At 40.5% G+C, this 248,760-nt stretch overlaps 8 protein-coding genes and 1 non-coding gene across 14 annotated transcripts; 5 read left to right on the top strand and 4 right to left on the bottom strand.

Moving 5' to 3' along the window:
- The first annotated feature begins 13,595 nt into the window (after positions 1–13,595).
- LOC126379089 (brain-specific homeobox protein homolog) lies at positions 13,596–26,035 on the top strand. The gene is made up of 5 exons (XM_050027652.1): positions 13,596–13,911; positions 15,193–15,300; positions 17,011–17,169; positions 25,303–25,364; positions 25,713–26,035. Exons 1-5 carry the CDS (start codon positions 13,596–13,598, stop codon positions 25,851–25,853), a joined length of 786 nt encoding a protein of 261 aa, XP_049883609.1. The 3' UTR covers positions 25,854–26,035.
- A 32,145-nt stretch (positions 26,036–58,180) lies between these two features.
- LOC126379186 (fatty acyl-CoA reductase wat-like) lies at positions 58,181–73,154 on the top strand. The gene is made up of 12 exons (XM_050027863.1): positions 58,181–58,270; positions 58,717–58,888; positions 61,045–61,135; positions 62,067–62,189; positions 63,763–63,887; positions 66,006–66,164; positions 66,865–66,974; positions 68,373–68,440; positions 69,014–69,200; positions 70,321–70,504; positions 72,285–72,475; positions 72,950–73,154. Exons 2-12 carry the CDS (start codon positions 58,719–58,721, stop codon positions 73,123–73,125), a joined length of 1,584 nt encoding a protein of 527 aa, XP_049883820.1. The 5' UTR covers positions 58,181–58,270; positions 58,717–58,718; the 3' UTR covers positions 73,126–73,154.
- Positions 73,155–74,109: 955 nt separating this feature from the next.
- On the bottom strand, positions 74,110–160,325 carry LOC126379099 (ankyrin repeat domain-containing protein 50). Of its 3 annotated transcripts, none has more exons than XM_050027679.1 (44): positions 159,779–160,325; positions 143,154–143,696; positions 142,370–142,506; positions 141,121–141,218; positions 140,466–140,663; positions 139,622–139,740; positions 136,917–137,047; positions 136,095–136,192; positions 134,980–135,101; positions 132,626–133,195; positions 131,505–131,648; positions 129,657–129,795; positions 129,033–129,167; positions 120,321–120,420; positions 119,697–119,796; positions 118,797–118,919; positions 117,740–117,873; positions 116,323–116,415; positions 115,097–115,162; positions 114,367–114,450; positions 113,633–113,759; positions 112,721–112,787; positions 107,436–107,560; positions 106,213–106,356; positions 105,280–105,459; positions 103,128–103,198; positions 101,742–101,923; positions 100,409–100,550; positions 98,827–99,017; positions 97,183–97,281; positions 96,090–96,273; positions 95,505–95,688; positions 94,877–94,946; positions 94,173–94,319; positions 93,216–93,299; positions 92,388–92,549; positions 91,837–91,952; positions 90,709–90,836; positions 90,060–90,214; positions 89,101–89,230; positions 87,420–87,503; positions 83,255–83,325; positions 81,852–81,977; positions 74,110–81,309 (listed from the first exon to the last, which is right to left on the bottom strand). In XM_050027679.1, exons 2-43 carry the CDS (start codon positions 143,373–143,375, stop codon positions 81,862–81,864), a joined length of 5,772 nt encoding a protein of 1,923 aa, XP_049883636.1. In that variant the 5' UTR covers positions 143,376–143,696; positions 159,779–160,325; the 3' UTR covers positions 74,110–81,309; positions 81,852–81,861. The 3 variants fall into 3 exon arrangements, with proteins under 3 accessions (XP_049883636.1, XP_049883637.1, XP_049883638.1); XM_050027680.1 differs by having other exon boundaries at positions 113,633–113,756; XM_050027681.1 differs by lacking the exons at positions 142,370–142,506; positions 143,154–143,696; positions 159,779–160,325 and adding an exon at positions 142,112–142,125.
- Trnal-uag (transfer RNA leucine (anticodon UAG)) lies at positions 146,963–147,042 on the bottom strand. The gene has a single exon. It is a non-coding gene; the product is annotated as a tRNA-Leu (tRNA).
- A 507-nt stretch (positions 160,326–160,832) lies between the features above and the next one.
- Positions 160,833–175,275, top strand: LOC126379214 (DNA-binding protein Ets97D). The gene is made up of 11 exons (XM_050027903.1): positions 160,833–161,169; positions 162,530–162,625; positions 163,079–163,200; positions 163,727–163,877; positions 164,662–164,815; positions 165,614–165,739; positions 166,993–167,066; positions 168,091–168,176; positions 170,184–170,316; positions 171,276–171,429; positions 172,166–175,275. Exons 1-11 carry the CDS (start codon positions 161,019–161,021, stop codon positions 172,290–172,292), a joined length of 1,374 nt encoding a protein of 457 aa, XP_049883860.1. The 5' UTR covers positions 160,833–161,018; the 3' UTR covers positions 172,293–175,275.
- A 1,171-nt stretch (positions 175,276–176,446) lies between these two features.
- Positions 176,447–193,770, bottom strand: LOC126379190 (fatty acyl-CoA reductase wat-like). Of its 3 annotated transcripts, XR_007568277.1 has the most exons (13): positions 193,686–193,770; positions 192,236–192,407; positions 189,609–189,699; positions 188,146–188,265; positions 186,012–186,136; positions 184,679–184,828; positions 184,475–184,584; positions 183,167–183,234; positions 181,203–181,395; positions 180,003–180,183; positions 178,895–179,121; positions 177,435–178,253; positions 176,447–176,768 (listed from the first exon to the last, which is right to left on the bottom strand). XR_007568277.1 is itself a non-coding variant. In XM_050027867.1 (12 exons), exons 2-12 carry the CDS (start codon positions 192,403–192,405, stop codon positions 178,117–178,119), a joined length of 1,572 nt encoding a protein of 523 aa, XP_049883824.1. In that variant the 5' UTR covers positions 192,406–192,407; positions 193,686–193,770; the 3' UTR covers positions 176,447–178,116. The 3 variants fall into 3 exon arrangements, 2 of the variants coding, with proteins under 2 accessions (XP_049883824.1, XP_049883825.1); XM_050027867.1 differs by having other exon boundaries at positions 176,447–178,253; XM_050027868.1 differs by lacking the exons at positions 192,236–192,407; positions 193,686–193,770 and adding an exon at positions 189,897–189,913 and having other exon boundaries at positions 176,447–178,253.
- Positions 193,771–202,870: 9,100 nt separating this feature from the next.
- On the top strand, positions 202,871–203,315 carry LOC126379289 (U6 snRNA-associated Sm-like protein LSm2). The gene has a single exon (XM_050027997.1). The coding sequence runs from the start codon at positions 202,918–202,920 to the stop codon at positions 203,203–203,205; it is 288 nt and encodes a 95-aa protein (XP_049883954.1). The 5' UTR covers positions 202,871–202,917; the 3' UTR covers positions 203,206–203,315.
- A 2,946-nt stretch (positions 203,316–206,261) lies between these two features.
- Positions 206,262–218,259, bottom strand: LOC126379247 (peroxisomal biogenesis factor 19). Of its 2 annotated transcripts, none has more exons than XM_050027941.1 (8): positions 218,124–218,259; positions 217,534–217,689; positions 216,640–216,690; positions 215,971–216,065; positions 215,271–215,396; positions 211,409–211,563; positions 210,860–210,980; positions 206,262–209,952 (listed from the first exon to the last, which is right to left on the bottom strand). In XM_050027941.1, the coding sequence occupies exons 1-8, from the start codon at positions 218,185–218,187 to the stop codon at positions 209,842–209,844; spliced, it is 879 nt and encodes a 292-aa protein (XP_049883898.1). In that variant the 5' UTR covers positions 218,188–218,259; the 3' UTR covers positions 206,262–209,841. The 2 variants fall into 2 exon arrangements, with proteins under 2 accessions (XP_049883898.1, XP_049883899.1); XM_050027942.1 differs by having other exon boundaries at positions 211,409–211,560.
- An 809-nt stretch (positions 218,260–219,068) lies between these two features.
- On the top strand, positions 219,069–246,278 carry LOC126379150 (protein suppressor of forked). The gene is made up of 18 exons (XM_050027795.1): positions 219,069–219,274; positions 219,785–219,976; positions 220,479–220,511; positions 224,384–224,481; positions 227,584–227,737; positions 230,076–230,169; positions 230,879–231,018; positions 231,709–231,900; positions 233,072–233,209; positions 234,458–234,600; positions 235,507–235,664; positions 239,218–239,384; positions 240,627–240,734; positions 241,631–241,719; positions 242,637–242,737; positions 243,654–243,788; positions 244,640–244,746; positions 245,918–246,278. The coding sequence occupies exons 1-18, from the start codon at positions 219,239–219,241 to the stop codon at positions 246,020–246,022; spliced, it is 2,190 nt and encodes a 729-aa protein (XP_049883752.1). The 5' UTR covers positions 219,069–219,238; the 3' UTR covers positions 246,023–246,278.
- Positions 246,279–248,760: the final 2,482 nt, after the last annotated feature.

Genomic DNA, 248,760 nt, shown 5'->3' with positions numbered 1-248,760 from the left:
GTAATTATGACAATGGCGATTTATCTCTACATTACATAAACTCAAAGGGACATCCACCCTCGATTTGAAATTCAAAGATGGATATATATATAATATATTATTATGTATAAATATGCTTATAGTGAAAACCACAACATAAGCGCCATATTTAATTCGGATGGGATTCGCAATTCGCATTAGACCAGCTATTTTCATTCGAGGTAAAAATAAGATATAATTAAAAGTATTAACTCATCATCATCAATTTAAGAGCCACGCTCTAATCTTGTCGGTGTAGCATTTTCCATTCGAGTCTATCAAAGGCCAATTCCTTGACTTCCCTATAAGACACGACGTTAACCTTTTCTTTAATCTGTTCCATGTAAGCTCTTCTTAGTCTTCCCCTTCCTCTCTTTCCTTCTAGCATTCCTTCTATGATGTTTTTAATAAATTCGTCGTGTCTTATTAGGTGTCCAATCACCTTGCCTCTTCTGTCCTCAATAATTCTCAGTATTTGTCTCTTTTCCCTTACTCTTACTAGCACTAACAGAAATAACTAACAGGAATTATTTAGAAAGTAAGAATAAGTAACTGGGCACGTTCACGGCTGATGTCTTAAACGTTGTACCGGGTGAGAGCTCTCAGCGCTCCCCATTTGTCCGGTCAAGTAGTTAATGCCATTTGCGGCAAATCTACAATATAGTCACGTCAAAAAAGAAGGTACCGGGTTACTAGTCCATACACTTCCACCAACCCGCAGTGGAGCAGCGTGGTGGAGTATGCTCCATACCCCCTCCGGTTGATTGAGGGGAGGCCTGTGCCCAGCAGTGGGATGTGTCACTACCGTACCGAATACTGAGGGGAATGATTCAGACCATGATTCTGAGTTGAAATCAAGTGGATTTTTCCGTCGCAAAAGAAGAATTGAAAATAATTCAAAACACAAGAAACGTGAATTTTGAATGCGTAGGCATAGTGTGTTCCGTGTAGTGGACATTTTTGAGACAATTTTGTGACGCCGCTTCTAGATTTTTTGTGTTAAGTCACATTGAAAAAAAAGCTTAAATCTATAATTTTCGTCAAAGATTCACATTTTTCATTTTGTGAAGTGGCCAGAAATTCACATTCATTCGGTTTACGTTGTTATAAGTTACCAAAAAACACTGTTACAAAAAAAAAAACAAAAGTTCACACCTTTTATTTTTAAACTCAACATAACCGACATTTAGGAGACCCTCTACAATGTCAACTAGAGGTCCTTAGGGGTCCTTAGTCCGGATGTGAAATCTCCGAGCTAACAGAGGGCCCTCGACACCTGACACCGGCGCGTGGCGGCACAAAGCCTGTCTTCTTTTAAGCCAAGATTTTAAGAAAAGAAGGAAATGTTTTTTTTAATTGCCGGCGGAATAGGCTGAGTGAGTTCTCGCCTTTGTCTGTCGAGATAAAAGAGTGTTGCCAACTATCTTCGGAGCAGGTTTTTTTATGAAAATGGAATTATTATTTAATCAATCAATAATAGTGTATTTGACTGGGTCAAAGATAAATTAAAATGGTCCGTGGTCCAGTGGTTGAGCGTTGTGCTCACGATCCGGAGGTGCCGGGTTCGAATCCTGAATCCCGGTGGGGACAATTAAAAAAAGCACTTTGTGATCCCTACTTTGGTTAGGACATTACAGGTTGATCACCTGATTGTCCAAAAGTAAGATGATCCGTGCTTCGGAAGGCAAGTAATAGGAACTGTCATTACATGAGCCATGTCAGGTCAGGAGCCTTTGGCGGCTCAATAGTAACCCTTACGCCAGGGTTGATGAGGTTGGTAATCCACCTCACAACCCACACGATAGAAGAGGGCAAGTGGGGAACAAATCGTGTCGACATCTTCTAATTGGCCGTACAGTCATGAGCAATATTATGTACCCACTTTAGGACTCTGTCGCACTAACATATTTTACATTTAATGAGACTTACAGTTCAATTTGTCAAAAAAGTTAATGTGACATGGTACCAAAGTGTATACATATTAATGCTCGTGACCGTACAGACGCGCGGCGGTCATATTACGAGTATTAACGTCAAGAGCGCGTGCAGACAATGATGATCTGTGATTAGGGATAATCAACGAAGTCTGTTTTGAAACTTTATACTTACCATTGATTTGCCACTATCGTAGATACAGCGCTTGATACAAAAATGCGGCGAAAACTTAGCGCTTCTTTAGAAATAACTTGGCGCTTCTTTAGCTATACATTCGTATACAGCGGTATAATACATTCAATAAAATCGTGTCAAATTAGGAAAGTAAGCATCAACTTAGCGCGTGGTGCTTCGTAACGCGGTCGGGTTATACTGCGACTCGGATTGACCGAGAGTACTTGTTTTAGTGTATTTTAAACCCTAACCTGAAGATGTGATAGGTCCGGTTTTTTACAGAAGCGACTCCCTGTCTGACCTTCCAACTCGCGAATGGAAACCAGCCCAATACGGGTTCCTCACGATATTTTCCTTCACCGCTGAGCATGTGAAGATAGGACTCATCATCAATGATAAAAAAAATGAATGTGTTTCCTTTTGGTGGTTGCCTGGAAGAAATTGCTCTAGAGCAATAAGGCCGCCCAAATTGTACTGTATTCATGTGTTATGTCTGATTGTTGAAATTTAGTTCTGTGCAATAAAGTATAGGTATTTGACTTGAATGTTTTATGATCTAAATGTGAATTCGAAAACAATTTCGATTGGTTAAGACATGTGCTGGGTTTCGAACCTGCGACCCGAAAAGTGAGAGGCAAGCGTTCTACCAACTGGGCTACCACGGATCCGTCGGCTTATGTTGTAATGCCTACACTAATTGCCCGCCTATCATGTTTCATGCTAAAAAGCGGATCTTTTTTTTGTCTATGGTATTTAACGTCTACAGCACGTGCCTCCAATCAGGAGGGATAATAACGACCTGTCCTCCTTTTACCCTACATCTCCCTAAGGAATGTAGTGTGAAGATAGGGGTTGTTTGGGGGTAGTTACTTGTGAAATTTCGGCTATTTGCCTCTAACTTTGTTTCCACCAACACAGAAGTTTCCAACTAGTCAACAGTTACTTTTTATTAACACGTTCACGTATGAACCACATGTGGGGCACTAAATTTGAAACTCATAAGTACATGTCCCATATGTGGGGCACATTTTTTATTGCCATAATAGTGCTAATTCCTGTAATTACAATCTAATTTTATTTTAAGTTATATCTGTCATTTTCTTATCCGCCGAAAAGGAAAGGGACGGGTAATCGACAGGCATAAAATTAACACACGCACAGGCATAACACACGTCAATTTTAAGCACAAATCTAAACCAACCGTCTAAAAATTTTACATCCGTCAATAACCCGACACAGTTAAGTAGACAGCACGTCAAACGGATTGCATACCAGGGACGTACCTTTTGATTCGCCCGGGTTATTCATTCATTTACTCATTCTTCCTAAAATTAAGAGCTGTGAATCATCCGTCCCTTTCCTTTTCGACGGATATGAAAATGACGGATATAACTTAAAATAAAATTAGGCGGTGTCTGCAGGAATCGGGGCCATTGTCTCTATCGTACCTTATTCAGAAAATTATTATCTCTCCAATCATTAAGTGTCGTATACCCCACAACATAGCTCGAGTGTTGAGCCGTGGTGGCTCATAATTAGCAGGCAAGTGGCGAGTTGATTGTTGGTCGTGCTTTATCAGAGAAATGTGGTGCTTACAATCTGCAGACACGACCACCTCAAGAGTTTGAAGTGTTGTCACAACAGTCTCAACTGCGTGACTCATTCAATGTGACAGTTCTCATATAAAACAGGGACTTGAGCATGATTTTAAGGGCAGTCTCAGCTGAGATTAGTTTATAAATACCACCCATAATGAACTAAGTGCTGCTTTTTTTTTGTGACGTGACTTATTGTAGATATGGATCATAAAAAAAATAAGTTAGGATGGCTGAAAACGATGAAAACTGCTCGATTGTGATAGCTTTTTTCTCTCTCTCTCTATTTAAGAGCTGCGCTCTTGTCGGTGGAGTAACCGCCATTCCTCTCTTCTTCCCGCCAAAACCTTCACCTCCCGATACGACACGACCTGCACCTTCTCTTTTATTTGTTTCATAAATGTTATCCTAGGTCTACCCCTTCCTCTCTTCCCTTCAATTTTTCCTTCTATAATGTTTGTTATAAATGAATCGTGTCGTATCAGGTGGCCAATCATATTTCCTCTCCGGTTCTCTATAGTCTTCAATATGGTTCTCTTTTCTTCAACTCTTTCCAGCACTTTTTCATTTGACACCATTTCAGTCCAGCTTATACCCTCCATCCTTCGCCAACACCACATCTCAAACGCTTCCAATCTCTCTCTGTCTCTCTGTGTCATAGTCCACGTTTCACGAGCTTTTTTAAAGGAAACAAAAACTTTAATTCTTCAATATTACTAAATATATATTCTTTTAATCAACTTAAATCGTTTTCAAGTTTCAGAAGTTTGGGGAATTAGCCGGTAGGTCCTGGTCCTGGGTTCAATTCCCGGTGGGAACATATCACAAAAATTAGGTACTTTGTGGTCCCTAGTTTGGTTAGGATATTACAGGTTGTGAAGCTGCAATAGTTTTAGGCGGATGACACGTTCGTTATGTAAAAAATGACGATCGAAAGTGTATTTTTTTTTGACGTGACTTATTGTAGATATGCCGCAGAGCATTAACCACTTGGCCGGACAAATGGTGAGCGCAGCTCTCACCCGGTACAACGTTTAAGACAACAGGCCTGAGGGTGCCCAGTTGGGCGCGAACCTCGGCTCAGGGCGTCGTCTGAGAGGAAAAATATTTGAAAGAATTAATCGACCCTAGAGGGTCGATAGCGATAAGCGCTGGTTGAGGGAAATCGTCGACCACGCCGGCGGGATCGTTTTTAGTATTCGTTACGATGTCACTAACACCCTTATAGGTAGTACAGTCATGAGCAATATAATGTACCCACTTTAGGACTCTGTCGCACTAACATATTTGACATTTAGTGAGACTTACGGTTCAATTTGTCAAAAAGGTTAATGTGACATGGTACCAAAGTGCATACATATAATGCTCGTGACCGTACCTATTCTTTATTCCATGGTACCTACTCACTTTAACATAGTAATGAAACCCACCCACTAAAACCCGCCCTTTTAATTTCGAAAATTAAATAAACCATCCCCATCTTTCGTGCAACTTTGATTGTACTATTGAGCATCCACAATCCACATGCCACAGATATACAGGCTGGCCCAAAAGTTCACGTTCAAAATCTTCTATCGTATTGGTTGTGAGGTGAATTAACCAACCCCATCAACCTTGGTGTCAGGGTTATTATTGAGCCGTCAAAGGCCCCTGATTACTCACATCAGTAAGTGGTAACTGTAATATCTGGCGGGAACGGTAAATAAGACCACGTCTTGACAGTTGAAGCGTATATTAGCGACTGAGCACGTTTAACAAATACCGTCAATATCTTATAAATAAAAGACTTATATCTACCTACACCACAGTAACCGGGACCAACAGCTTAACGTGCCTTCTGTTGCAAGGATCATCTTACTTTTGGACAATCGTGATCGATCAGCCTTGTCCTTACCAAACTAGAGATCACAAAGTGATTTTTGTGTTTTGTCCCTACTGGGATTCGAACTCGGGACATCCGGATCGTGAGTCCAACGCTCAACCACTGGACCACCGAGGCCGTTTTACATCGGACCTTGTGATAAACGGTATAACGCTAGGGACCTTTCTAGGAAACTTTCAATAGCGGTTCTCATCATCATTACCTGATGATGATGAGAACCGCTATTGAAAGTTTTTGAGTAAACCTGAGGAGTGGAGAGAGTAATTCTGAGGAGCTCGGTGGCGCAGCGGTAAACGCGCTCGGTCTACTATTGTTAAAGTTAAGCAACTTTCGCAAAGGCCCGGCCATAGGATGGGTGACCACAAAAAAAATATGTTTTTATCTCGAGCTCCTCCGTGCTTCGGAAGGCACGTTAAGCCGTTGGTCCCGGCTGCATTAGCACTCGTTAATAACCATCAATCCGCACTGGGCCCGCGTGGTGGTTTAAGGCCCGATCTCCCTATCCATCCATAGGGAAGGCCCGTGCCCCAGCAGTGGGGACGTTAATGGGCTGATGATGATGAGTAAACCCTTGGATGATACGTGGTTTCTGGTATTGAAGTCCTAATGAGGGACCTTCCAGCTTCCACGTTCCTCAAAAACAATATAGATGGCGCTGTAAAGAATTTCCTTCGTTTTAACCTTATAATTTCATGGATAACATAAATGCATAATTTATCTTTGTTTTTGGGTACAAATGATGACCCTTTCTTGACCCTTTTTTAACATCCTCCGTGGTCTAGTGGTTAGAGCGTTGGGCTCACGATCTGGAGGTCCGGGTTCGATTCCCGATGGGGACATTGTCGAAATCACTTTGTGAGACTGTCCTTTGTTTGGTAAGGACTTTTCAGGCTTGAATTACCTGATTGTCCGAAAAAGTAAGATGATTCCGTGCTTCGGAGGGCACGTTAAGCCGTTGGTCCCGGCTATTAGCCGTAAAAACACCTGCACCAACCCGCAGTGGAGCAGCGTGGTGGAGTATGCTCCATACCCCCTCCGGTTGATTGAGGGGAGGCCTGTGCCCAGCAGTGGGACGTATATAGGCTGTTTATGTCATATGGACCCTTTCTATTACACCCAGGCACTAACACATCTTCTCCACCCATTAATATTCTGATCAAAATAAAGAGAAGCCACAGAGGCTGTTCCTGCTTGGCCTATCCACCGCTTTGTATCTTCGATCACCCCTTGACAAAGCAAATTATAGTAAATTGATCTAAAATGCTTGTAATTGTTGCAAATTATAGTGAGAAACTCAATTGGATCTGTCAAAACATATTAAGTTAGTGTCGAGATGATTTCTATTGCAAATCTAATTGATTTATAGGTAGTGCTATGGTTGCCCTGTGATTATGGAATGCAAACCCGACTCCAGATCGCAAATTCGCGATCCCGCGGGATTGGAAATATCAATCCCGCGAATCGCGAAATTTTCGGGATTATAAAAAAATAATTAAAGTTAGGATGGCTGAAAACGATGAAAACTGCTTGATTGTGATAGTTTTTTTGAAAGAAAACAAAAACTTCCATTCTTCAATATTACTAAATATATATATATATATATTTTTTAATCAACTTGCATCGTTTTCAAGTTGCAGAAGTTCGGCGAATTAGCCGGTAGGTCCTGGTCCTGGGTTCGATTCCCGGTGGGGACATGTCACCATTTTTTTTTGTGGTCCCTAGTTTCGTTAGGATATTACAGGTTGTGAGAAGCTGCAATAGTTTTAGGCGGATGAGACGTTCGTTAAAGTGTATTTTTTTTGACGTGACTTATTGTAGATTTGCCGCAGATGGCATTAACTACTTGGCCGGACAAATGGGGAGCGCTGAAGGCTCTCACCCGGTACAACGTTTAAGAAAACAGGCCTGAGGGTGCCCAGTTGGGCGCGAACCTCGGCTCAGGGCGTCGTCCGAGAGGAAAAATATTTGAAAGAATTAATCGACCCTAGTGGATCGATAGCGATACGCGCTGATTGAGGGATATCGAAAGTGTACTTAACTATGTTTTTCCTACTTAATAAAGATACTTATTTTTGAATTTGACTTTGTAGTTTGTAAATGTGGCGTCCAATATGGAAATAAATATTTTCTTTCTTTCTTTCTTTTCTTTAAAAAAAAGTAATGAACTAAGTACCCACACCTCACTGAGCTTCCTGAAGAGGTAGGTTAGATGTATGGTCACGAGCATTAATATGTAGATATACATTTTGGTACCATGTCACATTAACTTTTTGGACAAATTGAACTGTAAGTCTCACTAAATGTGAAATATGTTAGTGCGACAGAGTCCTAAAGTGTGTACCTAGGTACATTATATTGCTCATGACTGTATTTAAGTAGTCTTCTTTCATCGTGTGGGTTGTGAATATAATGTACACACTTTAGGACTCTGTCGAACTAACATATTTCACATTTAGTGAGACTTACAGTTCAATTTGTCAAAAAAGTTAATGTGACATGGTACCTACCAAAATGTATATCTACATATTAATGCTCGTGACCATACATCTAACCTACCTCTTCAGGAAGCTACTTCTTCAGGAAGCTACCTCTTCAGGAAGCCAATAAACAAAAATAAAAAAACAAAAAAGAAAAAAAAAAGAAAAAAAAGAGAGAAAAAGATTGGATTGTAAGTAGTATGTACAGTATTGTACAGTCATGAGCAATATAATGTACCCACTTTAAAACCCTGTCGTATTATCATATTTGACATTTAATGAGACTTACGGTTTAAATTGTCAAAAAAGTTAATGTTACATGGTTTCAAAGTGTAGGTATACTTATTAGCACTCGTGACCATACACCCACTCCTTGCCAGCTATGTTTAAGTCCCATGTAACAGGGGGCGAGCCTAGCCATTAACCTGACACAAAAAAACCACGTGATATCAATTATCTACGATCTAACCATGAATTCGAGGAGCTCGGTGGCGCAGCGGTAAACGCGCTCGGTCTGCGATTGTTGAAGTAAAGCAACTTTCGCAGAGGCCGGTCATAGGATGGGTGACCACAAAAAAAAAGTTTTCATCTCGAGCTCCTCCGTGCTTCGGAAGGCACGTTAAGCCGTTGGTCCCGGCTGCATTAGCAGTCGTTAATAACCACCAATCCGCACTGGGCCCGCGTGGTGGTTTAAGGCCCGATCTCCCTATCCTTTCATAGGGAAGGCCCGGGCCCCAGCAGTGGGGACGTTAATGGGCTGATGATGATGATGATGAACCATGAATTCAAACTCATAAACTCGACTTCAGTGGTTTAGAGCCCTCCGGGATTCGAACCCATAACACTACGATGGAAGTCACGCATTCTTCGAACTGAGCAATCAAGGATTACGCCCAAAATCAGCGAGAAATATAATGCCAAATAACTAGCCGTCTAAACGCTTTAAAAACGTAAATTAATTATAAGTATAATAAAAAATAAAAAAAAACGCGCAAAGCGATACAAAACCGACCCGTAACGCGGTGCTTTTGATATCTAATTGGCGCGCTCTGATTGGTCGAAAGATGAAAGGGGCGCGGGCTGGCGTCCCTGATTGGTCGGTTGGGTAAACCACGCCCTTTCATGAGGGATTAGGGCAGAGCCGAGGGGTGAGATTCGGATAAACTGAAAGTTGGACGGATTAGTCTTGATACTTGGCGCGCGGGTTTAAAACAAGCGAGAAAAGTGTCAGGATCGAAGCAAATGGAATCCCATAGGCTCTGCTTACCCCTGTGGGAAATAGGCTTGCGGTCTTAACCTTCTGAATACGACTACAACGGTGGTTTGAGCGTTCGGCTCACGATCCGGAGGTCCCGGGTTCAAATCCCGATGGAGACATATCACGAAAATCACTTTGTGATCCCTAGTTTGGTTAGGACATTATAGGCTGATCACCTGATTGTCCGAAAGTAAGTTCCGTGCTTCGAAAGGCACGTTAAGTCGTTGGTCCCGATCGCTACTTACTGATGTACCTACCTAAGTGTGTAGTTGTTATATGAGCCATGTCAGGGGGTAATAACCCTGACACCAGGGTTGATGTGAAGAGGAGGATCGGTTTAAGTCTTCTATCCTGTGGGTTGTAAGGTGGATTACCAACCTCAGCAACCCTGGCGTCAGGGTTATTATTGGACCGCGAAATACGCCTTACATGGCTCATGTAACAATTAACGATTAGTAGTACCTAAGCTTACTGATGTAAGTGAGTAATAAACCAATAAAAGTACTTTAATAAAAAGGTAAAGGTTGCCTGGAAGAGGTTGCTACTTAGCAATCAGGCCGCCTATTGTACTCATTCTATTTCTCTTTTGTTTTGTATTTTGTTTTTTCCTGTTTGTGCAATAAAGTATTTGTTATGTTTAATCCAAGTATCAAGACGGGTACCTCCTCTCTGCATCACATCGGGGGATCATCTGGCTGGTTACAACATCTTACCCGCCGATGTACGGGGTATGATTCTACTGCTAAGTTAGGAATCATATACAATGGTACTGAAATCAGAAATAAGAATATCAAGTGCAATTTTCCGACGCAAAAGAATGAAACCCATCATCCGAGGAGCCCGATACCGACCCCGCCGGCGTAGTCGACGATTTCCCTCAATCAGCGCTTATCGCTATCGACCCACTAGGGTCGATTAATTCTTTCAAATATTCTTCCTCGCAGACGACGCCCTGAGCCGAGGCTCGCGCCCAACTGGGCACCCTCAGGCCTGTTGTCTTAAACGTTGTACCGGGTGAGAGCCTTCAGCGCTCCCCATTTGTCCGGCCAAGTAGTTAATGCCATCTGCGGCAAATCTACAATAAGTTACGTCAAAAAAAAAGTCACAAGGTCCGCTAACCTAACCTGATGATATGACACGGTTTTTTACAGAAGCGACTGGCTCTCTGCCCTTCCAATCCGCGAAAGGAAAACCAGCCCAATACAGGTTAGATCACAAACCTCCGAAAAATGCATCGCAAAAGTATGAATCTGAAAATTGCATTAATTTTCCGACAGGAAATTCCACATGGTCTGAATCATCCCCCTCAGTATTCGTTACGGTGTCACTAACACCCATACTTACTCATATGTACCTGTACGTACTTCTACGGGGTGTAGGTAAATGACATCATAATGAATACTGAGGAGGATGATTCAGCTCATTATTCTGAGTTATTAAGTTACCTAACCCACACCCCGGACACTTCATACAAACCTTGTTTTACACAGACACTACACATTGACATTATCGTACACGCGCATCTGTGTGTGTGACGTCTGACGCCATACGATTCAAGTCTAAACTATGTTCGAAGGGGTGAGGGAAACTTAGATCCGACGCTGGTGGGGAGCGGAGAGTTGCCGTTCCATACGTTTTTTTTTTCTTATGCCCCTGCTGCACAAGATAGGCAGGGTCCTCATCAATGCTATACGTACATATCTTATCCTTCTATGGACTTATTTCTATTCTGCCCGCGATACGTTATTCCATACGTTATTTCTTACTCTATGCCTAACCTGAAGATTTGACATGTCCGATTTTACAGAAGCGACCTGTCTAACCTTTCAAGCTGCGAAGGGAAAACCAAATACAGGTTAGGTAACATACCTCCGAAAAAGCATTTCTCAGGAATGTGGGTTCGTGTCGGGTTCAAATAAATCTATTTAAAAAAAATCAAGCTCTGGTATGGCCTACGCCTTACCCCGGGCATTCTCCCGTGTATTTAGCGAGATAGGACCCGATTTCATTTGACATTCCTGTCTATTAAAGATCTGATCAGTGCTAATATACATCTCTGGAGGGTGATATTCATGTAACGTACGATAAGGTGCAAAAGTCCAATCAGTTTCTTGCAACTTCTTCTTCTATCGTGTGGGTTGTGAGGTGGAATACCAGCCTCATCAACCCTGGTGTCAGGGTTACTATTGAGCCGCCAAAGGCCCCTGACATGGTTCATGTACCGACGACTCACTTACATCAGTAAGTAGTAACCGGGGCCAACGGCTTAACGTGCCTTCCGAAGCACGGATCATCTTACTTTCGGACAATCGGGTGATCAGCCTGTAATGTTCTTACCAAACTAGGGATCACAAAGTGATTTTTGTTGATATGTCCCCACCGGGATTCGAACCCGGGGCCTCCGGATCGTGAGTCCAACGCTCAATCACTGGACCACAAAGGCCGTCTTGCAAATGGTTGCACTTAAGACCTCCTGGTTGCATGTCGTTTCTGTAATAGACCAAAAAACACCTACAAAAACATAAATTTTATAATTATGACAACTAATGGTTTATAATTTCACCACTGTTCACAAATCATTCGCTGGGGTCAGTGACTGCAATTTTGCTCTTTGATTGTACATAATACTTACGTAAGACCACGCCTATTTCCCTATTTGTCCGGCCAAGTGGTTAATGCCATTTGTGGCAAATCTACGTTAAGAAAAAAAGGCCTATTTCCATAGGGGTAGGTAGAGACCTGGGAATTCCACTTAATTCAACTTCGTCAGGGTTACCATTGAGCCACCAAAGCCCTCTGACACGACTCATGTAACAACTATGTTCTTAAGTAAATAGTAGCCGGGATCGACTGCTTAACGTGCCTTCCGAAGCGCGGATCATCTTACTTTCGGACAATCGGGTGATCAGCCTGTAATGTTCTAATCAAACTAGGGATCACAAAGTGATTTTTGTTGATATGTCCCCACCGGGATTTGAACCCGGGACTTTCGGAACGTAGGTCCATTGCTCAACCACTGGACTACGACGGCCGTCCACTAACTACGATTTTAACACACTACTTTCGGTTTTTCATTTTCATTTTGAATTGGCAGAAAATAAATGTACCTACTTAACTACTTAATGCTCAGTCATGTCAAGCATTTATGACAAAAAGCTTAAAATAATAATGATAAAAATGTCTGGTATTAAATGTGTTCCTCTATTTATTAAATATACGTACATTGATTTAAAAGATGTGTTGCTGTTGCAGTTTCTTGTCATTTCGCCTCCTTAGCCATAACACTTTGCGAAATGACGTAGATTCAAAAATGTTAACTTCAACAAAATCCATGATAATTACGTTGAATAAATGATTCTGATTCTGAAAACTAGAGATATGTAATAATGCTAAATGACAATAGGCTACTTTCCAACTAGAGAAATAGGTTACTTTTTACTAAACGTCAAAACACGAAATTACTATGGAATTTGTATGAAAAAGCACACTGTGACATCATAGAAAAACGCGACAAAATGTCGGACTTATTATTACTCGTTTATTGTATAAATTTAAAAATGAGTTAATTAGAAAAAAGAAAATGTTTTTCGTTAGTTTCAGATCTGTCTTAATTTACTTGTCAGAATTTCATAATTTATCTTTGACTCTATTATTCAAATCAACAATTACTTGACAAAGAAGTTGGTACTTATAAAAAACATCCACTTTACCTAACATTTTCGAGAGGTCTCCAACAAAAAAGGTACTTACATAAGCACCCTTTTATACCAATACAGTCTCGAAAGCTCTGCACAACGATCTGCAAAGACACGTTTAAAAAAAACCGTAAACGTCCCCCTAGGGGTGGGTTTGGGTGGTAAGGGGTGGGGCGTACCCACCCTCATCCCCTAGCTCAGTTTAACCCGAATCGCGGAGTCAATCGGGCTCGTTTGAGCGCAAACAACCGCCAAACCGGCGATTATGCCCATAATTATCGACAAATGACTCCATAGCCTGAATGAAAGCGGTGCGGGTGCCTAAAAAGTAAACAAAAAAAAGATTAAATAGGAAAAAGAAATAAAAAGTAAAAACAGGCTTTTGTTTTTGAACGCGAGTGATATGTGAAGTGCGACTCAATTTTTGAAATTCGAAGTTTGGTTTTAAATGTTTTTTTAACAAATTTTTGACCTGAATTCTAAGTTTAGAATCCACAATCAAAAATAAAAATAAACTATGGACCTTTAAATTGAAAAGATTATTTTTTAATTAAAAATAAAATGGAACGAGAAACGCGTAGCGAGACGCCAACGGACAGTAACAAGCAAGAACCAAATTCAAAAACTTCTTTTTTAATAGAAGACATTTTATACAGAGGGCAACAAAATAGGAATTTTAAGGCCCCAATTTCTGTGGAACCTAGGAGGTCCTATGAGTATGAGAGGGACCCGAAACCGTACTTTCCGATGCCGGAGGTAAAACCTCCTGTAGTGCCGCGAGAGGGGTCGTACCTTCAGGTCGCTATGGGAGCCCTAGGGGCTTACTTACACACACCTAACTATAAAAGCGTGGAGACACCTTATTTTTTATCTCAAGGTAAGCGATACTCTCATTCTCATCAGGCAGCTAAATTACTCAATTGTATACCAATATTTTATGTTTATTTATTTTTTTAAAGAACGTCTAGGGCCCTGTGCCGAGGTTTTTCTTGCAGCTTCTTTTCCCCGGCTATAAAGGTTGTGAGAAGCTGCAGTAGTTTTAGGCGGATGAGACGTTCGTTACGTAAAAATTGACGATTCAAAGTGTAACTATGTTACCTACTGAATAAAGATATTTTTGAATTTGAATTCTACTATTTTAGGGAAAAATAGTGCATTATAGTTTCCCTCTTGCCTTCCGCCCCGCATTACTCTGTCTGACGCGAGTGGGATGGCGCCCAGAGTAGTCTATTTAAAAGCCGTGCTAGGACTCCTGTTCTCCGCCTCTAAATAGTACTGACAATTACTCTCTGTCAGGTTCCAGGTTACAGTCCCTATGACTTGTCCCTTCCGTCGGCTCAGAGGATTAGCAGAACGTAGTGGGACGGGCTAACATGCTACTTAGGTTCTATGACGATCTTGTGACGTAGCGAGTAGGCGCCGCTACTTCAAAAGCGCACCCCTGATGCCGGGCAGCAGCGGTATCAGTACTGGTTGGAGGCCGAGAAAATGGATTCTGGTAGGGCTCTAGCTAGAAAATCACCGATTGAGAAATTGGTCGGTGTACTGCGGAACGGAAGGCGATTGGGGCAACCGTTCTACACGCCCTATCTATGGAGTAATGGCGATTACTCCACCGACAAGAGCGCAGCTCTTAAATAAAGAGAGCGCATGTAGGCCTGGTACTGGAATACTTACGTATTTTGCCAAAGATTCATTTCTAAATAGGTTAAGTTATAAATCCTTTAGAGCCCCCGCAAAGCACAGACTTTCTATCTGCCGATAGTTTGGTCGGGTTGGGCTGTTAGCGCGCACACTACGCCAACTAAACAGTTGGGTTGGTGGTGAGTGCGCAAACTAGGCAAGAGTCGGCCGACGATATTCAGGTTTTGAGCTACCGTTGAAGAGAGCTGTCGGCCGACTAAACAATCGGTCGGTGTGCGCGCTTGCAAGAAGCTCCATACTGATATAGCAGTCGGCCGACAGTTTGCTGATAGTTCAGTTTGAATGCAGTTGAGTGGCCCATCAAACTTATTTATCGGCCGATACCAAATCGTTGTAGTATGCGGACTTGACATCTTCATACTGATTATAAGCCCGACCAAACTATCGGCCGATAGAAATTCTGTGGTTTGCAGGGACTCTTACACTTCATGTGCTCATTACATCTTCTTTGCAGGAGTGCCCTACCACGCACTGTTCACTCCATCAGAATTGTCCCTGTCTGCGTTGAAGCACTGTCGGCGACGGAAAGCCAGGACCGTGTTCTCAGATCCACAACTCACTGGTAAGCACTATAGATAGAAAAGAATCAATCGACTTACTGTCGACTGATACATCACTCATCAATGTCCCCACTGCTGGGGCACGGGCCTTCCCTATGGATGGATAGGGAGATCGGGCCTTAAACCATCACGCGGGCCCAGTGCGGATTGATGGTTATTAACGACTGCTAATGCAGCCGGGACCAACGGCTTAACGTGACTTCCAAAGCACGGAGGAGTTCGAGATGAAAACTTTTTTTTTTGTGGTCACCCATCCTATGACCGGCCTTTGCGAAAGTTGCTTAACTTCAACAATCGCATACCGAGCGCGTTTACCGCTGATCACCGAGCTCCTCCCATATCGTATCAAAGTATATTGCATAGTAATAACATGTGCTTGGGTCTTGGGATCTTGAAATCTGGAGCAAAGTTTTTCCTACGAAACAATAGTAATTATACAGGGTGTTAGTGACGTCGTAACGAAAACTTTGAGGGATGATTGAGACCATGATTCTGAGATGATATGTAGTAGAATTTTCCGTCGCAAAAGTATGGAACAGAAAATAATAAAAAGAAAAACAAAAATTTTCATGAATTTTCCGACGGGAAATTCCACTTGATATCAACTCAGAATCGTGGTCTGAATCATCCCCCTCAGTATTCGTTACGGTGTCACTAACACCCATACCTACTTGTATGGGTACAGTATGTACTTGTGCGGGGTGTAAGTGACATCGTAACGAATACTGAGGGGGATGATTCAGCTGATTATTCTGAGTTAATATCAAGTGGAATTTTTCATCGCAAAAGTATAGAATTGAAAATAATTTAAAAAAACTAAAAAAAATCATAAATTTTGCGACGGAAAATTCCACTTGATATCAACTCAGAATCATGGTCTGAATCATCCCCCTCAGTATTCGTTACGATGTCACTTGCACCCCGTATAACTACGCGACGCTGGGAAAAAGTCAATTTTCTAGATATTAATCTGGGCTAAGTCATTAACTGTAGCCTACATACAGACAGATATAACTCACGGCATTAATTATACTAAGTACACTTTTTTTTATAAAGTTAGTTATTATAAAGTTAGTGATTATTTAGAAGATATTCGAATGCACTGTCTGAGAACTGATATTAGGCAGCTAAATGATTGTCCAAAAAGTTAGATGATCCGTGCTTCGGAAGGCACGTTAAGCCGTTGGTCCCGGTTACTACTTGCTGATGTAAGTACGTAGTCGTTAGATGAGTCATGTTAGCCTATGGCGGCTCAATAATAACCCTGACATCAGGGTTGATGGGGTTGGTAATTCACCTCACAACCCACACACCAGTAGATTTTACTTTACTAGCACATACTTGCCGTGGTAGTTCAGTTAGTAGAACGCTTGCCTCTCACTTTGAGGTCGCAGGTTCGAATCCAGCACAGGCCTAAACCAATTATTGTCGAATTTGTTTTCGAATTCATGTTTGCATCATAAATGATTACCTATCACGCGCTCAGGGGTGAAGGAAAACATCGTGAGGAAACCCAAATTCCCGAGAAATGCATTTTCGGAGGTAGGTATGTGACCTAACCTGTATTGGGCTGGTTTTCCCTTCGCGGGTTGGAAGGTCAGACAGGCAGTCGCTTTTGTAAAGAACCGGACCTGTCAAATCTTCAGCTTATGTTGACTGAGGAGATGATGACTTTCTAGCAAATACTTAAAATGGCATTAATTTTCTAACAGGTTTAGAGAAACGCTTCGAGTCACAACGGTACCTGTCTACCCCAGAGCGGGTGGAGCTCGCTGGCGCTCTCAACCTCTCCGAGACCCAGGTTAAAACCTGGTTCCAGAACCGACGGATGAAGCACAAGAAGCAGCTGAGGAAACAGCAGCAACAACGAGGTCAGTTCACCAACTTTTTTAAGAATAGATGATCATGTGATCCAGCCGATGTCGGCTACGGCGACTGCTTCAACTCACGATGAGGGCTCACGATCCGGAGGTCCCAAGTTCCAATCCCGGTGGGCACATATCACAAAAATCACTTTGTGATCCCTAGTTTGTTTAGTTTACAGGACTGATTTGTCCAAAAGTAAGATGAGCCGTGCTTCCGAAGGCAGGTTAAGCCGTTGGTCCCGATTACTACCTACTTACGTCGTTACATGAGTCATGTCAGGGACCTTTAGCGGCTCAATAATAACCCTGACACCAGGGTTGATGAGGTTGGTAATTCACCACACAACCTGTGAAGTAGTAGAAGTAGAAGAAGAAGAGACTTTTAACTCAGAATAATAAGATGAATCATCCCCCTCAGTATTAGTTACGATGTCACACCGCGTATGCTGTGACATCGTAACTAATACTGAGGGGGATGATCGATGATGTGGCCTTTTTAACCGCCTGTATGTACTTATACAGGGGGTTAAAAAGGCCACAGCGAAGCAATTCATCTAAAAACGTAATATTGCTATTTGCATTGCGCAAATGTCAAATAGCAATATTGCTTTTTAGGTGAATTACTTTGATGTGGACTATTTAACCGTACAGGCAGCCATACAAGTACGTATGGGTGTTAGTGACACCGTAACGAATACTGAGGGGAATGATTCAGACCACGATTCTGAGTCGATAGCAAGTGGAATTTCCTGTCGGAAAATTCATGAATAGTGTTTTTTTTTTTTTCAATCATTTTCAGATTCATACTTTTGCGACGGAAAATTCCACTTGATATCAACTCAGGATCATGGTATGCATCATCCCTCAAAGTTTCAAATACCTAACTCTGGTAGTGATGTCTACTCCTGCTTCTAAATAGTTCGACAAATACCGTCGAATAGTTTCAGAACTCCAAAACTTGCAGAAGATGCTGTCTACCTATTACGAAACTAAATTGTCTAAGATTCTAAGTTAGATGCTGCTTTTGATATGCCGTTTCTCGGATTATTCCCGGAGTCTGAATGTTCCCATTGTAAAAATGTAATAAAATGTAAAAAAAAACTTTAAAAATATAGGTATTCAATAGCCATGATTCCTGCAGACACCTCCTAATTTTATTTTAAGTTATACCCGTCATCGAGACAATTGTGAAAAAAATACTGTTTATTTATATAATGTACGCAGACACGTACGGTCACGAGCATTAATATGTATACACTTTGGTACCATGTCACATTAACTTTTTTGACAAATTGAACTATAAGTCTCACTAAATGTCAAATATGTTAGTGCGACAGAGTCCTGAAGTGGGTACATTATATTGCTCATGACTGTACGTAGACACGTACATAACATAAACAGTTTTTTTTAGCGATAAAGTAATGAGTAGTCTTTCGAAAACCAGAAGTCCGCATCATTAATACCCTAATGTAATTTAATCGTTTGTTTTTTTACCCGACCTCCGCGAAGCAAAAAGAGGGTTACGTGTTTGACCGCTATGTATGTGTGTATGTACAGTCATGAGCAATATAATGTACCCACTTTAGGACTCTGTCGCACTAACATATTTGACATTTAGTGAGTCAGAGGAGCTCGGTGGCGCAGCGGTTAACGCGCTCGGTCTGCGATTGTTGAAGTTAAGCAACTTTCGCAAAAAAAGAAAGTTTTCATCTCGAGCTCCTCCGTGCTTCAGAAGGCACGTTAAGCCGTTGGTCCCGGCTGCATTAGCAGTCGTTAATAACCATCAATCCGCACTGGGCCCGCGTGGTGGTTTAAGGCCCGATCTCCCTATCCATCCATAGGGAAGGCCCGTGCCCCAGCAGTGGGGACGTTAATGGGCTGATGATGATGCTCGTGACCGTACGTCTGTTCCTAACCTAACCTAACTTCTAAACACATTTCTTCACCTCAGCCATAACACCTTGCGAAATGACGTAAATTCAAAAATGTTACATTGATCTTCAACCGTGATATTTACGTTGCTATCCATGATAATACATACATACATACATAAACTCACGCCTATTTCCCACCGGGGTAAGCAGAGACTATAGAATTCCATTTGCTTCGATCCTGACACACTTCTCTTGCTTCCTCCACATTCATCAATCGCTTCATACACGCACGCCGGTTCAGAGTAGATCGTATTGAACCTTTTCTAAGGACATCTCCAATTTGGTCATCCATGATAATTACGTTGAATAAATGATTCTGATTCTGATTTCTGACGAAAACATTTTTTTTTCGGGTCATAGTGTGTTGGTTACCAAATACGAGCAAAAGAGCTTCATTTGCTTATTTCAATTATGTAAATATTACTATCTTTTGTTTGCGAGTTTCCTTGTATTTACTCGATAATGACGTTGAATTGATAACATGACTGCTCAGACATGTTCCGGATAGGTTTTATCTGCAAATCTTGCATAAAACACGTAGGTAACGGAAGGCCCCAATTCGGGTGAGAGCCTTCAGCGCTCCCCATTTGTCCGGCCAAGTAGTTAATGCTATCTGCGGCGAATCTACAATAAGTGACATCAAAAAAAGCGCAATAATAAAAAGGGTCACCATTTATACCCAAAAACAAAGATAAAAGATGCATATTACGTCTGTTATCCGTGAAATTAGAAAGTTCAACGTAGGCAAATCTGTACAGCGCCATCTGTACTTTTAAGGACGCGGTTTAGAAAGTCCCTCATTGTAAAAAAAAAAAACAATAAATCTAGATTATAACTAGTGCAATAATATTTTTAAGAAATTTGTTGTTACTGTACCGGGTGAAACAGACTGCAAGGCTTTAGTCAGTGGTTAGAACGCTGAGCTCTCGATCCGGGTCCGATTCCCGTTGGGGACATGTCAAACAAAAAGTATCATGTCAGTCTGTCTCTAAAGTAGCCACACGCTACATGATGGCCGTTTTGACAAGTCCCCTTTTTTTGACAAGTCACGTCAATAAAAAAATAAATAAAAAAAAATAAAATAAAATACATTTATTTCAAGCAACACAAGGCTCATATACAATACTTTTGACACAATACAGTAAAAATAAAAATAAAAGAAAAACACAATGAAATGACAATTAAATGATATAATATACAATGAAAATAAACTAAAATGAATATAATATATAATAGTATTTTATGCAACAGTTGTATAAGAAGGGTCAAAAAATGCGAGTGGCGTGAGTTGCGATGTGAGCCTTGGCGAACATCGCAATAAGAGACGCCACGAGCATTTTTTGACCTAGTTATACAACGTTGCATACAATACTTTTTCTACGACGACGTAATTTTAAATGAAACAAAAATTTTCCAATTTATTTTCCAACGCGCGGGAAAATGGCGGCAAATGTATACTTTTTTTTTATAGTATATCTATGGCACCAAACAAAGTAAAGGTGCCAGTTTCCAGGTCAAAAAAAAAAAAAAAACAACAACAATGCTTTTTTGGCGACATTATAGTACAGTTACACTTTGTAAACAATGCTTTTATAGGCCATAGAGCATACACTTTTTCAAAGAGTTTAATTATGTATGTACTTATATTAGACTTTTTGGTTATTTAAATGCCAGATTAAAGTAGAGGAGTAGAAAAATATAATTATATGAATATAATTATAATAAACAAAATAATATAATAATATATGAATATAATTATAATAAACAAAAATGTATTACATTGAGCATGGCGCTCGCTCATAAGCTCGGAGTGCACGAGCGGTTCTCGGAAACGGCACAGCACTAGTCGGAACCGTCGGAGGGCGTGTCCGACTCACACTTGACCGCTTTTTACGCGTGATCTTGACCGCTGCAACACCTCGGCCTACTGAATAATCATGACGGTTTTAAATTAGTACTTATAATGACAAATAACTCTACTGGTAAGAAATATTTATTTACTTAGCTTTTTGGTCTCTATGCTGTGCTGTTCGCCGGCTTGCTTCTCAATCGGGGAGCGCGGGTTCGAACCCTGGCACCGGACTTATTTATTTATTTATAAAAAAGGTACACCAACAGCTTATATAATAAAACTAATCTAATCTAGCCTACAAGATCCCACTGCTGGGCAAAGGCCTCCCCTTCCTCTTTCCATTTTTTGCATATTCCGGCCAGTCCCTCCGGCAAGCGTCCAAGTCGTCACGCCATCTCTTTCGAGGTCTACCACGACGCCTGTACCCGTCATGAGGCACCCAATGCAACCCTGGTAGGTTGGTGAGGTTGGTAATCCACCTCACACCACACGATAGAAGAAGTTTAAGGCAGTTAGCTCGACAATACTACCCGAGTTTATTTTGGTTTCATTGAATATAGGCAGAACGGCTCCCGCCGGCCGACGGACTTTGTGATATTAGATTTGACATTTATACAGGGTGTTAGTGACATCGTAACGAATACTAAGGGGGATGATTCAAACCATGATTCTGAGTTAATATCAAGTGGACTTTTCCGTCGCTAAATTAGTGACTTTTACGATGGAAAATTCTACTTGATATTAACTCAGAATAATGAGCTGAATCATGCCCCTCAGTATTTGTTACGATGTCACTTACACCCCGTACAAGTACATACAGGTAGCCATACAAGTATGTATACCTACTTAGGTGTTTGTAACATCGTAACGAAAACTTTGAGGGATGATTCAGAACGTGATTCTGAGTTGATATTAAGTGGAATTTCCTGTCGGAAAATGACAATGGGCACATTTGTATGAAACTTGGTCCAAGAACCTCCACTGATGAGACTTATATGTAATGAAAGCTTATACTTTCCCTATGATTCTGGCAAAGTTCTATCAGATTCTGTCCCGGGGTTCTATTTTTACGACCATGTTTGTCCTGGCTAAAAATGTGATAAAATACAGTGGGGGACTAAAATCGACTCAAGATTTGTTGCTCAGTAACTAAATCTACATAGCCAGGACAAACACGGCCGTAGAAAAAGAATCCCGGGACAGAATCTGATAGAACTTTGCCAGAATCATAGGGAAAGTATAAACTTTCATTACATATAAGTCTCATCAGTGGAGGTTCTTGGACCAGTTTCGCCCATTCTCCTTCATGGAAGTTTTAGTGGTTTTTTAATAATTTTCAGTTCCATGCTTTTGCGACGGAAAATTCCACTTGATATCAAATCAGAATCATAGTCTGAATCAAGCTTCAAAGTTTTCGTTACGATGTCACTAACACCCTATATGTATAATGTACTAGCCACCCGCCCCGGCTTTGCACGTGTAGTGTATTATGTACCTACTTTAAAACCAACATGCATAAACTCACGCCATAATCCCTAATGGGATGGGCAGAGCCACAAGTAATCAAAGACAACTTGCAGCCACTGTTGATACGATGTCCTAAGATGGATGTAATGAACCTTAATTATGATGACAGACATATGCATCTTTTATCTTTGTTTTTGGGTATAAATGATGATCCAAGCAAAATTACATCTTCCACCCATTATTATTCTGGTCAAAATAAAGAGAAGCAATATAGGTAGCAACACAATTCTGTAGGTACATAATGTGGTCTAAATATCAAGCATTTTTATGTACGCTTTTCCCATTATATTGTATTTTGGAATAATTATGTAGGTACCCGAGTAATGAGAAAATAGGTAATTATTACGTTAAAAGCTGTACAATGCCTTAATCAGAAATCAGAATCATTTATTCAACGTAATTATCATGGATAAACTTGTTGAAGGTCAATGTAACATTTTTGAATTTACGTCATTTCGCAAGGTGTTATGGCTGAGGAGAAGAAATGACAAGAAACTGCAACAGCAACACATCTTTTAAAAACCAATGAGGATATACATTACAAGTTATTTAATAACTAGAGGAACACATTCAATACCAGACATTTTTATCATTTAGGTAGTCATTAATCTTATAATAAGCTTTTTTACATAAAGTAAGCTTCACGTGAGCTTTAAATTTATTTTCTGACAAATTTAAAATATTATCTGGTATTTTATTGTAAAAACGTATACATAACCCCAAAAAAGATGAATTTAATTTACTTAATCTAGAATTTTGAATAGCAATTTTATGTTTATTTCTTGTATTGTAAGTATGCCTTTCACAGTTTCTCGGAAGGAGAGATAAGTTTTTACGTACATACATAATGTTTTCATATATGTTTCGTATATGTTTTTATATATATTGACTTGCGACCGTCAGTATATTTATTTCTTTAAACAGCTCCCTCAAAGAGTCCCGACAACGCAGCTTATAAATAGCGCGAACTGCTCTTTTTTGAATGATGAAAATAGTTTCTACATCAGCGGCTCGACCCCACAGCAAAATACCGTAAGACATTATGCTGTGGAAGTAGCTGAAGTAGACAAGTCTAGCAGTGGGTACATCTGTGAGTTGTCGGATCCTTCTGACGGCATATGCTGCTGAACTTAGCTTGCCCGCTAGTGATACAATATGTGGGCCCCATTGAAGTCTTATATATTGGTTTTGGTGAACATAGCCTGGAAAGTCCATTCTCGGGCCAGCAAAACATTAACTAACACACTCACTTATACTTATTTATTTTAATAGCTTTATTAATAATGATTGTGAGTAGGTACTTATAGTACATTTTGTTTAAATGACTTCAAAGTGACTTGTAATCGACTTTCGCTCCCGTGGTAGCGTCCAAGACGTCCGTAACCATAGCAACCAAGGCGGCCATCTTGTCTTCCAAACTAAATTAGCGAACGTCTTGAGTTGTGGCGCCAAAGCGGCGATTCCAAATTCGATTTGCCCGCCTTTGAGGTCGGCTTCTACCTATTACGGCTCGCTTAGGGTTGCTATTTGAGCAAAAAGGCAGAATATTTTGCTGGAAGATTTTAGACGAATTTTCCTTGGAATTTTAGAAATTGTTCTAATACGCTTTTGATATCATTTAATGGGGTTTTATTGCTTGAACATATTTTGGATGCTTTTGTTTAAATATAGAACGCGTTCAAATGCTACTAATCATCATCATCACTAATTAAAGAACCACGCTCTTGTCGGTGTAGCATTCTCCTAACTCTCCATGCTACTTTTTTTAGGGAAAAATAGGGCAGTGGTTTCCCTCTTGCCTTCCGCCCCGCAGTACTCTGTCTGACGCGAGTGTGATGGCGCCCAGAGTAGTCTATTTCAAAGCCGTACTAGGACTCCTGTCCTCCGCCTCTGAATAGTACTGACAGTTACTGCTGCCCTCTGTCAGGTTCCAGGGTACAGTCCTTGTGACTCCCCTCTTCCTTCATGCACTGCCGTACCGATGGCTCCCATCTCCGCCTCTGCAGCCGTTGAGGTCTTCACCCTTATAGGGCAAGGGTTCTACGTTATACCCCGTAGGTCTGGGTCCCTATCCGAACTCAGCCACCATCTCAGTCCAGCCTACTGAAGTAAGAAGCCCCCACCCCCGCGGCAAGGACGCGCCGAACAGGAATTGCCCCAGTGGGGAGCAGAGAAGATGACTCTGTCCCCCCAGGGCCGGGTTAATGGTCTTGTATGACAGTAGATCTTTATTTAAACATCTTACACAAAAGATCTCTTAGCTATAAGTTAAGTGTATTTTTTTTAAAACATAATAACTTTAAGCAAAGTCCACTCCCACAGACAAACCGAGGGGGAATTTTTATTGTACCAATATTATCTGTATTATCTGTATTTTTATGAAAAATAAACATTTTACTTACTTACTCTATACCTTTCTTGCACTTATTGTAAGTGCAGGACGACACTTATTTAAGAGCTGTCGAACTAACATTGGGTTGAGTTTGTGTGCACCCGAATGGGTACCAATGTATTTTATTTCATTTTTATTAGTAATATTAATTTTATTTAATTTATTAGGACATTGATAATTTTAATTTTATTAGATTTTATATACTTAATTTAATTTATTTAATCTAATGTACTTATAATTATGGATATTAATCTGAAATAAATAATTTGAATTTGAATTACTTACTTACCAAAACCAACAAAGGCAAAAGGCGAGACAGATTATTTCGATTTTTAATTTTTCTTTGTGAGAGGATAGTTGCCGTTCTATACGAAGAATTTTTCCTTATTTTTATGACATAGTCGTGAGGGATAATTTTATTATGCTTGTTTCAGGTACAGCTTCGGTCGATTTCGCGTCCAAACACACATCACCAGATTGTAGGAAGGTAAGCTCGGTGGCGCAGCGGTAAACGCGCTCGGTCTGCAATTGTTGAAGTTAAGCAACTTTCGTAAAGGTCGGTCATAGAATGGGTGACCACAAAACAAAAAAAAGTTTTCATCTCAAGCTCCTCCGTGCTTCGGAAGGCACGTTAAGCCGTTGGTCCCGGCTGCATTAGCAGTCGTTAATAACCATCAATCCGCACTGGGCCCGCGTGATGGTTTAAGGCCCGATCTCCCTATCTATCCATAGGGAAGGCCCGTGCACCAGCAGTGGGGACGTTAATGGGCTGATGATGATGATGTCTGTAACCTGTTACGTGCGTTTATTAAATAAATAAATAAATAATTTGCTTTGTCCACAGCCAGAAGACAATAGACTGTCGACAACGCACACGTCGGATTCGGACACCGAACACAGCGACAGCGATATTGACATCGTAGGGGAGACCAATTATCCCCACCATTACACGGGGAGCACGTCCAGTAGATTTGCTGGCGAATAAAGGGGGGTTTCGTAGTGTATACTTAGTCTGTAATGAGGTCCAGTGGAAGTCTCTGGTCGATGGTTACAGGGCACATGACGAGGCCTGGTTCCGGATTTTAAACGAAATTCAAATTCAAAAATATCTTTATTCAGTAGTTAACATAGTTACACTTTGAATCGTCAATTTTTACATAACGAACATCTCTCCACCTAAAACTACTGCAGCTTCTCACAACCTGTATAGCCGGGGAAAAGAAGCTGCAAGAAAAACCTCGGCACAGGGCCCTAGACGTTCTTTAAAAAAATAAAAATAAACATGTCGTAGCAGTGTGGTGTCGTCGGTCGTAACATCATCATCAGAATGGAGGGTGGGCGTTAGAAGACAATAATGGCCGTCATCAGTATCACAATCATTTTATTTACTTCCACATAGTTTTTGTATCACGATTAAATAAAGTCACAGCATAAGGTACACACTCACGGCAACGTCACGGTATTCGTAACGGTTACACAGTCTCTCGTTATCTAGCGCGCATAAGGACGTTAGCGCGAAGGGGCCCTCCACCACCCATGGTTCCAACATTCGGACCGAATCATCGGGACATGTGAACGTACTTGCTAGGTGCTCTTTTCTGATCACACTTTCTTGACGTCCCTACAAGTTATAGGTGAGCGACTATAGCACTTCACGTTCCGATCGTAATTATTCGACACGTCCGCTCAAGACGATGGTTCGCGGTAGACTGCCCGACTAGAACGGCAGTACACGTCCGCTCGACACGACGACTCTGTAGTGACTCTCCCGACTTCACCCCGCTCTGCTCGTACGCCACCTGACGTCGGAGCGTTGCAACTTCATGATGGAAGTGTTGCAACTTCATTGTATTTTCCGATTTGATCAATTTCTCTTCTTAATTCATAACTAACTCCGACACGGCCATCCTGCGTGACACACGTCCTCGTGTGTTAATCTGAAACAATATACCACAGCACAGTATCCAAGTTCGCTCGGTCATTCCTGACCTAACATGAGACTCTATAAAGGACTCTGCCCGAGCTCTACTTGTGACTACACGAGCTCTACTTGTGACTCTACTTGTGACTCTACACGAGCTCTACTTGTGACTCTACACGAGCTCTACTTGTGACTCTACACGAGCTCTACTTGTGACTCTACACGAGCTCTACTTGTGACTCTACACGAGCTCTACTTGTGACTCTACACGAGCTCTACTTGTGACTCTACACGAGCTCTACTTGTGACTCTACACGAGCTCTACTTGTGACTCTACACGAGCTCTACTTGTGACTCTACACGAGCTCTACTTGTGACTCTACACGAGCTCTACTTGTGACTCTACATGAGCTCTACTCGTGACTCTACATGAGCTCACATTACATCATGATAAATCATCAACTTACAATACACAGACCATTGACCAGTATTCACACACTATAAACAACCAAACTTGAAAATCCAATTACTCTTTACACGTCTGTCGTTACTATCACCTAAACGAGCGATAGTAACTCATGCCACTCTACTGAGCGACGATATCTCAAAACCAGGCGTCACTACCACCTAAATCGAGCGGTAGCAACTCATGCCACTCTACTGAGTGACGATATCTCACAACCAGGCGTCACTACCACCTAAATCGAGCGGTAGCAACTCATGCCACTTACACTAAGTGACGATATCTCAACACAGTCGTTGCTGCCACCTAAATCGAGCGACAGCAACTCATGCCACTTACACCAAGTGACGATATCTCAACACAGTCGTCACTGCCACCTAAATCGAGCGACAGCAACTCATGCCACTTACACCAAGTGACGATATCTCAACACAGCTAGCACACAAACTTTACATTTTAGTTGGTAGAATAGTGGTCAATGCGTTACACAATTTCTTTTATATCACTAATTTCTAATTTGTGCAGTTCGACTAATTCTACCGGAGGTCAACTTGACTTAGATTCAGGTACACTGTCATGACCAAATACAAAGTCAACATGACATCCAGGCCTCGACCGCATACCTGTAGTTTCTAAGACGAGCAGCACAAAAGTGGCTGCAGCCCCGAATACTACAAGTGCACAGCTTCCTATCAGAGTTGCTCAGAAACAAGTCAATGGGTTACACAATTTCTTCTACATCACTAATTTCTAATTCGTTTGACTAATTCTACCGAAGTTCAACATGACTTAGATTCAGGTACAATGTCATGACCAAATACAAAGTCAACATGAAATCCGGGCTTCGACCGCATACCTGTAGTTTCTAAGACGAGCAGCACAAAAGTGGCTGCAGCCCCGAACGCTACAAGTGCGCAGCTTCCTATCAAGAGTTGCTCCGAAACAGGTCAATCATAGCTTTCATCACTCAATTAAATCAACCAACATTACACATCTACTGCAAAGCACAACAGACTGTAATATTCCTCCCCAAACTGCGGTTACGCTACAAAACAGTCATAAGTCACAACATCCCCTCCCGGGATGGCCACCTTGGTCCACGACCACAAAACGACAGAGCACCCTGCTCTCACACACACAAGTCATAAAGTCACAGTGTAGCGACCAACACCTCGAGGAAACATTACCGCATTTAAACAATTACCAATTCGGTATTATCATTATTTAGAATGTTTTGCTCCAATTTTCTCACTAATGATTTACTGTTTCGGGCATTTTTTAAGCCTATTTCATTTAATCATAATCCAAATCATTTTACTTCGCAATGTTTACTTCACTTCATTACGATTCCCAATTTAACTAAAGTGAACAAAAGAGAACTTTCTGCACTATATTCGTTTGTATCCTATAAAAACTTCCCACCTTTCAAATCAGGTAAAACAGATACGACTCACCAGGACTTATAAGAATTTCCAATAAAAGATCAACCACTGGTCTTGTGACATGGTTTAGGTCTTCAACAGCATCAAAGCAGCAAGTCCGGCTGGTATACAACGCGCTGCCATGATGTCGTCACTATACACGACTACACCTCAGCCCGCGCCACTTGCATAGCCGCTTGCAATACACCAGTTGCCGAACCACGTTTCAAGTTATGACATGAAACAAAAGGATTCACTGTGTTATTGTATTCACATGACTTTCTTTCAATCGGTTTAAAAAGATTCGATGAACGACGGTAGATTACAAAACACGTTACTAACTAACCTCCACCCGCTTGGAGTGAGAAAATACAACTTTAACCACGCAGGTTAAGCGTGTCTAAACTGATTCGAAATATTTTTAGACCAAAATACAAAGATTTGACGATGATGAAAACAGATTGGAAAACGCGGTATGATTGACACGGATTGACACAATATATCTCGCCAATTTGGTTTTTAAAAAAAAGCAATTTTCCTCATTACTAGAAACGAAAATTCACCCAGCAATGAAGTCAATAACAATAAGGTTCCAGTATGAAAACGACTCACCGTAATAACAGTTTCCAAGTTGAGGTACCATAATTTCCAAACACGACTGCATACATTACGGAAATATTGTGATGTTCACGCCATCATATCTTACGGCATGTAGTGATGTCGATCATTAACAAAGTCCAGGTCACTTCAAATTCAGATCCATCTCCAAATTCAGGCATGGCATTTTCATCACGTGGTCACACGAATGTGATAATCATCATAATCTTCTTCTGATTGTGATAATCGAAACTTGCATTGTCTTGTTGTGAACGTCGCATCACGTTGTCTTCATCCAAGTCCACTAATCCCACTTCTGATGTCGTAGCAGTGTGGTGTCGTCGGTCGTAACATCATCATCAGAATGGAGGGTGGGCGTTAGAAGACAATAATGGCCGTCATCAGTATCACAATCATTTTATTTACTTCCACATAGTTTTTGTATCACGATTAAATAAAGTCACAGCATAAGGTACACACTCACGGCAACGTCACGGTATTCGTAACGGTTACACAGTCTCTCGTTATCTAGCGCGCATAAGGACGTTAGCGCGAAGGGGCCCTCCACCACCCATGGTTCCAACATTCGGACCGAATCATCGGGACATGTGAACGTACTTGCTAGGTGCTCTTTTCTGATCACACTTTCTTGACGTCCCTACAAGTTATAGGTGAGCGACTATAGCACTTCACGTTCCGATCGTAATTATTCGACACGTCCGCTCAAGACGATGGTTCGCGGTAGACTGCCCGACTAGAACGGCAGTACACGTCCGCTCGACACGACGACTCTGTAGTGACTCTCCCGACTTCACCCCGCTCTGCTCGTACGCCACCTGACGTCGGAGCGTTGCAACTTCATGATGGAAGTGTTGCAACTTCATTGTATTTTCCGATTTGATCAATTTCTCTTCTTAATTCATAACTAACTCCGACAAACATAAAATATTGGTATACAATTGAGTAATTTAGCTGCGTAATATTAGTTCTCAGACAGTAAAAAGAAAGACGGGAAAAAATCATAGAAATGAGAGGGTCGCTTCACTATCCACACCATCTGACGACCCGCAGTTGAAATGCAAGTCGTGCAGACGCCATTGGACTTTTCAGCCATACAAGACGTTGCCCCAGACACGCTGTATAGATCTGATCAAGATGTAAAGGCCTAGGATGATGATGATGACGACCTGTGGGCAAAAATCACCAGAGAATGGTATCCGAATAGAGACGCAGGCGTAGACCAAGGTGGAGATGGCGCGACGACTTGGATACTTTCCTGGAAGACTGGCCGGAGGAGGCACTGGAGAAAGAGAGGGAGGAAATGGAGGGAGGCCTTTGCCCAGCAGTGGGACACTTTAGGCTAGATAAGATAAGGAGAAATTAAGGACTTTCCAGGCTACGACCCCAAACAAAATATAGGTGGCGCTGTAAAACCTTAACATGATAATTGCCTATTTTCTCATTGCTTGAAGTACATAATTAAAACACACAATAGCAGGTTCTTACCGCGTTTAAAGTAGGGATAAAATCGGGAGTCTCAAAGAACCCGTTATTATGTGTTTTAATTATGATAATGGCCCCGATTCCTGCAGACACCGCCTAATTTTATTTTAAGTTATATCCGTCATTTTCATATCCGTCGAAAAGGAAAGGGACGGATGATTCACAGCTCTTAATCAGAATCAGAATCATTTAACAGTCTACTTAACTGTGTCGGGTTATTGACTGATGTAAAATTTTTAGACGATTGGTTTAGATTTGTGCTTAAAATTGACGTGTGTTCCATAAATTTTATGCTTGTCGATTACCCGTCCCTTTCCTTTTCGGCGGATAAGAAAATGACAGATATAACTTAAAATAAAATTAGATGGTATTTACAGGAATTAGCACCAATAACCGCGTAAACTAAGAACATAATTATTCAGAAAGATAATGACAGAGGCATGTATAAGTACTTAATTAAAATAAATATTATTGCTTGATGTTTGAATATTTGTATAGAATTATATTGCTACTTATATTGCTTCTCTTATTTTGTTCAGAATAATAATGGGTGGAAGATGTGTTGTGCCTGTGTGTAATAACAAGGGTCATCATTTATATCCAAAAACAAAGATAAAAGATGCATAATATATGTCTGTTATCCGTGAAATTAGAAGGTTCAACGTAGGCAAATCTGTACAGCGCCATCTACATTTTTACGGACGCGGTTTGGAAAGTCCCTCAATGTAAAAAAAATCAATAAATCTAGACTATAACTAGTGCAATAATATTTTTAAGAAATTTGTTGTTATTGTACCGCGTGAAACAGACTTCAAGGCTTTAGTTCAGTGGTTAGAACGCTGAGCTCTCGATCCGGGTTCGATTCCCGGTGGGGACATGTCAAAAAAAAGTATCACTTTGTTAGTCTGTCCCTGAAGTAGCCACACGCTATGATAGCCGCTTTGACGTCTTCTTCTTCTATCGTGTGGGTTGTGAGGTGGAGTACCAACCTCATCAACCCTGGTGTCAGGGTTACTATTGAGCCGACAAAGGCCCTTGACATGACTCATGTACCGACTACTTACCTACATCAGTAAGTAGTAATCGGGACCAACGGCTTAACGTGCCTTCCGAAGCACGGATCATCTTATTTTTTGGACAACCAGGTGATCAGCCTGTAATGTCCTAACCAAACTAGGGATCACAAAGTGATTTTTATGATATGTCCCCACCGGGATTCGAACCCGGGACCTCCGGATCGTGAGCCCAACGCTCAACCACTAACCACGGAGGCCGGTCAGTTCATTTCAAAATTTTGACGTAACAATGTAGTTAGCGACTAGCGTCAGAACCCCTGAACCAAGTGCAATATTTTATGCTTGGAGTCATCAAAGGTTACCTTTTTGATACTATTTGGTAATTACCTACATTACATTATCTAGTACCTCAACAAACAGTGAAAAAATATGCGGGACTGGACAGATTCTGGATTTGGCATATTCTGAATTCGACAGATTAGTGGATTGGGCAGATTCTTGGATTCGACGGATTAGCCATACGGCAGAAAAAAAAAACAAATCTGTCCAATCCCGAATCTGTCCACAGTTCTTATGTGGGACTGGACAGATTCTGGATTTGGCATATTCTGAATTCGACAGATTAGTGGATTGGGCAGATTCTTGGATTCGACGGATTAGCCATACGGCAGAAGTACAGTTGTTAAAAAAAACCTGATCACCTGATTGTCCCAAAGTAAGATAATCCGTGCTTCGGAAGGCACGTTAAGCTGTTGGTCCCGGTTACTACTTACTGATGTGAGGACGTGGTCGTTACATGAGCCATGTCAGGGGCCTTTGGCGGTTCAATAGTAACCCTGACACCAGGGTTGATGGGGTTGGTAATCCACCTCACAACCCACACGATAGAAGAAGAAAAAAAAAACAAATCTATCCAATCCCGAATCTGTCCACTCGCGCACAAAGGATCGCCTGCTATTTTTATGCTTTATTTTACGAGTCTGTTTCCCCACGTACTAAACGTATTGCGACATCTGAGTGTCTAGTCAGAATGATAATAATCTAGTCAAAATAAAATCTAGTATTATCTAGTATTTAGTATTATTTGTAAATAGTGGTATAGATTATTTTATAGTGTAGTGGGCTCAGTACGATCTACTCTGAACCGGCGTGCGTGTATGAAACGATTGACGAATGTGGAGGAAGCAAGAAAAGTGTGTCAGGATCGAAGCAAATGATATTTCATAGTCTCTGCTTACCCCGGTGGGAGATGCGTGAGTTTATGTATGTGTCAGTAGAAAGTTTGTTAATGTAAAATATGGAATTAAATAAAAAGCAAAATCATGATTTTTGGCGCCCGAATACACGATCCTGACGACCCGATTACTCTAGCCTAGCCTTTAGGCGGCCAATCAGCTCGCGACAACAAACACTCCAGAACCCCGATACTGACCCCACCGGCGCGGTGGACGATTTCCCTTATTCAGCGCTTGTCGCTATCTGCCCGTGTCGATTAATTCTTTCAAATATTTTCTTCTCAGACGACGCCCTGAGCGGAGGTACGCGCCCAACTAGGCACCCTCAGGCCTGCTGTCTTTTTGCACTGGGTGATAGCCTTGCACTAGCCTTCAACGTTACCCATTAGTCCGACCAAGTAGTTACTGCCATATGTGGCAAATCTACGACACAAAAGTCATAAGCCGGTCTCTAAAAAGTTCGCTCCAAGTTCGTTCCTTTTCAGCACCAAGTAATGCAATTTTTTGTAATGACCGGTTCATAATTTTTACTAACTTTTTAGGTAATTACTCTAATTAATTTAATTTACCGTTAGCCGTGGTAACCCAGTTGGCAGAACGCTTGCCTCTCACTTTAAGGTCGCAGGTTCGAATCCAGCACAATGATTGTTGAATTTGTTTTCGAATTCATGTTTGAACATAAATGCTCAGCGCTGAAGAAAAACGTCGTGAGGAAACTCACATACCCGAGAAATGCATTTTCGGAGGTATGTGGCCTAACTTGTATTGGGCTGGTTTTTCCTTCGCAGGTTGGAAGGTCAGACAGGCAGTCTCTTCTGTAAAAAACGGACCTGTCAAATCTTCAGATTAGGTAAACGCACCCTGTGAGAAACGGGATATTGCTATAGAGATGATGACTTACTTAAGTTAATTTATCCAATTGTAAATTACTTATCTAACTAAGTATAAATAAATTAAGAATATTTGTAGTATGTTGTGATTTAAAATAAGATGTTATTATCTAAGTAAAATGAATTAATAAAAAGCATTGGTTTTTATTAGTCACACATTGCAGCTACTTCTGAGTCCCTATTAATTAATTTATTTATTTAATTATATATTTATTAATAATATATTATATTATAATAATTTATTTATTTATGTCGAAGAGCTCGGTGGCGCAGCGGTAAACGCGCACGGTCTGCGATTGGTGAAGTTAAGCAACTTTCGCAAAGGCCGGTCATAGGATGGGTGACCACAATAAAAAAAGTTTTTATCTCGAGCTCTTCCGTGCTTCGGAAGGCACGTTAAGCCGTTGGTCCCGGCTGCATTAGCAGTCGTTAATAACCACCAATCCGCACTGGGCCCGCGTGGTGGTTTAAGGCCCGTTCTCCCTATCCATCCATAGGGAAGGCCCGTGCCCCAGATGTGGGGACGTTAATGGGCTGATGATGATGATGATTTATTTATGTACTTACATACAACATTACAGTGTGACCTAATACGCAGTATGACGAGAAAACAATATAAAAACGAATACAGGGTGTTAGTGACATCGTAACGAATACTCAGGGAGATGATTCAGACCATGATTCTGAGTTATTATCAAGTGGAATTTCCTGTCGGAAAATTCATGAACATTTTAGTGTTTTTTTTTTTAATTATTTTCCGTTCCATACTTTTGCGACGAAAAATATCACTTGATATCAACTCAGAATCATGGTCTGATTCATCCCTCAAAGTTTTCGTTACGATGCATGTCACTAACACCCTGTATACAATATAAACTATATATTAACAAAGAAACAAAAAGACAAAATAAGACTATAACTAATGAAAAAGCACACTGTGACAACTGGCCACCCTCAGGCCTGTTGTCTTAAACGTTGTATCGGGTGAGAGCCTTCAGCGCTCCCCATTTGTCCGGCCAAGTAGTTAATGCCATCTGCGGCAAATCTACAATAAGTCACGTCAAAAAAAAACACACTATGACGTCATAGAAAAACGTGACAAAATGTCGGACTTATTCGGTTTTTCTGGATTAAAATTCATAAATAAGTTAAATAGAAAAAAGAAAATGATTTTCGTTAGTTTTAGATCTGTCTTTATTTATTAAACAGAATTTCATAATTTATTTTAAACCTATTACACGACCCAATAGCAAATATAACTTACTTAAACGCACGTCGCTCAAGTTCGGACAATAACTGCAAAGTATTACGCATAATTAAATATAATCACAGAATGAAAGGGTCGGAACAATATATGAAATTACTTACCAAATTGAGCGTGTGACCGCCTTAACAACCTTACTGTGGACGGCGCGATAACTTTGTTACATCGGGCTTCTGTGAGAAAATAACCAAAATAATGGCACCGATTCCTGCAGACACCTCCTAATTTTATTTTAAGTTATACACTTCATTTTCTTATCCGCCGAAAGGGAAAGGGACGGATTGACAATCGATAATTTTAAAAAGAATGAATAACCCGGGCGAATAAAATAGGCATCTCGCTTGTATGCAACCCGTTTGACGTGTGCTGTCAACTTAATGCAGTCGGGTTATTGGCCAACATAACATTAAAAAAATGACAGGTATAACTTAAAATAAACTTAGATGGTGTGGTGTGGTTATACTGGAGTCAACACCAATGATAAATATTTTCAATTACTTATAAAATATTTTAGTTTAAGTTATAGCTGACTTTTTTTATCCGCCTAAAAGGAAAGGGACGAATAATTGGTATGCAACCCGTCTGATGTGTGTCGTCAACTGAATTTTGTCGGGTTTCTGATTAAAATTGACTTGTGTTCCATTTATACCTGTCGATTACCCGTCCCTTTCCTTTTATCGGATTTCTCAGGATTGTGCGTTTTTTCCGGATTATGAGCCCAAGGGTCAACCGGTGAACCATGGAGGCTGTTGCAGGCTGGAGATGTTGACATTGTTCTTCTTCTATCGTGTGGGTTGTGAGGTGGATGACCAACCCCATCAAACCTGGTGTCAGGGTTACTATTGAGCCGCCAATAGCCCTCGACATGGCTCATATAACAACTACATACATAAGTAGTGTATCAGAGTACAAACTCTCCACATACTGGCCTTTCGTTCTGACCGTCATCATTTTAAATTACGAAATTCTCATTCCATTCCGCATTTCTTTTCACTTCAGACTGACCCATTGCATCCCCGACCTTCATAAAAACAATACAAGTATATTATACTGTTTAGATCTCTAAACAGATTATCAAGAATTAATTCTTGATCCTTTTGTGAAGTGTGTATATTGTTAACTATGTATATTATTATTCCTATACTGTTTGTGAAGTGTTTTTAATAAACTGTCTATATTCCTGCTTGCTTCTAATTTATCATCGTTATCACCAATCATTCCCCTACTCTTGTGACGGAACCAACCCCAATAACCAACATAATATTCGGAGTATGAATCGGAGAAGCTAAGGGTGGCTGGTACGATGTGTGAAGGTAGTGCTTCTGGTTACCCTGATAGGGAAAGAGGGTGTGAACATATTATGTTTGTTCTATTAAGTGTGTTACTTTTTTATACGCATTCCGAAGAACTTTACACCATGGGAATCCCATACTGTAGGGTAGGTACTTGAAAAGGTTTTTATAAACATTTCATAAGAAATCCTAAGCCAAAAACAAAACGTCCAATAAATTTAAATATTAGACGATAACATATACAAATGTTTGCCATAAAGTTTGTGATATATGATATGAGAACAGAGAAGTAACTTTTGTCTAAGTGGCTAGCACAATGGGCATTCCAACCAAATACAAAGGACTCGATTGTTGGCAATAAAGGATAGGAATGATTGCACTTAACATATGCAATGCAGATGTAGAAAGGTTAATGGTTTTTGGGAAAAAACAACTTGAGAACGTGTGGAAAGAATGTTAGAGAGAACACAAGGATCGAGGAGTTGCCCATCGGCCGTCGCGGGAGCAGGTCGTAGTCGTTGTGAGGGTTGAGAGGACTTGCCCATCGTACGTCGCGGGAGCGGGTCGTGACCGTTGTGAGGATTGAGAGAGAGCTTGCCCATCGTACGTCGCGGGAGCAGGTCGTGGTCGTTGTGAGGGTTGTGGAGGACTTGCGATTCGGACGTCGCGGGAGCAGGTCGTGGTCGTTGTGAGGGTTGACGAGGACTTGCCCATCGTACGTCGCGGGAGCGGGTCGTGACCGTTGTGAGGATTGAGAGAGAGCTTGCCCATCGGACGTCGCGGGAGCAGGTCGTGACCGTCGGGAGTGTTGTGAGTGTAGTGAGTGGAAAGACTGTAGGGGTTGAAAAGACTGTAGGGGTGGAAATACTGTAGGGGTTGAAAAGACTGTAGGGGTTGACGCTGGAGTTGAGAAAGACGAGCCGGGTAGCTAGAGGGTGGAGTCGTACGGTGTTGCTGAGAGGAACAAAGCGATCTGAAACATCGGTTTCAGGTCTCAAGTAAGATTAGGTGTAAGATTAGGATTGGTTAGGATCATTAAGAATGTGACAAGTATAGATTGGATAAGTCAGTAGATCAACTCTAAAAATTATATTGCTTCTTTTGTGATTGAGGTATAATTTTGATATCACTGCAAGGTTAAACGTCTAAGTACTTAATTAATATCTACTTATATTATTTACCCACTAAAATTTCTCTTCAACAATCGTTCCAAATTGACATATAGGTACAAATGAATCTGGATATTACTAGATGAATATTATAATATTTATGATTATTATTTTATTAAGTATATCAATTACGTTTATATTATGACTATGTTGAAGATAACAATTTATATGATTTCCTTCACAACCTTCTATTGAAAGTTCCTTAACTTGACAAACCTATCTTGTTGAAATATCCTGAACGGGAGCACTCTGCATAATGATAAGTGAATATTTTTGTGTACATTATTAATAGAATATGTTATTCTATATACATTTAATCATTTGAATATTCTACTGTTACTCTGTCATACGGTCATACCTGCGTTATTTATTAATATTCTCGTCATTATCCAGGCCGTTGTCCTAGCACTCGATCGTACTTCATCGTACTATTACTACTTATATAAATAAATTATCGACGAGTTGCAGTCCTTTGTGACGGACTAACGAAAGCCTGTCTATGTTACTATCATCGAATATTATCTGTTATATTACTTGTTTTAATGCTCTTACTCATTTATAATAATATCAATACTGGACGTAGTCACGACATTATCGCACCACAAGTTAACTTGTCCTTGGGTGTAGATCGACATTTGATGAAATACTGATATTGTTTACCAAATCTAAGAATATTATATTGCATGTTTTGCATATGAGATTGACCATTCATCAAATTTGATGATACTAATTGAATAAAGTAAGCTATGAAGCTGATTGGTGCTGAGTGCTGCTCATCCCAAATCCTTACACTTTATTTTATACTTCAGAGATATTTCATCTCTACAACAAGGCCGAATGGCTCACCATTACAAAATATATCCTTTTCGGAGAGGGGCCTAAATCAGGGTAGGGCCTCATTCGCCGAAGAGCGTGGTCGGGGCTCGAAAAGGCACCCTATACCATTACATTGTTGGTATGGGATTCTAATCCTTTTCCGGTGTTCCTAGATCTTTCACAATAATAAAACCAAATTCCTAACAAATAAATCCTTATTTAACTTAACCTACCTATATTTAATTATTTATTTTTATATTAGATACTATTATAGCACTCTCAATTTAATCTCAATTGACAAAACTTCAATATTTCAATCTATATCGTATTCAAGTTTATTACTTATGTCTCTCATTGTACCAAATACAAATACCATTCTAGTACTCCTCTAAATTCTCATATTAATCTAATATAATTTAGTCTCTTTATCGACTTGCAACAAAACTATAATATTTAAAATTACTTTATATATATTAATAATTATTTAAGTATTTATTCAACTTTATTTATTTTACTGTATATTGTTTTATATTTATTTATGACATGTATAATATGTATGGCATTCTTAACGTCTCCTTTCGTACGTTCATCCTGATCTCAACATACCTTCATTCAAAGAATTTGAGTTATTACAAAAACACAACGAAGAGTCCTAACCATAATATACTAGACGATCACATTATTATTAATTGGCCAATTAAAATCTACTTTGATTATTTTACGAATTCGTTTTACAGCTGCATGTTATATTTTAAGGATTTCTTGATTTGATATATATTTTTATCTGTTCGTGTCTGTGTACCTTTATTTCAGGTGGATTATACTATGCTTTATCATAGTCGTTTGAATATGTCTGTTTATATGATTTCTGTGCTGTGTGAATTTTCCTTACAGGTATATTTATACGTACTTATCGGTCAAAGTAGATGATTGTAGGGATATATAGATTTAGGCAGTTGTTTAAACGAGTTGCGAAGGGGGGGCGTTACATTTTGGTGCCGTGACCAGGATAGTTGTAAGGAGGGGGGGAGTGTTACAATTTGGTGCCGTGACCAGGATATGAGGTCTCAAATGTTGAGTGATAGTTGAATGTCTTGGGGGCGTGGAGTTTTAGTATTATCAATTTTATTATAAATGTTATTATGTATGTATGTTTTCTTTATAGATTTATATATTCTTTATTTTTATATTTTATTTAGGTCTATAAAAAAAACAAAATATCAAAATATTAAAAAAAAAAATCCAATAAAATTAATTAATTAATAATTCTATTAATATATCACTCTACGTATTATTATTACTCTATTATTCTATTTTTATTTTATTATTAGTTCTTTATCAACATATTTACTAAAATAATTTGAACGTCATAAAAAAACACAACATTGAATTCTTAACTATTATTATTTTATTACTTTATGAAAAAGATTAAAGGTGTGGTTAGATTCTATTTTAGTATTATAGTATGGGTATTTTGAATATATTGCAAATAATTAGTAGCCTCCAACGCTTTTGGGGTAATTTCTTATCTTAGATATTGGATAGTTATGAACTCGGTAGAATATTGTAAATTTTATTTTAGGAATATTTACATTGAAATAATTAATATAGCAGTAGTTAACACAGATATGTGCATACAATTGATATTCATTTGACATTAAAAATTACTTTTGTTCCAAAAGGGGTGGTTACATGTGTGAATTCCCCTTTCGTACGCTTTTTCTAGTTAAATATTAGGTACATGGTAGTATTGATTTTTATTGCTAACACCTAGCAAAGTAAGAAATACTCTTTGGTAGCAATACGGATAGGTAACTGACTACATTGTCAGAGGTAGAGGTAATAATTCAGAATTATTTAGTTATATATTAAATTTTGTTTTAATTGAGAATTTAACAAGCATTTAGAATATAAGGATTAATTTTAACAGTTATATAGAATTATAATAATAGTATGTAGCCTAGCAGTGGACAGACGTAATATAATACTCATTAGTTATTTTATTGTCATAAACATTAAAATATAAACCCAGCAGTGAGACATTATACTAGTTGATTAAGTATGGTTGTATGCTATGTGGACCTTAGTATAAATCATGAAATGGTTCATCACCAGGAGTTTATCCTTTACCCACACTAATGTTAGAGTATGATGAAATGTGTACAGATTATGTGATGCAGTAGTTATTAATGAAACTGTTGTGTATATTTTTTTTGTTGAGTTATGTATATATGTATATGAGTTGAGCAGTGGAACATATATTTATATTCGATTGGTTGTGTGTGAGTCCAACAACCCTACGGGGAATAAAAACAGTAGAAGAAGAAGAGGATTGTCTGTTTGTATGTTATGTTGAAAATAATTCTAACTACGACACAGTTCATGTTTGAGTAAATGATGTGTATGATGGGTATTTTAATTAACTTCTTGAGAACGAAATTTCTAAACGCAATGGTTAGACAATAGGGTTTGGAGTTTAAAAGGACATTCAGTCTTATGACTGTAAAATATATATTCTACGGTGATTTGAATATTTTCTGGTAGAGATTGTACTTCTGGTTAGGCCAGTTGGGAACATAGGTGTGAGTTATGTGTGTATGACTCTCGTGTGTGTATGTTACCCAACGATGAAGCGTGATGCCCAGAAGTCAAACAAATTGGTTTATTCAATGGAGAGTAGTGATCTTGTATGATTATTACACTTGTAGTTATTAATAATTTTGTTATATGCCCAGCAATGAACACATTGATTATTTAGTTAATTGGAATAGGATAAGGATAGCAACGAAAGTGCAAAGTTGTCTGGTAAGGTAACTCTGGTCATTTTAGTGGATTGCAAACCAGATATGTATGTATGTTATGAAGTTAGGTTTAGAAGAACAGAAATTCGGTTTATTACTTTAGGGGTTGCAATATTAAAGGTGAGAACTCGCAGCTAGAAGTAGTCCCAGTAGTATCAGGTTTAATTGATTTCTTTCAGATCGTTATTACGTAGTGTTAGGGCAATCAATGTAGTAGTAGACATGGTGGCTGAACATCGCATGGAGGATTATTATTATTATTATTATTTATATAATGGTTACATATCCTGGAGCTATGAAGTCTTGAGCTTTTAGAAAGCATGTATTAATGTTATTCTAAATCTGTGTTTTCTATTTATTTGTTATATTTATTTGAACTACATTAATTTCGAGAAGTGTTAAAATAAGATATTTGTTGCATTCTTGATATTTGTCTTATAAGTATCAAATAACTAGTCTAAACGAGTTTTTCACTAAACGAATTTAATTTATAGAGATGACCGTACAATGTTAAAATTATGTTTTGCGGTGACAGTTGGATATTATCAGAATGTGTAAATAAATTGTTAGTTTTGAGAACGTAACTTGTGTATAAGTGTTTATGACATGCCAACAGTAGGATTTTGGAATTTGCTTTCAGTTGTTGCATACCATGAACAGGACATGAAAAGGAAAACGAGGACGATTCACTGCACTTTTAGGACATAATACTTATTGGAAGTGCTTGAAGTTTAAACCGTCTTGTTAGAACTTGGGGGCGTGTATGTGTGTGTATATGTTGCTGTGGAATGATAGTGATGTATCAAATGAGATGGGCGAACATTTGTCTTCTATCTAACATTAGGTACAATGAAACAGAAATGGCAATATGTTTATATTTGGACATGTTCTTACTAGGGCATAATTTTGATAGGGTTTTATGATAGTGGAAATACTTGAAGTTATTGAAAGGAATGATGAATTGTGAATCTATTTAATCATGTTCTCTTTAAAATATAATTGAGTCGAATGTTAGTGAGAAGTTCAACGCAAAGGAAACGGAGAGTGTTGATCACGGTCTTATTGGGACACATTCTTATTAGGCATAGATGCTAATAGCGGGAATAGTAGGATTTGAAAAAAAAAACCAGGGAAACATGTAGATTTTGTTTCACCTTAGGTTTCATAAATCAGAAATCACAAATCATAATTTCATAGACCTACAAACCTATATGGAGGTGATGATGATTTTCTAGTGTTTATATCATTGTGAAGCTGCTTATTTCTTGATTTGAATCTAGTGTTTTCCTATTTAGGAATTTCAAGTCAGAAGAGAGATTCTGTAAGTTGGTAGGGCCCGATAGGAGTGCCAAAAGTGCATAGGAAAACTTGCGAACGTAAGGACCATGTGCAGCTTGTGATTGTTTACCTTTGTTTGTGTTTTGTTACTATTTATGTTATTATATTATGTAGTTTATGTATGTTTATCTATTAACTTTGACTGACACTTTACTGACGCGTAGAGAATGACTGCTTGCGATATATTCTGACTGGACTTTATTATCTAATTTGTTGTATGTTTGGGCTGTGTGTCAATGATTACAATGAAAATTGTACATATTGCCGCATAGACTAAAAAAAATGTTCTTCGTGTAGTTCTGTGTGTTGAGACCTACATTTCGAGGTAATATAATTATTGCCTGGAGATGGGAGATCAATAAGCAGAATGAGGTATCCTGGTTTTAGAGGTAACCTCATGGATTTAGATTTTTACTTTATATTTTTGTCAACCTAGACTGATGGTCCAGGTTGGATTGTAATCTTGCTGTGTTTTATTGTAGTTAGAATTCCCCGAGGATTCTATTCGAAAACCAATCTGACGTTACACAGGGTGAATCTTTATGGTTTACGGCCTGCTACCTCACTGTGTCAATGTAGAATAATTGTTGGAACAGTTGTTGTTACCACTGTAACATGGTTCTGAATTGTTCTATAGTGGTGCTTTGGGAGATACAGCTATCTACAGGAGTGGTGCGGTGAGATATTATTATCCATGACCTTCTTTCTGATATTGGGACAGGAGGACCATCCGCCAATATGAGATGAAGCTAGATAATCAGTATCGAGCCAGCGTTGCGACTTGGATAGTCAGGTTGGATTGCCTCCTCCTGATGAGCGGTTGTGCGTGGCGATGCTTTCGAGTATGAAGACTCTAGCCGATGCCTTATAATCAGTATTATATGGTATGGGTCAACTTTGTCCTCTTGTGTCATGATGTAATTTTATTATGACCCTCTCTGGACCTATCAGCTTATTGTGGTTTATTAAGCCATGTAAATAATACACTAAATTACTAATTTGAATTGAATTATAAAAGTCTGGATACCATGAGATGAAGGTAATGGTATTATTGGTAATGGCTTTTGAATAAACTTATATACTTTGAATCTGTGTTGTTATTTCACCTATGTGACTTAACATGACTTCTACATACTTATTTGTATTGTCCGGGCCTGCCTGGCTTGATTACACTGATATACATAAACCAATTCAACACAATTTATTTGTGTTATTTTACTATTCATCTACCTGATTATACTTTGATGTCACTGCTGCCAGATAGTGACATACCTAACTTATAAACTATACCTTGTCCGGGGGTTTACCTGGCCTGATTTCACTATGCAACTTGTGTGCTTACTGGCATACAATATTATTGCTACTTATAATGCATTTATGCATAACAATTACATCCAGTTTGACCGCATATATTCTTGTGATTCATGGTTGGTATCATATTCATGACCATCCATCTCACACTCACACTCATACTTATTCTTATGGCTGGTGTTATTGCAATGCCGCTGAAGCCATAGTAGGGACGTTAGGGACATTTTTGCTTAGTGTACTCGGGGTCAGTCCAGTTCGGTAGTCTCTGCTTCTGTTGATCCTCTTGCACTGTGGTGTATTGGGGGGAGGACAGTGATGAGTAGCTGCGTATTGGCTTCCGGTTGCTAAGTCGCTCACTTACTTATCTTCTTACCTTTTAGCGCCATGGCTATGGTGTCAGCTATGCATCGCAATGAGTTGTGTTGTTAGATTGGATGTAAATCTGTTTAACTTAAATAATTTTGTTACATATGTGAAATTGGTGTTGGGAAGCTCTTACCTTACCTACCAATTTATTTTACTTAACACTTCTGATATGCCACATTTATGTGCTTATCATTTTATATACCCATTTGTTGTTGATGAGGGGAGTCGAATGAGAGATGGGACCTCATTGGTTTTGGGCAATAGACGGGATTCATTATCACCTTTAAATTTTTAATTACAATTACCTATGTTATTCTTAAGCTTTAAGTTGCTGTTTCAATTAATTTAAGAGACTAAATCATCATAATTCAGTTAATTATATCATATATTAAGGTTCTAACTTATTTTTTACTTTCTTATAAGTCCTTACTTGTTTAATTATAAGCTGTAATCAGTGTCATTAAGTTTGGGTTTGCTTGGCGTTGACTTGACTACTTTTAAACTATATAAATATTTATAACCTAACTTACATTCCATTGCTTAGGTACCTACTTGTCTTTTTCATTACTATAGTGACATAATTATAAGCTATTTGTATTGTTATTAAGTATATATGTAGTATATTATTCTTTATTTACATGCCCTTAATAACATGCATTAGTTGCATTTGTTCTTATTAGGACATGCTGTATCCTTAGAACATTGAGAGTTTTTGGAGTTTCACTCAGTTTGATAGAACTTGGGGGCGTAATACAATACATGTAGATAATGTATGTGTGGATGTACATGAAGGATAGTTATAGTTGACTTAGCTAGAATGCGTCATGATATTAAGGATTTGTGGGAAGGTTATTGTGGTGTTCCTTTAATTCTTATAAATTATCACTCTGGTAAACTTCGTAATAATTTAGGGGGCGATTGTGACGGAACCAACCCCAATAACCAACATAATATTCGGAGTATGAATCGGAGAAGCTAAGGGTGGCTGGTACGATGTGTGAAGGTAGTGCTTCTGGTTACCCTGATAGGGAAAGAGGGTGTGAACATATTATGTTTGTTCTATTAAGTGTGTTACTTTTTTATACGCATTCCGAAGAACTTTACACCATGGGAATCCCATACTGTAGGGTAGGTACTTGAAAAGGTTTTTATAAACATTTCATAAGAAATCCTAAGCCAAAAACAAAACGTCCAATAAATTTAAATATTAGACGATAACATATACAAATGTTTGCCATAAAGTTTGTGATATATGATATGAGAACAGAGAAGTAACTTTTGTCTAAGTGGCTAGCACAATGGGCATTCCAACCAAATACAAAGGACTCGATTGTTGGCAATAAAGGATAGGAATGATTGCACTTAACATATGCAATGCAGATGTAGAAAGGTTAATGGTTTTTGGGAAAAAACAACTTGAGAACGTGTGGAAAGAATGTTAGAGAGAACACAAGGATCGAGGAGTTGCCCATCGGCCGTCGCGGGAGCAGGTCGTAGTCGTTGTGAGGGTTGAGAGGACTTGCCCATCGTACGTCGCGGGAGCGGGTCGTGACCGTTGTGAGGATTGAGAGAGAGCTTGCCCATCGTACGTCGCGGGAGCAGGTCGTGGTCGTTGTGAGGGTTGTGGAGGACTTGCGATTCGGACGTCGCGGGAGCAGGTCGTGGTCGTTGTGAGGGTTGACGAGGACTTGCCCATCGTACGTCGCGGGAGCGGGTCGTGACCGTTGTGAGGATTGAGAGAGAGCTTGCCCATCGGACGTCGCGGGAGCAGGTCGTGACCGTCGGGAGTGTTGTGAGTGTAGTGAGTGGAAAGACTGTAGGGGTTGAGAAGACTGTAGGGGTGGAAAGACTGTAGGGGTTGAAAAGACTGTAGGGGTTGACGCTGGAGTTGAGAAAGACGAGCCGGGTAGATAGAGGGTGGAGTCGTACGGTGTTGCTGAGAGGAACAAAGCGATCTGAAACATCGGTTTCAGGTCTCAAGTAAGATTAGGTGTAAGATTAGGATTGGTTAGGATCATTAAGAATGTGACAAGTATAGATTGGATAAGTCAGTAGATCAACTCTAAAAATTATATTGCTTCTTTTGTGATTGAGGTATAATTTTGATATCACTGCAAGGTTAAACGTCTAAGTACTTAATTAATATCTACTTATATTATTTACCCACTAAAATTTCTCTTCAACAATCGTTCCAAATTGACATATAGGTACAAATGAATCTGGATATTACTAGATGAATATTATAATATTTATGATTATTATTTTATTAAGTATATCAATTACGTTTATATTATGACTATGTTGAAGATAACAATTTATATGATTTCCTTCACAACCTTCTATTGAAAGTTCCTTAACTTGACAAACCTATCTTGTTGAAATATCCTGAACGGGAGCACTCTGCATAATGATAAGTGAATATTTTTGTGTACATTATTAATAGAATATGTTATTCTATATACATTTAATCATTTGAATATTCTACTGTTACTCTGTCATACGGTCATACCTGCGTTATTTATTAATATTCTCGTCATTATCCAGGCCGTTGTCCTAGCACTCGATCGTACTTCATCGTACTATTACTACTTATATAAATAAATTATCGACGAGTTGCAGTCCTTTGTGACGGACTAACGAAAGCCTGTCTATGTTACTATCATCGAATATTATCTGTTATATTACTTGTTTTAATGCTCTTACTCATTTATAATAATATCAATACTGGACGTAGTCACGACATTATCGCACCACAAGTTAACTTGTCCTTGGGTGTAGATCGACATTTGATGAAATACTGATATTGTTTACCAAATCTAAGAATATTATATTGCATGTTTTGCATATGAGATTGACCATTCATCAAATTTGATGATACTAATTGAATAAAGTAAGCTATGAAGCTGATTGGTGCTGAGTGCTGCTCATCCCAAATTCTTTACAAAAAAAAAAAAAATAAATAAATAAATGTTTCTTGTTTCTTGTTTCTTGTTACACTTTATTTTATACTTCAGAGATATTTCATCTCTACAACAAGGCCGAATGGCTCACCATTACAAAATATATCCTTTTCGGAGAGGGGCCTAAATCAGGGTAGGGCCTCATTCGCCGAAGAGCGTGGTCGGGGCTCGAAAAGGCACCCTATACCATTACATTGTTGGTATGGGATTCTAATCCTTTTCCGGTGTTCCTAGATCTTTCACAATAATAAAACCAAATTCCTAACAAATAAATCCTTATTTAACTTAACCTACCTATATTTAATTATTTATTTTTATATTAGATACTATTATAGCACTCTCAATTTAATCTCAATTGACAAAACTTCAATATTTCAATCTATATCGTATTCAAGTTTATTACTTATGTCTCTCATTGTACCAAATACAAATACCATTCTAGTACTCCTCTAAATTCTCATATTAATCTAATTTAATTTAGTCTCTTTATCGACTTGCAACAAAACTATAATATTTAAAATTACTTTATATATATTAATAATTATTTAAGTATTTATTCAACTTTATTTATTTTACTGTATATTGTTTTATATTTATTTATGACATGTATAATATGTATGGCATTCTTAACGTCTCCTTTCGTACGTTCATCCTGATCTCAACATACCTTCATTCAAAGAATTTGAGTTATTACAAAAACACAACGAAGAGTCCTAACCATAATATACTAGACGATCACATTATTATTAATTGGCCAATTAAAATCTACTTTGATTATTTTACGAATTCGTTTTACAGCTGCATGTTATATTTTAAGGATTTCTTGATTTGATATATATTTTTATCTGTTCGTGTCTGTGTACCTTTATTTCAGGTGGATTATACTATGCTTTATCATAGTCGTTTGAATATGTCTGTTTATATGATTTCTGTGCTGTGTGAATTTTCCTTACAGGTATATTTATACGTACTTATCGGTCAAAGTAGATGATTGTAGGGATATATAGATTTAGGCAGTTGTTTAAACGAGTTGCGAAGGGGGGGCGTTACATTTTGGTGCCGTGACCAGGATAGTTGTAAGGAGGGGGGGAGTGTTACACTCTGCCGGCACGTGGGGATACCATCCTCATCACCCAGCGTGCCGCAGCAGTAACCGGGTCCTATGGTTTTCACAAACCGGTCTTTCACCATTTTGTACGTACATTAGGTACGAAAAATATCTGCAGAATGTTTAATGGGGTAACTCTGCTTACCCCAAAATGCAAGGACGTGTATCTATTCATAGAATCGAACCTGCGATACTCTGATTCACTGCCTAACCACTGCCCCACAGGAGTCTTCAAAATAAGGGGTGAAGCCACAGAGAATGGAATCACTTAAAGCACGCCCGCTACTAGAAGCGCCAAGCATCTACCAAATTGCAAACTTTTCTATCGGCCTTGCTACAAAACAAACACTAATTAAAGACAATTGCCCCAATTTCTGCAGACACTTCCTAATTTTATTTTAAGTTATACCTGTCATTTTCTCATCCGCCAAAAAGGAACGGGACGGATGACAGATAACTGAAGTCACGTGGTTTCCGGGATTTGTGCCGAGTTATTGGCAATAGGCTCGCCTCTATTACATGGTACTTAAACATAGCTGGCGAGGAGTGTGTATGTTCACACTTTTGCCTATCCCGAAGGGGTAAAAAAACTCATAAGGTAAAAAATATGACGTCGCCTCTTGTAGCGACCGGGCGTAATAAAGTTCCGTGCTCTATGGTATATCTAATAACAGCAGTAGGGAAGTGTTTACAAAAGGTACCTTCAATATTGAAGGGGTCGCGTCGTGTGAGACCAATTACATGCAATCTACTTGTTTGAAGTCCAATTTATTGTTTAATGCAATAATATTGTGCTTTATTGTTATTGGATTTATTGAATCCCATGTAATAATGTGCACTTTGTTATTTGTTATTAAAAGTATGAGGGGTAGTATTATTGTTCGATTTTATCCTCACGCTCTGTCGCTTGTGGGGTAGGTAGAGAGTAAACTTTATCACGGCAATTATATTACAAATTATTGGTGCTAATTCCTGTAAACACCATCTAATTTTATTTTAAGTTATATCTGTCATTTTCTTATCCGCCGAAAAGGTAAGTGACGGGTAATCGACAAGCATAAAATTTATGGAACACACGTCAATTTAAGCACAAATCTAAAACAACCGTCTAAAAATTTTACATTGGCCAATAACCCGACAGAATTAAGTTGACAGCACACGCCAAACGGTTTGCATACCAGCGAGATACCTTTTTGATTCGGCCGGGATTTTCATTCATTTACTCATTCTTCCTAAAATTAAGAGCTGTCAATCATCTGTCCCTTTCCTTTTCGGCGGATAAGAAAATTACAGGTATAACTTAAAGTAAAATTAGGAGGTGTCTGCAGGAATCGGGGCCATTGTCTAATTATTTTATTGTTTATATTGAAAGTTTCACGGCGCTTTGGCGCTTCTGCACTGCAAAGTCGTGAAATGTAAATACTTAAATAAATAAATATTAATAGATAGATAAAATAATAATTCATAATTATTTATTTGTGAAACATGTGTAACATAACAATGATCTTACAATTTATAAAAAAAAATATGAAAAAAATTAATAAAAATAATAAAAAAATATATATTAATAAAAATATAATAGATTAATAAATATTAAATGTGGGAAATAGGCGTGAGTTTATGTATGTACGTAAAATAAGTCACGTCAAAAAAAATCTAAGCGCCGTATTAAGCTAGCAATTATCCCTTTATGTTGCCAATAGGGCATAATTTCAGGGTGTTAGCAAATGTCAACTGTCGCCAAGGGATGTCATGACATTTGGCCTAAATACTGAGCGGAGTGTATATTTGGACAAGCGGTTATGCAGGTAACCGTTTGGGAAGGCCAGCTATTTGATTAAATAATATAGTTATACAATAAATGCATTTGATTTGATTTTTGATTTAGAATTGATATTGGCCCCGATTCCTGCAGACACTTTCTAATTGTATTTTAAGTTATACCTGAAAAATAAAATGAAATAAAATTTGACAACTGTAAATTTTAAAATGAATGAATAACCCAGGCTAATAAAATCATATCGCTCATATGCAACCTGTTTGAATGCTGTCAACTTAATGCTGTCGAGTTATTGGCCAATATAACATTCTTCTTCTCCTTCTTAGCGTGTGGATTGTGAGGTAGAATCCCAACCTCATCAACCCTGGTGTCAACCCCGGTGGTAACATTTTGGAATGGCTTTTTACTGCTTAAAATTTACGTGTGTCCCATTTATGTCTATCAATTACCTGTCCCTTTCTTTTTCAGTTGATAAGAAAATGACAGGTATAACTTAAAATAAAATAGTCTAATAGACCAAAAACTTATAAAAACATAAATTTTATAATTATGACAACTAGTGGTTCATAATATCACCATTGTTGACAAATAATACGCTGGGGTCAGTGACTGCGCTTTTGCTCTTTGATAGAACAATGAACCTACATTACTGTTTGCCTGTCGATACTATGGCCGCGATACTTATCTACATCGTCTAAAAAGGCAAAGACCTTAATACCTTATTGACCCTTTGTTATAAAGCTTATGACAAAGGCATTTTATTGGATTTGTTAACAGGGGTTATTACGAATTACTTGTTCAGTAGCGAGATATTCCGTTTTACCTAAACGTGTCCTGTAGTGACATAACTTAGTTGTACTTTAGAGTATGATACCGATTCAATATTATGTACTTGGTTTCTAGTCATAGATGTTGAATGGTAGGGCTGAATGAAACGTAACGCAAAGGTGTGTGTAGCGCGCTCTTAAACTAGGCTGGGGCCCTCGGGCACACAAGAATTTGGGGCCCTTTTTGAAAGTAAACAAAGCGAATTGGAAAGTAAAAAACGAAAAACACTTACATTTTTTACTAAGTACCTATGAACCCATTTATAGGTAATCAAATACAGCATAGGATTTTTGTTTTTTTGGAAAAGTCGCAGTCATCGATAATATGTATAATGGCGTATATGATATGCCTTGTAAATCTAACTGTAGGGGCCAGTGCCTCTACACGATGTATAGTGGTTAAGTCAAAGTTCAAGTTGAGTATAGTAGTTAAATGTTGAGTTTTCACGACTAAGGAAAGTTGGAGTAAAAGTGTCCGTTCCCGTGAAAGGTGTTTATTGCACTAAGTCATATTTATAGAAGTACATGTCTACGTCACGAGCCGCGCGTAAAACGCAAGGTAAGGAAAATACAAAACACGTACAAATGCATATAAGTGGTAGCTTATACACTAACCTTCTGGTAAGATTCCTGATTTGTGAAAAAAGTGTAATGTGCCCGACAAAAATGTTTTGAGAATAAATAATGTGTGAGAGAAATTGTGGATCCTTCGGGGCCTCCCGAGAATGGGGGCCCTGGGCACGGGCCCCGTGTGCCCTTATGTTGAAGACGGTATTGGGTGTGTGAAAGAGAGAGCGACGAATGAGCGAGAGAGAGTAGAGAATTGCGGAATGACAGTTAAATGGCGGACGGTTGTTTTTAAAGAAGAAAACGTAAAAAAATATAAAACGTTTAAAATAAACAAAGGTAAGGAAATAATAATCGTTTCCTTCATTCCCTATCCCACATAGATTTACTACTACCATTGAACATCAACGCTCAAAAAGTGGGACGCAAAGTTACTGTTAATATAGCAACGTTGACAGTACTTAACCTCAGTGCGCGATTAGTCGCCGAACTGGCAACACGGGGAAGTGCGTGGTAAAAACTTGCAAAAATACAAGCTCAAAGGGAAAAAAGAAGGATGGAACATCTTATTTCTAATAAGTAATGACATTGTGCATGTTATCACATTACAAAACATTTTAATTTTCGCAGTAAAACCCACCAACATTATTATTTTAGTTTAAAATACACTAAAACAAGTACTCCCGGTCAATCCGAGTCGCAGTATAATCCGACCGCGTTAAAAAGCTGTACTGAATGTAATGTAAGTGACATCGTAACAAATACGGAGGGGGGTTCAGCTCATTATTCTGAGTTAATATCAAGTGGGATTTTCTATCGCAAAAAATAACAGGATTGAATTTTCCGACTCAATTCCACTTGATATTAATTCAGAATAATGAGCTGAATTTCCAACCCCATCAACCCTGGTGTCAGAGTTATTATTGAGCCGCCATAGGCCCCTGATATGACTCACATAACGACTACGTACGTACCTATTTACATCAGTAAGTAAGTAGTAACCGGGACCAACGGCTTAACGTGCCTTCCGAAGCACGGATCATCTTACTTTCGGACAATCAGGTGATCAGCCTGTAATGTAAGTAGTCGTTACATGAGCCATGTCACGGGCCTTTGGCGGCTCAATAATAACCCTGACACCAGGGTTGATGGGGTTGGTATTCCACCTCACAACCCACACGACACAAGAAGAAAAATGTAATGACTCATGAGAATGAGTGCGACATTTTGTCACGTTTTTCTATGACGTCACAGTGTGCGTTTTCATACAAATTCCATTGTAATTTCGTGTTTTGACGTTTAGTAAAAAGTAACTGATTTGACTACTGGAAACTAGCGTACTGAGCATGCGTTATCTACTTTTGATTCTAATGACGTCACAACACTAGTACATTCTTAATTGGAGTCCCATAAGTCAAATGCAAAAACGGAACCCAGTGTGTATTGATTTCCGTGTGGTTTCTGTCCAGTGTTGAATGTAATGTACCTGTCTGTCTGTGTCTGTGGTGTCCGGAAGTAATAAATGTTTCTTTCTTTCTTTCTTTGGAATGGTTGAAATTAATCTCTTTTTTACGTGACTTATTGCAGATTTGCCGCAGATGTCATCTTCTATCGTGTGGGTTGTGAGGTGGATTACCTACCCCATCAACCCTGGTGTCAGGGTTACTATTAAGCCGCCATAGGCCTCTTACATGGTTCATGACAGATGTCATTATCTCAATGGGTTTACAACTTAGCCATTTCTTGAGGCGGGCAGTAATTAATAATTGTATGCCGGGTGCCTCCTATTTAGACATTTTAAAAAGAATAATTTCTTATAAATTCTCGAAAAATAGTACAATCATAATCTTGGCCGGTAGGAGAGGTAACGCGAACAAAGAACTACTTTCCCATTATATTTCCTTACTTAACAGCCTACCGAATGTAGAACAAGTGATTTTGTTTGCATTGCCTTTCAGCCAAAGTCAGCTTAATTCCGAAAATAAGTTTAGGCATGATCTAAACCTGACATTGCATACTTTAGTATGCGATTATTAGAATAAATTTCAGTTCATTGATACGAATTCCTATGTTAGGAATTTTTATTTGACCAAAGGTAGATATTACTCTATCTAACTTTTACAAAAGACAAATAGCGAAGTCGCTATCCTTTTTTTTTACATTAGAATCAGCCAATTCGTTGGCTTTTAACGCGTCTGCTCCTATTGAGCAGCCTATTTTTATTTCTGACATTTGTAATTTAAATTAAATTTAATGACAACAGAGAAAAACTTTGGCTGTAGTAAGTTAAATGAGGACATATTAAATATAAAATGCAATAAGAAAAATACAAATGTAATCAACCTGGTACACCAAAACATACAAGGAATATTGGGCAAGGAACTTGAAATTGAACTTTTTTTAAACAGTAATTGTGTTGATATTATGTGCGTAACTGAACATTGGCTAAAAAAACATGAGTTCGTTTGCTTCAATAATCACCAGGTTGCCAGCTCGTACAGCAGGGAGACGGCTATCCGTGGCGGTTCATTAATATTAGTACGTAATTGTTTAAAATATAAGGAACGAACGGATATTGTAAGTCTCTCAGTTGAGCGAACTGTTGAGCTAGCCTGTATTGAACTCAGCCGGCTTATTGTATTGAGCGTATACAGACCCCCCGCTTCATCTTATGATCTATTTGAGAAAGTTATTGATGAAGCTTTATGCAAATTATGTAATAAAAGCAAACATGTTATCGTCTGCGGTGATTTTAATATTGATATTCTGGAAAATTGCTCATTAAGTACTACATTCAAATCTTTATTTCTGTGTTATAATCTTGTAAATCTTTTTTCAGAACCAACCCGAATCACGTCACAGTCCGCGAAATGTATCGATAATATTTTTAGTAACTTAGAACCTTGTGATAAATTAATAATTAATAAATTAAAGTCAGATCACTGTGGTCAACAAATATCTTTCAACTTATTTGTTGACCGCTCACTGAAAAAGGATGTTACATGCAATCCCATATCAAGTAGTCGTTTAGAACAATTCAAAGATAATATGTCAAACAAATTACCAGAACTTCCTTACTGTGATGACCCAAATTTGTTATATAACTCCCTATTTAATCTAACAAAATCGGAATTTAATAAAGTATTTAAGGCAAAAACAATTAAGAAAGCAGACACACCAATTTTTAGTGACTGGGCGACGGTAGGAATTTATAAGAGTAGAAACAGGTTGTATGAACTTTACGAAGAAAGAACATACAATCATAGCGTAGCTTTTCACGACTATGTAAAACAGTATTCAAAAGTTTTCAAACGTGTTTGCGTTACCGCGAAGGCAATGTTTGTTAGCAGTAAAATTAAAGGTAGCTCAGATATTATTAAAATGACTTGGAAAGTTATTAATAGCGAAACTGGGAAAGTCAAAGCACGCGATCTCGAGTATCAATTACAAATTGACGGTAAACTACTCACAAATGATAAGCAAGTTGCTGAAGCTTTTGAAAAATTCTTTACTGACATTCCATTTTCGACTACCAAGGACTTGAAGTCATCTCCTGCACTCGCTCAATCACTTGTAAGGGAGCACATAGATACGTCCAAAGTAGATAAACTAACATTTACACACGTGAGTCCTAGGGACGTCTTAAGAGCTTTTAAATCTTTAGAAATCAAAAAGACTGCAGATCTTCATGGTCTCTCTGTTAAAGTCATTAACTCCGTGATTGATTGCATAGCTCCCTATCTATCATGTATATTTAATAAATGTGTAGACAATGGTGTGTTTCCAGATTTAATGAAGCACAGTAAAGTCATTCCATTGTTTAAAGCTGGTAGTACTTCTGACCCTACTAATTTTAGACCAATATCTATACTACCCACGCTTAGTAAAATATTTGAAAAAATTTTATTACTGCAATTACTTCAACATTTCAATTTAAACAATTTAATGTCTAATAAACAATTTGGTTTCACAAAGGGTCGCTCAACAACCGATGCTGGTGTTGAGTTAATAAATCATGTTTTTCAGGCTTGGGAGGAGTCCAAAGATGCTATTGGTGTCTTTTGCGACCTTTCCAAAGCCTTCGATTGCGTTTGTCATGATATCTTGATCGCGAAACTTCGTCACTATGGAATAACTGATAATGCCATCGCTCTTTTGGAGTCATACCTTAGTGGCCGCGTTCAGAGGGTTGATGTGCATGGCTCCAGATCGTGTGGATCTAACGTCACTATAGGCGTCCCGCAGGGCTCAATTCTAGGTCCATTTCTATTCCTAGTTTACATAAACGACCTACCTAGTCTTGTAAAACATGAGGTGGTGCTGTTTGCAGATGATACCTCCTTACTTTTTAAAGTAAAGAGACGACAAGATTCCTTTGACGATGTAAACAACGCCATTTCAGAGGTAGTGGATTGGTTTACTGTAAACAACCTGCTACTTAATGAAAATAAAACAAAATATGTTTATTTTACGTTATCGAATGTTAGTAGGCCCCTCGATTCTATTATTGTAAAAAATAAGGAATTGGACCTCACGGATACTGCTGTATTTTTGGGAATTACTTTGGACGCTAAGTTGCAATGGAGTCCTCATATTGATAAGTTGTCCAAAAGGCTCAGCTCAGCAGCATTCGCGGTCAAAAAAATTCGTTTAATAACCGATGTAGAAACCGCGCGATTAGTTTATTTTGCCTACTTCCACAGTCTAATGTCGTACGGCATCTTGCTGTGGGGTCATGCTGCAGATATGAACAGCATTTTTGTTCTGCAAAAGCGAGCCATTCGGGCGATTTACAAATTGGGACCCAAGATGTCACTTAGAAATAAATTTAAAGAAATTAATATTTTAACTTTGGCATCACAATATATCTTTGAAAACTTAATATATGTAAAAAAACATATAGGATTATTTGCAAAAAATAGCGATCGGCACATTGTTAATACCAGGAACAAAAATAAACTTGCTTTACAAGTCAGTCGATTACATAAGATTACTAAATCTTTTAAGGGGCAATGTATACGTTTTTACAATAAGATTCCCATTGACATTCAGAATTTGCCTTTCAACTGTTTTAAGACAGTAGTTAAACAAAAACTTTACAAAAAAGGTTATTATAAAGTTAGTGATTATTTAGAAGATATGAATGCATGGGATTAACTGTCTGAGAATTGATATTAGGCAGCTAAATTACTCAATTGTATACCAATATTTTATGTTTTATGTTTATTTTTTTAAAGAACGTCTAGGGCCCTGTGCCGAGGTTTTTCTTGCAGCTTCTTTTCCCCGGCTATACAGGTTGTGAGAAGCTGCAGTAGTTTTAGGCGGATGAGACGTTCGTTATGTAAAATTGACGATTCAAAGTGTAACTATGTTACCTACTGAATAAAGATATTTTTGAATTTTTTTGAATTTGAATTTTGAATTTTTATGTCGATGTATGAAGACATTGGTGCTAATTCCTGTAAACACCATCTAATTTTATTTTAAGTTATATCTGTCATTTTCTTATCCACCGAAAAGGAAGGGGACGGGTACCTTATCGACGAGCATAAAATTGATGGAACACAACCGTTTAAAAATTTTACACTGGCCAATAACCCGACAGGATTATGTTGACAGCACACGTCAAACGGTTTGCATACCAGCGAGATACCTTTTTGATTCGCCCGGGCTATCCATTCATTTACTCATTCTTTCTAAAATTAAGAGCTGTCAATCATCCGTCCCTTTCCTTTTCAGCAGATAAGAAAATGACAGGTATAACTTAAAATTAGCACCATTAGGTTTCCAACGGCTAAGTTAAGGCAGTAACGGCAATTTGTACGGAACAATCAGTCCGCTAGCCGGAGTCGCTCTTGACCTTTTTTTTTATACAATCGTGACAATCCATACCATAAATAACTAATAATATTGTTAATGTAAAAGTGCCACTGTCTGTCTGTTTTTACTGTTGTTTTGTTTGTCTGTCTGTCTGTCTGTCTGTCTGTCTGTCTGTTTGCCTGTGTCTGTGTTTTGTTGTCTGTTTTACGTTTTGTTGTTGTAATTATGAATGCTGTGTGTACCTGTAATCCGGGCACATACACAAAAACTAATTTAAGACTTGCATTCTATAACTTTGCAATATGTGTGCTGTTGGTTATACCTATCTAAATAAATAAATAAATGGCTGAAAACGATGAAAACTCCTCGATTGTGATAGTTTTTTGAAAGAAAACAAAAACTTTCATTCTTCAATATTACTAAATATATATTCTTTTAATCAACTTGAATCGTTTTCAAGTTGCAGAAGTTCGGCGAATTAGCCGATAGGTCCTGGTCCTGGGTTCAATTCCCGGTGGGAACATATCGCAAAAATGACTTTGTGGTCCCTAGTTTGGTTAGGATATTACAGGTTGTGATAAGCTGCAGTAGTTTTAGGCGGATGATGAAATATACCAAATGTTTTTATGCCCAAACCGCTGAACTGATTTGGTTGAAAATTCAACCACTTGTTTTTTGACGTGATTGTAGGTTTGCGGTAAATGACATTAACTACTTGGCCGGACAAATGGGGAGCGCTGACGTCTCTCGCCGGGTTGCAAGTAAAGCAGTGAGCTATAACTAGTATGGGACACATCATACACGCACAATTAAGCATTTTATTTTAGAATATAAAGTGGTGTTTAACATTTATACTGTCATTCACTGGTTTATTTCGATAGTTGCTGTATTCGATCTAGTTAATTCCTTATCACGAATAACAGTGCACGATAGATAGGTAAGTTCCAGAACAAGTGCCTAGTGATGTGTGTTTTTTTTTTGTTGTGACTTATTGTAGATTTGCCGCAGATGGCATTAACTACTTGGCCGGACGAATGAAGAGCGCTGAAGGCTCTCACCCGGTACAACGTTAAAGACAACAGGCCCGAGGGTGCCCATTTGGGCGCGAACCTCGGCTCAGGGCGTCGTCTGAGAGGAAAAATATTTGAAAGAATTAATCGACTCCAGCGGGTCGATAGCGATAAGCGATGATTGAGGGAAATCGTCGACCACGCCGGCGGGGTCGGTATCGGGGTCCTGAAGTGTTTGGTGTCGCGAGCTGATTGGCTGCCTATGGCTAGAGTAATCGGGTTGTCGGGATCGTATATTACGTCCTTCTGAAAAATGGTGAGCGCTGCATTAGGCGTATGTAATATAATTTGTTTCTTTCATGTTCATCATCAGCCATGGATCCTGCTCTAGCAAAGGAGGTGGCGACGCTTGCGCAGCACCGCGTCATAAACGAGACCATAGCGCGAGGGGACTCCGAGATACAGCAGTTCTACTCTGGCGCCACACTCTTCATCACAGGAGGATCAGGGTTCCTCGGGAAACACCTGATCGAGAAGCTGTTCAGGTAATAAATAAATGTATTCGGACGTCGAAGTGCTAGTGCCACCATATACCAAATACTGAGAGAGAGAGAGAGAGAGAGAGAGAGAGAGAGAGAGAAGAGAGAGAGAGAGATAGAGAGGAGAGAGAAAGAGAAGAGAGAGAGAGAGGAGAGAGAGAGAGAGAGAAAAAAAACATTTATTCAAACAAACAGCACACAAAACGAAAACAAAACATTGAAATAACACTTATAGGTAGGCTATAGACATTTACACAGAAGAAAATAAGTAAAATTAATGACAAAACTGTTGTGTGAGATAGTGTGCTTTAATTTGTACATACATAACATAAACAGCCTATATACGTCCCACTGCTGGGCACAGGCCTCCCCTCAATCAACCGGAGGGGGTATGGAGCATACTCCACCACGCTGCTCCAATGCGGGTTGGTGGAAGTGTTTTTACGGCTAATAGCCGGTACCAACGGCTTAACGTGCCCTCCGAAGCTATTTCATCTTACTTTTTCGGACAACCAGGTGATTCAAGCCTGAAAAGTCCTTACCAAACAAAGGACAGTCTCACAAAGTGATTTCGACAATGTCCCCATCGGGAATCAAACCCGGACCCGGATTTATTTGTAAAGATGAGACGTTAGTGATGTAAAAAAAGACGATTCAAAGCGCAACTGAGTATATTACCTCATCATCATCAATTTAAGAGCCACGCTCTTGTCGGTGCAGCATTTTCCATGCTACTTTTTTAGGGAAAAATAGAGCAGTGGTTTCCTTCTTGCCTTCACGCAGTACTCTGTCTGACGCGAGTGGGATGGCGCCCAGAGTAGTCTTTTACAAAGCCATACCAGGACTCCTGTCCTCCGCCTCTGAATAGTACTGACAGTTACTGCTGCCCTCTGTCAGGTATATTACCTACTAAATAAAATATCTTTGACGTCACACACAGATGCGCGTGTATGATAATGTCATGTCGTCCAAACTCAAACCGTATCCGGCGACGGCGATTCCTAAATATCTATCCCGGGTCGTTGTTGTGGTGGGCTCTGATGTGGCTGGCGAAACCGAACTTCGACTTGAAGGTCATTCCGGTCTAAGACACGATCCTCCCAACTAACAGTTGGTATCTCATATGCCACGAGATTGCGTTTAAGCACGTCTTTGTAGATATTGCCTACCATGTTTTCGCTTTCGCGTTTGTGTAAAACCTGTTTTGTATGAAGGGGTGTCATTGTGGTCAAACGTAGGAACTTCGTGAACCTATTTTTTTGAACAAACAAATTTGCGGACACATTTGGCCTTGTCTTTATGTATGTATACATAAATGGTTGATTACACTTAGTGTATTTATGGCCTAAATATGTTATTTTTTAATTTCCTTGTTTATCTATACTTAAATATATTTTCCACACCAATTCGTATTAAATATGAATGAATTATTTATTATTATAAAATGTTATATAATACTACGTATAGAACGGCAACTCTCCGCTCCCCACCAGCGGCTGAGCTGGATTTACCTCACCCCCTCGGTCTTACTTCAGTCTTCATACGGGCGTCAGACGTCACACACACAGATGCGCGTGTACGATAACGTCAATGTGTAGTGTCTGTGTAAAACGAGGTGTTTTGTATGAAGTGTCCGGGGTGTGATGGGACTTAAATATAGCTGGCGAGGAATATAATTATTATACCTCTGATGGATGGATTTATGGTTTTCACTAACACAGTTGGCTCGACCATTTTAGACGGCGATACGATTCACCTCTCACGATGGTCTAACAGAAAGCTCTACCACACCCGGACACTTCATACAAACAACCTCGTTTTACACAGACACCACACATTGACTTTATCGTACACACGCATCGGTGTGTGTGACGTCTGAAACCATACGATTCAAGTCTAAACTGTGTTTGGGGGGTGAGGTAAACCTAGCTCAGACGCTGGTGGGGAGCGGAGATTTTCCGTTCTATACGTAGTATTATTCATTATTCAATGACATGAGTATGGATAGACCAAAGCGCTTGGTGCGAATTGGGCCATGTACCTACTAGGTTCAAGATACGTTATGAAATTCTGATTACTAAATAAAGACAGACCTAAATCTAACGGAAAACATTTTCTTTTTTCTTTTTAACTTATTTGTGAATTTGAATATTCTTTTCCAGGTCATGCGACATCAAAAAAGTATACCTATTATTGAGGCCAAAGAGGAAGTGGACATTCCCCGAGAGATTAACATTTATATTGAAGGATCCAGTGAGTAACCATATCACACAAACATATAACACAGGATGTTAGTGACATGGTAAAGAATACTGAGGGGGATGATTCCGACCATGATTCTGAGTTAAAATCAAGTGGAATTTTCCGTCGCAAAATTCATGATTTTTTTTAGTATTTTTTTAAATTATTTTCAATTCTATACTTTTGCGATCGAAAATTCCACTTGATATTAACTCAGAATAATGAGCTAAATCAGCCCCCTCAGTATTCGTTACGATGTCACTTACACCCCGTACCAGTACGTAGGTACTTTTGTATGGCTACCTACGGTTAAAAAAAGCCACATCGAAGCAATTCATAAAAAAAAACACTAAAATTTTCATAAATTTTCCGACAGGATATTTCACTTGATATCAAATCATCCCCCTCAGTATTCGTTACGGTGTCACTAACACCCATACGTACAGTCATCAGCAATATCATGTACCCACTTTAGAACCCTGTCGCACTATCATATTTGACATTTAATGAGGCTTACGGTTTAAATTGTCAAAAAAGTTAATGTGACACGGTTGCAAAGTGTATACATATTAGTACTCGTGACCGTACTTGTACGGGGTGTAAGTGACATCGTTCATCATCATCACCAGCCCATCATCGTCCCCACTGCTGGGGCACGGGCCTTCCCTATGGATGGACAGGGAGATCGGGCCTTAAACCCCCACGCGGGCCCAGTGCGGATTGATGGTTATTAACGACTGCTAATGCAGCCGGGACCAACGGCTTAACGTGCCTTCCGAAGCACGGAGGAGCTCGAGATGAAAACTTTTTTTTGTGGTCACCCATCCTATGACCGGCCTTTGCGAAAGTTGCTTTACTTCAACAATCGCAGACTAATCGCGTAAACCGCTGCGCCACCGAGCTCCTTAGTGACATTGTTAATGTTAACAATATCTTGTTTCAGGTATTCGACCTGATAAAGAAAACCAAGCCAGATTTCGCCAACAGAATATATCCAGTGGAAGGGGATGTTGCGGAACCCAAACTTGGACTAAGTGATGAGGAGTACAAATTGATTATTGAAGACGTAAGTAGGTACTCTGTGCGCCGCTTCTTCAAAAGCGCACCCCTGATGCCGGGCAGCAGCCGAGGAAATGGATTCTGGTAGGGCTCTAGCTAGAACATCACCGATTGAGAAATTGGTCGGTGTACTATACTATTTAATATTTATTTATTATTTATTTATTTATTTATTACATATTCACACACATTATCATAACAGGCCAGGCCCAATTCGATAATGCTTAATACAATCCAATTACAACTAAACATAAATCAATAGATAACAAAAATAATAATCAAATACATCATTAATAATTCCCATAAATAAAAACAAAAAATTAGAACATTATTAAATTATTATTTCAAAAATTAACAATTAGTCAAATTTACAATCAATAAAATTGATATTTTAAATTAGTCAATGTTATATGTTCCTCTAGGTGTATAACTAGAGGAACATATTAAATACCAAACATTTTTATCATTTAGGTGATCATTAATCTTATTAATAAGCTTTTTTACATAAAGTAAGCTCCCCGCGAGCATTAAATTTCAAATTTAAATTTGTGACAAATTCAAAACATTATCTGTTATTTTATTGTAAAAACGTATACATAACCGCAAAAAAGATTTGTACTTAATCTAGAATTAATCTAGAATTAAATTCCCTGATGCCGGACAGCAGCGGTATCAGTACTGGTTGGAGGCCGAGGAAATGGATTCAGGTAGGGCTCTAGCTAGAACATCACCGATTGAGAAATTGGTCGGTGTACTGCGGAACGGAAGGCGATTCGGGCAACCACCGTTCTACACGCCCTATCTATGGAGTAATGGCGATTACTCCACCGACAAGAGCGCAGCTCTTAAATAAAGAGAGAGAAGTACTCTGTAAAAGGATGTTTTTTATGTGTGTGTGTGTGTGTGTAGGTTTTTTATGGGTTTTTTAACACACACACACACATAAAAAACATCCTTTTACAGAGTACTTCTCTCTATTTATTTAAGAGCTGCGCTCTTGTCGGTGGAGTAATCGCCATTACTCCATAGAAAAACTGTGTTAAAAAACCCATAAAAAACCTACACACACACACACACACACACCGGCACATCCAAAAAATTCAAAATTCAAAAATATGTATTTTTCAAAATTGGCTTACAAAGTTAGCGCTTTTTGAACGTCAAAAAATTAAATTACATATTATGTAACTAGCTGTAAAACTACTACCACATCGGAAGCTGTATCGCTGAGGGAAAGACGTGGCCAGAAAACCTCCCAGCACAGGGCCCTAGTCCTATTGTTTCATGTTTTCCTTTCTTTTTTTAAATCCAGTTTGTATACATAATTTATAGACTTAAATACAATGGTATTCCAATTACAGTCGGTGGAAGAAAAGTTATTACATGCGCATGTGTGACGTCTGATGTCTGACTAGGTTTTACACACAACCCATCCACACATTCTTGGGTCGTCCCCTACTCCTACATCCATAGATAGATAGATAAAATACTTTATTGAGCACAATGGACACAAAATACCAATTTTGAAAAAAAAATATTTTTGATTTTTTTTTAAATTTTTTTTTTGGTCATCGTTTCAGACTGACGTCATCATCCACGTAGCCGCTACAGTTAGCTTCGACGAGCCATTAAAAGTGGCTGCATTGACTAATGTTAGGGGTACTATGGAGATGTTGCGCCTTGCCAAAAAGTGCAATAATCTTAAGTAAGTAAAAATCAAATTCAAAAACAAATCTCTGTTCAGTAGGTAACTTAGTTACACTTTGAATGGTAATTTTTTAAATAACGAACGTCTCATCCGCCTAAAACTACTGCAGGTTCTCACAAACCCTAACGAACCCTAGACGTTCTTAAATTTTATTTTATTTTTTATTTTATTTCATTGGGGACAAAAATAAGTCTGACTGTTATCAGGGGCCTGTTTCATAAAACTTACAATTGTAAATTACACGACAATTTGGTGTACATTACGTAGTTTATATGAAACTGCAAAATAATCGTGATTACACACTCCGCAATGTACATCAAATCGTCATTGTAATTTACAATTGTAAGTTTTATGATATAGGCCCCAGATATTATACAGGGTGTTAGTGACATCATAACGAAAACTTTGATGGGTGATTCAAACCATGATTCTGAGTTGATAACAAGCGGAATTTTCCGTCACAAAAGTCGTTTATAACAACACAAACACTGTCATAAATTTTCCGATAGGAAATTCCACTTGATATCAACTCAGAATGATGGTCTGAATCATTCCCCTCAGTATTCGTTACGGTGTCACTAACACGTCACCTGCTACTGAGGGGGATGATTCAGCTCATAATTCTGAGTTGATATCAAGTGGTACACATACATACATACATAAACTCACGCCCGTAATCCCAAATGGGGTGGGCAGAGCCACAAGTAATCAAAGACAACTTGCAGCCACTGTTGATACGAAGTCCTAAGATGGATATGATGAACCTTATGGTGATATCAAGTGGTGTCCGTCAATTAATTCATGTATTTTTTGTTGTATTTTTTACTCCGAGATGAGAATCGAAGCAGTGACACTAGGTCGTAATTTCTCTTCTCTTCTTCTATCGTGTGGGTTGTGAGGTGAATTACCAACCTCATCAACCCTGGTGTCAGGGTTACTATTGAGCCGCCAAAGGCCCCTGACATGGCTCACGTTACGCTTACTCACTTACATCAGTAAGTAGTAATCGGGACCAACGGCTTAACGTGCCTCCCGAAGCACGGATCATCTTACTTTCAGACACTCAGGTGGTCAGCCTGTAATGTCCTCACCAAACTGGGGATCACAAAGATGGTTTTTGTGATATGTCCCCACCGGGATTCGAACAGCGCTCAACCACTGGACCATAAAGGCCGGTAGTAAATAAAGATAATTAAATCAATGACCATACGGTACAGTCATGAGCAATATAATGTACCCACTTTAGGACTCTGTCGCACTAACATATTTGACATTTAGTGAGACTGACAGTTCAATTTGACAAAAAAGTTAATGTGACATGGTACCAAAGTGTATACATATTAATGCTCGTGACCGTACCTACGTATAACATAACAGATACTCACACAAGTTTCACGTCACTATTTTTAATTATAAGTATTCAAATTAAGGTTAACTAGCTTTGTATGGATAAAGTCAAATTAACTGTTAATTTAATATGTACATATTAAGTATTATACGAACGTAAGTTATATGATAATATGTACATCAAGGATGATAGAGCATTTATGTTGTCGAACGTTTTTGACGATAACATAACAACGCGCCCGCAATACCTAACCAGGTTGGCAGAGCTACGAGTTAGCACGATCTTAACTATAGTGTGGGTTGTGAGGTGAAATACCAACCCCATCAACCCACCAGGGTTATTATAGAGCCACCAAAGACCCCTGACATGGCTCATGTAACGACTACTTACTAACATCAGTGTGTGACGTCTGACGCCATACGAAGACTAAAGTAAGACCGAGGGTATCCTTTTATCGTGTGGGTTGTGAGGTGGAATACCAGTCTCATTAACCCTGGTGTCAGGGTTATTATAGAGCCACCAAAGACCTCTGACATGGCTCATGTAACGACTACTTACTTACATCAGTAAATAGTAACCTTGTTGGGACCAACTGCTGAACGTACCTTCCGAAGCCCGGAATCATCTTACTTTTTCGGACAATCAGGTGATTCAAGCCTGAAAAGTCCTTACCAAACAAAGTACAGTCTCGCAAAGTGATTTCGACAATGTCCCCCCTAGACCACGGATACTATATTACCTACTTATGTTTTTGTCTTCATCCCCAGATCAATGGTGCATGTGTCTACAGCCTACTCCAACTGCACGGTAGACAGGATAAATAAGGAAGTTGAAGAACAGTTCTACGCGCCGCCTCTATCGCCAAAGATCATGGTAGAAATGGCGGAGACCATGTCTGAACAAAGACTGAATGAGATCACGCCACAGTGAGTAGACGATGCTAATTCCAGCACACACCATCTTTTATTTTTATTTTTTTTTATTTATTTATCATAGATACAATTTAATGCTACATTTTAAATCTAATTTTATATTAAGTTATACATACTTATATGCCTTCTGAATCACGGATCATCTTTCTTTCGGACAATCAGGTGATCAGCTTGTAATGTCCTAACAAAACTAGGGATCACACAGTAATTTTTGTGATAAGTACCTTTTTCCTCATCGAGTTGAATGCAGTTACACATGAGATTCAGGGCCCTAGAGGTTTTTTAACGTCGGGGTGTCAAAAGTTTGACGTGTCTATGTGTGTGTGTAAATGTGTATGTGTTTGTCTGTGGCATCGTAGCTCCCAAACGGATGATCCGATTTTAATGCGCTTTTTTTGGTTTGAAAGGTATATCAGTCGAGAGTGTTCTTAGCTATGTTTGGTGGAAATCGGTTCAGGTCTTCAAGGTCATCAGGTGGTTTGTTAGGTGTGATAGGAATGTTACACGCTCAGTTTGCTTGCATATGTGGGATCTGACATTTGAAACACTAATGTCTTCTGGAACCACTGAGCTGGCCTGCTGTTAGCGTACTTTATCTAGTCGGTTTTTTTTTAATAATTATATGTGGGGGAGGCCTTTGCTCAGCAGTGGGATCATATAGGCTAATAATAATAATAATATGTTCATCTTTCAGATTGATAAAGAATTGGCCCAATACGTATACATTCACGAAGGCAATAGCGGAGGATGCGGTGCGACAGATGCAGGCGGAGATACCGATATGTATCGTGAGACCTGCGATAGGTGAGATTATACTCAGGGGGATGATCCAGCTCATGACCCTGAGTTAATATCAAGTAGAATTATCCGTTTATTTTCAGCCATAGAGGCAGCCAATCAGCTCGCGATACCAAAAATTTCAGGACCCCGATACCGACCCCGCCGGCGTGGTCGACGACTTCTCTCAATCAGCGCTTATCGCTATCGATCCACTAGGGTCGATTATTTTTTTCAAATATTTTTCCTCACAGACGACGCCCTGAGTCGAGGTTCGCGCCCAACTGGGCACCCTCAGGCCTGTTGTCTTAAACGTTGTACCGGGTGAGAGCCTTCAGCGCTCCCCATTTGTCCGGCCAAGTAGTTAATGCCATCTGCGGCAAATCTACAATAAGTCACGTCAGAAAAAAACGTTTATTTTCAATTCTATGCCTTTGCTATACTAAATTCCACGTGATATTAACTCAGAATAATGATCAAGATTATTCCTCTCATTATTTGTTACGATGTCACTTACACCCCGTACGAGTACGTACACATAGTCATACTAGTACATATGGATGTTAGTGACACTGTAACGAATACTGAGGGGGATGATTCAGACTATGGTATAAGAAGACAGGTATGCTCAATACTATGACAAGCCGCCATTGCTAGCCCTTTGATGACGTAAGTGTTACCATTAAATTGGTAACTCCCAAAATTCCAAGGACGTTAATTTTATTATTGAAAATTATGTGAATTACTGACTAATGTATTAAATTGCTGTTACCTTGTAACATAAGTATATAAAAATCATTAAAACTGTAAGTAGGTATTAAATATTTTATTAAAAATTCAAAATTTACACTCTTTCACAGTAATTTAAAAAAGTTCCTTGTAGGCAAATGTCATTATAGCATTCAAGATTTTTTTGCAGATAAACTAAATACTTAAATGCTTCGATGTCTCTTTTTTCTTAAGTTGTTTTATTTTTTTCTTTTTGTAATCTTGTTATTAAGTTTTACACGTGTGGTGCGGTACACACACTAAACAACTGTATGATATAATTTTGTACCTACCTAATTACTTAATAATAATATTTAGTTAGATGTTATAATATTATTATAATAAGGCACCTAATGTCGCCTCTTTTAAATTGCCATGCCCTTGTAGGGCGTCACATGTACCTTTTTACTATGTTCCACCTTAATTTATGTTTGTGACATGCAATAAATGAATATGAATATGAATATTTTCTAATTTTCAAAGTAAATATGAAAATATTGGTCGAGGGTAATTTATGTTTTACAAAATGGCAACCCAGGGTGGGATGACGTCACTGGGCTAACCTTGAAATGTTAGCTGTCACTTTTGAGCATACCTGGTTTTCTTATGCCATGATTCTGAGTGGAATTTACAACATATATTTTTGTCAATTTTCAGTGATCTGTTCATACCGAGAACCTTCCCCCGGGTGGTTAGACATCAGTTGCGCACAAGGGCCAAGTGGGGTGAGCAGCTGAACATATTTTACTTTATTTTTGACTGGCATAAGCGAGCCAGTCGGGGTGTTAGTGACATCGTAACAAAAACTTTGAGGGTTGATTCAGACCTTTATTATGAGTAGTTATCAAGAGGAATTTTCCGTCGCAAAAGTATGGAACGGAAAATAGTTTTAAAATACGTTAAAATCATGAATTTTCCGACTTCCTCCTCATTCCTCGTGATATCAACTCAGAATCATGGTCTGAATCATCCCCCTCAGTATTTATTACGGTGTTACTAACACCCGTACGTATGTACTCGTATGGCGGCCTGTACGTACTTGTACGGGGTGTATGTAAGTGACGTCGTAAGAAATAGCGAAGAGGATGATTCAGCTCATTATTCTGAATAAATATCAAGTGGAATTTTCCATCGAAAAATAATTTTAAAAAAATCAATAAAATACATGAATTTTACAACAGAAAATTCAACTTGATATCAACTCAGAATGATGGTCTAAATCATCCCCCTCGGTATTCGTTACGGTTACGGTATCAGCCTGTATTTTTATCTTTTTTTCTAATGCAGTACATTTCCAGCTTGTAATTGGCTGCGGTCTGGGTGTCCTCCACGCGATCATGGTTCAACCGGAGATCAAAACAGACCTGGTGCCTGTTGATCTGGTCAACAACACGGTCATCGCGGCAGGCTGGAAGACCGCCAAACAGACAGACAGACAAGCTAACATATACACTGTCAGCAGCTTCAGGAACCATATTTATATGAGTAAGTAGATATAACATAATAATAAGGAATACCATGTGTAGAACGGCAACTCTCCGCTCCCCGCCAGCGGCTGAGCTAGGTTTACCTCACCCCCGCTGGAACATAGTTTAGTCTTGAATCGTGAAGGCAGCGCGGAGCAAAAAATGTAATATAATGTAATATAATAACGTAACGAATGAATATCCCGGGCGAATCAAAAAGGTATCTCGCTGGTATGCAAACCGTTTGACGTGTTCTGTCAACATAATTCTGTCGAGTTATTGGCCAATGCAAAATTTTTAGATGGTTGTTTTAGATTTGTGCTTAAAATTGACGTGTGTTCCATAAATTTTATGCTTGTCGATTACCCGTCCCTTTCCTTTTCGGCGGATAAGAAAATGACAGATATAACTTAAAATAAAAATAGATGGTGTTTACAGGAATTAGCACCAACGTTTCATGTTTGTGTATGTGTGAGTTGTTTTTTCAGAGTTGCTAGATATAATAAAATATGTCATTTAGAAATAAATTTAAAGAAATTAGTATTTTAACTTTGGCATCACAATATATCTTTGAAAACTTAATAGATGTAAAAGAAATATAGGATTATTTGCGAAAAATAGCGATCGGCACATTGTTAATACCCGGAATAAAAATAAACTTGCTTTACAAGTCAGTCGATTACATAAGATTACTTAATTTTTTAAGGGGCAATGTATACGTTTTTACAATAAGATTCCCATTGACATTGAGAATTTGCCTTTCAACTGTTTTAAGACAGTAGTTAAACAGAAACTTTACAAAAAAGGTTATTTAGTTAGTGATTATTTAGAAGATATGAATGCATGGGATTAACTGTCTGAGAACTGATATTAGGCAGCTAAATTACTCAATTGTATACCAATATTTTATGTTTATTTTTATTTTTTTTAAAGAACGTCTAGGGCCCTGTGCCGAGGTTTTTCTTGCAGCTTCTTTTCCCCGGCTATACAGGTTGTGAGCTGCAGTAGTTTTAGGTGGACGAGACGTTCGTTATGTAAAAATTGACGATTCAAAGTGTAACTATGTTACCTACTGAATAAAGATATTTTTGAATTTGAATTTGAATATGACCCACGCATGTTATTTATTGTTTTTTCAGAGTCAATAGTGAATACAATGATCAACGAGGTGTTGCCCAAATATGCTTCGCCTAAGGCGGTGTGGTATTCCTTTACAAATCAAACTACGTGTAGATATTACTATTTGATGTTGATGTGGCTTTGGCATTATATACCAGCGTATTTCATTGATCTGGGCTTGAGCATCGTTGGGAAAAGACCTTCGTAAGTACTCGTCCTAGCACCGGTTCGAATAACGACCTCCGTGGTCCAGTTCGGAGGTCCCGGGTTCGATTCCGGTGGGGACATATCACTAAAATTACTTTGTGGTCCCTAGTTTGGTTAGGACATTACTGGCTTATCACCTGATTGTCCAATAAGTAAGATGATCCGTGCTTCGGAGGGCACGTTAAGCTGTTGGTCCCGGCTATTAGCCGTAAAAACACCTAAACCAACCCGCATTGGAGCAGCGCGGTGGATTATGCTCCATACCCCCTCCGGTTGATTGAGGGGAGGTCTGTGGCCAGCAGTGGGACGTATATAGGCTGTTTATGTATGTTTATGTACAATGTAATGGCAGAAACATTATAATTGGTTCACTTTATGTATAAAATTATGTTACCTATATTGTTTCTCTTTATTTTGCTCACAATAATAATGGGTGGAATTTGTAATTGTGCCTGGGTGTAATAACAAGGGTCATCATTTATACCCAAAAACAAAGATAAAAGATGTATGTTATCCATGAAATTGGAAGGTTAACGAAGGAAAATCTTTACAAAGCCATCTTTATTGTTTTCAAAATCAAAAGTATTTATTGCCATATTTATTTATTTATTTAAAAAAGTACAACCACATCACACATATTGACCTTATTCCATAACTTAACTAGGTATTCTGACTGATATGTGTAACAATAACGGTGTACATAGCACTCACAATCAATAAACTAATCTACAAATTTAACAGTAGCAGAAAGGTAATTAAACTTAATTAAACTAAACTAAATCAAAATATACAAATAAACTTAGGTGGTAGACTTAAAATATTAACTCAACAAGTGTCGAATAATTTTAGACCTGAAGCTGTGTAGCTTGTCATGAAATATGTCCACATCAATTCCATCCTCACAGTTGGTGACTGTTGGCCCAAATTTGTTCTACAAAAGGGCGTGTAAAATAACCTACTAATTTTATTCCGGGGATATCTTGAGGGAACAGAGAGGGAGGAACATTCCGGAAGACCACCGCACTGTATATGACCATTAAGAATTTTATGCAAGAAACATAGATCAAGTAGACGTCTACTGTAACTGGCCATATACGAGTAGTAAGACGCTCGAAGCGTCTTTTTTATTTACTTTACATACACATACATAAACTCACGCCTATTTCCCACCGGGGTAAGCAGAGACTATAGAATTCCATTTGCTTCGATCCTGACACACTTCTCTTGCTTCCTCCACATTCATCAATCATTTTATTTACTTTAAAAGTAGATTTTTACAATACAAGGGCTCGGGGTCTCCTTTTAAGCAAGAAGTTGCTTGTAGTAGGAGGCTCCGCTCTTCCATAACTATTCATGGATGTTATGGGTGAATATCAAAATGTGTCAAGTTTGGTGGCGACTGTCATATACCTCGAGGCAAAGTCCCCAGAATACTGGCCACGTTGCCTCTCTGCACCGCCAAACTGACCCTTTGGGCAAAATAACAACCAGCTCTAGGGTCGGAAGTTACCTCAATGAACGCGTTCATAAGTTATTTATTAGAATAGAATAGAAATCATTTATGGATGGAAAAAAATATATATATATACGGTCGAATTGAGAACCACCTCCTTTTTTGAAGTCGGTAAAAAAAAATACCGAAATAAAAGTTTTGATTGTTTTTTGACGTGACTTATTGTAGATTTGGCGCAGATGGCATTAACTACTTAGCCGAACAAATGGGGAGCGCTGAAGGCTCTCACCCGGTAAAAGTTTTGAATTTGAATTATTCTTCCAGAGCCGTTAAACTGTACACCAAAGCGGCGAAACTGATGGACGTACTGTTCTATTTTACGACGAATGAGTGGAAACAATGTGATAGGAATCTCCAAGCTCTCGCAGCCGGCATGTCCCCTGTCGACCGCACCATTTACGACCTTGAAATCAGCAAGATTGACTGGGTGGAAATGATGACTATTTGGGCTATAGGTAAGTCCATAGAACACCAGGGGCCTGTTTCATAAAACTTACAATTGTAAATTACAACGACAATTTGGTGTTCATTACGTAGCTAATATGAAACTGCGAAATATTCGTGATTACACACTCCGCAATGTACATCAAATTGTCATTGTAATTTACAATTGTAAGTTCTATAAAACAGGCCTCAGGTATGCTCAAAACTGACAGCTAGCATTTTCAAGGTTAGCCCAGCTGACGTCATCCAACCCTAAGTTGCTATTTCGTAAAAAATAAATTACCCACGTTCAATGTTTTTAATTTACTTTGCAAGGAAATTTTGTAGATACTTTTAGTAAAAGATTCACGTACAGTTTTAATGATTTTTATATTTGTGACAAATAATAGTAATGAAATGCGTACATTAGTCAGTAATTCATTTAATTTAATAATCAAATTTAAATTGTTTGTGAGAAAATACCTAATATAGTTTGTTTTTTTCAGGTATTAGGAAATACATTGTAAAGGACGGTCTGCAAGGCACACAAGAAGGAATCGACAAGCAGAAACGCTACAGAATTATTCACTATCTGTTTTCTATAGTCTATTTCTTCATTCTATGGAAGATTCTCAGTTGGAGCTTCTCATTAAGTTCTACAGCGCTTAGTTATGTTTTCTAATTTCTCTTTAATAAATTAATTCTCATCAATATTTAGTTTCATTTACTTCAAATTAAAACGCTACGGTTCTTTAATATTGCAGGTGTTTGATACTTTTAGCGACATCTATCGTTGAGTAGACAAAACTAAATGAAGTTTCTTAGTTCCGCTATTACCCGCTAGATGGCGATAAATAATATACGTGTGTTAGGCTGATCCCTTGTTACCATAAGGATCATGACATCCATCTAAGGACTTTGTATCAACAGTGGCTACAAAGAACTCCATAGATTCTAGAGAAATGCAAGGATGTGAGTTATCAGCAAACAATGGTGCTAAATCTTGTAGACACCATCTAATTCCTGTCTTTTTCTTATCCGTCAAAAATGAAAGGGACGGATGATTGTCGGCTGTTAGTTAAAATCAGTGAATAACCCAGATGAATCAAATAGGTATCTCGTTTGTATGCAACCCGTTTGACGTGTACTGTCAACTTGATTCTGTCGGGTCGACAGCCGATTTAAAATTTTTGAGAGGGCTGTTTTAGATTTCTGGCTCAAATTGACGTGTGTTCCATAAATTTTATGCCTGTCGATTATCCGTCCCTTTCCTTTTCGGCGGATAAGACAATGACAGATATACCTTAAAATCAAATTAAATGGTGTATACTAGAACCAGCACAAATGTCACAAGACAGCATAATAACAGACTTATAGTTACTGTTATTTAATTTCTACATTTTTCCACTGCTGACATGTGACGCCACCTAGCCACGAGTAGGGGAATTACAAGCAGCGCTATCTGTTATTGAATGAAGGGAACCTTCGTAATGGTAACCTGCTACTCAATGATAGATGGCGCTACCTACTCTGCTAGCTTAAATTCAGAAGGCACCCAAGCGCCGTCTGCTGTATCTATATGACGATATATATTTTGCTGACAACATCGTTTTCTTGTCTCTCCCAGGGATTCCTGTGATCAACCAATAATAAATAAAACAACAAATTAAGAGAAATTATATATATTTCGTTATGCTTCACAACATGTTACGCGCGGCTACGTTCGCTAGTACAAATCAATCGTACACAATAATAACTCCTAATACATTACCGACTAATATCACCAAACACACACAAAATACAAAAATTGCTATAAATAAATAAATATTGCCATTTCTTTACAAAATAAGCGTCCAAATTATAACTAAAGGCGATTTTTTTCTAAAGATTTTTTTGTAGACAAGTGTGTCAGGATCGACGCAAATGGAATTCTATAGTCTGCTTACCCCGTCGGGAAATAGGCGTGAGTTTATGTATGTATTTTGTAGTGCGTGGAACTCCGTGGTCTCTGCCTACCCCACGGAGAAATAGGCATGATGGCGTGAGGCGTGTATGTGTGTAATTTTTAACGACGTCATTCTTTTTTGACTGAATAACTGATTAGGCAGAGAAGTGTGTCATAAACTTCATAAACTGTAACCATCCCGAATTTATCTCGGCTCTACTCTTTCACCAGTTACGTCTAAACGAGATTGCTAAATGGCAATAAACCCGCAAATTAAATTATTAATAATAATAATTATTAAATCCTCTACAAACCCGCATTGGAGCAGCGTGGTGGAGTATGCTCCATACCCCCTCCGGTTGATTGAGGAAAGGCCTGTGCCCAGCAGTGAGACGTATATAGGCTGTTTATGTTGTATTATTAAGTTTTAATAAAAATAAAAATCTATATTTTCACCCGACTACGCGTCTACATTATCGACCTTATTTTTTTCAATAAAGTATTAGAGCGAGGCTTTATCGTATTTTTCTTATAAAGTTTATTTTTTTAGGGATTCGTAACCAACAAAGGGTAAAAACGGTTACTCAGGGTGATATTAATAAACTAATCACAGCTTCGAGGCTGCCCTCAAGATCTTGTCAATGTGACAGTTCTTATATAAAACCAGGGACTTGACCATGGTCTTGAGGGCAGTCTCAGGGGCCGAGGGCGGGTTTAGAAGGCCTCTAATAATTTCAAGGGGATTCTGCCATTCTGCGCAAGACTGACCAAGAAAGAATAAAATCTTGTATTATTATTATAAAAAAAATCTTTAGAAAAAAACCGCTAAAAAATTAATCTACTGACTCGAAATAGCAAGAATTGATTCGTGATTAGAATAGTAATAAGGTTTACAGTAAATAAACTATATAATGGACCCGATCCCAGCGGACACCACCTAATTTTATTTCAAGTTATTACCTGTCATTTTCTCACCCGCCGCAATGGAAAGCTGAAGTAAAATTTTGAGATTGTTAAATTTTCTTACTAAAATTGACGTGTGTGTAAATTTTATGCCTGTCGATTACCGGTCCCTTTCCTTTTCGGCGGATACGAAAATGACAGGTATAACTTAAAATAAATTAAGGTGTATTTATTCTGCCATCGGCACCATTATTCACATAATATGATAATAATTATAATTGATTATACACAGCTATTACAGTTATATTACAATATACAAAACATTAATTATTGCCAAAAAATAACAATTTTAAACCCAAATGACATAGCCTCGAAAATATGACACATTTGCATAAAAAAAGGATAGTAAAAAAAATATTCTCCTTCACCTTTACTGGTCAATCATTCGATTTCATTCCACTAAATGCAAAGCTCCCAAAAGTACTCAGAATAGACTAGGCTTAAAATGGCCACATCGAAGCAATTCATCTAAGAAAGCGGCCTCTGTGGTGCAGTGGTTGAGCGTTGGACTCACGATCCGGAGGCCCCGGGTTCGAATCCCGGTGGGGACATATCACAAAAATCACTTTGTGATCCCTAGTTTGGTTACGACATTACAGGTTGATCACCTGATTGTCCGAAAGTAAGTGATTCGTGCTTCGGAAGACACGTTAAGCCGTTGATTCCGGTTACTATTTAATGATGTAAGTGAGTAAACGTTACATGAGCCATGTCAGGGGCCTTTGGCGTCTCAATAACCCTGACACCAGGGTTGATGAGGTTGGTATTCCACCTCACAACCCACACGATAAGAAGATCTAAAAAACAATATTGCAATTTGCATTGTGCGCCTACCTTTAAATGCGCAAATATCAAATTGCAATATTGCTTATTTAAATAAATTGTTTCAATGTGGCCTTTTAAAACCCTCTGTATATATCTTCAGACTTAGTGACATAATAATGGAGTATGAATTCCGTACAGTTATGAGCAATATCATGTACCCACTCTAGAACCCTGTCGCACTATCATATTTGATATTTAATGAGACTTACGGTTTAATTTGTCAAAAATGTTAATGCGACATGGTTTCAAAGTGTATACATATTAGTACTCGTGACCGTACCCCTAAACGGATACATAATTTTACAATTATTCATTCCGAAAATCCACTACGACTAACCATTGAGAATTTTTCAAATTCTAATTTTTCTTTTTTTAATATTTTTTACTTCTTAAATTTTTAATTCGTTAAAATGTCAATCTTACCTCCATTTTATATTCGTTCAACACATTGGTGTTGCCATAATTATTTTTAAAATCCTACTAAATTTAACATTTATGTAACCTATTTTTTTTATATTACAAACTTTTTTAGTAGTGTTAAATCTGCAATATTTTTGTTTGAAAAATACAACGGAAAGCTTAGTGAGGTGTGGGTACTTAGTTCATCTTGCGATAGACGTACCTCTGACCACCCCAATTGGGATATAGACGTGATGTTATGTATGTTTTGAAAAATGTAAGCTTCTGTACGTTGTACTTGTTATTCTTTCATCACGCTCACATGAACATAGGTCACAGTTCACAGTTTTAAGACTACTAAAATATTTAGTACATAATAATATTGAGTATGCATTTATATAGAAAAATATTACGAGTATAATTACATGATATTTGTGTATTTTTTTTTACATTTATATCAGTTTTTTTATTTATCTGAGATCGCTATGACTTTACAATAATTATGAGGATAAAAACTGCCCATTTCTCCCGTCAGGTGTCGCTACTGTTGAGTGTTCTTAAATTTTGACAGTTCCCCATACTATTTGAGTAAACAAACATATTGTATTGGTTATACTTTTCCACTATAACCCTTTGCGCAGTGTTTAACTGCAAGATTATAGTGTTATATTTATTCCATAAAGATCGGAAAGAAGAAAACTTAATTTCAATCAAAACTGCCTTTACTTCCAACTGATGGCTGTTTTTCTTTGTAGTAACTCATCCTTCAGACGGGATACACTCCACGTTGATCACGAATTTCAGCTGGACAGTATGGAGAACTGTCAAAATTTAGCAACACTCAACAGTGCTGCCACCTACATTTGAGCTTCTAGTTTTTATCCTCATTTATATAGGTATATATATATAATTATAAACAAAAATGTTAAGCATAAAATGGTAACATTGGTTTTATGATTCTTATTGTATGAATGGGCATAGTTTTTTCACATCAATTGTATGTATGGTCAGAAAAAAACAGATTCTCTCTTCTCCCTAGCATTATACGTTAATCTGAAGATTTGACAGGTCCGGTGTTTTACAGAAGCGACTGCCTGTTTGAACTTCCAACCCGCGAAGGGAAAACCAGCCCAATACAGATTAGGTCACATACCTCCGAAAATGCGTTTCTCGGCAATGTGGGTTTCCTCACGATGTTTTCCTTCACCACTGAGCACACGATTTTCATTTATGATCCAAACATGAATTCGAAAACAAATTCGACAATCATTGGTTTAGGCCTGTGCTGGATTTGAACCTGCGACTTCAAAGTGAGAGGCATGCGTTTTACCAACTAGGCTACCACGGCTCAGAAAAGAACAGATTATTAAGTGTAAAGTTTATGTTTATATTTGTCTGGTTGTGTTGAGTAGGATTGAAATGAATGAAGCAACAAATTTCCACCTGTCGTAGGCTTCACCTATTCAGTGTGCGGTAAACTTTACCGCTCCAGGGGGGTTAAAATGGCCACATCGAATCAATTCATCTAAGAAAGCAATATTGCAATTTGACATTTCCGCATATATAAAAGTAAGTGCGCAATGCGAACAAATGTCAAATAGCAATATTGCTTTCTTAGTTGAATTGCTTCGACGTGGCCATTGTAACCTCCCAGAACTGGCTTGCCCACCTATGGGAAAAAGGTGCCTCGCGACAGACAACGAACAATCCCCCAGACAATGATAGTTATGAACACTTTTTTGAAAGTATTGGTTATCTATCTGTTATACAAAGTCTATATATAAAGCCTGTCAATGTTCGTATGTTTCGTAGATTTACAAACATTCAGTTTTTGCCCGGACAATAAAGTAATCGACAAATTAAGCGAGGACCAGTCATTGGAAGGATATATCAATGTTGCCAGTTTAAACTTAACAATAACTGTCATTTCTAGCTTTAAAAAGTTTCAGTTGTAAAAAAAAATAGGACCAGTTAAGCAGTATACAGGTTGTGAGAAGCTGCAGTAGTTTTAGGCGGAGTTCGTTATGTAAAAATTGACGATTCAAAGTGTAACTATGTTACCTACTGAATGAAGATATTTTTGAATTTGAATTTGCGTAATGGAATATGATTTATTATGGCTCGAAACGACGCAACAAAAATCAAAGTAGTCCGAAATTTTATCACGTTTCTCTATGACGTCACAAGTTTTTTTTTTCATACATCAGCATCACCAGCCCATTAACGTCCCCACTGCTGGGGCACGGGCCTTCCCTATGGATGGATAGGGAGATCGGGCCTTAAACCACCACGCGGGCCCAGGATTGATGGTTATTAACGACTGCTAATGCAGCCGGGACCAACGGCTTAACGTGCCTTCCGAAGCACGGAGGAGCTCGAGATGAAAACTTTTTTTTGCGGTCACCCATCCTATGACCGGCCTTTGCGAAAGTTGCTTAACTTCAACAATCGCAGACCGAGCGCGTTTACCGCTGCGCCACCGAGCTCCTCATACAAAGTTATTTCGTGTTTTGACATTTAGTAAAAACCAACTGATTCGACTAGTTGGAAACTAGCCTATTAGTGACATAATCTCCCGTCTCTTTCATACTAAGCTGCATACCGTTAGTGCGAAAGAGATGTGGCCAACTAGTTGACCAGCTAGTTCCGCACATGTCCAACAGATGGCGCGCAATGCAGTCCTAGAACGCGCTATCGAAGTTTGCACAGCGCGACGCATATATCCAACTTCCAACATAACCTTTCGATCGAATACCACGCTCGTCCCCCGGACTGGAAGCCTAGCGTATCCTCGCGAGCTGGCTGATGTGGAGGAGAGCTCGACGACCCACCCAGCAACGGACTCGACCCAGGCCGCCGCCATTGTTGACGGTTTCGACTAGTGTTGCCGAAAAATCGATAGTTTTACTATCGATAGTAAACAGCCAAAATCATCTACCCAACCGATAGGCCTATCGATAGTATCGATAGCTTGCGCAATATCGAAGAGCGATACTATCGATTAATTATCGATACTATCGTTTTTTGGTAAACTATCGATAGTTCGATCGAAAACTATCGATAGGGCACTATCGAGCGGCAACACTAGTTTCGACCTTGCCGGCGGACTCACCGGACTGAATTCACCGTACTGACCCCGCCGGCTCGAGCTGACCGGTTAAGCTCGCCAGCCACCTACTCTGACCAGACATGTACCGCCTGGCTGGAGTCGCTCACTGGGCCTCCCCCAACAGGGTCTCACCCGGTGGGCTGACTCGGCGGCGGTACCACCCCGGACAAGAAATTGGGCCTTCGGAGGGGCGAATCTCGCCCGCCGTGGCCCACCCCCGTGCCCCGCCCGTTTTAGCGGCGAGAGACCAGTGTCTCTCGTGGTAGTGTGACTTGGTTTTGGCCTCTTTGGTGCAGTCACCAAAGAGGCCAAAACCAAGTCACACTACCAACTTGTGGCTAGCAGGGTACTATGCTCTGTTCCATATATCTCTCGTCCCTTTCGCTCTAGGCAATGTACTATATCTCTGTCCTGCTTTCATTCTAATTATGCTACGTTTTAAGGTTTTAAAAGAGTATACAACTAGAACGTATATACACGCGACCGGATGAGAGCCTTCAGCGCTCCCCATTTGTCCGGCCAAGTAGTTAATGCCATCTGCGGCAAATCTACAATAAGTCACGTCAAAAAAAATATATATATACACGCGATAAACGTTGCGGTGGCATGAATCAATCGGTTCTTATACCGCGTCGTAAGCGATATAAGTTCCGTGCTACTGGTCATATTTTTCCTTACAATATAAAGGTTTACAAAAGGACATACATACTTACTTGTAGGTAATCTATACATATATTTGGCCGGTGAACTACTTAGTACCATGGATTGCTTTAAAAATAATCATAAATGCATTTTTTTTTATTGTAAAAAGGTACCCTTAGACGATCAATTTTGTTTGACAAGCATAAGTTTACCAAACCGCAGTGGAGCAGCGTGGTGGAGTATGCTCCATACCCCCTCCAGTTGATTGAGGGGAGGTGTTATGTATAAGTTCACGCTTATTTCCCGTAGGGATAGGCAGAGACTAAACGTGTTTGTTTGTATAAAATTTATGTAATTTTGGACTTAACTAACAAAAAGCTCGGTGAGGTGTGGGTACTTAGTTCATCTTGCGATGGATGTACCTCTGACTACCCCAATTGGGATAATGTCGTGAGCTTATGTTATGTTGTTAGACTTTTTGTTAACACAGTAAGTCATCATCATCAATTTAAGAGCCACGCTCTTGTCGGTGCAGCATTTTCCATTCCAGTCTATCAAAGGCCAATTCCTTGACTTCCCCACAAGAAACTACGTTAACCTTGTCTTTAATCTGTTCCATGTAAGCTCTTCTTGGTCTTCCCCTTCCTCTCTTTCCTTCTAGCTTTCCGTCTATAATGTTTTTAACACGGTAAGTAGCAATATAAAAACTTTTGTCAATCGCAATTGATCGTCTAAATACGACCTTGGTTACCTGAATAAGACTTTACAAAACATAAAACACTTAACTGTCAATTAACATTTTGAGATCACACCTAAAAAAATGTACTATTTTTTTTCTAATCAGTTTCGTTTTCTTAAAGTTTTATTTAATACTGTTTTCGCTGAATAAAGGAATCTTGACTTTAAGATTACAACTACATAGATCAATTTGCTTTTTTTTTATCAATCATTAGGCGAGATGATGTTATGAAGATCGTGTGAACCTGAAAATAAAAGTTATTTTTTAAAATATAATAATTTATAGAGATGATAACTAATTGATAGTCTATCCAAATCTTATCCAGCATTTAACCGGCAGATACTGTCAGATACTTATTAGGCAGACACTATAACACACTTATTTGGCAGATTCTATCAGACACTTATCAGGCATATTCTATCAGACACTTATTAGGCAGACACTATAGGACATTTATCAGGCAGATTCTATCAGACACTTATCAGGCAGATTCTATCAGACACTTATCAGGCAGATTCTATCGGACACTTATCAGGCAGATTCTATCAGACACTTATCAGGCAGATCCTGTCGGACAGGTATCTAGCCAATACTATCACACTTATCCGACAGATTGTGTCAGATATTTATCAGACAGATACCATCAGACACTTATCAGGCAGATACTATCAACCGGTATATATATATACGTTATATATATATATATATATATATATACCGTTACCCTCTCCGGTATATATAGTAGTAGTAGTATATATATAGACAAATGATACATCACTATCTCACCTCCTGTTCATTATAGCGGCGTCTCCTTCCGCCATTGGAAGGCGTTGGTCTTCACAACAGGGTTGGCAGAGCTCGCGCTGGCCGCTAGCGCCACGCCCGTGCGACGAATATTCGCTGCCGCGTTATCTGTTCAAATAGGTATAACATGATATATAGTTTATGAACCCTCCTTACAAGGTTAAGTCCCAAAACACACTTATATAAACAGCTTATACAGGGTGTTAGTGACAAATACAAAAATACAAATACAAATTGATTTATTTGTGAAACACAGGTTAGAGCGCTGTGATCTGCCAGTCGGCGTACAAATATAAATTAATTAAACATTGGCCCCGATTCCTGCAAACACCGCCTAATTTTATTTTAAGTTATATCCGTCATTTTCATATCCGTCGAAAAGGAAAGGGACGGATGATTCACAGCTCTTAATTTTAGGAAGAATGAGTAAATGAATGTGTCGGGTTATTGACTGATGTAAAATTTTTAGACGGTTGGTTTAGATTTGTGCTTAAAATTGACGTGTGTTCCATAAATTTTATGCTTGTCAATTACCCGTCCCTTTCCTTTTCGGCGGATAAGAAAATGACAGATATAACTTAAAATAAAATTAGATGGTATTTACAGGAATTAGCACCATTAATATTATAAACGAATTAAACATTAGAATTCTCTACTGATTATGCATAAAATTTTTTGCCCTATTATATTTTTTACATCGTACTGAATACTGAGGGACGTGATTCAGTTCATGATTCTGAGTTAATATCAAGTGGCATTTACCGTCGTAAATGGAACTGATAATAATTAAAAAAAAGCAAAAATTTTCATGAATTTTCCGACAGGAATTCCACTTGATTTCTATTCAGAATCATGATCCGAATCATTCCCCTTAGTATTCGTTACGGTGTCACTAACACCTTTACCTACTTGTATGGCTACCTGTGCGTACTTGTATGGGGTGTAAGTGACATCGTAACGAATAATGAGGGGAATGATTCAGCTAATTCTAAGTTAATATCAAGTGGAATTTTTCATTGCAAACGTATAGGATTGGAAACAATCATTAATTTTTCCGACGGAAAATTCCACCTGGGGGCTGTTTAATAAAACTTACAATTGTAAATTACAATGACAATTTGATGTACATTGCAGAGTGTGTGATCACAAATATTTTGCCGTTTCATATTAGCTACGTAATGAACACCAAATTGTCGTTGTAATTTACAATTGTAAGTTTTATTAAACAGGCCCCTGATATCAACTCAGAATGCTCAGTATTCTGAGGGGGATGATTCAGACCATCAGACGTAACGAATACGTTACGATGTCACTAAGACCCTGAACAAGATGTTGGTGGACCTTTTCTAAATAAATAAATTGATTAAATGAATAATTATCCTTACCTAATCCGTTTCGAACGTTGGCAACCAACCTCATGGCGGGGTTGGTCACTATACCATTGCGTTTGTTCTTACTGAAAAGAAAAATATATTCAGTACTCGTGACAGGGTATCTAATTTGTATTTATCGGTAAGTTGTACTTATAGTTTGTACCCGCAATCTTTCAATTTACATTTTTACATTTTTCCTCACCTTACGGTTGTCTGAAAGAAATCCCTTTAAGCGATAAGGCCGCCATTTGCCGTGTACCTAGTTAAGAGTCTTTGGTAATTATTATTTTTTTATTTTGGTGCAATAAAGTATATTTGTGTTGTATTGTACTGGGGTCAAAGATAAATTCATCATCATCAGCCCATTAACGTCCCCACTGCTGGGGCACGGGCCAACCTTATGGATGGATAGGGAGATCGGGCCTTAAACCACCACGCGGGCCCAGTGCGGGTTGGTGGTTATTAACGACTGCTAATGCAGCCGGGACCAACGGCTTAACGTGCCTTCCGAAGCACGGAGGAGCTCGAGATGAAAACTTTTTTTTGTGATCACCCATCCTATGACCGGCCTTTGCGTAAGTTGCTTAACTTCAACAATCGCAGACCGAGCGCGTTTACCGCTGCGCCACCGAGCTCCTCGATGAAATTCATTCAATCAATTTCATTTCAATCAAAAAATTCATACCATAAACAACCAATCTTGCGTTCCGTTTTACTCACTTTCCTACAGTAATATTAGTACTCTATTTTCTAGATAGATAGCGCCGGCGTCGACTAATGATGATACACAGATCGAAAGAATTTCCCATGGACTATGGTATAAGTAGACCAGGTATGCTCAAAAGTGACAGCTAACATTTCAAGGTTAGCCCAGCTGACGTCATCCCATCCTGAGTTTCCATTTTGTAAAAAATAAACTACCCACGACCAATGATTTTATATTTACTTTGCAAGGAAATTTTGAACTTTTAGTAAAAGATTTTCTTACAGTTTTAATGACTTTTATATGTGTGACAAGTTATAGTAATTAAATACATTGGTCAGTAGTTCACTTCATCATCATCAGCACATTAACGTCCCCACTGCAGGGGCACGGGCCTTCCCTATGGATGGGTAGGGAGATCGGCCTTAAACCATCACTCGGGCCCAGTGCGGATTGATGGTAGTTCACTTAATTTTCAATAAAAAATTGACGTCCTTGGAATGTTAGAGGTACCAATTTAATGGTAACACGTCATCAAAGGGCTAGCAATGGCGGCTTGTCATTGGATTGAACATACCTGGTCTTCTTATACCACGACATGGACATAATTTAAACTCTAGTCAGTTTCATACAACTTACTTATATCAATACTTACCATTAATTTAGTTAGACACAAAGCATTGCACATAAGCGGACAGTTGTGAGTTAATAATTATTACATTATTAATTTAATTATGGATATGAATTTGTTAAAAGTGTTATATGACATTTTTTTACCTTTGATGGGTTTGCTCTTGGCCCCAGACTTGCCTAAGGCATTGATGAGGCCTAAGGAGCTCACCCAGAAGGTGCCTGTTCACTCTGGCCTTAAAAGCACCCGGGTTATATGCATTCGGAAATACAGAAGACGGCAGAGAATTCCTCTCTCTAGCAGTGCGCTTAATATTGCCTTACCAATAAAAAAAAAAACACGCGCTGAATGTATAAAAGGTTAAAAGTTGCCTGGAAGAGATTGCTACTTAGCAATAAGGCCGCCTATTGTACTCATTCTATTTCTCTTTTGTTTTGTATTATGTTACTCATTAGTGCAAGTCCGGTACCGGAGTTCGAACTGACTTATGACAAATATTTGAACACGTTTATTTGTTGTTGGTAAGGCTGCAGGCGAGGAGAAAAACGAAATACATTATATGTTAATATCACGTGGTTTCCAGGATTTGTGCCCGGTTAATGACAATAAGCTCGCCCCCTATCACATGGGACTTAAACATAGCTGGCTAGGGGTGGTATTAATAAACTAATATCAGCTGAGACTGCCCTCAAGATGGGTCTGTAACTTCAGTTCGAATGTCAGTAGTTCGATGAATGCTTATTCGACTGAAATATTTTTCGAAACCCTTTTTAACGAATGATCATTCTTCCGAGTCAACTTTGTATCGAACCCCTCTTTTACCGACGAACGGTTGACCGAAGCATTCATCAAACAACTCACATTTCGAATTTCCAGTTGTTCGATGAATGCTTCGGTCAACCGTTCGTCGGTAAAGGATAGGTTCGATACAAAGTTGACTCGGAAAAATGATCTTTCGTTAAAAACATAACTCGAAAAATATTTCAGTCGAATAAGCATTCATCGAACTACTGACATTCGAACTAAAGTTACAGACCCCCGATCATGCTCAAGTCCCTGTATTTTATATAAGAACTGTAACATTGACATGATCTTGGGGGCAGTCTCGAAGCTGAGATTAGTTTATTAATACCACCCTAGGAGTGAGCGCCTGCCAACACCTTCGGGGATGTTATATTCTTGTTACGACATTTAATAGCACGAGTACAAATTGTCAGTTTATTATTTCTTGTGACTAAATACACATTTAATTTAAAAAAAAAAACATATATAAACATATTTTTATTGTAAGTCTCAATAACAAGATACAGGGTGTTAGTGACACCGCACATATTTAGGGAAATGATTCACCTCACGAATCTGAGTTAATATCAAGTGGTATTTTCCGTCGCATTAGTATGGAACTGAAAATAATGAAAAAGCACATCGAAGCAATTCATCTAAGAAAGCTATATTGCAATTTGACATTTGCTCATATAAAAGTAATTGCGCAATGCAAACAACTGTCAAATAGCAATATCTAAGAAAACACTTAGATGAATTGCTTCGATGTGACCATTTTAACCCCCCTGAACACTAACATTTTCACGAGTTTCCCGACGGAAAATTCCACCTGATATTACTCGTAAATCAGAATCATGGTCTGAATCATCCCCCTCAGTATTCGGTACGGTGTCTCTAACACCCTGTATAGGTGTTTGATTCCACCTAAAAAACGACAACGTATTCGTTTTTGACTACTTAGGAAACAATGTTATGATAAAAAAGGTAAATTTTACTTTGACAGCGCTGTAAATAAAGCCGTCCTTTTCTTTCACTTACTGCTAGAAAGAGACAGAGATGTTTAGAAACAATTTGATTACTTCCAAAATGAATTTAACCCGATTCCTCGTCATTTCCAAAAAGAAAACCTTACACTGCACAGAACATGATGTATTTTTTTTCCGAAAAACATACTAGACCGAAATTGATGGAGATGATGTAAGCCTAGCTACAGCCAATCACCAGCCTGTCAACCCTGCATAACCGTGTAGGCGTGACTAGGGGAAGTATAGATAAAAATACTTATATTTTTTACAAAATATCTATTGGAGTTTGCCAATGTAGCTACATTTTTCTGTATGTTTTGTGTCGTTATTTATGTTAGATTTTCCGCAAACTACATTAACTACTTGGCCGAACAAATGGGGAGCGCTGAGGGCTCTCATCAACACTAAATTAAGAGCCACCTTCGTATCGGTGTAGCATTCTCCATGCGACATTTTAGGGAACAAAATAGGGCAGTGGTTTCCCTCTTGCCTTCCACCCCGCAGTACTCTGTCCGACGCGAGTGGGATGGCGCCCAGAGTAGTCTATTTCAAAGCCGTACTAGGACTCCTGTCCTCTACGTCGAATAGTACTGACAGTTGCTGCTGCCCTCTGTCAGGTTCCAGGCTACCCTGTGACTCGCCTCTTCCGTCCTGCATTGCAGTGAGGACTGTCACCCGGGACAAAATTTAAGACAACAGGCCTGAGGGTGCCCAGTTGGGCGCGAACCTCGGCTCAGGGCGTCGTCTGCGAGAAAGAATATTTGAAAGAATTAATAGACTCTAGTGGGTCGATAGCGATAAGCGCTGAATGAGGGAAATCGTCGACCACGCCGGCGGGGTCGGTATCAGGGTCCTGAAGTGTTTTTTATCGCCAGCTGACTGGTTCACACGTAACTCTGTTTTCCCTTCAAAATCTTTACGAAACAGAAACATTGACGACTCAATTTGCGAACTGGCAAACCCTAATAGATATTTTCTTTTTGAATTTTTTTTTTTTATTTCTCCCTCACTTCACCCTAGCCAGTGTTGACTCACGTTTTCTTAAATATTCTTCCGCTAGCGCGACCAATCCCGCCCACTAGTCGAGAGTACGCGGCGCGCGGGGCTCGCCAGCTCACGCTATACCATACAATAAAAAATACTACGTATAGAACGGCTCTTCGCCCCGCACCAATTCGTAATGGACACCACCCTCACCCCCTCCCGGTCTTCATCATCAGCCCATTAACGTCCCCACTGCTGGGGCACGGGCCTTCCCTATGGATGGATAGGGAGATCGGGCCTTATACCATCACGCGGGCCCAGTGCGGATTGATGGTTATTAACGACTGCTAATGCAGCCGGGACCAACGGCTTAACGTGCCTTCCGAAGCACGGAGGAGCTCGAGATGAAAACTTTTTTTTTTGTGGTCACCCATCCTATGACCGGCCTTTGCGAAAGTTCCTTAACTTCAACAATCGCAGACCGAGCGCGTTTACCGCTGCGCCACCGAGCTCCTCATGGAGGCTCCTTCCGGTCTTACTACAGTCTTAAATGCCGTAAGGAGTGAGGGAGCACGTGGACTGTCTCGCTCGCATTCACGCGTTAGACGGTACAGTCATGAGCAATATAATGTACCCACTTTAGGACTCTGTCACACTAACATATTTGACATTTAGTGAGACTTACAGCGCGCAATTTGTCAAAAAATTCATGTGAACAGACAGACAAAATTCTTGTAACAGTGTCGAAATATCGGGAGTCTCATATCCCTGACTTAAACGCGGTAATAACCCGTTAATGGTGCTAATACCTGTAAACACCATCTAATTTTATTTCAAGTTATATCTGTTATTTTCTTATCCGCCGAAAAGGAAAGGGACGGGTAGTCGACAAGCATAAAATTTATGGAACACACGTCAATTTTGAGCACAAATCTAAAACCGTCTAAAATTTTTACACTGGCCCATAACCCGACAGTATTATGTTGACAGCACACGTCAAACGGTTTGCATACCAGCGAGATAACTTTTTGATTCGCCCGGGTAATCCATTCATTTACTCATTCTTTCTAAAATTAAGAGCTGTCAATCATCCGTCCCTTTCCTTTTCGGTGGATAAGAAAAGGACAGGTATAACTTAAAATAAAATCAGATGGTGTCTGCAGGAATTAGCACCATTGTCTACTTAAAGGTGTTCAAATTTAAAAAGCCCTTTCAAAATTGTATACTGGCCAATAACCCGACAGAATTAAGTTGACAGCACACGTCAAATAGGTTGCGTATGAGCGAGATACCTATTTTATTCGCCCGGGTTATTCAGCCGTCCCTTTCCTTTTCGGCGCATAAGAAAATGACAGGTATAATTTAAAATAAAATTAGGATGTGTCTGCAGGAATCAGCACCATTGTGTGTTTTAATTATACTTGTTGCTGTTAATATGTCCCCACGGGGAATCGCTATGGCAGCGATATGTGTGTCAAAGTTTCCGAAGTAGATTATTATTATTGCGTATGGCAGACAAAAATAAAATATCCTGCGTGGATCATATATCCAGCTTCAGCTCCCCTAACCAAGTCTTTGCCGCATCCGTCACACAATGCAGCTCGGCTATACCACCTGGGAACCGGTGCAGAGGGCACTCGTTCACTATGAGAGATATGATTTGATCCGAGTGACCACATTCACAGTATGGCGACTTCCGAAGTAGATAAGATAATTTTATAAGTATTCTCACCTGTCGCTTCGTTCTTGTGGCGGTTTGCTGTCGCGTCCAAGGATGATTCGCATGTGCGTGTCCCTGTTGAAGTGTGTGTCGGTTTCCGTCAGGAGTGGTTGCACGCTGGAGAGGCTTGGAGGTTGAGAGCCTGTGGGGGAGTTACAGTAAGAATAATACAGGATGGCAAGTGACATCGTAACGAAAACTTTAAAGGAAGACTCAGCTCATGATACTGAGTTGATATCAAGTGGAATTTGCCGTCGTAAAACTCATGTTTTTTTTTTAGTATTTTCAATAAAAAATGGTACCTGTGCTTCTCCGATAATGGGTGAGGGTTGAAAATCAATATTGTCCAGGGAAAATAATCGCTGCATGAGCCCTGGCCTTATTTCGGTGGACTACGCCCATATACATTTATTATTTATTAATATCCCTCAATGTCCCACTGCAGGGCAAAGGCCTCTCTTCCCTTCTTCCACTCCTCCCTGTCCCCAGCTTGCTCGCGCCACCGTTTCGAGAAGCGGTCTAACTCGTCGCGCCATCTTTTCCGTGGCCTTCCCCGACGTCTGACAGCATTTGCAGGAACCCACTCTGTAGCTTTTTTGGTCCAGAGGTCATCGGGCATTCGGGCAACATGTCCAGCCCAGTCCCATTTCAAGAAGGCAGCCTTTCTCGCAACGTCTGCTATTTTAGTTTTGGAACGCAGCGTGGTGTTTCGGATCCGATCGATCAATTTAACACCAAGGATGCTGCGTTCCATACTTCTCTGGCAAACCTTGAGTTTGGACTTTTGGATGTCAGTCAAAGACCAAGTCTGAGCGCCATAGGTGAGAATAGGAAGAATGCACATGTACATTTATATTTTGTTTTTTTATTTTATTCTTAGGTTAAGTAATTAATGTTGTTGAACTGTGTGCGTGAGTTTATGTATGTATTTATAATTGCCATATGCGGCAAATAAATGAAATACTACCGACCCGTGGGGCTGCAGATGTCGCTGACGGGGCTGCGCGGCGGCGAGGCGTAGAGCGGGCTGGCGTTGCCATGGTAACCGTGCCGCTCGTCGCGCGCGCGCTCGCGGGCCTGCGCGTACGCACGCAGCTCGCTGTCGCGCTCGTTGGCCAGGTAGCTCCTGGGGCGGGTTATTACACGTGGAATTCACGATTTAAAACTACATAAATACTGAAAAAGCGCTAAGAATACTAAACGTTAAATCATCCCCCTAGCATTATCTCGTTTTTCACAGGGTCCGCTTACCTAACCTGAAGATTTGATAGGTCCGGCTTTTTACAGAAGCGACTGCCTGTCTGACCTTCCCGTAAAGGGAAAACCAGCCCAACATAGGTTAGGTCACATACCTCCGAAAATGCATTACTCGGGAATGTGAATGTGGGTTTCCTCACGATGTTTTCCTTCACCGCTGAGCACGTGATAATCGTTTATGATCCAAACATGAATTCAAAAACAAATTCGACATCATTGGTTTAGGCCTGTGCTGGATTCGAAGCTGCGACCTCAAAGTGAGAGGCAAGCGTTCTATCAACTGAGCTACCACGCCTCTTCACGATTTAAAACTGCATAAATACTGAAAAAAATTGTAAACAAACATATTTTTGTAAGTATTACCTGAGTTTTGTTTCCTTTTCTAACACGTGGTGTTCTAGTATGACGCTCTCACGTTCCTTTTCGCGTCTCCCTCGCCCCACTCTCGCCACTTGTTGTGCGAAAGAGAGGGATAGATTCGCTCGGTTTGGCTGTAAATAACAATAATGCAGTTTCCAACCAGTCAAATCAGTTACTTTTTACTAGAGATGGGCCGAGTACTCGTTTGATACTCGGTACTCTGCGTACTCGGTGGGTTTTTTGATACTCGTACTCGGCCGAATAACTCGGTTATTTGATAACGAGTATACAGCCATTAACAGCCTTAAGATCTGGAGGTCCGGGTTCGATTCCCGATGGGGACATTGTCGAAATCACTTTGTGAGACTGTCGTTTGTTTGGTAAGGACTTTTCAGGCTTGAATCACCTGATTGTCCGAAAAAGTAAGATGATTCCGTGCTTCGAAGGGCACGTTAAGCCGTTGGTCCCGGCTATTAGCCGTAAAAACACCTCCACCAACGCGCAGTGGAGCAGCGTGGTGGAGTATGCTCCATACCCCCTCCGGTTGATTGAGGGGAGGCCTGTGCCCAGCAGTGGGACGTATATAGGCAGTTTATGTTATGTATACAGCCATTGGTAAATTACAAACTTTTTCAATTATTTATCTACTATAACGCGCAACGTGATATGTTTGTTTGCAAACAATCAAGTGACTAGTAGTTGGAAGGCGTGGGCGGGGTGAGGGGTGTTGGACGTCTTGACCGGCGCAAACCTGTTTGTACTTGTTTACGCGCGCGAAATGCGAATTTGATTGAACCGAGTTACTCGGCCGAGTACTCGGTTGGAAAAAAATTGAGCCGAGTAAAACTCGGTACTCATTCTCGGCAAAAGTGTTACTCGGCGCATCTCTACTTTTTACTAAACGTGGAGTGAGGATAACTGGGCACCCTCAGGCCTGTTGTCTTAAACGTTGTACCGGGTGAGAGCCTTCAGCGCTCCCCATTTGTCCGGCCAAGTAGTTAATGCCATCTGCGGCAAATCTACAATAAGTCATGTCAAAAAAAAGAATGGGGAACTGTCAAAATTTAGGAACACTCAACAGTGCTGCCACCTACATTTGAGTTTCTAGTTTTTATTCTCATTGAGCCTTACCCTGTCGTGGTCGTGTGTGAGGTCGGGCGGCTGGTCGGGCGCGTCGTGCGACATGTTGGACGACGATTTCGTCGAGTTGGAGCTGTGTACGCTGCGTCGCTTGTGCTCGGGGGAACCTGCGATTTGAAACTTTATTGTAATATGGAACAGATCGTTTTTTAATATTCGACTTGTGTTCAACATGCGGTTGCGCCGACCATAGACTGATATAAAGGAAAAAAATTGATAAAGGGTAATGAACACTGTATATTGTTATAAAAAGTATTTGCAATATGGTTTGGTTGTACATATCAAAAAACCTCGTTTCACACAGACACTACACATTGACGTTATCGTACACGCGTCTAAGTAGTTAAAGACGAGTGCGCGGAAGTTAACTTTAAAGGAAACACATACGTATTGTCACTTTAGAGGTTTACATTATGAACCGCATGGAGCGGTCGAAAGTAGGTTGCTGCGTCCGCATAAATTATGTTGGGTAGACCGTACAAGGTAAACGGACCTTGTGAACGCGGGATAACGCTAGGGAGGATGATGATCAGGTAACGTACCGGCGGCGTGTCCGCGGAGCGCGAGGTCGGCGGGCGCGGGCGGGGCGGAGGCCTGCGGGCCGGGCGGCGCGGGCCCGGCCCCGCCGGGCGGCACGCAGCGCTCCAGCAGGCGGCAGATGTTGCCGTGGCCCGCGCGCCACGCCACCTTGGCGGGGGTGCGGCCTGGGGGGGGGGGTTATATCTTCAATAAAATGCCGGCATTAATCAATATGTGACACCCTGTATGTGACACCATGTATGTGACACCCTGTATGTGACCCCTGTATGTGACCCCTGTAAATGACACCCTGTATGTGACACCCTGTATGTGACACCCTGTATGTGACGCCCTGTATGTGACACCCTGTATGTGACACCCTGTATGTGACATCCTGTATGTGACACCATGTATGTGACAACCTGTATGTGACCCCTGTAAATGACACCCTGTATGTGACACCCTGTATGTGACATCCTGTATGTGACGCCCTGTATGTGACGCCCTGTATGTGACACCATGCATGTGACACCCTGTATGTGACCCCTGTATGTGACACCCTGTATGTGACACCCTGTATGTGACGCCCTGTATGTGACACCCTGTATGTGACACCCTGTATGTGACATCCTGTATGTGACACCATGTATGTGACAACCTGTATGTGACCCCTGTAAATGACACCCTGTATGTGACACCCTGTCTGTGACACCCTGTATGTGACATCCTGTATGTGACGCCCTGTATGTGACACCATGCATGTGACACCCTGTATGTGACGCCCTGTATGTGTCACCCTCTATGTGACGCCCTGTATGTGACGCCCTGTATGTGACACCCTGTATACTCACCACAGTGGTCAGCCTGCAACGGATCAGCGCCGTGTTGCAGCAACCACAGCACGCATTCTTCATGGCCCTCCTGCGCAGCTATGCCTGCAAAACAAATTCATCATCATCTCTAGCTGATGATGTAGGTCTAAGACATTGATTTACCACTACCGTAGATACAGCGCTTGATACCAAAGTGCAGCGAAAACTTGGCGCTTGTTTAGCTATACATATACATTCAATAACATCGTATTATTTCCATGTCAGGAAATTGCTTCGATGTAACGTGCGCGTGGAAAACACAAAAGGAAGCGGTCCAAAGAGACCTGGCGACGCTTCATTGACCGGGAATTTTCAGCATGTCGTGTCTTTATTTAGTAATCAGAATGTCATAATTTATTTTTGACCTATGACCTAGGATACTAATCAATGGACTTTAGCCAGTCTATGGCTTTAGCCAGTCAGGTCCGATCCCTTGAGAAAACCCCACTTTGACAGGTTATCTTTACTTCGGCCAACCTGTGTTCGGAGTCTATTTGAAGATTTCCAGGTCGGCCTTGTCAGCTCATGACCCGGTGGATGTTTCTCCGAGATTGGCCTTGCATAGACAAGAATAGAGATTGTCACGCTGTCTTCAGAAGAGGAGCTCGGTGGCGCAGCCGTAAACGCGCTCGGTCTGCGATTGTTGAATTTAAGCAACTTTCGCAAAGGCCGATCATAGGATGAGTGACCACAAAAAAAAAAGTTTTCATCTCGAGCTCCTCCGTGCTTCGGAAGGCACGTTAAGCCGTTGGTCCCGGCTGCATTAGCAGTCGTTAATAACCATCAATCCGCACTGGGCCCGCGTGATGGTTTAAGGCCCGATCTCCCTATCCATCCATAGGGAAGGCTCGTGCCCCAGCTGTGGGGACGTTATGGGCTGATGATGGTGAGACCGGGATAGAGATTGGTGAAGTTGAGCGAGTGCAGCGGCGTTACCGAGCGGCGTGGCCCCCTGCGTGCAGACGGCGGCGGGGTCGGCGCCGGCCTGCAGCAGCGCCCGCAGCGCCGCGCCGCGCCCGCGCCACGCCGCCGCGTGCAGCGCCGTGCGCCGGCAGCGGTCGCGCCCGTCCACCTGCGCGCCGCCTGGGGGCAATGCCGATACATAATTAAGACACGATTTCGTTCGTTCGTTTTTTTCGTTGGTTCCTTTGATTGGGCTGGAGACAGAGAGAGGTTGGAAGCGTTTGAGATGTGGTGTTGGCGAAGGATGGAGGGTATAAGCTGGACTGAAATGGTGTCAAATGAAAAAGTACTGGAAAGAGTTGAAGAAAAGAGAAACATATTGAAGACTATAGAGAACCGGAGAGGAAATATGATTAGCCACCTGATACGACACGATTCATTTATAACAAACATTATAGAAGGAAAAATTGAAGGGAAGAGAGGAAAGGGTAGACCTAGGATAACATTTATGAAACAAATAAAAGAGAAGGTGCAGGTCGTGTCGTATCGGGAGGTGAAGGTTTTGGCGGGAAGAAGAGTTGGTCCCGGTTACTATTTACCGATGTAAGTAAGTAGTCGTTACATTAGCCATGTCAGGGGCCTTTGGCAGCTCAATAATAACCCAGATACCAGGGTTGATGAGGTTGGTACTCCACCTAACAACCCACAGAAGAAAGTATAATTGTGTAAATACTAACCGACTTTGATGAGTAGGTTCACCATGTCAGTGTGACCTTGCCACGCCGACACGTGCAGCGGGGTGCGACCCTGAAAGAAAACATACAATATTATTATAATACAATACAAATACACTTTATTGAGGAGCTCGGTGGCGCGATTGGTTCCATAGTTGGTCCAGAACAAACAATCCGTCACTTAACCCGTAGTCGGTCATTGGTCCCACAGTCGGTCATTGGTCCCACAGTCGGTCATTGGTCCCACGGTCGGCCATTGGTCCCATAGTCGGTCATTGGTCCCACGGTCGGCCATTGATCCCATAGTCGGTCATTGGTCCCACAGTCGGCCATTGGTCCCATAGTCGGTCATTGGTCCCACAGTCGGTCATTGGTCCCACAGTCGGTCATTGGTCCCACAGTCGGTCATTGGTCCCACGGGCGGCCATTGGTCCCATAGTCGGTCATTGGTCCCACAGTCGGTCATTGGTCCCACGGTCGGCCATTGATCCCATAGTCGGTCATTGGTCCCACAGTCGGCCATTGGTCCCATAGTCGGTCATTGGTCCCACAGTCGGTCATTGGTCCCATAATCGGTCACTTAGCCCATAGTTCACTGACTCATAGTTGTTGGTCGATCCAGCTATATTACCTCGGCGTCGGTGGCGGCGACATTGGCCCGGCACTGCACGATGAGATGGCGCGCCATGGCCAGCCGGTTGTCCAGCGCGAGCACGTACAGCGTGCTGCGCCGGTCTGCGTCCACGCAGTCCACGTCCGCGCCGCGGTGGTACAGCGCTTGGACCGTGTCGAAGTGGCCTTCTAGGGCTGCCAGTCTGCGGGTGAAGATGGGTTTGGTAAGTTAACCAGCAGCGTAATAAGGAATAATACTACGTATGTTGAAACGTACGTATGTATGGTAGTGGTTGAGCGTTGGATTCGCGATCCGGAGGCCCCGGGTTCGAATCCCAGTGGGGACGAATCACAAAAATCACTTTGTAATTCCTAGTTTGGTTAGTACATTACAGGCTAATCACCTGATTGTCCGAAAGTAAAATGATCCGTGCTCCGGAAGGCACCTTAAGCCGTTGGTCCCGGTTATTACTTACTGATGTAAGTATGTAGTCGTTACATGAGTCATGTCAGGGGCCTATGGCGGCTCAGTAATAACGCTGACACCAGGGTTGATGGGGTTGGTAATCCACCTCATCAACCCACACGATAGAAGCTCAAGTACCTGAGTGCAGTTTTCCCATCATGAGCTCGCTGGTCCACCGGCGCTCCCCACTCGTCTATCAATATCTCCGCCAACCTGGCGTGCCCCTCTTGTGCACACAGCATTAAGGCCCCCTTTCCGTCGTTATCTGCTTCGTCGACCTTCGCGCCCGCTTCGAGAAGCGCTTCGCAGACTTCTATGTGGCCTGTGGGGGGAGGAAACATAATAATATTACTGATACATGTGTTAAGTACCTTCCTACTTGCTGGGTTGTTTGCTTGGTGAAATTAATAATAACTCCAAAATAAGTCTTCAACACGATTATAATCAATTCTTCGTAATACAAAATTTGGTTTCACTTGTTTTCAACGGACACTGGATGGCAACTGGCCATGTAGGGAACTAGCGGGGAGAGGCGCGCGGGCGCGGGTTGCAGTGCGCAGGCGCGGTACGGCGGCGGGGGGGCGGTGCGACGGCGGCGTGTGCGACGACGGTAAGTATATACTTTATAACTTTAGCTATGTATATTTTTGTTCTTCACTAATTTTTAATCTTTTTCTTTTCAGGTTTTCTTTCTTACAGGTATTTTCTTCTCTTGTGTTAACAACATGTTTGCACTGACTTTTTCTATAAAAGTGTCCGAACCGTGTTATAAATTCGTATAAATTAAGTTTTGTAGATAGTAAGTTGGTCAAGTCAAATTAAGATGTTATTGTTGTTTTGATAAAGTCGACGATTTCCCTCATTCAGCGCTTACCGCTATCGACCCTATATAGTCGATTCATTCTTTCAAATATCCTCTCAGATGACGCCCTGAGTCGAGGTTCGCGCCCAACTGTGCACCCTCAGGCCTGTTGTCTTAAATTTTGTACCTGGTGAGAGCCCTCAGTCTCTAGTTTGGTTAGGACATTACAGGCTGATCACCTGATTGTCCGAAAGTAAGATAATCCGTTCTTCGTAAGCCGTTGGTCCCGGTTACTACTTACTGATGTAAGTATGTAGTCGTTGCATGAGCCATGTCAGGGGCCTTTGGCGGCTCAGTAATAACCCTGACGCCAGGGTTGATGAGGTTGGTATTCCACCTCACAACCCACACGATAAGAAGAAGACTTACCTTCAAAAGCAGCGTAGTGCAGAGGCGTCCAACCAGAATTGTCCCTGTGATGTTCGTCCAAACCTCGATCGAGCAGCTGTCGAACGACCTCGACGTTTCCTGCACCACAAATACAAATTCAGAAATATCTTTATTCAGTTGGTAACATTAGTTACACTTTGAATCGTCAATTTTACATAACGAACGTCTCATCCGCCTAAAACTACTGCAGCTTCTCACAACCTGTATAACCGGGGAAAAGAAGCTGCAAGAAAAACCTCGGCACAGGGCTCTAGACGTTCTTTAAAAAAAAAATTAAAAAAATACAACAAAACATAATTATAATTTAAATATTCGTTAGCTGGTAATGTTAGACAGAAAATCGATCGACCTAATATCGACTGATACATCACTATGCTAGTGAACGTCACAACACCAGCTGACGTACGCTTTTCGGCGGGAAACGGGAACGGGACAGTTGCTTTCGTCATTGAGTAATCTAAATAATTAATACGAAGTGGTGTTTTGTGGTTAATGATCGCATTAAGTTAGTCGGAAGACATTCGCGAGTGTTATTATATTGGAGTATTCAATAAACAAAGTGTATCTGCCTATTTTCGCTTCGTGCCGGGAAGCCGCTTCATAACTCAAAAGTTTATGCGGACTTTTGAGTTAATTCGTTTGGGGTTCGGAGTAGGAGTCTATTCCGAGGGTGGGCTTAGGTTTCATCATCATCACCTTTCATCATTTCATTAATCATCAAGAAAAAAAATACGTCAGACATGGCTGTATGGGCATAGTTCCCTTTGCCTTACCCTTCGGGGAAAACCAAAACAAAAAAAAAACCAGCTGACGTACTTTGACAGATCCCATTCTGTGTGAAGTGCGACATTTTGTCACGTTTTCCTATGACGATGTGCTTTTTCATACAAATTACATAGTGATTTCGTGTTTTGGCGTTCAGTAAAAAGTATCTGATTTGACTAGTTCGAAACTACCCCATTGTATTGAATTTCGTTATGTTAGTGTGATCTGTGATCACAAAGTGATTTTTGAGATATGACCCCACCAGAAATCACAATCATTTATTCAACTTGTTGAAAGTCAATTTAACATTTTTGAGTCTACGTCATTTTTCGGCTGAGAAGCAATGACAAGAAACTGCAACAGCAACACATCATTTAAAACAATGTGAGTATATATTCATCATCATCAGCTCATTAACGTCCCCACTGTTGGGGCACGAGCCTTCTCTATGGATGGATAGGGAGATCGGGCCTTAAACCACCATTGGTGGTTATTAACGACTGCTAATGCAGCCGGGATCAACGGCTTAACGTGCCTTCCGAAGCACGGAGGAGCTAGAGATGAAAACCTCTTTTTTTTTGTGGTCACCCATCCTATGACCGGCCTTTGCGAAAGTTGCTTTACTTCAACAATCGCAGACCGAGCGCGTTTGCCGCTGCGCCAACGAGGTCCTCATATAGGGTATATATTATATAGGGTATATATTACATAGGGTATATATTACATAGGGTATATATTACAAATTATTTAACAACTACGGGAACACAATACCCCCAGGATTCAAACCCGGGTCCTCAGGATTGTAAGCCCATCAGGGACAACAACATTGGTTGAGCCATGAGTATGCAAGGAACCCACCCTGCGCGGCGGCTGCGCTGAGCACGGTGCGGCCCTCGGCGTCCATGTTGTCGACGCAGGCGCCCCAGAACAGCAGCAGCCGCACGCTGCGCGCGTGCCCCGCCGACGCGGCCGCCCACAGCGCCGTGCGCCCGCCCGCGTCCGTCGCCTCGATGTCCGCCTCGTGCTCCAGCAGCAGCTCGCAGATCTCGCTGGGGAATACGACAACTTCATTGTAGATGGAGAAACGGTATCATCATCATTAAGAGCCACGCTCTTGTCGGTGCAGCATTCTCCATGCTACTTTTTTAAAGGAAAAATTGATCAGTGGTTTCCCTCTTGCCTTCCGCCCCGCAGTGCTCTGAATGACGCGAGTGAGATGGCGCCCCGAGTAGTCTATTTCAATGCGGCATTAGGACTCCTGTCCTCCGCCTCTGAATAGTACTGACAGTTACTGCTGCCCTCTGTCAGGTTCCAGTCCCTGTGATTTGCCCCTTCAGTACTGCGTTGCCTCTGCAACCGTTGAAGTCTTCACCCGTACCCTGGGCAAGGGTTCTACGTTATACCCCATAGGTCTGTGTCCCTATCCGAACTCAGCCACCATCTCACTCCGGTCTCAAGGCCGCACCGAACAGGAATTGCTCCAGTGGGAGGCAGAGATGATGACTCTGTCCTGTGACGAAAGACCATACCGCACCAATGCGTTTTTGATTTATCTTAGGTGCAGTTTTCACTAACACAGTTGGCTCGACCATTATAGACGGCGATACGGCTCACCTATCACGTTGGTCTAACAGAAAGCTCGGTGAGGTGTGGGTACTTAGTTCATCTTGCGATGGATGTACCTCTGACTACCCCAATTGGGGTAGAGTCGTGAGCATATGTTATGGATTCAGTTTTTCTTGGCTGTTAAATACATTATTTTTTATTGGTAAGGCAATATTAAGCGCACTGCTAGGGAGTGGAATTCTCTGCTGTTCCACCCGGGTGCTTTCAAGGCCAGAGTGAACAGGCACCTTCTGGGCGAGCTCGGCGAGGTGTGGGTACTAAGTTCATCTTGCGATGGATGTACTGTTGACGACAGGTCGCCATGGCAATCGGGGCATGAGGTGAGCCGCGGAGGCGGGGTCGCCCCGCACACCCGCACAGTCCCCGCGGCGTCTTAGTCTTAGTGTCGCACGAGTCCGTATCGACCGCGTTTATCGATTATAATCTCGCTCACATAATTTATTGAATTAGAAATTAACATTAACACAAAAGAAAAACAATAGATTTAAAAGAAATCTAATCTAAATATTTATGGTCAATCAAAATTATAAATATAGCAAGTATATTTTACATATACTTGCTAAGAAATTATTGAAAACTAAGAATAATATTTTAGAAATAAAATTAACGTTAGATGATTCAGATGAATAAATATTAACTTAAATGAAAACGTGGTATTATTTTATTCACATTTTGTTACATACATAATAAAAATATATCGATATTGAAAACGTCACGTCACTAGAGAATTGCCATGTCGACCTGTCGTCTACTATACCTCTGACTACCCTAGTTAGGAATATAGACGTGAGCTCATATAAAGGTGTATACTCACGTGTGCCCCTCAAAAGCGGCCACAAGCAGCGGCGTGGCGCCGTCCTTATCAGCCTTAGCGACGTTAGCCCCCCGCTCTAATAATAACTGCGCACACGCAGCTCCCGATGCGCATAGCGATGCTACTGAGAGGGCTGTGCGGCCTGGAACGAAGAGGGCGTCATGTTTTATTAATAAAAAAAAATACAAGCTAAGTCGGAGGCCTTCAGGTTGGCTTGCAATAGGAAGCGGGTTGACACTGCGCAGTTGAGCAGGGTGGTGGAGTGTACGGTCGCGGCTACTAATATGTACACACTTTAAACATACATACATACATAAACTCACGCCCGTTATCCCTAATGGGGTGGGCAGAGCCACAAGTAATCAAAGACAACTTGCAGCCACTGTTGATACGATGTCTTATGCTGGATATGATGAACCTTATGGTGATAAGGGATCAGCCTATCGCCCATAACATTAGTCCATCATGTTAGAGGACACAATCCCTCTGACCACACACACTTCAAAACACTTTAAAACCATGTCAAATTAACTTTTTTGACAAATTAAACCGTAAGTCTCATTAAATGTCAAATATGATAGTGCGACAGGGTTCTAAAGTGGGTACATGATATTGCTCATGACTGTACTCCATTTCATTCCCCCACCGGTCGATTGAGAGGAGGCCTGTGCCCAGCAGTGGGACGTATGTGCGCCATTCGAATCATGATCTCCGTGGTCCAGTGGTTAAGCGTTGGGGTCCCGATCCGGAGATCCCGTATTCGAATCCCGGTGGGGACATATCACAAAAATCACATTGTGATCCCTAGTCTGGTTAGGACATTACAGGCTGATCACCTGATTGACCGAAAGTAATATGATCCGTGCTTCACAAAGGCACGTTAAGCCGTTGGTCCCGGTTACTACTAACTGGTGTAAGTTAGTAGTCGTTACATGAGCCATTTCAGGGGCCTTTGGCGGCTCAGTAATAACCATGACACCAGAGTTGATGGGGTTGGTAATCCACCTCACAATCCGCACGACAGAAAATTTCAAATAGGATCACTGACCTTCATCACTGAGCATTATAAGGTCAATGACATTTGACCCCTAAACATAGAATAAGGAATATTAACCACATCCCCAAGTCAGAGCCCCGGATAAGGGGTCGATTTTTGGTTAGAACCTATCCATAAAAACGACTTATGTTCAGTGTAACACGATGATCAAGATTACACCTTATTATTACACGTCAGGGGCCTTTGGCGGCTCAGTAATAACCCTGACACCAGGGTGGATGAGGTTGGTAATTCACCTAACAACCGACACGATAGAAGAGTTTCCGCGGCACTCACCATCATCGTCGGCGTGGTCGGGCTGCGCCCCGGCCTGCAGCAGCGCCCGCACGATGTCCGCGTGGCCCATGTACGCGGCCGCCATCAGCGCCGTGCGGCCCTCGGCGTCCGCGACGTCCGTGCTGGCGCCCGCGTGGAGCAAACGGGAGACCACCGCCTCGTGGCCTGACCACGCCGCGGCCCTGGACACATTTAAAAAAAAAATTCATTTATTCAATTCTCAAGTACTGAAGACTAGGCAGCATGGTCTTGTGATCTTAGCCTGACCCACAAATGGGCAAAAGAAAAAAAAAATCAAACGGGACAGTAGCTTTCTTCATTGAATAATGTAAATAATTAATACGAAGTGGTGTTTTGTGGTTAATTATCGCATTAAGTTAGTCGGAAGACATTCGCGACAGTGTTATTATATCGGAATATTCAATAAACAAAGTGTATCTACCTATTTACGCTTCGTGCCAACAAGTCGCTTCATAACTCGAAAGTTTATGCGGACTTTTGAGTTAATTCGTTTGGGGTTCGGAGTAGGAGTCACTCCGAGGGTGAGGGCTTAGGTTTCATCATCATCACCTTTCATCATTTCATTAATCATCAAGAAAAAAATACGTCAGACATGGCTGTATGGGCATAGTTCCCTTTGCCTTACCCTTCGGGTAAAAAAAAACAATTCTCAATTATTTATTGCATTCCATGTAGTACAATGGGGTGTTACATAAGCATAGGAACTACGTATAACATGGATCGTGTATGGCACAGCAACGTTGAAGGGAAGAGAGGAAGTGTGTATTAAAATTAAAACTTATCATTTAAAAATTCGTCAACAGCATAATAGCTCTTTATAATTAGCATTGTTTGTAGATTTTTTCATAAATAAATTAGTTTTACTTTCATCTCTTAAGTACTTTGGGAACTTATTATATATTTTAATGGACATTGCTAATGGGCTCGTAGCGTGTAATTTAGCGTAGAATTTAGCAACATTAATTCGGGTAGGTACCCGAATTGTAAGATTCAAATATGTCAATTTAAAATTAAAAGTAATTACAATCAAAAATTTTAAAATAAGAATGAAATAATGTTCAAAATTATTCACACACACACACACACACACACACACACACACACACACCCTGGGTTGATGACGTTGGTAATCCACCTTACAAACCACATGATAGAAGAAAGATACCTCCGAAAATGCATTTCTCGGGAATGTGGGTTTCCCCACGATGTTTTCCTTCACCGCTGAGCACGTGATAATTATTTACGATCGAAACAATTTTAAAATAATAAAAGTAAAAAAAAAACTAACGCACATGTTGTAAACATTTTTTTTTATAATTATATTTGTCGTGCGACAAATAAAAGAATAAGAAATATACAACTCACCGAAGCGCCGTCCTGTTGTCTGCGTCGACACAGTCCACGTCACAGCCATACTCCAATAACACATCTACCACCTGGAATACAAAAGTTTACAATCAATAACGGCCTCTGTGGTCCAGTGGTTGAGCGTTGAGCCAACAATCCGGAAGCCCCAGGTTCGATTCCCAGTGAGGATTCACAAAAATCACTTTGAGATCCCTAGTTTCGTTAGGACATTACAGGCTGATCACCCGATTGTCCGAAAGTAAGATGATCCGTGCTTCGGAAGGCACGTTAAGCCGCTGTTACCAGTTACTACTTACTGATGTAAGTACGTAGTCGTTACATGAGCCATGTCAGTGGCCTTTGGCGGCTCAATAATAACTCTGACACCAGGGTTGATGAACTTGGTAATCCACCTCAGAAGAATTCAACTAAATCAACTTTTTAAGATTAGTAAAGCTTTCTAAATGATAGAGTAAGTCTAGTTGCGTCTATTGTTACATGTATTACCCTAATATAGGGGCAGAATTGCAATAGCCAAACAAGCATTTAACAGGAAAAAATACATTTTGAAAACCAAAAACATATCATTAAAAATAAGGAAACGGTTTATTAAATCATATATTTGGAGCATTGCACTCTATGGAAGTGAAACGTGGACTATGACACAGAGAGACAGAGAGAGATTGGAAGCGTTTGAGATGTGGTGTTGGCGAAGGATTATTTATTTATTTATTTATTTATTATACCTTTTTTTCACGACATTACAGTGCCGAAGCGCTAATGCGCCGTGAAAGTTAAATAGAGGCACACGCAGGTGCCATTAATAGGGCATTACAAAACAGAAATCACAAAAATCACAATACTTAAACTAAAATTAAATCACCTTTCACTCATCATTCATAGCCTCGCAGAACCTCAGACACTCACGACACACACTCGTCCATTCATTCATAAACAGATCACACTCTGGTGCTGAGTCCAAGAGTGCATTGAGCATGTGCTGTGCGCGGAGGAGCGGCGAGTGTCTGCGAGAGACAGTGCGCGCCGGCGGCACGGCCAGCAGCGGGCGGCTGCGTGGCCGGAGGTTGCGTGTGGGCACATCGGGGACGTACAGTCGCACCAGCTGCATCACCAGCTCGGGGCAGTCTGAGCCACCACGCAACGTGCGGCAGGCACTGGTTAGCAGAGTGTAATTACGCCTCACCTCCAGAGAATTAAACCCTAGAGTTCCCAACAAGAATTTCGTTGGATAAAGGAATGGATAGTATCCGTATATTTTCTTGTATAGAAATCTCAGGAAGGCTTTTTGTACCTTCTCTAGAAGTAAGGCGTAAGTACACTCATATGGGTTCCACACTATTGAAGAAGATTCTATCTTGCTTCGAACCAGTGCCGTGTAGATCAGCTTCAAAATCTCAAGGATGGAGGGTATAAGCTGGACTGAAATGGTGTCAAATGAAAAAGTGCTGGAAAGAGTTGAAGAAAAGAGAACCATATTGAAGACTATAGAGAACCGGAGAGGAAATATGATTGGCCACCTGATACGACACGATTCATTTATAACAAACATTATAGAAGGAAAAATTGAAGGGAAGAGAGGAAGGGGTAGACCTAGGATAACATTTATGAAACAAATAAAAGAGAAGGTGCAGGTCGTGTCGTATCGGGAGGTGAAGGTTTTGGCGGGAAGAAGAGAGGAATGGCGGTTACTCCACCGACAAGAGCGCAGCTCTTAAATAGAGAGAGAGCGAGAGGGGCATGTATTACAGCATTGTTATCTCAGCATGCCCCTATATTACCTCAGCATGCCCCTATATTCTCAATTCAATTCTCAATTATTTATTGCATTCCATGTAGTACAATGGGGTGTTACATAGGCATAGGAACTATAACATGGACCCTGTAGGGCACAGCAACGTTGAAGGGAAGAGAGGAAGTGTGTATTAAAATTAAAACTGATCATTTAAAAATTCGTCTACAGTATAATAGCTCTATTTAATTAGCATTGTTTTTAGATTGTTTATAAATAAATTAGTTTTAGTTTCATCTCTTAAGTACTTAGGGAGCTATATTACCTCAACATGCCCCTATGCAATATGCTGAGGTAATCAGCATGCCCCTATATTATCTCAGCATGCCCCTATTTTGCCTCAGCATGCCCCTATATTACCTCAGGGTGCCCCGCCCATGCAGCAGCTCGTAAAGGGCTCCAGCCGTCATTATCAGCGGCGTCGGGCCGCGCCCCCGCCCGCAGCAGCGCCGCGCAGCACCCCGCCCGGCCTCCGCGCGCCGCCGCGCCCAGCGCCGTGCCGCCAGTAGCATCCGTTGCTTCCGAGAGGTGTGGGTAGCGCTGTAAGAAAAATAAGAATAAGAATAAAATAAAAAATAATGCTCAAAAATATAAGGTTTATTTTAGTTGGTCGGCAACTGCAAACTGTACCATTTTTATTGCAAGTAAATTAAAACACATAACCCTCCTTTTTGCTTCGTCGCAGTCGGGTACAAATTTATAGACAACAAACCGAAAATCGAAAATTTAAAGTAATCCATGAGAATCCATTTGGTTTAAAAGTTATGTAACAAAATGTCATGTGTATGTTATGTACGGTCACGAGCATTAATATGTATACACTTTGGTACCATGACACATTAACTCTTTTGACAAATTTAACTGTAAGTCTCACTAAATGTCAAATATGTTAGTGCGACAGAGTCCTAAAGTGGGCACATTGTATTGCTCATGACTGTATCTCCTATATTCAAAGGTTGCCTGGAAGAGATTGCTACTTAGCAATAAGGCCGCCTATTGCCTCTTTTGTTTTTATATTTGTACTTCCCGTGTGTTCAATAAAGTATTTATGTTACGTTATGTAATCAAAGGCGGAGCAAACTGGTCCATTTCCTATAAAACACCTCGTTTTGCAAAGACACTACACCTTGACGTTAACGTACACGCGCATCTGTGTGTGACGTCTGACGCCATACGATTGAAGACTAAAGTAAGACCGAGGGGGTGAGGTAAACCCAGCTCAGCCGCTGGTGGGGAGCGGGGAGTTGCCGTTCTATACGTAGTATTATTCTACGTTTAGATTTAGAAGCTTACTTTTAACAATGCAGTAAGGGTCTCGTCATCCCCCCTGGAGACAAGCTCGAACACCAAGTTGGGGTCCATAACCACTGGTTCTTCCTGCTCGTCCGCGCTCGCTTCCGTCGCTTCCTCCGCTTCTATTGGCTGTTCTATGACTTTCTGCAAAATAAAGCAATTGACTTGAAGCTGCGTTAGGAGATTAATAAATATGAGGACATTAATAAATAAATAAATTTATTTAAAATTGACGATTCAAACTGTAACTATGTTACCTACTGAATAAAGACATTTTTGAGTTTGAATAATCTTCTTCTATCGTGTGGGTTGTGAGGTGGAATACCAATCCCATCAACCCTGGTGTCAGGGTTACTATTGAGCCGCCAAAAGCCCCTGATATGGTCGGAAGGCCCAAAGTCCTTTTAAAATCCAAATCCCATTGTTTAACTATTGTGTCTGGAAATCCGGGCCTTACGAGGATATGACACATGAACGGCTACACACTTACATCAGTAAGTAGTAACCGGGGCCAACGGCTTAACGTGCCTTCCGAAGCACAGATCATCTTACTTTCAGACAATCAGGTGATCAGCCTGTAATGTCCTAACCAAACTAGAGACCACAATGTCATTTTTGAGATATTTCCCCACTGGGAATCGAACCCCGGACCTCCGGATCGTGAGCCCAATGCTCAACCGCTGGACCACGGAGGTCGTTAGTTTGGATAATAATTTGTAAAATTTTACAATTCTACTGTTGAAATATCCCATCATTTAGTATGGAGTCTCCTCATATATTTCACTTGTGTGCCTGTCTGAACATCAGACAGCCAGCATCAATGCTTTCAAAGCGAGGGCTACTCTAGCATCACGCGTGGCAGCCAGCGTTTACATTCAGCCCATAACCCATAACAGTCTCCTTAGAGGCCATCCATTAATCATGCGAGGCTCGAGAGGGAGGGGAGGGGTCCATGAAAAAATCACGAAATATCATAAGGGGGGGGGGGGGGTGTAGTAATATATCACGAGTATTTATTTTTTCGGCAAACGCGCGATACTGGACCAAAAAGCGGCGTTTCGTGCAATTATTATGGTAGGTACTAAAAACTACACGTGATATAGGATGGGGGGGGGGGGGTAGTCTTGAACCTCACCATGTATCACCAAAGGGGGGTTAAAAATGACAAAAAAAAAATCACATGATTAATGGACGGCCCCATATGGAGTCTTCATGAACCGTACCTGTGTGTCTTCCTCATCATTGCGGAGCAACAGCAGCGCCTTCAAAGCGAGAGCATCCCCCGTCCAGCGAGGACAACCGGCTCCCACCAGCTCCGGCATCAGACGCTCGATTGGCAGACAGTCTTCTGTTGACAATTACAAGTAGACGTTAGACAGACCTTTTTTTTTGACCTGACATATTGTAGATTTGCCGCAGATGGCATTAACTAACTACTTGGCCGGACAAATGGGGAGCGCTGAAGGCTCTCACCCGGTACAACGTTTAAGACAACAGGCCTGAGGGTGCCCAGTTGGGCGCGAACCTCGTCATAGGGCGTCGTCTGAGAGGAAAAATATTTGAAAGAATTAATCAACCCTAGTGGGTCGATAGCGATAAGCGCTGAATGAGGGAAATCGTCGACCACGCCGGCGGGGTCGGTATCGGGGCCCTGAAGTGTTTGGTGTCGCGAGCTGATTGGCTGCCTCTATGGCTAGAGTAATCGGGTCGTCGGGATCGTATATTACGTCCTTCGGACGCCGATACTTTTCAGTGCCGTCTCTAAGTTAGACAGAACCACTCTCATTACCACTCTCTACGTGTTGAGGCTCCATGGGGATACCGAACCCGAAAACATCATCCGACACATCAGGAAGACGCGCCGAGGACGCCCAGCGGCCGCTCACCAGCTATGTTTAATAGGGGGCGAGCCTATTTCCACTAATATGTGTATAGTTATATATCAAATATGTGTATAGTTATATATATAATAAACTTCCCACCGTATTTTAAAACATGACCAAAGCTGCTTTTAAAGGTAATTTGACAAAATGGTTGCTATAACATTGCTTTTATAGTATTAAGGAATTTCTAGATTATAAAAACTAAATTTTGACATTGTTAATTAGAGTTTTATTATTATTTTATTTTATGATTGATTTGTATTATATAATTATTATTTAATTGTAGATGCATGTGTAGCAACAATATAAATTTACATGCTTACTTGTAAGCTCAAAACACGGACTACTGTATACAATTACATCTGTAAATACTGTTTTCTGGCAAATAAATTATTCTTATTCTTTCTAACCGGGTACAAATTCAAATTCAAAAATATCTTTATTCAGTAGGTAACATAGTTACACTTTGAATCATCAATTTTTACATAACGAACGTCTCATCCGTCTAAAACCACTGCAGCTTCTCACAACCTGTATAGCCTGGGAAAAGAAGCTGCAAGAAAAACCTCGGCACAGGGCCCTAGACGTTCTTTAAAAAAAAATAAAAATAAACATAAAATACTGGTATACAATTGAGTAATTTAGCTGCCTAATATCAGTTCTCAGAAAGTTAATCACATGCATTCATATCTTCTAAATAATCACTAACTTTATAATAACCTTTTTTGTAAAGTATTTGTTTAACTACTGTCTTAAAACAGTTGAAAGGCAAATTCTGAATGTCAATGGGAATCTTATTGTAAAAACGTATACATTGCCCCTTATAAGATTTAGTAACCTTGTGTAACCTGGTGGACTTGTAAAGCAAGTTTATTTTTATTCCGGGTATTAACAATGTGCCGATCGCTATTTTTTTCAAATAATCCTATATGAAAACCACGTGAAAACCACAAATTCTGGAAACCACGTGATATCCATTATCTATCAAAACACTCACTTAAAGAACACCCACGCACACTTATCTATTCAGTCTTACTTTGCAAAGCCATACAATCATATGACATTTACAAGATTTTTTTAAATACGTTCATAAAAAATCAATTAACACAACACACGACCTACTTCAACTGAAACTCCATTTAACTAAACATATTTAAATACATAATTATTTTCCTTTCAAACAAAGCAATTAGTAAAATACCTTATTACTAAACAAATAATGTCCCTAATCGCGTTTCTAGTAACACAGGATGCGATAACGAAATAATATGTAACTGTGACAGTTTTAAGTAGAAATGGATCTTGGGCTCACGATCTGGAAGTCCAGGTTCGATTCCCGATGGGGACATTGTCGAAATCACTTTGTGAGACTGTCCTTTGTTTGGTAAGAACATTGCAGCAATGCTTGAAGGCATATTAAGCCGTTAGTCCCGGCTATTAGCCGTAAAAAACACCTGCTAACCCACAGTGGAGCAGCGTGGTGGAGTATGCTCTACATAAGGGGAGGCCTGTACCTAGCAGTGGGACGTATATAGGATGTTTATGTTATTTTTTTTAGATTAACGTCTTCTTCTATCGTGTGGGTTGTGAGGTGGATTACCAACCCCATCAACCCTGGTGTCAGGGTTATTATTCACGTCATGGAACATCGTTTCTGTGTAAAAGGTGTCAGTAACACGTCCATATATCTTTTATCTTTCGTTTTAATGATTCATTACGCCTTCTGTGAAAGTATTAGGTCAGTTATTTTTTTCGAGGATAAAACCGGTTAAGGGTGAATTGGATACGCATTTTGGGGATCTGTATATTTGTAGTCTGATTATATTATTATGAAAGTTTCACATATAAATAATATTTTTATATAATATTATAATACTTTGGCGGCTGCACACCCTCGCCGCCAAAGTAACCCCCCTCAGTGGTTGAGCGTTGGTCTCACGATCCGGAGGCCCCGGGTTCCAATCCCGGTGGGGACATATCACAAAAATAACTTTGTGATCCCTAGTTCGGTTAGGACATTACAGGCTGATCACCTGATTGTCCGAAAGTAAGACGATCTGTGCTTCGGAAGGCACGTTCAGCCGTTGGTCCCAGTCACTACTTACTGATGTAAGTATGCAGTCGTTACATGAGCCATGTCAGGGGCCTTTGGCGGCTCAATAATAACGCTAACACCAGGGTTGATGAGGTTGGTAATCCACCTCATAACCCACACGATAAGTTTTAGAAATGGTGCATAACGAATTCATGAACCATTTTGAGGACGGTACCCTAAAATGCGCTCAAATTGTGTATTGAGTAATTGTTTTATCTGTTTGTATGATAACGGTAGTCGTCAGTTATCTAATATACTGATGGGTTGACATTGGCCTCCGGTTTATTGCTTTGGGTTACAGACAGACGCGACTCCCGACTATGATCCTTACGGGGGTGGGTAGAGCATGTTGCCAGGTAACAACCCCATTAACGACCTCCGTGGTCCAGTGGTTCAGCGTTGTGCTCACGGTCCGGTGTTCCTGGGTTCGATTTCCTCTTCCTGAGATACAATTTTCAAAGTTCTGTCAAAGTACGTCAGCTAGTGTTGTGACGTTTACGAGCATAGTGATGTATAAGTCGATATTAGGTCGATCGATTCTTTTCTATCTAACAGTATGTATTTACTACTACTAATACCTTATACCACTGCCCTATTTTTCCCTAAAAAAGTAGCATGGAAAATGCTGCACCGACAAGAGCGTGGCTCTTAAATTGATGATGATGAATACCTTATTATTATTTTTTTATGATTTTGGATTGTTTTTCTTCTTATTATTATTTAAAAAAAATACCCACTGACACACAAATTATAATATATATATATATATGTGTGTGTGTGTCAGTTTCTGTTTTATCTGCTTATTCATAAATAAGCATGTCAAATCCCTTACTTTAGCTGTACACCACCATTATATTCAATAGTGTATCATTTACTAATCTGTGGTTAACGATGCTGGTAACACAATTATTATCTCCTGTTAATCAATTCTATTATTTAAGTTTTTATTGTTAACACTGTTTGTTGACCCTAATAAAAATAAATTAAAACAATTACATTTCGAGGAAATATCACAGGAATGAGGAAACTATAAATTATTTATTTATTAATAAACGTAATATACCGACTGAACGTATGCTGACTAAACTCGTAAATATGTCACAGGGATAATTGGGTATTTGACGTAGTCAAAGATAAATTATAAAATGCCAATCTACAAATAGAAGCCAGACATTAACGTTCAAAAATCAATCTAATTTAAATTTTTAACTTATTTTCGAATTTTAATTATGAATTGAAAAACAATGAGTACAACGTTTGACCGCTTCTATTGATGACGTCACAGGATGGTATTTCCATACAAACTCCAAAGAGAACTTCCGTTTTGACGTTTCGTAAAAAGAATCACATTTGACTAGGTTGTCAAGTAGCCTATATTGACAAGAATAAAACAACATACTGTTGACGACAGGTCGACATGGCAATCGGGGCATGAGGTGAGCCGCGGAGGCGGGGTCGCCCCGCACACCCGCACAGTCCCCGCGGCGTCTTAGTCTTAGTGTCGCACGAGTCCGTATCGACCTCGTTTATCGATTATAATCTCGCTCACATAATTTATTACTATTGTGTTTTAAAAATGGCTACGGTTGCATCTTCGTCGCGTGTTCAAGCAAAAAAAAACAATAATTCACTGAATGAATATTGGGAAAAAGACATGGAAATGGAAAATGAAATGGAAGATTTTATTATAAAAGTCGGAGATACCAGTGACGAAGATTCTTTAAGTTTTTGTAGCGATACGTTAGATGATTCAGATGAATAAATATTAACTTAAATGTAAACGTGGTATTATTTTATTCACATTTTGTTACATACATAATAAAAATATATCGATATTGAAAACGTCACGTCACTAGAGAATTGCCATGTCGACCTGTCGTCTCGTCACTAGAGAACTGCCGTGTCGACCTGTCGTCTCGTCACTAGAGAATTGCCGTGTCGACCTGTCGTCTCGTCACTAGAGAATGGCCGTGTCGACCTGTCGTCTCGTCACTAGAGAATTGCCGTGTCGACCTGTCGTCTCGTCACTAGAGAATTGCCGTGTCGACCTGTCGTCTCGTCACTAGAGAATTGCCATGTCGACCTGTCGTCTCGTCACTAGAGAATTGCCATGTCGACCTGTCGTCTCGTCACTAGAGAATTGCCATGTCGACCTGTCGTCTCGTCACTAGAGAATTGCCGTGTCGACCTGTCGTCTCGTCACTAGAGAATTGCCATGTCGACCTGTCGTCTCGTCACTAGAGAATTGCCATGTCGACCTGTCGTCTACAGTACATGGGTTGTGGCGTTCTAGTTTTAATTGTTGAGTTGTATGCTGGTAATTAAACCACCACATAAAGTAATATTTTAATGGTTTTATTTCTCACATATTTACACATTTTACACTTTAATTATTATTATTGATATGGTTAATTGGCTTATGTAACAGTCTAATTCCTGGTGTAACTTTTATTTTATTTAATGTTTTATTATATAAGCTGTTGGTGTACCTGTTTTTATAAATAAATACATTTAAAATATCAAAACTTACCAAAATTTTGTTCTTTTCCTTCCGACACGAGATCGCCTTCTTTCTCCTCGGTTTTCACAACGATTTGCTGTGAAACAAAAAACCGTACCGTATTAATTCTAAGAACAAAAAGAAGAACAGAAGAGGCAAGATGATTGGACACTTGAGACACGACGAATTTATTAAAAACATCATAGAAGGGAAGCTAATACGACATCGTATCAACACTTAAGACACGACGAATTTTTTAAAAAACATCATAGAAGGGAAGCTAATACGACATCGTATCAACAGAGGCTGCAAGATGTCTTTGATTACTCGTGGCTCTGCCCACCCCATTAGGGATTACGGGCGTGAGTTTATGTATGTATATATGTAAGGGAAGCTACAAGGAAAAGGAGGAAGGGGAAGACCAATAAGAGCTTACATGGAACAGATTAAAGAGAAGGCGAACGTCGTGTCTTATAAGGAAGTGAAAGAATTGGCTTCAGATAGACAAGAATGGAGAATGCTACACCGACAAGAGCGGGTGGTGTCAGGGTTACTACTGAGCCGCCAAGGGCCCCTGACATGGCTCATGTAACTACTAACTTACATCAGTCAGTAGTAACCGGGACCAACGGCTTAACGTCCCTTCCGAAGCACGAATCATCTTACTTTCGGACAATCAGGTAATCTTCTCTAGTGTGGGTTGTGAGGTGAAATACCAACCTCATCAACCCTGGTGTCAGGGTTACTATTGAGCCGCCAAAGGCCCCTGGGATGACTCATGTAACGACTACAGGATCAGAAGGGGATCACGTTATGTCCCAAACACACAAAGTGATTATCAAGATATGTCATCACCGGGATTTGAACCCGGGACCTCAGGATCGTGAGCCTAGAGTTCAAACCCCAGGACCACGGAGGTCGTTAGTGATATAACTTAATTACCTGGTTGTCCAACATCTCCACGCGGAGCGCGTCACTCTCCTTCTTCAGCGCTGACTCCAGGTCACAGCCGGAGTCGAGAACCCACAACAGGATAATCGTGTGCAGGTCCAGAGTGTCGTCTTCGCTACTGAACACACAATAGATTAGACTTTTTTGACGTGACTTATTGTAGATTTGCCGCAGATGGCATTAACTACTTGGCCGGACAAATGGGGAGCGCTGAAAGCTCTCTCCCGGTACCACGTTTAAGACAACAGGCCTGAGGGTGTCCAGTTGGGCGCGAACCTCGGCTCAGGGCGTCGTCTGAGAGGAAGAATATTTAAAAGGATTAATCGACCCTAGTGGGTCGATAGCGATAAGCGCTGATTGAGGGAAATCGTCGACCGGCGCGGTCGGTATCGGGGTCCTGAAGTGTTTGGTGTCGCGAGCTGATTGGCTGCCTCTATGGCTAGAGTGATCGGGTCGTCGGAATCGTATATTACGTCCTTCGGACGCCGATACTTTTCAGTACCGTCCCTAAGCGGTATGTATTCGGAATAAAGGACCTCACTCAGCACAAGTCGCGGCGTGAACCACGACGCTGGTGTTATGTGGACCCTGTTGGGTGACGCACGAACATCGTGTTCCATAAACGATTCGAGGCGAGCCTTTATTCAAATTCAAATTATTTAATTCGGACTGTATCCATATATGTTAGTAACAAACTACTACAACTACTACTACTTTATACTTACTCGGGTTTCTTCTTCTGCGCGGCAAGATGTTGTTCCAGCTGTGTCATGTGGAAGACATAGTTATGGATCTCCATCGCGCTGAGCCTGCAGACAAACACATTACTAAATTAAATTGTACTGTATTCAAGTAGAATCATCATCAGCCCATTAACGTCCCCACTGCTGGGGCACGGGCCTTCCCTACGGATGGATAGGGAGATCGGGCCTTAAACCATCAAGCGGGCCCAGTGAGGACTGATGGTTATTAACGACTGCTAACCCAGCCGGGACCAACGGCTTAACGTGCCTTCCGAAGCACGGTGGAGCTCGAGACGAAAACTTTTTTTTTCAGTATATTATTTTAGATATAAGTAGGTATTGGTACACAGTAGGAGTGAACATAGTAATTAAACCTTATTTCTAAAAAGGAACGTCAGCTCAGCAATATGTTGTGATACTCCGACATTGAGGGAGTGCCACCCTGACATGCTTAGATCAGTAAGTAGTAACCGGGACCAACGGCTTAACCTGCCTTCCGAAGCAAGGACCATCTTACTTTTGGACAATCTGGTGATCAGCCTGTAACGTTCCAAACAAACTAGGGATCACAAAGTGATTTTTGTTGATATGTCCCTATCAGGATTGGATCCCAGGACCTACGGATCGTGAGCCCAACGCTCAACCACTAGACCACGGAGACCGTTAAACAAACTTAATGAAATAATTCAAATAATAGCGACCCTGCCCTCACCTCTTGGCCAGCAGCGTGTAGTACATGGCCAACGCGGCGTGACCCTCGGGGAGTGAACAGAGATACCTAGAATAGAGGGAAACAGAGAATATTAAAACGTAAAAATGTATCTCTCCTTCCGAGAAACTGAAAAGCATACTTACAATACAAGGAATAAAAATAAAATTGCTATTAAAAATTCTAGATTAAGTAAATTAAATTCATCTTTTTTGGGGTTATGTATACGTTTTTACAATAAAATACCAGATAATATTTTAAATGCGTCAGAAAATAAATTTAAAACTCATGTGAAGCTTCATCATAAACTGCCTATATACGTCCCAATGCTGGGCACAGGCCTCCCCTTAATCAACCGGAGGGGGTATGAAGCATAATCCACCACGCTGCTCCACTGCGGGTTGGTGGAGGTGTTTTTACGGCTAATATCCGGGACCAACGGCTTAACGTGCCCTCCGAAGCACGGAATCATCTTACTTTTTCGGACAATCAGGTGATTCAAGCCTGAAAAGTACTTACCAAACAAAGGACAGTCTCACAAAGTGATTTCGATAATGTCCCCATCGGGAATGGAACCCGGACCTCCAGATCGTGAGCCTAACGCTCTAACCACTGGACTTTATGTAAAAAAGCCTATTATAAGATTAATGACTACCTAAATGATAAAAATGTCTGGTATTGAATGTGTTCCTCTAGTTATTGCATTATATTACATGCAGGCGCTTTTGTAAAAAACCGGACCTGTCAAATATTCAGATCAGGGTCGCGAACCCTATGAACAACGGGATAATGCTAGGGAGATGATGATCCGCCCTGTAGTTCCGGGCGCAAGAATAGGGCTACGGTACCCCCTGCCTGTCGTAAGAGGCGACTGAAAGGGGACACTGGGGATCGTGAGTGATAAGGGCGGGGGCCCGAACCACTCAACCCACGATCTCCGGGATGGACGGCAATGCGATGTGGCCTCGCATCGCCGTAAAACTGGGATGGCGTAGGGGTGGGGATCTACCCCGGGACGCGCTTTAGTGAAAGCAAGTGCGAGGGGAGCACCGGTGCGTTCGACAGAGATCCCGGAGCTCCCCGACATGCACCGCAGAGGGGTTTTAGTCGGTAGAAGTCCGACATAACCTCGTCGCTCCCCCGGGTGGCGAGGTATCCATGAGGATTTCCCCTTCGGTACCAAAAAAAAAAGGGAGATGATGATGATGATGATGATGATGAACAGATACCTGCGCGTGCAATGCTTCACGTCGAGCAGCCACTTGGCGAATGAGTGATGAAACATGGACAGGTAGCCCGTCGACCGCTCCATCACCAGGATCCTGGTGAAGAAACAAAATCGCATTAACATAAACCAGAAATCAGAACCCTTCGAGATGTTAAATTGGATTGTATGAGTATGATGCTTCACAGTCGATTTCGACTACAGCGACAGCAGCTGGTGGATTCATTGACGGTTATCATTCAAGAGCTTGGAAAGTCTGCTCTCTGGTGGGCTCCGTGATGGCTCGTATAGCTAATTTTATGTGAAAACGTGCGCCCACATTTTGGACACGTCAGCACACCCCCTACGTAATTATAGGTGATTGCCGCAGGTGGTCGGGCTTTCAGATCATCACGTTTTCTGTCCAGATCTGACCTTCGTTCTTTTTCGAAGTCAGACACCTTTTGTTGAACAAGGCGTCTCCACTCCGGGCGCTGGCTTGCTTGCGCCTCCCAGCATGAGGGTTCGATGTGGCACCGTTTCATGTGCTAAATGTGCAAAAACTAGGAAATATTTACATAAGTAGCGAGATATAAGAAAACGTGGCTCGTCGGCAAAGTCCATGGCGTAAAGTCCTGTAATATTGCCATAGGAAAATACATAAACATAAACTGCCTATATACGTCCCACTGCTGGGCACAGGCCTCCCCTCAATCAACCGGAGAGGGTATGGAGCATACTCCACCACGCTGCTCCACTGCGGGTTGGTGGAGGTGTTTTTACGGCTAATAGCCGGGATCAATGGCTTAACGTGCCCTCCGAAGCACGGAATCAATTTCCTTAGGAAAATAATAATTTTGTTTAGGAAAATATATTACAGTAAAATTTAAATTAAGACTTTGATGTTGCCAACAGTAGGTCGTAATAAGTTTGGTGACTAATTTAGCTTTAAGTAACTTTTTGTATAATATCGAATTTAAATAAATAATAATAATAATTACGCCTGTATACCCGAAGGGGTAGGCAGGTGTATAGTATGCAGGGTGTTAGTGATGAGGGCGATGATTCAGACCGTGATTCTGAGTTGATATCAAGTGGAATTTTCCGTCGCAAAATTCATGATTTTTTTGTTTTTTTTTAATTAATTTCAATTCTATACTTTTACGATGGAAAATTCCACTTGATATCAACTCTGAATAATGAGCTGAATCATCCCCCTCAGTATTCGGTACGATGTCACTTACACCCCGTACAAGTACGTGCAGGTAGCCATACAAGTTGATATGGGTGTTAGTGACACCGTAACGAATTAATAGTGATTCTAAGTTGATATCAAGTGGATTCTCGTGTCGGAAAATTCCCCTTGATATCAACCCAGAATCACGGCCTGAGCCTTCCCTCAAAGTTTTCGTTACGATGCCACTATAACCTGGTGTGTGTACCTCCTCAACAAATGCAGGCGCCTGTTGAAGTCCTCCCTGGTGACGCTGTACTCCTTGGTCAGCAGGCATTTGTACAGCATCTCCTCGGTGACGCCGCAGCGCGCCGCCAGCAGCACGTCCAGCAGGAGGCGAACCTGGATATTGACATACTGGATTACAGCAACACAGTAATATTACTTACTAGGGGAATGGGCCGGGTAGAAGAGGGGTGAGGGGAGGTGAGTGAGGGGAGGGGTACGTCCAACAGGAGGCGAACCTGTATATTTGTGACTAGTGATGTGCCGGATCGTTAAAAATGTATCCGCGGATACGGATCTGAATACGGATATTTAGTGTAAAGATCCGCGGATACGGATACGGATCTTTATATTCTTAAACAAAAAGATTCAATTTTTAGTTATTTCATTGTTATAAAAGTGATATTTTATCTTGCTTTCATAATAAAGATCTATCTATCTAAATGTTTGCAATATAAAGGTGCCAAATATTTGATTTTAAGAAATAAAAACAATCTGAATGGAATTTTATAGCCTTTTTATTTAATAATTCTACTTAATCACCTGAAAAAGATCCGTAAAAGATCCGCGTGAAAAGTAACGGACACGGATACGGATACGGATTTTTATTTTATCACGGATATCCGCGGATACGGATACGGATATTCGGAACATCACTAATATTGACATACTAACTTACAGCAACACAGTAATATTACTTACTAGGGGAATGGGCCGGGTACAAGAGGGGGGAGGGAGGGGGTGAGAGAGGAGTGAAACGGAGCGAGGGAGGGGGACAGGCGGGGGACAGAGAAATATTACAATAAGGTAATTGACTGGAAATGATAATAAAATAATACTGCAAATAAGGAATAACGGAAACTCTCCGTCCCGCGCCAATTCGTATCGGACGCCGGACACCCCCTCTGGGTCTTACTTTAGTGTTAAGTGGCCGTAAGCCGGTAAGGAGTAAGAGAGCGCGAGTATTCTCCGTCTCGCTTGCACTCACGTTAGGTTATATTGAGGTTTTTGTATGGAGTGCCCGGGGTGTGTTTTATTACCTTAGTAAACCGCCTTCCGTGGAACAACCTCTGTGCCAGCCAGAGGTACAGACCGTTGAGGGTACCAGGGATCTCACGGATCTCGCGGAGAGCTATGAACCCGTCTGCTACGCCGTCCAGGACCTGGAGAAGAAATTGATGAGGGGTTGTTTATTGTATTCACCCCCCCCCCCCCCAACACACACACACTCACCCACCAACACACATTCACCCACCCACACATGCACAGAGACACACACCCACAACACTCACCCACCCACACATACACAGAGACACACACCCACAACACTCACCCACCAACACACATTCACCGACCCACACATGCACAGAGACACACACCCACAACACTCACCCACCCACACATACACAGAGATACACCCACAACACTCACCCACCCACACACACACACTCACCCACCCACACATACACAGAGACACACACCCACACACACACTCACCCACCCACACATACACAGAGACACACACCCACAACACTCACCCACCAACACACATTCACCGACCCACACATGCACAGAGACACACACCCACAACACTCACCCACCCACACATACACAGAGACACACCCACAACACTCACCCACCCACACACACACACTCACCCACCCACACATACACAGAGACACACACCCACAACACTCACCCACCCACACACACACTCACCCACCCACACATACACAGAGACACACACCCACAACACTCACCCACCCACACACACACACACTCACCCACCCACACATACACAGAGACACACACCCACAACACTCACCCACCCACACATACACAGAGACACACACCCACAACACTCCCCCACCCACACACACACACAATCACCCACCACACTCACACACACAATCACCCACTTCAGCATTTAGTAAAGTTACCTTTTCCAAGTACAGTAGACATCCATCACTCTTTATTCGGAGATGGTCCAACGCGGCCGCCGCCGCCGCCGCGGCCGTCGAGTCGCTCGACACACGAGCCCTGCAAGACATCATAATCATCATTGGACGTTGCTCATCATTAAAATCATCAATCAACCATACAATAATTTTTCATTGCACAAAAACATAAACTCAGAACATGTACAGACGAATACAATAAGCACAATATGCGGCCTTATTGCTAAACAGCACCTTTGGGCGAAAGAAGTTTAAATGTATTGGAGCGCGGGATGGTGCAATACAAAAAAATAAGGAATAGGTAAAATAAACATAATCCTGCCAACATAACTAATATAAACTATTATACATTACATGCGCACAAATTACAGGGTGTTAGTGACATCGTAACGAAAACTTTGAGGGATGATTCAGGCCATGATTCTGAGTTGATATCAAGTGGAATTTTCCGTCGCAAAAGTATGCGACGGACTCGCGTCAGAGTACTGCGGGGCGGAAGGCAAGAGGGAAACCACTGCCTTATTTTCCCCAACAAGTAGCATGGAAAATGCTGCACCGACAAGAGCGTGGCTCTTAAATTGATGATGATGTTATGTTGTAAAGTACCTGAGTCTGGGTTCAGTGTCGAGGCGGGCGAGCACATATCTCTGCACGTCGGCGGACACGTGCGCTCGCTGTAATTCATCCAGGACTATCTTCCTGAACCCTGCAATACAAATGAACACTTCGTTTAATACATTGTTTTAGGTTTAAGCGGTTATTATCATTCCCCCTCCCCCCACCCCCGAACACAAACGCGGATTAAACTAACAGTTATGATCGCCCGAATAATGTTCTACTAACACTAGTGTTCGGTTAGCTCAGTAGTGAGGATTGTCAGTGAGTGTTGATTATTAAAAGACAGTTCTGGAGATAATTAATGTTTACTAAAGTAGAATAAATGTTGAATGTTAATATGTTTCGAATGCACCCGGTCGCGCCGATACCGAAAAATGCACTAATTATAAAATATAAATTACCGCGATGCGTCGGCAATGTGCTGACGACGCATAACGTGTTTGCGTTAGACGCGTGTTTGGTGTATTACACCGAACATATTGCCGGGGGCAAACGATAACTTGAACTACAAGTTAAAGTTAACAGTTAAGTTTGACAAAATATACAAAAAACAATAAAATATGAGACATTATTTAAAAGACAATTTTTTAAAAATTGGAGAGTTCCCCTTATCAGATACACTACACTCGACACTTTCTTCTTGTTTTTGTTTACACTCGCGCACTTCTACTACTTCATTCACTACACGCACGGCGGGTTGCGGCGGCGGCGCCGCGGCGCGTGCGCTGCGCCTGCCGCCCGCGGCTGCGTCGTCGGCACCTCTCTCAACCTCCCTCAACGAAGATGAATTTCTTGATATTCTCCTCACGTTGTAGTAACATTTCGCTCTTCGATATGCTAATATTATTACTCCAAGTATTCCAAATCCCCACAGAGAGTATATGGAAGCATATTGATGAACGTCGTGCACAGAAACTTCTTCAGATATAGGCTGACTTTCTTTCATCATCTTTACTCTCTCGCCAATGTTCTTCAACTCGTCTTCATTGTATAATGTAAAGTTTTCTTCTTGAATTCTGAATGATATGTTCATCACGTGGTTTATGGGGTCAATTTTTGGAACTTGTATATCGAATGTTACATCCGTTTTACTCTCCATGACTTGATGAGAATGTACCGTAAAGTTATCTGATTTTAGTATACAGTTTTCTTCCGCACTAATTATGTTAGATTCATTCAAAGTATGTGCTGTAATCTGATCCTTGCACATAGTACGTAACTGACACCGATTACAACAGAAATAAAAATATTGATTTGTTTTTGATAAACTTATCCATTTGCTCTGACAAGTCTCTATGTTTGTTTTGCATTGATTTATCTCATCTTTGATACACAAATCGTTATCGGTTGTCATTTTAAATATAGGTACCTTTAGGTAACACATGTAGGTAGTTACGTCACGCGAAATGCATTGTTGTAAGTCTTTCTCTGGTATTGGTATAAACGCATCTTTTTGTAAGTTGATAGCTAAGTGGTTTTCTATCGGCTTTATAGATATCATATTTTCACCTGCGCGGCGCGGTACAGGTATGATGTTGAATATGTCATAATTATCTCTTGTTATAAGTGGGATCCGAATCTCGAATATCATGTAGTCGTCAGTTATTCGTGCCTTAATTTTCAGTAGGTGGTATATACTTTCTAATCCTCTCTGAATGTTTTCTATTGGGAGTGTCAGGTCTCCTACTAGCTGTCTGGATATAGTGTTCAGTTCTAGTTGCAGTTGTTGGGGATCGATAATGTGGATGTTCATTTTGCCGTCATAAACGTTGGTGATAGTATCTAGTAAGGCTTCTTGAATGTTTCTCAAATGTGTTAATAGATTATTAGCTGCCATGGCGACCACCGTGAATTGGGACATGCTCTCAGCAGTTGATATTACTTTTGCCATAGTGTTTGTAGTTTTTTCTAGGGATATTAATTGTTGATTAATAAGTTTATGCTGTTTTGTTTAATGAAATCACGTCAATGCAGTTTCCAGTAGCCACAATCATCATCAAAAACAATAAAGTCATCCAGAATGTTGTTAGGTAACTTCCTCCTTTTGTTCCAGCTTTCTTACTTTCCTTATCATCACTGTTATCTTCCTCACATGTCGTTTCTTTTCCTTGTTTAGATTTTTCTAATGGTAATACAGCCAGTTTCACTACTGGCCTCTTCATCACTCCGTTTTTTGTTTTTAATGTCACCACTCTAGTGTATCCGTCGCACCCCGGATGAGTTTCCACAACTCTGCCCAACGCCCATTTCCCTGGTGGTAAGTTTTCTTCATGAATCACGACTACATCTCCGATTGTAATGTTATGTTGTGGCGTTTGCCATTTTCGCCTTGCTGTTAACTGGCTCAAGTATTCTATTTTCCATTTCTTCCAGGTATCGCTGAATATTTTCTGAGTTAGGGCCCACCGCGATCTTCCGTCTTCTTCTGTTTCAATGACGGTGACACCTGACCTTCCTGTCAGAAAACTAGCTGGTGTGAGGAACTCTATGTCGTCTATATTCTCGGTTAGCGAACACAATGGTCGTGAGTTGAGACAAGCTTCGAGCTGGCATAACATGGTGGCGTACTCCTCGAATGTAAGCTTCTGTTCTCCTATAACTCTCTTCAAGTGGTGTTTCAGGCTCCGTACGGCACGCTCCCACAGACCTCCAGCACTAGGCCAGGATGGGGCGTTAAAATGCCACTCTATTTGCATCTGTGTTACTTCGTTAAGAAAACTGTCTTTGAAGATGTTACGAAGTTGCTGCCACTCTTCTTGCAGTATCCTGTTAGCGCCAACGAAGTTTGTTCCGTTGTCACTGTATAAGTGACGCGGGGCTCCTCTTCTTGCAGACATACGTCGTAGCGCAGCAAGAAACGCTGAACTTGTAAGCTCCGTCACTAATTCCAAATGCACGGCTTTGGTCACCATACATATGAAAATAGCAATGTAGCCCTTTAGTGTTTTCATTCCGCGTCCCTTGTTGGCCTTGATGTCAACAAACCCGGTATAGTCCACTCCAGTGTGGTAGAATGGCGTCGCTTCGTTGACTCTAGCTGCAGGCAAATCTCCCATCAGTTGTTGCTGCCTCTTTCCTTCATTTCTACGGCACGTCACACACTGCCTCAATTGTTTCTTCACCACGTTGTTCCCTCCTGGAATCCAATACTCTTGCCTCAGCTTGGCCATCGTCACCGTAGCTCCTCCATGAAAAGTATCTTTATGTGCCCAGTCAATTAGTAGTGTGGTCAAACGAGACTCCTTCGGTATGATTTTTGGGTGCCTCATTTCCGCCGAAATGTTTGCTTCTCTCAAGCGACCTCCAACTCGCAAGATGTCTTCTCCGTCAATAAATGGATTTAAATGTAAAAGACTACTCTTCGATTCAACCTTTTCATGTTTACGTAAGTAGTTTATTTCCTTTCTAAATTCATTCAACTGCACATGTTTTATAATCACTGACTTAGCTTTCTGCAATTCTTGTAATGTAATATATGTCGTAGGTAATTTGTTTTGTTTACGGGTCAGTGCACGCAAAATCCAGCAAATGATACGTTGCACTTTCCTGAACGTGTTATGTTTTTCTAGTAAACGGTCGATTATGTTATCATCTGCTTTTTCTTGAACTGCATTTATCGAGTATGACTTTTTCTCCTCTTCTGTAGTGTTAAATGTTTGATTTTCATTTTCAGGTGTAAATGTGGGCAACCACTCCGGACCTTGCCACCATAGTGAATGTTCGACTAATTGAGATGCTGTCAGACCTCGGCTTGCAGCATCCGCCGGATTCTCTGATGATTTTACATACCTCCACTCGTTCTCAGGCATCACTTCTTGTATTTGTTTTACTCGGTTGGCAACGAAAGGCTTCCAGCGATTAGGTTCACCTTGCAACCAACCGAGAACGATCTTAGAATCCGTCCATCCAAATGTTTCGATTAAATGTTTGTTTAGTGATTGTTTTACTTTATTCATGAGCTTCGATAATAAATAAGCACCGCTCAGCTCCAATCTCGGTAATGTTAGTGTTTTCTTGTGTGGTACAAGTTTTGATTTTCCGGCGATCAATATTACGTTGTTAGTGTTTTTCACTCTCGCGTATACCACACAAGCATATGCCTCGATAGAAGCGTCACAGAACCCATGTAGTTCGATGACGTCATTCTCATTCGATGATATCCATCTAGGCACTTTGCAGTCGTTTATTCTGTCAATGTCTGCTTGTACTTTAGACCACGCGTCATAGATGTCATCTGACACCCGCTCGTCCCAATGAGTGTTTTCTTTCCAGACTTTCTGGAATATAATTTTTAGTTTTGTGCTGATGGGTGACAACCAACCTAAGGGGTCGAAAAGTTTAGATATTTCAGATAAAAGGTTTCTTTTTGTTGGTTTAGGCGATAATTTGGATATGTTACATTTGAATAAGAATATATCGTTGGTTGGGTTCCAGCACAAACCAAGTGTTTTTGACACGCTCTCTGTTTTGAATTTAAAAACTGTTTCTTCTCTGTTTTCTTTAATGTTTATATTTTCTAATACCTGTTCATTATTTGACGACCACTTCCGCAAGTTAAATCCTCCCGACTTCATAAGTTTGATTAATTCGTCAATTAGTTCAGTCGCTTGTTCAATAGTATAACACCCATGTACTAAGTCATCCATGTAAAATGACTCCTCTACTACTTTCGCTGCGTTAGGGAAGTTGTGCCTTTCATCTGTCGCTAGTTTACGTAAAGTCATCATGGCCAAAAACGGTGCGGCTTTTGTGCCATATGTTACTGTTTTAAGTTGAAATATTTGTAAGGGTTGTTCTGGACTCTCTCTCCATATTATTCGTTGCAGTGGCTGGTCCTCTTCGTTTACCAGTATCTGTCGGTACATTTTTTCGATGTCGGCAGTAAAGGCATACTTGTATTGTCTCCACTTTATCAAAAGCGACTGCAAATCCTGTTGTAAGTTCGGTCCAGTGTACATCAGGTCATTTAATGAGCATCCTGTGGACGTTTTGGCGGACGCATTAAATACAACCCTGTATTTTGTTGTGGTTGATTCGACCCGCTCCACTCCGTGGTGTGGCAAATAACACTCGTTCTTCGAATTACTGTTTACTGGTGTCATATGTTGCAGGTCACTGTACTCTCTCATAAATGTTTTATAGGCTTTAACTAAGTTTTCTTGCCGTTGAAATTTCCTTTCTATGTTTCTAAATTGAGCTATAGCCTTTGTTTTCGATTCTCCTAATTCTTCCTCAAAATTAGGCTTCATGGGAAGTCGCACCTCGTATCTTCCGTCTATGTTTCGTTTCACGTTTTCTTGGTAATGTTTAATGCAACTTAGTTCTTCCTGTGATAATTCTCCTTGTTCTTCAATATCTTCCACTTCCCAAAAATGTTTTATATCGTCCAAATTGTTGATCACTACGTTACAATGGTAAGTTCTCGCATTTCCGCATAAAAGCCAGCCAAGTTGAGTCTGTTGTGCCATCGGCTGTGACGCGTCTTCAGTCTTAATTATACCAGTCAAAATGATGTTAGAGTATATGTCTGCCCCGAGTAGTATATCTACCGGGCGACTAATGTAGAATTGAGGGTCAGCTAAATTAAGATTTTGTATGATAGACCAGTCTGGTTTAGCGAAAGATTTGTTTGGTAGGCTTTTTATCAAATTGTTCATAATGATTACCTCAGCCTTGAAGGTAAAGTTGTGGTAAATGGAGCTGCAAGTAATGTTAAGTTTTCCTTTACAATTGTTCTCTCTCTGTCCAACTCCATATATTACTCCCTTGCAGTTTTCTCTTTTAATGTTAAGTATTTGGGCCGCTTGCTCTGTTATGATAGAAATTTGGGAACCCTGGTCAATTAGAGCTCTCAGTGTGTGTAATGTTCCATCTGCTTTCTTCACGTTAATCAAGGCTGTGGCTAATAAAATTTCCGTATCATTATTCCGTGATAACTCTGACTTGTTTACTCCATTTACGTCGCTCTTAGAAGTTGTTGCCATGTTAGCCATTGACATAGGAGTCGAAGGCACGTTTGCTGATGTGGATTTTACAGAAGCCTCGTGGATAAGTGTGTTGTGCTGACCACCACACTTATGGCATGTTTTTGTGGAATTGCATGCATTTCCGTTATGCGTAAAAAGGCAATTGATACATAATGCAAGTCTATTAATTGTATGATATCTTTTTTCAATCGGCATTTGTAAAAAAAATTTGCAATTATATATTCCATGTGGATTCTTGCAAAGAGGACATTTGATACCGGAAATATGTTGTAACTTCGCTACTGTTGGATGTGCATAACCTCGGTTTGTTCCATTGTTTTGTTGATGAAAATTGTTTCGGTTATTGAATTGAGGAAATGATTTTTTGAACGCGGGCATATGTTGTTGCTGTTGTTGTTGTTGAGGATGGGGTTTCTGGGGTGCTGAATCTTGTTTGCGTCTAGATGACTCTAGAGTGGTGAATTTAGTTTCCATGAAATCTAAAAATTCTTGTAAAATCGGTAATTCTTTTGAGTTTTTAAGCGACTCAATATAATCTTTGTGAGTTTCAGAGTCGAGTTTTTGGGACAATACATGAATCAGCATAGGGTCCCAAGTATTTATGTCTACGCCCAGATTCTTAATTGCATGTAGGCACTCCGTAGTTGTGTCATACATCTTTTTGATTAGTCCCGCTGATTGTTGTTGCATGTTAGGTAAACCGAATAAAATATTCATGTGAGAGGTAAATATCATCTTTTTGTTGTTGTAACGATTGTTCAATATCTCCCAACATACTAAATAGTTATCAGAGCTTATCTGCAGATGTTGAATGAGGCGTTCAGCTTCTCCCTTCACCTTGCCTTTTAAAAACTGCATCTTCTGGGCGTTAGATAAAGCAGTGTTGTAGTGAATAGCTTCATTAAATAAATCCTTGAAAGATACCCATGAATTGTAATTTCCATGAAATACTGGTATTTCTAATGTTGGAGTTGATTTGTCTCTGTGAGCAACCGACCATATCTTCTTGTTAATTTCTTTCTTCAAACTGTTAAATATCTTCTCATCTCTGTTAAATATTGTTTCATACATAATATCCGATTGATATGCCTCACTTTCAATCTCCCAATGTAAAGAATCTATAACTGACCAACGAGATTCAAGTGTTTTCAGAGCATCATTTAATTCCCACTTTTCTGTTAGTAAATCCACATTAATGTTAGATACAGTGCGTGTAAAAGCTCTCATATTTGCTTGTTGTTTGCGGTACATCTCATCAAGTTTACTCCGCGAGCCTGCATCTTGTTTCTTGGGCGAGAAAAAGGTTGTGTTTTCCTCGCTGTGTTCGTCGGACGGCGGCGGTTGCTCTATGGACGGCGGCGGCAGCTCGTCCTCCGTGTGGGGGATGTTCCGACCCCCAGACGTGCCGGCAAAGTCAACAGACGCGTCGCACGGCTTCGCTAACTTCTTATAACCCTCGTTCAGTAATGTTGTTAGTTCCAAAAATGTATCACGCGCTTTTTCATGACATATAGTCACGAAATAAGGATGTGTCCTGCTTTCTGACTTACATAATTGTTCATGATTCGACTCAAATTCCGTCCATAGTTGGACTAATGTTTCAGAACGCTTTTTAAAATAATCTACTTTAGACTTCCGCTCTGCCCCATCTTTTTTAAAGTTAGTATAAAGCGATTCAATCTTCTGTTTAATCTCCAGTTGCCTCTCGTACAGGTTTCCGCCTTGCTCCATCTTGAAATGTTAGTTTAATAAGGAAAGATCTTACTTGAATATCTTCTCTCAGCCAATGTTTCACCAAACCTCTCCTTAAGTTACCGCAATCCTCTATGTTTCACTCCAGCAATGTTAACGTTCATGTGCACAAGTCACACGCAGCACTCTTTCACTCCAGTAATGTTAAATGTTAGTGTTCACTAGTTCAGTTCACCCCACAAGTTACACGCGGCACACTCACAGACACGTGTACGATTCGCGGGGTCCTTGTAACGGCTCGAAGGACCAATGTTCGGTTAGCTCAGTAGTGAGGATTGTCAGTGAGTGTTGATTATTAAAAGACAGTTCTGGAGATAATTAATGTTTACTAAAGTAGAATAAATGTTGAATGTTAATATGTTTCGAATGCACCCGGTCGCGCCGATACCGAAAAATGCACTAATTATAAAATATAAATTACCGCGATGCGTCGGCAATGTGCTGACGACGCATAACGTGTTTGCGTTAGACGCGTGTTTGGTGTATTACACCGAACAACTAGTTTATAAGTCGTCTGTATACGTTAGTATCGCTCGGCTAGGAGGAGCTCGGTGGCGCAGCGGTAAACGCGCTCGGTCTGCGATTGTTGAAGTTAAGCAACTTTCGCAAAGGCCGGTCATAGGATGGGTGACCACAAAAAAAAAAAATAAGTTTTATTTTCGAGCTCCTCCGTGCTTCGGAAGGCACGTTAAGCCGTTGGTCCCGGCTGCATCAGCAGTCGTTAATAACCACCAATCCACACTGGGTCTGCGTGGTAGTTTGAGGCCCGATCTCCCTATCCATCCATAGGAAAGGCCCGTGCCCCAGCAGTGGGGACGTTAATGGGCTGGTGATGATGATACGTTAGTATGTTAATCCTATGGACTTTGTCCGAAATATACGATTTTTGTTTATTTATAGTCCGCTTACCCCGATAGGAAATGGGCGTGAGTTTATGTATGTATGTAACAGCCTGATGTACCTGTGAACATCCGTGTGGTGAGCTTGCAGTGCCTCTGCGCCGTGCAGACTAGAAGCAGCCAGTGTGGTAAGAGATGCTGATGTCGAGACAGAAGACCAGCCACTGTGTTCGACTCGGAAGCTTCAGTCGTTTGACCTGGGAACATTTGTTTAATTTTAGATCTAGAATAAGGAATAACACGTATAGAACGGCAACTCTCCGCTCCCCACCAGCGGATGCTAGGTTTACCTCACCCCCTCGGTCTTACTTTAGTCTTCATACGGGCGTCAGACGTCACACACACAGATGCGCTTGTACGATAACGTCAATGTGTAGTGTATGTGTAAAACGAGGTCTTTTTGTATGAAGTGTCCGAGGTGTGGTATTATCCTAAAATCTACCATCAAAAAGCACAAAGAATAAGTTTTTTTTTCAACATTGGTTTGCGTTTGAACGAGCTCATATCCAGATCCAATAATTGCAATAGAAAAGCATTGTTGAAGGACACGCACACGTGACGTGTAGAGACGTTAAACGTATATAGACGTCGGACGTGTACAGACGTCTGACGTGTACAGACGTCGGACGTGTATAGACGTCGGACGTGTACAGACGTCAGACGTATATACTCGTTAAGTAACTCACCAGCCTGCAAGCCCTCGTCAATCGCGTCGACCAGCAGGAACAAGCACTGCTTGGGCGGGTCCATCTCCAGCAGTGGGAATAGGAGGGCCTTCTTGAAGCACTCGTCAGGGTTCTTCTCAAGGTTGTGTGGGAGTAACGCCTGCAAATGAAAATATGAAGGTCGACTTACATGTTAGTACCGATTCTACAGTCATGAGCAATATCATGTACTCACTTTAGAACCCTGTCGTACTATCATATATGACATTTATCGAGACTTACGGTTTAATCTGTCAACAAAGTTAATGTGACATGATTGTTGTGATGTGTTCGACCATACAGGCGGAACACATCACAACATTATTATTTAAATTATTTTACCACATTTTTGTATTTTATGTGTTTTCGCAAATAGATTTTATTTGATATGTATGTGTTTTCGGAAAAGTAAAATATTATAAAAACCATCAATAATTTTAAACTTCATTTCAAGCAACATCTTCTGCGAGTACAAAAGAGTTCTTAATAAACCAGTCATACCTACCTCTGTGGTCCAGACACGACACGATGGCGGAGTCTAACTTGCGACGCGGATGCGACGGCAATATAGCTCTAACAGGCACACAGCTACTCATTGAAAATACACTAGTAGGCGGTACACAAATATTCGTCTAGTCTGTTCATTGGGGGTTATTTGTTATTTTTTATTGTAATTATGGTCACTGATTCGTTAAATGTTTTTTATTATCAATCAATTAATTATATTTTTTATTCCCAGCACTTTTAAAACCACAAAAAAAAACATTCGCGATGGGTTTTTGTACAAGCTGATTACGTAATGATCGTTGCACTCGGACGGCAGTGGCGGTTGAAACTGACGTAATGCGTTTGATAAAAATGTTGACGTAGTAAGCCCGCTAACGGTAGTTTTTCTTTTTTTACTCCGTCCAAACCAGTTTGGGTTGCAACGTATACTACGTTCTTTCGTTCAAATCCGCACGCACACTAACTTGAAACACATTCTAACATTTCTAACTTTATTTATTTGTTTATTTTATCGTTTTATATGTATTGTTTTGTAAGTATTATTGTATTTCTTTCATGTATTTGTAGATACACTGCACACACACACGCTTTTAATTATGTTTTTGTAAACTACTTTGTTTTCATAGTATAAGTAAATAATATTATGTATTCATTCAAGTTGTATTTGTGGGAGACACGGCTTCCGTGCCTCACTTAGCAGGGTCCACAGAATACCAGCGTCGTGGCTAGCGCCGCGGCTTATGCTGAGTGAGGCCCTTTTATAAAGGACACCACCACCATCGTTGACCAGTCCATACACTCAATTATTTGTATTTCTCGTGTATGTTGTTTTTATTATGTGTTTTTTTTTATTGTAAGGTGTGTGTTACTCCGTGTTTTAAATTATATATTTGTTTTGTATTTGTTACTGTGGTGTCCCTTTATAATAAACGCTTCTTTCTTTCTTTCTTTCTATAATAACGGCCTCCGTGGTCCAGTGGTTTGAGCTTTGGGCTCACGATCCGGAGGTCCCGGGTTCAAATCCCGGTGGGGCATATTACAAAAATCACTTTGTAATCCCTGAGGCTGAGGCTGATCACCTGATTGTCTGAAAGTAAGATGATCCGATCCCGGTTACTACTTACTGATGTAAGTATTTAGTCGTTACATGAGCCATGTCAGGGGCCTTTAACGGCTCAATAATAACCCTGACACCAGGGTTGATGGGATTGGTAATCCACCTCATAACCCACACTATAGTAGAAGTAAAATATTTTAAGAGGTATAACATAACTGTCATGTAGCCAATAATACTTGACAGTCGCGTGAAGAAGAAGAAAATACCTGTTGTATCTCGTCATCAGCCATCAGCTTGTCGTAATACGCATTGGCTATCAGCGTCCGGGCGCTGACCGGCAAGCTCGGGATGGGAGGCGGTACATCATCGTGCTGGGATCGCTTCTTCTCAAGCAGGATCTCCAACTCGACCTTCAAACCATAAAGAAAGAAAATTATAATATCGATACACAACATAAACACACTATTCAGTTATGTATGTTATTAACATCGTAACGAAAACTTTGAAGGACGATTCGAACCATGATTCTGAGTTGATATCTAGTGGAATTTTTTCGTCGCAAACGTACGGATTTACTCCACCACGTTAACGCATTCAGGATGCTGTTCGGACTGCCGCGGTATTGCAGCGCCTCATTAATGTTTGCAGAGGCGCAAATTAATTGCTTCTATACCATCTAAGGAAACGTTGCGCCTCCTTGCTGCGCCGCGTGCGCGCCAGCTCGAACAGTATCCTGAGTGTGTTAGCAGACCGGTGGGACTCCCCGCTGCTGAGGCGCTGGATGCAGTTGCACGCTGCTGTGCCAAGGGTCGCGCGTGTGTATTAGCTTAAGTTGTATAAGTTGTTACTAACATTAGAATATAAGTTGTTTGTTACTAACATATATGGATACAGTCCGAATTAAATAATTTGAATTTGTTAAACGTTACTCCACCACGCTGCTCCACTGTGGGTTGGTGGCGGCATTTGGCCTGGTACCCCGGGACCAACGAAGTATCTAGCATTGCAGGCTGCACCCGGTTGTCTGCAAATAGGATGATCCATGCGGATAGCACGGACAGTGGTTAACCGTTAGGCTCACGATCGGGAGGTTCCGGGTTCGAATCCCAGTGGAGACATATCACAAAATTCACTTTGTGATCCCTTGTTTGGTTAGGACATTACAGGCTGATCATCCGATTGTCCGAAAGTAAGATGTTTCCTGCTTCAAGCCACGTTAAGCCGTTGGTCCCGGTTACTACTTACTGATGTAAGTGAGTAACCGTTACATGAGCCATGTTAGAGGCTTTTGACGGCTCAATAGTAACCCTGGCACCAGGGTTGATGAGTTTGATCATCCACCACCATACAAAAGGATACTAACCTTAACATACAAAAGGATACTAACCTTCGGATCATCCAACACGTCCCGTTTTAAAATATTCTGGTATTCCGGCAATTCTTTGGCGTCATCATTCACTTCAGCACCTTTCGACTCACCAGCATCTTCCGTGCCCAATTTGACCTCCGTAGTCACTCTATCCTCAGGTCTCTCTTCATTAGGACTGTTACCATCTGTACATTTCTCCGGTACGTTTTTGTTCTCAAGGTCTTCATTCTCGAACTTTTTCGATGGAGAATTTTCGTTCGATGAGAATTTGAGATCACTTTTGTTCGGATAGCGGAAGTTGGCGACTGGAATCCTTGATTTCGGTGGACTATTCTCAACTTTCTTCTCCTCTTCGCTCTTTTGTTCGGTAGACAAACTCTTTTGTAGCAGCGAAGGTTTTTTATCGTTCAAAGGTTCGGAACTCTGTCGAACTAAACGGGAGTTCCTAATCTCTTTCGACTGTCTCTGTGAAATGTTTCGAAGGAACAGATTTTCGTGGTTCTCGTAGAGTCGACAGTCATCCTTTTGGTCTGGCGTTAGGAATGGGTTAGTGGGTTTTACATTCGCTCTCGGAAGGATTTCTGGCAACTGTAATAGAGATGGAAATACTTATGAGGTTCACTGATCAAAAGAAAGACCTTTACCACTCATACATAGCCGCGAACGGCCGCGCCTAATAAGGATTTTTAACCTTAGTTTTAAAACTGGTTTACTTATATTATTATGTATTCATGTGTTATGTCTGATTGTTTAAATTTAGTTCTGTGCAATAAAGTATATTTAATTTGATATGATATTATTTTCTTTTCTTATCCAATCTGTTTCATTATACAGGGTGTTAGTGACATAATAACGAATACTGAGGGGGATGATTCAGACTATGAATCTGAATTGATTTACCTGTCGGAAAATTAGTGAGTTTTTTTTGCGACGGAAAATTCCACTTGATATCAACACAGAATCATGGCCTGAATCGTCCCTCAAAGTTTTCGTTACGATGTCACTAACACCCTGTATAATGTATGTATATGTCACCGACATACATATATACGTATATATGAGACTTCGGAATCTCGATACAAAACGAGACGAGCTCAGGGCGCGACCACCTGCTGCCATAAATTATAACTATGTAGGAGGAGTGCTGACGTGCATTGAATGCGGTCGTACATTTAATGCTAAGATCGGATATGTCAGTCACTTGAGAGCACACGAACGACGCTCTCATTTTGTCGAGTCGCTGTGGCCGAATACGGTCAGGAAGGAAGGATTGATATGTCACCGACAAGCGCCATCTAGCGCATATTTTGGGAAACCATTTAGTTCGCTTCGTTCTGTAAAATGATGCCATGACGAACTCATATCGATCGCAATGTCAAAAAGATTTGCGCATATAAAAGTAAGTGCGCAATGCAAACAAATTTCAAATAGAATAGAATAGAATAGAATAACTTTATTCCCAAAACAGTGAAGGTTACAAAAGCATTTACATAAATTAAGTTTAACAATGGTGCTAATTCCTGTAAATACCATCTAATTTTATTTTAGGTTATATCTGTCATTTTCTTATCCGCCGAAAAGGAAAGGGACGGGTAATCGACAAGCATAAAATTTATGGAACACACGTCAATTTTAAGCACAAATCTAAAACAACCGTCTAAAAATTCGCCCGGGTTATTCATTTATTTACTCATTCTTCCTAAAATTAAGAGCTGTCAATCATCCGTCCCTTTCCTTTTCGGCGGATAAGAAAATGACAGGTATAACTTAAAGTAAAATTAAGAGATGTCTGCAGGAATCGGGGCCAATGTATGACTAGTAGCTAACACTGCCCAGGGAAATGGGACTGACTCAGCATATTGTTGCTAAGAGTATGGTACGAATGCCCACTCTCACCAACACTGATATTCTGCCAGTACCCATATTACGCTTATAATTAGTAATAAATGAATTGAACGTGCCAACAAAAAACCGTGCCGTGAATTGTTTAAACGGAAAAAAACATATAACAACAAAACAAAAAACAAAGGTAAGGTTAACAAATAGCAATATTGGTTTCTTAGATGAATTGCTTCGATGTTTTGTTACCATCACATGAGCGGAAGGTGAAATTCTGTCTTGGCATAATCCAAATCTGAGTTATGATGAGGGTTCAAAAATTGACGAAACGGTAGTGTCCTGGTCTTGTGCTTCGCTTGCTCGTCTTGTCTGGGGCGCTACCGTGCCCCCAGATTTGAATTTCTACCAAATTGCAATTATCTACCTATCTCGTTATCTACTTTCATGGTATGTATGTTTAAATATGTGTATGTATAAATATGTGTGTGTATAAATATGTGTGTGTATAAATATGTGTATGTATGTAAACTCACATCGTCCCCCCGGCTGAGCACAGCGTCATCAAGCATACTGTCCAAATATGCCTCCCGCTCGTGGATGCGGTCTATGGTGCGCGTGCGCCGCCCCGACGAGCACTCGTCGTCTGTGCGCTGGTCTGTGGGGAGGAGACTGTCATTAATACTGGTATGGTATTTGGTCCCGGCTACTAGTTACTTATGTAAGTATGCAGTCGTTACATGAGCCATGTCAGGGGCCGTTGGCGGCTCAATAACCCTGACACCAGGGCTGATAAGGTTGGTCATCCACCTCACAACCCACACGATAGAAGAAGTAACGATACTAACATACACATACACATAAACTCACGCCTATTTCCCACCGGGGTAAGCAGAGACTATGGATTTTTTTTCCTTCGATTCTGACACACTTCTCTTGCGTCCTCCACATTCATCAATCGTTTCATACACGCACGCCGGTTCACAGTAGACCGTACTGAACCTTTTCTAAGGACATCTCCAATTTGGTCAATGCACGTCCTTCTAGGTCTTCCTCTGCCACCTACCTATAGACTTATTTTTTTTTATTTTGAATATATAAGATTAAGTCTGAAAGCAGCGCCGGTTAGTGAGAAATTGAGGAGCAACAGGTTACCATGATATGGTCATGTGATGAGGAGGTATGAAAGGCCTATAACGAGGAAAGTTATGAGTGTGAATGTGGATGGATAGGGGTAGGGGACGACCCAAGAAAGTGTGGGGTGGATTGTGTAAAGGATATGTGTGTGAAAGGGGTACTGAGATGACTGACAGAGATGGTAGAGGAATACGGTCACGAGCATTAATATGTATACACTTTGGTACCATGTCACATTAACTTTTTTGACAAACTGAACTGTAAGTCTCACTAAATGTCAAATATGTTAGTGCGACAGAGTCCTAAAGTGGGTACATTACATTGGTCATGACTGTGGTGGTATTAATAAACGAATCTCAGCTGAGACTGCCCTCAAGATCATGCTCAAGTCTCTGTTTTTATATGAGAACTGTCACATTGACATGATCTTGAGGGCAGTCTCGAAGCTGAGATTGGTTTATTAATACCACACCTAGAGTGAGATAGGGACAAGAGAATGATTATACGGATGTACCTTCGCTATCAGCCAGCAGTGGCTTGGAGCTCTCTTCTCCATCATCACCAGCCAGGTCTCTGAAGCGGTTGATCAGCTTCTCTTCCTCGGAATCCCTCCTGTTACATAACAAAAAATAATGTATCGTATGCATAACAGCCTCCTAAAAAGTCTTGGAATAATGGGCGGGCGATCCTACAGGAGCTCTTGAATAAAACCACGGCCGTACTATTACACGTATATTGAGAGACTGGGGATGACACATACAAGCTTACCCTCTATTACTTATATTAATAATTAACTTAATACTACCTACATTACACCTCCGTCTAGTGGTTATAGCGTTGGGCTCACGATCTGGAGGTCCGAGTTCGATTCCGGGGACAATGTCGAAATCACTTCGTGAGACTGTCCTTTGTTTGGTAAGGACATTGCAGGCTTGAATCACCTGATTGTCCAAAAAAGTAAGATGATTCCGTGCTTCAGAAGCTTTGGTCCCGGTCTACTAGCCGAAACACCTCCACCAACCCGCAGTGGAGCAGCCTGGTGGAGTGTACTCCATACCCCCTCCGGTTGATTGAGAAGCCTGTGCCCAGCAGTGGGACGTGTATAGGCTGTTTATGTACATCGTGAGGATACCCATATTCCCGAAAAATGCGTTTTCGGAGGTATGTGACCTTACCTGTATTGGGCTGGTTTTCCCTTCGCGGGTTGGAAGGTTAGACAGGCAGACGCTTCTCTAAAAAACCGGACCTGTCAAATCTGCACTGTTAGGTAAGCGGACCCTGTGGAAAACGGGATGATGCTAGGGGGATGATGATGATGATGTTACTATGTGCCTACCTGTGAGTGTCACCGTTATCATCTCTGGGCGAATCCCTCTCGCCTCCCTTCCTCCGGGAGCCGTGGCTGAGGATCTGCATGGCCAGCGAGCGGATGAACTCCGAGGGGCGCAGGCTACTCTCTGTGTGACTCTGAAAAAGATAAATTCAACATTAGACCCTCAGATTGGCTTCCATCAAAACGCATTTAAAATCTGACCATTAATTTGAAAGAAAGGAACATTTATTACTCCCGAAGGAGCTCGGTGGCGCAGCGGTAAACGCGCTCGGTCTGCGATTGTTGAAGTTAAGCAACTTTCGCAAAGGCCGGTCATAGGATGGGTGACCACAAAAAAAAGTTTTCATCCGAGCTCCTGCGTGCTTCGGAAGGCACGTTAAGCCGCTGGTCCCAGCTGCATTAGCAGTCGTTGATAACCATCAATCCGCACTGGGCCCGCGTGATGATTTAAGGCCCGATCTCCCTATCCATCCATAGGGAAGGCCCGTGCCCCAGCAGTGGGGACGTTAATGGGCTGATGATGATGATGATGACTCCCGGATACCTTTTTTTTATTTATTGTAGATTAGCCGCAGATGACATTAACTACTTGGCCGGACAAATGGGGAGCGCTGAAGGCTCTCTCCCGGACACCACAGACACAGAGAGTCAGTTAAATAAAAAAAATACACACGGATTGGCGCCACACTGCAGTTTGTATATATGTATTAATTCTGCCGAAGGTTCATGATAATGTGTTTCTTTTTTAATTATTTTCAGTTCCATACTTTTGCGACGGAGGACTCGTGGTAGTTTAGTTGGTAGAACACTTGCCTCTCACTTTGAGGACACAGATTCGAATCCAGCACAGGCCTAAACCAATGATTGTCGAATTTGTTTTCGCATTCATGTTTGGATCATAAATAATTATCACGTGCAGCGCTCAGTGAAGGAAAACATCGTAAGGAAACCCACATTCCCGAGAAATACATTTTCGGAGGTATGTAACATAACCTGTATTGGGCTGGTTGTCCCTTCGCGGGTTGGATGGTCAGACAGGCAGTCGCTTCTGTAAAAAATCGGACCTGTCAAATCTTGAGGTTAGGTAAGCGGACCCTGTGAAAAACGGGATAATGCTAGGGAGTTCCACTTAATATCGATTCAGAACCATTGTCTGAATCATGACTCGAAGTTAAGTTCTGTGTTTAGTAATCAGAATGTCGTAATTTATCTTTGACCTAGGAAGCTACCCTATAGCAGTTAAGGTCGTATTTCATTATAGCGGCACGGTTGCGGCACGGCAACGACACAGCTGCAGCACAGCACCGCCTCAAATATCGGCTACCACCCGCGAGATGCCAGCGCGCCGCCCGCGCGGTGCCAGCTCGCTGGCAGCGAGCTATCCGCAATGTGTGTAGCTTGTAGTGATGTGCCGCATCGTTAAAAATGTATATCCGCGGATACGGATCTGAATACGGATATTTAGTGTAAATATCCGCGGATACGGATACGGATCTTTATTTTCTTAAAAAAAAAAGATTAAAGTTTTAGTTATTTCATTGTTATAAAAGTGATATTTTATCTTGCTTTCATTATAAAGATCTATCTATCTAAATGTTTGCAATATAAAGGTGCCAAATATTTGATTTTAAGAAATAAAAACAATCTGAATTGAATTTTATAGTTTTTTATTTAATAATTCTACTTAATCACCTGAAAAAGATCCGTAAAAGATCCGCGTGAAAAGTAACGGATACGGATACGGATTTTTCTTTTATCTCGGATATCCGAGGATACGGATACGGATATTCGGAACATCACTAGTAGCTTGCTATCACCGCGACCAGGCGCGCAGTCGCCCCGCAGTCGGCGCTTGTGCGCATGCTGCCTCCTCGCTAGCAGCGCACGGGCTCCGCGACGTGTCGTATGGTAGCTGTAAGCGCTACCTGCTCGCCGGCGGCTTTTTATATATGTCGTGGCCAGATCATAGAATTGATCATTCCATGATGTGCTCGATCATTTCATGAAATGGTCATATTTCATGAAATAGAATATCATTCGTTGGCCACATCATGATGTAGTTTGGCCAGATCAATGAACACAAAACGTTTAACGATATCAGCATTACTTCGACAGCAGCAAGATTACTTCGTGATATGGCCAAACGTTGGCAATCATATCGTAAAATTAGTAACATTATCCACCGATAGTGGCGCTGGTGTCGATAATATAAAAAACTTGATTGATATAATAATCGATGAATCAATGTTATTGTTCAATTTTCCATAACGAATAGGTACATAATTTTGAACCTAAGAAATTAATCGACTATACAATACAATACAATACAAATACACTTTATTGCACTAAAATAAAAAGAAATAATTACAAAAAGTCTCTTAACTAGTCTCTTGACTATTCGCATTTTTATTACACCACATAGCACGGACACTGCCTACATTAACGATATGGCCAAACGTTGATTGAAATATCATTAAACGTTGACGTTTCAACGATATGGTCAACTTAACTTGGCCATTCAATGAAATATGACCATTTCATGAAATGGTCGACCACATCATGAAATGATCAATTTTACGATCTGGCCACGACATATATATTACGACACAGGTTTTAATGCCCTAATTTGAATGACAAGTAAGTTGCTGGGTTGGAGCCGTGCTGGATCAGTGCCGTTATAGTGTAATATGACCCTTAGATCACCTCACCTGCAGCAAGTGCCTGGCCAGCAGTCTCCGGTTGAGTGCTCGTTGCTGTCTCGCCTGAGGCCCGGAGCCAGGGTCGCTCAGCTCCTGGCAGAGTGCTGTCTTACCACTGCCAGCATCACCTGGGAACAGACAGCTGGATATCATAACGTTATACTTCCCTTGTAAGGTCCAGGTTGTGAGGTGGACTACCAATCTCATCAACCCTGGTGTCCAGGTTACTATTGAGCCAGTAGGAACCGGGACCAACAGCTTAACGTGCCTTCCGAAGCACGGATCATCTTATTTTCGGACAATCTGGTGATCAGCCAATAATGTCTTAACCAAACTAGGGACCACAAAGTGATTTTTGTGATATGTCCCCACCGGGAATCGAACCCGGGACCTCCGGATCGTGAGCCCAACGATCAACCACTGGTCGTTATTATTCATGATGATTACGTTGATTAAATGGTTCTGATTTCTGGACAAGTAGCCGTGGGATAAAGACATACAAGAATAAGGATGCCTTACTTCTTCTCTCGTGTGGGTTGTGAGGTGGATTACTAACCCCATCAACCCTGGTGTCAGGGTTACTATTGAGCAGCCAAAGGCCCCTGACATGGCTCATGTAACGACTACTTATATCAGCAGGTAGTAACCGGGACCAACAGCTTGACGTGCCTTCCGAAGCACGGATCATCTTATTTTCGGACAATCAGGTGATCAGCCTGTGATCACAAAGTGATTTTTGTGATGGGTCCCCAACGGGATTGAACCCGGGACCTCCGGGTCGTGAGCCCAACACCCAATACACTAGACCACGGAGGCCGTTCTGATGTCTTACTTGTCAAGGATAAGGACTTACCAAGTATAAGAGCCCCGCAGGTCTTGCTGACAGGCCTCTGCTCCAGGCAATGTGCGATCTTCTGGAAGACCCACTCTCGACAGAAGAAACGACGCTTGTCAGTAGATATGGAGTGGTCAGCTACTCTGTGCGCTGAGGAGGACTTGCGCATCGCACGGTTGGCTTTGTCGTGGCGAGAGTTCGGGCTTAGAGGCGTCACTGAAACAGAAATAGAATAAGGAATAATAACTCCCCACCAGCGTCTACGTTGAACTAAGCTTACCCAAACCCCCCCACCGGGGTAGGCACAGCCCCCGGTCTTACTTTAGTCGTTCAGACATCGCACAAACAGAAGCGCGTGTACACGACACAAAACACACGACAACAAAAAAACACACACCACCAGGAACAGAAAGTAGTAATTTAGAGGACTCATTACTACTTTCTGTTCCTACGTCGTCGTGTTGTGGTGTGTCTACGAATGTGCGTGTGTGGTGTCTTCGTAGGGCTGGCAGAGAAAGATGTTAGAAAGAAGAATGTATTTATTTTTCCAACGTGGGTAGAATTTTTACCTGAATAAAGAAATCCATACTAATATAAATGGGAAAGTGTGTGTGATATTGACTTCTGGTGTTCGAAGACTACCCGTTTGTGATGAATGATCAATTTGACTCACCATCAAAGTCATTCTTGTCTCGTTCGCGGTCGCGCTGCTTATCAGTTGGCGTCCGATCGTAGCCCCGGGAAGTCGCTACCTCGTTCAGTGGGAGAGATCTGAAAAACAAACAAACCTAACTTAAAATTTTGCATATTCGACTCACCAGATATCGACGGGGAAGAAGCAAATACTCCTATCTTACATTGATAAGCAAATTGACTTTTAGATGTAGTTCGTTGCAAAATTTAATTTTACGTTGGCTGGCAAGATCTTTGTACGTATATTTCCCAATTTTATGGTGATTTTCGATGAATAGAAATAGCTCTTAAAATAAAGCTTTTATAGGTTGCAATATATTTTATAAAAGTATCTCCTTTCTACAGAAATAAATAAAAAATAATCTAAAAAAATAATCTATAAAATAATCTTACAGATAGGAGTATTTGCTTCTTCGATCAGTGCTCAATAGAGAACAAAATAAATAGAGAAGAAAATGACTCACCGCAGATTCAGCCTATGCTCGGCCTGCCTCACAGAGTGCTGTTGCTGTTATCTCACGCTGACTCAGTTCTAGCTCAAATAATCCTCCAATGTGCTTAATAGAGAACAAAATATACATGACTCACCGCAGATTCAGCCTATGCTCGGCCTGCCTCACAGAGTGCTGTTGCTATTATCTCACGCTGACTCAGTTCTAGCTCAAATAATCCTCCACTGTGCTTAATAGAGAACAATATAAACATGACTCACCGCAGATTCAGCCTATACTCGGCCTGCCTCACAGAGTGCTGTTGCTGTTATCTCACGCTGACTCAGTTCTAGCTCAAATAATCCTCCACTGTGCTTAATAGAGAACAAAATATACATGACTCACCGCAGATTCAGCCTATGCTCGGCCTGCCTCACAGAGTGCTGTTACTGTTATCTCATGCTGACTCAGTTCTGGCTCAAATAATCCTACATTTTTCCTCCACTGTGCTCAATAGGCAATAAAATACATAAGATTCACCGTAGATTCAGCCTATGCTCAGAAGCCTCACACATTGCTGTTACTGTTGCCTCAAACTGACTTGTTTCTGCCTCAAATAAGCCTCCACTGTGCTTAATGGAGAATATTATTCACAATACTCACCGTAGATTCAGTCTCTGCTCAGCTTGCCTCACAGAGAGCCGTTGCTGTTGCCTCATGCTGACTCAATTCTAGCTCAAATTATCCTCCACTTTGCCTCCACTGTGCTCAATAGAGAATAAAATACACAAGACTCACCGTAGATTCAGCCTATGCTCGGCCTGCCTCACAGAATGACGCTGCTGCTGCCTCATGCTGACTTGGTTCTGCCTCAAATAAGCCTCCACTTTGCCTTCACTAGTGTCATTCCTCTTCCTCGACCGACTAGTTTCCTCCTGTAAGCAAATATTAATAATTAATATTAGAATCCGTACGGCTCACCACCTATCACGTTGGTCTAACAGAAAGCTCGGTTCTTCTTATATCGTGTGGGTTGTGAGGTGAATTACCAACCCCATCAACCCTGGTGTCAAGGTTACTATTGAGCCGCCAAAGGCCCCTGACATGACTCATATAACTACTACGTACTTACATCAGTAAGTAGTAACCGGGACCAACGGCTTAACGTGCCTTCCGAAGCACGGATCGTCTTACTTTCATCAATCAGGTGATCAGCCTGTAATGTCCTGATCAAAATAGGGTGATAAAATGATTTTTGGGACATGTCCCCACCGGGATTCGACTTTTTTTTGTAAGGTGTATGAACAGTGCGCATAATGTTTTTATTTTAATAGCACAGAGTCTGTTGCTGATAATTGATTTGTTATTAGTTTAAGGTTTTGTAATATTTTTTAGGGGTCTGGCTGAAAATCAGCGTCGTACTGTCCATCATGTGGGTCGATACGACATTAGCCGAGCTAGTACCCTTTTTAGTTTTAAGTCTTACATTTCATATATGTTCAAATTTTAATATTAAGAAGTTTATGTAACGTCTTAAACCTAAATAAAGTTTCTTCTTCAAATCTTTTATTTTTAAGCTTACCTTTCTCCGCTCTCTCTTCTCCATTCTCTCCATCTTCTCGAGTTTATCCAACTTCTCCACCCTGGCTTCTTGGGGGGCGTTTAGAATCTGGAAGTTTCCCCCGTGGTTGTAGTTTAAGGGGTCAAAATCTCGACTTTGCGTCTTTTCCCTGGTCTGTTTTCCCTTCCCCCTGTTATGAGACTTCGGGACCACTTGGCTGTATATCGGCATCTGGTTGGCCATCTTAACCTAGGCTTTGGTGACAATTTTTTTTTTTTAAATTTATATTTATGAAGATATTTTTTTCCTTTGGTTTTATAATTGACGCTAAAGCTAATTTTAGGAATTTTTCGAAACTATTTTTTTTTAATTATTATTTATAATTAATAATAGTTAATAAAATAGGCCTATGTTTACGTAGCTGCGATATATCACAAGGTTAGAGGTTTTTCGAGATTTAGGTCTTTCTTGACCTTCTTCAGTCCTTTTTTGGGATTTTGACACTGTACTGGAAATCCATGCTGGTTGATTCATAGTGTTAACTGGCTGTTAACTCTCGAATACCTGAAACAAAAACAGTATTTATTTCAAACTGTCAATCATGCTGGAGAACAGCCACTGTGGTACAGTGGTTGAGCGTCGGGCTCTCGATCTTGGAGGTCTGGGTTCGATAATACAGATTACAATTAAAAAAACGGCACAAAGGGCGACCTTATTGCTGAGGTGGCAATTTCTTCCAGGCCAACTTTGAGAATAATTGAGAAGAGAATTTTCTGTTCCGTTGGAAGAACGCGTAACTCTTATTGTGACGTCTCAGGTTCGAATCCTAACGAAGCTCTCGCGTCCCGCTCCGGAACACGTCCTATCGTATCTGTGTATACAGTCACGTATACACATTAATATGTATACACTTTGGTACCATGTCACATTAACTTTTTTGACAAATTGAACTGTAAGTCTCACTAAATGTCAAATATGTTAGTGCGACAGAGTCCTAAAGTGGGTACATTATATTGCTCATGACTGTACATAGCTTAAGTAGCGCGTTTTCACACGTGTTTATAATTCCAATAACAAAGTTCGGAACGCATCCGGAAAAGTTGATAAAAGTTTGAGTTTACAATACAGTTTGTATGAACTCGAACTAGGGTTGCCATCTCTAAAATTTGGAAAACAGGACAAGACGCGTGAAAACCCCGGATTTTAGAGTCTAAAAGCCGGACATGTCATCAAGAGCTTTTAAACATATTCAATGTAATAAAAAACAGTTGAAAATGACATAAATCACATTTTTCATTAATTCATTACTTTAACAAAACAGAATCTTTTTACAAATTGTTTATATAAATCAGCTTTTTAATTCTTGAAAAAAGAAATCAAAACCTTATTGAAATATTAAACAAAAACATATAATCATTTTTTATCCTTTGCCGAAGGTTGTCTGGAAGAGATCGCTCTTAGCGATAAGGCCGCCTTTGCCCACTTTAGAATAAGTTCGTCCTGTAAATGTTTTGTGAATTTGTGTGCAATAAAGTGTATTATTATTATATAAATATATATGGTTGTGAATATACTTGGTTCGTCGGTTGATCGTGGTGTGCGTGCGAGCATAGTGCGTGTCTCGCGGGCGGCCCAATTTTTTTTTATTTATTTATTCGGACGCTCCCCGGATGTCCTCTAAACTAGGACAAATCCGGGGAAACCCGGACGAATGGCAACCCTAACTCGAACGGAACGTTGTTTGTTTGTCGTTGATATTTTAAAACACACTATTACATGTGACATAAGGGCCGTGGTAGCCCAGTTTGTAGAACGCTTGCTTCTCACTTTTAGGTCGCAGGTTCGAATCCAGCACAGGCCTAAACCAATGATAATCGAATTTGTTTGCGAATTTATGTTTGGATCATAAATGATTATCACATGCTCAGCGGTGAAGGAAAAACCGTGAGGTATCCCACATTATATTCCATTTTTCACAGGGTCCGCTTACCTAACCTGAAGATTTGACAGGTCCGGTTTTTTACAGAAGCGACTGCTCTGACCTTCCAATCCGCGAAGGGAAAACCAGCCCAATACAGGTTAGGTCACATACAGGCCTAAGCATGCTGGATTCGAACCTGCCACCTCAAAGTGAGAGGCAAGCGTCCCAACTAGGCTACCACGGCAAATCTACAAAATCACGTTTAAAAAAAAATGGATTTTTTTCCCGTGGAATTCCGTGGTCCCTGCCTACCCTAATGGAAAATAAGCGTGATCTCATGCATGGATGTTTGCAAAGTCACGGGCACTAGGGTAAATGCACGCGTGACCGCGCGGTTTCAGACGGTTTTATTGATTCCGCCCGACTGACGCGATGAAGCCTTAATAATGTGACGACGTCTGGTGCATTTACCCTACGAGAGGGGAAGTTAGGTGTGTTAGAGGTGTATTGAAGTAGCTAAAGATAATTTTGCAGTTTTCACCCGACTGCGACGAAGCAAAAAGAATGGTTATGTGGTCCTCTGTGGTCTAGTGAGTGAGGTCCGGGTTCGATTCCCAATGGGGACATTGACAAAATCACTTTGTGAGACTGACCTTTTGGTAAGGACTTTACAGGCTTGAATCACCTGATTGTCCAAAAAGTAAGATGATCCGTGCTTCGGAAGGCACGTTAAGCTGTTGGTCCCGGTCACTACTTACTGATGTAAGTAAGTAGTCGTTACATGAGCCATGTCAGGGGCCTTTGGCGGCTCAGTAATAACCCTGACACCAGACGACACACGATAAGAAGAAGACTATCTCCGTTTAATTTTTTTTTTTTTTTAATATCGTCAATTTGTCGCTCCGTTTTGCCGTGAAAGACGTAAAAACACACATACAGACACATACACTTTTTTATTATAAAATATATTTATTCATAAATAATAATAATAAAAAAACAGAATGTAAATCCACCACAGGCTTCGTCAGTACCAACATTCATATTAAAAAAATTAAAATAAGGGAAAGCATATTTAAAATTAAAATTTAATTTAAATTAAATGAATTTAATTGTTGAATGAAAAATAATTTTGTTATACTTCTATTTTTATTGTATTACTTTTCTATAATTTTTATTGACTTTTATTAATTTGAATTTGGTGAATGTGAATTAATTAAATGACATTTATTTAAATCTGTACAACAGCTAATTTCATAATAGGACCTTTGTATTGACACTTTTATATTTTATAAATTTTGCATGATTTATGTAATCTAAATGCACGGTAAACTATATTTTTTTGTAACATCTGTCACACTGCATTTATGGCAAATAAAGAATCTTATCTTATTTTATTTATTTGTGCCTTTTTTATTTATAATATTAGTATGGATTGATACGTATTATGTATGTTTGTGCGTCTGTTACCACAGCGCGATTTCTCCGTAGACAGGATTTAGTTATTAAAATTTTTATGACTTAAAAATCATCTGTGAAATATGTTCGAAAATTCATTTAATTCCTTTTTTTTAAAAAAAAGATACCTTTTTCTGCTGTAAAATCGTTAGAAATCTTTTCATTTTATTTTTTACTTTCTTTTAATTTCTACTGTCAATTAGTGTAAGGTACAATTTACGAACATTGTTATGGAAGAACGGAGTCACCTAATACAAGCAAATCTATGCTTAAAAGGTGGCTCCAAACCCATTATAAACTATGTACCAAAAGATACTGCAATAAACTTTTTTATTTTTATTTTATTATTTAAAAAAGATACCTTTTTCTGTTGTAAAATCGTTAGAAATCTTTTAAAACACCTCTAAATCATATTTAAATTATTGCTATTAAAAATAAAAAAACAAAAAGTGTCTGACAGCGGTGGGATTCGAACCCACGCCCTTTCGGACTGGTGCCTAAAACCAGCGCCTTAGACCGCTCGGCCACGCTGCCTCTTGGTGGGGTGGCGAATATTAGCATCAGTCTCTATGGCAGTAAAATTTGCATACAATTTAGTTGAAATTTTTTTTTTACATACATACATACATAAACTCACGCCTATTTCCCACCGGGGTAAGCAGAGACTATAGAATTCCATTTGCTTCGATCCTGACACACTTCTCTTGCTTCCTCCACATTCATCAATCGTTTCATACACGCACGCCCGTTCTGAGCAGATTAATTTGCTTATACATGAGTAATAGATAGATAGATAAAATACTTTATTGAGCACAAACCAACCAAATAATCAACCAAGTAATCACCATTATCATCTCCCTAACATTACCCCTTTTCACAACATGATTTGACAGGTCCAGTTTTTTACAGAAGCGACTGCCTTTGACCATCTAACCCGCGAACGGAAAACCAACCCAATACAGGTTAGGTCACATACCGCCGAAAATGCATTTCTGGGTATAACATAGAACCCTTGCCCAGCGATACGGGTGAAGACCTCAACGGTTGCAGAGGAGATGGGAGCCATCGGTACGGCAATGCAGAACGGAAGGGGCGAGTCACAGGGACTGTAACCTGGAACCTGACAGAGGACAGCAGTAACTGTCAGGACTATTCAGAGGCGGACAGGAGTCCTAGTACGGCTTTGAAATAGACTACTCTGGGCGCCATCCCAGTCGCGTCAGACAGAGTACTGCGGGGCGGAAGGCAATAGGGAAACCACTGCTCTATTTTCTCGTAAATTAGCATGGAGAATGCTACACCGACAAGAGGGTGGTGTAACGAAGCATTTCGGACCAACGAGCCTTGCAGCGACATCTTGTGGTTTCTGGCGATATAACATTGTTTTTATATTTTACCCGCAGGAAATCACAGATGGCGCTGCAGGGTTATCGATGGGCCCGAATATTTTTGATTATTTTATTTTTTCAAAATTTGGTATATTTAATTATCTGCAACATTTATTGAAATTATATTATATTTTATTTAGGTTTTGGATCAAACAAGTCGATCGATTGTTGTCGTTGATTCGGCGAATTTATGGTTTGGTAGATTTTTTCTAGTTTGGCAACTTTGTTCGTGCTTCTTGTGTGAGACTGACAGCTGGCTGAGCTGAGACAGGTTTTGGAAAGTGGGGACGTCGCGAGAGCGCCGGAGACTCCACTGCCGTAACAATAATGTGGGCAAATTAAAAGCCACGATTTATCGGCGACATCAAGAGCCGATGTCTCGATTTAAATAAACAGCTTAACCGAGATGCAACATCACTGAAATCCCATCGCCAAAGGTCCAGTGGGTGGGTTTAGGTTTCATCCGAGCGATGCCCAACTATCCCGGATGAACCTATGGGGTTGTTTTTTCTTTAAAGTTTTAACGTTTTAATTTTCTAACGTTTTGCAAGTTTTAATGTAAGAAGAAGTTTATGATTGGATCAGATGATTTCAACAATGTTTTGTGAATGAAGATTCCTGCTGTTTTCTTCTGCGTTTGCAAGTTATTTCAAGCTTCATTACGGCGGAGCTTGCCTTGGTTGTTTGCACGTCGAAGCTTTTCTTTGTGCGGCGCGCATGTGGATGTGCCGCGCCTCGCCTTTTGTCAACACTCCGGATAAGGCCCGGTGAAGGACTGCGAGGTTGACCGGTGGACGTGCAGCCCGCCAGCTGCGTAACAGTTGGCCCGCTGCGCCGCCATCGTCCAGCACGCCCTGGCCTGAGCCGGCCTCAACTCATCACCTGTACGGTATTCCGGAACGCCTCAGGTAGGCCTGATAGTTGGAGGTCCTCGAGTAAGTGAGGTGCCTACAGGTGTACGGACAGTGTTTTAAACATAGTGATATCCCATGGTTGTAATGGAGTGACAATTAACCTGACGGACCAAAGCGCGACCTGTCTCCCTCCATAGGGTGTTCACCTACCTATGGTTGTACTTGTTAATTAAATGTTATAAGAATATACATTGTACGGATTCAAAGGGAGTTTTCTTTGTCTCATGCTCACCGGTCTATAACATCTAGCTGTGCCCTTCAGGTAAACACCACTTTATAAATTTTCTGAAACATATCTGTATTTTCATAACACCATTTCCTATTACACCTACCTTCTCCGTTAGGTAGTAAAAATCTAGTGTTTCAGTGGCGCCCTTCTTGGTGAAATTGTCGCTCTGTACAACCATTTTAGAATATAAGTGGTGTTGGCATAAACTTTAAGAATAAATTTTGTGAAAACAGTGTATTTTTTTTATTATTAAAAGTGATGGGATTTTGTGTGAATTGTTTGTGTTTATGTTGCATCTTAGGTTAAGTTGTGTTTGTCTTAGTATAAGTAAGGTTCTAGGCCTCCTACAGAGACCTAACCTAAATACTTATTTTATTGCAATAAGTTTAACCCAATTCTAGGGCTTATTGTCAATTTTTAAAACTACATTTGTGTTTTCATTTTATTTAACCATTTAGTATTAATTACAGGTTAAAAACAATTATTAACATAATTTGATGCTAGCTAGCAAATAATTTTTATCAGTATTGAGCTTTTTTGTAACAATTTGGACAAATAATATCCACATAGTACTGCATTTTGAGATTTCCCAACAATTGAATTTTGAAAACATTAGAATTAAAAAACAAACAATTTCACTATTTAAAAACAATAATAAATTACTTTCTGGTTTTTTAATTACATTTATAACAGGACATTGGTTTGTAATTGGAATTTTGTGACTTAGTTTCATCATCATACTTACTGACAGTTGTGCCGCTGCTTGGCAAACATTTTGCTTATTTGTTTTTTGGAAATAATTTTATAGAACTGTCTGTCAATAACAATTTTATTGAGAAATATTTAGTAGTCAACTTGCTTTACAATCTTTATATATTCACAACATTACAACTTGACAATAACAATTAAAAGTAAACATAACCTTCAACAAACAAAAAAATTAAATAAAAACACTGTTGTTTCTTTTATTATTTTGAAAGTTAATTACAGGAATAAACTAAGAATTGATGTTGTGTGATAATAACAGTTATTTGGTCTATATTTAATGAAAATGTTGTACATATTCTAGAAAATAAGTTTTGGAGCCAGACGGGTACATTTTGATATAAATTTGCTTAGTTAACTTCAGAACTCTTTTCAAACTTGAAATTATAACTAAGACACAACCATGGATATCCAAACTGTTTGTTTACAATCACTGCTCCGTGATGAGTTGGTTTATGGAGTGAGTATTCGTGCTGAAGCACCAGCTGATACTGTTCTCAAAATGAAGAAACAGCTTAGGGAGTTGATCACAGGTATCTCTCCGGATGAAATACTGGACGATGAGCGGAAGCCACAGGCCGAATTCCCAATTATCACCGAAAAGCTGAAGGAGCTGCAGGCAAAACTTGATTTAGCAGCGAAGTCTAGGGACCGTCATCACCTTATGCGTGCTAGGGCTTTGTATAATCATCTTCATCACCGTCTTGAGCGTGTAGTATGCACGGAGTTTGTCGATAGGGACATCCAATCGAAGCAAATTGGGAATCTTAATGCTTGCGGTCACTCATTGGAGAATTTTTCCTTTTCAAGGTTAGCATTCAATAACATTTAGAAAAAATTGGTGTGTTTACTTGTGTCGTAAGTGGCCTAGTTATAACAAACACGTTTTATTTATGTAGTTAAAGACTATCAATTAAGTCTTTTGATTTTAAAATAACTATATTTACCATTAAATGTTTTATGTTGTTTATGTTTAATGTTTTTTTTTTTTTAGTGTGTTTATGGTGCGCTGATAAGGCCCATACACACTAGCGTCTGCAACGCAGCGTTTTTATGAACGCCCACTTTAGCGTTTCATATTTTTATGTTTTTTTTGTATAGGCGATTATAGCCAACTATTTAAAATAGTTTTTACGTTGCTCGTGTCAACATTTTTTTTTTAGGCATTATAGTAGCCATTTGTTAGGAATTAATTTTTAGATAGGAAACCTCATTAGGTTGACTATTTTTTTTTTTGTCTTTCGACGGAGCGGGTAGTGACTCCTTAAATAAGCCTCTAGCAACTGTTGTTTTGTTTTTTGTCTTTGTCTTTAGAATAGGGGTATCGAGTGACACTATGAGAGTCGTCAGCTCATCAGGGGTATGAATGTGGGTAACATCCAGTGAAATGGATACTGGGTGCTACTATATGAAAGAAGTGAAAGGTGATCAATGAATGGTGAAGAATAACAGGTCGGGGTAATTGTTGTGCTTAGGGTCGTGCCGTTTAGATGTTGGTGTTTGTGCTTCGTTACGTTTTTTTTTATAAATTGTTGTTGTCTCGTCTTCTGTGACAGATTTTTTTTTTTTAAATTTGATAAAATTTAGACTGGTTGTGCGCTCCAGGCTCTATGGCTGAGGGCAGCCGTGTTTCTCACCCAGTTCGAAACCTCTCGTGGGGAGGGGGGTATTGTAACGAAGCATTTCGGACCAACGAGCCTTGCAGCGACATCTTGTGGTTTCTGGCGATATAACATTGTTTTTATATTTTACCCGCAGGAAATCACAGATGGCGCTGCAGGGTTATCGATGGGCCCGAATATTTTTGATTATTTTATTTTTTCAAAATTTGGTATATTAATTATCTGCAACATTTATTGAAATTATATTATATTTTATTTAGGTTTTGGATCAAACAAGTCGATCGATTGTTGTCGTTGATTCGGCGAATTTATGGTTTGGTAGATTTTTTCTAGTTTGGCAACTTTGTTCGTGCTTCTTGTGTGAGACTGACAGCTGGCTGAGCTGAGACAGGTTTTGGAAAGTGGGGACGTCGCGAGAGCGCCGGAGACTCCACTGCCGTAACAATAATGTGGGCAAATTAAAAGCCACGATTTATCGGCGACATCAAGAGCCGATGTCTCGATTTAAATAAACAGCTTAACCGAGATGCAACATCACTGAAATCCCATCGCCAAAGGTCCAGTGGGTGGGTTTAGGTTTCATCCGAGCGATGCCCAACTATCCCGGATGAACCTATGGGGTTGTTTTTTCTTTAAAGTTTTAACGTTTTAATTTTCTAACGTTTTGCAAGTTTTAATGTAAGAAGAAGTTTATGATTGGATCAGATGATTTCAACAATGTTTTGTGAATGAAGATTCCTGCTGTTTTCTTCTGCGTTTGCAAGTTATTTCAAGCTTCATTACGGCGGAGCTTGCCTTGGTTGTTTGCACGTCGAAGCTTTTCTTTGTGCGGCGCGCATGTGGATGTGCCGCGCCTCGCCTTTTGTCAACACTCCGGATAAGGCCCGGTGAAGGACTGCGAGGTTGACCGGTGGACGTGCAGCCCGCCAGCTGCGTAACAGTTGGCCCGCTGCGCCGCCATCGTCCAGCACGCCCTGGCCTGAGCCGGCCTCAACTCATCACCTGTACGGTATTCCGGAACGCCTCAGGTAGGCCTGATAGTTGGAGGTCCTCGAGTAAGTGAGGTGCCTACAGGTGTACGGACAGTGTTTTAAACATAGTGATATCCCATGGTTGTAATGGAGTGACAATTAACCTGACGGACCAAAGCGCGACCTGTCTCCCTCCATAGGGTGTTCACCTACCTATGGTTGTACTTGTTAATTAAATGTTATAAGAATATACATTGTACGGATTCAAAGGGAGTTTTCTTTGTCTCATGCTCACCGGTCTATAACATCTAGCTGTGCCCTTCAGGTAAACACCACTTTATAAATTTTCTGAAACATATCTGTATTTTCATAACACCATTTCCTATTACACCTACCTTCTCCGTTAGGTAGTAAAAATCTAGTGTTTCAGTGGCTCTTAAATTAGTGATGTGATGAAGCCGGCGGGTCGTCAGTAAATAATAAATTGACAGTTTACACGTAATAATATGTTCAATAATATACCTACCACGGCCAATGACTCTTTATCTTGAGACCTCAGCTCCATAGTTATCGTGATTTATGAGGACAGGAAGCCTGAACGACCTAGGAACAGTGATTTACAATCCCCGGGAATTTTCCCAAAGTGGGAATATTCCCGTGTTAAAAACTTCTATACACACAAAAACTATTATATACAATCTATTTTTGATAAACGTAATTTACACGTACGATCACGAGCATTAATATGTACATACACTTTGGTACCATGTCACATTAACTTTTTTGACAAATTGAACTGGTAAGTCTCACTAAATGTCAAATATGTTAGTGCGACAGAGTCCTAAATGACTGTACTTGTGAGTAACTTGTAGCTTGTGAACGTGTAGACTTGGAAGTTTTGATAAACAGGGCACAGGTCTTATCTGCCTAAAGGTTAAGTAATAAAGTACTTTTTACAAAGTTTCGCGCCTTTTTAAAGCCGGGAACATTCCCACTTTGGGAACATTCCCGGGAAACATCGCTGCCTAGGAAGTTAATTTTATTGACACTGATAATGTACTTAATATTCACATCATGTGCACGCTTAAAACCACGTCTCTACCTTGTTAGGGTATCCAGAAATAGTATAATACGACAAATACATGCGTACATACATAAACAGCCTATATATATACGTCCCACTGCTGGGCACAGGCCTCCCCTCAATCAACCGAAAGGGGGTATGGAGCATAATAGGTTATTATAAAGTTAGTGATCATTTAGAAGATATGAATGCATGGGATTAACTGTCTGAGAACTGACATTAAGCAGCTAAATTAATCAATTGTATAACAATATTTTATGCTTATTTTTTTATTTTTTTTAAGAACGTCTAGGGCCCTGTGCCGAGGTTTTTCTTGCAGCTTCTTTTCCCCAGCTATACAGGTAGTGAGAAGCTGCAGTAGTTTTAGGCGGATGAGACGTTCGTTATGTAAAAATTGACGATTCAAAGTGTAACTATGTTACCTACAATCAAAGAGCAAAAGTGCAGTCACTGAGCCTAGCGAATTATTTCTAAACAGTGGTGAAATTATAAACCATTAGTTGTCATAATTATAAAATGTATGTTTTTGTAGGTGTTTTCGGTCTATAACAGAAACATGTAACCAGGAGGTCTTAAGTGCAACCAGTTTTATTACATTGCAAGAAACTGACTGGACTTTTGCAACTTATCGTACGGTCACGAGTATTAATATGTATACACTTTGAAACCATGTCACATTAACTTTTTTGACAAATTAAACCGTAAGTCTCATTAAATGTCAAATATGTTAGTGCGACAGGGTTCTAAAGTGGGTACATGATATTGCTTATGACTGAACATGTAATGTGACCAAAAACAATGTATGCTTTTACTGCGTTGATCCCACACTTTCATTTTCATTATGTTTATGTAATAATTGTAATAAAAAGACAGAGTGAGACTGACCGATATAAGGAAAAAGACGAAGGTCAAAGACATAACAGAACACATAAGAAAAATCAAATGGCGTTGGACTGGACATATGATGCGAGAAAAAATTGAGAAATGGACAAAAGACGTAACCGAGTGGTACCCCAGATACGGAACAAGAAAGAGAGGAAGACCAATTAAGAGATGGGAAGAAGAGATAAAAAATACAGCAGGAAATATGTGGAGAAGGCTGGCGAGAGACAGGGATAAGTGGAAAGAGCTGGAGGAGGCCTTTGTCAAAAGACAAATGGACGAAGAGCATAATTAAACACATCTTTTTTCTTTTTTAATATTATGTATAAATGTATAAGCTAAAAAAAATAAAAAATTGTTACAATAAGTCCATAATAAAGGCTATATCTATCTATCTATATCTATCTCATGTAATAATTATGATAATTAACAGTTCAAGTGCTGTCATAATTAACACAATTTGTGGAAAATAACAAACCGACCAAAAACATTTTCATGTAAAATGTTTCCAAGACGAGATCATATCGATCATCATCACTAACATTATCCCGTTCTTCACAGGGTCCGCTTACCTAACCTGAAGATTTGACAGGTCCGGTTTTTTACAGAAGCGACTGCCTGTCTGACCTTCCAACCCGCGAAGGGACAACCAGCCCAATACAGATTATGTCACATACCTCCGAAAACGCATTTCTCGGGAATGTTTCCTCATGATGTTTTCCTTCACCGCTAAGCACTCAACCATTCACGATCCAAACATGAATTCGAAAACAAATTCGACAATCATTGGTTTAGGCGTGTGCTGGATTGAACCTGCGACCTCAAAGTGAGAGGCAAGCGTTCTACCAACTGGGCTACTACCAGTGGCGGCCATAGCAAAATATTTAGCTGGTACGAGACCTCTTCGCCCTTTAAAATACAAAAAATAATCGATCAGATTACGGCCACCGAAATTTACCTGTTTAAATCTTTTTAAAGTGTTCTTTACGGCCACAAGATATGAGTTTTATGTGGCCGCAATCCAACCCGATGAAGTTAGTTTGCGGCCAGGTTGGACCAGTCTTGGTAGATTTAGATCGCTTGCACCGCCCGCCACTGGCTCTCACATGGCTCTCATACCGATCGCAATGTCCAAAAAGTTATCAGATCTCATGTAGAGCCAAGCTTCTATCTATACAAACCCTAAGTTTACAAACACCACATGTTAGGCAAAATATGTGCCTTGCGAAACTTTTTTTTTTGACGTGACTTATTGTAGATTTGCCGCAGATGGCATTAACTATTTGGCCGGACAAATGGGGAGCGCTGAAGGCTCTCACCCGGTACAACGTTTAAGACAACAGGCCTGAGGGTGCCCAGTTGGGCGCGAATTTCGGCTCAGGGTGTCGTCTGAGAGGAAAATTATTTGAAAGAATTAATCGACCCTAGTGGTACGATAGCGATAAGCACTGATTAAGGGATGTTGTCAACCACGCCGGCGGGGTCGGTATCGGGGTCCTGAAGTGTTTGGTGTCGCGAGCTGATTGGCTGCCTCTATGGCTAGAGTAATCGGGTCGTCGGGATCGCGAAACGTACCATCACACGAACATAAAGTGAAAAAACTATTTCGCTACCGTCACAAGATCGACGAAACGTTTGAAGAAATGGTAGCGTGGGAAGTCCGTCATTACTACCATGTCACATTAACTTTTTCGACAAATTGAACTGCAAGTCTCACTAAACTACAAATATGTTAGTGCGACAGGGTTGTAAGGAGGGTACATGATATTTCTCACGATTACATAATTAATTATGTTAAACTAACATAGTTAAACAATTCATAATGACCTAACCAGACTATCTTTGACCTTAATGTCTGTTACAACATTGAGTATGAGAAAATCACATGTAACCCGCACAACAAATAAGCATCATAAGCTCACGACTATATCCCAATTGGGGTAGTCAGGGGTATCTATATTTTTTTTCTTTTTACCTTTGATGGGTTTGCTCTTGGCCCCAGACTTGCCTAAGGCACTGACGAGGCCTAAGGAGCTCGCCCAGAAGGTGCCTGTTCACTCTGGCCTTGAAAGCACCCGGGTTATATGCACTCGGAAATACAGAAGACGGCATAGAATTCCCTAACAGTGCGCATAATGAAAATATCCATCGCAAGATGAACTAAGTACCCACGCCTCACCGAGCTTTCTGTTAGACCAACGTGATAGGTGAGCCGTAGCGCCGTCTATAATGGTCGAGACAACTGTGTTAGTGAAAACTGCACTTGAGATGAACTAATAACTCTTTCTCTCACTCCCCAGAACCCATTCGAGATTGACGGGATTGGGCGAATCTCCTTGAGTAATACTTTTTTGTTTTGACGGGAGTCCTAGTACAGCTTTGAAATAAGACTACTCTGGGCGCCATCCCACTCGCGTCAGACAGAATACTGCGTGGCGGAAGGCAAGAGGGAAACCACTGCTTTATTTTTCCCTAAAAAGTAGCATAGCAATGCTACACCGATGGCGCCGATTCCTGCAGACTCCTCCTAATTTAACTTTAAGTTATACCTGTCATTTTCTTATCCGCCGAAAAGGAAAGGGACGGATGATTGAAACTCTTAATTTTAGGAAGAATGAGTAAATAAATGAATGATCCGGGCGAATCAAAAGGTATCTCGCTCGCTCGCCAACCGTTAGACGTGAGCTGTCAACTTAATTCTATAGGGTTATTGGCCAATGTAAAATTTTTAGACGGTTGTTTTATATTTGTGCTTAAAATTGACGTGTGTTCCGTAAATTTTATGCTTGTCGATTACCCGTCCCTTTCCTTTTCGGCAGATAAGAAAATGACAAGTATAACTTAAAATAAAATTAGATGGTATTTACAGGAATTAGCACCAATGGCTCTCAAATTAGTGATGATGAAAGTATATAATTGTGTTTATATATTGCCCACATAACACGCGCGACATGCTTTGTCTACAGGAAGACAACTTGCCACACTTGGTATTAGTATTGAAAACATAAAACTGATATGATTCAACCCTTATCACTTGGAAAGGTCATGCATATTTGTACAATTACACTGTATAGTTAATATCTACATTTCTCTGACGCTATCTCTTAGGAATCTGTACCAGATAAGATGTGTACACCAGGGATGTTGGGAGCTCCGTAACGGTAACCGAAACTATCGGAGATCCGATATAAAAAATCATCCGTAACCGTAACCGAATCCGAAAAAAAGTTTCGGATAATATCGGATAGGGGCGGAGCCTAATTGAGACACGTTATGACAACTTGTTTGGATCGGCTGGCCGCTGCCAATGCCGACACACAAGCCGCGCGCATTGTTTGTTTTTTCTTCTTTTATCGTCATAACATACATAACTTGTCGCTATAAATAAAACCACTTTATTACCTATTTGTATTTTACTTTTGAAATTCGTTAAAAAATAATATCCGTAACCGAAATTATCCGAAACTAATGGATAATCCGAAATAATTTATTATCTGTATCCGTAACCGTATCCGGTATAATAATCATTCATAAATCCGTATCCGAAATGTCATATCCATAACACCCCTGGTACATACATACATAAACTCATAGTCATAATAGAATAGAAAATGTTTATTATAAAAGGACGCCACACACAAAAACAAGACAATAACATCACTTAAAAAACAATAACAAAAAGCATCGAGGATGTTGATTAGAATGACCATAAAGGTGGTGGTGGACATCCTGAGATAAAAGGGCCTCACTCAGCACAAGTCGCGGCGTGAACCACGACGCTGGTATTATGTGGACCCTGCTGGGTGAGGCACCAACGTAGTTGTTCATAATTATGCGTTAATATTCGTACATATATTAAATATATATAATCACTAATGGGGTTGGCAGAGCCATAACTAAAAAAAACATTACAAACTTAGCTTGCAGCTACTTTTTATATGAAGTCCTATGTATCTCATCGACACTAATTTAAAAGCCATGCTGCATGCATGGGTAGCATTTCCCATGGTACTTTTTTTTTTACTGTTTTTTGCTATTAATCTACTCAGCCTGTGTCCACCCCTGCTGGGTGTAAGCTTCCTCTCTTTCACACCATCCTTTCCGGTCCTGTGCGAGTCTCATCCATTGCTTTACGGCGTACTTCACAATGTCATCTGACCATCCCTTGGCCACCATTCAGTAACAGCTTTAGTCCATCTGTTGTCTTCCCGTCTTGCCAAGTGTCCTACCCATCTCCACTTAAGCCTAGCAATTCTGAATGCCGAATTTCAATGTTTTGTATACAATCTACCAGGTGGATGCCTAACATGGCATATACATGACAATAAATAAACCTCACAAGTTCATTTTTCATATGGATTATAGGAAAAATATTAAGGAATAAAAAACACAAAAAACAAACATACCTACCTACAAACATATTTTAATTATTATTTTTTTCTTTTTACAATTGTAGTTGAATGAAAATGATTTATGTTTATGAATTTTTGTGTTAAATAGACTTTTATTTTCAATTTTTTATAAGCATTGCAAAATTTTTCATGTTAATGTTCCAAATTCAAATTTAAATATAGGTACCTAATGAAACTCTTGTTTTGTTGAACAAAAATTTGTTAGTGTTTTGTTTCTTTTTTATGAGAATTATATTTTTTTAAGAAGTATAATGGAGATTTCAGCATTTCGTACATCATTATGGAAAAGTCAATCCTACAGGATTTATAAAATGTCCTGGAAAATAAACAGCTGGATATATATAGGTATCATTATTTTTATCCACTCTTACAACCTACATGGTCCAGTGGTTGAGCATTGGTATCACTATTCATAGGTCCAGGGTTTGATTCCTAGTGGGAAAAAAAGTCTAAGAAAAAAACACTTTGTCAGACTGTCTGTGGTTTGGTCAGAACATTGCAGGCCGAAATCACCTGATTGTCTGAAAAATAAGACCCTATGCTTCAAATGACATGTTAAGCTGTTAATTCATTAATAAAATATTTAATAAATAGAATAGTAGATACAGAGGGGGTAGAGTCTTTTTTGTAATTGTTTCTTTTTTTTTTGGTGCAATAAAGTGTATTTGTATTGTATTGTATGGTATACTTGACAAAGTGTGATGAAGAAGGGGTTAAATTAACTTTATTTTGCCTCTCTCAGTTCATGTTAATTTATGCTAATTAAAAACAAACCGCGCGAATTATCACATATGTATGACATTATGTATACATGTGTGTATGTATGTGTTGTATGTATGATACAATCATAAACAAAAAACATGCTGCAAAAAAACACTGGCCAGTATGTATGACTCATAATTAAACATATTGGCGACAGATGTGAGCCTTGGGAGGCTGAATAGAATTACTAACAAGCTTTTAAAAACAGAACGATAAATGAAACTAGTTTTTTTAAACTTACTTTTTCCACCATGGCACTGGAGATGTAATCAATCATACACAGAACTAAATGCTGTCTCAACAATGTTGATGCAACACAAAATCAATGAAACAAAACTAAATAAAGTGGTCACTTCACATCACACCCACGATTACAACCTTTCACGTCCATTTTGTGCTATAAATTCCATTAAATATGAATGGGGTAGTGAAGATGGGCAGTCTATTTTAGTCACTACACAGTTCATCTTTGACTCGGGCGGCTTGCATCACTCGCGGCGATAGTAAATCCTTTTTATAGAGGTTTATAAATTATGTATAGACAGATGTATTGAGTACACAATAAAGCGAGCGGTGGGCGAAGCGAGAAATTGAATGAAACTACGATTTAACTACATTGCTTCAATACTCGTGCTGTTCATTAAGTCCCGGAAACACAAAACGTAACTGCCATAATCAAATCGTGGTCATATTTATTTGGAAACAGTTTTTGCGGAGTAAAACAACGCGCAGCGCGCACGAGAGCGCTACACAAGCGATTTTTAATTTGCCTGCGGCCATAGATTAGATAGGACATGAATGAAATTCTATAGACAAGTTTAGTATGACATTTGTTTTTTTTACATCCGCGTCATTAGTTGCCAGTACAAAAAAAATTACCTACTATAAACTGTAGCAACACTAATGGCATACCATACTAAAAACATATTTCTCCCGGTTGTTTACAATAACTTAAAATGTTATCCAAAATTCAAAAGCAACAAACGCATTCGCAGCATAGGTTTTGTAATAAAAAAAATAAAAACTCCATCTTATAATTTAAAATTATAGTAAATAACAAAATTCTTAATATAATGTACAATTCAAAATAACTAATACACACTCAAGTTATTAAAACGTAATCAAACCGCAACAATAAATTAAGGTATGTATTGAGGATAACAGCTCATGCGACTCACACTACCCACAAAACGAGGTAAAAACTTTTAACTGGCAACATTTTTTTGGCTGTATGGAATTTTTGTTGTTTATCACTATTGATAGGCGAGGAATTAGAAAAAACTAGAACATAGTCTATTGTTTCTCCATGGTTCCTCGTTTTGGCGCACGCGGAAGTGGATTGTCGACCAATTTCCTTTTCCTTTATTCAAAAATTCCGAATTTATCATCATTTTGGGAGGAAAAACTTTGAGAAAAGTATTTGTGGTCACGTTTACCGCGATATAGTTGTGTCATTATACAATTAAACTGGTAAAATCACGATGGAAGTGGCTGACCTGAGCGATATTCTGAATGTTCGTTCTATAAAGATGGAAAACAGTGAAAATGCATTCGAAGATGCATCGGAAGGTGTTGAAATGTCGGATCCTCTATCGAATATGATACCTCAGTACGTTACTGAGTCAGATTTAGGTAAGTGTTTTATATACTGCCATAAAATATCTCAAGGTAAAGAAATATATTTGATATGCTAAACTGACAGGCTCACAACAAGTAATTAATTTTAAAAACCTACTGATATTAAAAAACCTAACGAGTAAAAAGTCTTTCTAAAACTCAGAATATCGCCATAATCACAAAGAAAAGCCACATAACACTAAATATTAACATCCTAACATTACATAAAACTTGTTTGGAAACATAGAACTCAGTTTAGTATTTATAAGAGTACGATTTCTTTAACGTGACTAATAGTCCGAAAACGTAAGATGATTCCGTGCTTCGGAGGGCACGTTAAGCCGTTGGTCCCGGCTATTAGCCGTAAAAACACCTCCACCAATCCGCATTGGAGCAGCGTGGTGGAGTATGCTCCATACCCCCTCCGGTTGATTGAGGGGAGGCCTGTGCCCAGCAGTGGGACATATATAGGCTGTTTATGTGTAGGCTTGTATGACTAATAGTCATCTCCTCTTCAAATGGAGATGCTACAGAGCATGATACCATAAAATTAATTGCTTGAGTTGAATTAAATGGGAATCAAACCTAAGGCCTTTGATTTGAAGGATAATTCTTTAAACAATTAGTTTGTGAAAAGGCAATGATGCCTATTCAGACGGACTCAAACTTAACCTAGTTTGACAATTACTGCCATCCTTCTCTAATAATACCTGTGAGAAAGAGATGGAGCTAGTTTTAGTCCTGTCAAATTAAATTGGTGGTTGCCCGAATCAGCCTCACTGTGTTCCTTTATACAATATATCAACCAGTCACTGTAATGATTTATGTTTAAACTTCTACTGTCTTATTACATGACAAAGACCGACCAAACATAATACCACTAGATCATGGTTAACTTGACATTTCCTCCACTTGACTCGGCCTCAGCTGAGCATCTTGGCATTATAAGTTGACAGTTATGTCCTCAACTTGAGGACTTTTCTCACTGGAGTCGAACATGTCATACTGCCAACATAATAATATGAAAATGATGATACATGACCCCACATTTTTATTTTAGTCTAACATGCTTAAAAGCTATTCTGCCTAGTACTAAAATATTTCTGAACTAAAAGTTCAAAATATCTACTTGTTATGGTGTGGGCTGCTTAGTTTACCTACCAAGCAAACCCTGGTGTTAGTGTTTTTTCTTGAACTGCCTTTCGGCCGCTGACATGGTTCATGTTATGACGACCACTACCATCAGAGATAGTAATAACCGGGACCACCAGGTTGATAGCTAAGTAACTATTTATTTATTTTCTAGTTTTCAGTGCACATAAAATAAAACCGTTTAACTTAAAAGTTTTTATACCGATTTTTTTATTGTTTTCAGGCTTAATGCAAACAAGTGCAGAGATATTTCAGACACCGCTGGCGATGTTCGACACGGCTGATGATGATGACACCATGCAGAGCAATGATTCTGGAGGTACAATAAAATACAGGGTGTTGCGACGTCTCATCCGCCTAAAACTACTGCAGCTTCTCACAACCTGTATAGCCGGGGAAAAGAAGCTGCAAGAACAACCTCGGCACATGGCCCTAGACGTTCTTAAAAAAATAAAACAATACAATTTCATGTAACACAGCATTTATGGTTTGGACTAAACTAATGATTTTCGAATTCATATTTGGATCATAAATTATTATTGCGTGCTCTGCGGTGAAGGAAAACGTCGTGAGGAGACCCACATGCCTAAGAAATGCGCTTCGGAGGTACGTAACCTAACCGGTACTGGGCTGATTTTCCCTTCGCGGGTTGGAAGGTCAGACAGGCAGTCGCTTCTGTAAGAAACCGGACCTGTCTACAGGTTAGGTAAGAGGACCCTGTAAGAAACGGGATAATGCTAGGGAGATGTTGACAACAATTATGATTTTTCAGAGGAGGTGATAGTCCAGCTGATGGACATAAGGACCAGGCTGTCAAAATTGAGGACTATGCTGGAGAGAAGGCTCGGTGTCGACCTCTCTGATTATACCTTCTGGCTGCAGGATGCGAAGATGGTAAGTTTTATACGTAACTAGTTTCAGCCCGCGGCTTCGCTCGCTTTAAATTCTGGGTAACAGGAACCCCTTTCTTAATGTAGCACAATTTAGCATCCTACCTCGAAAACTGCGAAAAGTCCCATATAACATTTCACCCCAAAGACGACGCATGATTTTTTGTTAGTCTGCATACCATTTTTTAGCTTTCTACCTTCAAAATTGCGGAATGTTTCATACAAACTCCCCCCCCACGTTTTAGGGAAGTGGGAGGTTAGAAAGAGACAGAAAATGGCCTATGTCACCTACAACAAAGGCCATTTTTTGTCTATTTGTCACAAAGTGACCAGGAACGCCGTCTACAATGGTCGGGCCAGCTTTGCAGTTAGTGAAAACTGCACTTGAGATAAATTATTAACTCATTAGTGCAACTCCGGTGTTGGGATTCGAACTGGTACTCCCCATTTGAGAAGCCGGCGAGCCATAGGACCAAAGTGACTACAATGGAAGTCGCTGGCGAAAGCGTTTAACGTTATCCACTCCACAGCTGGAATGCCACAAGACGCTGGTGGAGCAGTGCATCCGAGGGTCAGGTGTGGTGCAAGTAAACCTTCAGATACGACCGTCCACGCGGAAGATCAACATCCTCGACGTGCTCAAACCTGACGAGGAGCTGGCGACGTCCAGGGACAGCGACTGTGAGTGATGCTGGTTACCTTCAGCCCGTTGCCATGGCTACTTTAGTCCACCATACACTACACAGACACCTACTATAAAAGACCAACTGCCCTTATGGTAGGACTATGACTGTAAACCAAGCAGCAAATATTACACTCCACCTTAGTCCACCACCACGCCCCTTAGTCCACCGCGCCTTATATTCTCCCATGCACCCCATATCGGCTCCGCCCCTCTATAGTCCACCATCAGACATCCCATAGAGTTCCAAGCGCCCCAAAGTCCACCAGACATCCCATAGTGTCCCATGCGCCCCATAGTCCACCAGACATCCCATAGTGTTCCTTGCGCCCCATAGATAACCAGACATCCCATAGTGTCCCATGCGCCCCATAGTCCACCAGACATATTTTCCCAAGCGCCTCACAGTCCACCAGACATCCCATAGTGTCCCATGCGCCCCATAGTCCACCAGACATCCCATAGTGTCCCATGCGCCCCATAGTCCATCAGACGCCCCATAGTCCAACAGACGCGCCATAGTCCATCAGACGCCGCATAGTCCAACAGACGCCCCATAGTCCATCAGACGCCCCGTAGTGTCGCATGCGCCTCATAGTCAACCAGACATCCCATTTTTAACATACATACATACATAAACTCACGCCCATAATCCCAAATGGGGTGGGCAGAGCCACAAGTAATCAAAGACAACTTGCAGCCACTGTTGATACGAAGTCCTAAGATCCCATTTTTAAGCATTCGTCTTTTTTTTGTAGTATAATTGAGCCTATTTCCCCACAGACCTAGAACTAGAAGAGGAAATGCAAGAGCCATCTGAGGAGGTGTCGTGTTCCCCCGTGGAGCGTCCTCACGCGGCCGCCGTCAACTGGGTGGTGGACAACCAGTTCCGCAGCGACCACAGCCGCCTGCGCATACCGGACGACCCCAACGACTGGTAGGTATGATCTCAGAACAGTGATGATCGAGATGTTGAATTAATCAACTACTTGGCCGGACAAATGGGAAGCGCTCCCTTACTCCTTAGCGGCTCAGATTTCATGATGTGCTCAATAGAATATCACACGTTGGCCACATCATGATGTAGTTTGGCCAGATCAATGAACACAAAACATTTAACGATATGAGCAACTAAATGCATGATTACTTCATGATATGGCCAAACGTTGGCAATCATATCGTAAAATTAGTAACATTATCCACCGGTAGTGGCGCTGGTGTCGATTGTATTTAAAACTTGATTGATATTATAAATATTATAATCGATGTAATTGTACAATTATCTATATCGATTAGGTAAATAAGTTTGAGCTTAAGAAATTAATCGACTATTCGCATTTTTAATATACCACATAGCATGGACACCGCCTACATTAACGACATGGCCAAACGTTGATTGAAATATCATTAAATGTTGACGTTTCAACGATATGGAGAACTTACGTTGTCTATGTCATGAAATGGTCGAACATTTATGAAACTATCAATTCTAAGATCAGGGGGGTTAAAATGGCCACATCGAAACAATTCATCTAAGAAAGCAATAATGCAACTTGACATTTGCGCATATAAAAGTAAGTGCGCAATGCAAACAAATGTCAAATAGCAATATTGCTTTCTTAGATGAATTGCTTCGATGTGGCCATTTTAACCCCCCTGGCCAGGACATCCACAACTCTCCGAGCTTTCTGTTAGACCAGCGTAAAATGGCGAATCTTGTGACTTATCTCCCCAGGTCAGTTCAGCACGTGAAACTCTGGATCCAGTGGGCAGTGCGCCAGTTCAACCTGACCGGCATAAAGTTGTCCGACTGGAATATCAGCGGTACACAGCTCACCACCATCACCAATGTGGAGTTTAAGTAAGCTTCTTCTTTTTAAGGGTCTGTACCCAAAGGCCCCACAAAAGGACAGAGTCATCTTCTTGCCCACTGCGGCAATTCCTGTTCGGCGCGTCCTTGCCGCTGGGGTGGGCGCCTCTTAACTTCAGTAGGCTGGAGTGAGATGGTGGCCGAGTTCGAATAAGGACCCAGACCTACGGGGTATAACGTAGAACCCTTGCCATACGGGTGAAGACCTCAACGGTTGCAGTGGCGGAGATGGGAGCCATCGGTACGGCAATGCAGGACGGAAGAGGCGAGTCACAGGGACTGTAACCTGGAACCTGACAAAGCAGCAGTAACTGTCAGTACTATTCAAAGGCGGACAGGAGTCCTAGTACGGCTTTGAAATAGACTACTCTGGGCGCCATCCCACTCGCGTCAGACAGAGTACTGCGGGGCGGAAGGCAAGAGGGAAACCACTGCCCTATTTTTCCCTAAAAAAGTAGGATGGAGAATGCTACACCGGCAAGAGCGTGGCTCTTGAATTACTGATGTGACCCAAACGCCAAAAACGTAACCTTAATACCTTTATTTTTTGACGTGACTTATTGTAGATTTGCCGCAAATGGCATTAACTACTTGGCCGGACAAATGGGGAGTGATGTCACCCGGTACAAAATTTAAGACCTGAGGGTGCCCGGTAGAGCGTGAACCTAATTTTTTTACATTTAAGGCTACATTTCAAAAAAAATATATTAAGTAATACAAACTGGATTTAAAAAAAAGAAAAGAAAGGAAAACATGAAACAGTAGGACTAGGGCCCTGTGCTGGGAGGTTTTCTGGCCACGTCTTTCCCTCAGCGTTACAGATTCCGATGTGGTAGTAGTTTTACAGCTAATTACATGATATGTAATTTAATTTTTCTTGACGTTCAAAAAGCGCTAACTTTGTAAGCCAATTTTGAAAAATAAATATTTTTCTTTTTGTTTAACGCGCTTGGTCTGCGATTGTTGAAGTTAAGCAACTTTCGCAAAGGATAGGATGGGTGACCACAAAAAAAGTTTTCATCTCGAGCTCCTCCGCGCTTCGGAAGGCACGTTAAGCCGTTGGTCCCGGCTGCATTAGCAGTCGTTAATAACCATCAATCCGCACTGGGCCCGCGTGGTGGTTTAAGGCCCGATCTCCCTATCCATCCATAGGGAAGGCCCGTGCCCCAGCAGTGGGGACGTTAATGGGCTGGTGATGATGATTCTGAAAATGTCCACTAACCCTTATTCCTTGTTGGTTTTAGAGAAAAGGTGCCGTCAGACCCAGGGGACTTATTCTGGACACACTTCGAGTTGTTGAGGAAATGTAAATTCATTGGTGAGTAGTAGTTGCCTGCTTATGATTATATCTATTTATTCTGATGCATCAGCAGTAACACAAACACACAAATAAAATCCCTACCTAAAATTTACGTGTGTTCCATAAATATATGCCCGTCTATTATCCGTCCCTTTCCTTTTCGGCGGATAAGAAAATGACAGGTAGGTATAACTTAAAATACAACCCCAGGGAAAAAACGGGTGTTCCGCTCCGGTTCGTTCTTGGAACAAAGGTTGGCCATTGCTATTCAGCGCGGTAATGCGGCGAGCGTTATGGGCACCACTAATATGTTATTACTCGAATTTATAGTCAGGTTTAGTCTCTTTAGCAAGTATTCTGTATTTATGCATTTTTTACTTTTCTTATTTTTTTTTTTTTCTCAAATACTTTACATTACGGTTTAGGTACGTAATTATGTGCTTAGACTTTAGACAACCGGCTGCAGCTGAAAATCAGCGTCATAGTCTAGCTACAGCTAGACATATTTGCTGAGCTGAAGCCGTTTCGCCATTAAGTATAATTATTATATTAAGTAATTTAATCATCTAAGTATGTTTCTTGTATGCCGAATAAATATTTTTTCTTTCTTTCTTTCACCTTTGCACCGGGAACGGTCAGGGGCGGGTTGTTTATGGACTAAGATTTTTTAATGATTTTATGATCAAAAAATAAATATGACTTGTACGGTCACGAGCATTAATATGTATACACTTTGGTACCATGTCACATTAACTTTTTTGACAAATTGAACTGTAAGTCTCACTAGGTAAATGTCAAATATGTTAGTGCGACAGAGTCCTAAAGTGGGTACATTATATTGCTTATGACTGTACATCATCATAGTATGCAAATAAAGGTTTTATTTACTTAAAATAAAACTAGATGGTGTGTGCTGGAATCGGCGACATTATATGTTAGAAAGAAAGAAAGAAAGAAAAATATTTATTTCCCCACACAAAAACATTGTACATGACAATTTACGTTTAATTTTGTTAATAACATTTTTTATTGTAATTTTCAGCCGTTGTCCAAAACGATGATCAACAAGCGACACCAAAAGACGTAATAGAAACACCACAATGCGTCATTAAGAAAAAGCCGAAACAGGTAAGATATGGTGCAAAAGTCCAGTCAGTTTCTTGCAAAGTGATAAATTATAATTAAAACACATAATAACGGGTTCTTACCGCGTTTAAAGTACGGATATGAGACTCCCGATATTTCGACACTGTTGCAAGTGCCATGATCACGGGATGACTGATGAGATTGGAGTGGAGTAGGTAGATCCATAATTTTCTACGGGCAGACATAAACGCGGTAAGAACCCGTTGTTATGTGTTTTAATTGTGATAATAACCGCGTAAACTTAAAACAATGTATAAGTAATAAATTGTGAAGGAAAACATCGTGAGGAAACTCACATTCCCGAGAAATGCATTTTCGGAGGTATGTGACCTAACCTATATTGGGCTGGATTTCCCTTCGCGGGTTGGAAGGTCAGACAGGCAGTTGCTGCTGTAAAAAACCGGACCTGTCAAATCTTCAGGTTAGGTAAGCGGACCCTGTGGAGAACGGGATGTTAGTGATGATCGATATGATCTCGTCTTGGAAACATTTTACATAAAAATGTTTTTGGTCGGTTTGTTATTTCCCACAAATTGTGTTAATTATGACAGCACTTGAACTTAATTATCATAATTATTACATAAACATAATGAAAATGAAAGTGTGGTATCAACACAGTAAAAGCATACATTGTTTTTCGTCACATTATATGTACGATAAGCTGCAAAAGTCCAATCAGTTTCTTACAAAGTAATAAATGAACTGGTTGCACTTAACACCTCAGTTACATGTCGTTTCTGTAATAGACCAAAAACACCTACAAAAACATAAATTTTATAATTATTACAACTAATGGTTCATAATTCCACCACTGTTTATAAATAATTCGCTGGGCTCAGTGACTGAACTTTTGCTCTTTAATTGTACATACTTTTGTTCAGTTATTTAGAAGTAGGATTAATGCCGTAGATAGATAGATAGATAGATAGTTAAAATACTTTATTGAGCACAATGGACACAAAATACAGAGATAAGGACAGCATATACAGAAAAGCACAACAGGAGGCCTTATTGCTCATGCAGCAATTTCTTCCAGGCAACCTTTGGGTACAGGAAAATTAGAAAGAAAAAAGAAGAATTAGTAAAAATGAGATCGTTGCGCAGCATCTGCGGTGTTAAATTGAGTGATAGAGTGAGAAACAGTGTGAAAAGAGAGAGATGTGGTGTAAAAGACGATATAGTGAGTGAGATTGAGAAGCATGTTAAGTTGGTTTGGTCGGTCACGAGCATTAATATGTATACACTTTGGTACCATGTCACATTAACTTTTTTGACAAATTGAACTGTAAGTCTCACTAAATGTCAAATATGTTAGTGCGACAGAGTCCTAAAGTAGATACATTATATTGCTCATGAGTGGACACGTAGAGCGGATGAAGGATAATAGGAACGCAGTGTATAAAGCGAAGGTTGGTGGTAGGGCTGGCTGAGGAAGACCTAGAAGGACGTACATTGACCAAATTGGAGATGTCATTAGAAAAGGTTCAGTTCAGTAAGATCTACTCTGTAAAGTCAGATGTTTGGTAAGGTCTTTACAGGCTTGAATCACCTGATTGTCTGAAAAAATAAAGCCTACCTCCGCTAACCCGCATTGGAGCAGCGTGGTGGAGTATGCTCCATACCCCCTCCGGTTGGTTGAGGGGAGGCCTGTGCCCAGCAGTGGGACGTATATAGGCTATTTATGTTTATGTTTAAGATCTACTCTGAACCGGCGTGCGTGTATGAAACGATTGATGAATGTGGAAGAAGCAAGAGAATGGAATTCCATAGTTTGCGGTGCGAAATCACCGCAAACTATGGAATTCCACCATAGTTTGAATTCAACATTCCAACCACCTCCACGACTGCTGTAACACTGCTGGCGGTCGACTCCCGAGCAGTCTGATGGCGTGAAGCTTGCTGACACCAACCTGTCTGCTAATTCATGTTGCCAATAGCCCCGGTTCCTGCAGACACCTAATCTTCTGTACCTCCCCCCCCCCCCCCCAGCTGGTGCTGCCAGCCAGCCCCGACGACGAGGTGGGCGCGGCGCGCGGCGGCAGCAACGGCCAGGTGCAGCTGTGGCAGTTCCTGCTGGAGCTGCTCACCAGCGCCGAGTACTACGACGTCATACGCTGGCATGGTGAGTGCGGCAAACCGACTCACGATCCGGAGGTCCCGGGTTCGATGCCCGGTGGGGACATATCACAAAAATTTAGCAGTCGTTAATAACCACCAATCCGCACTGGGCCCGCGTGATGGTTTAAGGCCCGATCTCCCTATCCATCCATAGGGAAGACCCGTGCCCCAGCAGTGGGGACGTTAATGGGCTGATGATGATGTATAAATAAAAAAGTTATTATAAAGTTAGTGATTATTTAGAAGATATTGTCTGAGAACTGATATTAGGCAGCTAAATTACTCAATTGTATAAAAATATTTTGTTTTTTTTTTTTTTTTAAGAACGTCTAGGGCCCTGTGCCGAGGTTTTTCTTGCAGCTTCTTTTCCCCGGCTATACAGGTTGTGAGAAGCTGCAGTAGTTTTAGGCGGATGAGACGTTCGTTATGTAAAAATTGACGATTCAAAGTGTAACTATGTTACCTACTGAATAAAGATATTTTTGAATTTGAATCATCACTAATTTAAGAGTCACGTTCTTGTCGGTGCAGCATTTTCCATGCATGCTACTTTTTAGGGAAAAAATAGGGCAGTGGTTTCCCTCTTGCCTTCCGCCCCGCAGTACTCTATCTGACGCAAGTGGGATGGCGCCCAGAGTAGTCTATTACAAAGCCGTACTAGGACTCCTATCCTCCGCCTCTGAATAATACTGACAGTTACTGCTGCCCTCTGTCAGGTTCCAGGTTACAGTCCCTGTGACTCACCTCTTCCGCACTGCGTTGCCGTACCGATGGCTTCCATCTCTGCCTCTGCAACCGTTGATGTCTTCACCCGTACCCCCGGGCAAGGGTTCTACGTTATACCCCGTAGGTCTGGGTCCCTATTCCAACTCAGCCACCATCTCACTCCGGCCTACTGAAGTAAGAGGCAATTTAGGGTGGGGGGGATTTGAATATGTATGTATAATATTCTTCCCCCATCAGGTACAGAAGGGGAGTTCAAGCTGCTGGAGCCGGAGCGCGTGGCCCGGCTGTGGGGCGCCAGGAAGCACAAGCCCGCCATGAACTACGAGAAGCTATCCCGGGCGCTGCGGTACTACTACGACGGAGACATGATCGCCAAAGTCTCCGGCAAGAGGTAAGTCTGCCTTGCTTAGTGTCGATGCTGGCTCGAGGTAGAGGCATGGCGCGTGCTGTAACCGCCAAACACTGACACGTCTACTCCGCTCGTCTCCGGCAAGAGGTAAGTCTATACATGCTCATGAGCCAAATGTGTTCCTCTAGTTATTAAATAACTTGTAATGTATACCCTCATTGGTTTTTAAAGATGTGTTGCTGTTGCAGTTTCATGTCATTTCTTCTCCTCAGCCATAACACCTTGCGATATGACGTAAATTCAAAAATGTTACATTGACCTTCAACAAGTTTATCCCTGATCCATTCAGCAGCGGCGAGTCGTACCGGTCCACCAATGCGCTCATTACCCCCCAAAAAAGATGAATTTAATTTACTTAATCTAGAATTTTGAATAGCAATTTTATTTTTATTCTTTGTATTGTAAGTATGCCTTTCGCAGTTTCTCGGAAGGAGACATATATAGATATAATTAAAAGACGTAATAACGGGTTCTTACCGCGTTCAAAATAGGGATATGAGACTCCCGATATTTCGACACTGTTGCAAGCGCCATGATCACAGGATGAATATCGGGAGTCTCATATCCCTATTTTGAACGCGGTAAGAACCCGTTATTATGTGGTTTAATTATGATAATAACCACGTAAACTTAAAACGAGATATAGATATGTTTTGTGAGAAAATAGATTTTATTTATTTTTTTATTTTTCTTTTTAATATTATTCGTTTTGTTACAGGTTCGTGTACAAATTCGTGTGTGACCTGCGACATCTTATCGGCTACAGCCCAGGGGAGTTGGCAGAGCTGGTAACAGAAGTGCATATAATGAACAAAGTTAACCTATACGTTAATAATTGTAAATAAACAGGTCGGAAAACATACGTTTGTAAGAGTTTGTTAAATAAGTAAGATGGATGCACCACTTGACTAGGCCAATGAGGATAAAAGCTGCCTTTTTCTCCCATCAGAGGCCTGTTTTATAAAACTTACAATTGTAAATTACAATGACAATTTGATTTACATTGCGGAGTGGAAAAGTTAATACCAATTTATACTTCATCAGACTTAACTTTGGTAAATATCCCGCTGGCTGGAGGTCGGTTAGAAAACTTTGTATTTCCGTTTTTTTAACGGAACAAATTCTGTTTTCAGGATAATTCAGTAGAACAAATCCAGATCTAATTCTCTGCATCACTCTTATGTCTCCCAGACAGGGGATCCCCTCTGAGTGTAGACACATCACACTATTTGAGTAAACAAACATATTGTTTTGGTTATATTTCTGCACTATAACCCTTTGCGCAGCCTTTTGTTTAATTTATTTTCTTATGGACGCATAATCGGCAGGCATATAAAAATGGAACACACGTCAATTTAAATTACCCACCCAAAATTTTATATTGGCCAATTTTTTATAAGCCGAAAAAGAAAAGAAACGGGTAATAGACAAGCATAAAATTTATGGAACACACGTCAATTTTAAGCACAAATCTAAACAACCATATAAAAAATATACATTGGACTGTAACCCTACAGAATTAAGTTGACAGCACACATCAAACGGGTTGCATATCAGCGAAATGTCTATTTTATTCGCCCGGATTGTTCATTCGTTTTATAATTAACAGTTAACAATCATCCGTCCCTTTCCTTTACGGCGGATAAGAAAATGACAGGTATAACTTAAAGTAAAATTAGGAAATGACCCCGATTCCTACAGACACCTCCTAATTTTACTTTATGTTATACCCGTCATTTTCTTATCCGCCGAAAAGGAAAGGGACGGATTATTGACAGCTCTTAATTTTAGGAAGAATGAGTAAATGAATGAATAACCCGGGCGAATCAAAAAGGTATCTCGCTGGTATGCAAACCGTTTGACGTGTGCTGTCAACATAATTCTGTCGGGTTATTGGCCAATGTAAAATTTTTAGACGGTTGTTTTAGATTTGTGCTTAAAATTGACGTGTGTTCCATAAATTTTATGCTTGTCGATTACCCGTCCCTTTCCTTTTCGGCGGATAAGAAAATGACAGATATAACTTAAAATAAAATTAGATGGTGTATATAGGAATTAGCTACATTGTCTGCAGGAATCGGGGCCATTATGGAGAACTGTCAAAATGTCAAAACACTCAACAGTGCTGCCGCATACATTTGAGCTTCTGGTTTTTATCCTCATTGGGAACTTAGTCGAGAGCTTACGTTTATTGAGGGGAGGTCTGTGCCCAGCAGTGGGACGTATATAGGCTGTTTATGTTACGTTTATATGTAAGAAAAGGACTGAACGTGTTAAGGTATTTCAATTATGTTTAATTTGTGAATACATATTAGCCAGAAGCAGAAGGCAAGTGGGAAACCACTGCCCTATTTTTCCCTAAAAAAGTAGCATGGAAAATGCTGCACCGACAAGAGCGTGGCTCTTAAATTGATGATGGCATGATAGCCGTGTTCGCAGAACGCGGACTTGCATCGCTCTAAACCACTGAATTTTACTTAATCGGATTCGAACTTGCGACCTCACAGTGAAAGTCAAAGTCTTCCAACTGGGCTCATTTTATTATTGTTATACAGGGTGTTAGTAACACCGTAACGAATACTGAAGATGATTCAGCTCATGATTTAATCGGGGGTAATATCAGCTCCAAGACAGTTAATCCCATGCATTTATGTCTTCTAAATAATCACTTCTTCTATCGTGTGGGTTATGTGGATGACCAACCCCATAAACCCTGGTGTCAGGGTTATTATTGAGCCGCCAAAGGCCCCTGACGTGACTTAAGTAACGACTACGTACTTACATCAGTAAGTAGTAACCGGGACCAACGGCTTAACTTGGCTTCATCAGATCATCTTACTCCTGGACAATCAGGTGATCAGCCTGCAATAATCATTCAACCTCATCAACCCTGGTGTCAGGGTTATTATTGAGCCGCCAAAGGCCCCTGACATGGCTTGATGAGGTTGATAATTCACCTCACAACCCACACGATAGAAGAATAGTCACTTACCTTATAGTAAGCTTTTTTTATAAAGTTTCTGTTTAATTACTGTTCAGATGGATTCTGGATATTATTGGGAATCTTATTATAAAAACGTATACTTTGCCCCTTAAGATTATCTTTTGCAGTCGACTAATATGATACTGTGTCCTTTTCTGTCACTCCGAACCGTCATTTGCTAGAGCGATATAAATAGATTCGAGTGGGATCTCCTAGTCCAGTGGTTGATACTTATTACACAACACATTCAAAAATTATTTACACAGTTTATAGGTACACCGTTATATCCCTACCTCGGTAAAATCAAAAAAATGTAATTATAAAACAAAAAGTAGTAACCGGGACCAACGGCTTAACGTACCTTCCGAAGCACGGATCGTCTTACTTTCGGACAATCAGGTGATCAGCCTGTAATGTCCTAACCATACTAGGGACCACAAAGTAGTTTTTGTGATATGTCCCCACCGGGAATCGAACCCGGGACCTCCAGATCGTGAGCCCAACGCTCAACCACTGGACCACGGGGGCCGTTGTGTATGGTGACTTGTTGTTTTAAACCGAAATAAATGGTTGATTTCTCTATAATTTCAACCCTTGAACATTAAGATCGATGTATGAAACTCTTATGGTAGTATTAATAAACTAATCTCAGCTTCGAGACTGCCCTCAAGATCATGTCAGTGTGACAGTTCTCATATAAAAACAGAGACTTGAGCATGATCTTGAGGGCAGTATCAGGTGAGATTCGTTTATTAATACCACCCTTAGTATACTTGATTAAAATTAGGTTTGTATAGTTAATAATGAAAGTATGTTATGTACAAATATAGTTTATTTAAAATTTTCATACGATCTTTTTTTCATCATCCCCCAAGCCACCTAGCATTATCCCGTTTTAAACAGGGTCCGCTTAACCCGTCCACTGTCCCGCGAGCACCCGGTGGCTCAGACGGTGCAAAAGCCCCGCGCGTCCGCCGTGCACACGGGTGCTCGAAAGAAAAGGGCGCCATTTCCCTTTTGTTTTTTGTCTCTGGAAACGTTCGAATTTAACTTTTATGTGTCAAAATGAGTGAGTAATTCATTAGGAACTATTTTTTAGTTCAATCAATGTGTGTATCCAAACAAAAAATGGAAAAAATAACGGCCCGGTCAATGGCCGAAAAATGGCGACCGTTTTTCAAATTTCTTGCGGTATCCTAAAACCCCATTTGGGTTCTGAGCCTCGGCCGGGCTGTACATTGGACGGGTTAAACAACCTGAAGAATTGACAGGTCCGGTTTTTTACAGAAGCGACTGCCTGTCTGACCTTCCAACTCGCCAAGGGAAAACCAGCCCGACACAGGTTAGGTCACATACCTCCGAAATGCATTTCTCGGGAATGTGGGTTTCCTCACGATGTTTCCCTTCACCGCTGAGCACGTGATAATCAATTATGATCCAAACATGATTACCATGAAGCATATAATCTTTTATTAATAATTACAATTATAAAATAACCTAACCTTTGCTTCCTTTCTCGCGTAGTAGCGATTTTCGACTATAATAAGTATGTAGCGGACCCAACTAGTTGGCCACCTAGTTCCGCTCACATGCAACAGATGGCGCCACATTCAATAATGCAGTCTTCAAGCAGTCCTGAAACGCGGTATCGAAGTTTTCACGGCAAGACGTATATATACAACTTCCAACACAATACTGTTGGATCGTCGATCCCTAGTCACACTACCAACTTGTGGCTAGCGGGGTACTATGCTCAGTTCGGTACCCCGAAAACATCCTTTGGCGGCAGCACACCCTCGCCGCCAAACTGGTGACCCCGACGTGATTTGAACACGCAACCTTCTGATGTTTCTCCACTATCAGCAGACGATACAATTCTTGGTAGTATCCTTGTTTCCATTGAGGCTTTTGCAGCAACCCTCATATTAACCTCTTGCACTTGAATGTTGCTGAAATTTTGAATGAGAGTCTCAGCATCAAGACCTGGAGGCACTCCACCTAATGCATATTTGGCAAAAATGTTAAATTCATTTGAATTATATATTTTATGTTTTGCAGCATATTGTTTGATTGTTTTGGTTATCATTGAGAACCTCAAATCTTTATTACTCACTTTTTTTGTTGCACTTATCACAGCAACAATAGCACATGCCATGTTGGATTCTTCAAGATACTGACCACCATTAGTGGTGCTTGCATTTATGATCTCGCCGCCAAAAGTACTAACCGAGACAGAGGGATTGTGTCCTCTAACTGGACTAATGTTATGGGCGATAGGCTGATCCCTTATCACCATAAGGTTCATCATATCCAGCTTACGACATCGTATCAACAGTGCCTGCAAGTTGTCTTTGATTACTTGTGGCTCTGCCCACCCCATTAGGGACTACGGGCGTGAGTTTATGTATGTATGTAATAAGTACTATTTTTTATAAATTATATACAAAAATATATAATATACCCGCATTGAAGCAGCGTGGTGGAGTATGCTCCATACCCCCTCCGGTTGAATGAGGGGAGGCCTGTGTCCAGCAGTGGGACGTATATAGGCTGTTTATGTTATGTACAGTCATGAGCAATATAATGTACCCACTTTAGGACCCTGTCGCACTAACATATTTGACATTTAGTGAGACTTACAGTTCAATTTGTCAAAAAAGTTAATGTGACATGGTACCAAAGTGTATTACATATTAATGCTCGTGACCGTATACAGTCAATGTGGTACACTGGCTTGCTTCTCAAACAGGAAGCGCCGGTTCGAAACCCGGTACCGGACTTGCGCCAATGAGTTATTAATTTATCTCAAGTGTAGTTTTCACTAACACAGTTGGCTCGATTATAGACGGCGATACGGCTCACCTATCACGTTGAACTAACAGAAAGCTCGGCGAGGTGCGGGTACTTAGTTCCTCTTGCGATGGATGTACCTCTGACTACCCCAATTGGGATATAGTCGTGAGCTTATGTGTTATAAGTATACTATGTAATATATTATACTTACGTGGTCTATTCTATGTGCAATACTTTCAAGGACAAAAGAAAATTATTCTTAAACCAAGTGCAATAACCTTGAAATCACATTAATATGTAATAATAATGCTGCTAATTCCAGTACACACCTCCTAATTTTATTTTAAGTTATACCTGTCATTTATCCGCCCGCCGAAAAGGAAAGGGACGGATGATTCGGAGTCAACAAGTTAATTTTAAAACGAATGAATAACCCGAGCGAATAAAATAGGCGAGATCGCTGGTATTGTAATCCGTTTGACGTGCTGTCTACTTAACTCTGTCGGTTTATTGGCTGATGTAAAAATTTTAGACGGTTGTTTTAGATTTCTGCTTAAAATTTTATGCCTGTCGATTACCCGTCCCTTTCTTTTCCAACTGATAAAGAAAATGACAGGTTTAACTTAAAATAAATTTAGATGGCGTTTGCAGGAATTAGCACCTGAGTGAATGAACGCATAACCCGGGCGAGTCAAATAGCAAACTTAATTCTGTCGGGTTATTGGCAAATTTTTTGGTTTAGATTTGTGCCTAAAATTGACGTGTGTTTCGTAAATTTTATGCCTGCCGATTACCCGTCCCTTTCCTTTCCGGCGGATAAGAAAATGACGGGTATAACTCAAAATAAAATTAAATGGTGCGTACTGGAATTAGCACCATAAATTCCTTTAAAATTAAACTAAGCTACCTACAAACATGACACCACTATAAATAACAGTAAATAACTTATACCACATGTAGGCATACAGACATAGAACTATCGCGTTGGCTATGCTCAACCAGAATTGCTTCTTGACTGCGTAGTCCGTATCTGCAAAGAAAAAGTAATTTTAAACAAACGTTTATAGCCTTCTGCTCTGGATTGTGAGACAAATGACTGACTCCAACCCTGGTGACTGACTGGCACCAGTCAGGGTTACCTACTATTGAGGGAGAATCATGGCCCAAATCAGCCCTAAAAGTTTTCGTTACGTTTGGATACTGAGGAGGATAATTCAGGCCATGATTCCGAGTAAATATCAAGTGGGATTTTCCGTCGCAAAATTCATGATTTTTTTAGTTTGTTTAAATTATTTTCAATTCTATACTTTTGCGATGGTAAATTCCACTTGATTATCTCAGAATAATGAGCTGAATCATCCCTCTCAGTAGGTATTTGTTACGATGTCACTTACACCCCATACAAGTACGGGTGTTAGAGATACCGTAACGAATACTGAAGGGTATGCTTGAGACCATGATTCTGAGTAAATATCAAGTGGGATTTTCCGTCGCAATATTCATGTTTTTTCTTAGTTTTTATGAATTTTCCTTTCCATACTTTAGCGGTGGAAATTTCCACGTGATATCAACACAATGGTCCGAATCATCCCTCAAAGTTTTCGTTACGATGTCGCTAATACCCTGTTATATCTTACATTACAAGTCATAGGAGGAAAAAAAAGCACTCACCAGCCAACCCATCCTTGACGATGTACTTCCTCAGCCCCATGCACCAGATCAGCATGAGCTCCTTCCAGTCAATACAAGTAACATCGAAATTGTATATCTGTTTGTCCGTCTCATTTAAATTGTCTAACAAATGCTTAAGGTTTTTGTCGCTAAACTGCCAATAGTTCGTTGTGAAGAATGATGTCAGTGTAAATAGTTTATATGCCTTTGTGTAGAGCTTGACGAATCTGGAATTAAAAAAGACGGCTTAACCATAATCATAATCAATTATTTGCTATTGAGAAGGGTACATTACATTGTTGGTCGTCATCACACCGGTCAATGGAATCATACACATACGCCAGTTCAGAGTAGACCGTTCTTTTCTAAGGACATCTCCAATTTGGACAGATGAGAGTCCTCAGTAAACAAAGGAGAGCCCTGAGTTGCCATAAAAACGTCAATTTCGGACAAACTTCGACACACACATACATTCACTTACACAATTAAACAACAATAATTACTACATGAGAGCCCTCAGTTATCGGATGACAGCGCTCAGTTACCGGATGACAGCCCTCAGTTACCGGATGACAGCCCTCAGTTACCGGATAAGAGCCCTCAGTTTCGGGATATGAGCCCTTAGTTACAGCATGAGAGCCAATAGTTACCGGATGACAGCTCTTAGTTACTGGATGACAGTCCTTAGTTACCTGATGAGAGCCCTCAGTTGCCGGATAAGTGCCCTTAGTTACAGCATGAGAGCCAATAGTTACCGGATGACAACTTCAGTTACCGGATGACAGCCCTCAGTTACCGGATGACAGCCCTCAGTTACCGGATAACAGCCCTCAGTTACCGGATGAGAGCCTTTAGTTACCGGATGAGACCCCTTAGTTACCTGATGAGAGCCCTCAGTTGCCGGATAAGAGCCCTTAGTTACAGCATGAGTCTTCAGTTACGGGATGACAGCCCTCAATTACCGGATGAGTGCCTTTATTTACCGGATGACAGTCCTTAGTTACCGGATGAAAGTCCTTAGTTACCGGATGAGAGCCCTTAGTTACTGGATGAGAGCCAATAGTTACCGGATGAGAGACCTAGTTACTGGATGAGATCTTGAACCTACCTGCGCTCCTTCCCAATAAGCCAACACACAGCGTCAACGAAGTATGCAGGTATGTAGTGCAGAAGCCAAAACAGAAGCCAAAAGAGGAATTTGTTGCTGGTGTCCACGGCATAGCAGTACCATACCGCCTTCGGGGTGGATATCTTCCTGCTTTCCGTGCGATGGACGTCGCCGCACGAGCCTGAAACCGATACAAAGCTAGCTAAACAAATGCCCTTGTAATCTCTAATGAATGAGGCAAGATGATTGGACACCTAATAAGACACGACGAATTTATTAAAGGTACGATTCGAGGCGGGCTTTTTAATTAATATAGTTTAGTTTAAGTGTTAATTGTACATAATTTATTTTATTTTGAGTTCTGTTTATTTGTTTTAATTTTATTTTTGTTTTATTTTTCAAATGTTTTTACTCTGTAACTGTTTTGTTTATGGTGTAAATAAAGTTTTTAGTATTTATTAAAAACATCATAGAAGGAAAGCTAGAAGGAAAGAGAGGAAGGGGAAGACCAAGAAGAGCTTACATGGAACAGATTAAAGAAAAGGTTAACGTCATGTCTTATAGGGAAGTCAAGGAATTGGCCTTTGATAAACTGGAATGGAAAATGCTACACCGACAAGAGCGTGGCTCTTAAATTGATGATGATGAATCTCTAATAGAGAACTGCCATTATTTTATCCTCTTACCGTTCAGCAGGGCTAATAATATGCGCAACGTAATACCTAAATGAAACGTAAATGACGTAACGTCGTGACGTAACGTGACGTAATACGTAAATGAATTATGAATTGAATAAAATTTTCGAGTATGTCAAATTTTCAGGTTAGGTAAGCGGACCCTGTGAACACGGGATAATGCTAGGATGATGATGTGACTTGTGCAAATGCGAAAAAGAAAGATTTAATGAGGCCCTTCTATCGTGTGGGTTGTGAGGTGGAGTACCTACCTCATCAACCCTGGTGTCAGGGTTATCATTGAGCCGCCAAAGGCCCCCGACATGGCTCATGTAACGACTACTTACTTACATCAGTAAGTAGTAGCCGGGACCCACGTCTTAACGTGCCTTCCGAAGCACGGATCTTACTTTTTGGACAATCAGGTGATCAGCCTGTAATGTCCTAACCAAACTAGGGATCACAAAGTGATTTTTGTGATGTGTCCCCACTGGGATTCGAGGCCCGTTCAGCCCCCACTACTCACCCCAAGTGACAGGGTTCCTGGAGCTCGTGACAGTGTATATCCTGATGTCGCTGGTGTCCGCGGGGAGGCCAGCGGTCACGCAGCCAGCCGCCAGCACAGCATTGTTGACAGCATCCACCGGTACTATGTCGATCTTCACCGACCTGTCTGCTAGCACTGCGTGGACGAGCCCTAAACCTACGCCCAACATCACCTGGAATAAGAGGTAAGTAGATTAATTTAACATAATATCACATAACACCAGCGTCCTAGTTCACGCCGACGGCCTCTGTGTTATGTGTTATGTCCAGTAGTTATGCTCACGATCCAGAGGTCCCGGGTTCGATTGCCGGTGGGGACAAATCACAAAAATCAATTTGTGATCGCTAGTTTGGCTAGGATATTACAGACTGATCACCTGATTGTCCCAAAGTAAGGCACGTTAAGCCATTGGTCCCGGTTACTACTTACTGATGTAAGTAGTCGTTACATGAGCCATGTCAGGGGCCTTTGGCGGCTCAGTAATAACCCTGACACCAGGGTGGAAGGGGTTGGTAATCCACCTCACAACCCACACGATAGAAGTTCACGCTGCGACTTGTGCCGATTGAGGCCCTTTTATGGATCTCAGGACCAGGGATGTTAGATAAAAGTTTCGGATAATATCGGATAGGGGCGGAGCCTAATTGAGACACGTTATGACAACTTGTTTGGATTTGGCCGCTGCCAGTGCCGACACACAAGCCGCGCGCATTTTTTTATTTATTTATTTATTTTTATTTATTCGGAATAACAACAAGCATTGTTTGTTTTTTCTTCTTTTGTCGTCATAACATAATACTCGTATCATCATCACCAGCCCATTAACGTCCCCACTGCTGGGGCACGGGCCTTCCCTATGGATGGATAGGGAGATCGGGCCTTAAACCACCAAGCGGGCCCAGTGCGGATTGGTGGTTATTAACGACTGCTAATGCAGCCGGGACCAACGGCTTAACGTGCCTTCCGAAGCACGGAGGAGCTTGAGATGAACTTTTTTTTTGTGGTCATTGCACCCATCCTATGACCGGTCTTTGTGAATGTTGCTTAACTTCAACAATCGCAGACCGAGCGCGTTTACCGCTGCGCCACCGAGCTCCTCCATATATAACTTGTATATAACAATACTCGTATATAACTTGTCAAATTAAACCACTTTATTACCTATTTGTATTTTACTTTTGAAAGTTCTTAAAAAAAAAATATCCCTAACCGAAATTATCCGAAACTAACGGATGATCCGGAATAATTTATTATCTCTATCCGTAACCGTATCCGGTATAACAATCATTCTGAGATCCGTATCCAATCCGTTTCCAAAATTCCATATCCATAACATAGGGATAGGGAACCACCACCTTCTGATCATTTTGTTTCTATTTATAATGTACTAGCTTAGCTTTTGCCTGCGGCTTCGCTCGCGTTATTTCTGAGGTAACACCATTAGGTGTACATTATACTTAGTACATTATACTTACCGATTTTTAGCATCCTGCCTAGAAAACTGCGAAAAGTCCCATATAAATGTTCACCCACTCTTTGATTGCTATCAAAGATTGCGGGCCCAAAAAGGTGACGCATCATTTTTTTTTAGTCATAGATAGTCCGTATACTTTTTTTTTTGACGTGACTTATTGTAGATTTGCCGCAGATGGCATTAACTACTTGGCCGGACAAATGGGGAGCGCTGAAGGCTCTCACCCGGGGTCCGTATACCAATTTCTAGCTTTCTACCTTGAAAATTGCGGTTTGACCCATACAAACTTCCATCCCCGATTTTAGGGAAGTGGAGGGTTAGAAAGAGACGAAAAGTAGCCTATGTCCCTCGCTATCCCTTCAACTATCTCCATTTAAAAAATCACGTCAATACGTTGCTCCGTGTTGCCGTGATAGACGAACAAACAGACAGACACTTTCCCATTTATAATATTAGTGGATGTACTAACCCCAGCAGGGCCGTATGCGCAACTCATGTCCACCCACCCAGGAGCAGGCTCACGGTATGCGCCGATTACTGGAACAATAATAATAAATAAACATTCCAATTCAAAAATATACCGAGCGTTAGTGACCCTGTAACGAACACTGAGGGGGATGATTCAGACCATAATTAATGATCACGGGATGACTGACCCACCTACTCCACTCCAATCTCATCAGTCATCCCGTGATCATGGCACACCCATTTAAACGCGGTAAGAATCCGTTATTATGTGCTTTAATTATGATACTGGTGCTAATTCCTGTAAATACCATCTAATTTTATTTTAAGTTATATCTGTCATTTTCTTATCCGCCGAAAAGAAAAGGGACGGGTAATCGACAAGCATAAAATTTATGGAACACACGTCAATTTTAAGCACAAATCTAAACCAACCGTCTAAAAATTTTACATCAGTCAATAACCCGACATATTCATTTACTCATTCTTCCTAAAATGAAGAGCTGTGAATCATCCGTCCCTTTCCTTTTCGACGGATATAACTTAAAATAAAATTAGGCGGTGTCTGCAGGAATCGGGGCCAATAACCGCATAAACTTAAAACAATGATTCAGACCATGATTCTGAGTTAATATCAAGTGGAATTTTCCATCGCAATATTCATGATTGTTTTTTGTTTTTATTATTTTCAATTTGCGATAGAAAATTCCACTGGATATTAACTCAGAAAAATGAGCTGAATCATCCCCCTCAGCACTTGTCACGATGTCACTTACACCCCTATACAAGTACATACAAGTAGATAGGGTGTTAGTGACATCGTAACAAATACTGAGGGGGATGATTCAGACCATGATTCTGAGTTGATATCAAGTGTAATTTCCTGTTGTGACATAGCTCATGTAACAACTACATACTTACATCAGTAATTAGTATGGGACTAACGGCTTAACGTGCCTTCTGAAGCACGGATCATCTTGCTTTTGGACAATCAGGTGATCAGCCTGTAATGCCCTAACGAAACTAGGGATTTTTTTTTGTAATATGTCTCCAACGGGATTCGAACCCGGGACCTCAGGATCGTGAGCCCAGCTCTCAACCACTGGAACACGGAAGGTATGTATCATAAATAATTACCACGTGCTCAGCGATGAAGGAAAACATCGTGAGGAAAGTCACATTCTCGGAGGTAAGTATGTGACCTAACCTGTATTGGGCTGGTTTTTCCTTCGCGGGTTGGAAGGTCAGACAGGCAGTCGCTTCTGTGAAAAACCGGACCTGTCAAATCTTCAGGTTAGGTAAGTGGACTTACCAATAGAAGGCCTGACAATGCACACTGGCAGGCCATCCGACATGGTCCTGACAGCATCCTCAGCTACGGCCTTCGTGAAGCAATAGGTATTAGGCCAGTCCTGCATCAACCTGAAATTTAGGTTAGATTAGGTATACATAACATATCTAAAGTGCCTATTACACTAGCTGCATTTCAAAAGTATATTTTTCTATCGCGACTTACTTCGTAGCGGCGTCGTCCGTCACCCCGCTCTCGGCCATATCGATCAACTCCTGCGCAGTTATCGGAACTTCGTAGAACTGTTCCATAACGTTCTTCTGTTTCATACTGATCCGCGCGTGGGAGAATGCTGTTGAGATGTGGACTAAAGATCTGTGGGTAGAAAAAAAGAACTCAAAACTTGATTTTGTTTTTTTTTTCGAAATCCTCAACAGTTTTTGTATTTAGCTTCTAGTTATTACAACAGTTATTACACAATTCAAACCCCTTCCTTTTTTTTTCTTGACGTGACTTATTGTAGATTTGCCGCAGATGGCATTAACTACTTGGCCGGACAAATGGGGAGCGCTGAAGGCTCACACCCGGTACAACGTTTAAGACAACAGGCCTGAGGGTGCCCAGTTGGGCGCGAACCTCGGCTCAAGGCGTCGTCTGAGAGGAAGTATATTTGAAAGAATTAATCGACCCTAATGGGTCGATAGCGATAAGCGCTGATTGAGGGAAGTCGTCGGTCATGTCGGCGTGGTCGGTATCGGTGAAACTTTCCTTTTAGGTAGATAAGAAAATGACAGGTATAGCTTAAAATAAACGTAGATCTGCCGGAATTAGGACCATACATACATACATAAACTCACGCCCGTAATCCCTAATGGGGTGGGCAGAGCCACAAGTAATCAAAGACGACTTGCAGCCACTGTTGATACGATGTCGTAAGCTGGATTAAATACATCATGGATGTGTTTGGATTCATGTCGATGTCTGGAATTAGCACCACTTTTGTTATATTCGACAATCATTGGTTTAGGCCTGTGCTGGATTAGAACCTGCGACCGCAAAGTGAGAGGCAAGCGTACTACCAACTGGGCTACCATGTGTCGTCTAAACAAAAGTATTTTTTACCTTGTTCTTAAAGTCTTCAAACATATTCCTCCCAAACAACCCGCGAAGGGAAACCAGCCCAATTCAGGTTAGGTCATAGATAGCTAGGAATTGTTTATTATAAAAGGACGCCAAACACAAAGACAATAAGCAATAAGGCCGCCTATTGTACTTATGTTTTTATTCGTATGTTTATGTCCTTTGTATATGTAGTTGTGCAATAAAGTATTATTGATTGAAAGACAAGACAATAACATCACTTAATTTTTTTTCACAAAACAGTTACAAAAAGCATAGGAGGATGATCATTTGAATAATCATAAGGTGGTGGTGGACGTCCTGAGATAAAAGGGCCTCACTCAGCACAAGTCGCGGCGTGAACCACGACGCTGGTATTCATAGTCACATACCTCCGAAAATGCATAACAAATACAATAACATCCTCACTCCTCCTCACCTGAGGTTCTTGCAACTCCTCCCGAGGGTGAGTACCTCTCGAGTCCCTCTGACGTTGGTGATGGCTGCAACAGCGAGCGGTTCGTCAAACCGCGTGGTCGCTGCTCCGTGGAAAATGAAATTCACCTGCGAACGAATAATCAAATCAAATCAAATATACTTTATTGCACAGAACTACTTAAATTTCAACAATCAGACATAACACATGAATACAGTAGGTACAATTTGGGCGGCCTTATTGCTCTAGAGCAATTTCTTCCAGGCTACCACCAAAAGGAAACAAACATAATCTTTTTCTTATCGTGTGGGTTGTGTTGGAATGCCAGCCTCATGAACCCTGGTGTCAGGGTTATGATTGAGCCGCCAAAGGCCCCTGACATGGCTCACGGTAACGACTACTTACTTCAGTAAGTAGTAACCGGGACCAACGGTTTAACGTGCCTTCCGAAGATCATCTATCTACTTTATAATAGCAATAGGGAATGCAACCCCGACTCGAGATCGCAAATTCGAGATCCCGCAGGATTGGAAATATCAGTCCCGCGAGATCTCGAAAATTTCGACATCTTGTCTGGTTCATAAAAAAAAAACACAAAAATCATTTATTTCAGACATGATGGTCCATATTACATTCATTAATTATACACACTTAAAAAAAATTAAATACTTAAATTAAAATCAAAATCAAAAAATTAAAATTAAAATACAATAAATTTAAAATTACAAAATTACTAGTAGTTTTTGTTTGTCAGTAAAATGTAAAGTTAGGATGGCTGAAAACGATGAAAACTGCTTGTTGTGATAGTAGATAAAATGATGTAATGTGGTTTTACCCATGGACTGTATTTGCGCGGAGATTTTACGAACAAAATAGCCGAAGTAGGTACTCGTATATTCGAGGTTTTTTGCTTGATTGGTGCAAAAAGTGCAAAAATCAGAAGATCGGCTATCATCACCAGCCCATTAACGTCCCCACTGCTGGGGCGTGCCCCAGGAAGGCCCGTGGGCCTTCCCTATGGATGGATAGGGAGATCGGGCCTTAAACCACCACGCGGGCCCAGTGCGGATTGGTGGTTATTAACGACTGCTAATGCAGCCGGGACCAACGGCTTAACGTGCCTTCCGAAGCACGGAGGAGCTCAAGATGAAAACTTTTTTTTTGTGGTCACCCATCCTATGACCGGCCTTTGCGAAAGTTGCTTAACTTTAACAATCGCAGACCGAGCGCGTTTACCGCTGCGGAGTGTGTGATCACGAATATTTTGCAGTTTCATATTAGCTACGCAATGTACATCAAATTGTCATTGTGATTTACAATTGTAAATTTTATTAAACAGGCCCCAGCCGGTTCTGCATGACAACCGCGCGCAAATTATATCGATCGTTTGGCCCAATTAACGATACGAGTGCAATCTACGTAGATGGACGTCAAACGGTTATTGGTCGAAGCGCTCAATATAATTCGCGTCCCGCGCGGCGCGCTTGTCATGCAGACCCTGCAGGTTTATTTGTAAGGCCGTAGGTGTATCGTCCGGGCAAGAGTGATCACCTTGTAGCTTTTTTTATTATTTTCCATTCATGCAGTTCCTATATTAAAAGGTCACATTACGCTGTGGGTATTTATAGTTCTTATTTACTTATAAACTTTTTGTTATGTATGTATGAAATCAACAATCTAAATGAAAAACAGCGTCTGTGGTCCAGTGGTTGAGCGTTGGACTCACGATCCGGATGCCCCAAGTTCGAATCCCGGTGAGGACTCACCACAAAAACCACATTGTGATCCCTAGTTTGATTAAGACATTACAGGCTGATCACCTGATTGTCCGAAAGCAAGATGATCCGTGCTTCGGAAGGCACGTTAAGCCGTTGGTCCCGGTTACTATTTATTGATGTAAGTGAGTAACCGTTACATGAACCATGTCAGCCTTTGGCGGCTCAATCATAACCCTGACACCAGGGTTGATGAGGTTGGTAATTCACCTCACAAACCCACACGATAAGAGAGTATCAACCTCTCACGAAAATTAGATAATTTTCAGTTACACAGTGAACGTCTTAACAAAATGAACATTAAAGAAGTAACGAAAAAAATAAGTAAAATTAAGTAAGTTCGGTAATATAAGTGGTCTCACCTCTCTAGCCAGCAGAGTCCAGTCCTGATCAGTGATACCAAGTCTGACGTCGTTAATGTCACCAGCGACTGCAACCAGCTTCTCAGAGAATGGTGACTGCTTGCGGACGGTGTCGAAGACCTGGAGAGAATGATATTATGATAAGTTTGAGACGCAAGCCTGTGCAGCACAGGACCGCAAGACTACATGACTAAATCTTTATCTTCTAGCATTATCCCGTTTATCACAGGGTCCGCTTACCTAACCTGAAGATTTGACAGGTCCGGTTTACAGAAACGACTGCCTGTCTGACCTTCCAACCCGCGAAGGGAAAACCAGCCCAATACAGGTTAGGTCACATACCTCCGAAAATGCATTTCTTGAGAATGTGGGTTTCCTCACGATGTTTTCCTTCAAAGCTGAGCACGTGATAATCATTTATGATCCAAACATAAATTCGAAAACAAATTCGACAATCATTTGTTTACGCCTGTGCTGGGTTCCTGCGATCTCAAAGTAAGAGGCAAGCGTTCTACCAACTGGGCTACCCACGGCTTGCCCGATTAAGCTTATGATTCTGTGTGGAATTTTCAATCGCAAAAGTATAGAATTGAATTGAATTTAAAAAAAAAACACAAAAAAAACATGAATTGTGCGACGGAAAATTCCACTTGATATCAACTTAGAATCATGATTACTTAGGCTGGTCTACGTAGGTATTTAATTTATATTTTTTGTCTTGCCACTGTTGTCTGGACTCTGGACTAATAGTTGCGATCGATTGGACTAACAGCAGCGATCGACTGGAATAACAGTCGTGATCGACTGGACTAACAGTCGCGGCCGACTGGACTAACAGTCGCGGTCGACTGGACTAACAGTCGCGATCGACTGAAGTAACCGACGCGGTTGACTAGACTAACAGTCACGGTTGACTGGACTCACAGTCGCGGTCGACTGGACTAAGAGTAGCGCGTCGCGGCGACCAGTGCTCCGCCCTCTGTGTATAGGCTGAACAAGTCCTAGTAGTCTTGAGGGAGGCACTTGCTAAAACGCCGGGGCAGTTATGAAACGGTCTAAAACGGTGCACACTGTAATCGGTGTGATTGTAAATTTTGATGTTTAATTTAGATTTTTTTATTTTGGTGTTTTGTTATTTTAGTTTTAATATTTTATGAATATGGGTAGCTTAAGGTATTTTATTAATTGTTATTTATTATATAGGCAGTAGTTAATGTAATGTAACTTGTACCGTCCGTTCTTTCATTGTGTATGCTTGAAAAAGAAGAATTTGGTGATACCTACTATTTTATGAACTGTAATCTGCAATGTACCTAACCTGAATTCATGCAATAAACGTTTATTATTATTATTATCTTGTTGCACAGGAAGAAAGATATTACAATACTTGTTACCACCTTAAAGAATATAAAAAAACGAATATTATAGTTAGTGTTGCCAACATAGGCTGTATAAATTCTTACCGGGTCTGATAGTATGTCGTTGAGGCGCTCCTGAACCGACTTCCCCTTCTTCGGTCTCACTAACATGTAAATCTTCTTAATGTCCGTTGACCTGAAACAGAATGTTAATGATAACGTGTTGGCTTCGGCCCCACGCACGCCTTCCAAAAGTCCGGGACTCCATAGACCCGAGATCTTCTATCGTGTGGGTTGTGAGGTGAATTACCAACCTCATCAACCCTAGTGTCAGGGTTACTATTGAACCGTCACAGGCCCCTGACACAGCACATGTAACGACTGCTTACTTACATCAGTAAGTAGTAACCGGGACCAACGGCTTAACGTGCCTTCCGAAGCACGGATCATCTTACTGTCGGACAATCAGGTGATCAGCCTGTAATGTCCTAACCAAACTAGGGACCACAAAGTATTTTTTTGTGATTCCCCACCGGGAATCGAACCCGGGACCTCCGGATCGTGAGCCCAACGCTCAACCACTGGACCACGGAGCTAGGTAATTAATAGCACGTATAATTGTGTATTACATAGATTAACATCTTGCGTGTGAGTTTATGGTTTTATTGCAAGTATTAGCAAGTCATAGGTTATGCTAAAACCAGTAACATAATATGTTGTGGGTGTTACAAAGAAGGTACTTAGATCAAACCTCATCATCACCAGCCCATTAACGTCCCCACTGCCGGGGCACGGGCCTTCCCTATGGACGGATAGGGAGATCGGGCCTTAAACCACCACGCGGCCCCAGTGCGGATTGATGGTTATTAACGACTGCTAATGCAGCCAGGACTTTGCCTTACCGGTGCCTTCTGAAGCACGGAGGAGATCGAGATGAAAACTTTTTTTTGTGGTCACCCATTCTATGACCGGCCTTTGCGAAAGTTGCTTAACTTCAACAATCGCAGACCGAGCGCGTTTACCGCTGCGCCACCGAGCTCCTCAGATCCCCGAGGATCCTCCTCAGATCCAATACCTTATTACTGACACCGAGATCGAGTGCCTATACACGGTGTAAGTGACATCGTAACGAATACTGAGGGGGATGATTCAGCTCATTACTCTGAGTTAATATATTGATTATTTAGAAGATATGAATGCATGGGATTAACTGTCTGAGAACTGATATTAGGCAGCTAAATTACTCAATTGTATAAAAATATTTTATGTTTTTTTTAAGAATCGTCTAGGGCCCTGTGTCGAAGTTTTTCTTGCAGCTTCTTTTCCCCTGCTATACAGGTTGTGAGAAGCTGCAGTAGTTTTAGGCGGATGAGACGTTCGTTATGTAAAATTGACGATTCAAAGTGTAACTATGTTACCTACTCAATAAAGATATTTTTGAATTTGAATTATCAAGTGGAATTTTCCGTCGCAAAAGTATGGAACTGATAATAATTGTTTTCAGTTCATTTAAATTTATGGTTTAGGCCTGTGCTGGATGCGAACCTGCGACCTCAAAGTGAGAGGCAAGCGTTCTACCAACTGGGCTACCACGACTCTTATCTAGCATGACATTTATAAAACTATTTTCTGAAGAATAATTAGTATACCTACTGTCAGTTACCTACACGATCTTGTAGTGTCATCTTTTATAATTTTATTTGATTCCCTTATCAACTAAAATTATAAAAATTAAATTGTTGCTTGGAAGAGATCATCTCAAGCGATAATGCCGCCTAGATAAGCCAATCTTATTTCTGTAATTGCGCACCCCGGACACTTCATACAAACAACCTCGTTTTACACAGACACTACACATTGACGTTATCGTACACGCGCATCTGTGTGTGTGACGTCTGACGCCATAAGGCTCAAGTCTAAACTGTGTTCGGGGGGTGAGGTAAACCTAGCTCAGACGCTGGTGGGGAGCGGAAGTTGCCGTTCTATACGTAGTATTATTCCTTATTCATTATGTATTGGTCGAGCCAACTGTGTTAGTGAAAATGGAATATGAAGAACCCACTGAAACCCAGTAGCTGTAGTCCTTACTAAAGTAAGACCGGGAGGGGTGAAGTAAACCTAGCTCAGACACTGGTGGGGGGTGAAGAGTTGTCGTTATATATGTAGTACTATACCTTATTCTATGGTAATTGCTTATTTTCTGCAATAATAGTCTTACCGCGTTTAAAATAGGGATATGAGACTCCCGATATTTCGACACTGTTGCAAGTGCCATGATCACGGGATGACTGATGAGATTGGAGTGGAGTAGGTAGATCCATAATTTGCTACGGGCAGACATATCTGTCTACCCTCTTTCTTTGCCGCTTGTTTCTGTTTTTGATATCAGAATGTTCGGAACCATCTGAACTCGCACCAAACTCAATACGACAAACCGTCTTTTCCATCCGTCGAAAAGGAAAGGGACGGATGATTGACAGCTCTTAATTTTAGGAAGAATGAGTAAATAAATGAATAACCCGGGCGAATTTTTAGACGGTTGTTTTAGATTTGTGCTTAAAATTGACGTGTGTTCCATAAATTTTATGCTTGTCGATTATCCGTCCCTTTCCTTTTCGGCGGATAAGAAAATGACAGATATAACCTAAAATAAAATTAGATGGTGTTTACAGGAATTAGCACCAATAACCGCGTAAACTTAAAACAATGTAGAAGTACCTATATCTTCTAACCTTAACAGTTTCTCGACGAGATGTTTGCCCAGGAAGCCTGAAGCCCCGGTGACAAAGGCTACGCCCCCCGCGTAGGCCTTCTGCACCACGGAGTCCCCGCGCGACGTGGCGTCGTTGATGGCACGCAGACGCGACACTCCTGAGACTTCCAGTGCCAATATCGGATCCATTTCTGTAAAAACATAAAAGCTTACTACGTTCCTGTGCTTCTAAATAAATCAGAATCATTTTATTCAACGTAATTGTCACGGATAAACTTGTTGTATGTTGTTTGCTTTTTTTTGACGTGACTTATTGTAGATTTGCCGCAGATGGCCGTTCAAATGGGGAGCGCTGAAAGCTCTCACCCGTTTCTACAACGCTTAAGACAACAGGCCTGAGGGTGCCCAGTTGGGCTCGAACCTCGGCTCAGGGCATCGTCTGAGAGGGAAATTTTTGAATATTTTAATTTAAATATACTAGTGGGTCGATAGCGATAAGCGCTGATTGAGGGAAATCGACGACCACGCCGGCGGGGTCGGTATCGGGGTCCCGAAGTGTTTGGTGTCGCGAGCTGATTGGCTGCTTCTATGGCTAGAGTAATCGGGTCGTCGGGATCGTACATATTACGTCCTTCAGACGCCGATACTTTTCAGCACCTAAGCGCGAATGTTGTTTGCAATAAATTATATTCGTATGTTTCAATTCACACAACATCAATCTACCTGCATCTTTTTTGTGCATAAGTATGTTTTTTGTTTTTACTATACAATTGAAACTTCAATAAAAAATGTACCTAAGTAAGGTGCTGTTTATTTATTATCACAGAAAATATTTAAAAAGAAGTAAGTTTTAAAAACATTTTATAAGTAAGTAAGTAAGTTTTAAAAATATTTTATAAGAAATAAGGTTAAAACACATAATAACGGGTTCTTACCGCGTTTAAATCAGGGATATGAGACTCCCGATATTTCGACACTGTTGCAAGTGCCATGATCACGGGATGACTGATCAGATTAATTTATTTATTTTTGGAGTAGAATCAATAATAAATAATAATTATGGATCAACCTACTCCACTCCAATCTCATCAGTCATCCCGTGATCATGGCACTTGCAACAGTGTCGAAATATCGGGAGTCTCATATCCCTACTTTAAACGCGGTAAGAACCCGTTATTATGTGTTTTAATTATGATAATAACCGCGTAAACTTAAAACAATTTAGAAATAATGTTCATCATATTCAGCTTACGACATCTTATCAACAGTGGCTGCAAGTTGTCTTTGATTACTTGTGGCTCTGCCTACCCTATTAGGGATTACGGGCGTGAGTTTATGTATGTATAAAAAGTAAGATTTAATAATATTTATAAGAAGTACGTAAGCATTTAAAAAGAAGAAAAAACCTACATGAATTCTTCCGCTAAATAAAAGCTTGTTTATAAGTAGTAGTTTTAAAAATAGCTTACCGAAAGCTTAAGTAATATCCAAAGCGAAAAACAAAAAAATAATCACTAATTAATCAAGACACGTCGATCCGGGACCACGGTTAAGTTACGAATGACGTAATAAAAATCGCAAGACGAAGCAAGCATGAAATAATAATTTTATTGTAAAGTTCATTTCATCCTTCTCAAACAAGTTTACAAAAGCCTTTTTTTTGGCTTTGTCATCATGCATGGGCATATAAATGTCCGGCTACTGCGGGCATTAAGTACTTAAGTACATTAATTTTTCATCATCACTAATTTCCGTCGAAAAATTTTGTTGTTTTTCTTTATAGTTTTTTAAAATTATTTTCAATTCTATCCTTCACGATGGAAAATTCCTTATCTTATCTTATCTAGCCTAAAGTGTCCCACTGCTGGGCAAAGGCCTCCCTCCATTTCTTCCAGGACTCTCTCCAGTGCTTCCTCCGGCCAGCCTTCCAGGAAAGCATCCAAATCGTCGCGCCATCTCCACCTCGTTCTGCCACGCCTGCGTCTGTCTCTATTCGGAGACCATTCTGTGGTGATCTTAGCCCACAGGTCGTTAGGCATCAGACAGACGTGACCTGCTCAATCCCATTTAACACCTTGTATATTATTATATGTAAGTCCGGCCCGGCTATACAGGTTGTGAGAAGCTGCAGTAGTTTTAGGCGGATGAGACGTTCGTTATCTAAAAATTGACGATTCAAAGTGTAACTATGTTACCTACTGAATAAAGATATTTTTGAATTTGAATAAGAAATAAGTAAGTACTATAATGTTTAAAGTAGGTGTTGGTTTTCCGAATAAGTAAATACATAACATACATAAACAGCCTATATACGTCCCACTGCTGGGGACAGGCCTCCCCTCAACCAACCGGAGGAAGGTATGGAGCATACTCCACCACGCTGCTCCAATGCGGGTTGGTGGAGGTGTTTTTACGGCTAATAGCCGGAACCAACAGCTTCCTCCGAAGCACGGAATCATTTTACTTTTCGGACAATCAGGTGATTCAAGTCTGAAAAGTCCTTACCAAACAAAGGACAGTCTCACAAAGTGATTAAAAAAAGAAGAAATAAATAAAATTACTTAATAAGTCACTGGCCCCGATTCCTGCAGCCACCGCCTAATTTTATTTTAAGTTATATCCGTCATTTTCATATCCGTCGAAAAGGAAAGGGACGGATGATTCACAGCTCTTAATTTTAGGAAGAATGAGTAGATGAATGAATAACCCGGGCGAATCAAAAGGTACGTCGCTGGTATGCAATCCGTTTGACGTGCTGTCTACTTAACTGTGTCGGGTTATTGACGGATGTAAATTTTTTAGACGGTTGGTTTAGATTTGTGCTTAAAATTGACGTGTGTTCCATAAATTTTATGCTTGTCGATTACCCGTCCCTTTCCTTTTCGGCGGATAAGAAAATGACAGATATAACTTAAAATAAAATTAGATGGTATTTACAGGAATTAGCACCACTGGCGCAAGTCCGGTACCGGGCTTCGAACCGGTGCTCCCCGTTTGAGAAACAAGCCGGCACCTATAATTCTAACCTGTTATTTGACCCTATCTACGTCACTGCATTCAGTCTTCTCATACGGAAAAACCAATTGTTTTTGCTCTGACCATAACATTCATCCATACTTACCTATACATGCGAAAATAATTGTCTGTCTGTTACCTTTTTATGCTTCTTCTTCTTCTATCGTGTGGATTGAGAGGTGGAGTACCAACCTCATCAACCCTGGTGTCAGGGTTACTATTGAGCCGCCAAATGCATAACATGGCTCATATAACGACTACTTACTTACATCAGTAAGTAGTAACCGGAACCAACGGCTTAACGTGCCTTCCGAAACACGGATTATTTTACTTTCGGACAATCAGGTGATCAGCATGTAATGTCCTAGCCAAACTAGGGATCACAAAGTGATTTTTGTGATATTTCCCCACCGGGATTCGAACCCGGGACTTCCGGATCGTGAGCCTAACGCTCAACCACTGGACCACTGATGCTGTCATGCTTAAATAACACATAACATAGCAAGATACGTCGCAAGATGAACTAAGTACCCGCACCTCACCGAGCTTTCTGTTAGACCAACGTGATAGGTGAGTTGTATCGGCGTCTATAATGGTCGAGGCAACTGTGTTAGTGAAAACTGTACTTCAGGGTCTCTGGTTGCAGAATTCTGAATTTGAATATTTTCACCCCTCTCGGGGAGCACCCCCGCTGACTTCTCTATGCCTGAAGTTGCTCTACTTTACTATTCCAAACATTCGGTACAGAAAGAAGCAAAAGTAAAATTAATGCTCTTGAAATAGGGTCTGGATTTTGGACTGTCTCTCTCTCTCTATTTAAGAGCTGCGCTCTTGTCGGTGGAGTAACCGCCATTCCTCTCTTCTTCCCGCCAAAACCTTCACCTCCCGATACGACACGACCTGCACCTTCTCTTTTATTTGTTTCATAAATGTTATCCTAGGTCTACCCCTTCCTCTCTTCCCTTCAATTTTTCCTTCTATAATGTTTGTTATAAATGAATCGTGTCGTATCAGGTGGCCAATCATATTTTGGGCGTTTGTTCGCGATGCGCAAGGGCCGGACCAATTTACATAACAAGTCACCATACACAAGAGCAATTGACACGATTAACAGTGTGGCAGAGAGGATTGATATCTTTGTTTGTAGTCTGAGCGAATTCCGATGGGTTACCTTATGTATTTTATGTACTGAGTGAGTTTATGTTACTTGTGTTAGTGTAATTATTCTTTGTAGCTACTATTCTATCGCATTAGGTCCTACCTGTAATGATAGTGTATTGAAGTTGAAATAAATAAATAAATAATTATTTCTTGCCCTTATGCCGGCTCGTGGACACTGCAGCCTTAAGATAAATATATATAATAATATAAGTATTTATATTAGTTTAAGCCTGATCTGGATTCGAACCTGCGACCTCAAAGTGCGAGGCAAGCGTTCTACCAACTGCGCTACCAGCGCTCACGGAAAAAACTGTACCATCTAGAAATTTTTTTTCACGTGACTTATAATTCCGTGCCGCAAATGGCATAAACTACATGGCCGGACAAATGGGGAGCGCAGTAATCAGAGTCACGGGCACAAAGCTAGTTTATACCTACCAACAAAAAGTTAATCTTCGCAACACTTACCAGCGATATAACCTGTTTTCGGGTGTTCCCAATACGGCAAGCGTCTTATGCATTGGTTATTTTTGGAATGTAAACAAGATTTGGAGCTTAAAATAATGCGGAATATTTTTGTCCTTTACGGAAAGTTTTCACCTGATTGTCCGAAAAAGTAAGATGATTCCGTGCTTCGGAGGGCACGTTAAGCCGTTGGTCCCGGCTATTAGCCGTAAAAAACACCTCCACCAACCCGCAGTGGAGCAGCGTGGTGGAGTATGCTCCATACCCTCTCCGGTTGATTGAGGGGAGGCCTGTGCCCAGCAGTGGGACGTATATAGGCAGTTTATGTTTATGTTATGTACGGAAAGTTTTAGGGTGTTCGAATTTGTTTTTAGAGAGCGCTCAGCGCTTCCCATTAGTTCAAGCCATCGGCGGAAAATCTACATAATAACATAACATAAACAGCCTATATACGTCCCACTGCTGACAGGCCTCCCCTCAATCAACCGGAGGGGTATGGAGCATACTCCACTACGCTGCTCCAATTCTGATTGGTGGAGGTGTTTTAACGGCTAACAGCCGGGACCAACGGCTTAACGTGCCCTCCGAAGCACGGAATCGTCTTACTTTTTCGGAAAATCAGGTGATTCAAGCCTGAAGTCCTTACCAAACAAAGGACAGTCCCACAAAGTGATTTCAACAATGTCCCCATCGGGAATCGAACCCGGACCTCCAGATCGTTATAAAATATTACCTAATCTGTGGTGTTACATAAACCCGACGACTCACGTACTTTAGCCATAGAGGGGGCCAATCAGCTCGCGACAACAAACACTTCAGAACCTTTTTTTTTTCTTGACATGACTTATTGTAGATTTGCCGCAGATGGCATTAACTACTTGGCCGGACAAATCGGGAACGCTGAAGGCTCTCACCCGGAGCTTCAGAACCGCCGACCTTATCAAATCGATATCAAATGACAACAGGTGGGCAATATGGAAATGTCCAGTCATGAGCAATATAATGTACCCACTTTAGGACTCTGTCGCACTAACATATTTGACATTTAGTGAGACTTACAGTTCAATTTGTCAAAAATGTTAATGTGACATGGTACTAAAGTGCTTGTGCTCGTGCTCGTGTGAAAATTAATGCTCGTGACCGTACCTATTACTGTGGTTTACCTAGTCAATGGTACGGTACGGAACCCATCGTGCGCGGGTCCGACTTGACCGGTTTTTTTCTTTTTATTTTTTGCTTGATTGAAGTTTGTATTACTATTACTTACTGTTCAAAAAATCTATAGATGATGATATAGCTAGCTACCTCAGCGTATTAATTACCTATTTATTAGAATATGTTTGCTAATTTCCCTATTTGTTTAGGACGAATAAGGTAGCCTTGGAATAGTATTACGTGACAATGACCCTGTTGATTCCTGCAGACACCTCCTAATTACACATTGTTTTAGCTGTTGTAAAAAGCTTAAAACGGCCTAATGTGGTGACAAACCACTCCAGTTCAGGTTGGGAACGCTACACTCGAAGTTGTAGACCAGTACATTTACCTAGGACAAATAATCCAGTTAGGTAAGTCCAACTTCGAGAAAGAGATCTCTCGTCGGATCCAACTCGGATGGGCAGCGTTCGGGAAGCTGCGGAATATCTTCTCGTCCAAAATACCTCAGTGTCTCAAGACGAAAGTATTTGACCAGTGCGTGTTGCCAGTGATGACCTACGGCAGTGAGACGTGGCCGCTTACTATGGGTCTCGTGAGGAGGCTCGGTGTCGCTCAGCGGGCAATGGAGAGAGCTATGCTCGGCATTTCCCTGCTCGATCGAATCAGAAATGAGGAGATCCGCAGGAGAACTAAAGTCACCGACATAGCTCGGAGAATTGCAAAGCTGAAGTGGCAGTGGGCAGGACACATAGCGAGGAGAACCGATGGCCGATGGGGCGGAAAGGTTCTGGAGTGGCGACCACGTGTCGGACGACGCTCAGTGGGTAGGCCCGCTACAAGGTGGACCGACGATCTGGTGAAGGTCGCGGGAAGCCGCTGGATGCGGGCAGCGCAGGACCGATCGTCGTGGAGATCCTTGGGGGAGGCCTATGCCCAGCACTGGGCGTCATACGGCTGATGATGATGATGATGATGGTGGTGACAAAACTGTCGTAGTGAGTTTGGTGCGAGTTCAGATGGTTCCGAACATTCCGATATCAGATACATAAACAAGCGGCAAAGAAAGAGGGTACACAAATATGTCTGCCCGTAGAAAATTATAGATCTACCTACTTCACTCCAATCTCATCAGTCATCCCGTGATCATGGCACTTGCAACAGTGTCGAAATATCGATAGTCTCATAGCCCTATTTTTTTTTTCTTCATTCATATCATGGGTATAGTCGCTAGTATGTCGGTATTCTACAGACTGCACTTCGGGGAGTGTGCCCGCGATCTACACGAGCTCATTCCACCATCATCATCATCACCAGCCCATCAACGTCCTCACTGCTGGGGCACGGGCCTTCCCTATGGAAGGATAGAGAGATCGGGCCTTAAACCACCACGCGGGCCCAGTGCTGATTGGCGGTTATTAACGACTGCTAATGCAACCGAGACCAACGGCTTAACGTGCCTTCCGAAGCACGGAAGAGCTCGAGATGAAAACTTTTTTTTTGTGGTCACACATCCTATGACCGGCCTTTGCGAAAGTTGCTTAACTTCAACAATCGCAGACCGAGCGTGTTTACCGCTGCGCCACCGAGCTACTCCACCTTCCCCTTTTATCTTCGGACTTCCAGACGTACGGCCGGGTTCCATCCCTATTTGGTGGATGTCCCAACTATTCGCACAAAGCGCTTCGCATCGTCCTTCATTATGCGCACTGCTAAGGAGTGGAATTCTCTGCCGTCTTCTGTATTTCCGAATGCATATAACCCGGGTGCTTTCAAGGCCAAGTGAACAGGCACCTTCAAAGCGACCTCCGTCCTAGGCCTCGTCAATGCCTTCGGGCAAGTCTGGGGCCAAGAGCAAACTCATCAAAGGTGAAAAAAAGTATTTATCAATGTCAATGTGTCAATGTGTGTGTGTGTGCTTTTTTGTCAAATGACACCAATCAAATCAAATCAAATATTGCAAAGAATTAAATTTCAACAATCAGACATAACAAATGAAAACAGTACAATTTGAGCGGCCTTATTGCTCTAAAGCAATTTCTTCCAGGCGACCACCAAAAGGAAACAAACATTTACAAACAACTTGGATGCGGGATGGTGCAACAAAGACGATCCGTGCTTCGGAAGGCACGTTGGTCCCGGTTACTATTTACAGATGTAAGTACGTAGTCGTTACATGAGTCGTGAGTCGTGTCAGGGGCCTTTGGCGGCTCAATAGTAACCTTGACACCAGGGTTGATGAGGTTGGTAATCCACCTCACAACCCATAGTGGTAGTAATGTCAATCGCCACTTATTAATCACGTTGGTGTAACAAAAATATCGGTGAGGTGTTGGTACGATCACGAGTACTAATATGATACACTCTGAAACCATGTCACATTAACTTTTTTTACAAATTACACCGTAAGTCTCACTAAATGTCAAATATGATAGTGCGACAGGGTTCTAAAGTGGGTACATGATATTGCTCACGACTGTACTTAGTTCATCTTACGATGGATGTACCTCTGACTACCCCAATCGGGGTATATTCGTGAGCTTATGTTTTAAAATTAAAGTCTACCTACCCCGGAAATGACGTACCGTGAAGCATGTATAAATGTTCCGTGAAGACACAATAGGGTAACCATGAATTAAATTAAAAACTTTCTTTTACCTGAATGCGTGTGGTTTGACCGCGACCTTTGCTTGGTTGGTGTTCACCTTCACCGAAAGATATCTACTTAAACATGGAAATGTCAAGATTTCTGAGCTTCAGACCCTTAAAGATAAACATAAACAGTGTTACCACAAAACACAAACTAAAAATAAACTAGGTTTGAAATAGTATTTCGCGCTACGAAAGAAGTCGGCGGATTTTTATGAAACTAACTTGACAAGTCATAATAATTCTCTGCAGAATCTGCGACAGTAGCGCCACGCGGCCTTCGGGACTTCTTTCGTATACGGATTATATGTATTTTAAACATAGTTTATCTTAGTCTTTGTTTTGTAGTAACACTGAAAGATTTTATTGTGTATACATTTGGGTACAGTTAAAAATAAAGCCTTTGCATATACACATTTCACATAAACAATGACATAACACATAAGAAAGAGAGAGAAAACAAAATCAACAAAAATCTATTAAAGAATTATTATACTTACAAGATTCATAGAGCAACACGGACCTCTGTTCAAGATTACAAACCAAAAGATATCACCCTTCCCCTATATACGAAAAGAGATTATATGGAAATGTCAAGGCTCCGAAGAAATGAAATAATTTCTGGGCTTCCTCAACAAGGTTTAAAACGTAGGAACGATATGAATCATTAATGTAATAATATTACTTTGGTTGAGCTCATTCATCTCCTTAGCATTATTCCGTTCTTCACAGGGTCCACTTACCTAACCTGCGGATTGGGATCCCCTGGGGATCGGGTTAGGGGATCCCAGTAGACGAAATGGATTCGACAGGTCCAGTATTTACAGAAGGGACTGCCTCTCTGAACTTCCAACCCGCGAAGGGAAAACCAGACCAATACAGGTTAGGTCACATACCTCCGAAATGCATTTCTAGGCAATGTGGGTTTCCTCACGATGATTTCTTTCACCGCTGAGCATGTGATAATCATTTATGATCAAAACATGAATTCGAAAATTATTGGTTTAGGCCTGTGCTGGATTCGAATCTGCGACCTCAAAGGGAGAGGCAAGCATTCTACCGATTGGGCTACTACAGCTCTAATCTGGTTCCACTTTGGTTAACTTCATTACTGCCAAGAAACGGGGGATATCTCAACATTTTTTTTAACTTTTGAACTGCCTGTGGGTCCAGTGGTTGCGCGTTGGACTTGTTGTTGTTGTTGGATCCGGAGGTTCCGGCTTCGAATCCTGGTGGTTCATATCATAAAAATCACTTTGTGATCCCTAGTTTGGTTATGACATTACAAGCTGATCACCTGATTATCCGAAAGTAATATGATCCGTGCTTCGGAAGGCACGTTAAGACGTTGGCCCCGGTTACGAATTACTGATACAAGTGAGTCATCGTTACATGAGCCATGTCAGGAGCCTTTGGCGGCTGAATAATAACCTGACACCAGGGTTGATGAGGTTGGTAATTCACCACACGAGCGTAACCCACACGATAGAAAAAGATTTTCTGCTAGCCGTCATTTTCAAACTTAGATAGGATTCAGATAGGTTCTAACGCGAATTGGCTTATGCACCCAGGGTCTAATTGAGAACCTCTTTCTTGTTTGAAGTCGGCTTAAAATACTTAACTTTGTTCGTAATCAGGTAAAAATCTATAGGTAAAAAGTTACAATAAATTGGCAACTCTGTTTTTGTTTTTTTTATTACTTTTGACTGACATGGCTTTTTGGTGGGAAACGGGAACGGGACAGTTGCTTTCTTCATTGAGTAATCTAAATAATTAATACGAAGTGGTGTTTTGTGGTTAATGATCGCATTAAGTTAGTCGGAAGACATTCGCGAGTGTTATTATATTGGAGTATTCAATAAACAAAGTGTATCTGCCTATTTTCGCTTCGTGCCAGGAAGCCGCTTCATAACTGAAAAGTTTATGCGGACTTTTGAGTTAATTCGTTTGTGGTTCGGAATAGGAGTCTACTCCGAGGGTGGGGGCTTAGGTTTCATCATCATCATCACCTTTCATAATTTCATTAATCATCAAGAAAAAAATACGTCAGACATGGCTGTATGGGCATAGTTCCAAAGGGAACTGGCAAGGCAAAGGCCCTCAGAACAAAGGCCTTACCTCAGAACAATAACTAACCTTCGGGGAAAACCAAAACAAAAAAAAAAAAATTGACTGACATTGACAACTAATACATTTTTGACAATCGAAAAAGCGGCAGGAAACGTTTCCGTGAAAAGTCGTTTATTTACCGCAATAATGTTATTTTACTCATTTTTCAAGTCGCTTGTTGGCAAAGACGTGGTCGTCGAGCTTAAAAACGATCTCAGTATATGCGGGACATTGCATTCCGTGGACCAGTACTTGAATATTAAGTTATCCGATATAAGCGTCATAGATCCGGACAAATATCCACATATGCTGTCAGTGAAGAATTGTTTTATACGAGGCTCTGTTGTGCGGTATGTACAACTACCAGCAGACGAAGTAGACACCCAGTTACTCCAGGACGCGGCGAGGAAAGAAGCCACAGTATCGACAAGATAGAACACATAACCTCAAAAATGTGAAGCTAAGTTTTGGACCGAGTGTAAATACTACTTTTAAGTACAAGTTTTCTCTATAAAGTGACTCCTCAATAAATGTATTGCGTGTAATCTTTGTTTTAATTTGTAGTTTGAGCTTTCTCCATAAGAATTAAACAAAATTAAGGGCCTTTAAAAAATTGCTTTGTGTGATGAACCATTGAGCATATTATACTCACTATGTAGTAACTCCTTTTTTTCCTTTTGCCCATTATAGGGTCAGGCTAAGATCGTAAAACCATGCTGCCTAAAGTACCTCTATCTGATTGAAATGTATTATGGCTAAGTCAAAATGAACAAGGAAATCCTCAAAAGAAGTTGTTACTTCAAAATTATAACTTCTTTTTTTAATTTCTATTGGTGTCTAGTTTGGCGACTAATGTTTTGAGTAGAAAAAAAATTGTATGATAATTATAAGTAATCCTTATCATTTTTATTTATTATTTGTGAATTGAGAGGGCTCAAACTAATGCAGCCCAAAAGGCCACTGTAACCTAGTAAAACTGTAATCTACATAAAAAAAAAATGTTTATTACTCTTACCGCAAAAATCTACTGTGACCAAACAATATATAGATGGCGTTGTACAGCTTTAACGTAATATCTATTTTCTCATTACTCGGGTACATAATTATTCCAAAATACAATGTAATGGCATAGAAAAATAATTGTTGCGTGATATTTGGATCACATTATGCATAAAATTAATTTGCTACCTATATTGCTTCTCTTTATTTTGACCAGAATAATAATGGGTGGAAAATGTGTTCTGCCTGGGTGTAATAAAAAGGGTCATCATTTATCCCTAAAAACAAAGATAAAAGATGCAGCTCGTTCCTGGTTCAACAGGTTTCCTTGGCAATAGTGCGCGGTAACGCGACCAGTATAATGGGCACCTTTGAACCGGGTACGAAAGGGGGCGGTATTTTAGACTGACTAGTGTTTGTGTTATAATTTGAAATGTTTTAATTATTCGTAATTTTAAGTGACAAATTGTATAAATTAATGATAAAATGAACATTAAAATATACACACATAAAAAAAAAAAAGATGCATATGTCTGTAATCCATGAAATTAGTTTAAACCAAGGAAAATCTGCACAGCTCCATCTATGTTGTTTTTGACGAACTTACCCTGGAAAGTCCCTTATTGATTATATTTTTTTGATCCTGGTATGGATAACACATATTACTTAAATAAAACTTCATATTGGTAACTAAAAGTTTATTGTTTTTCTAACAACGAAACTTATACAATACTACAATACAATAACAATAAATAAAATAATTTTAAACACAATTATAATGAATCAAATATTCTATGTGTCAAATAATTTGTGCCGCTGACCATTTTAAAAGATGTAAATTTTACATTGTGTTGTAAAAATTAAGGTAATTTTAATACCCATTTTCTTAATTTAAATGATGAAAAAGAAATACACCAGGCTGTATGGATGAAGTCTTTTGTCTATCCCACATGAAAAGTATAGTTAAAAAACTGAAAATTTCAGAAAAAAAATGTGTAATATAAAAAAAAGTGGTTATTTAGATTTCACGAAACCACGAAAGAAGTCCCGCGACCGTGGCGCTAGCGTCGCAGATTCTGAATAGCATGGTATAATTAAACACGGTATGCTCAAAAGTGACAGCTAGCATTTCAAGGTTAGCCCAGCTGACGTAATCTCACCCTCCGTTGCCATTTTTAAAAATAAATTACCAGCAACTAATGTTTTTAATTTACTTTTTAATAAAAGATTTGCTTACAATTTTAATCTTTGGAATGTTGGGAGATACCATCATCATCAGCCCATTAACGTCCCCACTGCTGGGGCACAGGCCTTCCCTATGGATGGATTAGACCGGGCCTTAAACCACCACGCGGGCCCAGTGCGGATCGATGGTTATTAACGACTGTTAATGCAGCCGGGACCAACGGCTTAACGTCCCTTCCGAAGCACGGAGGAGCTCGAGATGAAAACTTTTTTTTGTGGTCACCCATCCTAAGACCGGCCTGAGCGAAAGTTGCTTAATTCCAACAATCGCAGACCGAGCGCGTTTACCGCTGCGCCACCGAGCTCATCAGTTGGAGATACCAATTTAATGGTAACACTCATGTAACATTTACGTCATCAAACGGCCAGTAATGGCGGCTTTTCATAGGATTGAGCATACCTCGTTTTGTTATAGCATGCTGAATAGAATTATTATGACTTGTCGATTAGTTTCATTGAAATCCGCGGGACTTCTTCCGTGGTGTGGACTACAGACAATTTTTAATGTTAAGGGTTGCCAGATTTCGGCTATCTTCGATAAATACAGGGTGTTAGTGACAAGAAAAGAAAATAATTAAAAAAAAAACACTAATATTTTCAACAGGAAATTCAATTAAGAATCATGGCCTGAATAATCCCCCTCGGTATTTGTTACAGTGTCACTAACACCTTGTATTATGTTGCTTTTTAAATAGCAATTTAAAACAAAATAATGCAATTAGAACTGATTTAGAAAAAGCAATTTGAAATCACAAAATATATCGATTTTGTTTGTCAAATATAATTCACCATTATGTTATCTTCGGCACTAAAATAATAATTATATAATTATACACTATTGAATGCGTAAAAAACACCTCCACCAACCCGCAGTGGAGCAGCGTGGTAGAGTATGCTCCATACCCCCTCCGGTTGATTGAGGGGAGGCCTGTGCCCAGCAGCGGGACGTATATAGACTCTTATGTTATTATACTGTTTGCATCTTGGACATGAAAACCTAATCACAGAATATAAATATGAAAAATATGAGTAACATAAAAAGAACGCATTTTGTTGAGTGATTTTAAAATATTTTACGAATTACTCAGTACATTTCGAACACATTCATTATCATTGTTTTAAGTTTACGCGGTTATTATCATAATTAAAGCACATAATAACGGGTTCTTACCGCGTTTAAATGGGGATATGAGACTCCCAAGAGAGAGAGCCAAAAGAGAGAGGAGTCTCATATCCCCATTTAAACGCGGTAAGAACCCGTTATTATGTACATTCATTATCGTTCAAGTAAAATTTTGTCATTTCTTTTATTCTCATTACCATCTTTATCGGCCTACAACTTACTTTTATATCAGTGCGACCGTTCTAAAACTAGCCATCTTTTTCTTGCACATGTCGTAAGTGAAGGACGACACCATTTTGACAGCTGTCAAAGTTTTTTTTTAGCTGTAATTTTTCAAGCTATCAAACTGTTTTTATACTCCAAGAAACCTTTCTTGATTCCGTTCTCAGTTGAGGCGATCTCAAGATCTTATTTATATTTTTTTTTTCTCCTCGAACTCTGCTCAAAATATTCCTTATCTGGGTGAATATCAAAATGTCGGATTCCGACATCCTTTCGGATCCTTTTGGATCCTTTTTCATGTCGGAAAACAATTTTTCACGAAAAAATAATATGAAAGTTCGCCACCAAACTTGGCACATTTTGATATTCACCCATCTCAGAGTTTACTCCAGTAAGGCATGACGTCATTAATTTCGTATTATCATGTTGGCAGTATGACATGCTCGACTCCAGTGAGTAAAGTCCTCAAGTACGTAAATGTCAACTTAGGGCGGTATTAATAAACTAATCTCAGCTTCGAGACTGCCCTCAAGATCATGTCAATGTGACAGTTCTCATATAAAAACAGGGACTTGAGCATGACCTTGAGGGCAGTCTCAGCTGAGATTCGTTTATTAATACCACCCTTAGAATACCAAAATTCTCAGCTGAGGCCGAGTCGAGTGGAGGAAAGGTCGGTAGTCCATCTTCGAATACTTATGTAAGTCCTGTCAATTAGTTCCATTAAAATCCGCGGTATTTTCGCGGCGCGGTCTCTACGGATATTTCTTGCACTACATTAAAAAAAATGTTACGAAAACAGGGGGGTTAAAATGGCCACATCGAAGCAATTCATCTAAGAAAGCAATATTGCTATTTGACATTTGTTTGCGTTGCGCACTTACTTTTATATGCGCAAATGTCAAATTGCAATATTGCTTTCTTAGATGAATTGCTTCGATGTGGCCATTTTAACCCCCCAGGTTGTAATTTTGGTGATGGCATGGCCCTGGCTACCCCATTAGTCACGCGTTACGTACTAGTTATCATATAATATAGTATAAATATGTATATAAAACATTTTTTACATTCAATTCAATCAAGCATAACCCACATTTCAATCCCATATAACCATAATAGCACAATTAATACCGTTCTAATTCGATGCAAAAAGAATTATAGATTATACCGATTGATAATTTAAAAAAAAAAACCCAACTTATCGGGCCGTCCCCTCAAGGCATGTAATAATTTTATTTCAGTATGTATAAATTCGTTTCTCGTTCATTATTTTTTATTATTAAATGGAAAAAATAACGACTCTGATACACTTTCCCGTTGCAAGCTATTCGCTCCTGTGAGAGCGTGCCGCGCTGTTGCGCTTTAGCTGGCAAAGTTGCGCGCTGTTGTGCAACGTTGCGCGCTGTTGTGCAACGTTGCGCGCTGTTATGCAACGTTGCCGGACATGTTGCCTAGTAGGCTTTAGCTTTACCCACCCAATACGGATTACTATAGCGTGATTATATCAATGTACCATAAAACAAATCTAAAATCTCTGCATCGAAAGGTAGTGTCATAGTGATCGAAATGTGAAAACATCACGCTAATTAACACACAGGGTGAACAGACATCACAGTCTATGGTGCGTGAGGGACATTTCAGGCCACATTTCCTTAAAAAAATAGATGGCGGTACGTAATAATTACCAATTTTCTCACTGCTCGGGTATTTTATATACGTTGAAATACGTATTAAGTTGCTACCTAAAGTTGACGACAGGTCGACATGGCAATCGGGGCATGAGGTGAGCCGCGGAGGCGGGGTCGCCCCGCACACCCGCACAGTCCCCGCGGCGTCTTAGTCTTAGTGTCGCACGAGTCCGTATCGACCGCGTTTATCGATTATAATCTCGCTCACATAATTTATTACTATTGTGTTTTAAAAATGGCTACGGTTGCATCTTCGTCGCGTGTTCAAGCAAAAAAAACAATAATTCAATGGAAAATGAAATGGAATATTTTATTATAAAAGTCGGAGATACCGGTGACGAAGATTCTTTAAGTTTTTGTAGCGATACGTTAGATGATTCAGATGAATAAATATTAACTTAAATGAAAACGTGGTATTATTTTATTCACATTTTGTTACATACATAATAAAAATATATCGATATTGAAAACGTCACGTCACTAGAGAACTGCCATGTCGACCTGTTGTCTACAGTATATTGCTTCTTTTTATTTTGATCAGAATAATAATGGGTGGAAGATGTGTTGTGTCTAGGTGTAATAACAAGAGTCATCATTTATACCCAAAAACAAAGATAAAAGTTGCTTTTTTATGTCTGTTATCCATGAAATTTGATGGTTAAATGAAGGCAATGTGGTAAAGTGCAATCTATATTTTTGTTAAGGAACGTGGCTTGGAGAGTCCCCGATTTCTCGGCAAATCATTATGGTACGATCATTGTGAAAAAAAGAAGTAGTGCGACATTTTGTCACGTTTTTCTATGACGTCACAGTGTGCGTGAGGGTCTCCCGCCTGGAAGTAATCTAGCGTGGCCCACATGGAAGTCTTTAAATAGGCTCCGGACACAGGTTGGCCGCTGCAAGGATAATCTCTGCAGGTGGGGATACCTGGTTGATGGTTGCGATGATTGCGAGTGTGGAGTATCACCACAAACTATGGCTCACCTTTTGTGCTGTCCTAAGTGCCCTAACACCTGCACTATTAAAGACCTGTACGAAGCCACTGACAATGCCGTAAGCGTGGCCAAGTATTGGTCAGCAAAAAATTAGTTTCGATCGCCATCGATTCGCAAAGAAGAAGAGACAGTGTGCTTTTCATACAAACTCCTTAGTAATTCCGTGTTTTGACGTTTAGTTTAGTAAAAAGTAACTGATTTGACTAGTTGGAATTTAGCCTATACCGAGGGCCATTAAAAATTAGCAGCATAGGCACTTGTAAGTTTAGAACCCTGTCACATTGGACATTTGGACATATTGCAACAAATTCTCACTGAACGTCAAATGTCGTTAATGCGACCATGGTATAAGAAAACTACGTAAGCTCAAAAGTGACAGCTAACATTTCAAGGTTAGCCCAGCTGACGTCATCCCACCCTGTGTTGCCATTTCGTAAAAAATAAATTACCCACGTCCAATGTTTTTAATTTAATGAACTTTTTAATGATTTTATAATATGTGACAAGTAATAGTAATTAAATACACTAGTCAATGATTCACTTAATTTTCATTAATAAAATTTACGTCCTTGGAATGTTGGAGATAACAATTTAATGGTAACACAGTGGTGACACTTACGTCATCAAAGGGCTAGTAATGGCGACTTGTCATAGAATTGAGCATAGGTACCTGGTCTACTTATACCATGAATGCGACAAGGTTCTTACACTTGTAACTTCCAAACTGACACAATGACCGTACGATCGCCGTTTAAGATACGTCCATACACTCGCGGTGTCCGGCGCGGCCCTCCTCCCGTTACATGAGGCTGCACTGGCTGGGGTCCTGCCCCGTCGGCGGGGCGAAGCCCTGCGGAGGCACGGCTATGTCGCCCACCAGCTCCGTAGGCGGCTGGCCTAGGTCTTGCATCTGTGAAATGAAATAATTGACAAATCAAATACTTACAAGGTGTTAGTGACATCGTAAGGAAATTTGAGGAAGATTCAGGCCATGATTTTGAGCTGATATCAAGTGGAATTTGTCGTCGCAAAAGTGTGAAACTGAAAATATGTTTAAAAAACACAAAAAATTCATGATTTTCTCCAATAAAATCCACTTGACATCAACCCTGTATACTACACTAACACCCTGTATACTTTATTGTACCAGAATATAAGAAAATAGTTACAAAAGATACTAGGCATATAGGTTGATATATCTTCTATCGTGTGGGTTGTGAGGTGGACTACCAATAATAATTTATGATTCATACATGAATTCGAGAACAAATTCGGCAATCATTGGTTTAGGCCTGTGCTGGATTCGAATCTGCGACCTCAAAGTGAGAGGCAAACGTTCTACCAATTGGCTCCTACCACCAGTAAACAAAAAATAACTCTTTATTGGTGTGGGCTAACACCAATAGAGATTTTTCATGAGAGAAATTAAATGGATGACCTTTCTTTCTTTATTTCAGCTGCCCTCTTGTCGGTGGAGTAATCGCCATTACTCCATAGATAGGGCGTGTAGAATGGTCGTTGCCCCAATCGCCTTCCGTTCCGCAGTACACCGACCAATTTCTCAATCGGTGATGTTCTAGCTAGAGCCCTACCAGAATCCATTTCCTCGGCCTCCAACCAGTACTGATACCGCTGCTGCCCGGCATCAGGGGTGCGCTTTTGAAGTAGCGGCGTCTACTCGCTACGTCACAAGATCGTCATAGAACCTAAGTAGCATTTTATAGGTTAGCCCGTCCCAGTGAGCTACCCACTACGTTCTGGTAGCCCTGTCGTTGTTTGGTCGGGGACTGCTTATTTTTATATTCGCATGACCTCACCTTCTGCATGAGGTCCAGTACAGTCTCGAATCGTTTCCTCCTGACATCCTCAGGGTCTGACTCCTGTTCGGGCTCCAATTCCGCGCACACTTTCAGCATCAGCTCCTGTTGTTTTGAGAACCTGATGGACAAATGGTGGAATGAAAATAAATATTATACGGATGTATTTTATTAATTTATTCAGACGGAGATACGGTTCGCCACCTATCACGTTGATCTAACAGAAAGCAGGGGTACTTGTCCACTAACTCCCTGAGCTTGGGGCACAATACCTTGAATAGAAGGGAGTGTAAGCATGTTTACCTGTCATGCTCTGCGGCATCGATCTTGCCCTTATTCTCACCTGGTCAGTTGGGGTACTTGTCCACTAACTCCCTGAGTATGGGGCACAATACCTTGGATAGAAGGGACTGTATGTATGTTTACCTGCCATACTCTGCGGCATCGATCTTGCCCTTATTCTCAGCTGGGCAGTTGGGGTACTTGTCCACTAACTCCCTGAGCCTGGGGCACAATACCTTGAATAGAAGGGAGTGTAAGCATGTTTACCTGTCATACTCTGCGGCATCGATTTTGCCCTTATTCTCAGCCAGCCAGGCGGGGTACTTGTCCACTAACTCCTTGAGCGAGGGGTACAACACCTCTTTCGATAGAAGAGACTGCATCATCCCCTGCATGAAAGGGACGAACATATTGCCGTCCTGCTGGAAAGAGAGTTTATTGTGACACATAGGTGTATAAAAATCATTAAAACTGTAAGTAAATCTTTTACTCTCTCTCTCTCTCTCTCTCTTTATTTAAGAGCTGCGCTCTTGTCGGTGGAGTAATCGCCTTCATTACTCCATAGATTTTAGATTTGAGACTATCGTCCTATTTCGCTAGCAACAACGATTGCTAAGGTGCTGGATAGTGTGCTTACCTCTGAATTGGAAAAATACGCCAACATACAGGATGCACAGTTCGGGTTCCGACCTGGACTCTCGACTGAAAGTGCTATAGTAAGTCTTAAGCATACTATCCAGTACTACACTGATCGTAGGACGCCGGTATACGCCTGCTTCCTGGACCTCTCCAAAGCCTTTGACCTGGTGTCATATGATGTGCTTTGGAGGAAGTTGGAGAGGAGGGGTGTGCTGGAGGAAGTGCAAAATATGCTCAAGTTTTGGTATGCTAACCAAACAAATCAGGTCAAGTGGGCGGATTCCTTATCGGATGCGTATGTGTTGGAATGCGGGGTTAGACAGGGGGGGTTGTCTTCTCCCAAGCTTTTCAACATCTACATTGACGATCTCATTGTGAAGCTGAGCAGCATGCGTGTCGGTTGCAGTATAGATGGAGTTAGCACAAACAATATAAGCTACGCTGACGACATGGTGCTGCTCAGCCCCACGGTGGGGGGCCTTAAGGATTTGTTGAAGGTCTGTGAGGCCTATGCTGTTGAGCATGGTCTCAGTTATAATGTGAAAAAGACTGAATACATGGTCTTTGAGGTCGCGGGTAAATGTTCCCATAACAACACCAGCGTTTCCCTTAATGGTATGAATATAAAACGGGTAAATAAATTTCAATATCTGGGGCATGTTATAACCGGCGACCTCAAAGACGATGATGACATTGAAAGGGAGCGCAGGGCTCTTGCGGTTAGGGGTAATATGCTGGCTCGCAAATTTTCTCGCTGTACGGATGATGTCAAGGTCACGCTTTTTAAAGCATATTGTCAAAGTAGGTACACGGGAAATCTGTGGGTTGGGTACACCAAAAAATCGCTTGAGACCCTGCGTATACAGTATAATAATGTCTTTAGGATGATGTTGGGTCTACCGCGTTTTTGTAGCGCTTCGGGGATGTTTGCGGAGTATCAGACCGATGGTTTCGAAGCGATCTTACGCAAAAAAACTGGCTCCCTGCTCACCCGGTTGAGAAACAGCCCCAACAGCATCCTGAAGACATTAGCTGATCGATACACATCGCCGCTTTGGAGATGTTTTGTGCGTAGGGTGACGATCACGGGAAATTACCCGTTCACGTGATGGTCATAAATGCGTGCAAAATATAATTTTCGTTACTAACAATAGTTTCATAAGTCACATCTTACTAACATAATGGCCCCGATTCCTGCAGACATCTCTTAATTTTACTTTAAGTTATACCTGTCATTTTCTTATCCGCCGAAAAGGAAAGGGACGGATGATTGACAGCTCTTAATTTTAGGAAGAATGAGTAAATAAATGAATAACCCGGGCGAATTTTTAGACGGTTGTTTTAGATTTGTGCTTAAAATGTGCTTAAAATTGACGTGTGTTCCATAAATTTTATGCTTGTCGATTACCCGTCCCTTTCCTTTTCGGCGGATAAGAAAATGACAGATATAACCTAAAATAAAATTAGATGGTGTTTACAGGAATTAGCACCAATATGGATGTAATTTTTTGATCCGAAATAAACAATTTTATTTATTATTTATTTATAGATAGGGCGCGTAGAACGGTGGTTGCCCCAATCGCCTTCCGTTCCGCAGTACACCGACCAATTTCTCAATCGGTGATGTTCTAGCCAGAGCCCTACCAGAATCCTTTTCCTCGGCCTTCAACCAATCAAAATTGCCTTGTAAAGTACGGTCACGAGCATTAATATTAGTGATGTTCCGAATATCCGTATCCGTATCCGCGGATATCCGAGATAAAAGAAAAATCCGTATCCGTATCCGTGTCCGTTACTTTTCACGCGGATCTTTTACGGATCTTTTTCAGGTGATTAAGAAGAATTATTAAATAAAAATCTATAAAATTCCACGGTGTCACACATAACCATAACCAAAACAATAGTACTACCCGCGCAATGCAAGTTAAAACGTGTCCTGCCTGACGTTGCGGCGAGCGAAGACGTCAACTATCGTTTCAAGGTCGCGGGCGCCGACACCAATCGAATAATATCGAATAAATAGAATAGAATAGAAACTTTATTTGCGTCAAACATGGTGAATAAGGTGACAAGTGGGTATTAGAAGTATTAAGTAGTTTTTTTGTGGGTATTGGATTGTTCGTATCCGCGGATCTTTACACAAAATATCCGTATTCAGATCCGTATCCGCGGATATACATTTTTAACGATCCGGCACATCACTAATTAATATGTATACAGTTTGGTACCATGTCACATTAACTTTTTTGACAAATTGAACTGTCAAATATGTTAGTGCGACAGAGTCCTAAAGTGGGTACATTATATTGCTCATGACTGTACATCAATTAATTGGAAACGGAGGGTGAGATGACGTCAGCTGGGGTAACCTTGAAATGTTAGCTGTCACTTTTGAGCATACCTGGTTTTATTATACCATGGTAGAGACTTTATTATTGGTAGATTGATGAATGTGGAGGAAGCAAGAGAAGTATGTCAGGATCGAAGCAAATGGAATTCCATAGTCTCTGCTTACCCCGGTGGGAAATAGGCGTGAGTTTATGTATGTATGGTAGAGCCTATAAGGAACTCCCCCTTGCATGTTACAGAAATAGTATTTGCCATTTTTATATTTTTTATTTTAATCTTCTTCTATCGTGTATCATCAACCCTGGTGTCAGGGTTACTATTGACCCGCCAAAGGCCCCTGACATGGCTCATGTAACGACTACTTACTTACATCAGTAACCGGGACCAACGGCTTAACGTGCCATCCGAAGCACGGATCACCTTACTTACGGACAATCAGGTGATCAGCCTGTAATGTCCTAACCAAACTAGGGACCATAAAGTAATTTTCGTGATATGTCCCCACCGGGATACAAACCTGGGACCTCAGCATCGTGAGCCCAACGCTCAACCACTGGACCACGGAGGCCGTTAGAGAAGTAGACCACAGAGTAATTTGATTACTTTATAGATTTCTGCATGCTTGGAGATGTGCGGTCACGAGTATTAATATGATACACTTTGAAACCATGTCACATTAACTTTTTTGACAAATTAAACCGTAAGTCTCATTAAATGTCAAATACGATAGTGCGACAGGGTTCTAAAGTGGGTAAATGATATTGCTCATGACTGTGCGTCTGTGTCATTACGGTGTTAAGTGCTCTGTGGTATGACAACGCGCGTCAAACGCTTCATCTGGACAGGCTCTAAGGGTAGGTACACACATAGTCGGTTCGGCATAGTCGGTTCGGCAGTATTAGCTGAACAACAAACCATAAAACCATAATTTTCGTGAGGTCGTTATTTTTTTTTTATTTATTCATTTGGATCAACCAACAACGATGCAATATGGTTTAATAATTAATATTACAATATTTGACTTGGTAATTGTACCACCAGCGGCGTTGACCGCATTTTACTAAATAAGTAAAGAGGAAGCAGATCGAACCTCACACTATTACAATAATTAATTTATTTTATTTTAATATTAACAACATACCTGTCCACCTTCCCCCAGGCTGAAGCTGTTGAACATGTTGGCCAGGTCCTGGTCTGAGAAAGGCGTCTGAAGGTTCTCCGCGTTGCTGCTGAGATTCTGCAGGGTCTGCGAGATAGCCGCTGATACCTGGACAACGGGATTGAGAATTTACTACCCAGGGATCTGAAGGATGTACAGTCATGAGCAATATAATGTACCCACTTTAGGACTCTGTCGCACTAACATATTTGACATTTAGTGAGACTTACAGTACAATTTGTCAAAAAAGTTAATGTGACATGGTACCAAAGTGTATACATATTAATGCTCGTGACCGTACTACTGATGCGAGTTTCATCGTGTCACTTAGAAATAAATTTTAAGAAACTAGTATTTTAACTTTGGCATCACAATATGTCTTTGATATCATATCCTAAATTTAGTTACATTATCCACCGGTTTAGTTTAGTATTAACGTAATTGTATAATTTTCTATATCAAATAGGTACTTCATTTTAAACCTAAGAAATTAAACGACTATTAGCATTTTCATTAATAACACCGCCTACATTAACGATATGGCCAAACGTTGATTGAAATATCATTAAATGTTGACGTTTCAACGATATGGTCAACTTAAGTTGGCTATTTCATGAAATATGACCATTTGATGAAATGGCCAATACTACGATCTGGCCACGACATATGTATGTGTTCATACCTCATCGATTTTCTCCTTGACGGCGGGGTCGCTGGTGGGTTCCGTCGGCTCGGAGGCCGAGTCCCCGGGCGCCTTCAACACCTGCGCGGCCGCCTCTATATGTACACGCGAATATTTAGCTCACACTACAAAGTCAATTGTTTGAGAAGAGAATGTTATGTTTCGATATCCAACGGGAATAGTTGCCCTATAGGTCTAAGTTCCTATAGCCAATATGTCTTTATATTTGGGCTATTGAATGGTAATAGAACTAGAATTTATTCCGTATTTTTTTCAGAATAAATAATGGTTGAAACAAAACCTCCAGCCAGCGGTAATCCAAAAATTTTGTATTATAGGCCGGGTTCCAACTAACGCGGAGATGGGCGGAGAAGATCGGAGATGTGCGGATTTTTTTGTTAGTCACAAATAGCCCGCATACCAATTTTCATCTTACTACCTTGAAAATTGCGGAATGCTCCTTACAAACTTCCACCCCCTATTTTAGGGAAGTGGAGGGGTTAGAAAGAGACAAAATACAGCCTATGTCACTCTCCATCCCTTCAACTATCTCCACTTAAAAATCACGTCAATTCTTCGCTCCGTTTTGCCGTAAAAGACGGACAAACAAACACAGAGACACACACTTTTTATATGGTTTAGTATGGATATGGCTATGTAGGTACTCACCGGCCATTTTGCTAAATGTCTGTGCAATTTGGTCCTGTGATATCTGGTCCTCTGCAAGAGATTAAAAAGTCAAAATAAAAAATATGTGAAAGCTGTCAATAGTATGGGAATAGTTTTAATCATCTTGGGATGGTCAATAGTATGAAAAATTCATACACAAACATACATAAACTCACGCCTATTTCCCACCGGGGCAAGCAGAGACAAAAAATAAAAAACCAAAAGAATAATTCATGAAAAAAAAAAACGTTTTTTTTTAAATATTTTTCAATTCTATACTTTTGCGAAGGATTATTTAACTAGAACTCAGAATCATGGGCTGAATTATCCCCCAAACTACCTGTATGTACTTGTGTGGGGTGTAAGTGATATCATATCGAATACAGAGCGGAATGATTCAGCTTATAATCTAATTCTGAGTTCATATCAAGTGATATTTTGGAAAATTGAAAAATATCAAAAAAGAAAATTAAAAAAATCATGAATTTTATATTAACTCAGAGTCATGAGTTGAATCATCCCCCTCAGTATTTGATATGGTGTCACTAACACACTATGTGTTCAGCTACTTATCTTGAGATTGACTTTGTCGTCCTTGTAATGATAGTATTCCTACAGACACTTAAAAATTTTACTCATTAATTTTAAATGTCAATCCCTTTTAGGCGGATAAGAAAATGACATAAAAAATTACATTGTACAATCAAAGAACAAAAGTGCAGTAAACAGTGGTGAAATTATGAACCATTTGTCATAATTACAAAATTTATGTTTTTGTAGGTGTTTTTTGTCTATTACAGAAACAACATGTAACCAGGACATTGTTCGTTTATTACTTTGCAAGAAACTGATTGGACTTTTGCACCTTATGGTGACACAAAACGTAATACGAACCAGGGACTCCGCTAAAGCTTCCCAAGATAGCGGCCATGTTGCTCTCAAACTGGGCTGCTGCTTCCTTGATGAACTCCTCGCTCCACATGTTCTGTGGCACGGCCTCCGACCCCGGGGCCGAATCTTCTGGCTTCTTTGTCATGTCTTGGAGAGCACCTAGTTACAGATACGAAATATTATGACAATTTAGAAGCAATTAATCACAAATTGAATTGAAATATTATGACTTGGAATTCATACTAGATTTAAACATAATAAAAAAAAAGTTACAAAAAACGTATCTGTTGGTGTACATATGGTAATGATGTAAAAAAAAACTGAGTTACTTATAATTTGAGTAGGTGCTCAAGGTTGGACGAAATATTTAAATCATAAATACGTGCATTTTTTTAACCTCAAACTTTTTAGGCAGCTGATAATAAAAAATGTAACACGTATACTATATTTTTTTTCAAGTGTCAGCATTGCAAACCCAAGAAACCCTAATATAGCCCCTAAAATAGATCGCCTACTAAAATTTACATAGTCCAAAATAGGTTATAGGTTGTGTAACAGTGAATACACCTATTTTACGTTTTGAAACCACTTACTGTCCAGTAAATCGTCCAATTCAGGATCGACGTCCTTTTTTTCCATTTCCTTTTTATCCGACATTGTTAATTAATAAGAAATATTAATTGAAAAATTATAAAAAATATTTAGAAATTGACAATTCGACTTTGAAAATCGCTGTCATTCATTCAATGTCATATGATATTGCAGATTTATCATTCGTTCATTTTGAGGGCTGCGCTGAAGAGATTGTGCAATTTTATCGATAAATTATACTTTTATTAGATAGAACAAAAATAAGAAGAATATTTACATGAATTTATAATAAAAACATGAATAAAAAAAATTAAATAAAAGACAACATTCTCATATTAAGTTGAGAACTTTTGAGCATCTCATTTTTAAAGTCAAGTTGCTTATTGGTTGGAAATTATATTCGTAGGATTTACGTTTCTTGTTATCCCAAGCATGATTTTATATTGGATTGGAATCGAATGTAGCGCTCAAAACGCGGTCAGCTGCATCTGTTTCTTAGGTATGATTCTATTATCCAATCTCTCTGCTGATTTTTACGACACAAATCACAGTAAATTCGCTTATATAAATTCGCTTTATTATTATTAAGTTCGCACTTTTTAAATATCGATAAATTAAAGAAATATCACTTTTAAATTGCACTTCCCTAAAATGGAATGACCGAATGATGTCTGTAAAGTATTAAAAATTACGTTTCCTTCCACGAAAAATGAATTTTGTTTTGAAACAATTTTATTTAAACAATTTAATAAAAATTATTGATACTTACAAAATATATAAAAACTTAGCTTAGTTATAAAATTTCCAAATAGAATAGCTTCTGAAATCTTTTTTGAATTATAGTTACTATTAAAAAAACTGTCATTTTTAAATAAAAGTAAGTCAAATGGAACGCAACGAATGAAATCTGACGATGAATGATGATTGAATGAAATCAGCTTTGCGTCTTGTCTAGGTTCCGGCGTCGCGTGTTAATTTTTATTTGATTGCGGAAATTAACTAATTTGTCGTCAAATAACATAGAAATATTGAATTTACATTGTTTATTTGATACCTTACTTATGTGGATCTAATTGCACTTTTAAACTCATTTTGCACAGAACAGTTATCAAAGAAAATGACGACCATAGCAACAGAGGAAAGCGCTGAGATTGTAAGTTTTAACGTCTTTATATTAAAAATCTGCCAAAAAATAAAAGTTAGAACTTAATTAGCCTTTTGGCTAGTAAAATAGAAATTGCAACTTATACTGCATTTAGTAAATATATCTTTATTATTCAAAAACAATTTGTACAATAAATTTACAGGACCTGTGCTATTTACTGCACTTGTCAAAAATTTTGCATTAGTTTTCACTACCTACACCGTTTGCTCGACCGTTATGCGGCTCACCTCTTATCACGTTGGTCTAACGGAAAGCTCGATGATATGTGGGTGCTTCGTTTGTCTTGCGATGGATGTATCTCTGACTAACCCCATTCGGATAAAGTTATATTATTGCATTATTATTAGTACTCTGTCTTAAGAATAACAATCCCTGAACAGCATGGTGTAGCGCTGTAATGGTGTTGTTTTGTGAAGTGATGATTTGGTCATCATTAAACACTGTGTCTCAAGCCTCGATAAAAATTAGATAAAAAAATAATTTTTATTGCCTTTTTAGGACTGGGGAAATGAGAGGTTAATTAGGGCGCAGCGAGCGGTGGAAGCCAACATATACGATGTGGATTCCTGGTCTCTACTCATTAGAGAGGCCCAGACGAGGCCGATCAATGAAGTGCGGACGATGTACGAGAAGCTGATAGCTGCGTTTCCTACTACCGGGCGCTATTGGAAGATTTACATCGAACAGGAGGTAAACTGCTTTTTCTTAAATGAGTTTTGTTGGTGGACTTACATCCAGACCACACACATACACACACACACACACGCACGCACGCACACGAACACAAACACATACACAAACACGCATGCACACACACACAAACAGACAGTTTTAATACTCACACACACACCCACTGAGTTCAGTTGGTGCACTTACAACTACCAAAGCACACAGAGACACACACAAACACAAAAACAAACAGTTGTAATACACACACATTCATTGAGTTCAGTTGGTGCAGTCAGGTCCAGACTGCAGACAGACAACACATATAGATACATACAAAAACACAATTAGACAGTTGTCATACACACACAGACAGCCATAATATACAAACACAAGTAAATATACAGACTTATGTATGAGGATACTGTTATTTCAACAGTTTTAAGACTGTTATCAAAAAGCTTTATCTATTGTCACTCATTTATCAATCATCTCTTTAATTTTTTAATTTTGTCTTTTTTTTCAGATGAAGGCGAGAAATTTCGAAAAAGTGGAAAAGGTTAGTATGGTTACGTAAGTTTAAAAAAAATATAGTACTTAAAAATAAGCATTCTGTGATATTAGTCTGTAAGAAAAAAAGAACAGTTAAAGATAAAACTAGAGCTAATGTTTTTAGGATAATTAGTTATAAAGTGAAATAAAGAAAACGGAATTGTTGAAAAATCTTTTTTTTCGGCTAGGGTGTCTGTGTTCAGACATGCTGGAGGTGATTTTATGTAGCAAGTTGAAATAAATAAAAAAATATGGTAACAATTTTTGTAACATGGAAACACTTAACTGGGGGCTAAAAAGGTCACATTGAATCAATTCATTTAAAAAAAAAAACAATATTGCGCACTTTTTTATGCGCCAATGTCAAATTGCCATATTGTTTTTTTTTTTTGGATGAATTGCAACACTATTGTGACCATTTTATACCACATTTGACATTTAGATCCATTTTTTTTGTACATTTTTGTTTTTTAAAAGTTGTTTCGTGCATTCCTGGTTGACACCATGCCTATTAAATTGAATGATATTGTTTTTTTAAATGCTACAAAAAATACTTAATAGAAAATTAATTAATTCTTTTAAAATCGAATTTCTTGCTACTGAAGATCACTTTCGGCATGTAATAATATTATCCCTATAAATATAGATAAATATGGAGTTACTAATATACTATGCATAAAAAATAATTAAAAAAAATAAACCTTTAAAATCTGTGTAATACAATATAAGAAATAATATTTTTATATTTTGTTGAATATTTTATTATGGGGATCTACATTCTGAAGTAGGTGCAAGTAGAAAGCCGATAGACGAGTCGATTGACGATCGAAGAGCCCTACAGTAGGGGTGGTTGTGCCTGCTCTTCAAAAAAAGTACAAAAAGTTTCTTTAATTTTTATTAAACAGTTTTTGAAGTCTTATATTTTTTAGTTCACTACTTATTCGAGTAGGTGACACTAACACCAAAAAATATAAATATGTCCAGTCAGTAACACACACGCAGGCAGGAACATACATTATCAAAACACTCGGATATAACAGACTTTAGTCATAGCATCCAAATCCCCTCCCCCCAACCACATTAGCGCCGACCCCCAGAATCCACTAACAACAACCCCCCCCCAAAGTCAACACCCCCAACAGTCTACAACCCCCTCCCCCCAACAGCCAACAACCCCCCCCCCAACAGTCAACACACCCAACAGTCTACAACCCCCTCCCCCCAACAGCCAACAAACCCCCCCAACAGTCAACACCCCCAACAGACTACAACCCCCTCCCCCAACAGCCAACAACCCCCCCAACAGTCAACAACCCCCCCTCCAGTCAACACCCCAACAGTCAACAAACCCCCCCAACAGTCAACACCCCCAACAGTCTACAAACCCCCCCAACAGTCAACAACCCCCTCCCCCCAACAGCCAACAACCCCCCCAACAGTCAACAACCCCCCAACAGTCTACAACCCCTTCCCCCCAACAGGCAACACCCCCCCCCCCCCCAACAGTCAACAACCCCCCCAACAGTCAACAACCCCCCCCCCCCCGACAGTCAACACCCCCAACAGTCAACAAACCCCCCAACAGTCAACAACCCCCTCCCCCCCAACAGCCAACAACCCCCCCCAACAGTCAACAAACCCCCCCAACAGTCAACACCCCCCCCCGACAGTCAACACCCCCAACAGTCAACAACCCCCCCAACAGTCAACAACCCCCTCCCCCCAACAGCCAACAACCCCCCCAACAGTCAACAACCCCCTCCCCCCAACAGCCAACAACCCCTCCCCCAACAGCCAACAACCCCCCCCAACAGTCAACAACCCCCCCCCCCAACAGTCAACAACCCCCTCCCCCCAACGGTCAACACCCCCCCCCCACAGTCAACACCCCCTACAGTCAACACCAGCACCCCCCCCCCATCAACAGTAACAACTCCCCCCTTCCCCTGTTGCCTGCTAACACTGATACGAGCTTCCTTCATACAAAAGACATCGAGGAGACCTTCGTTTTTGTTCTATAATGATGCTTTTTTTTTACCATAATCTACTTAGCCGATATTGATAAAACTTGAACTATTCCCTAAGTAGCACGATACTGACTCCGATAAAAAAAAATGCAATACGATTTGTAGTTTCTAGAAACTGCGTGAACATAAATTTTGGATTTATTATTTCATATTCATTTATTGCATGTCACAAACATAAATTAAGGTGGAACATAGTAAGAAGGTACATGTGATATTTCATAAACTATAAACCACTATTTGCATAAAAAAAAGTAAAAGTAACTACTTAAAATATTTATTTCCTCTACAAATAACATTGTTCTTATACTAATTTACAATGATTTTATAACATGAACATTAATAATATTTGTAGAGGCTGGAGCCTAAACTAGGATACCCTGTGTTATATGTCTCCAGGCCTCCACCTCCAGGAATGCGGCCATTAATAATGTTTTCAATAGAGCAATACAAAGAAAGTAAATAAAAATATGCATACTAACAGGCTGAATGCAAATACCGAATAATGATTAAAGAATTTGATTTGTTAACATACCCACGATTCGTACCACAATATTCTAATACAAGAGAAAGTATTCACACAAAACCGGCCAAGTGCGAGTCGGATTTGCGTACGAAGGGTTCCGTACCATTGACTAAGAAAAAACAGTAGTATTGTTTTTTAACAAAAAAGGGCAAAAATGTCGCGTTTGATGTATGCGAATTACTTTCAAGGCCAGAGTGAACAGGCACCTGGGCGAGCTCCATCGTAGGCCTCGTCAATGCCTTCGGGCAAGTCTGGGGCCAAGAGCAAACCCATCAAAGGTAAAAAAAATGGAGAAACCCACCGCCTTAAATACTTATTTTGTCGTTATAACGGCAGCAAAAATACATAATTGAAAGTTTCAACTGTCTAGCTATTGCAGTTCTTGAGATACAGCCTGGTGACAGACGGACGGATAGACAGACAGCGAAGTGTTAGTAGTAGGGTCCGTTTTTGCCCTTTGCGTATGGAACCTTGAAATCGTTTTCATCCGCCACAATTTTCTAAAATATTAGCTACATAGGTCGAGTTGAAGGGCGGTAAGTATTTTCAGCATTGTTGTGTTACAAAATCGTTATTGAATTTAGTTAAATACTGGCCCCGATTCCTGCAGACACATCCTAATTTTATTTTAAATTATACCTGTCATTTTCTTATGCGCCGAAAAGGAAAGGGACGGGTAACCGACAGGCATAAAAATGGAATACACGTCAATTTAAAGCAAAAATCTAAAACAACCGTCTAAAATTTTTACATCGGCCAATAACAACAAAATTAGTTTTTTTTTGGTACTTGGGCGATAGGCACGTTAAGCCGTTGGCCCCGGCTGCATTAGCAGTCGTTAATAACCATCAATCCGCACTGGGGCTGATGGTTTAAGGCCCGATCTCCCTATCCATCCATAGGGAAGGCCCGTGCCCCAGCAGTGGGGACGTTAATGGGCTGATGATGATGATGATACATTGTTTAAGTTATATTACATATACAGGGTGTTAGTGACATCGTAACGAATACTAAGGGGGATGATTCAGACCATGATCCCGAGTTGATATGTGGAATTTTCAGTAGGAAAATTCATAGTTTTGTGTTTTTTTATAATTATTTTCAGTTCCACACTTTTGCTACGGAAAATTCCACTTGATATCATCTCAGAATCATGGTGCGAATCACTCATCAAAATTTTTTTTTTTTTTATTAGGTTTGCCAACAGACATAAACACTTTTACATGTAACTTAACCTATTTACAAAGTTTTCGGTACGATGTCACTAACACCCTGTATAGTCGTGAGCTTCTTATTTATGTTGCAATATAATAATTTTCTACGCGCCAGCTTTTCCAACGGTGTCTGATGAAGATTCTGAACATTGAGCTGTGGAGGTTGTACCTGAACTACGTAAAGGAAACCAAATGCATGCTGCCAACATACAAGTACGTATAACCTAGTTACAAAACTTAAAAATAGATAGATAGATAGATAAAATACTTTATTGAGCACAATGGACACAAAATACAGGGATGGGTCGTTCTTCTTTTTTATCGACAATGATCTGTCTTACGTTCTGCTTTTGATAAGTTGTTTTAGAATTTTATTTCATGTTTCCATTGTCCAAAAATATAGTTATCTTATTATACTCAAAATAGAAGCAAAATACTAATCGGTTCCTCAATTAGTTATTAACGTAGCTTCATTGTTTTTCACAAAATTTTGTGACAGAGTGGTATATTGAAATGCTGTCTCCGATGAAAAGGGCCACTCTGTCACAATATTTTTTGGAATACGCCTGCAAAGAAAAGTATGTTACCAAGATAAAGAGAACCACTAAATAGTCCTTTACGGACAGATCTTTATATGATGTTTTAAAATATTTATTGCCGTTATAATTTTTAAGATGTTAAGTCCGATTAATTGGGAAAATGTCTTTTTATTGTCGATAAAAAAGAAGAACGACCCAGATAAGGACAGCATATACAGAAAAGCACAACAGGCGGCCTTATTGCTCATGCAGCAACTTCTTCCAGGCAACCTAAAACAATATATAGATGACCAATAAACAATACACAATATAAAACAATATATATAGATGTAATTAAAACACATAATAACGGGTTCTTACCGCGTCAGGGATAGCATCAGGGATATGAGACTCCCGATATTTCGACACTGTTGCAAGTGCCGTGATCACGGGATGACTGATGAAATTACAAATAGATGTTTCGTAAATCATCCCTGCGCTGAAATAATTTTTGAATGAAAACAAAATCCTTTATATAACCTGCCTCCTGCTTAGGCCGCCTGCTTTTCTGTATACAGGGTGTTAGTGACGTGGTAACGAAAACTTTGAGGGATTATTGAGACCATGATTCTGAGATGATATGAAGTGGAATTTTCCGTCGCAAAAGTATGGAACAGAAAATAATAAAAAGAAAAACAAAAATTTTCATGAATTTTCCGACTGAAAATTCCACTTGATATCAACTCAAAATCATGGTCTAAATCATCCCCCTCAGTATTCGTTACGGTGTCACTAACACCCATACCTACTTGTATGGGTACAGTATGTACTTGTGCGGGGTGTAAGTGACATCGTAACGAATACTGAGGGGGATGAAACAGCTGATTATTCTGAGTTAATATCAAGTGGAATTTTTCATCGCAAAAGTATAGAATTGAAAATAATTTAAAAAAACTAAAAAAAAATAATGAATTTTGCGACGGAAAATTCCACTTGATATCAACTCAGAATCATGGTCTGAATCATCCCCCTCAGTATTCGTTACGATGTCACTAACACCCTGTATGTTGTCCTTATCTCTGTATTTTATGTACATTGTGCTCAATAAAGTATTTTATCTATCTATCTAAATCCACCAACCCGCATTGGAGCAGCGTGATGGAGTATGCTCCATACCCCCTCCGGTTGATTGAGGGGAGGCCTGTGCTCAGCAGTGGGACGTATATAGGCTGTTTATGTTTATGTTATTTATCTAAATATTTTTTTTTCGAAATCAGCATATTCAAAACAAAAAGTACAACTCAAGGAGATTAGAAATTATAGTCCGGCAATCTCGTGCGCGACCCTCCTGCGGGGCGACAGACGGTGGCGGGGACGGGGTAGCGCGTCATCCTTTTGACATTCTAGAACACGGCTGCACACGTAGAGAAGTGTGCCAGGATAAATCTTGCAATAAGTTGTACTTACTTGTGACGTAATATATGTAGGAGTGAATAAAAAGATAGAACTATTTTATTTTATTTTTATTATTATGCTTGAGGACCAATTATTAGGAAAGCTAAAATATTAATAGATTGTTTTATTATAAATCAATTTCCATATCGCTTTCATTTTCACTCCGTTTGATATTCTTCGTCACTTCTCTTTGATTTCTCCGTGTTTTGCTCATTAATTATTTATGCACAACCTCCTTAAGTTGTCTTGAGATAGCCTTACTCATCCTCAGATATTAATCTCGTGTGCGTCGCCCTCAAAGTAGTACAGATTATCAAGCACGTGTTGCCGCTTCGGCTGCGCGGCCGAGACTGCCGTACTTGACGCGCAGATGCACGCGTTTCCCTTCCCCGCTACACCACCTGCTACCCGCTGACATCTTAGCTACCCCGTCCCCGCCACCGTCTGTCGCCCCGCAGGAGGGTCGCGCACGAGATTGCCGGACTACTCGTATAGTTACGGGTGATTTTGAAAGTAGTTACGTAAAAAGCAACACTACCTACGTAAAAAGACTACTGCCTTCTCTCGAATCTCGAACGGGATCTCGTCATACAATCATCATCAATTTAAGAGCCACGCTCTTGTCGGTGCAGCATTTTTCATGCTACCTTTTTAGGAAAAAATAAGGCAGTGGTTTCCCTCTTGCCTTCCGCCCCGCAGTACTCTGTCTGACGCAAATGGGTTGGCGCCCAGATTAGTCTATTACAAAGCCATACTAGGACTCCTGTCCTCCGCCTCCGAATAGTACTGACAGTTACTGCTGCCCTCTGTCAGGTTCCAGGTTACAGTCCCTGTGACTTGCCCCTTCCGTCCTGCATTGCCGTACCGATGGCTCCCATCTTCGCCTCTGCAACCGTCATACGTATACAATACAATACAAATATACTTTCTTGCACTAAAATAAAAAATAAATAATAACAAAAAGACTCTTGAGTAGGTGCATGGCAAATGGCGGCCTTATCGCTTAAAGCGATTTCTTCCAGACAACCATAGGGTGAGGGAAAATGTAAAAATTGAAATTGAAAGATTGCAGGTACAAACTACAATATCATATTGTCATATTGTGTTTCGGGATTGATCCCAAAATATTAGCCGAGATCTCGCGAGATCGGGATTGCGTTCCCTACTCTCACATCCTCACTTGCGTCAGACAGAGTACTGCGGGGCGGAAGGCAAGAGGGAAACCAGTGCCCTATTTTTCCCTAAAAAAGTAGCATGGAAAATGCTGCACCGCCAAGAGCGTGGGGGTCTCTCACATCACACGCAAGTAAACGCGAATTAAACATCTTTTTGTCGTCCCTAGAGAGAAGATGGCCCAAGCCTACGACTTCGCCCTGGACAAGATAGGGCTGGACATCCACGCGTATCCCATCTGGAACGACTACGTTACGTTCCTCAAGAGTGTGGACGCTGTTGGCTCCTACGCTGAGAACCAGAAGATCTCTGCTGTTAGGAAGGTGAGGAGAATATAACAAAGAAACTAGACCATTCAATCTGTGCGTGTATCGTAATAACACCTCCTTTTACAACCCTATCACCCGTATGTGTCGTCAGTACAACGACAATACAATACAATACAATACAAATACACTTTATTGCACCAAAATAAAAAGAAATAATTACAAAAAGTCTCTTAACTAAGTACATGGCAAATGGCGGCCTTATCGCTTAAAGCGATTTCTTCCAGACAACCATAAGGTGAGGAAAAAGGTAAAAAAAATAATTGAAAGATTGCGGGTACAAACTATGCATACAACTTAACAACAAATACATGCAAATAAATATATAACATACTTACAAATATAATATATACCTAACCTATATACGTACATAACCTAACATATATACCTACTTATATAAATAGTACACACAAAATACCTAATAATAAGCAACTCAAGAGATTCAGACGATGACACTTCATTATAAAAACAGAACCATTAACAATTATTCCTATAAAAATAAAATAGAAAAAAAAACAAAAAAAAAAGGATATAAGAGTAACCTCGGAGTACATTCAAGACACACAAAAAAAAAGGAAAATAGAAAATCTATAAATATACATATATAAAAGCAGTAAATAATAATTTATGAGTAACCACACTGATGTTCAAAATAATAACGAAGAAGATTTTGAAAAATATGCAAGGATTTAGCTTGTCTAATAGAGGGTAGCAGAGAATTCCACAGTCTCACAGCGTACACGGAAAAAGAACGACCTTGTCGTTAATGACAAGGATATTGATATTTTTAATAATAATTTTCCTGCCTTCATTCGTTTTCTTGTTAGAAACATAATGCTCACCTGAAGATTTGGCCGTAGATCCATGAATCGTAGTTGTTACCATGTTGTTGTTACATAAACTGCCTATATACGTCCCACTGCTGGGCACAGGCCTCCCCTCAATCAACCGGAGGGGGTATGGAGCATACTCCACCACGCTGCTCCACTGCGGGTTGGTGGAGGTGTTTTTACGGCTAATAGCCGGGACCAACGGCTTAACGTGCCCTCCGAAGCACGGAATCATCTTACTTTTTCGGACAATCAGGTGATTCAAGCTTGAAAAGTCCTTACCAAACAAAGGACAGTCTCACAAAGTGATTTCGACAATGTCCCCATCGGGAATTGAACCCGGACCTCCAGATTGTGAGCCTAACGCTCTAACCACTAGACCACGGAGGCTGTCGTTCTTTTCTTTTTTTAATTTGCGTCGTCTTTTCTCGCCATAGTATTGTATATCTTGCATACGTTTAGTTGGGCTACAGTCTCAACCTCATAAAGTGTATTATTTCATAAGATTTGTGTCTGTAACCTGTTACGTGTGTTTATTAAATAAATAAATAATCACCTTCTAGGCGAGCTCGCTCCATCTTAGGGCAAGTCTGGGGCTAAGAGCAAACCCATCAAGAGCTAACCCATCATCAAAAAAATAAAAAATAAACATCACGCCCGCGAATGTGCTCATTGCGCGTGCGTGCGTGTGTGCGTTTTTTGTCATCTTTACATTTGTCTTTATTTAGTAATCAGAATTTTTTTTTCTTGAACCTAGTACAGTCATGAGCAATATAATGTACCCACTTTAGGACTCTGTTGCACTAACATTTTGACATTTAGTGAGACTCACAGTTCAATTTGTCAAAAATGTACCAAATTGGAACATTTTTGTCAATTTTTTTGGTATTGGTACCAAATTGTATACATATTAATGCTCGTGACCGTACACGACCCAATTGGGTAGTTTCCTAGGTCAAAGATAAATAATAATAATAATAAAACACTTTATTGCACACAAATTCACAAAACATTTACAGGGTAAACTTATTCTAAAGTGGGCAGAGGCGGCCTTATCGCTAAGAGCGATCTCTTCCAGACAACCTTCGGCAGAGGATATAGTACACTTGTACAGCTGCAGTGTAGCGCGCAAAAAAGTAAAATAGAATAAGAGAAAAAACCTAACTTAAATTATGTAATTCTGATTACTAAATAAAGACAGATCTGAAACTAACAAAAAACATTTTCTTTTTCTATTTAACTTATTTATGAATTTTAATAAAAAAAACGTAATAATAAGCCCGGCATTTCATCACGTTTTTCTATGACGTCACAGGTTGCTTTTTCATGCGAATTCCATAGTAATTTCGTGTTTTGACGTTTAGTAAAAAGTAACTGATTTGACTAGTTGGAAACTAGCCTATAGTTTATCGTGCAAACAGTGTGGGTTTTAAACTTTCCTGGCAGAATTGTCCCTGTTGACAGAAGCCATTTAGGAAAAAAAAACTTTTCTCTTTGTCTTTCAGGTGTACCAACGTGCGGTGATAACTCCAATAATTGGTATTGAGACGCTGTGGAAAGACTACATTGCCTTCGAGCAGAGTATTAACACGATTATAGGTCAGATTCTAACATTAATTTTGTTTTTTTTTTCGGTGGAGTGTAAGGAGAGAGTGTTTGGCTTTTTGCCAGAAGATTTACTGTTTTTTTTTTTGCGGCCTCCGTGGTCGAGTGGTTGAGCGTTCTGCTCAGGTTCCGGGTTCGAATCCCGATGGGGACAAATCACTTTGTGATCCCTAGCTTGGTTGGGACATTGCAGGCTGATCACCTGATTGTCCAGAAGTAAGATGATCCGTGCTAAAATGTACCGTGATAAACGTACTATTTCGGTACTATTTTTTGGCGTTTAAATCAAAGCGAAAGACCTTGTCGTTAACTCTCGCCAAATTTCGCTCACCGTCAAGCTAGCAAGTGCAATAAAACATGGCTATAAATCCAGAACCGTGATGGTACTAATTTTTTTACAACAGGTACTATTTTTTTCAATAAGAGTACTATTTTTTGGTATGGTCAAATTATTTTTTCGTGACCATTTTTTTTTTGAGGCCGCTAGCTTGACGCACACTTTAAACAGTAGAATTTTCCATAACTAAAGTGTAGAATTGAAAATAATTAAAAAAAAAAACTGGAATTTTCTGTCGCAAAAGTCATAAATTTTGCGACAGAAAATTCCAGTTGATATTAACTCAGAATCATGGTCTGAATCATGCCCCTCAGTATTCTGTCATATGAGAAAATGTCTATAAATTTATTATGGTCTTTTCTCCAGCCGAGCGCATGGCCATGGAGAGATCGCGCGAGTATATGAACGCTCGGCGAGTGGCCAAGGAATTGGAGACGGTTACGAGGGGACTGAATAGAAACATGCCTGCTACGCCGCCCACTGCCGACCGAGAGGAGATGAAACAGGTATAGTTCCAGATCAATATTCAATATTATTTGCATACTATGATGGTGTACAATTAGGGACGGTACTGAAAAGTATCGGCGTCCGAAGGACGTAATATACGATCCCGACGACCCGATTACTCTAGCCATAGAGGCAGCCAATCAGCTCGCGACACCAAACACTTCAGGACCCTGATACCGACTCCGCCGGCATGGTCGACGATTTCCCTCATTCAGCGCTTATCGCTATCGACCCACTCTCATCATCATCACCAGCCCATTAACGTCCCCACTGCTGAGGCACGGGCCTTCCCTATGGATGGATAGGGAGATCGGGCCTTAAACCACCCCGCGGGCCCAGTGCGGATTGATGGTTATTAACGACTGCTTATGCAGCCGGGACCAACGGCTTAACGTGCCTTCCGAATCACGGAGGAGCTCGAGATGAAAACTTTTTTTTTTGTGGTCACCCATCCTATGACCGGCCTTTGCGAAAGTTGCTTAACTTCAACAATCGCAGACCGAGCGCGTTTACCGCTGCGCCACCGAGCTCCTCAATCCGCGCGCCTGTATCCCCGAAGGGGTAGGCAGACGTTTATAGTAATTAACCTCGCCGGCTATATTTAAGTCCCATGCAAGAGGGGGCGAACCACCATATAAAAAAAAAAAATTGTATGTTTTTTTTTTGTTAAAACTTATTTCTTCTCTCAGGTGGAATTATGGAAGAAGTACATAGGCTGGGAGCGTTCCAACCCGTTGCGTTCAGAAGACACGGCTCTAGTAGGTCGGCGGGTGATGTTCGCTATAGAACAGTGTTTACTGTGTCTAGCACACCATCCGGATGTTTGGCACCAGGCCGCGCAGTTCTTGGATCACTCTGCTAAGCTACTGCAAGAGAAAGGGGTAAGTATTATCGACTTCACGTAGGTAAAGTAAAGTAAAGTTTATTATTAGAATCCACAAAAACACAAATACAGTAACAATTGACTTATAGTTATGAGTACAGCATCTCTTTGTGGAGGGCCGATGCCTATGCTAGGTGGAAACCTGTATTATAGGTCATCGCCAACCCCACGATGACACAGCGTTGTTGTACCTTGCATTTATACAATTGTAGACACTAAATTTAAAAACAAATGAGAAGCTTAAATTTAATTTTAAGTCGTTGAAGACAGGCAGACAGAAATGATACATGGGTCGTTCTTCTTTTTATCGACAATAAAAAGACATTTTCCCAATTAATCGGACTTAACATCTTTAAAATTATAACGACAATAAATATTTAAAAACATCATATAAAGATCTGTCCGTAAAGGACTATTTAGTGGTTCTCTTTATCTTGGTAACATACTTTTCTTTGCAGGCGCATTCCAAAAAATATTGTGACAGAGTGGCCCTTTTCATCGGAGACAGCATTTAAATATACCACTCTGTCACAAAATTTTGTGAAAAACAATGAAGCTACGTTAATAACTAATTGAGGAACCGATTAGTATTTTGCTTGTATTTTGAGTATAATAAGATAACTATATTTTTGGACAATGGAAACATGTAATAAAATTCTAAAACATAACTTATTAAAAGCAGTACGTAAGACAGATCATTGTCGATAAAAAAGAAGAACGACCCACATATATTAATCCTTAATTCTTATAGTGTGTGTGTGTGTTTGTGTGTGTGTCTGTGTGTGTGTATGTGTATGTGTGGGTGTGTGTGTGGGGTAAAATCAAAGAGCAAAAGTTCAGTCATTGACCCCCGCGAATTATTTGTAAACAGTGGTGATAATGGTGCTAATTCTTGTAAACACCATCTAATTTTAAATTTAAGTTATATCTGTCATTTTCTTATCCGCCGAAAAGGAAAGGGACGGGTAATCGACAAGCATAAAATTTATGGAACACACGTCAATTTTAAGCACAAATCTAAAACAACCGTCTAAAATTTTACACTGGCCAGTAACCCGACAGAATTATGTTGACAGCACACGTCAAACGGTTTGCATACCAGCGAGATACCTTTTTGATTCGCGCGGGTTATTCATTTTAACCGCCCTGATTACTGTTTTCGCCCTCAGGACTCGAACGCGGCCCGCCTGTTCTCCGACGAGGCGGCAGCGGTCTACGAACGAGCCACCAGCGGCCCACTCAAGCAATCCACCCTGCTACACTTCGCGCACGCGGACTATGAAGAGAGCAGGCTACACTATAACAAGGTATGGTCCATCCATCGACATCCTCACTATTTCTTAGCCAAATCAAAGTATAACAAAACCCGGCCAAATATGCTTAAAAATAACAGCTAACATTTCAAGGTTAGCCCAGCTGGCTGAGGTCATTCCACCCTGCGTTGCCATTTCGTAAAAAAAAAAGTGCCCACGACTAAAGTTTTTATATTTAATTTACAAGGAAATATTGAACTTTTAAGAGAATGCATTTCTCGGGAATGTATGTTGTATAATTTCTTTTTTTTTTCTTTTTTTGACGTGACTTATTGTAGATTTGCCGCAGATGGCATTAACTACTTGGCCGGACAAATGGGGAGCGCTGAAGGCTCTCACCCGGATTGTATAATTTCGGAGGTATGTGACCTAAGCTGTATTGGGCTGGTTTTCCCTTCGCGGGTTGGAAGGTCAGACAGACAGTCGCTTCTGTAAAAAACCGGACCTGTCAAATCTTCAGGTTAGGTGAGCGGAGCCTGTGAAAAACGGGATAATGAAGTTGTGAAGAAAATTACATTAATGATTCATAGCCTTCCTGCGTTTTAAACCTTGTCGAGGAAAGGGTATGAAGCTCAGAAATGATTTCATTTCTCCGGAACCTTGACATTTAATATAATCTCTTTCGTATACGTATCTTTTGGTTTGTAACACTATAATCTTGAATAATAATTATTTAATCGTTTTTTTAATATTGTTTCATTGCCTGTGTGAAATGTGTATACTTATATATTTATTAAATCTTAATGCTAAAAATACAATTTGTCAATGCCCTGCAAAACTGTTTAAACAGTTTGTCTGCATTTTTTTTTTTGACGTGACTTATTGTAGATTTGCCGCAGATGGCATTAACTACTTGGCCGGACAAATGGGGAGCGCTGAAGGCTCTCACCCGGTACAACGTTTAAGACAACAGGCCTGAGGGTGCCCAGTTGAGCGCGAACCTCGGCTCAGGGCGTCGTCTGAGAGGAAAAATATTCGGAAGAATTAATCGACCCTAGTGGGTCGATAGCGATAAGCGCTGAATGAGGGAAATCGTCGACCACGCCGGCGGGGTCGGTATCGGGGTCCTGAAGTGTTTGGTGTCGCGAGCTGATTGGCTGCCTCTACGGCTAGAGTAATCGGGTCGTCGGAGTTTGTCTGCAGGAAAGAGTCTCTACTGTGAAAAACGGTGTATTGCTGGGGAGATGATGACTACGCGAGTAGACCGATCGATTATGTTCTTATTCGTCATGTCCTCCTCAGGTGCACCAGGTCTACACCCGCTACCTGGACATGGAGGACATAGAGCCGACCCTGGCGTACGTGCAGTACATGAAGTTTGCGAGGAGGGCCGAGGGCATCAAGTCTGCCAGGACAGTGTTCAAGAGGGCCCGGGAGGACCCCAGGTGAGTGTGCTGCCCAAAGCATCTGGAGTAACGAGCAAAGCATAGTAAGAGTACTATGCTCCTCGTGTCTAGAGAGACACGAGGAGTGAGCGGAACGGAAAATTCCACTAGATATCTCTCATATACAGGATGTTAGTGACATTGTAACGAATACTGAGGGGGATGATTCAGTCCATGATTCTGAGTTAACATCAAGTGGAGTTTCCCGTCGCAAAATTTATGCATTTTTTTAGTTTTTTTTATGATTTTAAATTCTATACTTTTGCGATGGAAAATTCTACTTGATATTAACTCAGAATAATAAGCTGAATCATCCCCCTCAGTATTCGTTACGATGTCACTTACACTCCTATGAGTATACTCATAGCCATACAAGTAGGTATGGGTGTTAGTGACACCGTAACGAATACTGAGGGGTATGATTTAGACCATGATTCTGAGTTGATATCACTTGGAATTTTCCGTCGCAAAATTCTTGTATATTTTTTAGTATTTTTTTAATTATTTTTAATTTTATATTATTGCGATGGAAAATTCTACGTGATATTAACTCAGAATAGTGAGCTGAATCATCCCCCTCAGTATTTGTTACGATGTCACTTACATCCCGTACAAGTACATACTCGTACAAGTAGATAGGGTGTTAGTTACATCGTAACAAATACTGAGGCGGATGATTCAGCCATGATTCTGAGTTAATATCAAGTGGATTTTCCTGTCGGAATATTCATGAATTTTTTTTTCTGTTCCATACTTTTCGGACGGAAAATTCCACTTGATATCATCTCAGAATCATGGTCTGAATCAAAGCAAAGTTTTCGTTACGGTGTCACTGTCCTGTATACTTTACACCTCTGCCTACCCGTTTGGGGATACAGGCGTGATGCTCTGTTGCGAATGTTCTAGATCCCGCTACCACGTGTTCGTGGCCGCAGCCCTAATGGAGTACTACTGCTCGAAGGACAAGAACATCGCGTTCCGAATCTTCGAACTCGGACTTAAGAAGTTTTCACACATCCCCGAGTATGTGTTGTGCTATATCGATTACCTGTCGCATTTGAACGGTGAGTGGTTATTTCATCATCATCATCAGCCCATTAACGTCCCCACTGCTGGGGCACGGGCCTTCCCTATGGATGGATAGGGAGATCGGGCCTTAAACCACCACGCTGGCCCAGTGCGGATTGGTGGTTATTAACGACTGCTAATGCAGCCGGGACCAACGGCTTAACGTGCCTTCCGAAGCACGGAGGAGCTCGAGATGAAAAACCTTTTTTTTGTGGTCACCCATCCTATGACCGGCCTTTGCGAAAGTTGCTTAACTTCAATAATCGCAGACCGAGCGCGTTTACCGCTGCGCCACCGAGCTCCTCGAGTGGTTATTTACTTTTGATAAAATACTAACCCTATTTAGAAAGAAAGAACATATGATTCTCCTTATATGTATTACTAGCTTGTGCCCGCGACTTCGTCCGCGTGGCGTGTATCTATATTACGCGGATTTGGTTTTATCATACAAATGTTTTTTCCCGCTAACTCCCGTTCCCGTGGGAATATTGCAATATCCAGTTGCAACTAAGCTGTAAGTTTACTAAGGTACCTGCATGCCAAATTTCAAGCGTCTAACTTAAGCGGTTTAGATATTCTATAGGTTATTTTTTACTTTTTTATTTTATTTTTTTAAAGAACATCTAGGGCCCTGTGCCGAGGTTTTTCTTGCAGCTTCTTTTCCCCGGCTATAAAGGTTGTGAAGCTGCAGTAGTTTTAGGCGGATGAGACGTTCGTTATGTAAAAATTGACTATTCAAAGTGTAGCTATGGTACCTACTGAATAAAGATATTTTTGAATTTGAATATAAATCATAAATTTTATAGCGTCAAAGAATTCTAATCTCAAAAATATTGAATTGGAAAATGTGTTGGTTATTTGTATGTATGTTAGGGTGGAGCGAAAATATATGAAATAAAAAAATTTTTTTTTTTCTTCAACGGCATAGCGATGAAAAGTTACCTTGTTATATACAAAACAAACATAGAAAATATCACACAATTATCTTAACGTTTTGAGGTGCCCCGGCAGGGATGAAGACAAACGAAAAACATTTTTTTATGTATGTAATTATATATTACAAAAAATATCCAGAAACATTAAAAATACAGTTTAAATATTATTAATAATTATAATAAAGGCGTAGGGATGTGATGACCCCCATCGCCCCTGGTGAATTCATCAGCGAACCTGGTGAATTCAACAGTGCAGTCAGTCTCCGCAGGCCAACTTGTGGCGATCTGTTGGTGAGTGACGACACCGCGGAGCTGAGATCCCCCGAGAGTCGGTCAGGCCCTCCGTCTCTGGCTTGCTTTCACTGGCCGACCGGAGTGGACCCCAGCGGGGGCCGCAGGACTCTCACCTCTGAATTGCCTTCATTGGCCGGCCAGAGTGGGGCGTTAGAGCTATAAGCTCAGGGTGGAAGTGAAAGATGAATAAGTCGCGATTTAGTGAGGCGGGTAAACTGCCTCGCAGAAAGCGGTTTACACCTCTCGACACCATGAGCTGCTCACAACCATGTTGCTGCCTTGCCGTCCAGTCATGTTGGCTAGATAGGTGGCCCATCCAATGAGTGGCGAGTCACCGCCTGCTCATTTAATACATTTTTACCAACATTGGTCGAGCAGGCGCCATAGTCCCCCATAGCTCCAGTATCCCGGTCCACTAACCCCCAACCCAATAGCCCAGTTCCCTTTGTTCCCATAATCAGCAATAGTCCTACACGAACCGGGGATTGTCTTTGGGTGCACTCCCATAGTGTATACAGGGATAATCGCCGGTTGGTGTCACACCACATTTAGATTAAACTGTCTTAAGGGGTCTCTACGTGTTGGCTTCGGCCCCACGCACGCCTTTAAAAAGTCCGGGACTCTATACGCCCGAGATATGGAAACGACATACAAATAATAATAATAAAAAACATTTTTTCAATTTCCTACAAGGTTTCATCAAACAAATTTGAAGTTAGTGGTGGCTCAGTTATGTCACAGTCACGCCACAAAATAATGTCAGTATAAACTTTAGCATCGGAATTGAACACCGGCACCTTAAATTTTCGAAGTCTTCGAGTATTCTGTGATCTTGCTTTTATAATTTTTCGATATGCCAGATCTCGGATAGCCTCTCTGTCATCGCCAAGCATGGCAATGAGGATATTTTTTTTTGGATGACCGAAATATCCATTTCGTTACATTACTTTGTCAATGATAGCCTTCATACCGGAGTTCAAATAGCGACTAAGATTAATAGTTGGTCACAGGTGCTTAGCCCCGTCGATGCACGAGGAATTAAGTACATTTAATTGTAAATCACATCGGTCAATAAACTTTCATTACGTACGTGGCTAATACCACAAATTTTTCTTCAGGGTCAGTTTTTGTGGCATACAACCTTTGAATTCGATTAGCTGTTGTTAGCCAACTAGAATGGTTAAGGAGTCCAGGTTCTATATTAGCTAAATCAGAAGTAAATATACCAGTACTGATAGCGGTCATAATATCGTATAGATACTTTTGGTCGGTACTCAGCTCTGTCCTAGTAATTCCAGGTAATATTGTGGGTATAACGGAGAATGCGACTATCGGCATTGTTTGACAATTTTGTAATTAAGATCCAATGGTACCTGAAAAGCATTTCGGCCCTGTGGTTTTTCCATCTTAATTGTAATAACAAATGTCGCAGTGGTAATTCATTAGAATGCAACTTAGGATGCAAATAAATGAACGCCAAATAAATGAGTTGCTGTAAGCGCGCGAAATTACTAAATGTCACTCGATCGGTGTTTGGGTATTAAGACGCGGAGGAGACTTATTTCGCTGAAATACCTCTCCCCCGCGTCCCGCTTCCTTAGAGTCTCAACACGCATGTTTCTACCGGTAATAACTGTCGCTCAGGTGTTTTATAAAATGTTTGCGATTTTTTGAAAAAATTGGCAAAACTCATAATTTGCCTAATTTTTTCAAAACTTTATGACGATGGGGGCACCTCGAAACATAGCATAAGCCAACTGATTTTTTTTGTGCTTAATGTTGACCTGAAATAGCAACTTTTTACAGGTATACCGAAGCGAAAAAAAATAAAAAATGAAATCGCTCCACCCTAATGTATGTATTTGTATTTTTATATATAAAGGTATATTCTATTTAAGTTGGTAAGATGATCCGTGCTTCGGAAGGCACGGAAAGCCGTTGGTCCCGGTTACTACTTACTGATGTATGTACGTAGTCCGTAACAGCCTTCGTGGTTCAGTGGTTGAGGTCCTGAGTTCGAATCCCGGTGGGGACATATCACAAAAATCATTTTGTGATTCCTAGTTTGGTTAGGACATTACAGGCTAATCACCTAATTGTCCGAAAGTAAGATGATCCGTGCTTCAGAATGCACGTTAAGCCGTTGGTCCCGGTTACTACATACTGATGTAAGTACGTAGTCGTTACATGAGCCATGTCAGGGGCCTTTGGCGGCTCAATAGTAACCCTGACACCAGGGTTGATGAGGTTGGTAATTCACCTCAACCCACACGATAGAAGAAGAGTAAAGTAAGTAAGGTTTATCTTTGTTTGTCTTCAGAGGACAACAACACGCGCGTACTCTTCGAAAGAGTACTGTCCTCCGGCAGCCTGACCCCGGAGGCGTCAGTGGACATCTGGAACCGCTTCCTGGAGTTCGAGTCCAACATCGGCGACCTGCTCAGCATCGTCAAGGTGGAGAAGCGACGCCAGGCTGTGCTCGAGAAGGTATACCAATTGCAACATGTACTAGGGTCAAGATAAATTCTAAAGATGAAATTCTGATTACTAAATAAAGACTGATCTAACACTATCGAAAAACATTTTCTACTTCTTTTTTCTATTAAATTAAAAATGCCATTTTATTTAAAAATTATAACATAGAAATTGATTGCATTACACGTTAACAGCCTCCGTGGTCTAGTGGTTAGAGCGTTAGGTTCAAGATCTGAAGGTCCGGGTTCGATTCCCGATGGGGACATTGTCGAAATCACTTTGTGAGACTGTCCTTTGTTTGGTAAGGACTTTTCAGGCTTGAATCACCTGATTGTCCGAAAAAGTAAGATGATTCCGTGCTTCGGAAGGCACGTTAAGCCGTTGGTCCCGGCTATTAGCCGTAAAAACCACCAACCCGCAGTGGAGCAGCGTGGTGGAGTATGCTCCATAACCCCTCCGGTTGATTGAGGGGAGGCCTGTGTCCAGCAGTGGGACGTATATAGGCAGTTTATGTTATGTACACGTAACATTTAGTAATTAGAATTTAAAAGCATTGTCAAATAATATAACAAAATACAAAAAGATTTTGCATCCACCACATGCTTCGTCAAAAATGTAATTAAAATCTGTCAATGAAATCCACACAAGGTTTGTCAAAGAACAAAGATTTTACTTAAATTTTATCACGTTTCTCCACGACCGACGTCACAGTGTGCTTTTCATACAAATTCCATAGTAATTTCTTATTTTGACGTTTAGTAAAAAGTAACTGATTTGACTAGTAACTAGCCTGTTCTGTACAAAGCCGGACCTGTCAAATCTTCAGGTTAGGTAAGCGGACCCTGTGGAAAACGGGATAATGCTAGGGAGATGGTGGCCCCGATTCCTGCAGACACCTAATTTTACTTTAAGTTATACCTGTCATCTTCTTATTCGCCGAAAAGGAAAGAGACGAATGATTGACAGTCGTAAATTTTAGGAAGAATGAGTAAATGAATGAATAACCCGGGCGAATCAAAAAGTATCTCGCTGGTATGCAAACCGTTTGACGTGTGCTGTCAACTTAATTCTGTCGGGTTATTGGCCTATGTAAAATGTTTAGACGGTTGTTTTAGATTTCTGCTTACCCGTCCCTTTCCTTTTCGGCGGATAAGAAAATGACAGGTATAACTTAAAATAAAATTAGATGGCGTCTGCAGGAATTAGCACCGATGAGTCTCCAATACGTTATTAATTTGTGCTTGTTGTCTCCAGATCAAGGAGTTCGAGGGTAAGGAGACGGCGCAGCTGGTGGACCGGTATAAGTTCCTGGACCTGTACCCTTGCAGCATCGCCGAACTCAAGTCCATCGGGTACACTGAGGTAGGTCACATTTCCATAAAGATTCCTTATATCAAATCAATTTTTGACAGCGAGGATGTGCTGTCGCCAAAGGATGCTTTCGGGGTACCGAACAGAGCATAGTACAGTCATGAGCAATATCATGTACCCACTTTAGAACCCTGTCGCACTATCATATTTGACATTTAATGAGACTTACGGTTTAATTTGTCAAAAAGTTACTGTGACATGGTTTCAAAGTGTATACATGTTAGTACTCGTGACGAAGTGAAGTTGGTAGTGTGACTAGGGATCGACGATCCACTTGAGTCATGTTGGAAGTTATATATATTCGTCTCGCTGTGTAAACTTCGATACCGCGTTTCACGACCGCTTGAAGACTGCATTATTGAATGTGGCGCCATCTGTTGCATGTGGGCGGAACTAGTTGGCCAACTAGTTGCGTCCGCCACCAATTTATTTGCGTTCGGCGCGTCCTTGCCTCGGGGGTGGGCGCCTCTTACTTCAGTAGGCCGGAATGAGATGGTGGCTGAGTTCGGATAGGGACCCAGACCTACGGGGTATAACGTAGAACCCTTGCCCGGGGATACGGGTGAAGACCTCAACGGTTGCAGAGGCGGAGATGGGAGCCATCGGTACGGCAATGCAGGACGGAAGAGGCGAGTCACAGGGACTGTAACCTGGAATCTGACAAAGCAGCAGTAACTGTCAGTACTATTCAGAGGCGGAGGACACGAGTCCTAGTACGGCTTTGAAATAGACTTCTCTGGGCGCCTTTCCACTCGCGTCAGACAGAGTACTGGGGGAAGGCAAGAGGGAACTTGCCTATTTTCTTCTAAAAAAGTAGCATGGAGAATGCTGCACCGACAAGAGTGTGGCTCTTAAATAAGTGAAGAATTGATTGCTTATTTTTGTAGGTGGCGAGTATGTCAAATAAGTCGTGGGCGCTGGGTGGGCCGCTGGCGGGTGTCTCGTCAGAACTGGTCGCCGTCATACTCGGACACAAGTACGTACCTCACACACTGCATAATCGATCTTCTTCTCTCGTGTGGGTTGAGAGGTGGAGTACCAACCTCATCAACCCTGGTGCCAGGGTTACTATTGAGCCACCAAAGGCCCCTGACATGACTCATGTAACGACTACTTACTTACACCAGGAAGTAGTAACTGGGACGAATGGCTTAACATGCCTTCCGAAGCACGCATCATCTTACTTTCGGACAATTTGGTGATCAGCCTGTATTGTTCTAACCAAACTAGGGATCGCAAAGTAATTTGCATGATAAGCTACATACAACATAAACAGCCTATATACGTCCCACTGCTGGGCGCAGGCCTCCCCTCAATCAACCGGAGGGGGTGTGGAGCATAATCCACCACGCTGCTTCACTGCGGGTTGGTGGAGGCGTTTGGACTAGTATCCCGGGACCAACGGCGTAGCGTGCCTTCCGGAGCACGGAATCATCTCTTGTCTTTATTTAGTAATCAGAATTTCATAATTTATCTTCACCCAATTCATGAGCTTCTGAAAGGAGTTAGGTTGACTTACATAGTCAACAATAACACGCATAATGGGCCATCTTAGAGTCTAAATACGGAAAACAGAGCCCACTAACTAACTCATCATCATCATCATCAGCCCATGGTTATTAACGACTGCTAATGCAGCCGGGACCAACGGCTTAACGTGCCTTCCGAAGCACGGAGGAGCTCGAGATGAAAACTTTTTTTTGTGGTCACCCATCCTATGACCGGCCTTTGCGAAAGTTGCTTAACTTCAACAATCGCAGACCGAGCGCGTTAACCGCAGCGCCACCGAGCTCCTCTAACTAACTAACTTCACCCAATTCATCATACGATTCACCTCTGACTACCCCGGTTGGGAACATAGTCGTGAACTTATGTTTTTATGTCGTATTACAGAGACAACGATCCGAATAAGGACATCGCCCGACCGGATACCAGCCAAATGATCCCGTATAAACCGAAATCGAACCCACTACCCGGGGAACATCCTATACCAGGTAATGGCCCCGATTCCTGCAGACACGCTAATTTTATTTTAAGTTATACCCGTCATTTTCTTATCCGCAGAAATGGAAAGAGGATAAATCAAATTCAAAAATATCTTTATTCAGTACGTAACATAGTCACACTTTGAATCGTCAATTTTTACGTAACGAACGTCTCATCCGCCTAAAACTACTGCAGCTCACAACCTGTATAGCCGGGGAAAAGAAGCTGCAAGAAAAACCTCGGTACAGGGCCCTAGACGTTCTTAAAAAAAAAAACATAAAATATTGGTATACAATTGAGTAATTTAGCTGCCTAATATCAGTTCTCAGACAGTTAATCCCATGCATTCAAATCTTCTAGATAATCACTAGTCTTATAATGACCTTTTTTTTTTGCAAAGTTTCTGTTTAACTACTGTCTTAAAACAGTTGAAAGGCAAATTCACCCTGCGATGGATGTTCCTTTGACTACCCCAATTGGGGTATATTATATTTATGTGTCCGGTTTTTTGGCGGGAACGGGAACGGGACAGTTGCTTTCTTCTTTGAATAATCTAAATAATCAATAGGAAGGGGTGTTTTGTGGTTAATGATCGCATTAAGTTAGTCGGAAAACATTCGTGACAGTGTTATTATATCGGAATATTCAATAAACAAAGTGTATCTACCTATTTTCGCTTCGTGCCAACAAGCCGCTTCATAGCTGAAAAGTTTATGCGGACCTTTGAGTTAATTCGTTTGGGGTTCGGAGTAGGAGTCTACTCCGAGGGTGGGGGCTTAGGTTTCATCATTATCACCTTTCATCATTTCATTAATCATCAAGAAAAAAAAATACGTAAGACATGGCTGTATGGGCATAGTTCCCTTTGCCTTACCCTTCGCGGTAAACCAAAACAAAAAAAAAATATTTATGTCCCCCCCCCAGGTGGGACGTTCCCCCTACCCCCGGCGGCGGCGGCGCTGTGCACCCGCATGCCGCCCCCCTCGAGCTACCGTGGGCCCTTCGTCCACGTCGACCGGCTCATGCAGCTGTTCAACAGGATATCACTGCCTGACAAACGTGAGTATACTGACTTCTATCGTGTGGGTTCTGGGATGATGGATGACTGTTGATATTAACACTTTCAAGGACAGAACGTCTACGGACATATGTCCAGTGGTAGGTGGTGTAAAAAGCTTAAAACGGCCTAATCAGGTGACAAAATGTGAGGACACAGTGAGTGCGGTTTGACGTAGTGAGTTTGGTGCTAGTTCAGATGGTTCCGAACATTCCGACATCAAATACATAAACAAGCGGCAAAGAAAGAGGGTAGACAGATATGTCTGCCCGTAGAAAATTATGGATCTACCTACTCCACTCCAATCTCATCAGTCATCTCGTGATCATGGCACTTGCAACAGCGTCGAAATATCGGGAGTCTCATATCCCAGATTTAAACGCGGTAAGAATCCGTTATTATGTGTTTTAATTACGTCTACGGACGTTTCGATTCTAAGGTGTCATACTACCTATTATCACCCATCAATGGTCCCATCAATCAATCAAAATCAAAACCAAATCGATCAATGGACCCATGGTCTTTGTCCGTGAAAGGGTTAACTCAGTATAATGAGCTGAATCATCCCCCTCAGTATTCGTTACGGTGTCACTAACGTACTACCTACTTGTATGGCTTGTATGGTCATGATTCTGAGTTGATAACACGAGGAATTTTCACTCGGAAAATCGATGTTTAGTGTTTTTAAAAAATATTTTCTATTCCATACTTTTGCGACGGAAAATTTATAATTCCACTTGATATCAACTCAGAATCACGGTCTGAAAAGTGTGTATCTGTCCTCAAAGTTTTCGTTACGGGGTCACTAACGTCCTGTAAAGGCTGTTTATGTATTAAACAATATTGGTTCCAGCGCCGCCGCCGACACAAGAGAACGGCTGTGACACCAAGCTGTTCGACCTCGCTCGCTCCGTGCATTGGATCATGGGCGACGAGGGGATCACTACCGTCTCTAACAAGGTATAGTAAAAATTAAAATAAAATAAATTTTATTACGGGTAACTTGGACACAGGATGTTAGTAACAATGATTTCTTACTCACTAATATTAGTATTACAGATACACAATACACACACATACACAATAAAAATAAGACATTTATTTACTGCTCCTGTACAAGTGACTCATGGAGCAATGAGTCATGTACGGACAGTCCAGCCTACTTACAATCATGCTCAGGATACTGTTACGAGTCAGTGATGTGCATCGTTTACGCATTGTGGTATAGAAGCAGTCGATCCGCTGGAATAGTGCTCGCTCCTTTTTATATAGGATTGGGTACTTTCCCAGGTCAAAGATATTCTAATACAACTCTGCCTACCCCTTCGGGGATACAGGCGTGATGCTGTTACGTTGTTGTTCCAGTCATAGCACAATCAGCACGTCAACACTCTTAAACTCTCTGCCCAAACCGATAAAAATAGGGTCGTGTACTAGGTACAAGATAAATTATGAAATGCTGATTACTAAATAAAGACAGATCTAAAGGTGACAAAACACATTTTCTTTTTTCTTTTAACTTATTTATGAATTTAAATAAAGAAAAATGTAATAATAAATGCGACATTTTGTCACGTTTTTCTATGACGTCACAGTGTGCTTTTTCATACAAATTCCACTAGTTGGAAACTACCCGCTCATTTATGAAAATATTCCGCTCACTGCTTTTAATGTAGGATTATTAAAATGATCCGATCACTCCTTTTAATGTAGGATTATTAAAATATTCCGCTCACTGCTTTTAATGTAGGATTATTAAAATGATCCGATCACTGCTTTTAATGTAGGATTATTAAAACATTCCGCTCACTCCTTTTAATGTAGGATTATTAAAATGATCCGATCGCTCCTTTTAATGTAGGATTATTAAAATATTCCGCTCACTGCTTTTAATGTAGGATTATTAAAACATTCCGCTCACTCCTTTTAATGTAGGATTATTAAAATGTTCTGATCACTCCTTTTAATGTAGGATTATTAAAATATTCCGCTCACTCCTTTTAATGTAGGATTATTCAAATGTTCCGATCACTCCTTGTAATGTAGGATTCTCGCTCCAATCGTTCCTTTTTTATCATCTTACCTTTCCATTACCACGTGTGTTATGTTAATATGTTATTTCCCACCGCAGGCACGAAGAAGGAAAGCTGGCGAGGACTCTGATGATGATGAGCTCGGCGTGGCGCCGCCAGTCAACGACATCTATCGGCAGCGGCAGCAGAAGAGAGTCAAATAATATACGAGTTAGACAATACTACTGTGTGTTAGTAACATCGTAACGGAAACTTAGGGGGATGATTTAAGCCACGATTCTGAGTTGATATCAAGTGGAATTTTCCGTCGAAAAACTATGGAACTGAAAATAAATAAATAAAAAACTAAACTTTTCATGAATTTTCCAACAGGAAATTCCACTTGACACTATTCTGAGTTAATATCAAGTGGAATTTTCCATCACAAAAGTATAGAATTGAAAATAATTTAAAAAAAAAACTATGAATTTTGCGATGGAAAATTCCACTTGATATCAACTTAGAATCATGGTCTGGATCATCCCCCTCAGTATTCGTTACGATGTCACTAACATCCTGTATATATATATACATAGGTGAGGAGTGGGTGTATAGATATACACCATACACCTCTGCCTACTCCTACGGGGGCACAGGCGTGATGCTACGTTTAATTTCTGGCCAAACATTAATTGAGTATGAACTGTATGAAACAAGCGTTTTTTTTACATGTAATTAAGTATTTTACAACTATTATTGGCGGAGGACGTTTTGATTTAAGTTCAAATAAATTATAATTTTAAGCATTCCTGTTTTTTTTATTTTCATATGCTCACAATCTATGTTAGAGATAAAAATATAAAAAAAAACACCAGCGGGCTTAGCACCGTAAACGCGCGACCGTCTCGCCTCGACATAAGTCACCCGTCACTCTCTCACAGCACTGCACAGAAAGAGACAGACGATCTCTGTCGCGGCGAGAAAGAGTCGCGTGCTTACGGTGCTAGGCCCGCTGTTCTCTGAAATCGAATCAAATATTCTCTTTATTAAAAGTAAGAAGAGCAGTGTTGTGTTTTTTTTTTTTTGTTTTGGTTTTCCCCGAAGGGTAAGGCAAAGGGAACTATGCCCATACAGCCATGTCTTACGTATTTTTTTTCTTGATGATTGATGAAATGATGAAAGATGATGATGATGAAACCTAAGCCCCCACCCTCGGAGTAGACTCCTACTCCGAACCCCAAACGAATTAACTCAAAAGTCCGCATAAACTTTTGAGTTATGAAGCGGCTTCCCGGCACGAAGCGAAAATAGGCAGATACACTTTGTTTATTGAATACTCCAATATAATAACACTCGCGAATGTCTTCCGACTAACTTAATGCGATCATTAACCACAAACACCACTTCGTATTAATTATTTAGATTACTCAATGAAGAAAGCAACTGTCCCGTTCCCGTTTCCCGCCGAAAAGCCGAGCAGTGTTGTGTATCCGAATTGCTTTCCCTTTCGGTCACTCCGGTAGTTTAGACTGTGTATTCCTGATAATAAACGGATTAATTAATTCCGGCGTTTTATTGAAGACATAACAAGCAGTGTCTCCTAACACAGGTTTATATTTACTTAACAGGGGACACCTGCACCTGCAATAATGTAATCGCTGCTGCAAATAAATATATAAGTATTTTATTTTATTATAATTAAAAATTAAAAAAAGTATTACACAAAATGGCGTGCAATACAAAAGGCTGTTAGACGCGGGTGGTGAGCCGCATCGCCGTTTATAATGGTCGAGCTAACCACGGAATAGAAGAAAGATATTGGAAGGGCCAAGTGAGCGTGAAACGCGCGCCATACAAGTATGAGCAAATAGTTCATGCTTCAACTTTGCACTCCACTCGTCCGCAAGCTTTACGACGCACGGAGCTCCGCGATAGTATATTAAAAGGTCGTCTTATGCATTTATAACCTGCAGGGTAAATAATAATAATGGTAATAGGGTGCAGAGGAAGGGGTAGACCTAGGATAACATTTATAAAACAAATAAAAGAGAAGGTGCAGGTCGTGACGTATCGGGAGGTGAAGGTTTTGGCGGGAAGAAGAGAGGAATGGCGGTTACTCCACCGACAAGAGCGCAGCTCTTAAATAGAGAGAGAGAGAGAGAGAGGGTAAATAATTAAATATCGACTATCATGCAAGGAGATCCCATCCTTATCACAGGAAAGCTAAAAACCTTAGTATGATCGGCTATTTATCAAAAATATACTTTTTTATGCAGTATCTTATGAGAAGTAGTTATAAAATTGCAGCCTATCACATTAAATATACATTGGCCCCGATTCCTGCAGACATCTCTTAATTTTACTTTAAGTTATACCTGTCATTTTCTTATCCGCCGAAAAGGAAAGGGACGGATGATTGACAGCTCTTAATTTTAGGAAGAATGAGTAAATAAATGAATAACCCGGGCGAATTTTTAGACGGTTGTTTTAGATTTGTGCTTAAAATTGACGTGTGTTCCATAAATTTTATGCTTGTCGATTACCCGTCCCTTTCCTTTTCGGCGGATAAGAAAATGACAGATATAACCTAAAATAAAATTAGATGGTATTTACAGGAATTAGCACCATTGCCGGTAAAGTGGCTATGGAATTTGAGAAGCAGTAGAGCTTCGTAGTTATCTGTAAGGAGTAGTAGTAAAAGAGAGTGGGGTTGAACCGGCGCGGCGACAGCGGTTCTCATACAAAATGCGCCTTAGGGCCTTTCCAATCTCTTTCTTCTAATCCGTCGAGCCAACTGTGTTAGTGAAAACTGCACTTCAGATAAATTAATAAGGCGATTCTCACACTGCCCCGCATGATGCAGCGTAGCGCGTGGATGCGTGTTCTTCCGTTGATTGTAAGTATCTCCGTTTGTATAGAAAACACGCACAGTCTAACACAGAAAATGCATCCACGCGCGTTC

Source organism: Pectinophora gossypiella, chromosome 28, assembly GCF_024362695.1.
Source record: "Pectinophora gossypiella chromosome 28, ilPecGoss1.1, whole genome shotgun sequence".
NCBI lineage: Eukaryota > Metazoa > Arthropoda > Insecta > Lepidoptera > Gelechiidae > Pectinophora > Pectinophora gossypiella.
This window is presented reverse-complemented; position numbering and strand designations above follow the sequence as displayed.

Coding starts and splice junctions, on each gene's coding strand:
- LOC126379150 (XM_050027795.1), top strand. CDS start 219,239: ATGACGACCATAGCAACAGAGGAAAGCGCTGAGATT. Junction 219,275..219,784: donor CAGAGGAAAGCGCTGAGATT/GTAAGTTTTAAC, acceptor TTGCCTTTTTAG/GACTGGGGAAATGAGAGGTT. Junction 244,747..245,917: donor TCACTACCGTCTCTAACAAG/GTATAGTAAAAA, acceptor TTCCCACCGCAG/GCACGAAGAAGGAAAGCTGG.
- LOC126379099 (XM_050027679.1), bottom strand. CDS start 143,375: ATGGCCAACCAGATGCCGATATACAGCCAAGTGGTCCCGAAGTCTCAT. Junction 107,561..112,720: donor AGGAAAAGAACAAAATTTTG/GTAAGTTTTGAT, acceptor AATTGTCAACAG/AAGACTGTCTGCCAATCGAG. Junction 90,215..90,708: donor GAAAAGGAAACAAAACTCAG/GTAATACTTACA, acceptor AACCCGCCCCAG/GAGCTACCTGGCCAACGAGC.
- LOC126379289 (XM_050027997.1), top strand. CDS start 202,918: ATGTTATTTTACTCATTTTTCAAGTCGCTTGTTGGCAAAGACGTGGTC.
- LOC126379089 (XM_050027652.1), top strand. CDS start 13,596: ATGGAACGAGAAACGCGTAGCGAGACGCCAACGGACAGTAACAAGCAA. Junction 13,912..15,192: donor ACCTTATTTTTTATCTCAAG/GTAAGCGATACT, acceptor TCTTCTTTGCAG/GAGTGCCCTACCACGCACTG. Junction 17,170..25,302: donor GAAACAGCAGCAACAACGAG/GTCAGTTCACCA, acceptor TGCTTGTTTCAG/GTACAGCTTCGGTCGATTTC.
- LOC126379190 (XM_050027867.1), bottom strand. CDS start 192,405: ATGGATCCGATATTGGCACTGGAAGTCTCAGGAGTGTCGCGTCTGCGT. Junction 180,184..181,202: donor CAGGAACCCTGTCACTTGGG/GTGAGTAGTGGG, acceptor TATCGGTTTCAG/GCTCGTGCGGCGACGTCCAT. Junction 179,122..180,002: donor CTTATTGGGAAGGAGCGCAG/GTAGGTTCAAGA, acceptor TTTTAATTCCAG/ATTCGTCAAGCTCTACACAA.
- LOC126379214 (XM_050027903.1), top strand. CDS start 161,019: ATGGAAGTGGCTGACCTGAGCGATATTCTGAATGTTCGTTCTATAAAG. Junction 168,177..170,183: donor TTAAGAAAAAGCCGAAACAG/GTAAGATATGGT, acceptor CCCCCCCCCCAG/CTGGTGCTGCCAGCCAGCCC. Junction 170,317..171,275: donor CGACGTCATACGCTGGCATG/GTGAGTGCGGCA, acceptor TTCCCCCATCAG/GTACAGAAGGGGAGTTCAAG.
- LOC126379247 (XM_050027941.1), bottom strand. CDS start 218,187: ATGTCGGATAAAAAGGAAATGGAAAAAAAGGACGTCGATCCTGAATTG. Junction 216,691..217,533: donor AAGCTTTAGCGGAGTCCCTG/GTTCGTATTACG, acceptor AATCTCTTGCAG/AGGACCAGATATCACAGGAC. Junction 209,953..210,859: donor TACTGGACCTCATGCAGAAG/GTGAGGTCATGC, acceptor TTCATTTCACAG/ATGCAAGACCTAGGCCAGCC.
- LOC126379186 (XM_050027863.1), top strand. CDS start 58,719: ATGGATCCTGCTCTAGCAAAGGAGGTGGCGACGCTTGCGCAGCACCGC. Junction 66,975..68,372: donor TATCGTGAGACCTGCGATAG/GTGAGATTATAC, acceptor GTCAATTTTCAG/TGATCTGTTCATACCGAGAA. Junction 72,476..72,949: donor GATGACTATTTGGGCTATAG/GTAAGTCCATAG, acceptor TGTTTTTTTCAG/GTATTAGGAAATACATTGTA.